At 43.6% G+C, this 288,358-nt stretch overlaps 2 protein-coding genes across 3 annotated transcripts; one reads left to right on the forward strand and one right to left on the reverse strand.

The window, feature by feature from the left end:
* Positions 1–624: 624 nt before the first annotated feature.
* Positions 625–12,735, forward strand: UPK1B (uroplakin 1B). Of its 2 annotated transcripts, none has more exons than XM_066599351.1 (8): positions 625–721; positions 7,172–7,256; positions 8,216–8,416; positions 9,248–9,322; positions 10,100–10,222; positions 11,307–11,486; positions 11,770–11,853; positions 12,165–12,735. In XM_066599351.1, the coding sequence occupies exons 2-8, from the start codon at positions 7,191–7,193 to the stop codon at positions 12,213–12,215; spliced, it is 780 nt and encodes a 259-aa protein (XP_066455448.1). In that variant the 5' UTR covers positions 625–721; positions 7,172–7,190; the 3' UTR covers positions 12,216–12,735. The 2 variants fall into 2 exon arrangements, with proteins under 2 accessions (XP_066455448.1, XP_066455447.1); XM_066599350.1 differs by having other exon boundaries at positions 654–679.
* A 7,217-nt stretch (positions 12,736–19,952) lies between these two features.
* Positions 19,953–195,068, reverse strand: ARHGAP31 (Rho GTPase activating protein 31). Its single transcript, XM_066599352.1, has 12 exons — positions 194,455–195,068; positions 94,589–94,691; positions 90,166–90,310; positions 54,707–54,789; positions 39,565–39,672; positions 37,610–37,794; positions 35,328–35,523; positions 29,395–29,522; positions 27,784–27,843; positions 25,911–26,573; positions 25,194–25,423; positions 19,953–24,027 (listed from the first exon to the last, which is right to left on the reverse strand). Exons 1-12 carry the CDS (start codon positions 194,543–194,545, stop codon positions 21,868–21,870), a joined length of 4,152 nt encoding a protein of 1,383 aa, XP_066455449.1. The 5' UTR covers positions 194,546–195,068; the 3' UTR covers positions 19,953–21,867.
* Positions 195,069–288,358: the final 93,290 nt, after the last annotated feature.

Raw genomic sequence — 288,358 nt, forward strand, 5'->3', positions numbered from 1 at the left:
CCACCACCGTGTTTTCACTGCGTATCACATGCACAGCCGCAAGATACGCGGTGAATGGAGTCAATGGACTTTCATTGTTCCATGCAAGCCTGCGAGTGGACACTGCATATCGAAAAAAAAAAATTTAAATCACACCTTGCATGTCCATGAGTGTGATACATAGGCATGCCCATTGCCGTACGCGGTCTCTGCTGGCAGCGTTGTACACATACGGCCGTGGGCATGAATCCTTATGTCTTTGCTTCTTGCGATCATTTGGAAGTGAGACCCCTACCAATAGTAAATTGCATAGTTAACAGCCAGGCTCCAGCTATTGGGGAACTACAAGTTGCAGAATAGCATGCTGGACAAATGTATTGACTCCTGCATATATAATACATATCGTGATTGGCAATGATTTACAGAAACGCAGATTAGGACCCGGCTGAATCACTGCGGCACATGTCCCATGTTATCCTACATTTTCTGGCTCTATTCCCCCATGAATCACTTCTCTCTAGCAATGACAAGTCAAAGTTTTAACACAACATTCCTACATAATAGCGGAATAGCTGACATGCCTCTCTACAGCAACCTGTCCAGCCAGGTACAGGCGGTCATGTGGCAGGATCTGACCAATCACAGTGCTCGGAGACAGAGGGCTTAAAGAGTTGCAGGAGAACAGGTGTATGTGTTACAGGTGAGCAGCAGCAGCAGGACAGGTGTGCTTCATAGGGGCTTGGTGAGTATACTGCTGGGCAGAGACCTGGGAGCAAGGGATTCACTACTTACATCTATTGTAGGTACTTATAGAATGATGTAGCAGTGCTGAGTTTGTCATATGATATAATGGATTAGTTGTGGTTTTCCATAACTTCAGGATAACTTTGGCATTAATTCACTGTGCAGAAAAGGAACCATTGTATGAAGACTTGTGACTTTATATACTGTAGATCTAGTGTTACAGATGTGGTATTGCTGAGTTTATGTGCTCTTTGTGTTTGTTCTCTGGTCTTTTGTAGAAGGGTAAGTTATCCCAGGTCATAAGTCTAAGACAACGGTACAATGACCAACTCGGCTCTGCTATATTAGGCTTTGCTCTTTACCAACATGTTGTTTTGTACTTTGACAGATTCCTCCAATCTAGCTTATTTCCAGTGTACAATAGTTCTATATTTGGAATGATTCTTTTTCTACCATGGATGTCTGCAGAGATCTAGCAGAGATGAGTTTGCTATTTGGTATGAAAATCATGGAGAAGTGGAGTTTTTATTATCTGTGGTGTTACTCAGGACTGCATAAAGTTACTAAATTAGCAACCTGAGGTTGTAATTAGATGAGTGCGATGTAGGTCAGTGAAAAATTACCCGTTTCACCTGCGGCTCATTATTATATAATGCATATATATTATTTTTCCCTGCTTGTATGATGTGTTTTTTAAAAATTTTTTTTTATTTTGGTTTTTTTTTTTTCAATCCTATGTTCCGTACTTGGACAGTCGCTCCGAGTGAAAAATTGTTTGTTTGTGTTCAGGAACCCATTCAGTGTTATTTCCCTATGTGAGTTCTACCCATCTCTGAATCAGATGGAACGTCCCCCATGTGAATAGACCCTCAGTCATTTCCCACTGAGCAAGCAAAGCAATGCCCCCTGACAAGTTCCGCTCTGCTAGTACACATCCCTGTATGTTTGCTGTATATCAGTAATATGATACATGGTGTCTAAAACATTGGTGCCGACAGATTGCTATGTCTTTGCATTATTTTAAAGGGCTGCTGACCTCACACTTAGTGTTTGACATATATCTCATAACCCCCTGTATTATATATATTGCTGATGTAACTATCTCTGGAGGTTCTCCACACTGGAGATATGTAGCATTAAATGGTTATAATAGAGGTCTGGGAGGTTTCTGGACATTCTGTTGCTCGGCACACTTCTAATCCCTCCCAATCTGAAATGGCTGATACCTGGGAGCAATAGATTGCATTGAAAAGTGCAGTATATGGGGGAAAGGGAGAGACTTTAGCATGGGTGGTAGAGACCTTTCAGGGGCAAAGTGGCCCTTGAGATGTAATTTTAAAAGGGTTGTCAATTTGTAAACCTGTTAATGGCCTATCCTCAGATTTGGTTATCAGCATTAGGGCTTCTACCCACTAGCTTTTTTCATTTTTTAACGCTGTGATAGACCTGTGTTTTTTGTTAATTTTTAATGTTAAAATCGGAAGCTTCTGCTTTTTTCCCCCTAACATTAGAAAGTCCCATTAAAAAAACGCAGTGCTAAGAAAAACTCTAGTGGGTAAAAGCCCTTAGGTTGGTGGGATTCTGTTAACATGGACCCCCACCGATCAGCTGTTCTTTGGGCGTTTGTATTTTCAGCTGATTCCTGCAGACAGCTCCGTTCTCACTGCAGTGGCCTGGCTTGGAATTGCAGGTCAAGGTCCCATTACTTTGGCATGTAATTCCAAGCCTGACCACTGCAGTGAAATTGGAGCGATCTGCTTCTTGCAGGAATCCTGTGGGCTGATGCACTTGTGTACTGAGCCAACAGATACTGATCAGTGGGTGTCCTGGGCATTGGACTCCCGCCCATCTACTATTGATGACTTATCCTGAGGACAATTGCCCAACCCCTTTTAAAGGTCCTATACTGAAATGCAAAACTTCTCCCCCTCCTCCACCACCTACCAAGAGTCATTTATAGCACTGGTGGTGTCTGGCATGTGCCTACTCGGGTACCAGGGTATGGGAGCATCTACTAATGTGTGTGTGTGTGATGATATTTGCAGTTCTGTACGATGGACACAAGAACATGAAGGCTGTGCCCACTCGGTGGCAATACCTGCTGGTTTTTCTACTACGCTTAAACAGCATTTGTTGCTAAAGGGCATTTAGGTGTGGCCCTTGCATGTAAAAAGCTCACGCCCCATATTGTGCATCCTGCTGCTGGGGAGAGGCCCTGCTTGTGGTAGACAGACTGTACATCAACTGATCATTTATCTTTATTAACCACTAATATATATATATCAGAACTTTTTTAAATCAGTTCAAGTCGCTGGATTAAATCATTAGAGCCATCAGGGATAGGCTGTTATTAGACACGACTTTTTGATTGGATCCCATGCCGTCAGTGAGGAACAACCTCTTTTAATATGCTGGCATATTAAAGGGTTTTCCAGGCAAATACTATTGCTGACGTATCAGCATCACAACACATATGGGTAGGAAGTGGAAGCATTTGGCTCTAATCCCTGTGGAGTGGCAAGTGCTGGTAATTGCAGGCGCAGCTCTCGCTTGATTATGAGCGCGAAGAATCGGGAGCTGAGGCCAACGCTATCAGTGCAGCCTTTCACCTAGCGGCCTCTAGAGTTACACCCTCTAGAGGCCACTGGGGAGCGTTGTATCTGCTGAAATTGGCTTGGTTTTTTGGGGGGAGGGGGTTTGCCTCTTGTGGAAATGCTGCAGATTTTGCAGCTGAAAATCCACTGAACTCTTGCGATGTATGAACGTGCCTTCTAAAGTTATGCTCACATGAGGAGAATACGCTGCTGGTCTGGTTTCTCCAGGTGGAAAATCCACAGCGCATTAGAGTAGCTGCAAAGTTGGTGAGAGGTTAACAAATCTTGTGATCCCACTGCAGAATAATCTGACATGCGGTGAGGATTTTAATTCCGCAGCATGTCAATTTATGATGTGGATTTCGCCCTTTTCAGTGAGTGAGGTGAACTGCGCATCTACATGTGGTACATTCGGCTTTTTACAAGAATCCATAAGATTTTGCTGCAACCTCTGTGATAAATCCACAAAGTTTTTTTTTTTTTTTGTTTGTTTTTTTTGTTTTGGTGCTGCAAACTCCATCCAGTGTAGACGCACCCTTAGGTTACGTTCACATGGCGAAACTTCAAAGTAGACTTTTCCGTGTCGATTCAGTCTCTAAAAACCACGGCAGTATTCTGCAGCTAAACTGCGACTTTCTACTGCGTATTTTGCCACAGATTTAGCCCTTTATACCCCTATCCTAAGGCTAAGTCATAAGTTTATAACTGGATGACCCCTTTAATGTGTGTAGGAGGCATTATTCTAGGATTATTGCTTCCAGTGAAGAACTATTCACAGCAAGGAGGATTTATTGCTGGTGGTTGGTTCTATCAGCGCTTGATAACATCAGTAACTGGTTGACAAAGTGTCACCTAAAATAAACCAACCCCAACCAAAAATGGGGGGATTGACAGACAAGTGTGTCTATACTGTAATTGCGATTTTCAGATGGATCATGTGTTATGCTAATTAGTTGCCAACAGTCTGATGGGTAATTTTCTGTGGCCTGGTCTGAGCTCTCCTCCCCACCATCAGACTGTTGGCAACTAAATGGCATACTATACATGCCATGTGAAAACTGCGACTAGTGGTGGAGTGACTGAGAAGTATTGGGAGGGGGGGGGAGTAAGGAAATGGTGGTTTGTCAGTCCCCCATCATTGGTTAGGGCTGGTTTACTGGGCACATTTTAAGTGACACACTTTCTTTAAAATGTATTGCGGGTACGATGTAACTGTTATGGACTGAGAAGAGTATTCTCTGCTCCATGAGAGCTGATATGGCTACCAGAAAGGTACATCCTGTCCTGTTGAGACGGAGAAAATATAGAGCTGGGACAGAGGAACCTGCATGCAAAAGGGTAGTAAACTATTGATGGCCTAGCCATATGATAAGCTATCAATAGTAGAGGCCACTACAGTGACCAGGCTTGGTATTGCAGGCCAAGTTCCCATTCATTTCAATGCTTGTAATACCAAGCCTGACCACTGCAGTGGGAATAGTGCTGTCTACTTCCTGCAGAAATAGCTTGGTGCATGAGTACGAGGGCTCAGCTTACAGCTGATTGGGAGGGGTACGTGAGGGTTGCATGAAACGCCAATCTTGGTAAATGTGCCCCTATGTGAGGAAACCAGCCTAAGGGTTGAATTCTAGGTATTGTAAGCTACTTTTATTTTTTTGTGTGGGGGGAATGTGGCGTATCGCTAAAGTCCATCACCAAACCCTGAATACCAGATGTGTCTGGAGTGAAGTAAATTTCTAAATGATTAGGTTTCTGGTTATTTAGGCTCAAGAGAAGCCATCCTAAAGCATTACAGACTGTGGTAAGAAGAATGTTTACTATGTGACCGGAGTAGGTAACAATGAAGTGTAGGAATGTGGTGCGACGAGGTCAGCAACCTAGATGTGGGGTCTCCTTAAAAATGAGTTCACGGGGTCAAATGTTTATGCTTCATCTAGTTTGTTCTTGTTCCTTTTTTTTTTTTTTGTTTTTCTTTTTTTTTTAAATCCTGAAGGGGCTGTCCAGTGTTAAACTATTGATGGCCAATAGTAGTTGGGGGATATTTGACCAATAGGATTATCGGGGATTTGCTGGGCTGATTTCTTCAGGAAGCAGACGGCTCCATTTCCACTGCAGTGGCCCAGCTTGATATTATAAATAAAGTTTCCATTAAGGCTGCTTGCACACGGATGGTTTTCCGGTCCCATTTTTTTGGGACCAAAAAATCAGATGGCAATAGCACCCATTTATGTGAATTGGTGTATGCAAATTTTATTTATTTTTAGTCTGACTGAAATTCGGGGTTTAAAAAAAAAAAAAAAAATTTGCAGCATGCCTGACTTAAAAAAAAATGTGTGTGTGTGTGTGTGGGGGGGGTGGGGGGGGGGGGCGGGAGAGCAAGAGTAGCACGTGTTAAGGTGCAGTATGCAGTACAGAAACAATAACGAGGAGACGCGCACTTTTTGAACCCCTGCCCATCTACAATGGATGGCCTAGCCTCAGGATAGCCCATCAATAGTTTTGAAGCTGGGCAACCCCTTTCATGTATTAAGGCCACTTCTGCCCCCAGACCTGGAACCTTTTTTTGTTTTTCTATGAAAGAAATACAAAAGTTTATCCTCAAATGTTTTTCTATCTTATTATTTTTGAGTTGCTTCCTTGAAATAGTCTGGAGTGCACTAGAGAAGAAGCCAGTTAGAACAAGTGTTGCTTCTTCCCAATTTACCTAGTGTTGCTGTATTCAATATGATATTAACACTTTCCAATCCACTCTTACGTCTTCCTACATTCTGATTTAAAGCTTGTACAGCTCCAATGTCAGAAGACGTCCGACAGGGTATTCTTACCATCTTATTGCCAGCCACTCTGCTGTCGGAGCCTCTCTGGCGCACACACACTGGCTTTAGCCAGAAGATGGCAGCGTTGTGTAACAGCAAAAAGAGAAAGCTTTTTAGGAAACCCTGAATCCAAAATTGGATTGGATAGGGTTAATAAAGGTTTTTCTTTTAAACCTTTTTACTCCAGGTTCACCATCCTTGAAACCTCTAGTTGTCCAAATTGCTTTTTAGATTCTTAGGCTTTAGAAGAACAACTTCTCCTAGAAGCCGGTAGTACAATTCCCCAACTATGGAGCAAGAAGAAAAGTGGAAAGCGATAAATAATCATCCCATCTACAGCGGAAACTTAAAACCTTTAAATGGTTCCATTCATTATAAAGTTTTCCAAGAGCCCCACGTAGGTGCAATTACTGGTTACCGTGGGAAGCCATATTGTTTTTAGAACCATCTTGCTCATAGTTGCGATGACTGAAAGAAAATGAATCCTATTGTTGGTGGAAGATTGAAGAAACCATATTATAAGATGGTGGTCTTGGGTGCATGGGTATAGGGAGTGCAGAGATAACCGTTGCACCCAAGGTCATGGTGGCTGAGGACTCTCTACCTTATAAGAAAACAGACACTTGGTAATTGGGCGCCCTGTTACAGTTTGGGTCCAAGAGCTGCACGTTGCATCTACATGAGGTTTCCATTCTGTGGTCCTCCGACTGTTGTGGGCTACAACATCCAGCGTATTTTGTCTGTACTTTCGATGCCCGTTCTTTGACTAGTGACGACAATGCCGTGACTCAAATGTGATCATTGGTTACATGGATATCGCATGTCTCTCTTGTTGCAATCCTCTTCCCTGTATGTCTACAAATGAAAGGCCATGCCTTTTGTTATAGGCAAGAGATCCACTACGGTCTACCTCCAGGTTGACCTGCTACATGTGGTACCTTGTTGTATGGGCAGAGCCACAACCCTCTCTGATCATTCTGTATATAGTATCTACTAGTTATTGTAAAAATATAACTTTTTTTTTTTTTCTCTTTGCAGATTGTTTTCTATTAAAACAATGAAGGGGAATGGAGGAATTCGCTGTTTCCAAGTGCTTCTAATAATCGGCAATGTGGTCATTGGAGTAAGTAGTGGTTTTGGTTTTGCTTTTTTACATTTTTTTTTCCTTTATGTTGTCAAACTACTAGGGTGAAAATTTTAGCGCATTCTGTTTTTAGTGCTAAAATTTCTGACATTTTACTCTTCTTGCTACTTCTGAAAATTGGTAAAAGGGGGCAGGGTTTACCAGGAGGTAGCCTGACCAACAGTGGTCTGATGTAAACACACGGGTGACAGTCGCACTATTTTGTCGCGTTGCTACAAATCACATGTATGTGAAGCCCGTGCTGAAAAATCCCCACCTCCTTGGAATTTCTCGCTGTGATTGGCTGATAGCCAATCACAGCCAGCACTCGAATGTTTTTGATTGGTCCATCGAGCATCAGCCAATCACAGCCAGCGCCTCCAGGAGGTGGGGATTTTTTTAATCCCAGGCCAAAAGAGATGAAGACCAATGTCAGGGACGGAGCAGAGGCTGCAGTGGAACCCCAGACAGCGCTTCTAGGTAATGTATACCATGAGAAACCGCAGCGATGTCACACTGACCAGCGATGCGATTCTTCTCGCGGTGATGCCATGTCGCCCGTGTGAAGGAGGCCTTAATGAGATATCTTGCGCTACTTGGGTCATCAGTTTAAGGCTGTATCCGCGTTGGCTACAAAATCTCGCTACAAAGTGAAGCCCATGGTTTCCAAAGGGTTTTTTTCACATGAGCGATGTTTTGTAGCAAGATTTTATACCCTGAGCGGATGCTGCCATTAAACTGGTCTCTAGAATGTTACTATACTATGCCCATTCTAATGCAAGACACTAACTATTCTGTGGGCTTTAGTGGCTGCAGACTGACATTTCATGTGAAATTCGTTTCATAAGGACTTCTAAATATTCTATTAGTTAGACCATAATTTGCAAACATATTATCCTCACATGAAGGAACCTTACAAACCATTTGTTTATGGATTTTTGTTGACTCTTTCCCTCCAGCTGGCCGGTCTTGCCTTGACTGCTGAGTGCATCTATTTCGTGTCAGACCAGAACCAACTCTACCCCCTTCTAAATGCTACCAACAACGTTGACATATTCGCAGCTGCCTGGATCGGCATATTCACTGGTTTCGCTTTTTTCTTACTTTCTATCTTGGGTATTATTGGCGTTATCAAATCTAGTCGGAGGCTGTTAATGGCGGTGAGTGCTCTTTTTGTTTGTCCTTGCAATCTATTAATGTCACATATTAGCATGACCACCCCCTACCATGTGGCAGTGTCTTATACCCTTGCCAGAAAAGGCTAAAGGGGTTTTGTCACAAAAGTCATGATCATTAGCGTTTGAACGACTTTGATTTCCATGAATCAAGAACAGATTGATGCCCATGCTGGCAGTGCCTATGTGATCATTCCCCAAAGGCTTAATTGGAAAATGTGATCACTTTTCTTCTGATGGACGGTATTTGGCCATTCCTTAAGATCATTGGACTTCTACTGAAATAGTTCACGCAGATGCACTCGCGTGAACAAGCCCTTAGAGGAGGTCCACCGGCAGCAGACAAATCTGCCACGAATCCGCATCCAGATTTGCTTCCATCTTTGTGTTGACTTTCGCTGCAGATTTAATCCCTCTGCTTTTGAAAGGGGTGAAAATCTGTTGCAAAAATTTGCCATTCTGCGGATTTGAAAATTTGTGGCTTTCCCATGTGTGAATTAGCAGCGTCTCTGTTAAATGTGGACAAACCTTTAGCCACAAGGGCAAAAAGGTAGCACTCGAGTTTCTAGCTCGTCTCAACTGGGTGTCCTATAAATGAGTGGGGCGTAACTGGAAGATGCTGGGTCCCACAGCAAACAAGGTCATAAATGCCCTTTTGGTAGATATTTGAGTTAAACTCATGGGGGAAATGGCTAGCTAGGGAAGGCGGCTGATGGTGGCACTTGGACACAGATTAGGGGGATTGTCTTAAATGGTTCCACAACTCCAGTTAGTTGGATCGTTCATGATGATTGATGTTTTCCCTCTACTTTTCAGTACATAATCCTGATGTTCATCGTTTACTGCTTTGAAGCTGCATCTGCTATTGTCGCAGCAACACAAAGGGACTTCGTAAGTATTAATGGTCCTATATCCGAGAGGTCCACAAGTTGCCACCATTGCATGGTTGGGCTTCCACACATGGCCCATCAACATAGCACCAAAATGGTGCACTCCCTTTCGATGCATATCCCTTGATCACCTACCTAGTAGGGAGATACCAATGCAGAAACTCTCTTTTATCGAAGAGTCCTTTATTTCCATTGACCTTTCAAAAAATGAAGATGCAATTGTGACATATCTTCCCCAGAAGGATCCCAAGTTATCAAACTGACCACAGGGAATCCTGCTATTGGGACCCCAGGATTTAACTGTAATCTGACAACAGGTGTTCAATTCAGCTGCAGCGCCTCCATAGGGGTAATGAAGCAATACACAGTTTTCATTGACATGGATAGGCTGTCCATGTAATGCATGAACATGTCTAGTCCTCCAGAAAGAGGGAGACTCTATCACTGCTCTTCAGCCTGGCTGAGAGATGTTGAATGCCTCACAATTCGCAGAAAATGGGTTTTCTAAATTGAGCCTTCCTTTTTATAGTCATGTGGAAAATCAAATCCTTGTATGTTTTTCGGGATTTTCCAACTTATTAGTTTGCTTTGCCAAAAATTCAGTTTGGTTCAATTTATGGCTATTGAGTGCATTAATTAATTAACGCAGTGATATCCCTTTCTTATGCACAACCATGTCGGCCACTTGCCGGTCACTTGGGCTGCGTCGCATAATGTTTTATTGTGTGTATGTTTTTATTTTCTTTTTTAAATATACTTTTTGTAACTTTTTGTTTAGTTTACTCGTAACTTGTTCCTGAGAGAAATGTTGGAGTATTACCAAAACACAAACCCCAGCAACAACGACCAACAGTCTAAGATCAACGGAGTGACAGACGTTTGGAACAGGCTTATGTTAACGGTATACTTGGAGCTTAATTGTTTTAATCCTATTAACTGTTACCCTTTGTTGCCTTTTCAGTTATTGTGGATGCTTTATATATTTAATGGTAGAAGTAACTTGCTTAGAAAGAAATTGGTCTGTCCGGATATACTGCTTGATTGTAGTGCTATTTTATTACTTGAGCCCAATGAAAATGTATCAGCTTGATGCCTATTGCTGCTGTTGAACACTTTTTCTAAAGTGTCAAGTCAAAGCTATTAAGTCATGAAGCCTAAAATTACTGCGTCAGAGAGACAGATTGGGAAGGGATTGTATGTTAAATATGCTATGCGATACCTTTTGGTTGCACATGCTATCCGGCAGTATTGTGGTATTCTATTCAGTGTGTCGCTCTCGCACTTTTTAATTGGATGAAAATCCTTGATTTTCATGGAAATCTATTCTGAGGTAACAAAAAAGCTAGGAAAATAAGAATTGCTACTAGTCAGCCTGCAAACAAATTGTAAGTAGAGATGAGCGAGCATACTCAGTAAGGCGATATACACGAGAGAGCGTCACATTTTTTGGAGTACCTGCTGGCTCGTCCCTGAAGATCTGGGGGGGGGGGTGTTGCAGAGGGGATTGGGAGAGAGGGATCTTCAGGGACGAGCCAGCAGGTACTCCAAAAAAGGCGATACTCTCTCGAGTATATCGCCTTACCGAGTACGCTCGCTCATCTGTACTTGTAAGGCACTCTCCCCAAAAATGCGTGTTTTGGGGGGGAGGGGAGGGGGGGTTGTGTTTTTTGTTTTTTCTTTTTTTTTTTTTTTTTTTTTTTTTTTTTTTTGCAGGCCACTCCTCTAATTCTTCCCCTCTTGAGCAATCTGGACCTTTTGAGCAATGAAGAATGTTTGGCTATATTGCTGAGGGTCTTTTTGAAGTGAAATAGGACAAGGTTCTAATCCAGTAGAGTAAGATAGGTCTCATAGATTGCCTCCACCAGTGATGTCTTTCACTCCCGATCATGAACTGTAATGTGGCTGTGTGGTTGGTTGCTGCATTTAATGCCTTTATCGAAAATACAATTTTGATCAAAGTAAGAAAAACTTCTTATCTTTTCCAGAAAAATTGTTGTGGTGTAAACGGTCCTCTAGACTGGCAGAATTACACTTCTGAATTCCGGCGCACCCACAGTGATGCAGAATATCCCTGGCCTCAACAGTGCTGTGTCATGAACGGTAATGGAGAACCACTGAACCTGGCGCTCTGCAGACTGGGAGCCCCTGGATATTTGAAGCTTCAAGTAAGAAAAGTCTTGTTTTTGTCTTTTTTTTTTTTTTTCCATCCTCTTACTTGCCATAAAATAGACTACTTGGGAGGAGGGAGGGAGGTAGGGTTGGGGGGGGGGGGGGAAGGGGGGGTGTCCACCAGATAATCACTGTCCTCAAGTACATTTGGGCCCCTGGGTAACAACTGCACTGTAGGGGGGGCTCCCTTACTACCACATGCTGTATTTAGAGTAGCATAGAGTGTGTGGGGTTGGCCTTACCTTCGCTAATTTACATATGTGTGATTTTTCTTAACAGGGTTGCTATGATGAAATTGCTGGACCATTGATGCGTCATGCTTACGGTGTAGCATGGTTTGGATTTGCAATTTTATGCTTTGCGGTAAGTATTGGGATGAAGTTACCTGAACCAGCTCCTTTTGAAGAACTCTGCCTAATTTCTACCTTGCTATTCTTTATAGCGAGCTATAGAGGTCATCAAGCTTCATGTCTTACATACGTTTTCTTGCAGATCACTTGCTCAGGGGCGTTAACTTTGAGGTTGACACCCCTGAGCAAGTTGTACCAGGCTTCAATCTAGTCATTCATGTCACACTTTCATTAGCTTTTACAATTGCCTCTGCTTTCTGTACAAACTATCTACAGATGTATAGTGTATCACTATTTAATTCTCCCATTTTTGTCCTCTTTCAGTTCTTCGTGCTGCTCGCTACCATGTTCTACTGGATGCGAATTGAATGTTAAATTGTAAGGTTTCTTATACTCTGGGAACATTTTAAGGAATAAATGACCTAAGAACATGTGGCCAATGTGGAAGACAGGAAATGAAGACGCCTCTTCCTAAAATCCAAAGCAATTCTCTCTGACTTATGAAATGTTGGCTAGTGGACTTGTTTTGTGGGGGGAGGGGGGGAGTACCATTAAATAATGCTGTCTGCTAGAAGGCTCTCTATTTTCGAGGTCAGCAGTCACTGTGCTTGCATAAGTATTGTTCTCTTGTAAATAGCTATAATATGACAACATGTAAATGCCCAAACGTATGTAATACCTCAAATTCTGCCTCGAAGCTACAAAGATTTTTTTTTTTTTTTTTTTTACTTGTTGCCATCTTCCGAATTCCACTTTTATTTTTAAAAATGTGAATTAAAATGTAAGGACTTAAATGTATTTTTTTCTTTGTTAACCAACAAGTAGTATTAAGTCTTTCCTGTAACTATATACATTGCTTTTTGAAAATCACAAAATTAAATATTCCAAAATTTAAGTGTTGGCTCCATGTAACTTGCCATTTACTGATAGTAATAGTTGCTCCCGTATGCTGAATGTGGACACAATTGGGAATAATGGGGACAAAGGGGCAAATTTACCTAGACCAGTAGTCTGAATAAAGTTAGCACTGGTGTGAAGTACAACAAATGTATTGAGGCATGAGCCCCTTAATGAATTTGTTGTGTTTCTCAGGCCTTCTGTGTGTCAAGTCTGAAATCTACATATAATTTACGCTGGTTTCTTGTGCAAATGATACAAAATGAGGTGGGCAATGACCCTTAAAACTTTGCTCGGCCCACTCTTAAAAAAAAAAAAAAAAAAAATTTAAAAAAAAAATGGACCAGTGTAAATATTTACAAGTCACAATTTTTAGTATGCCAAGTTTTGGGTTTTTTTTTTTTTGGTTTTTTTTCCCCCCCTCTGCGCCACATTGTTGTTGCAGGCCAGATAACATGCCACCATATCCATATACCGCCTCCCTGTGCCTGACTTCTGTCTACACTGAATAGCTTGCGTAACATTCACATATTGCATACTTTTTGTTATATTTGGGTGCGGATTCTGCAGCAATGTACAATGCAAAGTTTTATTAATTACAACCGTGAAAGCAATGGGCTGCGCAGAAAGATAGAGCGTGCTGCGATCTTGTTTCCCGCACAGCATTACATCATGGTGCCATGCAGCGAGGCATCACTCCTGTGTATGACCACCTTCTCTTTTAGCCCCAACCTCTCACTATAGTTGGAATTTTAACACTGGATTAACTGGTCCAACCTGAAACTAACTTCGGCTTTCAGTAAACTGTTCCCTTGTAGGTGTCTTTAGTCTTTTGACCAGCCCTGTAAATACAAAAGTTGTATCACCTGAAAGTCTCAGTCGATACTATCGGCACATCTGGCCCTCTATAATGATGCTCCTAAGTATTCCAAGAACCCAAGAGTTGTCCATTTATCAAAAATATTACATTTTGGAAAGGCTTACAGGACTTGCATAAAATGTTTTTTGTTTAGTTGGTCCATCATCCAGCTTTCCCAGGTTTATATGGGCAATGTGGGATAGCTAGGGAGTGGGACTGGTCAGTCAGAGTGGGCTTCTCTAGATAAGGCTAGGAAATAAAAAAGATGAGGCCACGTATTTAGGTTAAAACAGAATCTCTCGCAGAATGTCAAACTAGGAACTCTGACCAGTGGTGGAATGATCATCGGGCTCACTTGGACCTAGGATGCTTTAATTGGATATATCCACTTTGGCGGTGGCATGTGGTGGTCGGGTTCCTACTGTATGTGCCCCTCTGGATGTTCTTTGTTCTTGCTGGGATCCAGACGGCTTCTCGCACACTGCTGCAACTGATGGGATTTTACCCCTATGCTTCAGCGTTACAACTCGTCACTCAGCCACTGGACACTCGGGGGGATCGGCATTAGCAGTTTAGCTATAGAAGTCCAGGCTTCACAGAGTTCTTACCCGTCGCAGGGGTTACGGTTCTTCCATATCTGAAACTAAAAGTCATGGTCAGGAGGAAGGTTGGGAATGAGGAAACTGACCACCAAAGATTCTGCAAACTTTACACTTTCTCTCATCACTGTACTTCTGAGGACTCCAGGACCATAGGGCAAAATTAACAGCAAAGCAGGGCGTCTGCCCACCCATGTGTTCCCTTACGCAGTCATGTGATATTCTGGATTATAAAGCAAGCCTGTAAAATCATTAGACTACTGGAATAGTGAAAGGTTTTATGTCATTTCTTATATTCATCATCTTCCCTTCTGTGAACCTTCTAGCAATGCTGAGTTGGGTGATACAGCTGGTTTTATTGGAGATGTCTTTTTTGCTTACCATTTTTATATAGTAGTTCTCATAATTCTAAAAAACATAATACCAACATAAATTCTCCAAATATGTAGCTTTAATGTAATAGTCCCTTTAAAGGGCTCACATACTACTGCCATATAGTTCTCTTCCAATACCAGCATATACCGCTACATAATGGGTTGTTTTAGTTTGCTCCTAAGGTTCCTGCCTTCAAGTTCCCCTTGGCAATAGATAGGTTGACATACCTCCAAAACTGGACTCTAGATCATGTGTCACTTTCCTGCAGTCATCCCTTCTAATGATTAGGAAGAGCCCTGAGTCTAAGCAATCCGGGGGCTGCTTCTACCTGCATCATGTGAACAGTCCTGATGATGGGACATCTATAAATACTTTACAGGGTACAATTTTGTAAAATATTTCGATTTTACAACATGAGTCCCATGAACGAATATTAGTGTTTTTTACCTTTAAAGTCACCCTGCAGTTTAGAGACCACAGGGAACCTTGGAGGTATATTTCCTACAGCAGTTCTTCTATGCTGTTCCTCTGGTCCACCAGTTCTGGCTCCCGATTTTGGCCAGAGCAGGGTTCTGTCCTGAAGCCGGAGGGCTGCTTTACGTGAATGATGGTGGAAACGTGGCCGCCTCTGGGAAACAATTTCAGTTATGTGAAGTATGAAGTTTTACGTATTAAATGCACCCAAAACCAGTAAGACCGGATTCTCACTCTTGGGACTATGGATTTAATATGAAGAATCATCCAGTCTTATCTGTTTTCTGCTCAGATTACCATCAAATAATTGACACTTTCGTACAACAATGTATTCAGAGGAGCTTATAAAGCGAATCGATTCGAGCTGCAGTTAACGTTAGCTATGCCTCGGGCATGGTGTTAAAATATGTAGACTACGCTTCCCATCATTGCCATTTTGGAATATGAAGTAAGAGAGGAGTATCCCAGACACTTGACAAACGTGTGGAGCTGGGAGGGTTAAGTGATGGCATGTCACGGTGACACTTACCAGACTCTCTTCTCAGAGGGATGACACGTAGCCGAGGCCGGAGCAGTATTGCAGGCCACCGTTGACATCCCTAGGATAGGAAATGCCAATAAACAGGATGATGGGGGTAGTAGTTGTCACGGGTGACGCCACCGTTTCTACACACCAGTATGTTACACAGTGGAGAATAAACAGACACTGATTTTTCTAGTACCTCAGGTCCCCAGGACCACTTAGGGTGCGGTATGAACTTTACTTGGAATAACTTTGGCAAAACAATTATTACACAGCGATTCAGGTACAATTCTTCAAAGTGCAGACAAGAAGGGAGATCAGAAGTCAGGGGGGGATACAGAGGATGAAACCGTTCCTAGAGTCTGCATTATCTGTGTAGTATCGCTCCTGGACTGAGAGCACGCTGGAGGAGGAGGGGGTAGGGGTCACTCCACAGACACTCTGGTAGTATTATTTACTTTTAGGATTGGCAGCTTGCACTGGAGATGTTTGGGTGTGACTTAGGAGAGTACTTCTACACAGTGATCCTGACTTTGGACGGCCACACAGGAAAACTTGTGGGTTTGAATTAGTACCTCTGCACTGGGTCTTGATTACTTACAAAGGCTCTCTCTTAGGCTTGGGGCTCACTCCACTCACATTCAAAATGCAGTCGCCACGGAATATCTCTCCTTCTCCTCCATCTTCACCACAACGAAGCTGAAGGTGCTTCCATGTGGCTCTGTGTTAGGTGGTAGACTCGTTGGAAACTTCTCCAAATGCAATTCACAGATTGAAGACGTTTTCCCACTCTTATGCACTCCTGTTTATACCTTCACTCACACCACATGACAGACTGATACATTTACATTCAGGAAATGATTTAATTAACGTTAACCTCTCAAGCGCCACAACTGTGCAACACACACACTGGAAAAGACAGGACAGCTTTGCACAGTGCATCTACAGAAGACAAACATGTATGACATTTATGGAGGAGACCAGGATGATGTTCTGGGACACTACACTATTTCTGGTAGGGCATATAAGGCTATATTGTTCTCTAAGGCAGCATGGAACATGATCGGCTTAAGGCCCTTCTACATAGGACAAGCTGTCAGGCAAACGATGCCCGACACTCCTCCCAGTGATGCTCGCTCCTATGCTGTTACACAGGAGTAAGCATCGCTGAGAGTGCTGCTAACATGGAAGTGGGCTGCACAGGAAAGCGTTGTCCCCCCGCCCACCTCCATTCACTGTAAGCAGGCAGTCGTTCAGTTTCTGCATGCAGAAACCCGAATGACAGAACAACTATCACTCAGTCATTCAGTCTCTGCATGCATTTACACAGGACGACTATCAGTCAAACTTCCATGGGTGCACGAGGATTGAAGAATTCTGAACAATAATCGTCCCGTGTAAAAGGGCCTTTAGCTACATCAGCTCATCAGATACTATCACACATGATAAGCTAAGGAACACATAAAGGAACTGCTATGTATGTAGGGTATTTCATTCCAAAGTTCAGCTGTCCCATCATATCAGTTTACACTTAGGTGTCGATAACTGTCATTTTTGTCTGATTCCCTATGAAAACTGACCTGGTGAAAAATTATAGAGCAGGACTACCAGGAAGAAGAGACATGAAGTTGTTGTTCTGTGCAGCTATGCTGCAGTGTGGGGAGCTGGGGATACTCCCCTGAGTCTGTGCAGCCATGCTGTAGAGTGAGGAGCAAGGAATATGCCCTGGTGTGGGAGAAACTGTGGTGCACAGGATTAGGCCTGTAGGCATGAGCTTATCATCAGGATAGATATTACTTTAGGATAAATACTGAGCTGAATACAAACATCGGAGAGACTTCTGCCTCCTCGTTCTCCTCCTCCCTTCTGCCTGGCAGTCTTACAACCCTACAGGGTATGAGAGGTCTGTACTACGTAACCAGTGTCAATAGATAGACTGTGACTTGATGCCTCCTGAGATCAAGTACTAAATACCAGTTGCCATGTGTCTGCATATTATTAGTGATACCTGAAGTTGGTTTAAGGCCTAATGCCCACGTCCGGGTCGGATTCGAACTGCGGAATATCACAGCAGAATCAGACCCAGTGCCCTCCAGAGACCCTATACTCACCTCTTCGGATCCACGTCGAGAGTCTCTGTTTGTAAATGCAGATTTAGACGTTTGTCGCCATCTCCTCATGTCGCAGTAATGCCCAGCATGGACTGTACTACTACTTTTAGGCCATATGCACACGGCATATTTGCATTGCGGAATCCAGAGCCGGCATCCACCTCCGGATTCCGCATCAAATACCGCCCATAACATGCCATTGAGAACCACCTTTTCCTGCACATGAGCAAAATCAATTGCGATTTTCCGCTTGCAGCATGTTCTATTGTTAGGCAGATTCTGCGCAACTGGCTTTCATTGAAGTCGATGGAAGCCTTCTGACCTGGGGCCCTTCTGCAATTGACAAGACAGGTACGCACGGATTTATTATTTCCTGTTGCCTATTTAACTCCGTCCTATTCCGAAGCGCTGTACAGAGCTCGTCATCACTCACGTCAGTCCCTGTTTTTAAAGGGATTTTCCCCACTTTATAAAATGTTTTCTAACAGCTGGGAATGGCATAAAATAACACAAGAGACAATACTCGCCTCTCTTCATCAGCTGAGCACCACTGGTGGTCTACCGGTATGTACGTCTGGTGGAAATCAGATGCCATTGCAGCCGATTAGAGGCCACAGTGATACTGCCTGTTCTCCTGGGCGCCATGATACCAGGAGTTCAGGACGGTGATGCTGCGGCCTTTGATTGGCTGCAATGGTCACCTGACTTCTGCTGAACATACATACCGGGAGGATTGCCAGAGCTGCTCAAGTATTTCCTGGAAGGCTAAAGAGGGGTGCGTATTGCCTCTTTTGCTGTTTTATGCCATGCCCTGTAGTTAAAAAAATTTAAGTGTTCCCACAGTAGATTTCAGCAGTCGCAGCGCGCCCCCCCCCCCTCATTCTTTGCACTGTCAGCTCTAGCGAGCGCAGCACTGCAGGCCGGGTAATACAGAAGTGCAATATGCAGTCACCCAATGCAGTTTTTGCATGGAAAACACGTCGAAAGATTGACATGTCGATTTTTTTCTGCAATTGAGATTTCCACAGCATTCTGTAGCCTCTAAGAGGATGTGGATTTCACCATGTATTTGGGCACAGAATCCACAGCATGTTATGCCTAAGCATTGTGTGACTCAATGTCCTCCCATTGACCAAGACGATCGGGACTTCTTATCCCACGGTACAAAAGCATCGCTTACCCGACTGTCGGCCCGTGGAAAAGGACCGTATGGCTGTTTTTTTCAGGACCATTAAGGTGGATTGAGTTTTTCTTTCCTTTTGGAAACGATTGACTTTATCTTGACCTGCTCTCAAATGCAAAATGCATTTTTTTCGTAGCCGAAAATTGTCTTTTTTTTCATCTATTTAAAACATTTACAAGTCGCCCCGAACAAACAGAAAAACAGGTTCTTTTATATAAAAATTTTTATTTTCCAGACCAAACTGCAAGAAAAACTGGACTGAAATAACAGGATACAAAAATTGCAAACTGCATCAGAATTTCTGCCACCAGGGGGCGCTGCTCACCTTAATAAGACAGACAAGGCTTTGTGCAGATCTCCCCATCAATGTTTGCATATATCCCACATCGGGAGATTATAGTAGAACACTTTATCCACAGATTCCAGTTTTATCTGAATGTGACAGATGTAAAGAACATGGAAAATACAATTAAATTAGCACCGCTGTTTGCAAGTCGTCTGGTCCAGTTGTGGGGTCTTCTTCTAAGCCCCGCCTCCTTCTTATATATATTTACTTATATTCTTGTTATTTATATTATTATTATACACTTCAGGGCCGCGGCGTAGATACATCACAAATACAGAGACAGCCTACCTGTGTACATACAGTATAATACACCCCCCACCCCAATACCTACAATTGTTTCATGCTTTGGAAATATCTAAGAAATCACAACATACGCAGTTATTAGCAAATATCACTCCGACGGCGGGCTGACGCCGGGAAACTCAACTGCAATTAAAAAATACTTTCCCAGTAAAGAAGATCTATCATGTCTGCAGTTCTGCAACTTTTGCTATAAATGTCGCCTTGTTGTGGTGGATTTCGCTAAAGGGATTTTCTGGGACGAAAAACAAATGTGGCCAGGAAATGGTGAAGGAAAGAAATAAGCCCCCCAATCCAGCACAGGAGTCCTGGCCCCAGCCACTCGGACCCCAGAAGAAGCAGCGGCCATCACATGCCAACATCACTGCTGAAGCCTCTGACTTCAATGACCACCGCAGCTTCCTCTGGGATCGGAGAGGCAGGGATCAGAGCTCCGGAACTAGATGGGAGGGGGGGGGGGGCACTTAAAGAGGTAAGTATGCCTTGCTTATTTTATATCATTTCCTGGCACTAACATTCATTTTTAGACCCAGAAAACCCCTTTACGAAGCATTTGTAATCAGCTATCAAAAAGTTTTACTATGTTTTAGCAATTTTTTTTTGCCTTTTTTGTCCATGGGGGGCAGCATTATATTAATTATATTCTGGGACATAGGGGGGAGTATTATAGTAGTTCTATTCTTGTACATAGAGGGCAGTATTATAGCAGTTCTATTTTTGTACATAGGGGGCAGTATTATAGTAGTTCTATTCTTGTACATAGGGGGCAGTATTATAGTAGTTCTATTCTTGTACATAGGGGGCAGTATTATAATAGTTCTATTTTTATACATAGGGGGCAGTATTATAGTAGTTATATATTCTTGTACATAGGGGGCAGTATTATACTAGTTATATATTATTGTACATAGGGGGTAGTATTATAGTAGTTATATCCTTGTACCTAGGAGGAAGTATTATTGTAGCTTTATTCTTGCTCATAGGGGGAAGTATTTTAGTAATTACTTTCTAGTACATAGGGGACAGTATTATTGTACTCACATTCTTGCAAATAGGGGCAGAATTATAGTATATAGGGAGCAGTATTATACTAGTTATATTCTTATCCATAGAGGACAGTGCTGTTACTAGTTATATTCTTAGCCATAGGATATAATATTATACTAGTTATGGTGGTGTAATACATGCAAAACTATAGACGCCCAAGGCCTTAGGTCAACAGGCAGTGGAAAATACAGTAAATCTACTATTTTAGCTAAAACAATAGCTATACAGACAAAACAACATATTTAGCAAAAGTTGCACACTGGGACATCAGATCACTAAAACTGGCAATAGATCTAGATGAATTTTCTGGTGTTTTTTTATCAGCAATGGAACTCTTATCAGAAAACAATCTACAAGACTTGTTTTATATGTTAAATCTAGCCACACCAACAGCTGCAGTAATTGTTCAGTATTTCTTGTATGACTCCCTACATGGAACACCCCATCATCGGGGAATTAGGAAACGAGAGTCCTAGGAATAAACTGAGTACGCTCAACAAATGTTCCATCCACAAGTCATCAATCAGGTCTCTCAATCCAGTCGAATCAGCTATATAATTGACTAGTTTATGGCCAGCTCTAGGCAAAGTCATCTCAAAGAAGAGACCCCTCTAGAGACTCCACCACTCGCCTATCTATGATGTGCCGGATTACGAAAAAGGTTGTATTAAACATTTATCTCAAGTAACGCAACAAAAGGTTTCTCCTGCGTAAAGCACAATCCCAGAGAGAGCCAAGCTGATGGCTTTCGAAAGCTTATCATTATACCTATATACAACATCCATAGATGTGGTTATTCTACCCCAAAATTGTAATGATTTTCTTTTGAAAGTACGATGTCTGTTTTTTAAATTAGACAAACACATCCTCGTAAATTGGCCGCCCCAACTGTGATCAACGAGTAGACGCACTTTCAATATTTTGATTTGGTAGAGAAGAATTAACATTGTGGATGGTTTTTTTTTGTTGTTTTTTTCTGAAAGTGCTTTTGAGACCGATAGGAAGTTTCTGAAACTTTTTGAAAATGAAAAACATTCTACATATACAGTGACCACTTTATACATATGGATTTACCGTGATTAGTTCGATCATGTGAACTGCACTGCAGCTATACATTATTGTTAATGTGTAGAAAAGGGGAAGGGAAAACAAACAAAAAAAAAGTAACACAATCCAAAAAGTTTCCATGGCAAAAAGTATTCTGGTACTGGGATTTTCCTTTCTTTTACAAATGAATATATTTTTCCCCCCAATTTGCATAGAACATTGGAACAAGTCCTTCTGGTGTGAAATTTGAACATTTATTGAAGAGGTCACTCAATTTGTCTTCCACTGCGAGTGTCCAAAATAACAGATCGCCGCTGAGGTTGGTAGAAACAACTGGTGGATGTCTCAAGTCTTTGCCCATTTTTGGGGATTGTCATTTTATTCCTGAGTACAACCCCATCCGGTGTTCTCTGATTCTCGCCTGTGGACTCTTGGGTTGTCTGAGTTGGATTTTTAATAGGACTCAGAAGAATTTTTGAGTCAATGGAAGGGTGATCCATAATGGGAAAAGGTGGGCTGAACAGGATGAGACTCTGAGGTCTTCCAGATCTTGCTCGAAAGGAAGACCTTGAAAGTCCAGAGGATCGTTCCATTTTGGATGATAAGGGTGTATCTCCTGCAGTTTCCCCATCAGACGTCCGCTTCCTACGGAGGACTGGGGCATCTTGAGGAATGGTATGGTTGCTATCTGTAGAAGAGTTCAAACCGGAATGATGAGGAGTATCTACAGTAATCGGGTCATTGTTTTCCTTCTCTTCTACAGGTTTAACCTCAGTTTTGGGGTTCTTTGGAATGTCATTATGTCCTGTCATTGGTGGTAAAAGATGCTTTGGTGTCAAATCAGGTTCACTGACTACATCTTTTTTCTCTTGATCCGGAAGTTCTGAATCTGCATTTACTGTCTGCAAAGGTTGCGGAATTTGAGTGTACTGAACTTTTGGTGGTATGACTGGCACTGCCTTGGCTTGACACATTTTTATCATAAACGATGCCCTAATGGCAGAAACACTGACAGGAGCAGAATTACGACGACTCATCGGATGATGATTTATTGATGTATAGTCCAGATCCATAGTTGGACTAGGGGAGGATGGCTTTTCATTTAGACTTTTTGACCGGTCATACAGAGCTATGGTAGTCATTGAACTTGACTGGTGAATCTGTTGAGTCTTTGGCACCCCAGAATCAGAAGGGGTTGAATTTTGGACAGTAAAAATAGCAGCTTCTGACATATAAGTGACGTCCGAGTTCAAAGACGATGGTCGAGTTTTTGGTTTTTCACAGACGTCTTTGTCATCATCAATTCTGTTTTTCATTGGCTCAGCCTGATTACAAACATCAGATGGTGTTTCTTTGGCATGGGCATTTGGCAAATTATTCAATGAATTAACGGGCACAGTAGAATTTAGGTGCCCATTGTCCTTTACCCATGACAGATTTACCCCAGGTTTGATTTGTGGACTTGCTTCATTATTATTAGGACAGCAATCACTCTCCTTTCCAATCATTCCCACTTCCGGAAGGTTAGATATCACTTGGCAACGTCTTGGTTCTCTCTGCATGTTTTGGTTAAATATTTGATCAGTCCTTGATCTTATATACGAACCTCCATCTGCTTTCATTTCAGCGACTTTTATGGTCCACTGACTTGCCCTTGTGTCTTTACTGTCCAGAGATAAACTACGAGTGAACTCTGGTCTTTTGTACAGTTCTCCGGTGGTTCCTCTCCTTTTTGGTGGTATAGCTGGTACATCCTTCTCCAGAAAATTCTTTAATTTTGGAGAATGTAGTGGACTTGTTACCCAGTGGTGATCTTCACAAAATACTTCAAACTCAAGTGTGTGTTCACTTTCCACCTCAAGCTCATCGTCATCTAGAGACTCATTTGACTTTCGTTCATCAACCTTTTCTTCTAAGTTTTCAACTTTTTCTAGATCCACACTCCCTTGCAACTTTTTGTCACGTTCTGATTTTGAGTCTTCCGTTATACTTGAAACCTCTTTGTCCTTATCAGGAACCAGTTCTACCAAGCTTCCCTCTTTAGTGGCAGTCGCTAACATTGAAGGTTGGTCATCAATCACTGGTTGCTCCTGCTTTATGCATTCTTGGGCCTCTTGAGGTAGAGTGCTGCTACTTTCCAGTTCATTCGTAATTGAAGGAATGAGGTTATCTTTCTGAATTTTTGCTTCCTTTCTCATGGCACCATCATCTACAGATTCAGAAATAATGCCTGTAGTAAGGTCATCAGTAGCACTGTCTGATTCTTTGGGAAGTTTATTCGGAGTAAGAGGTGGCGACGTACTCTTAGAGTTCTCCATGGCGTTTTCTGAATGAGTGGGAATGTCTTCCTCAGACTCGATAATCTTCAGCTCCTGTTGCATATTTGACCAGAGTGGATCCAAGAGGGTAATGGCGGTATCATCATTCTTAAAAAAATGAAATACAAAATGTAAGAATAGATAATTAAAACTTGACAATGCAATAAAAATAATACATCTCAAATTGTATATTATGATCTCAGACACTTATAAATAGAGCTGATACTTATATCCACAGGAGGGATGTCCTTAGTGTATCCTGCACTGCACTGGCGTAACTATAGAGGGTGCAGGGGATGTGGTTGCACCCGGTCCCAGGAGCCTTAGGGGGCTCATAAGGCTTCTCTTCTCCATATAGGGAGCCCAGTACTATGAATAAAGCATTATAGTTGGGGGCCCTGGTACAGGTTTTGCATTGGGGCCCAGGAGCTTCAAGTTACGCCTCAGCTGCACTGAGTAGGGGGTTGGACCCGATGACCCTGGAGGTCCCTTCCAACTCTACCATTCTATGATTCTAAGGGGGTCTCCCAATCCCAGAAGATATTACATAAATTTATGAGAAATCAGTATCCTTTTAATCTTTAAGACAATACTGAAAATGGCTATTTAAAGAAATTAGACATGGTCCCAACTAGACAACATGGTCCATATGTTCTACTAGGGCTCATTAACTGTGTATGTATGTGCGTGTTGCATATGTGTGTTCTTTTATGTCCCTGTGTTATCCATGTGTCATCCATTTTTCAAGCACACAATTAAAGACAAAAAAAGCAAGAAGACTCAATTGCTGTCACTTTTTTCCAATGTCTCTTGGCAACACTGACAATGACTTTAATGGACGTTTTTGGTCTGTGACCAAAACAAGACATGCTGCCATTTGTTTTTTAGGAGACCATTGGTCTGCGTAAAAAAAACCTATGTCTGAATACACCGATTTACTTTGATGGGTCCGTATGCTGTCCATAATCAATCAGTAGAAAATACGGACAGCACATGGACTGGAAAAACGCCTCTGTGAACGAGTCCTTAACTACCGCGGAAAACAGATGGAAAGAGTCTTGGTGTACTTGATGTAGTCTAGTATTACTTGGGTAGCCATTCTATGGAATGGATTCTATGCAATATTGCATTTACCGTGCAGTGGGCACTAGGATGGCTTTCTCTAGAGAATAGAAAACTGGACAATCCCTTTAAGTCACTGCTACAAACTGTAATTTATCTAGGCGGAGTCTAAGGTGAGACACCCAATGGACTCAAAAGACATTAGCACATACCTGATCATTGGAGAACAGATTATCTAGATCACTTATTTCAGTCTTTTCATCTGCAGGTACTTTCACCGGTTCTGGATTCTTCAGCTCCAAGTCTCTGGCTGGAGGTAGCTCATTGATAGACACGAATGTGTGCTCAATTGGTTTCCTGTCTGCTGTAGAGCTGGGTAGTATGTCTGGTAATTGGGACATTTCCAGTAATATTTCCTTTAGCGTCAAGGTGCGATCATCTTCTGCAGAAGCAAAATATGAAAATATTTTACAAATGTAAAAAAAATAGCATTAAAGTATTAAAATTAGGATTTAACTCATCGGAAAGGACAGTTATTACTACTTTGATCCCCTTTGAGGACAGTGAGAAGATTAACCCTTTTGCAATCCAATTTTGGATTTAGGATTTCCTAGGTGGTTTTCTCTTTCTGCCATTATACAACGGCACCATCTGCTGGCTAGAGCCAGTACTGCGGTATTGGACATGCTGGAGAGGCCCCCGACAACAGAGCGGCCAGTAATATACAGTAAGAATACCCTGCCTGACGTATTCCGATATCGGAGCTGTATAGCCTTCAATCAGAATGTCTTTAGACGTCGCACAGTGGATTGGAAAGGGTTAAGTAGACTCTCAACAGGAGATATGAAGATGATGATAGCAATGATCTGCATGCAGTACAGACCTAAATATAATTATGGAAAGACAGTACACTATAAAGAAATTTTCACCTTCAAACAAATCTGGGCTAAGATCTTTAAGGCATGGTCTCCGTGGCTCATGCATCTTAACTGGTTCAGCCACATCTAGAGATCGAGGTCCTATTTTAAGTCCACTTCTAGTATTGGAGTCTGCACCTGGGGATTTGGGACCTGCATCTGGTTCCAGCAGCGGTAATTCCTCCAGGCTAGAAAGAAGATGGCGCTCCTTGCAATTAGCTCTGCAAGGAGTACTATTGGCATTGATTACTGCAGAGACTCGGAGAGGAACTGAGACAGCAAATGGTTCTGAGATGTTGAGGGCTTTCCGTTGATGTCTGGGTGAAGCTTCCAAAGGAAAGAGACTGCCAGGGAAACCAGATTTGGTGGGTCCATCACTTGAAGTATAAAACATTTTCCTTCCTTTAGGAGAGTTTTGCTCATTCTCCAGGTCATCGCCTATCCGGAATACTTTCATCTGTTCAGGTGGGGGTTTCACCTGGGGAGCCTTGAGGGTGGTTTTATCTTGGTTTGAGCCTCCTATGGCACCAATGGCTTCTTCACCATCCCATTCACTGTCTTGCTTGCTTACGTCATAAGTGCTACCTGTCCCCGTAGCTCGCGACCTGAGAACTGGAATAAAGAAGCCACCAGCGCCCACAGGTCTCTTGAACCGGCCCGTTTTTTCATCCTCACCTTAAAGAAAAAGAAAGAAGTGGAATATTTTGTTTTCGTTATGGCCATTTGGGATAGCACATTGGTATAGTAGTAGTAGCAGCATTATATTAGGCTAGTATTCGATAAGTTAGGGAAGGAAGAAGAAAGAAAGAAAAAAGGTGAAAATGGGAAAGATAGGAAAAGGAAAGGAAAAGAAAGAAAAAAAGTAAGAGAATAAAGGAAAAAAAAGAAGAGAAGAAAAGAAAGATAACAAAGGAAGAGAAAAAGGAAAGACAGGGAGAGAAGGACAGAAAGAGAAAATTAAAACAAAGAAAGAGAAGGAAAGAAAAAGAAAGAAAGAAGGAAGGAAAGAAGGAAAGAAGGAAGAAAAGAAGGAAGAAAAGAAGGAAGGAAAGAAGGAAGGAAGTAAGGAAGGAAATAAGGAAGGAAAGAAGGAAGGAAAGAAGGAAGGAAAGAAGGAAGGAAAGAAGGAAGGAAGGAAGGAAGGAAAGAAAGAAGGAAGGAAAGAAGGAAAGAAAGAAGGAAAGAAAGAAGGAAAGAAAGAAGGAAAGAAAGAAGGAAAGAAAGAAGGAAAGAAGGAAAGAAAGAAGGAAAGAAGGAAGGAAAGAAGGAAGGAAAGAAGGAAGGAAGGAAGGAAAGGGAAAGAAGGAAAGAAAGAAGGAAAGAAAGAAAAGGAAAGAAGGAACGAACGAAAGAAGGAAAGAAAGAAAAGGAAAGAAGGAACGAAAGAAGGATAGAAGTTAAGAAAGAAAGAAAAAGAAAAGAGAAAGGTTGAAAGAAAGAAGTAAAAAAAAGAAACAAAGGAACAAAGAAAAGAAAAGAAAAAAGGAAAGAAATGAGATAGAAAGATAGCTGGGTGTAGATTGCGCTCTGTCAGTGCTGTGCAGGATTAATCATTGTGATGCGGCTGGAGATTTCTATCAGACTTTTTGTTTGCAATCATACATGTTTATAATACACAATAAATCAGGACCCGCTGCGAGTGCAGAAATATGGATTACAAAGTACCAAATCCTTTACATGACTGGTGTGACAGGCGGCCACTTCTCACGCAGCATAAATCACCTGCAGAGTGACAATAATTCTCGGAGATTGTACTCGGAGTGCTTAAGAACAGCACTGACTGGCACAACCTCGAGAAATTATTTTTCGGCGACGCTAGCAGTGATTGATGCGTCCTTGACGGCTGCACGCATTCTCCAGCTCATATATTGGGAGTTTTACTGACCTTCTGTAGGCAGGGAACACAAGGAGTCCATGCTCTTAGCTGGTCGTATGGAGGCTTTCTCTGCAGAGAGACACACAGTGTTATAGCAACACAAAGGAAAGGACAGGTTTCAGTTGTGACATTTATACACTTCACAGTCTGAAAACTACAAAAATGTTGAGAAATATGATGTCATCGTCTCTAGTCACATCCAAAGCTGTATTCAAAATTCTACTAAAATTCTTAGAGCACTGCATTGTGGGAGCTCAGATACGAGGGGGTGCTGATAAGTCTTTGGCTTAGTGTTCTTTTTTTGTTTCTATGGTAACAAATGTTACATCACATGAAAGCCTTATGTGTCCAATATATGTTTTCAAAATGTTGTGTTTGTAGCTTATGGCAACAGTGATCGAGGCACGCGGGAAAACCAAATGGCGGAGTCTAAGGCGATATTCACAGAGGAGGGATAAAATTCTTGTTTCTGCAAGGAAAGTCGGCGAAGGATATTCATGGTGATATGTCGCAGACATTGGGGGATCAATGCCCTTCATATTCTACAGTTAAGAACTGGGTTGCCAAATTTAAAACGGGCCACTTCAGCACCAATGATGAGGAACGTCCTGGACGACCGAGAGAGGTTGTTGTTCCGGAGGTCGTCGATGCTGCGCACAACCTCATACTAGAGAATCAGCGAATTTCAGCTGCAGGAATAGCAGACATCATGGGGATTTCTGGTGAACGTGTTTGTGTCATTATCCATAAACATTTGAACATGAAGAAGACATCTGCACAGTGGATCCCCAAATGTTTGATAACAGATCAGAAAAGCATGCGAGTGAAAACTTCCCGGTCCATTTGTCAGCGTTTCCGGACTGATAAGAACTTCCTGGATCGACTGGTCACTATGGATGAGACCTGGATTTATTTGTATGACCCTGAAACCAAGGAGCAGTCCAAAGAGTGGAGGCACAGGGGTTCTCCTCGCCCAAAGAAGTTCAGCCACTAAGGTGATGGCGTCTGTGTTCTGGGATAAGGAGGGCGTGCTGCTAGTGGACTACCTTCAAAATGGTTCCACCATCAATGCAAGGTATTACATTGAACTTTTGGACCAATTGAAGGCAGCTCTGAAGGCCAAAAGGCGCGGCAAGCTGTCCAAGGGAATCTTGTTCCTGCAAGACAATGCCTCAGCTCACACTGCACAAGCGACCACAGCAAAACTGGTGGAGCTAGGCTTCCAGATGGTTGACCACCCACCTTATTCACCAGATCTAGCTCCCTCCGACTATCTTCTGTTTCCAAACCTGAAGGAACACCTCAAGGGTACCAAATTTCACACCATTTCTGATGCCATGGCTGCTACGGATGACTGGTTTGAGGCACAACCGAAATCCTTCTTTTTGCAAGGCTTACAGAACTTGGAATACCGATGTAAGAAGTGTGTTGGCATCAGTGGAGAGTCTGTGGAATACATGTAACGTTTCATCTTCCTATCTCTTTCCTTTCTGGGTAAAGCCAAAGACTTATCAGCACCCCCTCGTATCAGTTACAGCTAAGTTGTTGGTTTTCAGGTTGTGTAGAATGATTACACTAATTTACATATGAAGACACAATGGCCCCCTTATTTATCCTTACCGCCTATTTCTTTCTGTCCTCTGACAAACACACTTCCATTACGGCTCAGTTTAGACTTGGATTCGGTTCCAGAACGGCCAAGGTTGAATATGGATCTCCATTTTTTGGACTTGGTAGATAGCTTTCTCCTGCAAAAAGTTTCGAAAAAACAAATTTAGAAAAAAAACAAATTCAAATTAGGCAATTAGAATAGGGAATCAGTGATAGAAATGTAGCTGCGGTACAAGGCAGCAACAGAAGATTAGGTCTCATTTGAGAAGGTATATTATACACTCTTTAACCCTTTCCAATCCACTGTCTGACGTCTGAAGACATTATGATTTAAGGCTGTACAGCTCCGATGTTGGAAGACATCCGTCGGGGTTCTCTTATTGTATATTGCCAGCCTCTCTGCTGTCGGAGCCTATCCAACGTGTCACCTCATGCAGTACTGGCTTTAGCCAGCAGATAGCGCCGTTGTATAACGGCAGAAAAAGAGTAAGCCCCCTAGGAAAACCAGGATACAAATTGGATTGGAAAGGGTTAAAAGAAAAAATAATAATCTCGTCCCTAGAAAAAGTTGTCCTTTTGCTGTAAAACTCGGCCTGCAGTTCCATCTCAGACAGATATGCAAATGATTAGAGCTGTGGTTTGATTAGATGAACGGTCTTGCCACCTAAGGCCCTAAACATGGTTTCATCCTCGGCCTACAAATGAATACTATATTAATAGAGACCTCCCACCGTGAAAAAACGCGGTAAAATAGAACATGCTGCAATTTTTTTTCCCCGCGGCATAAATCCACAACAGAATCTCGCATGAGGACTGAGCTATTAGGTTCAATAGAACCTAATAGCTGTGCTATTCCACCACGGGGAACGCGGCATTATTCCGGCCGTGGGCATTAGCCCTTATATCAGCGGTACAATCACACAGAGAAAGTTTCATTCCATTCCGACAACTTCTAGGGGAGGGACGGTTCTGTCTGACAAGGAGTGTATATTATTATAGACTGATCATTATATTCAGCTGACAAGAGGTAAGAGTGTCTAACCTACATAATGTACAATAATATGTAAAGTATTTACTAGAGAGCGGTCACATCACTAAGAATGCAGCCTATACCATACATTCAATCGTTAATTGAGGTTAATTAAAAATGCAGCCTATTCATCCGCTAGAGGGCAGCAATGACAGCACTAAGAGTGCAGCCCTCCATTCAGCCAAGTGCGGATATGAAAGCTACATGAAGACATAAAACTTTTCCCCAACTTCCGACACTTTCCTCTAGTAGTTTTGAGGCTCAAGGACATCCTCGCCGGCTCGCTTGCTACGCTCGCTATTAATCCCTCTTCAGAGCTCTGTCTGAAAGACTCAGCGCAGAACAATCCTCCATGAACCAAGTACCTGCGACTCCTCCTAAGAGCCATTAGCCTGTGCTTTATGGGGTCACAAGCGTTTCTGCTATATTCACATGGCCCGATGTTCTCCCGTGAGCTCTATACTTGTCCAACACGGACAGAACTCACACGGGAAATTAACCCTTCATTTGATGGGTTCACTGATATGCGCGATTCTTCACACAGACCGACGATCCAAGATTGGAAAATCTCTGCATGCCCTATTTCTGTATATAGCATGGGACATGAAAGGTATATACAGCCTCAAGTGCAAGTTCACCCTATTGCTGTATGATCAGATCCGTCTTGCCTTTCATGGGACTTATCACCTCTAGTTTAGTGTTTTTTTTAGTTCCAGATTCTGAAATACCCCCATAATGGCATTATGGGCCACGAAAAAGTAGTGCGGCATGACACTGTTATAACATAGTATGTTACAAGCTGAAAGAAGACAATGTCCATCCATTTCAGCCTGTTTTCATCCCCCCTTGTTGATCCAGAAGAAGGCAAAAAAAAACAACAAATCTTCCCCATTAAAGGAAAAAAAATCCTTCCCAACTCCAATCTGTAGTTTTGTGTATGCTGCTCCTGTGCAGCTCTATGTGTCTCCATGGTTACTGACTTTTTGGGATTTTATATACTGTATTTTTTGAGTCTTGCAACTTTGGTCTGTTTGATAGGTGTGTATATATCTGTGGTCAATATCAAAAATGCAGGATTTTAGTATTTAAACAAAAAAAAAATACAGAATCTGACCCAAAATTAAAAAGAAAAAAAAAATCAATACAAATTCTTAAAAATATGTTTAATACAAAAATGTGATTTATATAATAGGCCATTTTCTGATGACACATCCCTTTAAGTCTATTTCCTTCCATTTTTTTTTAAATTTTAGACGTATTGGGAGCAATGCAATATAGTTGCAAAAATGTACACCCTTCTTTTAGAAGCAGCACTGGTAAAATGAAGAAAGTGATATGATAAATATGGCTCCAGGTTATAATATGAGAATAGGAAATTTTGAAAATCTCATTGCGCCGTCCTTCCGGAGATTGCTGTAAAGTAATTCTGTTTGATATTACTGAAATCATGATACGTTATTAACACTGCAGATATTACATTGCACATTAACATTCATGAAAAAGTGGGAAACGCTGAAATGATAAACTGTGAAGCTGAATCGCAGAAAAAAGATCGCCACATTGTAGTTCTTCACAGTGACCTGCAGGTGGCAGCATGTTACCACAATCCTTACTGCGGTGAATTGCATAACACAAAGAAAGTTTATGCTTTCATAACGGACCTATAAATTACACCTTTTCAGGGCTACGGTCAGGGATGTGTTATAGTCATATTTAATGAACATGTTATTGGGTCTTCTATGTAAAAGCAAAACGAAATATCCTTCAGTACCACAGAATGTAAATACATGAAGGTCCCAGCTATGTGAAATGTACACTGCAGGGGGCAGTCAAACCTCATTCCCTGTAATTGCCTTATTTTGTCTATAAACTTCCCCCACAGGCCACACCCCCATAATAGCAGCCAAAGTGCCCTATTAGCATTGCTATTAGAGAGTGACCCCATAAACAGTACCAGTAGCATGCTCCCAAGAAATAACAGTTCCGTCGAAGTAGCCCCCATAAAAGCTGCATCATAATGCATAGTATTTAAAGTGGTAGCCCCATCTTGACTTTTATAACATAGCTCCAGAAGAGAAGTCTCCATAGACATCTGGTAGATGCCGGCCTCACTTACGGAGCAGCATCTATCTTGAGTTGTGGGCCCACTGTTGGGAGTGAGCTACACTGTTTCCAAGACTCTGCTAAAAGTGAATGGGAGTTATGGAAATAGTATAGCTCAGAGAATCACGACTCCAGAGTTATGGAAATACCATAAGCTTGCCTCGCTATGCTGTTACCCCTTAAAAGGCCCATTTAGACACAACAATTATTGCTCAAAAGATGTCTTTTGAGGGACTTTTGAGCGATAATCATTGTGTCATTTACATCGCAAGATGATCCCCTTGTGCTCCGGAGGATGCAGAGAACAAGCGGGGGGGGGGGCTGCTTCTTCTCTGCATCCAGCTGTTCCCCGATAGGAGCGCCCAGCTGTCATACAGCTGAGCACTCCCAGCGGAGGATGCAGAAGATAAGCAGGGTGTCCCCGCTTGTCTTCTGCATCCAGCTGTTCTCCTCTTCGAGAGCCCGGCTGTTATGCAGCCGAGCGCTCTGAGCGGAGAATGCAGAAGACAAGTGGGGTAGTCCTGCTTGTCTTCTGCATCCAGCTGTTTTCTGCACGGAGCGCCTGGCTGTTATACAGCCGAGGGCTCCATGCGGGGTATGGAGAACGCAGCTGGACTATATGGCTGTATTATATGCACAGCATATGGCATTATTATATGGACACTATATGGCAGTATTATGAGAGGGAAGTACAGGCTCCCACGCATTAGTTCAGGGGTCCCCAGAGAACTTGATTCCTCACTGTTTCCTATTATTTTACAGCATTCATACAATTAATATAAATTCCACGTTATATTGTAATGAGTATGGTTTGGGTTTTGTACAGAAAATTCCTCATATATGTGAAGTGGCGGCACACAGGCATTCTGCCTCCAATTAGATTTCCCTTGTGTCAACAATGTGTTTCTTCCAGAGAATAATTAACTTAGGAGATCAGAGCTATTGTGTTCCTATTTATTGTTCCCCTGCAATTAGAGCAGCTGCCAGCGGCGCCGCCTATATCCCACCTACATATATCCGAGGGAGGATCCCCAGAGACAGCGCTCTGTATACTACATGTCTGCACCCAGGTAAGCAGACTGATCCATCCCATCTACATTAACACATTCCACAGCCTACATCTTCACATTCTACTACTTAGAACAATGGAGACTGATTGAGATGCAAGTCAGGGTTGGAGCTGATGCTAACACCTGGTATCTCTACCTCTGCAATACCTAAACAGTGCTCCACTGATGGGAGATGCTCCATATCACTATACACAGGAGATGTCTAGCTTATACCAGCTGTAAATGTATAATTATATACATAATATACCCAGGGTATACCAGCATGGTCTATATCACTATACACAGAATGTATAACTTATACCAGCTGTAAATATATAATTATATACAGGAGTTACCCAGGTTATACCAGCATGCTCCATATCACTATATACAGGAGATGTCTAGCTTATACCAGCTGTAAATGTATAATTATATACATAATATACCCAGGTTATACCAGCATGGTCTATATCACTATACACAGAATGTATAACTTATACCAGCTGTAAATATATAATTATATACAGGAGTTACCCAGGTTATACCAGCATGCTCCATATCACTATATACAGGAGATGTCTAGCTTATACCAGCTGTAAATATATAATTATATACAGGTTATACCCAGGTTATACCAGCATGGTCTATATCATTATACATACAAGCAGATGTATAACTTATACCAGCAGTACATATATAACTATATACAGGAGTTACCCAGGTTATATCAGCATGCTCCATATCACTACATACAAGCAGATGTATAACTTATACCAGCTGTACATATATAATTATATACAGGAGATACCCAGGTTATACCAGCATGGTAAATATCACTATATACAGGACATATATAATTTATACCAGTTGTACATATATAATTATATACAGGAGATACCCAGATTATACCAGCATGCTCCATATCACTATATACAGGGGATGTCTAACTTATACCAACTGTAAATATATAATTATATACATAATATAACCAGGTTATACCAGCATGGTCTATATCACTATATAAAGGAGATGTATAACTTATATCAGTTGTAACTATATAATTATGTACAGGAGATACCCAGGTTATACCAGCATGGTCCATATCACTACATACAAACAGATGTATAACTTATACCAGCTGTACAAATATAATTATATACAGGAGATACCCAGGTTATACCAGCATGCTCAATATCACTATACACAGGAGATGTATAACTTATAAGAGCTGTGCATATAATAATTTTATATTAGAAGATACCCAAGTTATACCAGCATGGACCATATCACTATGTACAGGAGATATATAACTTATAACAGCTGTACATATAGAGTTATGTACAATACAGAAGATGCCCAGGTAATAGCAGCATGCTCCATATCACTATATACAAGAAGATGAATATGGATTGTTGGCTGATTGCATCTTATAAGTGCTCATAAAATGTTTGTTATGTTGGCAACACATCTCGTTCCATAAACAGCGGATCTGCTCCTGATAATAAGGAAAATGCACAGCCGCACGGATGATTTTGACTCATGAACAATCATTTTCGCAGCCAAGACGACTGCCCAGTATGATGGATCCTTACATAATCACCAATGAACTTGCTTTATCATCTATCATCACACGTTACACAAAATGTATCTTCCCGTGTAGAACCTCTAGACCTAAAATTGTCAGAACACACAGTGCAGTAGAAAACAAAAGAGCCGTCCTCTAGCTGCAGTTGTAGCATTTGGCCCTGCCTGAAGCTTACTTATTTTCTGGAAGATCTATGACGGTATGGAATAAAGTGCCCGTGACGGGAACAATCTCTGGTAAACTGTTCTCTCTCCTTTCCTTCCTGGCGGGGTGCGTGGCTGATAAACTGCGGGCCTGAGCTTCTTCCAAACTGACCAGTTTCATGGGGAGTGATCCAGACGGTAAGGTCATACTCTTCACTATCCGGCACTCTGCAGGAGGAAGAGACAATACACCTGAGTACAGAAAATATATACTGAGAGAGCCAATCTAACCGCAGGTAATAATGACCGACATTACTTCAATAGAGCAGTATTATAGTAGTTATATACTTGTACATAGGGGGCAGTATTATAGTAGTTATATTCTTGTACATAGGAGCAGTATTATAGTAGTTATATTCTTGTACATAGGGGACAGTATTATAGTAGTTATATTCTTGTACATAGGGGCTGTATTATAGTAGTTATATTCTTGTACTTAGGTAGCAGTATTATAGTAGTTATATTCTTGTACATAGGGGACAGTATTATAGTAGTTATATTCTTGTACATAGGAGGCAGTATTATAGTAGTTATATTCTTGTACATAGGAGGCAGTATTATAGTAGTTATATTCTTGTACATAGGAGGCAGTATTATAGTAGTTATATTCTTGTACATAGGAGGCAGTATTATAGCAGTTATATTCTTGTACATAGGGGGCAGTATTATAGTAGTTATATTCTTGTACATAGGGGCAGTATTATAGTAGTTATATTCTTGTACATAGGGGGCAGTATTATAGTAGTTATATTCTTGCACATAGGGGGCAGTATTATAGTAGTTATATTCTTGTACATAGGGGGCAGTATTATAGTAGTTATATTCTTGTACATAGGAGGCAGTATTATAGTAGTTATATTCTTGTACATAGGGTCAGTGTTATAGTAGTTATATTCTTGTACATGGGGGGCAGTATTATAGTAGTTATATTCTTGTACATAGGAGGCAGTATTATAGTAGTTATATTCTTGTACATAGGAGGCAGTATTATAGTAGTTATATTCTTGTACATAGAGGGCAGTATTATAGTAGTTATATTCTTGTACATAGGGGGTAGTATTATAGTAGTTATATTCTTGTACATAGGGGGCAGTATTATAGTAGTTATATTCTTGTACATAGGATCAGTATTATAGTAGTTATATTCTTGTACATAGGAGCAGTAATATAGTCGTTATATTCTTGTACATAGGGGGCAGTATTATAATAGTTATATTCTGGTGCATAGGAGCAGTATTACAGTAGTTATATTCTTGTACATAGGGAGCAGTATTATACTTGTTATATTCTTGTACATAGGAGGCAGTATTATAGTAGTTATATTCTTGTACATAGGGGGCAGTATTATAGTAGTTATATTCTTGTACATAGGAGGCAGTATTATAGTAGTTATATTCTTGTACATAGGGGGCAGTATTATAGTAGTTATATTCTTGTACATAGGGAGCAGTATTGTCGTAGTTATATTCTTGTACATGGGGGGCAGTATTATAGTAGTTATATTCTTGTACATAGAAGGCAGCATTATAGTAGTTATATTCTTGAACATAGGGGGCAGTATTATAGTAGATATATTCTAGTGCATAGGGGACAGTATTATATTAATTATATTCTTGTACATAGGAGGCAGAATTATAGTTATAGCCTTGCTCCCCATCCTTACTACTGAGTCAGCTCCCTGAAGAACAGGCTTTACAAAGTTGCAGGAAACTCAAGAAGGATTTCTAAGCATTGTGTGTATTGTTTTTAGAGGCTTGAAGTCAAGAACATGTGCATTAAGTTACAAGCATCAAAAAGTGAGAACAGAGCCCTCAGCGCATCATTTTTTGGCACTGCAGATGTATTTCCTTAGAGATGCGCCATCAACTTAATAAGCAAAATAAACATGGCTGCAGCGGTGCCAAGAACAGCACAGCGACCACAACTGAGGCTTTATCAGTCATTGTTGGGTTTTATCATACGCAAGTTCATATTAGTTTAAAAAATTCCATTATCCAAGTGCCATTATATAATGTCCCTAGGAGTTCAAAGATGAACAAATATCTCACTACTCACCATAAACTGCCATTTTATGATGGCCTAAAGGGGAATTCCAACTTGTATAGAAATTTTCAGATTTCCTGAAAATACCTAAAAAGTGCCACAGTGGTCACTTTTAACCAAGCTAAGAGGGTCACACGGAGCCAAAGAAAAGGTATGGGAACCAAATGACCTCTTGGTCTTATGGATCTTTACCATATGTTCAGGAACTTACCATTAGGTGCAGGTTTGCTCGCCAAAAGTAGGTCCTCAGTGTCTCGCTGCTTGATTGGAGCTGTGGGACTTTTGCTAAATATTTCTTCCACATGATTGAGGATGAACTCAATGACAACTTGCTGCACTCGCACTTCCATAAAAGCCACATCGCCATTACAACCTGAATCCTCAATTTCTTTGGACCTGGTGTATATAATACATAATCTGCTTAGTAGCATAAAATACTATCAATATATTATATGTGTATATATATATATATATATATGTATATCGATAGAATACTGAACAGAGCCCTCTAGTGGCCAGGCCATCACGAAGAACGAGAGAAATTGCACAAATACATGCAATTGGCTACAAACTTACAAACCAGGATCTTCACTATAGACCTATAAGGCCGGGCTCACACGAACTGGTCATATTCTGCATGTGGATTTCTTCAGCGATAAATCATGGAAAGTAATTGCGGATGCAATTGTTTTTCTGCGCGGATTTACACGTATGCACAGCATATCATCCACGCGGAAGGAAGATCTCTCCCCCTTCAGGCCAGCATTACAGCTTTTCTATTTTCTTATCACGTTGCGAGAGTTTCCACCACTAATACGCAATGTTAATTGCATATGGGCTGTGGATCCTTCGCATCCATAGACATCTATTAGGGCCATCCACACGAAATCTGAACTAAAATAGAGCATGCTCCTATTTTTCTTCCACTCACGGAATATGCTGCAGTGGCCAAGAGTTAACAGGGCCCCTCCATAAGTTTGAATGTGTTTGTCTTGTGCAATCACTTTGTCAGCGTCTTCAATGTGTATGCATTTGATGTGTATTGTACCTCTGCAGCACTGAATGGGTTAATGCCTGGGTTATGTCTGGAAAATGTATCATGTTGTATGTCATGTGACTGTGAAGTATATATGTGTTTGTAAGGTGTAGTGCTTCTTTTCTTCTGGCGTTTGGGAAGAGAGAAAGAGTAAGCCTAGAGAAGTCTGCGAGAGTCTGCCCACACAAAGACCCCACCTATTCGGTCTGTGTGTGGCTGTGAAGAATGGGGGAAGCTGAGCGATTCCCTATTGAGTGGCCTGGGATTATCGTACCAGGAATGTGCCGGTGCTACCACTAAGTACCGAGGAAGAAGAGGGATCATTGCTTGGCCTGTTCTGGCATCGTAAGCGTGAGTGTGTACCGGTAGAGAGTTGGAGTGCAGGCAAGAGAGTCGCCGGGAGCGGGATAACACAGATAACTCAACTGTGGATCGTCCAGATTGCCCCATGTATCATCCCTATAAGTTTAACACCACTTTACACAGGTTGAGACATTGAGCTTGTGTGGTTACAGTCTTTGAAAGGACACATAGTTTTGCAGTTGTCAGTAGCATTAGAACCGTCTCTATACATTTTGCAAAGCAATGCCTACAGATGGTTGTGGCTAGTAACAGGACAGTCTCTACTCTCAGCGTACAGTACAGCTCACAGCGGGGAGTTGTGGGGCTTAGCAGGCTGTCCGAGTCACAGTCTCCAGTTATTATATAATTACAAGATCACTGGCTTCGGCCTACCCACATTACAGTCTCTAAGCCGTAAGTGGTCCAGAACTTCTTGAGATGTCCAGATCAGTCTCCATGCCAGAATGAACTCTGACTCCAAAATATGTAATAGAGCCTCACCTACAATGTGACATTGATAATATTGTGGTCTTCTCATGTGGCATAGGGATACAAAAGCCTACATTGAGCAGGGGGTTGGAGTAGATGACCCTGGAGGTCCCTTCTAACCCTACCATACCATGATCCTCTCAATCACCAGTTCCCAGATGAGAATGGTACCTCTGCGACTGCTATTACCATATTGGACCCAGTACTTATAACAGCATTTCAGCATCCCTTTCTTTTTACTGATGGGAGGGTACAAAATATAGACAGGCTGGAAAACATTAATATAATAAACTATGTACCTTAGAAGATTAGGAGCCCAGACAAGGGCCAAGTTCCTGATATGCATATTTGTGGTGGAGCTGAAGGAGGCAATGTAAGTCAGATGTCTGCTCAGGTATTCCAGGGTCCTAGAATAGGAAATAAAAGACCAATCAAATACAATGTATAGACTGAATATAGACGCAGCCTCAAGCCTCATGTCATTCATAGTCATGTCACTGTCCGCGGCGCAGTCATGTCACACTAGCGGTAAACTTTACCAGGTAAAAGGACCTTCTTAAAATGACCATCATGTGACCGGCTGCCCTGCGCAGGGGTGAGCGAGTGTCAGCTGTGTGAAATGGAAGTGCTGACACCCGCTATCTGCTTCCTTGCAGCAATGCATGGTTGATCACATGACTGTCATTCAGGGAAGGTTCTTCAGGCTCCAGGAGTGGCGATACAAGCAAGTGAAATAATATTCAAACAACTCAGATGCCACAGATGGGAAGCGATCTCGGACTAGGATTGACTGCCAGGAGAAATTAAAAAGAGGCGGGAGAAGGACTGGGTAACAGAATATATAGCCCCATGAGGGGTAGCATGGCTGACCATGGTAGCTGTCAATATTAAGCAGTATAGGGAAAAAACCCTCTACATTTATGAGACTATGTCAGCTACTTTGAGACCTATAAGCTAAGCTTATGGACACAGTGTAGCTGACATTCTGCTGTCAGCCCTCAAACCCGCCACTGCATTGCATTCTGTGCATACTATGGAGTCCATTCCTTCTATACACGCATCATGTAGTCTGTCAGAAGCATTCAGAGGCGGGTTTAACCTTTTCCAATCCAATGTCTGACGTCTTTCTACATTCAGATTGAAGCCTGTGCAGCTCTGATGTCGCTCTGTTGTCAGGGGCCTTTCTGGCATGTCACATACTGCAGTACTGGCTCTTGCCAGCAGATGGCACCATTGTATAATGGCAGAAAGAGAAAGCCTTCTAGGAAATCCAGAAACCAAAATCGGATTGCAAAGGGTTAACAGTTGACACAGAAGGACATGCGAGGAAAGCGGGTATAAAACTTACATCCCCAGACTCAGAGGGTCAGGTACTTTGAGCCCATAGGCATAGCTTATAGAGCTAAAAGTAGGTGACAAGACTCTCCTTAAGGTGCAAATTCCTTTTACACAGGACCTCTGGCACACCCAAAACACCTTTGGGATTGTGTTACCCCCAGGCATCCTGTTGTGTTCATCCAGCTGAACTGATGAAGGGGTGCGTCCCCGAAACGCGTTTTCAATTGCTGGTTTTTATCATGTGAAATAATTAAAAAGAAGTGCCTTCACTATCACATATTGGATCTTTTATCTTCTAGTAGCTTAGAGGGTTGCGCCCCCACACCTATTCAATGAGTGCCTGACAGTCGGCCCGTATAAAAGGACCCTTATCCCTCCACGTGGATTAAACTTTTATACAGTATGTAACATGGAATTAATGGCGGCTTTGTTCATTATGGTGATTGTGCATCCTTATGTGATTGTAATATCTGAAAGTTTGTGATAACAGAAGCTAATTAAAAAGCAAAAAAAAAAATTTCCAATCAATGATAGCTGTCAGACATTTACTTCCTGTCCCCAAAAATGAAGCCAATCTAATGCATAGCAGAGGACAGGAAAGGAGATTTGGACGAACCGGAAGTGCTAATGGCCCATAACCACAACAACATCTTTCGATCATGGAATAGGGCATAGCATGGAATGGAATGCTTATGAGACATTAGTACCCAATCCTGTTTCTGGTTTATGGGCAAGGTTTTACGAAGGTGTAGCACCCCTCTAAGACTGACTGTAACCATGCAAGAGTTAATACACAGCCTCTTGTGAACAGATGTATGGACCACGCCACTGGGAAAGCTCACGACGCCAATGTTCTTGTGTATAAATCACCTAATTTATACAACAGAGCTTTTCAATGTGACATTTTCTTCATGATGGACGTTCACATTTGTAGGTTCTGGATCCAGAGCCGATACTAAACTGACGAGTAAATATTTATCCTCATGTAACGGATACCTGGAATTCCTCATTGGGGGAATGTATCTCAGGAGCGCTATTTAAGGTGCAGCCTGTCTATATGCGGCTCCATACATCAGCTTGTGTCTAAGCAATTTTGACAAAACAACAACACTAGAGATGAGCGATAGTACTCGCCAAGGAGTAGTGCCTTATGCGAGTACCTGCCCGCTCGTCTCCAAAGGTTCGGGTGTCGGCGGGGGGTGGGGAGAGATCTCTCTCTCACTCTCTCCTCCCTGCTCACTCCCGCAACTCACCGCTCTCCCCCGCCGGCACCCGAATCTTTAGAGATGAGCGGGCAGGTACTCGCATAGGGCACTACTCGCTTGAGTAGTTTGACTTAGCGAGTACGCTCGCCCATCTCTAAACAACACCAAGAATGTCAACAATGTAGGTGAAAATTTGTGGCAATTTTTGACAAAAAAAAAATAAGGAGGGAATTTCATCATTTGAAGGACCTTCCATCCTTCCACTATCTCCCTTTGGGATGAGTAATAGTTTACCAAGATTTGGGACAGAATGGTTGGGAATAAGATTGTGAATTTGGATCTTGAGCAACAATTACTCTATCCTTCGACATTAATCTCTTAAGAACCAAGTGCCATAAATATACGGCGCTTGCTTCTGGGCTTTAATCCCGGTCAATAATAAAAATACAGTGCAAGTTTAAAGCTTCTGCAATCTAGCAGGAGCAGGTCAGGTGCTCGGCTATCAGAAATAGCCAAGGACCCAGAGGAGAAGACAGAAAGGGGTTTATAATCACTCATGCCCTTTATTTCCAACCCACAAAGTGATCAATGAGCCAGAACAGAACAGAGGAAGCTGACATTGTTACTATAGGGTTTTTTCCCTAGTAACTGGGGCTTCTATGGATGCTGCTTCTATGGGTGCTCCAGTTATAATGGAAAATTGGAAAAAAAAGACATTGTGAATGTCCCTCACGGGTCCTATATGACATCCGGGGGACATGAATGTAAAAAAAATAGTTACAAAAATAAGTTAAAAAAATAAAAAATAAAACACAAATATATTTAAAAAGCAAGAAAACAACCCACCACTTAAGCAAACCTAAATCGGCACCATATACAATATGTAAGCAGAGACTATACAAGTTCATATATCATAGCGTCCAAAATAAACATGGACGCTATTCTTGTACTTTATTTTAGCCTAAATATACTAATTTAAATAAAGAATTGCAAATCTAATAAAATCTTTAAACCAGTATTAAATAAAAGCCCTACATGTCACAAAAAAAACTCCAAAAACGCAGCTTGGATAGCTCAAGAAGAAAAATGCCCCCCAAAAAACCCACTTGTGTAAAATTGTTAAAAAGTGTCTGGGTCCTTTGGGTTGTCAAGGAGTGAAATTTCTTCCTTCCTGACGGATCAGTAAATGTACCCTCAATAGGTGAAACCTTCAACTTCCTGCATGATACAAAGAATATAATGAGACACCATTGTCATCTGTGAATGAAGTGAGTAGAATTAAAAAAGGTGGAAGAGTATTAGGAAGTTACAAGGTCTTAGGGGGTGGGTGCTGCTGTTTCTAATTGCAGTGCCCCCTGGGAAAAAGGTATGCAAATGAGAAGATGGAAAAATACAAGTCAACGTCCAAACTTTTAACAGGCCATGCAACATAACAAAAATTGTAAGTCAAACGGGCAGAGACTTGAATGAGTCCTTTCACGTGAAGAAATGGAGAGACGTCTTCTGTATGACTAAGCAAAGGTACAGAGAGTTAGCTTATAAGAAGGATGGTCACATGTGCAATGGGGTGTAAGCTGTAGAGCGTACAGGGCTTTCAACATCCCATCGGATAATTATAAACCAATCTTTAAAGTGGTTTTCCAGGCAAATACTACTGATGATCTATTCTTAGGATTGGTCGTCAATAGTTGATTGCCAGGGATCCGCCGCTCTGCTGATCAACCAGCCCGCTGTCAGTGCATAGTAGCCGGATGTCATTGGAGCAAGAAGTCTCAGAAGCGGCTTCACTTCCATTGAAATGAATGAGCAAAGCTGTGTATTACACTTCTGAGTGGCGGATCCTACAGATAAATTATAAATAGTATCTGCCTGGAGAACCCATTTAAGCAAGAATGCCCAAAATGTGCAGGCAGATTTAACACACAGCCTACGGAGGTGCCCAGCAATCAGAAGACTATAGGATGGAGATGAGAAGTACTTACAATATGTAAGGAAATCACTCTGGATTTAGAATAGCAGCATGGGACTTGGAAGCGACCTCCAGGGTCATCGGGTCCTCCCGCTCAGTGCAGGATCACTAAAGCAGCCCAGACAGATGTCTGTCCGGTCTCTGCTTGAACACTTCCATTGATGAAGAACTCCCCACCTCCCGTGGTAACCTGTTCCACTCATTGATCACCCTCACTGTCAGATAGTTTTTTCTAATATCTAATCTGCATCTCCCGTCCCTTTTGGTTTCATCCCATTGCTTCTAGTCTTTCCTTGTGCAAATGAGAATTTAGAGAAAGATGGTGATAAACACTTTAAGGGTCTTAGTAATTTTATTATATTGGCCATTAAGAAAGTAATTCTTACGAAATGGATTTTTTTACAACATCCCTTTATTGTTCAAGTTAAAAATAAAGTTTTAAAAATTAAAAACAAATTACAAAAAAGTTACAAATACATTAAGAGATTAAAATAAACTGGTGTATATGCTATAGATAGAAAGAAGTCTTTAGCCAAACTTTTAGAAAACTTTTTACGTTTCATAGTGACAGGTCAGAAGCTTTGAGCAGTTGAGACTGCCTGCTAAAACAAAGAGACAAAAGCACTGAACTGAGCGCTGCGCCCGATTGGCTCTCCTCGAAACATAGTATGGGTCAATGGAAAGTCGATAAGTCTACACGTAGCTCACGGATCACAGCCATAGGGGCTCAGTGCTTGACAAAGTGATTTTGCCCCTTCCTTTTAGCGATCATAGGGGTTTCAGTATGCAGACCACCATAGAGCAAAACTTCTGGCATGTCACTATGACATTTCAAGAGTTTTCTGAAACTTTAGTTTTACTTTAAGGAACCAGAATAATATAAAATGGAAGAACACCCAGCATCCAAATGCTGAATAAGTTATTCTTTTAGTTAAGGCCCTTTTATCACCCAATTGTCAGGCAGAAGTGTTTGTCGGAAACATTCATTTGCCCAATCCTTGGGTCATGTAGAGGCTACAATGATCACCGACTTTCATCAAGAATAAACATACTGAACATCTGTGTAACAGCGGCCCCTGGAACTATGTCATACGGATCTTCTTAAAGTGCCACTCTATATTAGGTGTTTTTGTGTAGTATTTTTTTCTGTGTGCCAGGATTGTAGTCGACCATGCAAGGTAGAAGGAGAACAAACTCTTGCAAGAACACCCGGATGCAAGGGATATTGAAAGGTAATTGGCGCAAAACAGGGGAGAGACACAGCAAAAAGTCATGGTGGAACAAGAACAGCGGATGGTTGTAAAAAGAAGCGTTGAAGCGGATGTGGTACACAGTCAGTCTTGGTCTACTAAAACGTAGACATCTGTCCGGAGCTGCAGACGTCTGACGGCAGCGGAGACTAAAGCAACTGTACGAGAGCCTGTTCGGCTGATACAGACCCCAGGCAACCAGCATCTGAGCAGTTTCTTTAGCGGCAAGTGGCATTGCTCCTGCATGAAGTTATAAAAGTTTATTCAATCATAGTCCCAAGTATGTGGTCACGGCCTCTCACATCACCAGACGGTCCTGACTAAACCCCGTAACAAGGGATTTTTCAAGACACAGGCCTCGGCCCTCAGGTATGTGCTGAGGACTCTACCTGCCAACGCCTTGTACTCCCTGGGCCCAGGTTAGAGAAAGAGCCTTTAGATCTGTACATGCTTCCATGTGAACAGGGGGTGCATAGCCAGACTATGAGGATGATCGAGGGTACTAGCGATTGTTCGTCACCATAGCAACAATTCTCGTCCCATGTAAGACAAAGGTAAATAAGCGCGGATCGACAGACTGTATATACTCGAGTATAAGCAAAGTTTTTCAGCAATAAAAAAATGTTAACAAAGCCCCCCTTGGCTTATACTCGAGTGAGGTAAAAACAAACAAAAACACAATACTCTCCTCCCAGCCGGCGTCTGTGTCCCCGGTGCGATGCTGTCCCCGGCAGTGCGGCAAGCAGCTTCAGACTTCTCCCCGCGGTCATCTCCCTGGCTTTGTTTTCAATTCCCCCGCCGTCAGCTCTGTGTAACTAAGCGCTGTGATTGGATCAAGCACCGGCCAATCACAGCCAGTGCTCGATCATTCACAGCCATTTAGTGAATGACATCACTGAATGGCTGTGATTGGTTTATCAAGTGTCGGCTGTGATTGGCTGGTGCTCGATCCAATTACAGCACTTAGTTACACAGTGCTGACGGCGGTGAAATTGAAAACCAAGCCAGGGAGATGACAGCAGGGAGAAGTCTGAAGCAGCTTGCCGCACCGCCAGGGACAGCATTGCGTTGGGGACACAGAAGCCGGCTGAGAGGTGAGTATTGTGGTTTTTTTGTTGTTTTTTTTTTTTTCCTAGTATATACTCGATTATGGCTAGGCTCATACTCGAGTCAATAAGTTTTACCAGTTTCTTGGGGTAAAACCTATTGACTCGGCTTATATTTAGGTTAGCTAATACTCGAGTATACACCGTACTTATCCACTGGTGCTCATTACACTGTGCAGCGAATGCAGCCTGTGTAAAGGGATACTTAAGAGTTGAAAGAAGTTTTTGGTATTTGAATAGACAAGTCGTCAAGAGGCAGGGAGTTGTTGGGTGGGGGCAGATAGGGGAATGTAATTTGTAATATTGGAGTCCTATTGTATACTAGTCTGGGACATCTGTTTTATGAGGGTAATTTTGAATATTTTATCTAATTTGGGAACAAAGAAAAAAAAATCACATAAAAAAAAAGAAAAAACTTCTGCCGCCCAATGCCTGATAAAACTTTTAATTCGATGCTGCAAATGTAAAAATGGCACATTACTGAACCGCTGCACGCTGTATGGTAATTTGGTCTCTTCGGACGGCCACTGCTGGGGAATGTGGGCACACCAGCTGTCAACCTGCAAGAAAGAACGTTTTGCCTTACAAAGAAAAACAAAAACTAAATAAAAGTTCTACTTTGCTTATTTGTGTTACTAGGACAACAGGAAGCCAGAGCTTCCTGCACCTCAGTTCTAATTGTTATTTAGACTATAGTCTGCTGTGTGGGAGCATTTATATGGCAGAACACCGGAGTCTTGCTGTATTGTGCTACAGCTGGCAGCCGCTAACAGGTCTCCTCCGCATGAAATGTGTGCGACAGATCCGCCGCAGAGACCTAATTTCTCCCTCGCTGGGACTGTAAACGTTTCCCACTTTCTGGTGGGAGGGGGAAGGATCACGATGAGCACAATACAGGAAAGTTAAAGCTATGCAAACTCTATGGGAAACAAAAAAAAAAGTGACCTCACTGTCCTGGAGGAGTTTTATACGAGACGGGCGGTGCCAGTCAGTGGCGTGCCAATGACGAAAATGGCAGGGAATTTGGAAGAATATTATTAGCCGTTACTGTTGGTAATCTGTGCCTTATTGAAAGTCTGCAGTACTTGGGCGCGTGCTGTAGCCTTTCCATTGTTTAACCCTCCAACAGTCATGTTAAAATTGGAAAAACCCTCCAGAACATGTCACTTTTTTATTGCAGATTTTGAATTTATGTCCCATGTAAACTCATTCGCCTTAAGTGCATTTTTAACCCCTTAGTGACATAAATAATTTTATTCTTAAGGGCTCGTTCACGCAGAGGACCTAATTGTGGCTAAATCTGCAAAAAAAAATTGCTTGAACGGACGATTTTCTGTGAGCCTCATTAGCGTTGAAATTGCCGATCCACACAATCGGGACCAGCGTGTTGCCGAAAAAATGCACTGCTGAGTGAGGGAGAAATTTTTATTTTGTCTGGCCAGCACAAAACCTTCACTACACTACATACAGTACATACATACAATGGCAATGTTTAGTTTAACACTGCTAATCTCCCTTCCCCTTCCATTACCATTGTTTAGCAGTTTAAGTATCTCCCTCCCCCTCCCATTGCCATTGTTTAGCAGTTTAAGTATCTCCCTCCCCCCTCCCATTGCCATTGTTTAGCAGTTTAAGTATCTCCCTCCCCCTCCCATTGCCATTGTTTAGCAGTTTAAGTATCTCCCTCCCCCTCCTATTGCCATTGTTTAGCAGTTTAAGTATCTCCCTCCCCCCTTCCATTGCCATTGTTTAGAGGTTTAAGTATCTCCCTCCCCCTCCCATTGCCATTGTTTAGAGGTTTAAGTATCTCCCTCCCCCTCCCATTGCCATTGTTTAGAGGTTTAAGTATCTCCCTCCCCCTCCCATTGCCATTGTTTAGCAGTTTAAGTATCCCCCTCCCACTCCCATTGCCATTGTTTAGCAGTTTAAGTATCTCCCTCCCCCCTCCCATTGCCATTGTTTAGCAGTTTAAGTATCTCCCTCCCCCCTCCCATTGCCATTGTTTAGAGGTTTAAGTATCTCCCTCCCCCTCCCATTGCCATTGTTTAGCAGTTTAAGTATCTCACTCCCCCTCTCTTTTCTTCCAGCTCCTATAGGAGTCTATGGACACTCCTGCACGTTGTGCACCAAAGATAAGTCCAAATCTATATTTTAGTGCAACGGGGCATTTTAGTTGCTGATGTCCTTTCTTTTCAGGTGTGTTTTTTTTTTTTTTTGCGTGTCTAAAATTTTTTTCGTTTATCATTAAGGAAAGGTCGTGAGATCCGCGTCATCGCCTAGTGACGGCGCAAAAAACTCTGTACTGCACATGTGCACCAGCTAGCACAACCGCAGTACAGATTAAGAAGATTCCGGAGAGGTACACCAGGTCACCGGCCGGGCACAGGGTCGAATTTCCCTGCGGAATCCGACCCGTTTGTGTGCAGCCGGCCTTAATCATCAAACTACACTCCAGTACCTTTTTTTTTTTACTGACTTGCGCTACTTCTGCTTTCCATCCGGATTCAGATTTTCACATGGTTATTGAAAATTGGGAGTGCAAAATCTACACCACCCACAATGCCCCATTGCCATTTACTGACGAGTGCGCATTAACCCCTTCCAATCTAGTCTTGGATTCAGGGTTTCCTAAACGCCTATTACTTTTTGCTGTTATACAACGGTGCCATCTGCAGGCTAAAGCCAGTGGGTGTGTGCCAGAGAGGCTCAGACAAAGGACTGCCTGGCAATAGACGGTAAGAATACCCTGTTGGACGTCTTCTGACATTGGAGATGTACAAGCTTCAATCAGAATTTCGGAAGACGTCAGCAGTGGATTGGAAGAGGTTAACAACTTTACAAACTGTGTCGTCATTACAGAATGTGAAGGCACAGAGTATGCCTGACCGGTAAAACAGCGGAGCGTACAGGAGGTAACCCCTGGAGAACTAAGCAGGAGGGAGATGGAAGGGGGGGCAGGTAGAGCAATATCTCTGCAGCACTGTAAAATACGTTATAGCATTACATTGCCTGATTGCATGTTATCGCCTGATGAAGCATATAACTTCCATAAGATCTAGCGATGTCTGTAAGACTAGAACCCCCCAGCGCCATGAGCTTATATCTGTCAAGTCAGAATACGGTCTGACAGTTCTATTCTCAAGCTCCAGCTCCATGCAAGGGGCCGGTCAGTAGTAATGACTTGTGGGAAAAGGACCGTCGAATTTCCCAGAACAGTCTACCGTCTCTCACTGATCATTCATAGTCATCACAACATGAAACCAATTAGAATCTGATGAAACAAATTCCCAGAACTTAGACGAAATCTGATCTATTTGCTGTGTGTTCTAGTCATGTGGAAGTGGATGCATCACGCTGTAATCCGCAGCCTGCGGTCTGTTGTGCAATAAACTGAAGAGCAGATAAACAGTCACATCTGGGACGGATGCTGCTTCTCTCAGCAATGAGAAACCCGACAACGCAATGCCCTCCAGACAATAACTTATACCGCGGACCCAATAGCAAATGCAGCCCGTGGGGAAGTGCAGGCTTCTTGGGCCACTTTTATAGAAATGGGGCGATGGGCAACAAGCAAACTAAATAGAGATGAGCGAGCATCCTCGGTTAAGGAAATTACTCGAGCAAGCGTCGGCATTTTCAAGTAACTGCCTGCTCGTCCAAAAGATTCGGGGAACAGGGGGAGATCTCTTTCTCTGCCCCCCCCCCCCCCCCCCGCTCTCTCCTGCAACCACCGGCTCACCCCCGCCGCCCCCCCGAATCTTTTCAGACGAGCAGGCAGTTACTCAAAAACGCTGATGCTCGCTCGAGTAATTTCCTTAACCAAGCATGCTCGCTCATCTCTAAAACTAAATATTTCTATTTGTCATTTAAAAAAGCTGCACCTATAAAATAATACCGTCACATATTGCCTAAAATAATATATAATATCCAAATAAAATATTACCATCTAGTAACATCATACCATAACACTGACGTATTTTACCCACACAATACTACCAATTAGTGTCCAAATAATGTCAAACAATAACTAAAAACGACTCCCATACTGTGTGCGTATAATACCGCCATATACACTGAACAGCCTCTTTATTAGAGAGACCAGTACTTTCATGATTGGAGCTTGACCCTGGAGTGCAGCATAAAGAAAAAAGAAACAAGTTTTCTGTGGATCGCTTTCAGGGCTTAGTCACACGGGCGCATCGGCGCCCGTGTTACTGCAGGTAGAAGACGGCCACACTTCAGGACGGACGTCTCTCTGCAGCGCTGGAGGAAAGAACGTGACCGGCTCCATTGCCGTTCATGTGTTCTTTCTTCTGCGCTGCGGGGAGTTGTCCATCTTGAAGTACGGCCGTCTTCTTCCTGCAGTAAGGGCTCAGTCACATGGGCACATCGGCGCCAGTGTATGGGTGCCGATGCGCCCGTGTGACTAAGCCCTCAGTGTGAATCCACATTAGAATGGGAGATTTCAGTGATCCGATTGACCTCCAACAAGGCCTGGTCATTGGTGCAGGTTGCGAATTGTGGTGTGGATAGGTACCAAAATCCTCAGCATATTTTGTGCTGTGGATTTTGGTGCAGATCCGCAATGAAATACGTACCAAACTCCACACAGTTTAGTGCAGATTTGAATACAGTTTTTTTATTTGGATCCACGGGAGATTTCACTCCTCAATTGAAGGGGTGAAGTTTAGCGCATCAATGGTGCTGAATTTGATGTGGATTTTGGTGCGGATTTTCTGCTGTGGAAAACATACACCAATTCCATGTTAATGTACCTTCTATGTGTATTTAAAGTATGGGTATGTGTATAAGGGTGCATAGCAAATTTGGTGCAGGTTTTCTGAAGCAGAAAAATCCACAATATATGATATGGATTTTGGTGCAGATTTTTCCACAGCAGAAAATCCGCACCAAATCTGCAGAATGGGGACACATTTTCCACAAAGAACGAACTGTTTGCAGATAACTGCAGATTTTGTTGCAATAAGGCCTTATGTCCACGGGGAAAATCAGATCCGCTGCGGATTTGTAACGCGGATTTGGGCTGCTGATGCCCTGTAATTGTCTTTTATTTTTCATGCGGGAGATCAATTGAGCTATGCGCTCTATGGGCTCCCGCACGCCTGATCAGCACTAAAATGGAGCATGTCCATTTTTTTTCATGCTCCAGAAATTTTTTAATTCACTTTTAAATACCATCCACGGGTATTTATCTACCCGCGGTTGGTCAATGCATTCCTATGGGGCGCGGATCCGCGTGCGGGAAAAACGCTGCGGATTTTAATTCCTTTTTTCCCCGTGGACATGAGGCCTAAATGCACAGTAAAAATCCACATTATGGGCTCATGCCTACGAGTATTGCGGAATTCTGCTGCGGATTTCCACAATCTCCTTTAATACTATATCAATGTAGACCTCCCGCTGTGGAAATCCGCAGTGAAATAGAACATTCAGCCATTTTTTTCCCGCAGCGGAAATCCACAGCACAATTCCGCATGTGAACACTGGCAGCAGGAAAGCTATTAGGCTCAATAGAACCTAATAGCTGGGGAATTCCGCTGTGGGAAACGCAGCAGAAATCCGTCTGTGGGCATTAGCCCTAAACGTGGATTTGCCGCAGATTTCGGTGTGCGTTCTTCACCGATTTCACCACATTTGAAAGAGTGAAATCTATAGTGAAGATCCACGACATAAATTGGCAGCCTGCAGACTTAGAATCTGCTCTGCAGGTCATTTTCCGCTGCAGATAGTTTCCACAGCGTGTGAACTGTAACACGCTGCGGATTTCTGCATGCAAATCCATGTTGGGACTTACGCAGTGTTACAGGACCAGCAAATGGATGCTCCAAAAATTGACCGGTGTCGATTTTAAATCAGATCAACTTATGCTGTGCAATGGTTGCACATTTGTTGTGGCTTTTTCCCTTTGACTTAAATCCAAATTGTTTATCCACAGGAATTGACATATAAAAGGGGACACAACTGTCTGCCAATTATATGCTGTTTTTGATGGATTTTTTTTATACACGGTTAGTGAGTAATTTTTATTCTGACAGAGGCAAATGTAAACTTATTTCTGGAAGTGTATCTGTTTACTGTGCTTAGTTCTGTTACCACATCTATGTAGTAAGCTTATTTCTGGTATGCTATCTATGTCATACGCTGGGTTATGGTACCATATCTATGTACTAAGCTTGGTTCTAATGATCAAATCTATGTACGGTAGTATGCTTAGTTATGGCATCGGATCTAAGTACACTTGTCAAAAAAAACAATCACCTAGAAGGAGTTGTCGGAATTAAACTAAACTTTCTCTGAGTGATTGTAATGTTGGTATAAGGCTGCCTGTCCAAGGGCGGGTTTTCATTGCATTCCCCGCGGCGATAATCCGGCCGCAGGGAACGCTCTCCATAGCATTGCTATGGAGAGCGCTTCCCCCTGTCCAAAAGCGAAGAATCATTGCAATTCTCTGCTCGCGGCCGGCAAATCGCAGCATGCGGAGGACATCCGTCTGCCTGCTCCTGCTCCAGCACGGCGGCTCTAGTACCCTGTGGTACCACCTCTAGCTTGGATGCAAGATGTAGTATGGCCGAGCATAGAGGCTCCAGTACCCTATTGGGCCGCCTCTAGCTTGGATACAAGATGTGATACATGGGGGTCATGGAGGCTCCAGTACCCTGTTGTACCGCCTCTAGCTTGGATGCAAGATGTGATACAGGCAGGCATGGAGGCTCTAGTACCCTTTTAGGCCGCCTCTAGCTTTGATACAAGATGTGGTACGGGCGGACATGGAAGCTCTGGTACCCTGTTGTAATACCTCTAGCTTGGATGCACGATGTGATACGGGTAGTCATGGAGGTTCCAGTACCCTGTTATATCACCTCTAGCTTGGATACAAGATGTGATACAGGCAGGCATGGAGGCTCTAGTACCCTGTTGTACCGCCTCTAGCTTGGTTACAAGATGTGATACAGGAGGTCATGGAGGCTCTTGTCCCCTGTTGTATCACCTGTAGCTTGGATGCAAGATGTGATACAGGAGGTCATGGAGGCTCTTGTCCCTTGTTGTATCACCTGTAGCTTGGATGCAAGATGTGATACAGGCAGGCATGGAGGCTCTAGTACCCTTTTAGGCTGCCTCTAGCTTGGATACAAGATGTGATATGGTTAGACATGGAGGCTCTAGTACCCTATTGTAATACCTCTAGCTTGGATGCACTATGTGATACGGGTAGTCATGGAGGTTCCAGTACCCTGTTGGATCACCTCTAGCTTGGATACAAGATGTGATACAGGTGGGCATGGAGGCTCTAGTACCCTGTTGTACCGCCTGTAGCTTGGAAACAAAATGTGATATGGGTGCTTGTGCGTGCAGCCTCCTTGTGTGTGCGGCCAAGCATTATCCTGCTGCCTCTTGGAAGCCGCCATGAGAGGAACACATGTGGCTGCAGGATGTCCAGAACATATCGCTAAGCTGTCATTGTCCCCCGTACCACTACTAGGGGTGACCGACTGTCATATGTAATCACCCCCCCCCCAGGTTATCATACAAGTAATGGGGGCAGTGAGCATTTTTATAGGCCAAGGGTGCAACCACTTTAAGGGCCCCAGATGACAAGACCGTTCATCTACATACAGCAACAAGATAGATAGTCAGCAGCACTCCAATAGTTACCACTCCGTGCATGGTTTATATGATGGAGTGAAATAAAAGTCTACTTCTTTTAAATCTACTTGGACTTTTTGGATGAGTTCCTGAGTGCTGCACCTGTTTATGCAATAAAACCATTCATCTAATCACGCCACAACGCTAATCATTTGCAGAGAGGTTACTGTATGCCAAGTTTTGCAACAAAATGACAACTTCTTCTAGGGGCCGGATTTTTTTTTTTTTACAAAGTGTGCAGTAAGTTTGGTTCTAATACCTCAATTATAAAATAAAAGTTTGTTCTGCATTGTGTCTACATGGTAAGCTTGGTTCTATAATCGTATCTATGCAGCGCAGGCTGACCCAGGGTCTGAGAACTGAATGAAAAGCCGATCCTGTACCCCCTTGACGGAACGTGGCTGTGTGGTTGCTACAATACTTCGGCCCTGTGCAATACTTTTCAGTTTGCACAGGGCCACCCTTGTCTAAAACCGGCCCTGTATGTCAGTGACCAGATGTATTCTGTTCCTCAATGGTTTATGTTGCATGCATGGGCGCAGACAGTGGCCCAAATGCTTATTTACCCGGGTTATAGACAGTTTCTTTGTGATGGAGTAACATGTCTGTTTACATGGATCTGTCAGACAGCACATTACAAGTTTAACAAACTCTAATCACTGTGGCGAGGTCGATATTTACACAGCTGGATGGGCCGACAGCGTGCAGTAAGCCAAGATGTCACTCACATATATTGTATCTACTACATACAGCCACAGTTTAGGATCCCATGCCTTTAAATATCAAAAATAGTCAATGCAGAGGTCAAATCACAAATGATCAAATGCCATACACAATAAAATCATACCTCTGTCATAAAACAATATCAAAAACTGAATGTGATCAGTGGTGATATATAATGGACTTACCTGTAATGTGGTGGCGGCAGTTCCTGGATGACATCTTGGATTTGAGATAATTGATCTACTTGTACGGAGCATGACACAGCATCCTGCGGAAAGGGAAGAAAATGTTACTTTTCATTAAAACAATACTTTTTATAGCAGTTCGAAGCTTGTACAATTAGTTATGTTAAAGTCTTGCAGATAGGGGGCAGTATTATAATAGTTATATTCTTGTACATAGGGGGCTGTATTATAGTAGTTATATTCTTGTACATAGGGGGCAGTATTATAGTAGTTATATTCGTGTACATAGGGGGCAGTATTATAGTAGTTATATTCTTGTACATAGGGGGCAGTATTATAGTAGTTATATTCTTGTACATAGGATCAGTATTATAGTAGTTATATTCTTGTACATAGGGGACAGTATTATAGTAGTTATATTCTTGTACATAGGAGGCAGTATTATAGTAGTTATATTCTTGTACATAGGAGGCAGTATTATAGTAGTTATATTCTTGTACATAGGAGGCAGTATTATAGTAGTTATATTCTTGTACATAGGATCAGTATTATAGTAGTTATATTCTTGTACATGGGGCAGTATTATAGTAGTTATATTCTTGTACATAGGGGGCAGTATTATAGTAGTTATATTCTTGTACATAGGAGGCAGTATTATAGTAATTATATTCTTATACATAGAGGGCAGTATTATAGTAGGTATATTCTTGTACATAGGGAGCAGTATTATAGTAGTTATATTCTTGTACATAGGGACCAGTATTATAGTAGTTATATTCTTGTATATAGGGGCAGTATTATAGTAGTTATATTCTTGTACATAGGAGGCAGTATTATAGTAGTTATATTCTTGTACATAGGAGGCAGTATTATAGTAGTTATATTCTCATACATAGGGGGCAGTATTATAGTAGTTATATTCTTGTACATGGAAGGCAGTATTATAGTAGTTATATTCTTGTACGTAGGAGCAGTATTATAGTAGTTATATTCTTGAACATAGGAGACAGTATTATAGTAGTTATATACTTGTACATAGGGGGCAGTATTACAGTAGTTATATTCTTCTACATAGGGGCAGTATTATAGTAGTTATATTCTTGTACATAGGGGGCAGTATTACAGTAGTTCTATTCTTCTATATAGGGGCAGTATTACAGTAGTTATATTCTTGTCCATGAAAAGAAGGTTAGAAGTAATAACTGCAGAATTGAGTTTACAATGGCTGTGGCTGGTATTTCTCTTTAATACATTCTTTTATAACAGAGCTGTGGAGGCAGTTTGAATGTTGTGGTTTATTGGCCCTTAAATATTTATCTTCCACTTGCAGTCATTGCTTGCATTGTCCTCCCTAGTCTGAGACAGGAATTTGAGAAATTGTGTATGGATTGATGTCACAGTCCGGCAGCTGCTGGGAGGTCTGTAGCATTAGTGTCTTATTACTAGTAGTGTGCATGCATTTTTCCAGCCCGTCGTCCAGATAAGTGGAGTATATTTGATGAGCTATGACACCAATCCAGACTGGGCCCCAGGAGTCAACTGGACAGAGACTTCCTACAGATTTTTACAACACAGTCTAATCCATGCAAACTAAATGCAATCCATGAACAGATATAGCAGACCTACATTTGTTTAGCTGATGCACTTTGACAATACACTGAGTTCATGTTACACAATAGTATACCTATACATAAAACATAGTGATATTACAATGAGTTGTGCCATCTGTACACTGCCTGGTATACAGACAAAACTTCTCAGAAAGAAAATCACAAGAACGTGTTCTGTGCAGAAACTGAACAAGCAGGGAATCCTGGGAGATTTCAGCTTTGAAGCCTGCAGAAGAGTGAATGTAATTTAGTATAATACAGGATGTACCACAGGGTCAATACAGGATAAGTAATGTTTGTGCGTTATAGTCACTGATTACTTCAGAAGGGTTGGTGATCCAAGGATTACTGCAGTGGAGTCAGGAAGGAATTTTTTCCCTTAAATGAGAAAAATTGGCTTCTACCTCATTGGTTTTTTTTGCCTTCCTCTAGATCAACCTTGTAGGGAGGTGGGATAATAGACTGAGGGCTCAGTCACACGGGCGTTTTTTTTTACCGATTTGCAGATGCGCTTGCGATCTGCATCTATATATACCCAATGCTTTGCAAAGGGATCGGTCACATGTCAGTTTTTTTATGCGGATGTGCCGAAAATTATATGACACAACGATTCGCAGAACGCATGTAACTGCGTTCTGCGTAAATCGTTGTTCTCGTATATGTGCTCAATGGGGCCGGCGGCTACAGCACCGACCCCATTGAGAACATTTACTAAAGATAGTTCTCCTCTGCCACAGCTGTCACAGCTGTGACAGAGGAGAACGATGTTCTCCCATTGAATTCAATGGAGCAGGCAATACAATATATATATACTCACCCTTTTGCAGCTGCCGGAGATGGGCTGCCTCTGATTGGTCACAGCCCTCAGCCAATCAGAGGCAGCACTCACCCATTCATGAATCGGTGAGTGAGTGCTACCTCTGATTGGCTGAGCACTGTGACCAATCAGAGGCAGCTCTAAGCTGTCATTCAATAGCTAAGAGCTGGCTCTGATTGGTTACAGTGCTCAGCCACTCACTGCTGAATACTACAGAAAGCAATTCAGGAGAAAAGACGGCTGGACGCGGCTGATCTCCGGCAGCTGCAAAAATGTGAGTATATATATTTTTTTATTTTTTACACTTTTTTGGATGCTTTTCAGGGAAGGGCTTATATTTGAAGCCTTTCTCCGAAAATTAATACAGCGCTTGCCGGCAGCCCATTGCTTTCATTGGAGCCGGCTGTATTGCCGGCTCTATTGCATTCAATGGGCAAACATCGTTCTCTTTTGCCACAGCTGTGGCACAGCTGTGGCAGAGGACAGCTGGCAGCGCCCGTGTGACCGATCCCTTTGGGCTGATAAACGCTGATAGCAGCCTTTTTTTCAGCCGTGACGCTGGCTTCGGTCACGGGATATTTTGTGCGCATCAATTTTGTGCACAAAAAATCGTGCGAAAAAACGCACGTGTGACTGAGCCCTGAACTAGATAGACTTACACTGGCATAATTAGAGGAGATGAAGGGCTTGTGGTTGCACCCGGGCCCAGGAGCCCTAGGAGGCCCATAAGTCCTCTCTTCTCCATATAGAGAGCCCAGTACTATGAATAAGCATTAGAGTTGGGCACCCTGTTACAGGTTTTGCATTGGGGCCCAGAAGCTTCAAGTTACACCTCTGTGTTAAGGGGTTAAGAGAAGTTGGGGGGCCCCAAGATAAACTTTTGCACCTGGGCCCATGAGCCTTTAGCTACGCCTCTGGATCATGGACATATGTCTTTTTTTACGCCTAACATACTATGTTACGCAGTAACTCCAGCAGAATAGTGAGTGCAGCTCTGGAGTACAGAACAGGATCAGTACAGAATAGGTAATGTATATGCAACGTGCGTAAACTCTACATGTAGATGAATTCAATGGATAGGATGAGGCCGGGCTCATATGAGCATAAGATTACCGCATAGTACACGCGCGGTGTACGCACGTGTGGTAAGCGGTAATGCGTAGGCAATCATATACTTTGCCTTACGCTGGTTTGCTCACATTTGCGTGTAAGAATAGTATAATACGTGAGCACAGAAAAATGAAAGCTGCATGTTCTATTTTGCTATGAATTAGGTGCAAGAGAGCCTATTGTTCTCTATGGGCGCATAATCAACACCGCCCAGATGCAATGCGGCGTATATATTCACATTGTTGCAAAGCGACAGTGCGGGAAATTTGCACTAAATAGAAACAAGTTAGACTGCATGCGTACAATATCGCTGCCATATACAGGGATAGACCAACTGGCTACACAGCGGTAAAATGCTGCGTTACTCACTGCGCCCGCACTGATTGTCATTGGACACCGGAGATAGTGAAAGATCAATTACTAGAATTGCCAAGAAAACCCTTAAGAAAACTTTGATATTCCACATGTCATAGAGCTGCTAAAAAAATGTGAAACTGTATCCATATCACGTATCTGTAGTCCACGAGTTACTAACAATGAGTTTGAAGAAACGTGTATGATAAGGTCTATGGTTGATGTCCTCAAGGACACAATACAGCAGGAGGTTGATGTCCTTTCCAATATCACATCAGTAGAAGTCTTTACCAATATTCAGACTTGAACACAAAGTGCCTGGATGCCAAAGGGCCATTTTCAGGATATGCTCTAAGCAACATCCGAGGTCAAAACAATGCTGATCAACTTTCAAAGGGAACCAGACAAAAAGTTATTGAGGGACGTTTGGGTTTTCTAGGAGAGAATCTCCTTGTATAAAATGTTAAAAATTGCAGTATAAAGCACATGACCTCATTTTATGTGATGATCAACTTAATATTCAAAAATTCTAAGCTTCCTGATACTAAAATAGTCAGGGTGTATAGATTATGTAAGCTTTTTAGTATTGCATGATTCACCTGCCATTTAGGAGACGAGTGTGAGATGTACACATGAATCACACATAGCCACTGGCAATTGGTGAGCCCGGAACACCTAGAAATAGGTTGATGAGTAATATTATAAATGGGACTGTGAATAATGTCATTCTGATTCCTGAACTCTACTGCATGCTTCTTCTGATACATGAAATACTGTCCCCTACATACAAGAACATAAAAATTAATGTACTGACCCATGTGTTCAAAAATAAACTATGGCCCTTAACCTTTACATCCTTGGACCCAGTTTCAAGTTCACTTTTATTAGTTTACATCTGTTACTCTCTCCCGTCCCTTCTGTTAAACCCCCTTTCTCTCCAGGTGATCCTTAATACCGACTCCTGAGTTAATTGCATTAATGGAATTATACAACTGATAATATTGCCCTTATGTACAAGAATATACCTACTATAATACTGCCCCCTATGTACAAGAATATAACTACTATAATACTGCCCCCTATGTACAAGAATATAACTACTATAATACTGCCCCCTATGTACAAGAATATAACTATTATAATACTGCCCCTCTATGTACAACAATATAACTACTATAATACTGCCTCCTATGTAGAAGAATATAACTACTATAATACTGCCCCCTATGTACAAGAATATAACTGCTATAATACTGCCCCCTATGTACAAGAATATGACTACTATAATACTGCCCCCTATGTACAAGAATATAACTACTATAATACTGCCTCCTATGTACAAGAATATAACTACTATAATACTGTCCCCTATGTACAAGAATAGGACTACTATAATACTGCCTCCTATGTACAAGAATATAACTACTATAATACTGCCCCCTATGTACAAGAATATGACTACTATAATACTGCCCCCTATGTACAAGAATATAACTACTATAATACTGCCTCCTATGTACAAGAATATAACTACTATAATACTGCCTCCTATGTACAACAATATAACTACTATAATACTGCCCCCTATGTACAAGAATATAACTGCTATAATACTGCCCCCTATGTACAAGAATATAACTACTATAATACTGCCCTCTATGTAGAAGAATATAACTACTATAATACTGCCTCCTATGTACAAGAATATAACTACTATAATACTGCCTCCTATGTACAAGAATATAACTGCTATAATACTGCCCTCTATGTAGAAGAATATAACTACTATAATACTGCCTCCTATGTACAAGAATATAACTACTATAATACTGCCCCCTATGTACAAGAATATAACTGCTATAATACTGCCCCTATGTACAAGAATATAACTACTATAATACTGCCCCCTATGTACAAGAATATAACTACTATAATACTGCCCCCTATGTACAAGAATATAACTGCTATAATACTGCCCCCTATGTACAAGAATATGACTACTATAATACTGCCCCCTATGTACAAGAATATAACTACTATAATACTGCCTCCTATGTACAAGAATATAACTACTATAATACTGCCTCCTATGTACAACAATATAACTACTATAATACTGCCCCCTATGTACAAGAATATAACTGCTATAATACTGCCCCCTATGTACAAGAATATAACTACTATAATACTGCCCTCTATGTAGAAGAATATAACTACTATAATACTGCCTCCTATGTACAAGAATATAACTACTATAATACTGCCTCCTATGTACAAGAATATAACTGCTATAATACTGCCCTCTATGTAGAAGAATATAACTACTATAATACTGCCTCCTATGTACAAGAATATAACTACTATAATACTGCCCCCTATGTACAAGAATATAACTGCTATAATACTGCCCCTATGTACAAGAATATAACTACTATAATACTGCCCCCTATGTACAAGAATATAACTGCTATAATACTGCCCTCTATGTAGAAGAATATAACTACTATAATACTGCCCCCTATGTACAAGAATATAATTATATTATTAAATATAACTATTATTATATATGAGATAGATAGATAGATAGATAGATAGATAGATAGATAGATAATGGATGTTAGATGTTACAGAGAAAAAAGTCTTGTCCTAGGGGTTGTGTTCTATCATATAATAATAATAATAATTATTATAATCTTGTACATGGGATGCAGTATTATAGGTTGACAATGATAGAACATGCTCCATCTGTGCTGCTGCCTTCAAAAATCATTACTTTGATCTAGATACAATATTCATTCATCCTTCAAGCCATGACTGAAAAACATTAGCTAACCAGGAACTGAGGCCACAATTACCAGTGGAATAACACCAGTTTATAACAGAATATGAAAAATGAATCAGCTACAGTCTATAAATATATTATATATATCCTGCATAACATTTAAGTCAGTTTTTTATTACATTTCATTGCTTATCTTATACTGATCCTAAATTGCATGCTGTGTTATACTGCAGAGCTGCACTCACCATACTGCTGGTGGAGTCACTATAAACATACGTTACATTACTTATCCTGTACTCATCCTGAGTTACATCCTGTATTACACTCTAGAGCTGAACTCACTATTCTGTTAGTGGAGTCACTGTGTACATATATTACTTATCCTGTACTGATCCTGAGTTACATCCGGCATTATACTCCAGAGCTGCACTCACTATTCTGCTGGTGGAGTCACTGGGTACATACATTACTTATCCTGTACTGATCCTGAGTTACATCCTGTATTATACTGCAGAGCTGCACTCACTATTCTGCTGGTGGAGTCACTGTGTACATACATTACATTACTTATCCTGTACTGATCCTGAGTTACATCCTGTATTATACTCCAGAGCTGCACTCACTATTCTGCTGGTGCAGTCACAGTGTACATACATTACATTACTTATCTTGTACTGATCCTAAGTTACATCCTGTATTATTCTCCAGAGCTGAACTCACTATTCTGTTAGTGGAGTCACTGTGTACATATATTACTTATCCTGTACTGATCCTGAGTTACATCCGGCATTATACTCCAGAGCTGCACTCACTATTCTGCTGGTGGAGTCACTGGGTACATACATTACTTATCCTGTACTGATCCTGAGTTACATCCTGTATTATACTGCAGAGCTGCACTCACTATTCTGCTGGTGGAGTCACTGTGTACATACATTACATTACTTATCCTGTACTGATCCTGAGTTACATCCTGTATTATACTCCAGAGCTGCACTCACTATTCTGCTGGTGCAGTCACAGTGTACATACATTACATTACTTATCTTGTACTGATCCTAAGTTACATCCTGTATTATACTCCAGAGCTGCACTCAGTATTCTGCTGGTGGAGTCACTGTGTACATACATTACATTACTTATCCTGTACTGACCCTGAGTTACATCCTGTATTATACTCCAGAGCTGCACTCACTATTCTGCTGGTGAAGTCACTGTGTACATACATTACATTACTTATCCTGCACTGATCCTACTGAGTTATATTCTGTATAGCACCGAAGAGCTAATACAAGACTACAAAAATTATATAATAAAACAAGCCAAATAAAACAGGGAATGGATTCCTAAACTTCATTTTAAGATAAAAATACTCATCATTTAAAAAATAAAGAGCTGTAAATAAAAAAAAACAAACTTAATTTTACTAATAAAACAAAAAAAAAAATTGAAAAAATTTCTGTAAAAAATGTACTAGAAAACAACCCTATATGGCCACCTGCAGACGGCCGGGTCAGATCCTGCAGCGAGAATTCTCGCTGCGGGACCCGACCTGAGCGCCTGCAGAGAGTAGCGCATACTCACCCGCGCCACGCAGCTCCGGATCTTTCATGTGCCGGCTGCCGGGCAGCCGGGGCATGCACAGACCGGACCCGGCGGCGGGTGAGCCCCGCACAGAAATAGAACATGCCGCGGCTTGTTTGCCGCATGAGATTTCGCGCGGCCAAACCGCGGGCGGCTGCATAGGATTGCGTTTGTTAACGCAATCCTATGCAGGCTTCCAGCGGTGGAAATCCCGCCACGGAATTTCTGCCCGTCTACAGGCGGCCTATGTCACGAAAAAAGAGCAGCACAGATAAAACCGCTACATGTGTAAAATCACTAACGAGTCTGGCTCTTTAGGACTGAAACACTAAAGCTGTATGAGCGGCTCACCAGCCAAACCTATGTATATACAGATAGGAAGTGTATTAGTGTGGGGGGGATACAGCGGGAAGAAGGCAGCCAGGCGTACGCAGAATAAGTTATAAGTATATTATGTTCAGGAACAACTATAAAGACTTCTGCGCAGCGGAGGGATCGCGGCCGAGTACAAGTAGCAGACTGCAGACATAACACTTGGATGAGCAGCCTATGTGAAGAGTATACAGGAGCAGTCCGGCTCCTGCAGGTCTTTAATTAGAAGCCTTCCATCACACTTCCACGGCTTGGAATCTCAGCATCCCATCCATTCTAGAAGTCTTCCTAAAGCTCCGACTTCTGCGGTAATAGACATTGCTGAGATTCCAGCTCTGCACAAGTGATGCTTGTGGCACCTCAAGAGCCTTACATCTATCAGAGAACAGTAATGCTGAAGCGTTTATGCCGCTGCAGTATGTAGTGTAGCTTCACTTCTGGCTCCAAGAAGGGGTAGGGGCCGGGGTAACAATTCTATACTAGACCCAATGGAGGAGTTTGTATTTTGCGATTTTTTTATTGCTTTAACCCTTTCCAATCCACTGTCTGACGTCTTCCTACATCTTCATTGAAGCTTGTACAGCTCCAATATCCGAAGACATCCGACAGGGTATTCTTACCGTCTATTGCCAGCCACTCTGCTGTCAGAGCCTCTCGGGTGCACACACTCTGGCTTTAGCCAGCAGATGGCACCGTTGTATAACAGCAAAAAAGAGAAAGCCTTTTAGGAAACCCTGAATGCAAAATTGGATTGGAAAGGGTTACTGCAGTAAAAATTATAATAAAATAAATAATGAAGCAACATTACAAGTAATCTTCATTAACCCATTAATGACGCCGCCTATTTTGGGCCTAAGGATGCAACAATTTTGTGGAATGTTTATCTCCACTTTTGAATAACCATATGAGGGCTTGTTTTTGCCGTGGCAAGCTGTAGTTTTTAATGTAACAATTTTGAGGTTTTTTGAAGGACAGTGTGAAAAAAAATGCATTCATTCTGCGCTTTTATTTTACGGCGCTCATTACGCAGTATAAATGACATGACAACATTTTTATGTGGCTTGATACAATTAATATTGCACCCTTTTTTTTTAAACTTTTTTTGCAATAAAAAAATCCTTAATTTATTTATTTGCATTGCTGCACTCAAAGACCCATCGACAGAGCTCTGTAAGGGCTTTGTTTTTGTGGGACAAGCTGTAGTTTTTATTGGTACCTTCTTGGGGTACATATGAATTTTTTGATCAATTTTATTGTGTCTTTTTGGTAGGGGAAAGGAAGAAAAAAAAAGCATTTTGCTTAAATGTTTTGCTTTTTGTTTTACATAGCATTTTCCATGTGGGATAAAAAGTGTCTTCAATGTATTAACAAAGATACCAAACATTTGGGTTTCCAGAGAAGATGGGGGTTAACAAAAAAGGGAAAAGCACGCAAAAAGGGTTTTTTTAACATGCTTTGTTTTTTGCTGTTTTTAATTTAATTTGTTTTTTAAACATTTATGTCCCTGTAGGGGACTTCAATCTTGCAATCTCAAGATCACAGCGATAATACACTGCAGCACTATTTACTGCGTATGACAGACCACAGCAGACCCAGATGTTATTGACTGGTGTATAATTGCCACAGTAACCCATCAGCCCTCTGTTAACTTCATACATACCACTATCAATATTGATTATGGCATCTAATGGATTAACAGTGGTAGGCCGGCTGTCAGTCACAGGGTACTGGTATATCTTGACGCCACCGGAAGCTAGGGGTTTGACAGGGGTAACTCCCCTGTCACATCCTTAGCTGCCGATTGGGTCAAAATCTGAAGGTCCTACAAGGTGCTGTTAGCTGTCTGTCCCTCAGCCATGGGTCCGTGCTCTCACTGAAGAGCAGTCCCTGTGCTACACCGCAGATAGCTGCCTGTCCCCTGGCCCTGCTGCATTATGGCACCCTGGTGTGGTGCACTGTACCCCCTACGCTCTGTTCTCCGTGCTGCCGAGTGCCTTATAGTAAAGTAATATGCCGGCGGAGGATGGGGGAGAGGGAAGGGGGTCGGCACCACCAAAGCCACTTCACCTCGCTGTCTACTGCCTAAGACCGACCCCGCTCTGCGCTTTAATTCAGAGGGTGGTAGCACAGGTGGGGAAGGCCCTTTCCGAAGTGCAAGTGCGAGCCTGGAGCGGGGGACCTGCATGGTAATGAGCAGATGTCAGTGCGGACGGCGACTTTCAGGGCGGTGTGGCCTCAGTGCTGCTGCGCCAGCAGGGAAGCTGCTTCACACTGCTTCGATGTCCCTGCTGAGTCCCACTCTGTGCAGTGAATAAGCCACCATCCGGGAAGGAGTGGTATGATTTACCTTATAAGACACGTTCTGCATGGGCGCCGGGTAAATACCTTGAAGCTGCGGCTGGCTGGCTGGCTGCAGCGGGGGGCACTGTCTGGTTTCCCCAACAATCCTTAGTGGGCAGCCAGGACCTAAATCCCATCCAAGTCGCCAGACAATAACGTTCAGGGGGCGTAACCCCCTCTGTCAAACTTGACTCCACCAGTACTTCCTGGTGGCGTCAAGATACACCAGTACCCAGTCACAGATCCAACTAAGAACGGTGCGGGAGCCCATCCATTGATATGATGTAAATATATTTAATTTTGCGGCAACACCTTCTCGCCCAGGATATATATATGCATACAAGTCCGCTGTGTCGGAATCTCTACTTCCATCTCTGTTCCAACAGCGGGTCAGGTGATATAGATTTTCTCTGTACCTGTCACAGCATCAGAGGGTAATCGATTTTCTGCTCATTTTAATAACTAGGACAGCCCCCTTCTCTGTCTCTGCATCAGCCATGACATAAAATAGGGCTGTGTCAAAAGAGGCTGGACGTGGAGGGTCCAATAGCACGGGTCTTCAGAAGGATTTTACCTCTCTGGACAACCCCTTTAAGTTCCGCCTCTGAGTCAACCCAGGCTGTGACTCTAGGAGTGAGGAAGAAGTTACTTCCACATTATCCCACAAACTCTCTGAAGCCCGACAATGCATTGCTGTTTGTAGTGGTTATCTATTCATTGGTATTATTCACGATTTCCATTATTTCCAACCTCGGAATCCTGATAAGTGTGATCACTCAACCATGTCAATTCGTGACCCCTCCTCAGGAATAATTAGACAGGCAGCAGAGAACATACGAGAATGCAGAAAAATTAAAAGGACTCCAAAAACAATAACAAGTATTCAATATTATAAGCTGCAATATCATTGACCCGCTCAGCAGATGAACCTTCATATGCCAAACCTCTTTAGTTATTGGTAGCATTGACTAAAACAGTTTTCTCTTAAGACCTGAAACTCAAAGCACTTTCTATTGATGCTTTTAATGGCTTTTGATGGAGAGGCTGGTTTAGTATTCAGAAATCCTCCATGCTGGCATTGTGTGCCAAGGTATGTGGATATAAAGACAGAGACAATGCAAGATTTTACATAAGCGGAGAGTAACATATTATTTAAGGCTGAAAACAAAAAAAAAACTTGTCTCCATCCAGTTTAGCCTATTACCCTCCAATGTTGATGCAGAGGAAGGCAAAAAAAAACAGCTTTCCTCATTTTATGGAAAAAGAATCCTTCCCGACTCCAAGTCTGGCAATTAAAATAATCCCCGGATCAACAACCCCTCTGAATTAATCAGTAACTACAAGATTGACTCTAATATATTGTTACACTTGAACTGTTCAGGGAGTTTACCATCACCACGTCTTCAGGCAGAGAGTTGCATAGTCTCACTGCTCTTACAGTAAAGAACCCTCTTCTATGTTGGTGTAGAAATCTTCTTTCTTCAAGACGTAGAGGGCGCCCCCTTGTTACAGTCCTGGGTATAAACAGATGATGGGGAGATTTCTGTATTGTCCCCTGGTATATTTATACATAGTTATTAGGTCGCCCCTCAGCTGCCTTTTTTCTAAACTACATAACCCCAATTTTGATAACCTCTCTGTGTATTGTAGTCCACCCATTCCATTTATTACTTTAGTTGCCCGCCTTTGAACCCACTCAAGCTCTGATGTCTTAATTGAGTACCGGTGCCAAAACTGTAAAGAGGAAAAAATGTAATATTCAGTTTGAAGGCCATGGAGAAGTTTTCAGTAAAAGTCCAGATTGTCTCAGCTACTGATATCACACTATCAGTCTCCTGACCAGAGGAAGGAATAAGATGGCATTCACCATGACAGCCAATTGAAATGTGCCGTTGAGTAGAACATGGCCATTTCAAAGTGCAATATGGGGATCCCAATCTTTTAGCTGAACCCAACAGCCATATCTTGCTTAGCTTTCATCACTGGAAGTCAATAAGTAATTCATTAAGCTGAATGAATTTCAAGGGTAACTACTAGAGCTGAGCGAGCACCAAAATGCTCGGGTGCTCATTACTGGAGCCGAGATTTTTGTAATGCTCGAGAGCTCGGTTCGAGTAACAAACCCCATTGAAGTCAATGGGAGATTTGAGCATTTTTCAAGGTGCCCCATGCTCAGCATAGGGGATGGTTCTCTGTCTCTCTCTCCTGAAATTTACCCAAGCACCTAGTGGTGCTCGCTAGAGTGATGAGTACTTTCGAGTATGCTAATGCTCAATCGAGCATCAAGCTTGGACGAGCATGCTCGCTCATCTCTAGTAACTACCGGTAGTGACTTCAATGGGCAATCCCTTTGTAAATATGTGGAGCATTGTCAATGCCATTCTGCTGTAACTTTCAGCTGATTGGTAATCGAGCGACCCCCCTCCCCCCACACACACACACACCCCCAAGGCAAGAGGGAGCACCCAATATGAAATCTCATGTATATGACTTAATGATGGCAGTCTCTGAGTAACACAGATCCATAATTCAGTACCTAAAGAAGTCTATAAGGCTCTGCTAAAGTTGCGACTTGGTCTATAAATGACCAGCTTGGCCAGTAATGATATCAAAAGGCTAGTGCTGGTAATCATTTTTTACCAACAATATTAATTACCGGTAAAAAAAATATTGCGTTGACATGGCCGCATGGTCAAGGTTCCGGCACCTCGCATATAGCGGCAATCTTTTACAGATCTGTGTTGTCGGTATCCAAAAAGCAGGATCGCTGCATGTCATAAGCGGACATCTTCCTCTTGCTTCAACATACAATACTATGAAAGAAAGAGTCAGCTTATGATGTATAGAGTCCGAATACACACAGACCTGTCACTGTGTGAGTAAGAATTAGTTTGCTGCTATACTACAGTTGTACTGAATTGAAGGGGGGCAATATTAGAAAGTTGGGACACAGAAAGGGGCACTGTTAGGAATTCGGGCAACAGAGGAGGCACAAATAGGAAGTGAGGCTACAGAGTGGGCACTATTTTGAATTGGGTTCATAAAGGGGGCACGACTACTAAGTGGAGTCGGTATTATTGTATCTTAATGCCACCGGAAGCTAGGGGTTTGACAGGAGGAACGCTCCTCTCACACCCCTAGCTCCCGATTGCTTTTCAGTCCTGCCGCTGGCCTCCAGCCTTTTGTCAGCCCCGCAGGTCCCCACTCCCTGTATGTCCGCGGCCGCTGCACAGTGCAGGGAGGGCGATGGGGAGCAGCTCTGGCGCCCCCGCTGCTCCCTCACTTTCCGCCACTGCCCTCCAGCCTCCACATCCCCCTGCCTCCCTCACTCTGTGACAGTCAGGGCCACAGGTTCCCCACTCCCTCTGTGTTGGCGGCCGCTGTAGAATGAAGGGAGGCGGACAGGGAAGTGGCTCTGCCGTCACCGCCGCCCGCTCACTGTCTGCCGCTGGCCGCCAGCCACCGCGTCCCCCTCCCTCCGTTACTCACTGTGAGGCATCGCAGTACTGCAGCTGCTGCTGATGCCGCCGCTGGTGCCCCAAAATCCAACGCCACTGAAGAGTGCGGGGAGGCCGACAGGGAAGCAGCTCTGCCACTGCTGCTCACTCTGTCTCCCCCACCGCTGCACAATGCAAGCAGGCGGCTGGGAAAGCTGCTGTGCCACGCTGTTAGTGAGACAAGATACAATAATACCAGTGTAGTCTCACAGGAGACACTACTACTAAGTGGGACCACAGAGGGGACACTATTACTAAGTGGGGCTACAGAGCTAACAGTATTATTGTGAGGGGTGGCATAGAGGGGATACTTTTACTATGGGAGGCCACAGAGGGAACATTATTATTATGAGAAAAATTGAAAAGAAATAGTAGCTGCTGGATGGAAAGATTTTACAGAGATGAGTGGTGGCTGGAAGAAGTCTTCATGGTGGTCTGGGCCCAGATAGAGAAGCAAAAGAGAAGTGGACCAATCTAATCTGAGAAGACGCCATCTGTGATCACTACAGGTAACTGCACTGTAATCACAACCACTATCTAGAACTGATATGTGACTATTATATGGTGACTGCCCTAATTTATTTCTGTGGCTGGCAACCGTGTTTGTGGCTGGGACCTCATTACAAGGCCATCACAAGCTGAAAACAAAAACAGGAGGCACTGGTTTCTGGCACCTTGTACTAACACCACAATATAAGAATGATAAGATCTAGTTTCAGTTTACACATATGTTTCTAGGAGGAATAACCCAGGACAATTCACATGTCTTGGTAAGCCACGCCTCCAAACCACGCCCCTTTATACCATGGCTGGTATTTCTTAGTAAAAAAATGTAGCAATCAATCCTAGGCCTCGCTCTACCTATGTATGCCCCAGAAATTATACCTTGTCCCATTGGATACTAGATTACTGAGGGGTTCATCCCTAGAAGCATGAGATTATAACTTCATGATATACTGCAGTAGGCATATGCCATATTGTGGCATAAGGCGTGGCTACAGCATGTACATGAGTTTATCTGTCTGCAGTGACAGCAATGAGTATTAGTACTAGAGATGAGCGAGCATACTCGCTAAGGACAATTACTTGATCGAGCATTGTCCTTAGCGAGTATCTCCCCTCTCGGAAGAAAAGGTTCAGCTGCCGGCGCGGGTGACAGGTGAGTTGCGGCAGTGAGCAGGGGGGAGCGGAGGGAAGAGAGGGAGAGAGATCTCCCCTCCGTTCCTCCCCGCTCTCCCCCGCCGCTCCCTGCCTGCCGCCGGCAGCCGATTCTTTTCTTCCAAGCGGGCAGGTACTCGCTAAGGGCAATGCTCGATCAAGTAATTGCCCTTAGCGAGTATGCTCGCTCATCTCTAATTAGTACGTAACACGTGATGAATTTCGTTGCTGTCCAACCTGTTCTTTAAAACAAATCACTGGAATAGGCAGGCGGGGCACCAAACTCCAGGAACCCTGCCAATCAGCACAATGAAGGAGCGAAGTGGTTTATCCAAATGGGCAGCTATGCTTATTCTTCAGTTCAGTCCTATGTCCTTATAGATGAGCTGCTGTACCTGTATAAACAATGAAGGTGTCGCAGCATGAGCCCTTAATTGTGCTAATTGTGGGGATCCCGAACCTTAGAGTCCTATAGATCAAACACTGATGGCCTATCCCAAGGACCGTCTAAAGTGGCGGAGAACGCCTTTTAAAAAAAAAGTAAAGAGCGAGTGTCAGTAATGTAACTTAATAAGCACCTTTCGTCAGCACAGAACAGTTACATTGTAGACAGTAACATAAGTATCTAGTCACAGTTAGAAGACACATTTGCTGACATTTCTAGTCCAGGAGCTTCGTTTGTCGATGTTGATAACATTTTCTATGGAGTCTATAAAAGGCGATAGTGCTTTACCACTATTCCCTCTCCATTAAAGCTTAACCCCGTTAGATTGCTTTGTAAATAGGAGTTTTATGCTAAACCACGGCGTTCTATCCTGCAGCCGCAGTTTGTGCTGCGGTTCACATATTTTTTTCTAGGCAAAATAAATTTTTAATTTAACAACATAAAAGCGGAGGTTCTGTCAGGTCAGTCGCAAATACACTCATAAATTTACTTTGGCTTTTATCTGCTTTTATCTGCTGGATTTTGTGAAGTCGAAAGCATTTGACCTTTACATTTTCCTTGGTAAGCAAAATTGCGAGCCCGCTTCTAACAGAAGATCTATCAGGCGTCTTCTTTCTGCTCTCGATTCCTCCTAGATTAGAAGAGCGGTGCTCAATGTCATATTCAGATAACGAATGCAGCACTTGATGGAAAATCGGGCAGAATTTTTATGGCGCGTTTAAAGGAAAACTCCAAAAATTGTCCATCAGGGGGTGTCTGAAATGTGTTCTTCACCGGCTTTGTGCTTGGGTTTTACACTGTAGCGACTCTAAGGGCCCTTTTATATGGAGCGATTATATTGTTCACTTTCTCGCTGGGAGAACTGAATGAGAATTGTTCAGTGTAAATGCTGCCGGCGACTTAACGATGAATGATAATTCATTTGCTTATCATTCAGTTTAGGCAGGTATAAAAATCGAACGACGATTGGCCCGTGTGAACAGGCAGTCCATCTATGAACCACTGCCTGTTTACTGTGAATGGAGGTGGGCGGATGGAAGTGATCTATAGTCCGCTCCGCCTGCATTCACTGAATGATTACAGCTCCTGCATGAAAGCACAAGAGCAGTAATTGGTGGGATGATTGTTGGGTGCTTAAGAACCGGACAATCGTCCCACCTGAAAGGACCCTAAGCTGTTGTTTCAATAACAGTTTTATGTCATATGGACCTCCTTCTATGAGACCGAATGTATATTTGCTATATATGAATGTTCTGAACTCTACGCTCGAGAATTCCGTTTTCCTGCCCAATTCGGGGAGCAGGAATAGGGTATCCCATGGCCAAGCGTCTCCGTCTTATGACGGAACCGAACAGCGACGACCAGATCCCATTGACTATAATGGCGTCCATTCGCTTTCTGCTCAGCTGTTTTTGCCGGAAGAAAAACTGCTGCAGGTAGCGCTTTTACTTCCGGTATTTTGTGCCAGATCTGCAACAGAGCCTCCAACGCAGATGTGAACTCATCCTTCCATGGACGGCCATTCATCTGAATGAAGCTCCCAGTAAGGCTAGTTTCACACAGCCGATCACGATATCGCCACAAGAAAATCCCAAGATGTTCTGATTGAAGGCTGTACAGCTCCGATGTCGGATTACGTCCGGCAGGGTATTCTTACTGTATATTACTGGCTGTTCTGTTGTCGGGGGGGGGGGGGGGCCTCTCCAGCATGTCCCATACCGCAGTACTGGCTCTAGCCAGGAGATGGCGCCATTGTATAATGGCAGAGAGAGAAAGCCCCCTAGGAAACCCTGAATTCAAAATTGGATTGCAAAGGGTTAACACTTGTAATATATTTTATGCTTCAGTTATAACCATTTTCAAGATCTCTGCTTGCTGCCCAAAAATTAAAACATTTTTGCTTCCATTCCAGAGAAGAAAACTGACTGTTCTATCTGCCTGAAATTAAGCCTGTTGCTGGCAGAGCATTCCATAGACTGAAACACTGCAACAAATCCTCAACTGTGTGAGTATAACTAGATTAGGAGGTGTTCCTATATACACAGGGGCAATATTTACTTAGACTGGAGTTTCATACAGCAGTTTAAGTAAACTTTGAGCCGGTGTCCGAGCGACAAATATATCAAGAGGTGCCATCTCTTAATAAGTTTGTAGCACATTTCTGTATGCTATGAGCTGCCGCAGGATTAAGCTGTGAGTTGCACTAGTTTCTGGCATAAATTATAGTAATCTGTTGGACTGCACACAACCACTACCCCACACTTAATGCTAGATTTTGCTCATTTTTTTTAAATGGCAGTGCCTGGCATAAAACGTAAAAAATACGCAATTGTGGCGCTTGTGCAAAATTCGGACTTTTGCCTGCGAAACATAATATGTATGCCTTAACCCTTTCCAATCCACTGTCTAACTTCTAAAGACATTATGATTTAAGGCTGTACAGCGCCGATGTTGAAAGACATCCGTTGGGGTTCTCTTACTGTATATTGCCAGCTTCTCTGCTGTCAGAGCCTATCCAACGTGTCACCTCATGCAATACTGGCTTTAGCCAGCAGATAGCGCCATTGTATAACGGCAGAAAAAGAGTAAGACCCCTAGGAAAAACTAGAATACAAATTGGATTTGGAAAGGGTTAATCTCTATTAGAAAGTTGTAGGACTTTTCACTGTCTAATGATTATGTTTTATTTACAGATGATTGTGTGACTCCTTTAAAGGGGTATTCCCACCTTGAGAATAAAGATGTTTTTTTAGCAATGCGGGAAGGAGAGCACTTAATATAAAACCTCATGCACATAACCACATTATGGGTCTGTACAACCTCCAAGTTGTACAGATGCATAATAAGGCCCCACTGTACCTCCATACGTCTCCACGGCTCTCTCCATTGAAGTCTCAGAGAGTTATGGAAAAAGAGTCAAGGTAGTGCAGGGACCGATAAATTACCATACATTTTTCATTTTGTCATGGGAGTCAACTAATGGTGAGGTCACAGACAAAGAACATAAAAGCCTGATATCAAGGCACATGCTCAAGAAAATAGTTGAACTTGAGCATCTTGTCTGTTGGGCATGCTCTACATTGACCAATGAAGTCATGGCAGAATATGCAAAAACAGATTGGATGCAATTTGGCAAATGCATTAATTTAATGTTATAGGACTATATATAATCTCCCAATAGCCAAGTAGTCAATGTGCCTGAAAAAACTTTTGGATGCGTCTAACTTTTTGAAATGATTTTTTGATGAAGTGTTAAGTACTAGTGCTTCGAACTGGTTCCTGAAATGGCCTACAGTAACTTGTTCTGATAGCTTACAGTGATCAGTCAATCCCTGACCACTAGAGATGAGCGAGCACCAAAGTGCTTGAGTCCGCGTTATGCGAGTCTAGCTTTTCATAAAATTTGAGAGCTCTACTCGGGTAGCGAACCCCATTGACTACAATGGGAGACTCGAGCATTTTTGTATGTGGGACGCCGGGAGCCGAGCTTTTTTTTTTTTCCCCTAGGTTCGTTCAACTATTTGCCAATGACGTGCACTGCGTCACAGTGGGGAGGGGCCAAAACAGGCACCTCATAGTGGGGAGGAGCCGAAAACTGGGGCGGGGGTCGAACACGGCTTGATGCTCGTTCGAGTAACGAGCACCATCGAGTACGCTAATGCTCGAACGAGCATCAAGCTCGGTAGAGTATGTTCGCTCAACTTTACTGACCACTATACACACCCAATCTGTACCCTGAATATACTGTGCAATTATATAATTATGACTGTGTGATGTAAAAATCCAAAGACTCTTCAATATACCAATTACCCTTTACTCCTAACTAGGAACAAAGAATGACATTATACCAAGGTATAATGCTGGGAAGAAGACAAAGACTATGATGAGAAGAAGACGGATAACCTTAGACTCAATATAGAAGACACTGAAGACGTTTTTGTGTTATTGATTAACAACAACCATCTAGCAGTCATTGGATATATTGCAGATGGGCACATAGTAGTACAAGGATGAAAGATGTAATGATGTGTCAATGAAAAACAATGGTCAGATGGTCAAGGTTATAGAATTTTCGGAAGATGCTTGACTGAATAAAGCTGCCGTCTTCACATGAAGCACAAATAGCCTGACAAGATTTATCTTGTTTGGGCCATATTACAAGATGACCCGTCTCAGCAGAAAAGACATATATGCTCAGAAGAGGTGAAAGACCAGCAGCAAGGGGGATGGAGACAAATCAGAAATGAGGAACACGACAGTGGGAATTTAGAAGACACAAAAAAGAAGGCACGTACGACTGCTGAATGACTTGGTACTCAATTTGTACGAGTCTCCTTCCTTACCCAGTCTAGACATACACTATCCTACACAAGTAGTTGGACATTTAAGCAAGAATCAAAAGTATTTTTTTTACATATGTGAATACTTAATGGAGCCTCCTCTGGTCCTAATGACATCAGATACTCTCTGTGGCATACTTTCTATTAATGTCTGATACACTTCAGCTGGTATTTCCCTCCATTCATCCTGCAAACATCTGGTGAGTCCTCTCACAGAAAATGGACCCTGTTCATAATCCCTGACTCGACATTCTAGTTAGTTCCAAAGATGTTCAGGAGGGTTCAAGGCAGAACTCTGTGCAGGGTAGTCCAATTGTGGAACACCTATATCCTCAAATCAATGTAAAACAGCGTTGGATTTGTGGCAAGGCGCGTTGTCTAGTTAGAAGTATGGCTGACCATTCCCAGAGTATTCCCACATTGTCAGCAGCACATTGTTGTCTAGAATGTCAAGATACACATCTGTGTTCATGGTTCTTGCCACTACACCCAACACACAGACCATGTCATGTAAAACATCCTCTGTAGTTCCGCCATACTTGACTGTTGGCATAACACACTCGGGCAAAAGGCATTCCCCTGGCTCCTCCACATCCAGGTACCTCCATCTGATTTGAAGATGGAGCGATGAGATTCATAACGCCATAGAATGTTCTTCCATTGCTTAACTGTCCAATGACAACACTCTGTGGTGACCCAGTACATCATCCTGGTTCCCTTCATAAATGTTATATGTGTATGTCTATGTGGATGCACTGTGCAAAGCTGTCTTGTCATTTCCAGTGTGTGTGTTGCACAGCTGCAGCGCTTGAGAGGTTAACCTCTAATAAAATCCAAAGCCTGCATGTAAATATATCAAGTCTATCATGTCATGTGGTATGAGAGGAGGTTATAAATGGGAGTGATTGAGAGCGGGAAGGAGTCCATGTCTTCAGAAGTGTTGCTGTTCAGGAGGTCCAGGTAGATGGGGGCACCTTCAGCCCTCAGGTGCTGAAGCATGGAAGAACAGGAGAGATTTCACTTCTGCATTTGATGCGATGTTGATGGGGTGAGCCCCAAGAGTGAGAGAGAGCATCTGTGAGTAACAACTTTCTTTCAAGGCCAGTGCAGAGGTACTATCTAATCTTCTGATTTCTGAAGTCTGGATCACCGCATAAAGGTACATCCTTTATTTGTCACATCCACGCATCTTCAAGGCTGGGTGAAGGAACTACAAGATAATAATCTCTGTTCACACATGAGCATCTTTGAGCCTGTAAGAGCCGTGTGGAGGTACTAAGTTCTGAAGTCTATTTATTTGCCTGCACTGTAAAGTCTACAATTGAACTGCCTTGTATTATCTGTTTCGAATTTCAAGTAAAGTTTATGCCAGGCTCTAACCATTCCTAGACACCTGTGGTACCAAGAACTGTCTGTGGCTGAATTTCTTATCCGCCGAGGGTCATACCAGTGCGTGCAGGACCATTGGCGTCACGAGTGACAACTAACCCCCTGTTATCCAGTTTGGTGGGCATTCCCTATCCTATGGGTTTCCTAGGTGGACTGCAGTGCTACTCTGGCCTTGGCTGCATGTGTCCACCCAGGAAGGAGCATGGTAAGTGCCGCCGTGACAAGCCAGCAGTCTACCCTCTCAGCTCCCCACGTATGTCAGATGTCCGGGGTCTGCCTCTGGGATGCTGCAACTCCTTACACCACTTTAGATGAGCCAATGCATTGCATTTCATGATGGATGGCTTGTGTGCAGCAGCATAACCCATATAATCAATAGCATGCAATTCTCAACACAACTTATAGCTGACACCTCCAATGATCTGCATCGTACGTAATATGGTTTCGGACATATGACATGCTAACAAGATACAAACAAACAACTCTACTGATAGGGGTGTCCAAATACTTTGGGTAGGATAGTGTAGACTCACCATTCATTAACTCCAGTTGACTGAGATTGCTGATCACCGCTGAGGCTTTATTTCACAGTCCTCACAGATATGATAGCTAAGGCAAAGCCCATGCCCAAACTGTCAACCTCCTTGGTTCCATAACTTTGCACATACTTGTTTCTAAGGTTTCATTCACAACTTGGTATGAATGGATTTATCATACAAATCTGAAAGTCTAATCATTTAGACCTTCACAGCTCTGATGGATGTGTCTGTGTCTCCCAGGCGTGCAAGCAAAAAAGGTATATGTCTTACCGGAGAAGGACTTCTTTGCTTGCAGTCAAGGACAGGACCCCTCTACTCTATCCCCCAGTGGATGAATCCCATTGATCACGCTTTATGACACCTTTAGTATCTGTATGTCCTCTTTTAGTCTTTGTTCCTAATTGACATGTTCCTTTAAATGCTACAATGTATCCTACCCGACCGGTAACCGATTTTCTTTCTCCTCTGGTTCAAGAGCTGATGTAATTCCCCGTATGCTCTACAAACAAGCTCTCGGCAGCCGGGGAACAAGGCCAAATGCATTTACCGTGTGTTTATTTTTCTGGTGTTAGAAAATCAGGACAATTGTTTTCATAGCTTTTCATAAGATTCTCATGTTTTCTGGAGAAACAAAACGTCTCGAGAGGCCGGAACGAAGGTTTAACGTGACACATAATATTGTGCTAATCATGTACAGAGCTGCCAAGTGTTCACACTTGGAGGGTTCGAGGCCGTCACTCATGCAGGGACACTAATGCGAGTTAGACGCTCACCTGCGTCCTCACGGGTGTGAAAGTTTCAACGCAGAATAGGAAATGACCAAAAATTCCACAGTAAGAAGGATTGTATGTATCGTGTATCTCAAGGAATAATTAAAGGAACACACCAGGGAAAAAAAATGATATATTGTGTGAAGGGGAGGAGCATGGCTTTAATCTTTGGTGCCATGCTCCGCCTCCTCAACACAATATCCATTTTTCATGGAGTATTCCTTTAAATTTGTCTTTAATAACTAAAAGTATTCAAAAGTCCTTAGAGCGACCCTGCAATTTCAGTTACCCGCAGTTGATCTCTGCTGCCCCTTTGGTTCTCAGCCGGCCAAGATGGCCACTACAATTTTCTATGTGCTTACTACACACTGTGCACTGCTCTCTGATTGGCCAGTGCTGATCACATGAGCAGCTTTCACCAATCAGAGAGCAGGTGTCTGCTGTAGAATTTTCCTTGCGGTATCCGCCTGAAAAATATGGCGGAAATCTGCCGCTATTGTGCTGCGAATCTTGCCGAGGATTCGCACATGGATTTAACCCTGCCCTGGCAAATTTTCTGTGCGGAATTTCTGACACGTGAAGAAGTAACGTCTATTCTTCACATGGATCCATGCAGAAACACCTCGGTAAATTCAGACAGGGATTTAGCCCATTGATTGTGGATCAGCGGCAAAGCTACAGCAGAAAAGTCGCAGATTTCTGCCATGTTTTTACAGGCAGAATCCGCATTATCTCACTGCGATTTTCCACACGATTTTTCGCGGTGAACCTATTAAACTAGTACGCGGAAAATCGACGCGTACATCGGGCTGCACTTTCCATAGTTATCCTATGGTAAGCGTTCATTGCGTTACCCGTGTGCGGATTATCACCGCGGGTAACGCAGTGAAATATCGTCCCTGGACAGGAGGCCTAATGCAGATTTCAGTGGTTAGCCACTGCTGCAGAAATCTGTGTGTTTTCAATGTGGATTTCTGCCACTGATTCACATGTGGATTTTAGCCTCATACAGAATCTGGGACCCCATTTTTAATTCTGCTATCATAGGGGCCGATCATCTACCATCTAGGAAAGTCCTCTACCGTCGTCTGCAGGAGATTCAGATGCCGATTTGTGTTGAGAGTCCATGGAATGAACACATGTCCAATGATTGCTCCGTGCATTCATCACAGTAGAAGGAGACCAATTTGGTTTTATTCTCTGCCCCTTACAGGGGGGAGGGGGCACAAAACCAAATTGAAGTCCACATTTTGTAGTCCCAGGGGCCCATGCGTCATACAATCGTGTAGCACATCCACGCCTATTTAGTCAAGTTATTTCAATACTGAGATATAGCGCTGGATCGGTCTTTTTGACTTCACCCTGTATAGTTGGTACTGTTATGAGGGCACCATGTCTGGAAGTGCTGTGAGGACATCCTGAATCCAACAGGCACTATGAATATCATTTCTATGGCAGCATCCTGGTTGACACAGCAATGTAGATACTGTGACTGCAACTGATATTCTAACCTAATATGAAAGAATTGAAGATTGCAAGGTTTTTTGGCTCTATGGTTTTATGCAACTGTATGTGTGGAACTATAGCTGGCACTACTATGGGGCAAAGTGACTGCAACTGCTATGGGTGCAATGAATGCAACTGCTATGAGGTTCCCAGGACTGGGGTTAATCTTAGAACACTACAGAAGAGCCATGTGAACAAATGCAGCACTCTTGTGAACTAATGTAAGAACGCTGCAAATGTAGGTGCACAACTATAAAGATATCTGGAATGAAATCAATGATGTATGGGGTGTTGTATGTGTGAAAGCATAGGGGCAATATCCGCAGTGTGTGGCATCATACCACCGTCCTCTAATAACAGCACCCACATGTAGTAAATAACACCAGCACTGCCCCACAGATGAGAATGACCAGACATTGAAATCTGAAGACCAAGTCCACGTTTTAGGATTGTGAGTGACGATAACTCAGAGATGTCAGATGAGAGAATTATTGTTTTCAGTGCAAGATTTCTACTTCATACTCCTATGCAGATGTATCCCTTCCCTCTAAGCTAATATGAGCAGTTATATTCTTGTACATAGCAGGTAGTATTATAGTAGTTATATTCTTGTACATAGGGGGCAGTATTATAGTAGTTATATTCTTGTACATAGGAGCAGTATTATAGTAGTTCTATTCTTGAACATAGGAGCAGTATTATAGTAGTTATATTCTTGTACATTGGGGGCAGTATTATAGTAGTTATATACTTGTACATATCGGGCAGTATTATAGTAGTTCTATTCTTGTACATAGGAGCAGTATCATAGTAGTAATATTCTTGTACATAGGGGGCAGTATTATAGTAGTTATATTCTTGTACATAGGAGGCAGTATTATAGTAGTTATATTCTTGTACATACTGGCAGTATTATAGTAGTTATATTCTTGTACATGGGGGGGCAGTATTATAGTAGTTATATTCTTGTACATAGGGACAGTATTATAGTAGTTATATTCTTGTACATAGGAGGTAGTATTATAGTAGTTATATTCTTGTACATGGGGGGCAGTACTATAGTAGTTAAATTCTTGTACATAGGGACAGTATTATAGTAGTTATATTCTTGTACATAGGAGGTAGTATTATAGTAGTTATATTCTTGTACATAGACGGCAGTATTATAGTGGTTATATTCTTGTACATACTGGCAATATTATACTAGTTATATTCTTGTACATACTGGCAGCATTATAGTAGTTATATTCTTGTACATAGAGAGCAGTATTATAGTAGTTATATTCTTATACATAGGGGGCAGTATTATAGTAGTTATATTCTTGTACATACTGGCAGTATTATAGTAGTTATATTCTTGTACATAGGAGCAGTATTATAGTAGTTATATTCTTGTACATAGAGAGCAGTATTATAGTAGTTATATTCTTGTACATACTGGCAGTATTATAGTAGTTATATTCTTGTACATAGCGGTCAGTATTATAGCAGTTATATTCTTGTACATAGGAGCAGTATTATAGTAGTTATATTCTTGTACATAGGGGGCAGTATTATAGTAGTTATATTCTTGTACATACTGGCAGTATTATAGTAGTTATATTCTTGTACATAGGAGCAGTATTATAGTAGTTATATTCTTGTACATAGAGAGCAGTATTATAGTAGTTATATTCTTGTACATACTGGCAGTATTATAGTAGTTATATTCTTGTACATAGCGGTCAGTATTATAGCAGTTATATTCTTGTACATAGGAGCAGTATTATAGTAGTTATATTCTTGTACATAGGAGGCAGTATTATAGTAGTTATATTCTTGTACATAGAGGGCACTATTATAGTAGTTAAATTCTTGTACGTAGGGGGTAGTATTATAGTAGTTATATTCTTGTATATAGGGGTAGTATTATAGTAGTTATATTCTTGTACATAGGGGGCAGTATTATAGTAGTTATATTCTTGTACATAGGGGGTAGTATTATAGTAGTTATATTCTTGTACATATGGGGCAGTATTATAGTAGTTATATTCTTGTACATAGGGGGCAGTATTATAGTAGTTATATTCTTGTACATAGAGGGCAGTATTATAGTAGTTCTATTCTTGTACGTAGGGGGCAGTATTATAGTAGTTATATTCTTGTACATAGGGGCAGTATTATAGTAGTTATATTCTTGTACATAGGAGGCAGCATTATAGTAGTTATATTCTTGTAAATAGGGGGTAGTATTATAGTAGTTATATTCTTGTACGTAGGGGGTAGTATTATAGTAGTTATATTCTTGTACGTAGGGGGTAGTATTATAGTAGTTATATTCTTGTACATAGGGGGTAGTATTATAGTAGTTATATTCTTGTACATAGGGGGCAGTATTATAGTAGTTATATTCTTGTACATAGGGGGCAGTATTATAGTAGTTATATTCTTGTACGTAGAGGGCAGTATTATAGTAGTTATATTCTTGTAAATAGGGGGCAGTATTATAGTAGTTATATTCTTGTACATAGACGGCAGTATTATAGTGGTTATATTCTTGTACATACTGGCAGTATTATAGTAGTTATATTCTTGTACATACTGGCAGTATTATAGTAGTTATATTCTTGTACATAGAGAGCAGTATTATAGTAGTTATATTCTTATACATAGGGGGCAGTATTATAGTAGTTATATTCTTGTACATACTGGCAGTATTATAGTAGTTATATTCTTGTACATAGAGAGCAGTATTATAGTAGTTATATTCTTATACATAGGGGGCAGTATTATAGTAGTTATATTCTTGTACATACTGGCAGTATTATAGTAGTTATATTCTTGTACATAGAGAGCAGTATTATAGTAGTCATATTCTTGTACATAGAGAGCAGTATTATAGTAGTTATATTCTTATACATAGGAGGCAGTATTATAGTAGTTATATTCTTGTACATAGGCGGCAGTATAATAGTAGTTATATTCTTGTACATAGGAGGCAGTATTATAGTAGTTATATTCTTGTACATAGGGGGCAGTATTATAGTAGTTATATTCTTGTACATAGGGGGTAGTATTATAGTAGTTATATTCTTGTACATATGGGGCAGTATTATAGTAGTTATATTCTTGTACATAGGGGGCAGTATTATAGTAGTTATATTCTTGTACATAGAGGGCAGTATTATAGTAGTTCTATTCTTGTACGTAGGGGGCAGTATTATAGTAGTTATATTCTTGTACATAGGGGCAGTATTATAGTAGTTATATTCTTGTACATAGGAGGCAGTATTATAGTAGTTATATTCTTGTAAATAGGGGGTAGTATTATAGTAGTTATATTCTTGTACGTAGGGGGTAGTATTATAGTAGTTATATTCTTGTACGTAGGGGGTAGTATTATAGTAGTTATATTCTTGTACATAGGGGGTAGTATTATAGTAGTTATATTCTTGTACATAGGGGGCAGTATTATAGTAGTTATATTCTTGTACATACTGGCAGTATTATAGTAGTTATATTCTTGTACATAGCGGTCAGTATTATAGCAGTTATATTCTTGTACATAGGAGCAGTATTATAGTAGTTATATTCTTGTACATAGGGGGCAGTATTATAGTAGTTATATTCTTGTACATACTGGCAGTATTATAGTAGTTATATTCTTGTACATAGGAGCAGTATTATAGTAGTTATATTCTTGTACATAGAGAGCAGTATTATAGTAGTTATATTCTTGTACATACTGGCAGTATTATAGTAGTTATATTCTTGTACATAGCGGTCAGTATTATAGCAGTTATATTCTTGTACATAGGAGCAGTATTATAGTAGTTATATTCTTGTACATAGGAGGCAGTATTATAGTAGTTATATTCTTGTACATAGAGGGCACTATTATAGTAGTTAAATTCTTGTACGTAGGGGGTAGTATTATAGTAGTTATATTCTTGTATATAGGGGTAGTATTATAGTAGTTATATTCTTGTACATAGGGGGCAGTATTATAGTAGTTATATTCTTGTACATAGGGGGTAGTATTATAGTAGTTATATTCTTGTACATATGGGGCAGTATTATAGTAGTTATATTCTTGTACATAGGGGGCAGTATTATAGTAGTTATATTCTTGTACATAGAGGGCAGTATTATAGTAGTTCTATTCTTGTACGTAGGGGGCAGTATTATAGTAGTTATATTCTTGTACATAGGGGCAGTATTATAGTAGTTATATTCTTGTACATAGGAGGCAGTATTATAGTAGTTATATTCTTGTAAATAGGGGGTAGTATTATAGTAGTTATATTCTTGTACGTAGGGGGTAGTATTATAGTAGTTATATTCTTGTACGTAGGGGGTAGTATTATAGTAGTTATATTCTTGTACATAGGGGGTAGTATTATAGTAGTTATATTCTTGTACATAGGGGGCAGTATTATAGTAGTTATATTCTTGTACATAGGGGGCAGTATTATAGTAGTTATATTCTTGTACGTAGAGGGCAGTATTATAGTAGTTATATTCTTGTAAATAGGGGGCAGTATTATAGTAGTTATATTCTTGTACATAGACGGCAGTATTATAGTGGTTATATTCTTGTACATACTGGCAGTATTATAGTAGTTATATTCTTGTACATACTGGCAGTATTATAGTAGTTATATTCTTGTACATAGAGAGCAGTATTATAGTAGTTATATTCTTATACATAGGGGGCAGTATTATAGTAGTTATATTCTTGTACATACTGGCAGTATTATAGTAGTTATATTCTTGTACATAGAGAGCAGTATTATAGTAGTTATATTCTTATACATAGGGGGCAGTATTATAGTAGTTATATTCTTGTACATACTGGCAGTATTATAGTAGTTATATTCTTGTACATAGAGAGCAGTATTATAGTAGTCATATTCTTGTACATAGAGAGCAGTATTATAGTAGTTATATTCTTATACATAGGAGGCAGTATTATAGTAGTTATATTCTTGTACATAGGCGGCAGTATAATAGTAGTTATATTCTTGTACATAGGAGGCAGTATTATAGTAGTTATATTCTTGTACATAGGAGGCAGTATTATAGTAGTTATATTCTTGTACATAGGGGGCAGTATTATAGTAGTTATATTCTTGTACACAGGAGCAGAATTATGGTAGTTATATACTTGTACATAGGGAGCAGTATTATAGTCGTTATATTCTGTATTCTTGATGTATTATTTGACTGTTGTATGTGAAGAGATTAGTTACTTTTTCTTTTTATTGAGGATTATGGGATAGTTAAACAGTAATGGGTAGATTATTTACGAGTGTATCTTGGACTGTGTAACCAGAGACAGATATATACGGTGGCGCGCCAAGCCAGCAAAAACTTAAGGGCAAGATGGAAAAGGGAGAAACCAGGAATGTTCTGAATGTGGAGAGTAAACACTGGTGGGAATAGATCTCCCCGTTCTGTCACAGATATACTCTAGTCTATAACACCTAGAAAGTACAATGCAGATTAACAACACGGCCATCTGTCATTGATGGATGCTACCTGTAAGCTGGGAGGAGAGGGAGCTGGCAAACAGCAGGAATATTTCATTCTATTCACATCTCAATTATGAACACATTCAACAAAGAAGTCAACTTTTTGCTTCACTTACATTGCACAACAGGAAAAAAAAGTTGTATTACATGACATCTATTGAAGCAAATGGCCATCTATGTAATTGTCCAATAGAGTGGGAACTGTGCTTCCATTCTAGCCCATAAGAGGTGTTATGGAGCTGGGGTCCCATTCAGTGACCCCAAAAGACACAAAAAAATGGACAGGCGTTGCCTTTATGAGATCACTACTTTAAAGGAAAATTTGCAGCCTAATTTATATGCCAGTTTATCAGCGGAGGTCTATGAGGGAACCTACCCATCAACACTAGCTAGACATGTCAATAAGTCTCAGTGAAGAAAGGCAGTCTGCGAACTTTCCTTAAAACACTGTGATTGAAATTCCATGCAAGTACTGTATGGTCTATAGAAGCAGACCCAACAGCTGTTATGGAACCCCTGGCAAGAGGAAGCCAAAACCAGGGGACAATCACCACGTTCTCCTGCCCCAGGTGTGAAGGGATCTGGTGGTGTTAAAGGAAGGGGCACCATTTTTAATCTTTGCTAAGGAGCCCTCTCATTTTTAAACACATACTAGCAACCTGCAGGAGACTTCATAAAGAGCCCCTTCCTTCAGAAATTATATAGGATCCCAAGTCAAGGGTCCCATTAATGTTATCAATGGGAGTTGTAGTACTATCAAACAGTGCAATACTACAGGGCGGGCTATGGAATAGTAGCCTCTAATAATACTGTGACAGGAAGAACAAGCAGGTAGATTATTTTTTCCAAAGCTTTACTGATTTACACATGTTAGAAAAGATGCTAGAAGAGGTTCCCCTTCAATGCACCTGTGGGCACGTCACAGCATGTTGGCTGATACTGCTTGCAGCTCTTCAACGTTGATGCTGCCGATAGTGTTCATGGTGTTTTCCTTAAAGGGGTTCTGTCATTTAAAAAAAAACAACAATACTTACCTATCCCTCCCCCTGTCAGTTTTCTTGCCGCATCTTCTCCTTGCCAACCTTCTCCTGGCTCCTGCGGTCCCCCGGGGTCACCTCACCAGGAGCCATCCAATTCTTCTTCTTCCAGGGACAAAGCGTCCATTCTTGGCAGTCTCCTTCCTTTAGGTCAATGTACACTACGTCACTAGTCCCTGCTTAGCAGAGAATGCCGAGCTATTGCAAAGACTGCACATGCATGCTGTCTCGTGACAATAGTATATGAACACTCATGGCTAGGCAGTGCACATGTGCAGTCTCTGCAATAGCTCGGCATTGCATGCTAAGCTATGTGACTAGTGACGTACCTTACACTGACCTGTCGGGAGGAGAATGCAGAGAATGGGCACTCCAAAACAGGAGGAAGACGATCCGGACGGTTTGCGGTGAGGTGACCCGGGGGACTGCAGGAGCCATGAGAAGATAGACGGAGAGAAGATGCGGTAAGAAGACTAATGGGGGAGGAATAGGTATTGTTTTTTTTTTTTTCTTATGACAATCCCCCTTTAAGTTCATCTAAGGTATGTGGACTATTGGTGTACACTTTCTGCTTTAAATTGCATGTGGACAAGTTCAGGGAACGTGGTAGCCATAACCCCTTTCACAGTTCGCTCTTCGGTAAACACTTCATGAACCCATGCCAGTGAGTCGCCGAAGGTGTGGCATATTGCCTCACGTTTTTGGAAAAACTAGTACATTCTTTCTTCTGACCATAAAACTGTTCAAATATGTCCACATAAACTGCGGTTTTCATAGATGATTTCAAAAAAATTGGGTCCACTATTCATGTTCCTGACACTGTGCACCAAAGCCAATTTTCTGGTCATGCATTGGTGTTTCGCGAGTCAGGGGGGGGGGTTTTCAGTAAACCGGGACCTTGTATTCTGTGGATTCACGTGACCTGATAAATGGAACCATGCTTCGTCCGTCATAAAGTACAACAAATCGATCCAAAACTCCTCAAGCAATCATAGTCAACAACCACGCACAGTAATTTACGTCTCCCAGCTTTGTCTAGCTCCTTCAGTCCCCGCACACATTATTCGGTATGGTTTCAGGTTCAGAGAGTTCAGCGCTTGCCGGCATGTTGCTCACGATACATTAACTTGCTAAAACAGTCTCAGAGTTGATTTTCAATGGCTTTCTGCATTTTGCTGCTGAATGTCACGAACGACTTCGGACGTCCGGACTGATGATGATGGCCCATTGTAGCTCATAGAAGTGGGTGCTGGGATAGGGAGCAGGCTACTTTTCCATGGCCCACCCAGTAGATGAATCAGGAAGGTAAGTTTGCAAAAGCACAAAATATATATATTTATAGTGTATCTGCAGCGCGTTCTCCACAACGGATTACAAAAGAGATGCGGAGTTATGTAGGAAGTTCATGTACAGAAGGTCTCTGGTATTTAAGAAGAATCTTTACATAAAAGAGAAGGGGTCACACCGTGAAATGCGGCTTCAAATACCAGAGCTATAAATATGGATCGTGAAACAGCTGCAAGGGAACATGAGAGCTAGAAAAACACAGTGCCCTCATTTTATATACACTATACGTACAGACAGGAGGCCAGCGGAGCAGCACCAATGCAATGGAGTATGGCCAGAAGACCCAGCTACGACTCTACTGACAAGGTCGCCTACTGAGGACCCAACTTCTGTAAATTACGACATTTCGTAAGGGACTGATTTTTAGACAAATCTGGATTCACGTAGTGAGTTAAGAGTTACTCCGAGATCATAAGGGCACCCAAGATAACAAAGGATACAACGGAAAATGGGCATAGATATTCAAAAGATGCATCACGAGCGAGGTGTTCTGCCAAGGGCAAGGACCAGGAGCCAACATGACCTAATAGAATTCTGACATGGTTTAAAAAGGACAGGACACTCCCTGAAATAACATCCAACAAACACTCCGCCGCTCACTTTCTTCTTACCGCTCCTTTAACCTCTCACCTGCCAGCAGCCGTATGTATTGCAGTATCCAGGGGATTGTGAGTGCTGCAGAGCACCAGCAGGAGACCAATAAATAGGAAATATGCAATTTTATAGAAAAGTGAAATCCCTTTAATCTGACACCAGCAAATCCTCATGCTAAAATAGTCCTGGGCGAGATTAGTGGAAAAATATGATATTCTGGCATTAGAGTCTGGTGTCGGTGAGTCTCTGGTGCTGACTACATGCGTCCTGCAACCCACTCTAATGATGCAATGCTAGGAGCTATGCTGTTGAAGGAGCATATAGTCTCTGCCACAAGCAGACGTTGTTCTACTGACTTTTAGAAAGGAGAACAGGGCCTGTTTTGAGTCATGGGAAGAAAGATGGTCTCTTTACATCCATCCATGTTTTGAGCTGGCCAATTAAAGTGTTTTTCCAATTTGTTACATTTAGCTAACTTGCCCCAGAGTTGTCACAGTATGTATATATGTGCATGTATATCTAATTTATATATATATATATATATATATTTGCCTGATGTGGTACGGTTTGTTATCAAAACAACTCTGCCCTCATGTGTATGCACCATGTAACTACACGCTACTTCTCACACTCACCTCACTCATCATCACCATAGCATCTACAAGGGTGGTTTCCGAAAATAGCCCGGCCCCACACTGTTATGAAAGCTGCCTATAAGAAAACTTATCTTTGTTGGTCATAGTAACCAATCACAGTGCAGCTTTTACTTCTTATTATGCAGAAGTAAGATGAAAGCTGTACTGTGATTGGTTGCTATGAATAATGGAGATTTTGGTTGCTATGAATAATGGAGATTAGACCGCTTTCTGAAGAGTGTGGTGCCGGGATAATTTATTGTGGCCATCCCGTACAGTGAATTTCCTTGGAATGTTGTTTACCAGAAAATATTTTAATAAGATACACTAAGAATAAAAGAAAAGCCTGCAGAGGATTTTGAAAAGTTTCACCATTGTCTACAAAAGTAGGCCAGTGGGGCAACCCGCAAAGGGTTAATAACTTCAGGAGGGTTGTTGATCATGGGATTATTCCACATTGGAGTCAGGAATGAATTTTTTCACTTAAATGGGGAAAATTGGCTTCTGCCTCATTGAGTTTTTGTAGCTTTTGGGACTTGTGGCTACTTTTTCGGAAAGTGGGCAGGGCATGGATTGTGGGGGCGTGGCCACATGGGACCCGTCTCTTACTAGCTGAAGTAGGTTTTTTACCTGGTGTATGAATGTGCCAGATGAAACAAATGTATTAGAGGCTTGCCCATTTGTCAAGGGGGTTATTATTTGTCAGTGAATAACCCCCTGTATGTCTGTATAGACCATGTTTTCCCAAAAATAAGACACTGTCTTAGATTAATGTTTGGCCCAAAAGAGGCAATAGGTCTTATTTTCCGGGAAGATCTTATCATACTTACCAAGCAGGCATGTCCAGGGCCCTCTCGCTGCTCTTCACAGCTCCAGCGCGGTTCCCGCAGTCCTGGGCCGCCCATACAAGATTACTTACTGGTTACGGGATTCATAAATCCTGCCTCCACGAAGCAATGGATGTCATTGGTTCTTTGGGTGCTGCTCAGCCAATCAATGCAGCACTCGATGAACCAATCACAGCCATCACGTTGTGAAAGAGGGATTTATGAATTGGCTGAGCCGCGGCAAATAATCAGACATAAAGCGGGCTTTATTATGCCATGGCTCAGCCAATTCATAAATCCCACCTCCACATTGCGACGGCTGTGATTGGTTCATCAAGCGCTGCATTGATTGGCTGAACAATGCTCGAAGAACCAGTCACAGCCATCTCTTCATGGAGGTGGGATTTATGATAACCATAACCAGGAAGTGATCTTGTATGGGCGGCCGAGGACCGCAGGAACCATGCCGGAGGTATGGAGAGCAGGGGAAGGGACCTGGGAACTGCGCCGGTGCTGTGGAGATCAGCGAGAAGGACCTGGATGAGCTTGCTAGGTAACATATTCCTATTTTTTTTTATGTAATGCAACTAGGGCTTTTTTCAGGGTACTTATATTTTAAGCCTCCCCGAAAATCCTAAGAAAAAACAGGCTAGGGCTTATTTTTGAAGTAGGTCTTATTTTCGATGAAATGGGGTATGTATGAAGGTGTAGCACAATGGCATGTGACTGTACAGAGAAATACTAGAAGTGAAATCTCTCACTCTGGAATAGTTCAGCAGAGCCCGGACGGGTGCAAGATGCTATTTCACAGATCGGCCTCCGCCAGACATAAAGACAGCAGTGGAATCCTTCATAAAACAAATATTGGTGCGCGGAGGAGCACAGAGGCTTACTGTGAACTTGGTGTAGAGCTGGTAGGTGAGCAGCGGGTTGGGGAGCTCTCTGAAGTACAGCTTGCACAGTGACCCCACACAGTGAATGTCCTGGAGGTAAACTTCTCTCGTCAGGTCCGGACATTGATCAGAGCCAAACTCCTGCCTGCAAAAACACAGACACAGACATAACAGGGCTGGGAGGCCAACGACAGGACTGCGCTTACTGCCGCCACACGAGACAGTATCACACAGGCCAGGCTTAGATACATAGTCTGCATGACCCATAGTCACATGTAATAGGCTAAGGGTGTATTTACACGCAATATTCTGCAATTGGGTGGAACTCACACTGGAAAAGAACCGATTTGTTTTAATGGGTTCATGCACAAAAGCGATTTTTCAGCAAAATTGCAGAATGGTCAGTTTTTGTTCATGAATTGGTCATTATTTGCGATGGCGGTGGAAAAAAACCACATCACACTGAAACGCAATATAATTTGCAGGCGAGCGTGATGCGTTCCTATAATTTTTACCATTTTAACTATAGGAACCACGTGAGGTTTTTTTTTTTTTACGTCAAACTTGTATGAAAAAAAAGCATAAAACTGGCTGGTAATTGAGGGCAATGTGGGTCAGATTTTTACTGCCCGTGTAAATACATCCTTAGATACAGCAGCTCAGCAGACAGTATCACATATAATAGACTTAGATACATAAGCTCAGCAGACAGTATCACAAGTGACAGGCTTACAATCATCAGCCCATTTCATAGGATCACACATGATAGACTTAGATACGTGGTGTGCAAGACAGTGTGACATACAATAGGCTTAGATAAATGAGCTCAGCAGACAGTATCACAGGTGACAGGTTTACATTCAGCAGCCTATTACACTACCATAGACATGGGCTTAGATACAGTGACTTGACAGTATTACACTTGATAAGCTTATATAGGCAATTAGATATGCAGCGCAGCAGGCGGTAGCCCACATGATACACTTAGATACATCAGATCTGCAGACAGTATCACACATGATAGGATTAGATACAGCAGCTCAGCAGAGAGTATCACGCAATAGGATTAAAGGGTTATTTTGGTAATATTGTTAACCCTTATCCCCAGGAGAGGGATATCTCGCTGATCGGTGAAGGTCCAATCTCTGGGACCCAGCCAATCACCAGAATGGGGGCCCTGTAAACCCTGAGAGACTAGCAAAATGAATGAAGCCACAGTTCACATGCTCGGCCTCAGCTCCATTCATTTCAATGACAGCATTGGAGATTGCAGAGCGCTGGAACTCGGCTATTTTCGGCACGGTCATTAATAGGAATGGAGCTGTGGCCGAGCATGCGTGCTGCCACTGTCAGGGGGATATAGGTCCCCCGTTCTGGCGATCAGTGGGGTCCCAGAGATCAGACCCTCTCCGATTAGCTCCTGTGGATACCCCTTTTAAAGGCTTTTTACACATTGGGCCATGTGAAGGGACATTGATCCAATCGTCATCAGCTGATCGTGGCTTGTTAGCAAGCATAAAAATGCTCATTGGTCGGCTGCCTGTGTGATCAAGGTGGTGCAGCCGAAAAATAATCGCTGTATGGGGACAAACGATCGTATTAACCATCATTCATCTCCATACAAACAAACAAGAGTATTTGCACACAAACGATTTTGTCTGATTTTTGGACCAAAAAAATCAGTCTGCAATCGGACGGAAATGGAACACTTTCATTCCAATGTGAAGATTCAGATTTTTTTTTTACTCAGATGAACAGTCCAAGGAAAACAGCCATTCAGGACTATGGGTACGGTTAAAAAATGGCAGACTGCACTTGCATGATGAAAGTGCAATCATTTTTAGGGTGGCTTCACACAAACGTGTTTTTGCATTCCCGATGGTGTGTTCACATGTCCGTGTTGTACAGGTGCGTGCCTGTGAAGATAGGACATGCGTGCGCCATAGGGAGTGCACGCATTGTCTTCAATGGAGCCGCGGCTCAGCTCCATTGAAGACAATGGTCTGCCGGCACCCCTGAATTGTTTTTCAGGAAAAAGCTGAATTTTAGCGTAAAAAATAAATAAATAAATAAAAAAACTTACCTGTCCGCCGCTGCCATGTCCCCGTGGGGATGTAGAACACATCTGCCGCATGGGGCATATGTTTTCTTCATCCCCGTGAGGGAAAAAAAATTCCCTGCTGCACCTGCCACATCTGTGACAGATGCAGCAAAGGAATTCTTCATCCCTGCGTGGAATAAAGAATTACCTACCACAGTTGTTACAGATGACAGCTACGGTAGGGGATCCAGCTGCCGACATTCTGTAATTGTTTTTCAGGGAAGGGCTTTAAATATAAGCCTTCCCTGAAAAACATGAAAAAATGGTGATTAAAAAAAATAATAATAATGTACTCACCTTTCTTCAGCTGCCGGGGTTTAACCGCGTCCAACCGACTCTTCTTATGCACTGCTGTGAGGAGTATTCAGCAGGTGGGGATTTAAAATCCCCGCCTGCTGAATGGGCTGCTTCTGATTGGCTGAGCACTGTGACCAATCTGAGGCAGCTCTCAGCTATTGAATGACAGCCGAGAGCTGCCTCTGATTGGTTTCTGCGATCAGCCAATCAGAGGCAGCACTCACCCATTCATGAATTCACAAATGAGAAGCGTGCTGAATCAGAACACCTAACAAAAGATAGACATGCGAGTGCAAACTCGCATGTCGGCTCCGAGGTGCACAGAGATGGGACCGGTCCTATCTTTGCTGCGTGCTTTCCATAGGCTCCTATGGAAGTTGGAAAACACACAGCACGCACCTCAGATTGTGTGGATGGGCGACTTCAAGTAGCTTGAAATAGCCCGCTCATCCGATCTTTACAGCACTATAGCCGCAATCTTTTCATGCTAACAGCCCGAAAACAGCACTCGTCCGAAAAAGCACTTAGACACGTGTAATCATTGTGATCACGACTTTGTTATAAAAAGATGGAAATCACATGAAAAAAATTGCAATAATCACATTGGAATCAATTGAAAAATTGTACAAAAATTGGGAAAAAAAAATCTGACTCCTTTTTACTGACCAAATTTGCAAATACCTGTGTGAATATACCCTTGGATACAACTTCTCGGCAGACAGGATCACACACGATAGGCTTAGATACACACAGGCTCAGCAGACAGTATCACACATGACAGGCTTAGATACACACAGGCTCAGCAGACCGTATCACACATGACAGGCTTAGATACACACAGGCTCAGCAGACCGTATCACACATGATAGGCTTAGATACACATAGGCTCAGCAGACAGTATCACACATGGTAGGCTTAGATACACACAGGCTCAGCAGACAGTATCACACATGACAGGCTTAGATACACACAGGCTCAGCAGACCATATCACACATGACAGGCTTAGATACACACAGGCTAAGCAGACAGTATCACACATGATAGGCTTAGATACACACAGGCTCAGCAGACAGTATCACACATAATAAGCTTAGATACACACAGAGGCTCAGCAGACAGTATCACACTTGATAGGCTTAGATACACACAGGCTCAACAGTTCACTATCACTGAAGATTATTTTATAACAAACTCCAGTAACATTACATGATGGGGGTTGTAGTGGAACATTCACCTACTTCCAACAATAAAACTGAGTCAATGTGATCATATTAAACTGCAATAACCTGGAGCAATATTTAATCTTTATGAACTTTTCTTAGGATTCTCACTCCGGATAATGAATAGTTATTAATAACTGGTAATTATAAGACAAATGGGCCAGCAGGGTATTGGGTCACTGCATGTTCCTATGTGAGGAGGCCCAATTATTACAGTCTCCACTGTGCAATTAATGGAGAATAATGACCTATATAAGACCAGTTAGGAATTCGTTATGACCCAAATAACATCAGTCTCCCATAATAACAGAGTAATAGAATATTTAAAGTGCAAGGGCTCCATAGCTAGAATATATAAACTACACTGGGTCTGTAATAATATTTTTGTTTGTTTTACTGTGTGAAATATACACCTGCTGCTACCTGGGAACGATCAACAACTATTGCTGTCAGATCCATTATCTTTATTTATTTAGTAAATCATGTGCCCTGCGGTGTTCTGATCATCTCATTAGCACCTTAAGGGTACTTCACACATATCTAGGTAAATTTCACAGAAATGTTTTTGTGCTTTTTAAAACATTTTTGCTTTCATTTTCAGCTGCAATACCACCTGTCACCACTTGGCAGAGTACCAGTTATCCCATAAGCACCACTACAACAGCGCCACCTGATAGGAAAAATGTTCCCTTATAACAGAACTGCAAGACCTGACAGTATCCTCATACTTCATAGTCAAGTATAACATGTCAGTAAAAAGAATGGTTGTTAGTCAATAGGCAGGAAGCTTATTGTTGAAGTTACCTTAGTTTCTGTATATTGGATGTAACTCCTGATAGGCGGTAAATACCATCCACAACCCCGTGCTTCTCGATGAACTCTGCGCAACTCTTCAACACAAGGGGAACTAAATGGGAAAGAGAAGGAAGATGTCACTCAGAGTTAGGATGATCGCTTTTATTTAAAGCTTACTACCTTAGATTAAAAATGTATTTTAATCACCATCTCCATATACAAATTAAGAAATGCAGCAGAGCCGAGTTTGCCATTTGGTACCAGTCATGACCATGTGACAATATGTTATATGTGGTGTTACGGAGGACTGCAGACACAATATTTAATCTCCATAAGTTAATTTATTCATTTACATCGCTAACATATTCCACAGCCCCCGCCGTACAGAGATTGACGTCACTCACATCAGTCCCTGTCCCATTGAGGATCACTAAAAAGTTCATTTAGAATTTAGATAGTATGTTTCATTTAATTTGGATTCTGGAGGAAACTAGAGTATCCGTGGGAAATCCCCAAAAAACAATGGAAGGACTTACAAACTCCATGCAATGTGCTCAGCTGTTTCCGTAACTCCTACAGAAGTTAATGAAGAAAGCCATGCATTTGATTCATAAATCTCCACCTGGTTACAGCAGGACGGGTGGATGGGTGCGAGAGGACCCTGCTCTGGAGATAGATGTGGCTTCCATCTCTGGGGCATGAAGCTAGCAGACATTTATGGCATATCCACAGGATTTTAAGTGGGGAAAACCTCTTCAATATGATCTATCCAGCTCTGCTACAATGTATCAATGCAGGCAAACTATACCAGCCTGGAGTCCCCTCAGACTGGATACAAATGTAGCAAATCCTCAAACATGTTATGTCTGTGCAGGTTTATATCCTCTGACTGTAAACAAATGTTCCCATTCACTGAAAGCCAAATGATGAGGAAATAAAACACAAGCTACATTACAAAATTACAGAACTTTTCTTTGTATAATGTTTAGGCTTTATTAAAGGGCACCTGTCATTAGTTGTTACCATACTAAACCAAACCCAGTGCTAGAATTATCGCCTACATCTGTTTAGAAAACTTTTTTGCCATGGCTCTTTCTAAATTGATAGTTGAAGAAGTAGGCGTCATTCTCACAGGTGGATCGTATTCTGCATGCGGGAGCCCGCAGCAGAACACGACCCAGCCCGCGGCCGAGGACACTGCTTACTCATCCGGGTCTTCTGTGTGCCCATCCGGGTCTTCTATTCTTTTCATTGCAGAAGTGTTCTGAAGCGCTGGTCGGAGCACCGCCGCACTTGCGCAGTGGAGGATTTTTTTTAAACTTTTGCTTTCCTGCGGAATCCGCAGCAGCCCGTTCGCAATTTAATTGTGGATTGGACGGCTTGCATTGAATTTAATGGAAGCTGTCCGTGCAGGAACTGCACTGAAAAGGAGCATGCTGCGATTTGCTTTCTGGGCCAAAAGGTCCGCTAAACAAATCTGCATGCTTTAATTCAGCTGTGGACGTTCATGTTTCTCTATAAGCGGCTTGAACTGTGGATCGTCAGCGCGGAGCACCCGCGTGGATTCTGCAATTCCAGTCCTTCCATGGACATTGGGCCTAACTGTTTAAAAAATTCCCACACAGCATGTAAATTAGGCAATGTAGTCTGGTGGACGGGACAGACAGTCTCTCTTATCCATAGCTTTTTCCTATAACATAGTAACATAGTTCGTAAGGCCGAATGAAGACAATGTCCATCTAGTCCAGCCTGTCTAGCCTCCTGTGTTGTTGATCCAGAGGAAGGCAAAAAACCCCAAGAGCAGAAGCCAATTAGCCCTTTTGGGGAAAAAATTCCTTACCGACTCCCTAATGGCAATCAGACTAATCCCTGGATCAACCCCTAATAGTTCCTACCTGTCTGTATACCCGGATTAACAATTAACCTAAGATTTATAACCTACTAGCGTACTCGTCGCGCGTTGCTGGCAAGACAGACATACATACATACATTCGTTTTTATATATCTAGATAGCAGCTTTCAAGTTACCTCAGCGGTATAATATATAACAACCAATCACAGCACAGCTTTCATGTTACCTCAGCAGTATAAGAAATAGCAACCAATCAGAGCACAGCTTTCATTTTACCTCAGCAGTATAAGAAATAGCAACCAATCAGAGCACAGCTTTCATTTTACCTCAGCAGTATAAGAAATTGCAACCAATCACAGCACAGCTTTCATGTTACCTCAGCATTCTCAATATCCAGGAATTGTCTTGTGATATGTTCGGCGGATGCATCATTTTGTAGTTGGACACGCATCCCGTTGCTCGTAATGCCTTTTGCTTTTGTGCTTGAGATGGAAATCAAACGATCTTTGTCTGGGGGGCATAACTGTCGACAATGCTCGCAGGATAGTTGTACTATGCCAGTAATCTTCCCAGGAGTATACTCAACAACTTCCCAAAGTTTCATGGCGATTAGATGAATGGTGTAGTAGCGCAAAAAGGACAGACAGACATACATTCCTTTTTATATATATAGATGACATCAGGATGTGAGAGAATTTGATTCCGTACGTAAAATTTGGACGCTAATTATTTTGCGCTTAGAGTTGAATAATCGAGTTGGGACCCATTAGCGTTTCCTATTTATGACATAATCAATGCCCGTGCCAAATTTCAAGTTTCTATGACATCGCGAAGTGAGAGAATTAGTGGCAGTGATGGAAATCGAACGATCTACGTGGGGGGGGGGGGCGTAACTTTTGACGACGCTCGCACGCGCGCCATTTATCGTAGGATAGTTTTCCTATGCCTATAATCTTCCCAGGAGTGTACTCAACAACTTCCCAAAGTTTCATGGCGATCGGATGAATGGTGTAGTAGCGCATAAAGGACAAACACACACACACACAGACAGACACACAGACAGACAGACACACACACGCATACATTCAATTTTATAGATATAGATAATATCCTTCCTCTCCAGAAAGACATCAAGTTCCCTTTTAAAGTCCTCTATGGATTTTGCCATCACTACTTCCTTTTCTATGTTGGTGATGAAACCTGCTTTCCTCTAAACGTAGCGGATGCCCTCTTGTTACTGTCGCAGTCCTAGGAATAAACAGATTATGGGAGAGTCCGCCCCTCTCTTCTCCTATGACACACTAGCACTGCAAAATCTTGCGCCACCGTGAGTTCACTCATCCACGCCTACGCAGATGAGCAAGACAATTCTACCCACAAAAGGGACAGATAATCTGCGAATGCATTGGTCCGTGGCAGCGCAAGATTTTGCAGCGCACTGTGGATGGCATACTATGATAGGGAAAAAGAGGACTGGGCTTATGGGGAAAGTCTGCAGACAAGAGAGACAATCCGCATTGCCTAATTTACATGCAGTGCGTGAACTTTTTAAGCAGTGATCAGGAATGGATTTACAAAGAGCCATTGCAAAATAAGTCTGTGGGTCCAATTGTCCTGGCATTCTATTTACTCTACAAGTCAGCAGATACTTATGTTATCAGCTTTCATTACCACTTGTCTAAAACACCTGAAAGGCTGCGCTACCACATTCCTGGTACTCAGCAAATACTCCTCCATCCTCCCTTTGTAATAATCTCCTTCTTCTCCTCCCTGCTCCATTGCCAACCTGCTTAACACATTCAGAATGAGGGTCTTGGGTTTGAATCCAATCAGGGTAATATTTGGAATTTGGATGTTCTCATGCATTAGCCACATGATTTGATTTCCTCCAACAACCCAAAAACCATCTTTCTGTCTCCTTCTTTGCAATGAAAACAGTTTTGACTCTCCTGGGATGAATTTTGCATGTTGTATCAAAACCATAATCCAATTTTTGGCCAAAAATATGTAAATAAATATATAGACCCTAAATTCCTATGTGCTTGTGGAACGTATCTTTTATATGGCTTCATCATCGAACTGATGACATTTAATCCTCCACTATCTATAAGACCCTTGACTCTTCTAGGAAGGCTTACAACTAGATGTTGGACCATGACCAATGGTCATTTCTTCAAACTGTTGAGATAAAGTTAAAAATGCTATTGTAGATCATCCATACTTGGCCAGATAATAGGGCGGCAACAAAGGAAATGTGCCCTGAGTCCTCCACCACCTTGCAAACCTTGATAAAGTTGTTTGGTGATCATTTTCTGTCTCAGCTGCCTCCATAACCCAAACGACTTCAATGGGATGGTCTAGTTACATGCACAGCCATTGGGTTCCTGAGGTAGGGTGGAGACCATCAATCATCCTTAGCTGGCCTTCCTTCCAAGTCCTAATCTAGATATGAAAAGGGGATGTCAAAAGTGAACGGCCACTGTAACGGTCAAGGACACTAATCTTTATTTTGCACAATCCAAACTACATCGTGATTCAGGATGGACAATGGGAATGTTGGACTGACAGGTAAAGCAAAGCATCACCATAGGAGGGCATGCTAGCTGTCTGAGTATTATGGTAAATAGGACAATTCTTCCTAAACTCAGTCATGCGTCTCTTACATCATGCTCACACCCAGCTGCTATCATCATGGTGTTGTTATTTTTTCCTTTCTGGAGGCAAAAAACAAACAGTCTCGGCAGCAGACATCAGCTGAGCCCGACTACTTGGTGCCTCCCATAGAGATGCCAGCTGGGTCCATGCGCTCGGGCTGTCTGCGGCGCCTGTGATGCAGAACACATCTGGATCATCTGATTTCATAAAGACTGTAAACAGCTGCTTCAATAGCCTCAAAAACATCTCACAGTCAGGTCAGCTGCCTGAGGCGACTGCATGGGAAGGGACAGTGGGGTAGCGGGATATTTTCAATGTATTGTTTTCTGCTAAAAATTGACTATTCATGAACCAGATTATTTGGGCAACTATTTAATTGCCGAGACTCTTCATTCACTAGAAGACCCATGACATCACTGAGAATACAGTCTGTATATTCACTAAAGAGTGACGTCACTGAGAATGCAGCCTATCCATTCGCTAGAAAGTGATGACATCACTGAGAATGCAGCCTATCTATTCACTAGAAAGTGATGACATCACTGAGAATGCAGCCTATCCATTCACTAGAAAGTGATGACATCACTGAGAATGCAGCCTATCCATTCACTAGAAAGTAATGAAATCACTGAGAATGCAGCCTATCCTTTCACTAGAGAGCAGCTGTGACATCACTGAGAATGCAGCCCATCCATTTACTAGAAAGTGATGACATCACTGAGAATGCAGCCTATCCATTCACTAGAAAGTGATGACATCACTGAGAATGCAGCCTATCCATTCACTAGAAAGTGATGACATCACTGAGAATGCAGCCTATCCATTCACTAGAAAGTGATGACATCACTGAGAATGCAGCCTATCCTTTCACTAGAGAGCAGCTGTGACATCACTGAGAATGCAGCCCATCCATTCACTAGAAAGTGATGACATCACTGAGAATGCAGCCTATCTATTCACTAGAAAGTGATGACATCACTGAGAATGCAGCCTATCCATTCACTAGAAAGTGATGACATCACTGAGAATGCAGCCTATCCATTCACTAGAAAGTAATGAAATCACTGAGAATGCAGCCTATCCTTTCACTAGAGAGCAGCTGTGACATCACTGAGAATGCAGCCCATCCATTTACTAGAAAGTGATGACATCACTGAGAATGCAGCCTATCCATTCACTAGAAAGTGATGACATCACTGAGAATGCAGCCTATCCATTCACTATAAAGTGATGACATCACTGAGAATGCAGCCTATCCATTCACTAGAAAGTGATGACATCACTGAGAATGCAGCCTATCCTTTCACTAGAGAGCAGCTGTGACATCACTGAGAATGCAGCCCATCCATTTACTAGAAAGTGATGACATCACTGAGAATGCAGCCTATCCATTCACTAGAAAGTGATGACATCACTGAGAATGCAGCCTATCCGTTCACTAGAGAGCAGCGGTGACATCACAGACTGTAGTGCCTGCTGATTTCATGTAATGTCACTGGGTTCATGGAAGATATAAATAATCTGTTATCTAATCGCACTTCTCAGGTCAACAATGATACATTTGCACCCCGTGTTGGTTTTGGATTCTGAGTACTTTCACTGGGAGTAATTACATAATGTTTGGCTCTAAACAGTGTGTGACAATTAGATTAAACTAACAAGTAAAGACGATAATAAGGCTGAACTAATGTAGGAAACCGTACTACCCAAAAGATTAATAACCGTACACTGAACATGCTTCACTATCGCAGCGCAACATGTCTGCCAACATCTCCGATTGCAGAACGGAGATACATTAAGTCACGCGTGAACCTTGCCCAAATACTCAGTAAGGCTGAAGTCACTTCATTATTGCTGTTTACCATATTTGCACACATTTATTCTTAAAGTCAACTTGGTCAAAGGTGATCTTGTTTTTGGGAAGAAGACGACTCTTAATGTGATAGAGATGAGCGAGCGTACTCGGAAAAGCACTACTCGCTCGAGTAATTTGCTTTATCCGAGTATCGCTGTGCTCGTCCCTGAAGATTCGGGTGTCGGCACGGAGCGGGGAGCTGCAGGGGAGAGCGGGGAGGAACGGAGGGGAGATCTTTCTCTCCCTCTCTCCCGCCCGCTCTCCCCTGCTCCCCGCTGTGACTCACCTGTCAGCCGCAGCGGCACCCGAATCTTCAGGGACGAGCACAGCGATACTCGGATAAAGCAAATTACTCGAGCGAGTAGTGCTTTTCCGAGTACGCTCGCTCATCTCTAGATGTGACCCTTTATTTAAAGTTCCTATTCATTTGTACAGGATTTCAAAGAGGTCTCCCCATGACAACCCTTCTTATCATATGACACATGTCAAAGTCAAGGTCTGTTGGCCGAATCTAGCCCACCATGTCATTTTATGTAGACCATCTAAGGTAGGAAACTGGGTGCTAAAGAGGTGGATGGCGAGAATCCCCATCATAGTGCATAGAGCTGCACAGCCATGTTAAGGAGTAGTTACATTTAGGGCTTATTCACATGGTCGAATACAGTTTTGGTCTATGAAATATGCAGTGTTTTCTGAGTGTATTCACTCTGTATGGGCAATATGGACCGAAATTGGTCGTGCTGTTGTGTTTTTTTTTATGCGCCTCGAATACGTGCGTGAAAACGCATTTCTAATTACCCCAATGCAAATAAATGCTGTTTTTAAGTCCGTATTACGTGCATAATATGGGGCACAAATATGCCCGTGCAAATGAGCCCTTTAAACAGCCCTTTAACCCGTTAATACCACATGATGTAAGGTTACGTCATGGCAGCGGAGTACTTAACGCCAAATGATGTAAGCTTGCGTGATGTGAATAGCGTGAGATCAGAAGAGATCCTGCGCCATATGGCAGCTGGAACCGGCTGTTACCGATAGCCAGCCTCCCGCTGCAACAACACCGACTCGCCGGACGGGACTCTCGCGGCGGATCAAGAGAGGTGAGTATGGGGTATTTGGGGGGGTGGGCCGTGTCAGACTCCACTGTGATATTCCACTGGCGGAGTCAGACATGGCCATGGGCATGAGAATAGGAAAATGCTAAACTCCCTCCCACCTCCCACCTCCGGCCACTGTCATTGGCTCCCATAGGAGTCTATGGCAGCCACCGCGGTCCGGCCAGGAAGATAGCTTCCTGCCTGGTGCTTCTATGCCACGGGAATACGCCTATGTGATCTGATGCATTGGAATCCAATGCATCAGATGGTAGCGTATATCGGCTGTGTATAGGCTGTGTACATGAGTGGCACTGTATCTGGAAAACAAAACAGATAGTTTTTTTTTTCTAATACTACTAAAACCTATGCAGAAAATGCGTGGGAAGGACATTCCCTCCCCTCCAGGTGATCGTCTAATGATCCTTTGGATCTTTTTTGTTGCAACAAGGATTGCTGTAATTGAAAGCAGGAATCTTTCCTGAAAAGGTCAATTCAAGTCACAAACAGATCAGACTCCTCCTGAAGTCAGCAGAACTTTCTCCTGTTCTGTCAATAATACAATAGAAACCAGATGCTGGAGAAGAAAGGAACGTTCATCTGAAACGGTGGAAAAACAGGGCAGCATTAGAAGAAACAAGGGGTAATATTGTCCATAGCTGCCATAACATGACCGAAACATTTCCATCGGTCCAGCAGTCTGTTCTTTATCGCTTTGTAGCACAGAACAGTTTAGAATAAAATATTTGAAAAAAATATATATATTTTGGGACATGCATAAAAATTTTGTGACACAGAATATTTTTTCGTGGGCTGGAAAAACCATTTTGGAGAATAGAAAGTATATGTGGGTTTCAGTAACAATCTGAAACAAAAATATATTAGTCTTTGATCCAGAATTGCTTTTTGTGGTCCAGAATATTGTTTTCTGGCATTGAGAGGCCTATTTAGATATTTTGTTGCTCTGTGGTATAACAAAACATTTTGTGCTACAGAATGTCATATTGTGAAACTAAATAAAATTTTAGACTGAAGGAAAGTAATATGACTGTATAACGGAGAACTCAGACATCAATAAGCGCGCTCAGATCAGCGGATTTGGCTGCAGCATCAATTAAACCAGACTAGTGTAATGTAGAACATATGGCGGTGTTAATAGGAAATTCCTTTATAGATTATTTTTAAGCATCAAATAGAATTCATGCACGGATAAGCAGCACAGAGCGTCTCCAGCAGGTACTTTACACTAAAGAGGAACATTATAAGGCTGTTTCACACCGTTCTAGAAAAAAGCTGCAGTTTGTGTGTCAGTTTTTTTAAACAAAACCAGAAATGGATCCATCATTAAGGAGATGCAGAAATTCTTCTTTTATATTCCCTGCATCTTTAGGCTTCATTCCCATGAGCGTATATTGTCCGTCATTTTCACGGCCAGCCGAAATACGCTACAGTCTGGGACGTAAAAGCTTGTGAACGGACGCACAAATCTAATGTTTGTGCACCCATTCACATGGCATGGGCCCCGATGCATATACGGCGAGGCTGGCATGCCGTTGAGCCTTCCCCTTCCGTCCCCCTCGCCGGCTCACCTCTTCTCTCCTCTTCTCCGACTGATTTTAATGGGAGGGGGCAGAGCTAAGCACCGCCCCATCCCACCTCCTTCCATTGCTAGCTGCGGATAAGTGGCGGGGAGGGGGTGGGAGCTTAGCTTCACCCCTGCCCCACCCCTTGTCCGCAGCCAGCAATGGGAGGAGGAGGGATGGGGCGGTGCTTAGCTCCACCCCTTTCCATTGCAATCAGCCAGAGGGGAGGAGGGAAGAGGGAGGGAGTTTAGCAGACACACTGCTCCAGTTCCAGGACTATCTTTTGGGCCCGATGTAAAAACGCCCAGCGCCATATTGGCCGGCCGGGTGCTTTTACATCACAAGAATACAGCCATGTGATAAGATGTATTGGGATCCAATGCATCAGATCACAGCGTATATCGGCCGACCGTGAAAACGGCGGGCCGATATATGCTTGTGGGAAAGAGCCATTAGAATCACTTTTGACTTTCTCTTAAACAACTGCATGAAAAACTGCCACAAAAATCACACAAAAACCTGTGGGAGAAATCATCCTACAGGGGCCATATGTTTGAGACAATAACCAGCCAGGATGCAGCCCATCGGTCGTCTGTGGGACTATTCTTACGAATGATTCCTCCAGCAAAAGTGAAGAGGGTGATCCAGGAAGGGTAGTAACCTGGTCCAGAGTGGCACATTAAGATAAAAGTCATAAAACTCTCGTGACCCACTTCCCCAGTCGCTCCCGTTCCTCCAGTGCCCGGTCCACTGCTGATCTTCACTTCCAGGTACACATCCTCATGTGATTGCTGCAGTGAATCACTGGTTCTGCTGCAGCAGTCACGTGACCTTCTGTCGGGACATGCACCCAGATCTGAAGACCAATGGGGATCAGCCACTACAGGAATAAGGGCGGTGAGGGGGCATGTGGGTATTACTTCTTATGTTATTAGAAAGATTTGACTGGTATGGCAAATGACTGCCATAGTTTTAACAAATCATGGCATACACTTTCTGTTTCAGCTGCAGTCAGACAAAAGTTTCCAACAGGATGGATCAGGGCTTAGGTGGATTATGGTGCCCCATCATCTAACATGATGGTCACCAGAAATGACCAATACTGGCTATTGTTCCTCTGCTGTTTTTTTCTCCCTTTTATAGATGTGAGTTCATTCCTCATTAGGTACCTTATTTCGGAAGTCTCCTGAGACTTTTCTCCCCTTTTACTACTGCATAACATTGGATATCCAGATTCAACACAAAATGTCACTGTCAATTACAACAGGAGTCTCACAATTATCAACCCCTTGAATAGAATTCTTCCTAAGAGCACACATTTGCAAATCAGATCTTGTCTCAAGTACACCTGATGCAACTAATTAAGAGATTCACTAGTTGCATCAGGTGTGCTTCAGATAAAACACATCAAATACCCGGACTGGCTAGGACTTCGTCGACCGTTATGATCATTTCTACGTTAGAAATATGGTCCAGTGAATGAGTGGTCCACAAAAAGTTAAGAGAAGAGATCACTGTCTTGCACAAACAAGGAAAGGGATGCAAAAAGATAGCTAGGGCACTGAATGTGTCTAGAGATACAGTTGGTGGCAGTTTGCAAGTTCCAAGTTAAAGAAACACTTTGCTATAGTACTCGGATGTGGCAGAAAGAGGACGCTATCACTAGCTGCCACCAGTTTTCCAAGGAGGCAGGTGGTCAAAAAACCATGAGTGACTGCAAAAGCACAGACCTACAGCTAGATTTGGTGGTGGCAGGCACTGAGGTTTCTGTTTGCACAGTAAAATGCTTACTAATCACTGAATGTCTTCATGCCTGAACTGCAGTACATATGCATCTACTGACCCAAAACCACAAGAAAAGTCAGCTCCAATTTACAAAACAAATAGAAGAAATCTTTCAATCTGCATGCTGCGGGCAGGGAGAGGATGGTAGAGCTGCCCTTTGGACTTGAAGCTCTGTTTAAGTGTGAGCAGAGGAGATGTGATTAGCAAGAGTGAGCAGTGGAGATGTGATTTCCGTAGCTAAAATACAGTAAAAAGTGACTTACTATTAGCTTGCAGGCAGTGTCTGTGTGAGTTTCTCCCTCCCTCACCCCTGTTCTCTCCATACATTTCACTGATCACAATCACTCATTTCCCTCCCCTGAACTACCATCTCCAAATCTCCTGTCAATCAACTGAGAGTAGGCAGTGGTCAGCAAGCTTGGAGGAAGGAGACCCCTAGTGCCAACACTTTAGGGATTTTTGAGAACAAAAACATCACTATAGGTACAATACAGTAAATAACACTCTTGCTAGTTATCACACTGACTATCATGTAAGCACAAGTTGTTTGAAAAGTTAGTGACCATTTAGATGAATAAACAACCTACTTTCCATTTGTCCTGAGGCCACTTCTGGGAGCACGAAGGCTTCATTATAAACATATGCTATGTAGAATATCTCCTTTTATGAATGAGCATGGGTCTCGGTGTTTCATGTATATGATGGATATGGTTGGTATGCAGGTTATGTGTATGCTGGCCACAAGCCAGGTCTGAACAGTTGTTATAGGGGGACTTATTAACTAATTAAACCTATCCCGTGCGAAGCCCCAGCTGCTGGCAACATATTCATCACTTGAACAATACCCAGCTGGCTCTAGCCATTCAAAAGCCACAAGAAAAATGCATTTCACAATCAGCACACCACATAGTTGTGCAAAATCCACTGATGCAAACCCACCGTTATCACCATTGTCCGAACATATTTCCCTCTTTTTGCTTTGCTACTGCAGGTAGATTAAAGCAACTGTAAGGGCGCCCACCCACTGGCGTTTGCGATTTTCGTGCGTGAAAAACGCAGCATTTTCGGCGCGTTTTTCGCGGCATTTTCGCGGCTTTTTCCGTTAATTTACATTGACATTCATGGGTGCATTAAGAGAAAAATAAGGACACATATGCAACTGACAGTTCCTATGTTAAAAATTGCAATGGACTGAAAAAAAAAACGCCAGTGGACAGGAGTACTTTCAAAACTAATTGCTCTTGAGAAAAAACGCAAAACGCAAAGGAAAAAAAATCGCCAGTGGGTGGGCGCCCTTACTGGGGATATAAAGTTGCAGCCATAGTGCTATGAAGACTTATCTCATGGTTACCCACATACATACAACTATACACTGACACTTCTCTGCTCCTTCATGTCTCTTGATCACCTCTACACCACTGACTGCTCCTTTTAAAATTACTAACGGCTCTGTCAGACGGGCGTTTTAACGTGTGATGTTTTTGTGCGCGGAATGCACACGCACAAAAGTTTGCATAACCGAAGTGGGCGGCACGCAGAAAAAACACACTTGGCCGTGTTTTAACGCAGATAAAGTGTGCTGCCCGCTTTCCCCTGCTGTGGCTGTGACAGCTGCAGCAGGGAATTCCTTGCTGTCACATCCAGGGGTTTCACCCTTTGTCAATGGGGCTGGCGGCAGCAGCGGCGTCCCCATTGACATCCAGAGAACATAGTGCCCGTCTGCCAGAGCTGTGACAGCTTTGGCCAAGGGTTTCTTCATCTCCACGGGGAGTCCCCTTGTCACTGAACAGTGTTCAGTGACAAGGGGACTCCCGGCGGAGATGAAGGAATCCTCTGCCACAGCTGTAGCAAAGGATTGCAATGTTCTCCCATTGAATTCAATGGGAGAACATCGCGTCCCTCTGCAAAAGCTGAGACAGCTGTGCCAGAGGATCGTGATCTGCACTGTATGTTCTCAATGGGGTCGTCACTGCTGTCGCCGGCCCCATTGAGCACAAGGTGAAACCCCTGCAGGGGTTTCACATGCAAAAAAGTCGGATGCCGCACTTACCTGCATTTTAAAATCCGCTGCCCTATATTTACCGCTGTGCATTTTTGTGCGCAGTTAAATATCAGGCATCTGACCGCTGCCATTGAAAAACATTGGTTCTATATAGATGTGGATCACAAACGCAGGTAACATATGCACAAAAAAACGCCCGTCTGACTGAGTACTTAAAGGGGAAGTTCACCTACCTGACAGCAATACAGAATCTATTGATTTCAATGGAGGAAACACCTCCGGCAGTAGAATAGAAGCTGTATGCCAATTCTCCTTCCTCATGACAAACCATTTTACTACCAGGCCCTAGTATGCAGGAGGAGAAATGTCATATCTTATACTCCAGTTACACCTAGAGCTGCATGACAAATCAATCAACTAGACAAGGCTACAGTGAAACATAAAGTACTTTAACCCCTTCCTGAACACCGTATGGTTATAGAAGCCCTAACTGACTACACCCTATGCAGTTTAGATGTATATAAATATTGGCAGTATATGCTGTGAATGGAGCAGGCTTGGAAGTTGAGTGTGCTCCATACACGGCTAGTGTGAACTGTCTTTGTTAGCGTTTGTTACTGCTTTCAATGCCGCTGTTAATTTATTTAATCGTCACGATTGGGATTGTAATGTTCAGAAAGGCCCTCTTCCCCCCCGCTATGAGAAATGAGAGCATGGGGTGCTGTTCAGGTGTCAGCCCTGGGGACCTTCAGAAGGTCCCCAGGGCTGCCATGGTTGTTTGCCTATTAAGATGTGCCTGTTAGAATACTGTATAATGCAATACCATAGTATTGCAGTACACTGTATAAGCGATAAAACTATCGCAACTTCAAGTCTTCTGTGGGAACTAAAAACATATAAGTAGAAGTCAAATAAAAATAATAAAAATTCATATAACTACGTCTGTAAAAGTTTATTTATTAAAATACCACATTATTAATCCCATGTGGTGAATACTGTCAGAAAAACTACCATACCAAAAATGTGCTTTTCTGGTCACCCTGTTTCCAAGACAAAGTTGCATAAAAAGCAATCAAAAAGTCATATGCAGCCAAAAAGGGTTACAATAAAAACTACAGATCACCTTGCAAAAAACAAGCCCTTACACAGCTGCATAAACAGGATAATAAAGTTATACGGTTCAAAAGATGGCGAAAGAAAGCAATTTTTTCGAAGTATTTTTTTTTAATACGACATAGAAAACGATATTAATTTGGCACTGCTATAAATCAAGCTACAGAATAAAGATAACATGTCATTACTGCACTGTGAGGCTTATTCACACGAGCGTAAATCGGCTGGTGTTTTTACGGCTGGCCGGTATACGCTACCATCTGATGCTTTGGATTCCAGTGTAAAAGATAGTCCTGGAACCCCCATCGGAGCCAATGACAGCGGCCAGAGAAGGTAGGTGGGAGGGAGTTTAGCAGCGTGACTGATAAATTCACTCCCCCTTCTCTTCTCCTCTCTGCCCATTGCCGCTATTTGCAATGGGAGGGGGTGGGATGGGAAGCTTAGCTCCGTCCCCTTCCATTGCTGGCTGCGGATAAGGGGCGGGAGCTTAGCTCCGGCCTCTCCCATTGCAAACAGCCGGAGGGGAGGAGAAAGGAGGTGAGCCGGCGAGGGGGAGACTGCTGAGCATAAATACGAGTCTGTGCATCACAGGGTAGCGTATATCAGCTGGCCATGTGAATAAGCCCTGAATGCCGTAACTCCCCCCCCCCCCCCAAAAAAAAGACACAATTGCATATTTTTTCCATTTTGCCACAAAGTTTACCAATAGATTATATGGTATGTTAAGTGGTGCTATTGAAAAATACAGCTGGCCCTGCAGAAAGCAGCCCTCCTGTTACTACATTGCTGGAAAAATTAAAAAGTTATAACTTTTTGAAAGCGGGGAAGAAGTGAAAACTAAAAAAAAAATTACAGCAATGCATACCAGAACGGCAAAATGTGACCTGGAGGCAGGAGCATCAAAGACTTGTCATGAAAAGGTTAGCTAAAGAGCCAATAGGAATTCAGCAGAACTTTAAATGCAGCTCTAGATGTTACTGGAGTATAAGACAGGTTGCTGAATCTTACATGTACGCTATATTTAACCCTTAAAATTATGCTTCAAAGTGGAGTTTAAGATGCATGACTACTATTTTACTAGTGAGCTGGTATTTTTGGATTTTTCTCCTCCTTCCATTTCTCGTGACCCCTCGCATGTAATTTCATGTCTTAGAGCTAGTGATTAATACAACTATCACACAGTTTGCCAGAGAGATCCTGTGATTCAGAGCCAGGACCAGCTCCGAGAGTTCAGGCCTTTCTCTCATTTATCTCCTTGTGGTTACGCGATCATTCAGGAGAATTCTGTAAAAATGCCTGGACTATGAGTGTCAGCAGGCAACACAGGGTCACTGAGAACAGCGCACAGACAGTCGCTACGTCTTCCTGTTTTCTTCTGTACAACATTCAGATGCGAGTCGACATAGTAATACAATTAATAAAAAAGCAGATTAGTCTCTTAAAGGGACAGCAACCTCAAATATTTTAGACTACTAGTGTATCTACACTACACTGATATATAATATGACAATTCTATAAAACTCCTTCCCTGTAATTCTACTTAATCTCACTCATAAAGGCAGAGTTTCTCCAAAAATACATATAATAATGCGTTTGCTGTATGTGCCGTTGCCTAACAATTTGCATTAGGTTCATATGAGCTCAAGGCTTCAATTATTGATGATGTATGCTGAGGCTTCAGGTAGAGTACAGAATATGATCGACGGCGGTTCATCACTCCGGATCCCCATTAATCAAGTGTTTCTGTGGCCTTCTGTCAGTGCAATGGAGCCAGACGTCAGCATTGGTGGTCAGAGCCAGAAGTGTAATAGAAAGGCTCTGCTCTCATTGAAATCAATGGCAGTGAAGCCCCCTATTACACTTGTGGCTTTGGCAACAATGAGGATTTGGAAGTTTAATGGCATGCATCACTCCCATTGATTTCAACAGGCATTATTCAGCCTTTCTATTACACTTTCAGCTCTGACCATTGATGTGGATGTCTGGCTCCACTACATTGACAGCAGGCTGGAGGATCAACGGATCAGCAGGGATCCCAAGTGGTGGACCTCCGTTGATCATCTATTGATAACCTAACAATAGGTCATCAATATCCGGAATACCCCTTTAATGCATTACCATAATGCCCATCATGGCTTCTGGTTGCCTCTAAGAATGTATGTAGTTACTTTCTATAAAGGTTTAGGGTTGGACTAGGTTCTTTAAAAGTCCATTGTCACCTACTTGCTGCTCTTCAGGTGTTACAAAACTACAATTCTCAGCATGTCCTGAAAGCCAACGGAGTTGTAGTCACACAACAGCTGGCGACCACTACTCTTAGCCTTCTCATCTGGTAGCCCCTCTAAACGCCACACTGCACTAGACTTACTAGTCCTACAGACTTCCATGGAAGGCTTGTGGGATTTGACTTCTCCATGGCTTCTTGTTCTACTATTGGACCTTTTTTGTACATAAATAAAGGAATTCCTATAATGCACATATAGTATGGAATTACTGTATATGTAACTACGTAATATAAAAGGTACAGCGTCACACTAGGTTCCTTAAAAGTGAAGGTTCAATCTGGGCCTTTGTGGCACATCTGGGAGCCTTGCTGCATCATCCCCTTGCCAGCCATACCTGAAAATGATCCGTCCCCAACTACTGCTTAACTGCACTTTTTTATGCTTTACCCCACCCATATTGCCAAAAAGTGTAAAGCTGCAAATGTGATGCTGTGTAAATGTTACCAGGTGCCCCACTTTATAAGACAGCAATCTATGATAATGTGTTCTATATTAGTGGCGTTCAACCATGAACCGAAGAAGGAGATCAGACCACAAAGTGGGCTAAATGACAAAGTGAAGTTCTGGAAAATGTAACAAGACGTTAACAATCGTTCCTGATCACAGTATAAGAAGAAATCGGAGCGATAACAAGTATGAGTCATGAAGTAAAATCCACTCTAGTGTAAATGTACTTCAGTAACTTAATATCCTCCTTTATATCCCCTCAGTGAGAGCGGATCTGATGAGCACCAGGCAGATTCATAGCAATAAAAATGAGAATAAAATGTCAACAGTCATATTAACAAGAGCATTAAACTACAGATAAAGTCACTTAGCGGAAACAGAAAAATGACCTCTCCTAAATCTGTGAAGGCAAGAGACGGTTTGTGTCTGCTTTTGCCAACTATTTTCTACACTGCTGTAAAACTGAAAACTGAGCTATGTGTATTGGCAACGCAGCCTATCCGTTCACTTGTGAGCAGTGGTGACATCACTGAGAATGCAGCCTATCCATCCACTAGAGACCAGCGCCATCACGGAGAATGCAGCCTATCCATTAACTAGAGAGCGATGACATCACTGAGAATGCAGCCTATCCATGCTCTAGAGACCAGTGCCATCACGGAGAATGCAGCCTATCCATTAACTAGAGAGCGATGACATCACTGAGAATGCAGCCTATCCATCCTCTAGAGACCAGCGCCATCACGGAGAATGCAGCCTATCCATTAACTAGAGAGCGATGACATCACTGAGAATGCAGCCTATCCATCCTCTAGAGACCAGCGCCATCACGGAGAATGCAGCCTATCCATTAACTAGAGAGCGATGACATCACTGAGAATGCAGCCTATCCATCCTCTAGAGACCAGTGCCATCACGGAGAATGCAGCCTATCCATTAACTAGAGAGCGATGACATTACTGAGAATGCAGCATATCTATTCACTAGAGTGCGATGATATCACTGAGAATGCAGCCTATCCATCCACTAGAGACTGGTGCCATCACTTCGAATGCAGCGTATCCACTCACTCGTGAGCAGCGGTGACATCACTGAGAAGGCAGGCTATCCATTCACTAGAGACTGGTGCCATGACTGAGAATGCACCCTATCTATTCACTATAGAGCGATGACATCACTGAGAATTGCAGCCTATCCATCCACTAGAGACCAGTGACATCACTGAGAATGCAGCCAAACTATTCACTAGTTAAGCCCTGCCATAGGCATAGGCCAGGAGGCTGCCTGCTCCACCTTCTCCTGTATCTTCGTGGCATTGTCCGGATGAGCTACATTACTCTTGGATTTGACAGCCAGGCCACAATGAGTCTCACTGGATGAACCATCAACTGGCATACTATGAATTCCACCTGCCCACAAGAGATGACAAGGACTCACCTACTCTCCACATGTTGCATGTAAACTGGTTTGAACAACTTTGAACACAGTCTCTGACCTACAAGGAGTGGAAGGTGCTCCAGCAGTACCAGTGGGAACTATCATGGCTCTTTTCTGTTCAATCGTCTATGGACACAAGACTCATCAGCAATCCAGTCTTGCATCCCTTGGTACAAAGTACGCTTTGCTGCACCTTCTACACCAATACTGATGGAACACTGTAAGTCAGGTCTTGCTTCCTCTGCTGCAAGCATCAAAACTGCACCACTCAACATAGTGCCTGTCTTCCATGTATGCATGCTTTATAATAATATTTTAAACAATATAGACATAATAAACAAACTCCCCTCTTACAGAGCAGTGACATCAATTAGAATGCAACCTATCCATTCGCTAGAGAGCAGTGATGACATCACTGAGAATGCTGGCTACCCATTCACTAAAGAGCAGCAGTGATATCACTGAGAATCCAGCCTATCCATTCGCTAGAGAGCAGTGGAGACATCACTAAGAATGCTGGCTATTCATTCACTAGAGAGCAGTGACAGCACTGAGAATGCGGCTTATCCATTCACTAGAGAGCAGCGGTGACATCACTGAGAATGTAGCCTATCCATTTGCTAGAGAGCAGTGATGACATCACAAAGAATGCTGGCTATCCATTCACTAGAGAGCAGCGGTGATATCACCGAGAATGCAGCCTGATCACTAGAGACCAGTTACTGAGAATGCAGCCTACCTATTCACTAGAGAGCAGTGGTGACATCATTGAGAATGCAGCCCACCCATTCACTAGAGAGCAGTGATGACATCACTGATCATGCAACCTATCCATTCACTAGAGAGTGGTGACATCACTGGCGATAAGGTCACAAGATTTGTATCAAAAGACACAAATGAGTTCAGGAAATATTGATTTTATTTGCAGGATGTATATTTCCTACACAATCCTTTAATCTGAATTGAGGAAATACCAGATCGTTTTCTTTAAGAGTTCCAGCTGTTTTAGGTTAACTTTGTTTAAGAATCAAAAGCAAATTCTTACAATATAAAATATTCTGCTAAGAACCTGATGATGTTACTGCAAGGATGTCTGCAAACTTCCAGCTGTAGGGTTCAGTCTGGAGAATACAGTAAGAGCAGAGGGAGGAGGTTGGACATCGTGGTCAGACAGATGTGGGACTATTTCGGTCTGTCCAACTCTCTCACTGCCAACTCCTAATCTGAGAGATTCTGGCAGTCGACATCAGAACATCCCTTGAATTCTGCTGACTGCATGGTAAATTTTTGGTGGAGAGTACACCCAGCTAAGCTTCAAGAGCACAAGACCCAGAGAGCAAATGTGGAAATACTACTATTAGTAAACACTAGAGATGAGCGAACACCAAAATGTTCGGGTGTTCGTTATTCGGAACGAACTTCCCGTGATGCTCGAGGGTTCGTTTCGAACAACGAACCCCATTGAAGTCAATGGGCGACCAGAACATTTTTGTATTTCGCCGATGCTCGCTAAGGTTTTCATGTGTGAAAATCTGGGCAATTCAGGAAAGTGATGGGAATGACACAGTGACGGATAGGGCAGGCGAGGGGCTACATGTTGGGCTGCATCTCAAGTTCACAGGTCCCACTATTAAGCCACAATAGCGGCAAGAGTGGGCCCCCCCCCCCAACAACTTTTACTTCTGAAAAGCCCTCATTAGCATGGCATACCTTTGCTAAGCACCACACTACCTCCAACAAAGCACAATCACTGCCTGCATGACACACCACTGACACTTCTCCTGGGTTACATGCTGCCCAACCGCACCCCTCCCCCCCACAGCGCACACCAAACTGTCCCTGCGCAGCCTTCAGCTGCCCTCATGCCACACCACCCTCATGTCTATTTAGAAGTGCGTCTGCCACGACGAGGGACCGCAGGCACACACTGCACAGGGTTGGCACGGCTAGGTAGCGACCCTCTTTAATAGGGGCGGGGCGATAGCCCACAATGCTGTACAGAAGCAATGAGAAATATAATCCTGTGCCACCGCCATCAGGAGCTGCACACGTGGGCATAGCAATGGGGAACCTATGTGCCACACACTATTCATTCTGTCAAGGTGTCTGCATGCCCCAGTCAGACTGGTAATATGCACCTTAACAGTAACCGCGTTGGTGGTAATGTGGTGGTGACTGCGGACCTAGTACCACGGTTGTATTTTGTTGGTTTTCGGAATGTGGCCAGGATTAAGTGGGCCGTGGCGGGGGGATGGTGGGGGGGCTCTCTTGTAGTGTCGGTAAAGGTGAAATTCTTGGACTGCCACCAGACGAACCAATGCAAAGGCATTTGCCAACAATGTTTTCCCTGTTGGAGGAGGAGGGGGATGTTTTTGAGGCACTACGTGTCCTCTCCACGTGTCCGTTCCATGTAAGCAATAGTAGCACTCAAGACAGGCCCCAGTAACAATTCTGAAGCAGCAGTATAGCGGGAGCGCAGTCTTCGTTCCATTTCAGTAGCCTTAGTATAGCCAAGGCACAAGTGACATTTATGTAGCTAAAGTGTAGGCCAACCCCACACACCTTTCTGTACCATGAGTGCAGGCGAAGAACATAGAAATTACTATGATTACACTGTAGGTGAGGGCCCCAAAAAATTGGTGTACCAACAGTACTAATGTACCTCAGTAAAAATTGGCCATGCCCAACCAAGATGGCAGGTGAATCGCTTTGGTTAATGTGGCTTAAGTGGTAACTAGGCCTGGAGGCAGCCCAGTGTAACGAAAAATTGGTTCAAGTTAAAGTTCCAACGCTTTTAAGCTAATTGAAACTTATAAAAATTGTTCTGAAAAATTATTTGAGTGAGTCTTGTGGCCCTAAGAAAAATTGCCCGTTCAGCGTGATTACGTGAGGTTTCAGGAGGAGGAGCAGGAGGAGGAGGAGGAGGAATATTAGACACAGATTGATGAAGCAGAAATGTCCCCGTTTTGGATGGTGAGAGAGAACGTAGCTTCCATCCGCGGGTGCAGCCTACGTATTGCTTAGGTATCGCTGCTGTCCGCTGGTGGAGAACAGAAGTCTGGGGAAATCCAGCCTTTGTTCATCTTGATGAGTGTTAGCCTGTCGGCACTGTCGGTTGACAAGCGGCTACGCTTATCTGTGATGATTCCCCCAGCCGCACTAAACACCCTTTCCGACAAGACGCTAGCCGCAGGACAAGCAAGCACCTCAAGGGCATACAGGGCTAGTTCAGGCCACGTGTCCAGCTTCGACACCCAGTAGTTGTAGGGGGCAGAGGCGTCACCAAGGATGGTCGTGCGATCCGCTACGTACTCCCTCACCATCCTTTTACAGTGCTCCCGCCGACTCAGCCGTGACTGGGGAGCGGTGACACAGTCTTGGTGGGGAGCCATAAAGCTGGCCAGGCCCTTAAAGACTGTTGCACTGCCTGGGATGTACATGCTGCTCGATCTACGCACATCCCCTGCTACCTTGCCCTCGGTACTGCGCCTTCTGCCACTAGCGCTGTCGGCTGGGAATTTTACCATCAGCTTGTCCGCAAGGGTCCTGTGGTATAGCAACACTCTCGAACCCCTTTCCTCTTCGGGAATCAGAGTGGGCAGGTTCTCCTTATACCGTGGATCGAGCAGTGTGTACACCCAGTAATCCGTCGTGGCCAGAATGCATGCAACGCGAGGGTCACGAGAAAGGCATCCTAACATGAAGTCAGCCATGTGTGCCAGGGTACCAGTACGCAACACATGGCTGTCCTCACTAGGAAGATCACTTTCAGGATCCTCCTCCTCCTCCTCCTCCTCCTCCTCAGGCCATACACGCTGAAAGGATGACAGGCAATCAGCCGGTGTACCGTCAGCAGCGGCCCAAGCTGTCTCTTCCCCCTCATCCTCCTCATGCTCCTCCTCCTCCTCCTGTACGCGCTGAGAAATAGACAGGAGGGTGCCCTGACTATCCAGCGGCATACTGTCTTCCCCCGCCCCCGTTTCCGAGCGCAAAGCAGCTGCCTTTATGGTTTGCAGGGAATTTCTCAAGATGCATAGCAGAGGAATGGTGACGCTAATGATTGTAGCATCGCCGCTCACCACCTGGGTAGACTCCTCAAAATTACCAAGGACATGGCAGATGTCTGCCAACCAGGCCCACTCTTCTGAAAGGAATTGAGGAGGCTGACTCCCACTGCGCCGCCCATGTTGGAGTTGGTATTCGACTATAGCTCTCCGTTGTTCATAGAGCCTGGCCAACATGTGGAGCGTAGAGTTCCACCGTGTGGGCACGTCGCACAGCAGTCGGTGCACTGGCAGCTTAAAGTGATGTTGCAGGGTGCGCAGGGTGGCAGCGTCCGTGTGGGACTTGCGGAAATGTGCGCAGAGCCGGCGCGCCTTTACGAGCAGGTCTGACAAGCGTGGGTAGCTTTTCAGAAAGCGCTGAACCACCAAATTAAAGACGTGGGCCAGGCATGGCACGTGCATGAGGCTGCCGAGCTGCAGAGCCGCCACCAGGTTACGGCCGTTGTCACACACGACCATGCCCGGTTGGAGGCTCAGCGGCGCAAGCCAGCGGTCGGTCTGCTGTGTCAGACCCTGCAGCAGTTCGTGGGCCGTGTGCCTCTTATCGCCTAAGCTGAGTAGTTTCAGCACGGCCTGCTGACGCTTGCCCACCGCTGTGCTGCCACACCGCGCGACACCGACTGCTGGCGACATGCTGCTGCTAACACATCTTGATTGCGAGACAGAGGAGGAGGAGGAGGAGGAGGGTGCTTTAGTGGAGGAAGCATACACCTCCGCAGATACCACCACCGAGCTGGGGCCCGCAATTCTGGGGGTGGGTAGGACGTGAGCGGTCCCAGGCTCTGACTCTGTCCCAGCCTCCACTAAATTCACCCAATGTGCCGTCAGGGAGATGTAGTGGCCCTGCCCGCCTGTGCTTGTCCACGTGTCCGTAGTTAAGTGGACCGTGGCAGTAACCGCGTTGGTGAGGGCGCGTACAATGTTGCGGGAGACGTGGTCGTGCAGGGCTGGGACGGCACATCGGGAAAAGTAGTGGCGACTGGGAACTGAGTAGCGCGGGGCCGCCGCCTCCATGATACTTTTGAAGGACTCCGTTTCCACAACCCTATACGGCAGCATCTCAAGGCTGATGAATTTTGCGATGCGGACGGTTAACGTTTGAGCGTGCGGGTGCGTGGCGGCGTACTTGCGCTTGCGCTCCAACAGTTGCGCTAGCGACGGCTGGACGGTGCGGTGCGAGACATTGGTGGATGGGGCCGAGGACAGCGGAGGTGAGGGTGTGGGTGCAGGCCATGAGACGGTCGTGCCTGTGTCCTGAGAGGGGGGTTGCATCTCAGTGGCAGGTTGGGGCACAGGGGGAGAGGCAGGGGTGCAAACCGGAGGCGGTGAACGGCCTTCGTCCCACCTTGTGGGGTGCTTGGCCATCATATGCCTGCGTATGGTGGTGGTGGTGAGGCTGTTGGTGTTGGCTCCCCGGCTGAGCTTTGCGCAACAAAGGTTGCACACCACTGTTCGTCGGTCGTCAGGCGTCTCTGTGAAAAACTGCCAGACCTTAGAGCACCTCGGCCTCTGCAGGGTGGCATGGCGCGAGGGGGCGCTTTGGGAAACACTTGGTGGATTATTCGGTCTGGCCCTGCCTCTACCCCTGGCCCTGGCCACCGCACTGCCTCTTGCAACCTGCCCTGCTGATGCCCTTGACTCCCCCTCTGAAGACCTGTCCTCCTGAGTAAGCGTTGCACACCAGGTGGGGTCAGTCACCTCATCGTCCTGCTGCTCTTCCTCCGAATCCTCTGTGCGCTGCTCCCTCGGACTTACTGCCCTTACTACTACCTCACTGCAAAACAACTGTGTATGATCGTCATCGTCCTCCTCACCCACAGAAAGTTGTTGAGACAGTTGGCGGAAGTCCCCAGCCTCATCCCCCAGACCCCGGGAACTTTCGAATGGTTGGGCATCAGTGACTATAAACTCCTCTGGTGGGAGAGGAACCGCTGCTGCCCAATCTGAGCAGGGGCCCGAGAACAGTTCCTGGGAGTGTTCCCGCTCCTGAGCAGGTGTCATTGTAGTGGAGTGAGGAGGCTGGGAGGAAGGAGGAGCAGCAGGCAGAGGATTCGGATTTGCAGCAGTGGACGGCGCAGAACTGCGTGTTGACGATAGGTTGCTCGAAGCACTTTCTGCCATCCAGGACAGGACCTGCTCACACTGCTCATTTTCTAATAACCGTCTCCCGCGTGGACCCATTAATTGGGCGATGAATGTGGGGACGCCAGAAACGTGCCTCTCTCCTAATCGCGCAGCAGTCGGCTGCGACACACCGGGATCAGGAGCTCGGCCTGTGCCCACACCCTGACTTGGCCCTCCGCGTCCTCGGCCGCGTGCACGTCCTCTAGGCCTACCCCTACCCCTCAGCATGCTGTATTACCAGTGATTTGATTTAACAGGCAGGAAATAAATTGGCGCAAGACTGCAGGCCAAATATAATTTTTGCCCTTTTGGGAAAACGAAAGGCCCCACTGCCTCTAGTGAATGAATAATCTAAGTTTAATAACTGTGCTGTGTCCCTGCTTATGTGTCACAGAACGTGAGGGTAGCAGAGTTATTATAACTCTGGCAGAGCAGGTATTTTTTTTCCCAATTAAGGAAAGCAAATGGCGAAGCCAGCAGTAAAGCGTAGCTGGGTGCGTATGATTTAGCAATGTTTTTCACGCAGCTCACACGTGTCCACAGGCGTTAGGACGGACAGAGGCTGGACAAATAGATTTGTTTTCAGTTTTTTCCCACCAAAAGGCAGCACTGCGTATATTCTATGAATAATAACTGTGTTGTGGCCCTGCCTATACAATTCTTTCCCTGCAGTATCAATGGAGGGTGGAATGCTCTGCAGAGGCGATTTTGAGAAGCCCAAAAAAAATGCAGCACAGCTAACAGCAGCCTGGACAGTACTGCACACGGATAAATATGGCCCTAGAAAGGACCGTTGAGGTTCTTGAAGGCTACACTCACTCCTAACACTCTCCCTGCCTATGCAGCACTTCTGTCCCTAATGCCAGGTGCAACGGTCTGCAGAGGCGATTTTGAGAAAAAAAAAAATCCCACTGCTAACAGCAGCCAACACACAGCTATCAGTGGCCCTAATAAGGACCTTTGGGGGGTCTTGAAGCCTACACTAACTACCAATTCTTTCCCTACAGCAGCTCCGGTATAAACAGCACTGTCCCTCATCTAACTCACACCACATCTGAGGCGAGCCGCGGGAGGGGCCGACTTTTATATTAGGCGAACACCTGATCTCACCAGCCACTCACAGCAGGGGGGTGGTATAGGGCTTAAACGTTGCAGGGGGAAGTTGTAATGCCTTCCCTGTCTTTCAATTGGCCAGAAAAGCGCGCTAACGTCTCAGGGAAGGAAGTGAAAGTAACCAGAACACCGCATGGTGTTCGTTACGAATAACGAACATCCCGAACACCCTAATATTCGCCCGAGCATCAAGCTCGGACGAACGCGTTCGCTCATCTCTAGTAAACACTCTTTTATAGTTTTTCCTCAGTGTAGGCCATCTATATGTGATTGTGAAGGTCTGACCCCCACTGATCAGCAGAATGAAGATACTCTTAGAATGCAATGGGCTCTTCTTTTTGCTGATGGATGGTGCCCAATGTGGCAGATCTTGTTATACCGTACTTGTTATAGTATTAAGGCTGAGAGGAGACTTAATAGCGGTCTACAAATATCTGAAGGGCTGTCACAGTGCAGAGGGATCAGCCCTATTATCATTTACACAAGGAAAGACTAGAAGCAATGGGATGAAACAGAAAGGGAGGAGACACAAATTATATATTAGACAGTGAGGGGGAACAATGAGTGGAACAAGTTGCCAAGGGAGATGGTGAGTTCTCCTTTAATGGAAAACTTCAAACAGAGAAAGACATCTGTCTGGGTTGGACCCGATGATCCTGGAGGTCTCTTCCAACTCTACTATTCTATGATATACTTATGATCACACATCCTGTCTCTTCTAGAAATATGACATTATTCAATTAGCATATCCTGTCCACCAGATTTGTTACCGCAGTATTCATTGGTCACTTACTGAAGTTTTTAATGACACATTGATTTCTTCCACCACAGGACAAATAGTATTTCTGTGGTCTTCCTGTCCCTCACTAGCTAACCTACCAGTGGTCACAGAAAAAGATGATAATAAGTTAAAGGGGTGGTCTCGCGAAACCAAGTGGGGTTATACACTTCCGTATGGCCATATTAATGCACTTTGTAATGTACATTGTGCATTAAATATGAGCCATACAGAAGTTATTCCACTTACCTGCTCCGTTGCTAGCGTCCTCGTCTCCATGGTTCCGTCTAAATTCGCCGGCAGCTTGCTTTTTTAGACGCGCTTGCGCAGTCCGGTCTTCTCCATTCAGCACGAGCCGCTTCAGTGTGCTCCCCGCTACAGCTCTTCTGCGCATGCGCAGACGAGCTGTCACTGCTCGGGAGCGCGCTACAGCGGCCATTCTGTACCTTCCTCTGTTAGAGGAAGGCGCAGAAACTGGAGCTGCCCAGCGGAGAAGCCCAGCCCAGCCCAGCAGCCCCGAGAAGCCTCCCAGGTAAGTGATTTGTCGGGGGGGGGGGGGGCTGCCGCTGCGCCGGGGGGGCTGTCGCTGCGCCGGGGGGGGCTGTCGCTGCGCCGGGGGGGGCTGCCGCTGCGCCGGGCTGCCGCTGCACCGGGGGGGCTGTCGCTGCGCCGGGGGGGGGCTGCCGCTGTGATGGGGGAACTAGCGCTAGGCCGGGGGGGCTGTCGCTGCGATGGGGGGGCTGTCGCTAGGCCGGGGGGGGCTGCCGCTGCGATGGGGGGGCTGTCGCTAGGCCGGGGGGGGCTGTCGCTGCGATGGGGGGGCTGTCGCTAGGCCGGGGGGGGCTGCCGCCAGGGCGGGGGGGGCTGCCGCTAGGCCGGGGGAACTAGCGCTGGGCTCCGGAACCTAGCGCTGGGCTCCGGGGCCTTCACCTGGGCTGAGGGTCTAGCGCTGGGGAGCCGGGGGCTAGCGCCGGTTACCTGCTGCCTGGCGGTGGGCGTCTGGTCGGCGGCTGCGGGGCGTCTGGTCGGCGGCTGCGATGCGTCCGGTTGCCATGGAGACACAGCTGGCGGCGTCTCGGGAGCGCGCACGTCGGGCTGCAGCGAGCGACGGGGAAAGAGCCGGCGGCCATCTTGAGGAAACTTTTATAAGTTGCTGAAACGCTGGAACGGTAAGTACGAACCAGCTAGAAATGTCATTTACAGGGGGGCTTAGTAACGTGTACTTAATGGGGGGGACTGGGCAAAAAAAAAATTTAACTGCTTCCTCGAGACATCTCCTTTAAGTCTTCCTCATTCTTCCTGCCATTCAAGCCCCACACAACCCCCAAACAGCATCTCCGGACCATCCTAGGAGGTGAGGACTGTAAGGCCTCATGTCCACGGGGAAAATCAGGCCCGCTACGCGGGTCCCTCCTGCCCCGCGGACATGAGCGCTGAAAATATGAATAAACTTACCCACAGCTGACCGGGCAGGTCTTCTCTTCTTCACGGCCGGATCTTCTTTCTTCGGCCGGCGGATGTGCTTCCATAATGAGGAAGTCTGCCCATTAAAGATGGAATGCTGAAGTTTGTAACCTATCTGGGAAATTTTTTTATATACAGACTAATGAGGCCAGGTTAGTGACAATTGCATGAGCTCTGCTGGGTAAGCAGAACAAAAGGTGGCATTGCTCATAAGAGGAAAACCTCCACTAATCTAAGCAATGGAGAATCGTGAGTTAAAGTGTAGTTCCTGACACTTTTTATATAGTCACCGAGTGCAGTCTTGTAAATCAACTACCACTGTCAGCCATTTTTTCTCTTGTGGAGTTATTTTCCAGAGATTGGTCACCAAGACCTTCTTTCTCCTTCCAGAGTAGCAGTGTCCAGAAGCTAGATACTACTACCTACCAAAACACACTGTACAAAAAATGATGTGCTTGTGCATGTAGAATGATTTCATTGACTAGCCTGTCCACAGATATAGCCTGTCATATTGTACTTCATACCTTTAAATTGTGCAATATACTGTAACATGGGCAACTAGTTGTGTTGTTTGAGCTATTATGGCATATTGAACTAAAAGAAAGAGGTCTAATTATGTCCAACTTGTCTTTCAGTCTTGCTGTGCATTCAAAACACCTGACCTAACACCTACCGATTGTACCTTGCAATACTTGATTTAACCTGTAGAGGTGCTGTAGCATTTACACTGCAGTAAGACTCCCGTGATTGCCTGAGGGATCCCAAAACCATTTAATTAAACTGATGTTTAGGCCTCAGCTACTCTAACACTTCACTACAGGACATCTTAAAGGAGATGTCCCGCGCCGAAACGGGTTTTTTTTTTTTTAAACCCCCCCCCCCGTTCGGCGCGAGACAACCCCGATGCAGGGGTTAAAAAAACCACCCGCACAGCGCTTACCTGAATCCCGGCGGTCCGGCGTCTTCATACTCACCTGCTGAAGATGGCCGCCGGGATCCTCTGTCTTCATGGACCGCAGGGCTTCTGTGCGGTCCATTGCCGATTCCAGCCTCCTGATTGGCTGGAATCGGCACGTGACGGGGCGGAGCTACACGGAGCTACACGGAGCCCCATAGAGAAGAGGAGAAGACCCGGACTGCGCAAGCGCGGCTAATTTGGCCATCGGAGGGCGAAAATTAGTCGGCACCATGGAGACGAGGACGCCAGCAACGGAGCAGGTAAGTATAAAACTTTTTATAACTTCTGTATGGCTCATAATTAATGCACAATGTACATTACAAAGTGCATTATTATGGCCATACAGAAGTGTATAGACCCACTTGCTGCCTCGGGACATCTCCTTTAACACCATCCCAAGTCAACAGATTGCCAAAAATAATGAAAAGAACAAAGCAGGCAGAAAATGATCAAAACCTGACCGAACCTACTATCGAGGAGGAGATAAAACAACCCAGCGTGGGCTCCACATCCAGGAAAGGGAAGAGGATTATTATGCACAGGCTTTACTCTTTGTAGTTTTCATAGGAAAATGTTTTATTGTCTTCATATTAGGCTTTAAAAAAAGAAGTCCACATCCGTATTCAACCCTACACTTTACAGCTTGTCTACAGGTGGGGACCCTTATGTAAAGTTATACCAGAAAAGGAAGATTACACAGGTCTAGAATGGATAACAGATTCTCCTGCCATTAAAAACGTATGTGCATTATAAAAGAGTCAATTTTAATATAGTACTGTATGGGCAACAATTCTAATATTGCCCCGATGAACAAGAATATACTATAATACTGCCCCTTGTGTACAACAATATAACTACTATAATACTGTCCCCTCTGTACAAAAATATAACTACTATAATACAGCCTCCTATGTGCAAGAATATAACTACTATAATACTGCCCTTTATGTATAAGAATATAACTACTATAATACTGCTTCCTATGTACAAGAATATAACTACTATAATACTGCCTCCTATGTACAAGAATATAACTACTATAATACTGCCCCCTATGTACAAGAATATAACTACTATAATACTGCCCCCTATGTACAAGAATATAACTACTATAATACTGTCCCCTATGTACAAGAATATAACTACTATAATACTGCCTCCTATGTACAAGAATATAACTATTATAATACTGCCCCCTTTGTACAAGAATAAAACTACTATAATACTGTCCCCTATCTACAAGAATATAACTACTATAATACTGCCCCCTATGTACAAGAATATAACTACTATAATACTGCTCTCTATGTACAAGAATATAACTACTATAATACTGCCCCCTATGTACAAGAATATAACTACTATAATACTGCCCCCTATGTACAAGAATATAACTACTATAATACTGCCCCCTATGTACAAGAATATAACTACTATAATACTGCTCTCTATGTACAAGAATATAACTACTATAATACTACCCCCTATGTACAAGAATATAACTACTATAATACTACATCCTATGTACAAGAATATAACTACTATAATACTGCCCCCTATGTACAAGAATATAACTACTATAATACTGCCTCCTATGTACAAGAATATAACTACTATAATACTGCCCCCTATCTACAAGAATATAACTACTATAATACTGGCCCCTCTATACAAGAATATAACTACTATAATACTGCTCCTATGTACAAGAATATAACTACTATGATACTGCCCCCTATGTACAAGAATATAACTACTATAATAATGCCTCCTATGTGCTAGAATATAACTACTATAATACTGCCCCCTATCTACAAGAATATAACTACTATAATACTGGCCCCTCTATACAAGAATATAACTACTATAATACTGCTCCTATGTACAAGAATATAACTACTATAATACTGCCCCCAATGTACAAGAATATAACTACTATAATACTGCCCCCTGCTGTGCAAGAATATAACTACTATAATACTGCCCCCTATGGACTAATATTGCAAAAATAGAAAATATTAGAACATCTGTCACATCAGGGGTGTATATTTGGGTTTGCACTTTGTTTTGGTTATAGTCTTCTCCTGGTAACGGCCGGCGGCGTGCTCCGTATATAACAGTCGGGGTGGTCCTCTTCCTAACCAGTAAATACTTCCCCGCAGTATCATTACATCTCTTCGTTACTTCTACAGAATATATTAGGTTTACAACGACTTTGGAATTTAAATCCTACACAGCTGGGGCATCTTCTATGTCTTTCTATGATTTCAAAGGTATCGTGGCTTTAAACTCGGCACGCTGCCTCAGCCCGACTATAAAGGGAACATGACGGCCTGTGATTTCTGTCGTCCTGCTGTGATACGGGCCTGTCCTCTCTTTTCTCACCTGGGCCTTGATCATCAGTATTTCTGTTGGCAAAGGAACAGACAGGGATAAGATTTAAACAGATGCCGCAGGCTTATAGCCAGGGGATCGCCAGCGGTTGGGGGAGGGGCTGAGAGCCGAAAAAGCAGAGAAACCTGCAATAACTCAATAAAAGGAAAATTTCTCTTTTCTCCTGAGATCCTGCGAGCACCGAATAATAAAGACATTATACATTTATACACTGCTGAGTAAGCATAAATATATCCCGCGTTACGAAAGCACAGTGCAGCAGTGTATCTAAGCTTACTATGTGTGATACTATATGGTGCAAAATAAAGCCCATTTACAATTATGGGTTTTAGGAATTATGTTATATGGGTTAAAGAGCTATATACTATGTTTCCCTGAAAATAAGACCTTGTCTTATATTAATTTTTGCCCCAAAAGACTCGCTAAGTCTTATTTTCAGGGGAGGTCTTATTATACTTACCTAGTAGGCTCGGTTCAGGTCCCTCCCACTGCTTTCCGGAGATCTGGCGTGCTTCTTGCAGTCCTCGGCTGCTCACAGAAGATCACTTCCTCCAGGAAGTGATAGTTTTGATTGGTTCATCCAGCACTTCTCAGCCAATCAATGCAGAGCTCGATGAACCAATGCGATGGCTGTGATTGGTTCATAGAGCGCTACATTGATTGGCTGAGCAGCGGTCAAAGAACCAATCACAGCCATCGTGTTGTGAAGGCAGGATTAATGAATTGGCTGAGCCAATGGCATTGATTGGCCAATTCATAAATCCCGCCACCTCAACGCGATGGCTGTGATTGTTTTTTCGAACGCTGCTCAGTTAATCAATGCAGTACTCGATAAACTAATCACAGCCATCGCATTGGTTCATTGAGTGCTGCATTGATTGGCTGAGCAGTGCTCAAGAACCAATCAGAGCCATCGCTTCTTGGAGGTGGGATTTATGAATCTAGTAACCAGGAAGTGATCTTCTGTGGGTGGACGAGGACTGCAAGAAGAGAGCAGCAGGAGGGACCTGAACCGAGCCTGCTAGGTAGTGTATTCCTTTTTCTTTTTTTATGCAATGCAGCTAGGGCTTATTTTTAGGGTAGGCCTTGTTTTGGGGGGAAACAGGGTATCAACCCAATACTATTATACCAAGCATATAACATGTATTGAATGCATAGTATTATGTCTATAGGAAACAGTAACATAACTGAGGCATCTTCATACCTGCCTCCAGTCACTACTTCCTCCTCTATTCACAAGTACAACACAAGGTGTAGCTGTAGGGGGTACAGATGAGCAGTTGTACCCAACCCCTAATGTCTGAGGGAGTCCAAACGTTACTCTCTCACATAGAAAGACGCCACTGTAATAAATGGCGCATGAGAGGTAAGGACTGACACAGATTTTGCATTGTAGCCCAGGACCTTCACATTAAATACTCTGCTATAGATGTGATCAATTTACCAATTTGCTATCCAATAGGATAACAAACAAATTGTTTTCCCCCAGTGGACGGTAATGGCGGACAGGGATTGGCGTTTCAGTTTGTTCCGTTCGCTTTAAGTAATGAGAGACTGTTTTCCGTGGGATATTTGATAGCTGTACTGTCCAGGAGCGCATTACACAGCTGCCATATCCAGAGATGATGGAATGCGTTGAGAACTCCGGACCATATTCTCCTCATTGTCTTTTATTATAGAGGTTCTACAAAGTTCGAAGGCTGTGATATGAAGAACCTTCACAATACAGGAAGGATCACAATTACTGACACATAGTGATGAACAGTCATTAAATGGGAAATACCCCCCCCCCCCAACCTCCTCACTTTTATAACTTTTAAGGAGAAATTACTTTAATATTACTATACATGAATTGAATGGCCAGTTTATTAGACACCCATTTAGTAGCGTGTTGCCCCTCCTTTGACCTTCAGAACCACAGCAATTCAATGTGGCACAGCTTCCACTAAGTAATGAAACCGTTCTGCAGGGATATCGGCCCATGCGGACCGGAAGCTTCTTGCAGTTGCCGCAAATTAGATGGAGGTGCTAAAATGCTTTGAACAGCTGACAGTAGGGGGTCATTAATCCAGGCTGCCTGCGCCAAATTCTGACACTGCTATCAGCATGTTGCAACAGATATCAGAACTTCTCTGACCAGGTGATGTTTTTCCACGAGTGATACCGTTTTCGTGCTCTTTTGCCCACAGAAGTCTTACCTTTCTGTTGCTCTTAGGGCTCAGTCAGACGAGCGTTTTTTTTTTTGCTAACCAATGTGCGCAAAAAAATGCGCTCCAGGGATGTGCAAAATGAGCGTGTCCAAAGCTCTGAGCTTCTTTTTACGTGCCCAAAATAGTGTGTGCAGACCTTCAACGGGCAAAGTTTCAGATACCCATTCACTGGAGCAGCTGTGCCTGTAGAACAGTGATGATGGTACTCCCCACGGACATGAAAGAATCCCCTGCCACAACTGTCACAGCTGTGGCAGGGGACCGCAATGCTATCCCATTGCTTTCAATGGGGCCGATACTGCTGCTGCCCCATTGAAAGTAATGGGATGAAGGCAACCCCTGCAGCGATGATTTTAGGGGGGTGGCTTGAAATATAAGCCCTACCCCAAAAATCATCCCTAGCTGTTAAAATTTTTTTTTACTAACCTAGAAGCACTGTCTGGCTCTTCTCCCCATCCCCATCAGTCTTCATTTGTATTCTGGTGACTGGGGATTGAAAAATTCCCACCTCCAGAAAGTGCTTCCTATGATTGGCTGCGCGCTGTGACCAATCAGAGGCAGCGCTCAGCTGTCAATCAATGGTTGAGACACTGAAACTGGTTGTCTGCTCTTAGGCCTCATGTCCACGGGCGGGTCGGATTCCACATGCCGGGGCCCACAGCGGAATCCGACCCTGCCCACGGCCAAGAACCATGCTTATCTGTCCGGGTCTTCACTGCGGATGTGTGCGGAAGCTTTGCCGCGCAATCCGCGGGCAGTCTGCAATTCAATTGTGAACAGGCCGCGGATAGGACGGTTTACATTGACTTCAATAGAAACCGGCCGTGTGGGAAACGTAACAAAATGGAGCATGCTGCGATTTGTTTTCCGGACCAGAAGGTCCACAAAACAAATCCACATGCTTTAATTACGCTGCAGATGCCCATGTCTCTCTATGGGCGACTTGAATTGCAAATCGTCCGTGCAGGTTCCCCGCAATTCAAATTTGCCCGTGGACAACGGGCCTTACAGTCCATCTGTGCTAAGGAATGACAAGTTGTGCGTTTGGACACATTAGTTGGAGTACCGGAGTTGTATTTGCTTGACTGCCTGCCCACCGACTGTTTGTCAGAATGATTCTTGACATCCTCCATTGACCACTTTCATCCCTTTTCACTGGATGTTTTTCCTTGATCACACTATTCCCAGTATGCTCTCCACACTGTTGCACAATAAAAGCCCACAAAATTAGCAGTATATATAATCCTGGCCCCGGCTAGTCCAGTACTGATAACCAGGCCTAATTGGAAGTCGCTCAGATCGATGGATTCTCCCATCTAATGTGGATTCACACTGAAACTGATCCATGGAAAACTTGTCATGTGATTTTATGTTATACTCCCGGGTCACGGGTCTAATATTTATACAGGAAATCTCCACTCATGAAAGGTCCTGGGGCTCTAACGAACTGGCTATACACACAATCAGCTAGAACATTAAAACCACCTGCCGAATGCTGCAGAATTCTCTCTTGTGCTCGGTCTTGTTGAGACATGAACTTCACGAGACCTCGGAAGGTGTCTTGTGGTATCTGGCACAAGATTTTAGTAGCAGATCCTTTAAGTCCTGCAAGTTGCGAGTTGGCGCCTCCATGGATCCGACTTGTTTTTCCAGCACATCCCACAGAAGATCGATCGGAATCTGGGAATTTGCAGCCAAGTCATCACTTTCAACCCTTTGCCATGTCCTCATACCATTCCAGAACTATTTTTGCCGTGTGGCAGGACATATTATCCTGCTGAAATAGGCCACTGCCACAAGGGAATACCGCTGCCATGTAGAAGGGTATTGAACTTGGACTGTTCAATATTTAGGTCAGTGGTATGTGTCATATCCACATGAATGCCAGGACCCAAGGATCCGGGATTTCCAGCATTGTATACCCCGATCCCATCTCTTCCACTGATAAGCGACATATACACACACAACCATCCACATGATGTAGGAGAAAACATTATACATTGAAGCTGCCTTCTTCCACTTCTCCATGGTCCAGTTTTGATGCTCACATCTCCATTGTAGGCACTTCAGCGGTGCGCAAGGGTAAGCATGGGCACTCCGACAGCTGCAATGCCCTGTGTGTTCTGACATCTTTCGGTCATAGGTACCAGGACCTTTTTGGCTCTAATGTAGGATCAGACTAGATGGGCACATGCACATCAATGAGCTTTGGGTGCCCATGACCTTGTTGTCTGTTCACTGGTTTGTCCTTTCTTGGACTACGGTACTTTCGATAGGTACCAACCACTGCATTCCAGAAACACACTACAAGACCAGCCGTTCTGGAGATGTTCCAACCCAATCGTCTGGTCATTACAATTTGTCAGAGCCGCTTAGATTCTTACACTTGCCCATCTTTCCTGCTCCCAACACATCCCCTTAAAGAACAGACTGCCCAATTGCTGCCTCATATATTCCACCCATGATAGGCGCCATTGTTACCAGATTATAGTCACTTCATCCAGTTTTAATGCTATAGCTGATCTGTGTATGTGTATATTATATATTACATAGCACATGTAGTGCGTGTAGGTATGCAGTATGTGTGTGTTTAATGCCTATTGATAACCCCATTTCTTGTGAGACGATTCCGCAACCTGGATTACGAAAAGGGGCAGCATTGGGGGTATTCGTGATGGTGTATGTCGCAAGCATCATTGTTATTAATCTCATCTCCCTTGAAAATAAAAGAGTGAATCATAAAGATATTTAAAATAGACAATATGAAACCGATTCACACGACCATCGTCATCATTACCAGGCAACTTGTGCCTTTATGGCAGACTCTGGGTATGAGGAGAATGGCAGGCGGTTCAGTGACTCCAGCAGCAGGTAGCAGATATCACTTCCTCTGTACTCTGCAGCCCGGCATTCATCCTTTTCCTGCCCGCTTTGTCTATAGTAGAGGCCAACATTGTTTCCAGAACCTCGGCCTTGGAGTTAGCGGTGGAGAGATTGGAGCGGCGCTTCCTGTTGATGTCAGCCCAAACTTCCTCCTCTCAGAGCGCCACTTCCTGTAAGCAGATAACTACACTTTTTCCGTATTTCTGACAGGACACATTTTCCAATACTTAAGCCTTTAGAATTATGGATTTTCCTATCGCCAGCAAATCTCCCGCAGAACAGACTTCAGCTTGTTCAAGCACTAAAACTTCCCACGGACTTTATCTAGTAGACGATGGACAGAATGGAATAAGTTGGCGCTATACAAATAAAGATTATTATTATTATTATTATTATTGTATTTACTGACCCTCCCGGCGGCACAAAAAAATAGGTGTTCACTCGAAATACCTACAGTCAATGCCCTGCAACAAGTTACTGTGTTCTCAGGTCTAATCAGCATAACTTTTCCGCATGTTTTTTCAGGATCTTTGCATGTTGTCAGTAAATAAGAATATTCTTTACATCCTGAGCCTGCAGATATGTATAAGGCTGGGTGCGCAGCTGATATCAAATCAAAATCCGCAGCATTTCCACCCGGTGTAAACATACCCGTAGAGAAGATTGGATCACCTCCTCATGTCATCACCTCCTCATCAATGAGAAAGAATATTTGCTCTCTAATTGTCACATATGGGTTTTTTTCCCAGAAAAAGAGTGAAATGACAAGGACTTGCTCTACACACCCCTATACCATTAAACCCTGCAGATTATGCAGTCACTGCTGACTATGGCATCTAGTTTTTACAGAAAAACTAAATTAAAAACACTTTTTTCACATATAGGAAAAAAAGCCTGTACATAATTGGTATCGCCACATCCATAACAACCCATACTATTAAATATTACACTTATCAAGCACAGAAAATTCCATTGCAGTTTTCCGATCGTCCCGCTTCCCCTAAGCAGGAATAAAAAATAAACTTAAAAAAATCGTATATACCCCAAAATGATACCAATAAAGACTAAGTCCCCCCCCCCCTATAAAGACTTGAACTCGTGCCATATAAGGGGTCATGTAGTTACATTGGTGGGAAAAAAATGATCACCACTAGAACACAAAAGGGGATACAATGCCCTGGCTCTTAAGGTTAAAATTAGTTAGGTCACTAAGGCTGGGTTTACACAAGACGGAATCTCGCCGGAAATCTTGCGGTTTCGCTGCAGCGAAAAAACGCGAGATTTCCTCCAGGAAAGCGCAGCTTTAAAACCCGCAGCACTTAGCTTTTACATTGCGGCTGCTGCTCCCATAGAGAGGAGCGCGGCCACAACAGAAAAAAAGCTAGATATGCTTCGGCCGGGAAATCCGCGCTACAGTGCCACCTAATGCCGGCTTTGCTGCGACGGATTGGGCGTCCCCTGTGGATGAGATCGTCAAATCTCGTCCACATGGCTGGCTAATACCAGAATTAGCGGCCGCAGGTGGATTTGCCGCAGCGAAATTCTGCACTGAATTTTCACGGCTAATGCGCCCTGTGTGAACCCAGCCTGAAGGGTTAAAAATGCACTTAAGGCAAATGAGTTCTTCATCAAATATATTTATATGTGACCTAAATTCAAAATCTAATATAAAAAAGTGATATTTTCAGGAGTGTTTTTCCAATTTTACTGTTGGGGAGATAAAGCGCTTTTACTCGTTATCGGATGGTTTTAAGCTGAGCTGGACTTCCCCTCTACTTGGGCTCTAAAGCAATCCCATGGGCTTCCTCTATAGTGAATACGCCCTTACTATGTGCAGGGACCATATCATACCGCAGCAGTGCCCTGTTCCATGCCAATCATGCCACTGCCACATATATCCGAAATGTCCGTAAGGATGCCAACATACGATCACAGCAGAACAACTTCTTCCAATGAAATCCCCTACTTTACAAGTACCGCCCTATACCATTTAAATATACACTCATCACCTTGCCTGTTTGATCCCCTTCCCTTTGTGGATGATAGACTTCCTTCCCTCACTTCCCAGTTGTGATGAACACTTCTTGAAATGAATAATCAAGTAATAATTCTTTATATTCCCTTGTATATTTTTTCAACCTTTTGTACTAGTTGAACTAGCCCAAATTTTCCCACTTCTCATTGTAAAGGATACCTCCAATCCCACATATTATTCTAGTTGCCTCCTTTAATTCCAGGCTTTCCTATTTCTTTTTTTAATCAAAGCTGTGGCCTATATCCCAATTGAAGCGTAATAAAGAGGCAATGTTATATTCTATTAACTTTTATTTGCTTTTGTGGCTGCTGCTTGGCATTGAGAATAAAACAGTAGTTCCGAATATCATATCAATAGTGCTATACCAGCATATAGTATAGGTAATACAACACAAGTGCTACATATGCTGCCATCACTGTCTCCTGTATTACCTTTAGTACTATGCATAGTACAAAACTGCCCCATATGCCATATCTGCTGTGGCCTATACAATAAGCGAGCTGGAAAAAGACAATTGTGCTTCTTTTCCATATTATCCTCGTCAAATTGCAAGAAAACATTGAAAAGAGTTCTGGAATAACAACTGGCTACTGGCATGAAAAGGGTTAAATTAGGTGAACTTATTCACCAGGATATGGCGTTAGCTGCTGGGAAATAGACGCCTGGTAAAGTAATCGTTTCTCTGCACGCTTTCTGGCGCAACAACTCCACGGACCCAAATAATGTCTGCTGATCCCATCTGTACAGAGCATGAACCCAAAACCACAGCTAGACCATCGCTGGTCAATGTACTAAACTGTTCTCTATGCTTCTAGTATCACACATAATAAGCTCAGATACACCGGCTCAACAGGACGTATCGCAGTACACAGCCAATATGCATACACATGCATATTTGCTTCATATGTTAAATCTCCATAGCCTATATCGGTGCGTAATATGTATTCACTTGCATGAAAAAAAAGTGGGTTGAGTGGCCCAAAAGAAATAGGGCTTTTAGCACCGTGTAATACACAGGCGACATATGCCTGTGTGGGCGAGCCCATAGGCTCAGATATACCAGTTCTGCGGAGAGTATCACACAGGATAGGCTTAGATTATCACCAGTATTGAAGATGATAGGCTCAGATACACAGCTCAGCAGACAGTATCATACTTGGTACCGTGTTGTGGACACTGGAAGAGATGGAGAGGAAAACCCAATTGCAAATGTGAAGAGTAGGATGAGAGTAGCCAAAATCCACTTTCCACTTCTAGTGGGACCGCTGCTTTGACTGAAGTAAGGAAACATAAGTTCTGGTACTACAGCCTATGCAAAAGTGTACTCAAACTGGCCTCCAGGATGATCATCCAGGAAGTCATCCACCATCATCTGCAGGAGCTTCAGGTGCCGATCCGTGTTGAGTCTCCTTCGAGTATACTTTAGCATAGATAGTACTACCAGAACTTGTGTTTCCATACTTCAGTCATAGCAACAGTTCTATGCACTTAGAGAGACGCGGTAAGCGTATTTCTGCTTTTCACGTGCTACTCTTCAACTTTGCAATTGGTTTTACTCTCTCTCTTACAAGGGCCACAACACAAAATTGAAATCCATGTTCTGGGGCCCCCAGGTGCCCATGGACCATACCATCGTGTAGCACATCAATGCTTTCCTATTCAAGTACGCTATTGTTATTTCAATATGGGCCACTAGTATTGAGATAAAGTGCTGGTCAGGCTTTTTGACTATACTCTGCATTGAATACATAATATTAAGGACAACTTAAATTCAGGGGTGTAACTATAAAAGATGCAGAGGATGTGGTTGTACCCGGGCCCAGGATCCTTCGGGGGCCCATAAGGTCTCTCTTCTATATATAGGGAGCCCAGTACTATGAATATAGGGTTATAGTTGGGGGTCCTGTTACAGGTTTTACATTGGGGCCCAAGAGCTTCAATTACACCTCCGACCCTAATGATAAGCTGCAGACTGAGTTATAGGGTTAATCAAATGTTAGTAAACAGTTTGCATTGTATCCAAATAATGCTGATGTGTGTTACTGACATGTTATTGTGTGCTGTACAGTAAAGCATTGCTGCTTCAACTGAAAGTCTTACTATAATCGGCGTCATAATCCGCACCTGCAACCCATTTTACAGTAAGGCCTCAGTCACATGAGCGCATCGGCACCCCTACACAGCGCCGATGTGCCCGTGTGACTGACAACAGCAGACGGACGGACGTACCTGAAGACGGCCGTCTCTCTGCAGCGCCGGGAGGAAGAACATGTGAACGGCTCCCATGCCAGTCATGTGTTCTATGATCAGCGCTGGAGAGAGACGGCCGTCTTCAGGTACGGCCGTCTTCTGTCAGTCACACGGGCGCATCGGCGCTGGTGTACGGGTGCCGATGCGCTCGTGTGACTGAGGCCTAAAGCGGAGTTCACACGGGGCGGAAATCCGCAACCGGATCGCACGTAAATTCCATGAGATTTCCCCAGAGGAAAGGCAGCTTCAAAACCCGATAAAATTGACATGCTGCAAATTTGAATTCCATGCAGCATGTCCGTCTCAGCGCGACTTGGCCGCAGCAGACTGTCCACAGCGTGTGGACGAGATGTCTTGTCCACTTTGCTGCCTAGTCTCGGGTTTAAGATTGCAGGCACAAATTCCACTGCAACTCCGCCCCGTGTGAACCCAGCCTAACTTGGCAGAAAGTATTGCCCATCATAAGCTCATCAGACTGTATCACACTTTTTAGTCTAAGGCCGCCTGCAGACGGATGGGATTACCCGCGGAATTTCCGCCCTTGGAAGCTGCCATAGGATTGCGTTAGCAAACGCAGTCCTAGGCAGACGGCCGCGGTTTGTCCGCGCGAAATCTCGCGCGGCAAACAAACCGCAGCATGTTTTATTTCTCTGCGGGGCTCACAAAAAATGTCACTGCCCGGCCTCCGGCTCCGGTCTGCGCATGCATTGGCTGCCTGGCAAGCCGGCACATCAAACAGCCACGGGTGCGGGTGAGTATGCGCTGCTCTCTGCAGGCGCTCGGGTCAAGTCCCGCGGCGAGAATCCTTGCAGCCAGATCCGCCCCGCGCGTCTGCAGGCGGCCTTAGTTATAGGGACTCAGTAGACAGTATCACACATGATAGAATGAGATACAGCAGCTCAGCAGACAGTATCACATATGGCAGATCGTTTTAGCAATAATCGGTGTGTGTAAATATGCGCCCATCATCCACTTTTAAGGCACTGTTAGCTGATCCTTAAATTCAGTCTAACCTAAAAATCGTCATTCACTTTTATCAGTAGTTCTCCATGGGGACTGCTGATAGCATTGTCTCCCGTGGGAGAACAAAGGATCTTAGCGCAGATAATAGCCTCGGGCTATTAACTGTGTTCAGTGAAGGCTTCATTTGCATACATAATTGGTATTTAAGTAGCTGAGTAGCAACTTAAATACCAATTAATTTTTATGCAAAATGATAGCTCCTAGCTGTCGCTCAAAGATCATTGGCCCGTGTAAACCAGCCTTTAGAGCAAGCATGATAGGGCCAAGTGAGCAAGCATGATAGGATTGTTAGACCCACTGATTAAACAGACATAGGCTTGCATATACTGTATTAGCTCAGCACCATAATGTACATAATATGATTTCCAGCAATTAGTCAGTCGATGAGCTCTCCCTCTGTGATCTATAATGCTATATGATCCTACATAGTACATAATGGTTGTATTCCTGGAATATACTGTCATTTGGGAATAAACAATCCCTTAATAGAATTTACGTTTCAGATCAGATAGGACTGTCTGTCCCCTCCTAAATGAGTCATATCCGCTGTAAACAGCATCAAGGACAAGGCTCCCGCTTTGGAGTGTATTCTGTAGAATGGAGCATTCTCTGAGCCGGGCTCGAGACAGAGAACTACTTCTAAAGGCTACTTTTACACAGGCTGCAGTCGTCCGAGTAATCGCTCAAAAGAACAATTATGGGTGACTGTTGTAAGGCCCAATGTCCATGGGTGGATCTCATTTGTGGAATCTGCGTGGGTCACCCATGTGGAAGATCTGCAAATCAAGCCACCCATAGGGCGCCCGCAAGTAAAATAAGTCAATGGAAGCCGTCTGATCCGCGGCCTATCCACAATTAAATTGCGGACTGCCCGCAGATTCCGTTGGAAAGCAGGAATTTAAAAAAGAAAAAACTTCACAGCGTATGTGGGGCGGCGAGCCAGCCAGCGCTTCCGCACAGATCCACAGTGAAGAAGAGGGGAGACTCACAGAAGACCTGCACGGATAAGGTAGAAGTCCTGCAGTGTCCTCTGCCACGGGCAGGGTCGGATTCCACTGCGGGCTCCCAGATGCAGAATCTGATCCGCCTGTGGACATGAGGCCTAAGAGAGCAAGAATCCCTAACTTTTTGGAGTTGTTTGATTTTCAGCTCACCTAAAAACCAAGTGACTATCAGTCCGCTTAAACAGGCAGTCATTCAACTATGAACAACTACCCATTTACTCTGGATGGAGGTGGGAGGCTGGAAGAGATCTGGCCAGCTCTGCCTCTATCCAATGGGCAATTAGCATTCTTGTGTGAACTCACAGGAGCAATAATCATTGGGGAGGCTGTTGGGTTCCTAACCCCCCCCCCCCCACACACACACACACACACACACTCATCTCTCCACAGTCATGTTAAAATTAGAAAAACCCTCCCGAAAATGTCACTTTTTAAATTGTAGATTTTGAATTTATGTTTCGCGTAAATATAGTTGACGCAGAACTCAGTAGTTTTAAGTTCATGTTTAACCCGGTATTAGTGTATCTTGATGCCACTAGGAAGTCCTGGTGGAGTCAAGATTGACAGGGGAGGTGACGGCCCCTGAACGTGATTGGCTGCACAGCTTTGTTGCCTGAAGATCCTGGAAGGGCATTAACCCTTTCCAATCCACTGTCTGACCTCTGAAGACATTATGATTTAAGGCTGTACAGCTCCTATGTTGGAAGACGTCCGTCGGGGTTCTCTTACTGTATATTGCCAGCCTCTCTGCTGTCAGAGCCTATCCAACATGTCACCTCATGCAGTACTGGCTTTAGCCAGCAGATAGCGCCGTTGTATAACAGCAGAAAAATTTGTATCCTGGTTTCCCCCCAGGAAAACCAGGATACAAATTGGATTGGAAAGGGTTACTGTAATGCTTTTCGTGGACGGCCACCACTGCTGCTGTCGAGCATTGCCCCAGCTGAAACTCCAGTTCCCCGCCGGCGTATTAGAAATCGGCACCCTGCTCTGTCTTGCGGCGCAGAGCGGGGTCGCCATGACTGAGGACAGACTGTTGTGAAGGCCGTTTTCCTGGCAGCGCTGCAAAAGATGCTCCACATCCCACCAGCGGTGGGCAGCTGGGACACAGCGGCGGGCCGCCCGTCAGTGACACACGGTGTGCACACATACAGCAGCACGGAGGCTGCAGCGGTGCCATACAGTCCATGCGTCCCCAGCACACTGCTTTAGGACAGCATGGAGCGTACAGCCACGGGGGACAGTATGTTAGAGCGTGCGACCGCATACAGCAGCAGGAGGACGACACCTGGGAGGCGACAGCAGGGCCGCAACAGCGGCGGGGGAATGTGACTTACAGCGCGCAGACGCATACAGCCGCACGAGGACAGCTGGGAGGCCAGATTGACGGAACAGGGGCACAGGCGTGAAGCTGTGGAGGGCTGCTCTCTGCCATACCACATCGTACCCATCACATTAATCCATTTTAGCACCTTCATGCCTTGACCCTATCGGGAGTTTAGGGTGTGACAGGGGCGTTCCTCCTGTCAAACCCCTAGCTTCCGGTGGCGTCAAGATACACTAATACCGTTTAACCCCTTAGTGACATAACTAATTTAAGCCTTAAGTTTAAATAAATCATATACTCTTTTGTGTTCCAGGGGTAATAACTTTTTTAATTCTTTTCATCAGTGTAGCAGTATAAGACCTTATATTATGTGGGACAAGTTCCAGTTTTTATAGGAATCTGTTTCGGGTACATATAATGTATAGTATAACTTTTATTACATTTTTTTGCGTGGGACAACGGAAAAGGTAATTTTAGCATTGTGTTTTGCAATTTATTTTCATGGCATTTACAGTGTGGCATAAATATTCTGTTACCTTTATTCTACAAGTAATTACGATTATGACAACACTAAATTTTCTTAGAGATTTTATTATGTTTTACCACTTTTGCTCAATGTAAACACTTTTTTTTTTACCAAAATGCTTTTCGTGTGGCGCCATATCCCAGGACCAGAGCATTTACATTTTCATCCAACAGAGATGTATCAGGCCTGTTTCTTGTGGGACAATTTGTAGTTTTTATTGGTACTATTTTAAGGAATAAACAACTTTTAATTAGTTTTTCTTCCTGCTTGGGGGAAGCAAGATGTTCAGAAAACAGCAATTTTGGATTTTTTCTTCAAGTTTTGTTCTTAATGGAATTTTCTGTGCTTCATAAATGTAATATTTTATAGTATGGGTTGTTATGGATGTGTCAATACCAATTATGTGTAGGGTTTTTTGTTCATTTTATTTTTTCAATATTTAAAGTCTTGTGTAAGAAAACAAAAGTTTAATATGGTTAGCAATGACTGCAGCATCTGTTGGGTAAACGGTATAATTAGATGTATAATTAGATGAGCAATATAGGAAAAACCCCATATGTGACAATCAGAGAGCAAATTTGCTTTCTGATTGATGGGGGCTGATAACATGAACATCTACATGGGCCATGAGCTTATTAGGGGGATACTATTACTACTTTTTAACACTGTGGCAAATACTTAAAGGGGTTGTACCAAAATAGACTCTTATTACCTATCCATAGGATAGGTGATAAAAGTCTGATCTTTGGGGGTCTCAAGGCTGAGGCTCTCACTAGTCCCAAGAACGGGGTTCCCATGTCCCCCTCTTCTCCTTACTGCAGTCACACTGCACCCACTGCACTCATCTTCTGCTGGACTGACAATGATAGCCGAGAGTTTATGCTCTGTTATTCCTGTCTGCCCCATTGAAATGAATGGAGTGGCACTGTGCATGTGCTACCACCACTTCATTCAATCTCCACGTCACATTGGGGGGTGCAGTGAGCCCACAGTGACAAGAGGAGGATGACTTAGGACCCCTGTTCTCAGAATCAGTGGAAGTTTCAGCGGTAAAACCCCACCGATCAGACTTTTATCACCTATCCTGTGTATAGGGGATATAAATCTATTTTGGTACAACCCCTTTAAGGAACACTATGACTTATACTTAAGAGGGCACTGTGGATGGTGTTGTTATGCCTGCAATGAAGCTGAAATGTATATATACGCTATAAAAAAGACAAGTTGTAATGCTTCCATGGTGAAAGTCAAGAAGAATACTTTCCTGTAATGTTACTCATCTTAGTCAGTTGGGCGATAAAATTATCCCAATTTTCGCCATTTCGGATAGGGTGTGATAGACATGATAATTAATTAGTATAAAATGTCTATCGATTTGCACTAGACGTATTATGTGTGTTTTGTGACTTCAGCCTAATGTGAAACTCTGCTACATAAGGAAAGAGTTAAATCACAGTGTTATATGTTATTGCTTGAGTGTTCTCCCAGTCCTCCCCATCCCCCACACAGGATCTTCTTCAACAAAGAGATATCTACTTTCACTTTCAGGTTCGAGCACATGTTTGTGAGACAAAGACTTGCTTATACATTGGACTTGAGAGAAGGTGGGCAGGAAGGAGGGGGGATTCTATATGATCCGACAAATGAGAATCCTATATGTTACTGATGTAACCTGTTGCACGCCAATTGTGTGTCTGTACAATAAAAGGCCCTGTCTGGGTGTTTCTGGGCAGAGAGCCATTTTGGATATGAGGCTGATAGCTTGTGTCTAATTTGCTCCACGATGATGTGTGCACACGACATAATTCGGAAGCGGCAAAATACCCCAAAGCCTGCTGGAGAAATCATAATCCAGATCAGTGGAGTCCCTGGGTGAGCGAGTGGATCTGTGAGGTCACAGCCTGGAACGTACAGAGATCGGCAGATGGCACGCAGAACTCAGGGGCCCGAAAATCTACAGAACACGGTAAGATTGCTTTATGTAAATCTACCGATGTGAGCTGGGTTCTGACTGCTTTTCTGCCTGTTCCTGATCCAGACTGGACCTTCACTGAAAGACAGGTAATAACTCTAGTTCTGTCCACTCGGAAAAATCACCATGTTACCTGTCTAGGGGTATTTTGTACGCTGTGTCTGCTATGTCTGAGACGGTTAAAAATTGTGTATGCAAGACCAAGAGATAAATTCTGTGAGGGTTAATGTGTCAGAAGGGCGGACTCGGCTGTTTAAGTCTGAGGGAACACGCCAGTGACACGTGCTCCTAGGTAAAACTAGTGTGAGGTTAGGAAGATTTATGATACGTATACTTACCTTTATGATTGAGTGTGTTATGTTCTCATATGTGGAAAGGTATAGCCGTGCTTTGTGACGGCTGATTTCCCCAGAATATTATTGAGGTTTTGGTCATTGAAAATAATCGTCAGTCTCTGTGTATAGCTAAATGTCCTGTCTAGATCGTGTACAAGGAGTGCTCTTGGGGATTACTAGTATACGGTGGGCTGTTATAAAGGTAGATGAGATATATATATACCCTGAGCCGTTGTGGGTATTCTCCAGTAATCCCGTCTGTCTGGTACTATAGAAAGAATGTGCAGTGTTTATTGTTGGGGGGAGGGCTGCTGATAAGAGTGAACTGAAAGCTTTTTCCAATTAACCCTTTCTGTTTACTTTGTCGTTCCCTGTGTTTTGTAGAATTAATGTGCATTATAATTCTGAGTGGGAAAGGGAGGTTATATGGAAAGGATTTGAAGAAAGCAGATTTTACAAGAGAAACACTACTGTGTCTTCGAATAGAATGAATAGAAACTTCGAATAGAATAGAGTTGAGCAGAGTGAGCAAGGGCAAAGGTCATAGAGCTTGTGATCTGGTTGCTGAAGGGAGCAGAGTTTACTGAACAATGGGAAAGGACCAGGAAAAGTTGCAGAAAGAAATGTTAGGTCATGGACAGGTAGGATAAGTTGTAGAAAGTTTTCAGAAGATGAGCAGGAAGCCTAGCAGAAAGAAAGGTGTTTTTAGATTGCTAGGAGGAGGTATAACGTAGTTAAGAGATTCAAGAGGGGAAAGCATGTAGTGGGGTATGTGTATTGCTAATGAACAATGTAATGTCTTTGTGTTGACTACAGCCCCTCCCTGTAATGGCGGCCGTGCTTGCAATGTTTACAATCCAACATAGTGTGACTCTGCAGTAAATGTAGTGAGGCCTGCCCCCACCCTGAAGTTACTTCCCCCCATGTGCTCACTTTCAGGGTGTGTGATGTTACTTCCGGTCCCTCCCCATCCGGGACAGGACCTGGCCCCGCCCCTTCCTCCTCCAGCGGCTATCTTGCCTCACCTGGGAGTGCTGCTGCCCCTGGCCCCGCCCGGTCCTCCAGCAGCCATTTTGCCTAGCCTGGGAGATCTGTAGCCCCGCCCCTTTCTGCCTCTGGCGGCCATTTTGCTGCATTTGGGAGGCCTATATTTCCCAATGCCACTGTATCCAGTGCTAACATCATGATTGTCTGAAGTAAGGTTTTGTTTGACCAGACTTTGTTACGCTCCAAGATGTGGCCACTTTGGATGTGTGATAAGTTCAGGGAAACAAACCTTTGTGAAGATGCAGCTTGGGACATAGTAGATGACTAAGCTGGTTTATAGTGCATGGAAGATTGGAGTTGATGCATGGGGGGCAGAGACCAGGAATACATGACAGGGGACGCTCTCTCATGTTCCCAGGGGCTCTGTTTTCCACTGCCCGCTTCTCCAATGGATACTCAGACAGATGATGTTATGGAAGGCTCCTACAGATGGAATAATTTCCCTATAGTCACCCAGCAAACTTTTTCATGCAATTTGGTGAAGTAATTTTACTTTTTATGTGAAGAAAGAGGGACTGAATTGCCTAGAGTAGGATGTTAATTCATCCGTATTCTTTAGTTTTTCTTTAAGTCTTTTGTATATTCTAGTGTCAGTCTACACTGAAGCTATAATTATATTCCGACAGGAGAGTAAAAGCTAAACGCTGGCCATACCCTGAAATACTATTACACTGGGTGACGTAAAATTTGAATCGTGTGGCGCCCCCTTGTGTTAAAAAATACTAACTGCGACCTGAAAGGAAAAAAAAAAAAAACAACATTTTTTTTGTAAGGAGATTTTCGCTCAGACTTCGCTGCATACAATGTCACCTTGACCTACAAAGTGCTTGTTTTTGTGCCTCTTGGTTTACTAGTTTGAACGCAATGACTCTTTTTCCATTGAGTATTCCGGTTCAAAAGGGGGGAGGCATAGGTGATCTGGGCCATAGATGATCTAGGTGTTGTAGATCAGCTATTGGGTTTGAAAAAAATAAATAAATGGAATAAGATAACAAGATTCCGAGCCATGTGAAATAGAACATCAGCACGATTATTTAGTACTAATACAGTAAGAAACTGCAGATTTGCAAACAGTAACCAGAACCTCTGTTGATAATGCATATGTTGAGCTTTTTGCAGATGGTACCAGGGTGAGGACTGATGACTCCACATCGGATATGCAGTGGTCACACAACAAGATGTCCTAGAAGCAGGAGTTCTGCCTCCGCATGTCTCAGTACAAGAAGCGGAATTGAAGGCCCTCACTGAGGCGAGTAGAGTGGCGAGAGATAACATGGCAACCCTTTACACTGACTCCTGGTATGCATTTGGCATAGCTCATGATTACGGCCCAATATGGAAGGCCAGACAGTTTTTTTACCTTAGCAGGACAAGCAATTGAGAATGGTGCAGCGGTACAGAGTCGCATGGAGGCCCTGCTTCTACCTGACAAAGTTGAGAGTTCGCACCGAGTCCTACACTGGAGAGGCGAGAGACGACACCCTCGCTGACAGCGCAGCAAAAGCAGCGGCCCTCAAGCCGTGGAAGAAAGAAGAAAAGATACTGACGGCATGAATCAGTGGTAAAAACTTTGGACATTGACAAAAATTTGGACTTTGATATGCTAAAGACTTTTACAGTTACAAGCCAGCAAGGAAGAAAAGAATAAATGGACTAATATGGGAGCAGCAGAAACAGGACAGCGTGTGGTGAACGGTCAACAGCACTTGCCCACCACAGTTCCTGTATCCCATGATGGCCCAGCTGATGGACGCAAAGACCCACCTAGTAAAGCAGCACTGACGACGACGCTTGAAAGAGGTTGGGCGACTTCTGGGTTCTCTGTAGCTGCTGCATCATTTGTCCGGTTTAGCATGATCTATGCCATAGGTGAGTCAGGGCAGAAGTAAATTTGCCACATCACACTTGCCGGGACCACTCTACCCATTTCAGGGATTGCAAATTGACTACGTTCAGCTCCCACTTGTTGGGAAGTATGAATACGTGCTTGTTGTTGTTGATGTCTTTGCAGGTTGGAGGCTGACCCTGTTACCAAGGCAAACAAGTAGGTAACTGCAAAGAAGCTCATGAACGAGGTAAACTGTGAATATGGGGTACCAGAAGTGATTCAGAGTCAGACAGAGGTATAAACTTCGCAGGTGAATGTAACATGTCATGTCTGCTCTGGGTGTATCCCAGGCCTTTTACATACTGTACCACCTTTAGTGTAGTGGAAAGGTGGAGAGACGTAGTGGCACGCTAAAAAGTAAGATACTTAAAAATGACGCCACTTTGGAAAGACTGTCATCCAATAGCCTTATACAGTGTTAGATATGAACCCAGGGGGGATTATACATTATCTCCCTACGAGATTGTTTGGGCTAGCCCCAAGGCTAGGTCTTTACTATCCTCAGTGGTTACAATTACAATCTGATGTGTTGACTGAGTATGTGATTTCCGTTGTTAAAGAACTAACCAAAGCCTATGCACAGGTGTTCTCTTCCAGACTCAGAGGCAGACACTGGGACACATATCTTGCAGCCTGGGGATTGGGTGTGCGTCAAGAAGTTCCTCAGGAAGCACCCTCTTGAGCCCCGATTTGATGGCCCCTACCAGGTGCTTCTGACTACTGCCACAGCTGTGAAACTAGCCGAAAGACTTACATGGATCCATGCTTCATACTGTAAGAAAGCTTCAGATCCGGGAGACCAGTCTTAGTTGTGCCAAAGACGTTACTCTGGTTAAGGCTAGTGAGAGAGGAGGGTGGCAACTGGAATCCTTAGTCGGAAGAATATGAGGGTATGGTTACCTTCTAGTATAACTCGTCCAATGCTCAAGTAGCCGCATATTCCTTCGACTATTGTACTGTGGTCCCATGTCTAGGCGCAAGATCCCACCGCAGGCCAGATGTAGCTCAGTCCAGCTGGTTATATGACTCATATACCCGGGGAATACAATATGTTTGCGCCACTGATAACGTCTGGGGAGAAGACTGCCGTTATTGGGGATTAGTGGGATGTAACACAGGAATAGACTGGTCCTATAAACCGCGAAGTGCCTTAAATAAGAAAGATAAGAGCGGGAAATCCCTAATTAGTCGTATAACCCTCCTTGAGAATAATAAGGACAGCAGGTATTGGAAGGCTGAACTTAGTATGTTGCTTGGTTTTAATGCGGTTTTTACATTAACCATGGGAGATCCAAGCCCGGGGGACGGGGAGACTTATAGTCTGGGGACATACCGGTACGGGAGGACAGATCCCTTAGGGAAGTTTAAAATAAGGGATATGGTAGATGCAGCCGAATGGAAGCCTTCACTTAGTCCCGTGCCCATAATTAACCCCCTCCGCCGTAAGATAAAGACCTTGACGAACATGATGATCATAGCCGACCCTACCTTTTGAGGACACCTTGACAGTAGCGACTGGCTACTCTGACCAGAATCTCTGGTTGGAGTTGATGAGGTACAATGCTAACAGGAGCAACAAGTCTAACTGTTGCGTGTGCGGTAGTGCCCTACCACACTCGGGGATGGTCCCCCTAAATCTCCCTGTAGATGCTGAAGAGTGGTTTATTAGTCTCTTCACGAACATTTCCGCTAATTACACTGTCCGTGAGAAATGGAAGAAGGAATACTCTATAACTACTTAAGTGTTTTGCACCGGAGAGAGTATTACTGACTACCCTGGAAACTACACCTGCCAGGCAATTAGGCAGGGTAGAGGGAGATTTTTGGGGAACTCACCAATATTTCCCTTGTTTAAAAAAGATGAAGAGCCAGTTCCGATAATGCCAAACACATACGCTACCAAAGAAAAGGAGAAATGTACTAGTACTGCGCCTGCCCCGATCTCCTAAGATGGATTGTCAGTGGAATTCCCATTTGCCAAGGGATAGTGCAGAAGACCTTAGGTTCCGGCGAGGGCACACCCTGTGGGGTGTTAACTTGTACAGATAGAGGGTATGGATGCCCGGAAATGAGCCCAGGGAATCCATGGCCTCCCTCTGAGGTGAGGTAGGGATCCCCCCCCTCCTAGGAGTAGGGACTTACGGGCAGTGGGAAAACCCTGACGCGAGGGTGAGGCGACTTGGACGTGTTCACCATTAGGACTATCTCCAGGAGGGACATTGGTGTGGGTGAAGATTAGGGAGTCCCACGCCGTGCGTACCTGTGCACGCTACTAGTATTGTAACATTATGCTAGAGCGAGAAGAGAGACCCCTGGTGGTAGTTTTGATCTACACGTATACATTGACGTCATAGGATAGCCAAGGGGGGTACCTGATGTGTTTTAAAAATTAGAGACCAAGTTAAAACTAGATCCGAGTCCATTTTCCTGATCATTATGGTAAATAAACGTTGACTGGATTAATTATGTTTATTATAATTAGCAGTGGTTTATAAATTATACTAGAGACGCCTTATAGTCGACTATGACTTTTTCAAAATAGAATGACCTTAGATATGACTTTAGCTAAAAAGGGGAGTGTCTGTAAGATGATAGGGGAGACTTGTTGTACCTACATCCTAGACGACACGTGACCCGCGGGTAAAAACGCAGTTGCCATTAAGAAGCTGACCGCACTGACTAAAAAGAGCTAACTTTTGGGACCAGCACTCGCCATGGATGAGCGGGTGGTAAAGGATCCTGGCACAGACGGGCGTCGCTGTTGTATGTGAACTAATGGTTACCTTTTCTGTTCTAGTCTGCTGTGTTATCCCCTGTGTCAGAGAGACCTGTGAAACTGATGCTGGAAAAGCCGCTCCCACCATGAGTTTGCTGGATGCATCCCCAGAAGGAGTGGACAAGTCCTACACCCCCTTGAAGACTCTAAAACGAACCTTCAACGCACTCCAGTTATAGGCTCATGCGCAGAGAACTGTGAAAATTAGATAGAGAGTTAGAGGATAGACATTTTAAGGGGGGATTGTGATAGACATGATAATTAATTAGTATAAAATGTCTATCGATTTGCACTAGACGTATTATGTGTGTTTTGTGACTTCAGCCTAATGTGAAACTCTGCTGCATAAGGAAAGAGTTAAATCACAGTGTTATATGTTATTGCTTGAGTGTTCTCCCAGTCCTCCCCATCCCCCACACAGGATCTTCTTCAACAAAGAGATATCTACTTTCACTTTCAGGTTCGAGCACATGTTTGTGAGACAAAGACTTGCTTATACATTGGACTTGAGAGAAGGTGGGCAGGAAGGAGGGGGGATTCTATATGATCCGACAAATGAGAATCCTATATGTTACTGATGTAACCTGTTGCACGCCCATTGTGTGTCTGTACAATAAAAGGCCCTGTCTGGCTGTTTCTGGGCAGAGAGCCATTTTGGATATGAGGCTGATAGCTTGTGTCTAATTTGCTCCACGATGATGTGTGCACACGACATAATTCGGAAGCGGCAAAATACCCCAAAGCCTGCTGGAGAAATCATAATCCAGATCATAGGGTAAGTCCAAACTGATTTTTATCAAACATCACCAAAAAATTTCAGCATAGTGCTTGGAGTACAAAGGACAGACAGGTATGTTGGCTTGTTGCTGCTGCCTCTCAGTCCTAGAGCTCTAGGTTCAAATTTGACTTTGATCGCGATTTGAGCCTGGAAGCTCACCACTAAGCAGCAGTGCGAACCCCTGGGCTGCCACCACCACCACCACCACCACTGTTGGAGGCTAAATTAGAGTACCAGATTTTTACTCCTATTGATAGAAGTCGGAATCAGGAGTCTAGAGTCACAACTATTTTCTAAAATTAAGTCCGGCACTCCCAACCTGATTATTTCAATAATCACTCAACACTACTCTCCAAAAAAAAGAATTCCAAACTGAAACCATTTAGTGTGGAAAACCTAAAATAACAAAACTAAAATAATGTGGTTGATAAGTGTGAACACCCTTTCATATTTGGAGATGTGGTTGTATTCAGAATTAGCTAACATTTAAGCTCACTTAAAAGCTCATGTTAGATAGTGGTCAGCACTCCGCTGCCATTCCTTACAAGGATTCTGATTTCCCCCATATAAAGTTCAGCTCTTCTAGTTTTGATTTTCCTGACATTTTCTTACTTGCATTTTTCAACAAAAGCCATAAAGAGCTTACAGCACAGGGATCTGATTGTTGGAAGGTATCAGTCAGGAGCATTTATCTTATGTGCAATACCATGGGACACAGTGAAGACGGTCATCAAGAAGTGGATTAAATTTGGCACAACGGTGACATTATCAAGAACCGAACATCCCTCAACAATTGATGAAAAGATCTGAAGAAAACTGGGGCCGGAGGCTGCAAAGAGGCCGACAGCAACAGTAAAGGAGCTGCAGGAGTTTCTGGCAAGTGCTGGTTGTGTAGTGCATGTGACAACCATCTCCTGTATTCTTCATATGTCGGGGCTTTGGGGGAGGGGGGCAAGATTGAAGGCTTTTCTAACAAAGAAAAATATCCAAGCATGGCTGTTTTGCCAAAACCTCCATCAATTCAGCCAGAAGTCTGCGGGAGAACGTATTATTGTCTCCGCATGACCAGAAGACCACCAACCCGCAGTGAGGATGATGGGGGCAGCATTATGCTTTGCGGCTGTTTTTCTCCTGTAACTGGGGCTTTAGTCAAGGTGGAGGGAATTATGAACAGTTCCAAATATCAGTCCATTTTGGCACAAAACCTTCAGATCTCTGCTAAAAAGCTGAAGATTAAGAGGAATTTAACCTTTCATCACGACAACGACCCAAAGCAGACCTGCAAATCACCAAAATAATGGTTTTGACAGAAGAAGATCAAAATTTTGGAATGGCCCAGCCAGAACCCAGGACTGAATCCGACTAAAAATCTAAGGGGTTTACCTGAAGAGGGCGCTACGCACGAGATGCCCTCGCAATCTGACAGATTTGGAGTGCTTTTGCAAGGAAGAGTGGGCAAAGATTGCCAAGTTAAGATATGCCATACTGAAAGAGACCTACCTAAAACCACTGAGCGTTGTTATTAAAGGGGTTGTCCCGCGAAAGCAAGTGGGGTTATACACTTCTGTATGGCCATATTAATGCACTTTGTAATGTACATCGTGCATTAATTATGAGCCATACAGAAGTTATTCACTTACCTGCTCCGTTGCTAGCGTCCCCGTCGCCATGGTGCCGTCTAATTTCAGCGTCTAATCGCCCGATTAGACGCGCTTGCGCAGTCCGGTCTTCTCCCTGGTGAATGGGGCCGCTCGTGCCGGAGAGCTGGTCCTCGTAGCTCCGCCCCGTCACGTGTGCCGATTCCAGCCAATCAGGAGGCTGGAATCTGCAATGGACCGCACAGAGCCCACGGTGCACCATGGGAAAAGACCTGCGGTGCATCGTGGGTGAAGATCCCGGCGGCCATCTTGCTAAGGTAAGGAAGAAGTCGCCGCAGTGCGGGGATTCGGGTAAGTACTAAACGGTTTGTTTTTTTAACACATGCATTGGGTTTGTCTCGCGCCGAACGGGGGGCCTATTGAAAAAAAAAAAAAAACGTTTCGGCGCGGGACAACCCCTTTAAGTCAAAGGGTAAATCAACAAAATATCAGTTGTGTGTGCATTAGGGTGTGCATATTAATGCAACTACATTATTTTACTTCAAATTTTCAATGGAATTGTACAGATAACGGGTCACACTGAAGGTGGAAATCTGAAATGATTCATCTTTGTCAGATTTTTTAACAGGGCATCATAACCGGGGTGTGAAGACTTTTTATATCCACTGTACTTCTGCACTGCACCTGAGAACAATCATTACAGATTTAGACTCTAGGCACCTATTGTATACACCAGCAGCAGGGGGAAAGGGGTGCAAATAATAATGAAATCTACAAAATGCTCCGGGGTCAACAGTTGGGATCAGGACTGTCTGACAAATAAATCATAAATCATGCAACAGCTGTGGATTCTGGCTGACATGAGGTTCAAGGGTTTGTCTCCTTCTATTCAGGGCCCGAATCTCAGGGGCCAGCCAGGGACTCACATAGAGCCATTGTTCACTAATTGCCAGTTCTAACAGTATCTGTCCCTAAACAAATTACACCCTGAAATTTGCATGGTCTCCCATCTGGTTTTTAGCTGAGGCCAGGAAGGTGCAATTGCATTAAACTGCTAATGATCTGAGGAGTATGATAATCAACCACTGACAACTGGTCACAGTCAGGAATGAATGAGACTCCTGGACACCATCCGGAATATTCTATTTATTTCATTGTCGGGTTGGAGGGATATAAAAGGTCACTGAACTCCACAAATAATTGGTTAAGTGCTCCGTACAATCAGTATCATAGTTGATGGTGCCATTTTTTTTCAAAATGCAATGAACTTGATTCAAGTACAAGAGTAACAATAGAGCGTAATATAGCTTTCATGGAATTTCCATCCCTTCCATGGCACAGGGGAGCACACATTTCATTCCTAATCAAACCAATAACTACTAGAATACTGCCCTCTATGTATAAGAATATAATTACTATAATACTGCCCCCTATGTACTAGAATATAACTACTATAGTAATGCCCCTTATGTACAAGAATATAACTAATATAATACTGCCTCCTATGTACAAGAATATAACTACTATAATACTGCCCCCTATGTACAAGAATATAACTACTATAATACTGCCCCCTATGTACAAGAATATAACTAATATAATACTGCCTCCTATGTACAAGAATATAACTACTATAATACTGCTCCTATGTACAAGAATATAACTACTATAATACTGCTCCTATGTACAAGAATATAACTACTATAATACTGCTCCTATGTACAAGAATATAACTACTATAATACTGCTCCTATGTACAAGAATATAACTACTATAATACTGCCCGCTATGTACAAGAATATAACTACTATAATACTGCCCTCTATGTACAAGAATATAACTACTATAATACTGCCCCCTATGTACAAGAATATAACTACTATAATACTGCCCCATATGAACAAGAGTATAACTACTATAATACTGCCCCCTATGTACAAGAATATAACTACTATGATACTGCCTCCTATATACAAGAATATAACTACCATAATACTGCTCCCTATGTACAAGAATATAACTACTATAATACTGCCCCCTATGTACAAGAATATAACTACTATAATACTGCCTCCTCTGTACAAGAATATAACTACTATAATACTGCCCTCTATGTATAAGAATATAATTACTATAATACTGCCCCCTATGTACAAGAATATAACTACTATAATACTACCCCCTATGTACAAGAATATAACTACTATAATACTGCCCCCTATGTATAAGAATATAATTACTATAATACTGCCCCCTATGTACTAGAATATAACTACTATAATACTGCCCTCTATGTATAAGAATATAATTACTATAATACTGCCCCCTACGTACAAGCATATAACTACTATAATACTGCTCTCTATATACATGAATATAATTACTATAATACTGCCTCCTATGTACAAGAATATAGCTACTATAATACTACCCCCTATGTACAAGAATATAACTACTATAATACTACCCCCTATGTACAAGAATAGAACTACTATAATACTGCCCTCTATGTACAAGAATAGAACTACTATAATACTGCCCCTATGTACAAGAATATAACTACTATAATACTGCCCCCTATGTACAAGAATATAACTACTATAATACTGCCCCCTATGTACAAGAATATAACTACTATAATACTGCCCCCTATGTACAAGAATATAACTACTATAATACTGCCCCTATGTACAAGAATATAACTACTATAATACTGCCCCCTATGTACAAGACTATAACTACTATAATACTGCCCTCCTATGTACAAGAATATAACTACTATAATACTGCCCTCTATGTATAAGAATATAATTACTATAATACTGCCCCCTACGTACAAGCATATAACTACTATAATACTGCTCTCTATATACATGAATATAATTACTATAATACTGCCTCCTATGTACAAGAATATAGCTACTATAATACTGCCCCCTATGTACAAGAATATAACTACTATAATACTACCCCCTATGTACAAGTATATAACTACTATAATACTGCCCCTATGTACAAGAATATAACTACTATAATACTACCCCCTATGTACAAGAATAGAACTACTATAATACTGCCCTCTATGTACAAGAATAGAACTACTATAATACTGCCCCTATGTACAAGAATATAACTACTATAATACTGCCCCCTATGTACAAGAATATAACTACTATAATACTGCCCCCTATGTACAAGACTATAACTACTATAATACTGCCCTCCTATGTACAAGAATATAACTACTATAATACTGCCTCCTATGCACAAGAATATAACTACTATAATACTGCACCTATGTACAAGAATATAACTACTATAATACTGCGCCTTATATGCAAGAATATAACTACTATAATACTGCCCCCTATGTACAAGAATATAACTACTATAATACTGCCCCCTATGTACAAGAATATAACTACTATAATATTGCTCCCTATGCACAGGAATATAGCTACTATAATACTGCCCCCCTATGTACAGGAATATAACTACTATAATACTGCCCCCTATGTACAAGAATATAAGTACTATAATACTGCTCCTATATACAAGAATATAAGTACTAAAATACTGCCACCTATGTACAAGAATATAACTACTATAATACTGCCCCCTATGTATAAGAATATAACTACTATAATATTGCTCCCTATGCACAGGAATATAGCTACTATAATACTGCCCCCCTATGTACAGGAATATAACTACTATAATACTGCCCCCTATGTACAAGAATATAAGTACTATAATACTGCTCCTATATACAAGAATATAAGTACTATAATACTGCCCCCTATGTACAAGAGTATAACTACTATAATACTGACCCGTATGTACAAGATTACTACTATAATACTGCCTTCTATGTACAGGAATATAACTACTATAATACTGCCCCCTATGTACAAGAATATAAGTACTATAATACTGCTCCTATATACAAGAATATAAGTACTATAATACTGCCCCCTATGTACAAGAGTATAACTACTATAATACTGCCCCCTATGTACAAGAATATAACTACTATAATACTGCCTTCTATGTACAAGAATATAACTACTGTGGCAGTGTTTTCTATGTAAAGGAATACAACTACCACAATACTGCCCTCTATGGGCAGAACCAGTATTCTAGTAAATTCGAGGTCAATAACATTTCACTATTGCATAGTGCTTATCCTTGAGCATATTGCAACAAGCTTTGGATGTAGTGATCATGACAGCGGGCCATGTCTTACTATAGGTCATGAGTGTTACATTTTCTTGCCTATAGGTTACATTCTCTAATCCAAGTAAAATGGTGCAGTCTGAAGATAATTGCTCTTTCTTTGTAGTTTTCCGCAGTCACACAAGGTCCTTACAGGGTGTATAGAATTCTATATAATGACTGTAGAGAGTCTCCAGCATTATTACTGCTCTGCTCCTCATGTCACCCCCAAATGTAGAATAGACCTTTTCAGTGGAGGGTTATGCAGAACAGTGCCATTTTCAGCAAGTAGCTGGAAGCAAAATTCATCCCACAATATTCAAAGCAAAGAACAAAGACCTTCACATAACCCAAGAAATCAGGGCACAAGTTCTCCTTGGAGACATTCTAACAGTGGAAAAAAAAGTTCCCAACTCCCGAGTTATGAAAGAAATGACTATCACGGGTTGGAAGGACGAGGAATTTTTATTTTCACCATGTAAAAGCGTTTACAATGTCCAGTTAATACTCCATTGTTTGCAGCATCTAGTCGGCCCCCAATGGCACCATCTGACCAAGACTTATTTGCTAAAGGAACAGAGAAGAGGGTGGAGGCCAGGATGCCAAGATAGATAAGAAACTGCTGCAGAACTGGTCCAAGATGAAGAGATGTAAGCAGAGGATTATACTGGAAATATGGTCATCACTTATATACAAGAGGATGCATACAGTAACTTATACCAGCTGTCCATATATAATTATATAGAGGAGATGCCCAGGGTATACCAGCATGGTCTATATCACTACATACAGGAAAAGTATAACATATCGGCTGTACATACATAATTCTATACAGGAGATACCCAGGTTATACCAGCATGGTCCATATCACTATATACAGGAGAAGTATAGCTCATATCAGCTGTACATACATTATTCTATACAGGAGATACCCAGGTTATACCAGCATGGTCCATATCACTATATACAGGAGATGTATAGCTCATATCAGCTGTACATACATTATTCTATACAGGAGATACCCAGGTTATACCAGCATGCTTCACATCACTATATTCAAGAGATGTATAGCCTATAGCAACTGTACATACATAATTATATATGGAAGATGCCGAGGCTATGTTCACATCAGTTTACTTTCATCTGGCCTATAAAGGGCTCTCAGAGGCGAACTAGTGTGTAGTGATCTCTTCTTCTGCTTGTGTGGAGCTTGTTGACCACTAGATGCCTCTACGACGCAGAGAAGGGATTTCACCCCGTTACCAGAGTCTGAGAGGGGCGCATTACTGGGATGTGAGAAGCTGGATGGTTGTATCAACAAATTGCCCGCCACCGGGCCGTTCTGTCCAGACTGTTGGGAGGTGTTGGGAGTAGTGGATGTGTGAGGACACACAAGGCGACCGGGCTCAGGACTCCCCGACAGACCACCAGTAGAAAGGATCATCTGATCATCCGACAAGCACAAGCAGCTCCAACTGTTTCCTTGTCTGCCATCCAGAGACAGGTTACACCATAGTTACCGGCCCCTGAGTCTGTCCGAACCATTTCCAGGCGCTTGGCTGAAGTACATTTGGCCTTATGGTGCCCATTACATGTACTGCCTTTTGACAACCACCCACTGTCACCTCAGTTTGCAGTGGTCTCATGAACGACAAAGCTGGACTGTTATGAAGTGGAACCAGGATGTTTTTAGCAACGAATCCACGTTTAGTTTTGGCGCTTACGATGGCCGTGTTCGTGTCTGGAGACCTCGGGGTGAGCGCCTCAATCTTGCCTTTGCGGTGGCACACTGCCCCCACTGCTGTTGTGATGGAAGCAGTATGCCACTCCAACTAGTGCTACGAGGGAAAATGACAGCTCAGCGATATGTTCAGGACATCCTGCAGCCATATGTGTTCCTCTCATGGCGGCAGCAGGATAATGCTCGGCCGCACACACAAGGGGGTCACAGGAATGTCCCCACAACATTGTCAAACTAATGTGGCCACCTGATCGTCAGATATATTGCCAATAAAACATGTATGGGACCATCTGGAATGCCAACTTCGATAGTCTATGCGTTTGCATAATTTGGAGGCTCAGTTACAGCAAATGTCGAACAATATGCTGTAGAATACCATATGGAACCTGTATACCTCCATGCCCGCCCGTGTCACATCTTGTATCCAAGCTAGAGGCAGCCCAACAACATACTAGAGCCTCCATGCCTGCCCGTGTCACATCTTGTATCCAAGCTAGAGGCGGACCAACAACATACTAGAGCCACCATGCCCGCCCATGCTACTTCTTGAATCCAAGCTAGAGGCGGTACAACAGGGTACTAGAGCCTCCATGCCCGCCCGTGCCACTTCTTGTATCCAAGCTAGAGGTGGCCCAACAGGGTTCTAGAGCCTTCATGCCCGTCTGTATCACATCTTACATCGAAGTTAGAGGTGGCTTAACAACGTACTAGAGCCTCCATGCCTACCTGTATTCTACCTTTTTTCCAAGCCAGAGGTGGTATAACAGGGTACTAGAGCCTTCATGCCAGCCCTTATCACATCTTGTATCCAAGCTAGAGGTAGTATAACAGGGTACTAGAGCCTCCATGCCCGCCTGTACCACATCTTGTATCTAAGCTAGAGGCAGTACAACAGGGTACTAGAGCCTCCATGCCCACCTGTATCACATTTTGTATCCAAGCTAGAGGCAGTACAACAGGGTACTAGAGCCTCCATGCCCGCCCCTATCACATCTTGTATCCAAGCTAGAGGCAGTACAACAGGGTACTAGAGCCTCCATGCCCACCTGTACCACATCTTGTATCCAAGCTAGAGGTATTACAATAGGGTACTAGAGCCTCCATGCCCACCCGTACCACATCTTGTATCCAAGCTAGAGGCAGTACAACAGGGTACTAGAGCCTCCATGCCCGCCTGTATCACATCTTGTATCCAAGCTAGAGGCGGTACAACAGGGTACTAGAGCCTCCATGCCCGCCCGTATCACATCTAGTATCCAAGCTAGAGGCGGTACAACAGGGTACTAGAGCCTCCATGCCCGCCCGTATCACATCTAGTATCCAAGCTAGAGGCAGTACAACAGGGTCCTAGAGCCTCCATTCAAGGGGTCAGTTTTCTGCAATAAACTATCCTTTTGCTCTGATATTGTAATCACTTATACCAATGTTACAATCACACAGAGGAAGGTTCATTCGATTCCGACAACTTCTTCCAGGGAAGGAATTGTTTATTTTTGATGTTGAGTGCATAAGGGTAAATGCACATGGGCAGAAATTCCGTGGTGAGATGTCCCGCAGGATTTCCGTCCGTGCACGCTGCCATAGGATTGCACTGGTTTATGCAATGCTATGCAGACAGCCGCGATTTGACTGCGCGAAAACTCACGCGATTGACAAATTGCGGCATGTCCTATTTCTGTGCGGGAATTTTACATGATGCATTTTTAATGTTTTTCTGGTCTTAGGACGGAAATAGAAAACTGACGGCTGATGTGAACATAGCCTGCGCCTTATTTTATTATCCTCCCCTCCTGTGTAGACTGTGAGGTCTTATCTGCCAGTTGTAAGGAAATGTCTTAAGTCTCTGATACATCAGTCTAGACAGGCGTCTATTAAGCCTCTGTGACATCAGCACTGTCTATATACTAATCAGTTGAGTGACATTGCATGTTTTTGTGGAGCCCGACAATCCAGCTGTCAATTACTTGCCGTCTGCTCTGCCTCACAATGTCTATAATCACAAGACTTACTGTTTGTGCCTAATTCCTGTGACTCAATAGGTAATACTAGCGATGACGGAATATATTTGACACATCCCTGTCTGAGGCTACATTCACATGTAATGGAAATAGTGCAGATTTTCTGCAGGGAAAAGCCACACTAAGGCCTCATGTCCACTCGAAAAATACAATCCGTGCAGAATCTGCCACGGATTTCCGCGGCGGATTCCGTGCGGATTTGCATTAAATGGTATTTTTTTGCATGCAGATATCCGCACACATTGCTATCAATGTGATAGCAATGTTGCCGATGCACGTGGAATCCGGGCCAAAATGGAGCATGGCGCATTTTTTCTCCCGCGCGTGAAAAACGCAATTCTTTTAAAATGCCATCCGCGGGTGCAAAAATCAATTTAATGGACCCGCGGATGGCCAATGATTCCATATGGGCAGAATCCGCAATTCCATTTAGCTAGTGGACATGAGGCCTAAAATCCGCGTAAAAAAACGCATCAAAATCTGCACCTTTGTTGCAGATCCACCGCGGATTCCAGACTTTCAATGGAAGAGATGACGTCTGCTGTGGATGGATCCGTACCAAAATCCATATCAAATTCCACACTAATGGTGCAAATTGTGACGCAGTTTTTGACACAGAAATAGGAGATGCGACTTTTTCCTTTTTTCCCTCTGACTGTACTTCCAAGTAAAAAAAAAAATGCCCATGCGAATATCCCCATTCAACTCAATGTGTTTTATTTCCGCGCTATTTTGGTCTGAAAATCGCACCGAAAAAAAAAAATCACTCATGTAAACACAGTTTAAGAGAGATTTACACCACTGTTCATCCTGTGCTGTCTGGTTCATGAATAGAATGTTAGAGCTGCAGTGTAGACTGGCATGCAAGCACAAAATGAAGGGGGGAGATTGTGACTTTACATTTATCTTCCATATATAAATGAACTATTCTGCAGGTTGTAGCATGTCACAGGGCAGATAAACCCTGTGAACGCCGCCGTGAAGTCACATCTGTGGGATAGCACATAAATCCTGTCTACAGCCAGAGGATTTGGAGCGGAGCACTTGTGTCCCAATCCATAAATAGTACACTAAGGCAAATGTTATTGTCACCAATCCCTAAAATAGTGGCGTTTTATGAGTCCTTTATTTAGATTTCACTTTTTAAAATCTACAGTTTGTGGTCTTAAAGGGCACCTCCATTATAAATACATTTATACAGGGGCACAAGCATTCCTCTACAACATAAGACATTGAGATGTTTAAAAGAAACGCTCCTAAATTATCCTTTTTTGGTCCTACAATTTGTGTGAAAGAAAAATGAAGTCTACAGCTCATCTGCTCCAATGTGCTCATGACAACACTTCCTGTCATGTGCTCTAGCAGTTCATATTTGTCACAAGGACATTGGGTAGCCATCCACATTGTTAATCTTCCTATACTTAAACCATCATATACTTTGGATTGATGCCCTCTGTCTCGCCCAGTGTCAGCGTTAGGTTAGATGGCACCTGTGTGAATTTTTTTTTAAACTTCCCCTGCCCCCTGTAATAAGAATATTGCATTTTGTACTATTAGGCAGTCTACCTGTATACTGCTTGTGCAAAATGCAGCAAGATAGCAGCATACCCACATCAGAACTAACCTCAAATACATAAATACAGCTCAGTGAATACTGTACTAGAACCAAAATTATATCATAAATACAGCACCAGAACCAAGCTCATAACATAAATACAGCACCAGAACCAAACTCATAACATAAATACAGCACCAGAACCAAACTCATAACATAAATACAGCACCAGACCCAAGCTCATAACATAGACACACCAGAACCAACTTCAATACATAAATACGGCACCAGACACAAGATCGTTGCACAAATACAGTAATATAACTAAGTAATTGCCGGAGTACCAATAGGCTGATAATGGCTCCTCATTATGTCAGTGGTGAGAAAGCAGGCCAAGAAAGAGTATGATTCATGTAGTACCAGCAGGCAATGCTGCACGGAGGAAGAAGATTATCTAGCCAGGCGGACCCAAGAGGTAATATCACCTCCAGCTTATCTCTGCTTGCTGTTACACTACCAGTTGATTGCCAGGGCCCTGTACAACTGCATGACTTGCACTTAGCGAAGGGCAATCATGATCCTGATAATAATCTGCTACTATGTATAGGGGCCTCCCTCCTGTTAACCTACAGCTTCATATGGTGTCACGGAATATAAATAAATGGGTAAGTATCTAACCTTCCACCAAAACCATGACTTAGGGTTTGTACTCACTTTAGAAGTAGACCATGTGGCTCTAATAGGGCCTTGAAGGAAAGGGGCCCAGTTCTTGATGGCACCCAGCTACTGGATGGCAATAAATTGTGCAGGACTGCACTCTACAGATTAACTGCATTGTAAGCAGAAGGGGTATTTTCATAAATACATTCATCTATTATTAGATTTGTCTCCTTGCACTTTGAATCTGGCAAGTGGGTGGTCTCCTCTGTTCACTGTCAATGGGTGCTCTAAGGTTTCCAACACCCATTAATGTCACCCATTGACAGCGAGTGGAAGAAATGGTCAACTTCACAGATTCAAAGGGTCGGGAGCCAGAATCAAAAAGAGGTCTGTGTCAAGGAAAGGGAGGGTGTGCAAAGAAAAGAAGAGGTGCGATGAAGTCAATGAGGACATGGCTGAAAAGCCAGCCCCGCTGATCAGAAGACATAACATATCCTCTTTAATGTAGCAGTTAATAGTTATACTACAGACAGAAAAAATGGATATATGTGAACTTTTTGTCAATATGCTTTTACTTAAGCACTACCACACAGTACCAAATTATTCTATACAGTGTCCACACAATATTGCCATTCCGCCAGAATACTTAGCTGTTAAGATGACTTTTCAGAATAAGCTGCCATCTGTGGACGTGAGGAATAACCCTATTTCTAGCCATTAGATGACTTGTATCTTGTATTTTCCCCCATTTTCCCCTCTGCAGCATGTACATTGGATTCTCAATCCTCTCAGGACTGGTGGGAGGAGCCTGGCTGCTGTGCTGTGTTCTATAAACTATACACAGAAAACTGCAGATCCTGCTCTCTAAATGTCTGTAATACATAGAGAGTAGAGTTGAGCGAACATACTCTGCCGAGCTTGATGCTCGTTTGAGTATTAGCGTACTCGATGGTGCTCGTTACTCGAACAATCATCAAACCGTGTTCGACCCAGCCCCAGTTTTTGGCTCCTCCCCGCTGTGACGTGCCTGTTTTGGCCCCTCCCCGCCGAGACGCAGCGTGCGTCATTGGCAAATTTTTTGTCAGGCAGGCAGGCGAGAGAGAGAGAAACGAACCTAGAAAAAAGAAAAAAAAAAGCCCGGCACCTGGCGTCCCACATACAAAAATGCTCGAGTCTCCCATTGTAGTTAATGGGGTTCGTTACTCGAGTAGAGCTCTCGAAATTTATGAAAAGCTCGACTCGAATAACGCGGACCCGAGCATTTGGGTGCTCGCTCATCTCTATTACAGAGACATAAAATCATCATGTAGGGCAGTGTACAGCAAGACTGAGCCTTGGAGATGTGATTCCAGTAGCAAAAGCGCAAAAATAGCGGTACCTCCTGTCATTTATTTCACAGCAGGCAGTGCACAGCAAGCTAGGAGAAAGGAAGACCCCCCAAGTGGGAGCACTTAAAGGGGTTGTCCCACGGCAGCAAGTGGGTCTATACACTTCTGTATGGCCATATTAATGCACTTTGTAATGTACATTGTGCATTAATTATGAGCCATACAGAAGTTATAAAAAGTTTTTCACTTACCTGCTCCGCTGCTGGCGTCCTCGTCTCTATGGTTGCCGTCTAATTTTCGCCGTCTAAAATGGTCGAATGGCCAAATTAGACGCGCTTGCGCAGTCCGGGTCTTCTGCTTTTCTGAATGGGGCTCCGTGTAGCTCCGCCCCGTCACGTGCCGATTCCAGCCAATCAGGAGGCTGGAATCGGCAATGGACCGCACAGAAGAGCTGCGGTCCACGGAGGAAGAAGATCCCGGCGGCCATCTTCACCGGTAAGTATAGAAGTCACCGGAGCGCGGGGATTCAGGTAAGCGCTGAGCGGTTTTTTTTTTATGTCCCTGCATCGGGGTTGTCTCGTGCCGAACGGGGGGGGGTTGAAAAAAAAAAAATCCCGTTTCGGCGCGGGACAACCCCTTTAAGAGTGATTTTCAGCACAAAAATGTCATTTTAGGTAAGTAAAGTACATAGCAGTTTTGCAGGTTATCACACTGACTATCATATAAGCACAAGCTGTTTGAAAAGTTAGTGACCGTAAAGTACCTTCATACAGTATCAAAATAATGCTACATTTTAGCTACAAAATAAGGCTACTATTTTGAAGGTGTTCCTAATACTGAGCATAAAATGAACAAAAAGGACTTCATATACAATTAAAGCATTAAAAAGAAATGATGTGGGGGAATATTTATCAAAAACTCCCTGTCACTCATCCCATTGAAGAACATAATAGTCAGCCTGTCCTCATCCTGAAGTGGCTGATGAGAGAACAGAAGATCGTATTCAACCAAACAGCAAATAGAGAGAAGATAAATATACTGTTGCTTTAAGTCACAGTTACACGCAATATGCTCTGGAGTCAGCAGAGGCCATTGGGGCTAGTTTTGGCAGGAGGCGGGTGTGGGGGGTCTGGAACGCAGACCGTAATGCGAATGTTGCCTGTATCCAAATTAAGAGGAAATATTATATAGAGTACTCATAGTTGAGAACCATAATGACCCACTATACACAGACTTAGTAAATCAGAATGAATTCTGTTTATTGTTGTACATTGCTAGTTTATATGCAAGTTGGAAAGAAGGCGTTTCCAATACCTAGTTTCATTCTACTTTTGCTGACCAAACCCTCATTCCAACAGATTACAATAGGGCTGTAAATCAAAAGCCTTTTAAACAAAAGGTATCAACAAAGCTGTTTGAACTATACATAAAACAATTACATGTGATAATAAAGGTTGTCTCCTGGCTGCCTGAGTACCTACTTAATCAGAATGTAATCTTAAAGATCCATCAACAATTTGCACATCAAAAGAGGGGACATTGTTTCTACTTTTCACATAGACAAAACTGGTCCAGCCACCTACTGGGAGTCAGCACAAAGTTGGTAAGTTGGTATTCAGTAAGATAGCTGAATAAAATCTAATTAATCATACATTTAGTATTTTAAAATCAATATTCAAATAAACGCTTGAATATACCTTTTTACATATGATTCTATATCCAAATTCTACTAGCAACTTCCGGAATGTTTTACATATAATACATAACATTATATAACCAAATAACTAATGTCACATTTATTACACTGTTTCCTTATCTTTCTTATGTTAGGTTATTGATTAATAATGATTGACCCCTATCATTCCCCCATTTGGACATCAGAGCCACCATTATCTCCTGGTTCTGTCACCCATAGGTGTCGGGTTCCCAGGTAGGAATGGTGCACTCTATGTCCATCAAGATATGAAGACATAATATCAAATATTGCAAGTCAATCAAGTTTACAATACAGTAATCTTAGATTTATCAACATCAATATCGTCATTGTCATATTAGACACTTAAAGGGGTGTATTTTTGGGTATGTCTCGAAGAGTCTCTACAGGAGTGGGGACAGATAATAGACAAGTCCGCAAAATGTCCTCTCCACTCCTGAGGTTGGGCATACACGTGTGGGAAATATTTGCCCATCCAGTCCATCGCTTCTCCATGTGGATTGTTCGTAGTGGTGTTTCCCAATAAGAAGATAGTCCAATAAGACAAATGCAAAAGTCAAAATCAAAATGTCCATTACCTCCCCCACCCAAACAACGCCGGGATCCCACCCATCACTTTTCCTCTGGCTCGGGAACTTTCTTGCAGTGGGAGGCATGTATCCACTTTTACAGAAGTAGGCGTTGACAACAGAACTTGGTATGGTCGTCAAACCTTGGGTCCAAGGCCTTTACTACGTGTCTTTTTGTGACCACCCAATCTCCAGGTGGCAAGAAATGAGTCCCCTCTAGGTTGTCAGGGTCTGGAATTGGGGAAAACACTAGATCGGGTGTTATTTTCAGTTTACGACATAGTTCTTGTACATATTCAATAACCTTATCACACCCCTGCTGTAGGGCCTGTGGATGGTACAGGCCTAATCTTGGCATAGAGCCAAACACTTCTTTTAACTTAAGCATATCATTTTAGTTCTTTCAACTCTGTTAAACTCTGCGGGTGGTATGGAGTGTAAAACGCTTGTTCCACCCCAAGGGCTGACATCACCTTTCGCATCACTTAACCTGTAAATTGTGTACCTCTGTCACTCTCAATTGTCTCTAGTACCCCAAATCTACATACAAGTTCTGACACAAGTTTAGTCACTGTACATTGTGCGGTGGCTTTGAACAGGTCCACGCACACAAGGACGTACTCGTACCTGCCTGATTTGGGAAGCTGGATGTAATCGATTTGTAATCTCTGAATAGGATACAGTGGTCTGGGTGTGCACTTCACATACCTTCACATATGCCTTTGCCAACCTGTCGAACCCTGGAGCATACCATACCTTGTCCATAACAGAAACCATGGCATTCCGAGAGGCATGCACTTTCCCGTGAGCTAGGACGGCGAGGTGGGTGTAGGCAGCCGCTGGTACATCATCTACGTCCCGTAGGACGCCAAATCCCAAATCAACAAGAGTGGTGGGACCAAGATCCAACTTACAGCACAAGGGGTCTTGCGTCCTGTCCAGGAGAGCTGCAGCCTTGGCTGCCCTATCCCCTTGTTCTCTGGTGACTGCCCCTGCGTGTGTGCTTTAACCTTTATTATGGCCACCTGTCCTGGCAACATGATAGCTTAATGGGCTTGCCTTGTGCCGTGAGAAAGCTCCTGGACCGCCAAATGGGTCCATAATCGTGTGCAGTACCAAAGGCGTACCTGGAATCAGTGTAGATGTTAGCAGTGGTACCTTTCGCAATCATACAGGCCTCAGTTCCTGCGCTGACATGTGTGGCGGCAGTGGCTTTTGTACAAGCATCTCATTCAGTGTGACTACTTCAAAACCTGTTACAAACCTTCCTTTGTCATTCAGGTATCTAGATCCATCCACAAACATTTCAAGGTGGGGGTTTAGGAGAGGTTTGTCAGTGACATGTGCGAACCCAGCTGTCACAATCATGCTGGTGTTCTGCATCAAAAGGCCTCCTCTTCATCAGTCAGAGAATTTGCAAAAAGCTGGTCCTCTGTACTTACTCCCCCATTTGAATCAGTGTCACCTAATGGCAATAAGGTGGCCGGATTCAAAGTGGTGCAACGTTGAAATGAGACATTGGATGAAGAGTGTACTGCAAGTTCCATTTTTGATCCGTCTAGCAAGAGACAGATGTCTACGGCTTACCTGTGTCAGGATACCATGTATGTCATGTGGGGTGTAGATCACCATGGTGTAATCTAAGAAGTTTCTCTTTGCTGGCTTTGCAGCCATTCTACTCTGATGGAGGAAACACAAAAGGCTTAGTGATGCATTGAGGTAACTATTTGTGTCAGCAGTACATAAAAGTAAATTAAAAACAAATCATCAACATATTACAAGAGGGCGGTGCCCTCGCGAATTGGCCAGGCGTCTAATACCAGTTTCATGAATCTGGTGAACTGGTATTGGGCTATACTGTGCCCCTTGTGGCAGCACTATCCAACAGTACTGCTTTCCTCTGAAATTAAATACAAACAAATACAGACAGTCTGTCGAGGTCCGTCTGACTGGTAGCCCAAAGGCTCAAAGGAACGACACTAAGAACTTGTTTCTCTGCGTGCGTAAAAGTGAAGACAGGGAGAGGTGTCGCTAGGTCTGCTGCCATCCGACCAAAGGTCGGGTGACTTTCAGACCTGGGGTGTATACGAGCCTCACCGGACGAGTGAAGTTCGATACAAGATCCCAAGGATCCCATCACGTCGGTTCCCAATATGCTTTCAGGACTTTCCAGCACAAGGAAGCGCATGAGGCATCGTGACCCTTTAAACATTACCTCTAGTGGTTCAGTTTCTGCCAGCTGAATCGGCACTCCTGAAACCCCTTGCACCAATTACTGCTAGACAATCAAGCTGGTATTCTATTAAAAATAGATCAGAACCTTGTTGCAAAAAAAAAAATTAAATTTAAAAATTTTGAAATTGCTGACCTGCAATACCTGGATCACCTATGTCAGATATCCAGTTCCTTGGGCTAAGCAATGACTCAGGAATTGGAGTTTGTCTTGGAGGTGGCTTACTATTTGTCAGGACCTGCGGAAAGCTGAGTTTCTGCAGTAGCTATCAAGACAAATGCATGAGCCGGATCTACCAAGAGAGCAGTTAGTTTACAAACCTCCTCTGAACTGTCACTTGAGGTCTCAACCCGTACCGATCCATCCGGTGAAAATTTGATGGATGCAGATAAGGCTTGTAAGATATTAGTACAAATAACAGACATGAATTACAACAAGGCAGAATAATCCACAAACATGTATTAATCTGATCCTGCCTGCAATGTCTCATCAAATTTAAGAAGAAAAAAAAACTTCCTAACTGCCCAAGCTCCTCACCCCCTCCTTTGTAGACAAAAGAAGGATGAAACATTACCTACTTTTACATTATCTAGCTCCACCCCTTCGATGCTGGTCGTTTGCATGTCTCTCCTACAGAACATTCTCTCAGAGACAGTGCAGTACTAACAGCATTTAGCAGTGATATAGACGTCCAACCAATCACAGAACTGACATTTACACAAAAAGCAAAAATATATATATATATATCTTAAAATCCCTATGTTCTCTATTTTTAAGACCGTATAATTCACATAATTCATTACAAGTTTCTTATTTCATCAGCGTCTTTCTTCCTTTCTATGACACTGAATTTTATCTCTATGAAACAATAGCTAAGATATTAATAAGCAACTAAAACATTCAGACTTTAAACAGCATTAATTATTAGTAATTACAAGACGTATACTTCTCTCCTAGGCTGGTCTGTGTTGAGGGTGGAAGACCTCTTCCTATTGTTCTTCCCTCCCATCTCCTTACATCACCTAGCTCCACCCCCTGTGATCTGGCTCAGTGTTTGGTCTTTCTTGCCTCATTTAGTTTCTAGCCACCGGACAGTATACACCATATAACACAATCTAACTCTCATATGGGCCCTTCATTAATACACACACATAAAGACAAAAACATTTGCATGTCAGTTACTACTTTTTAAGTGTCAGTACTTCCTCACTTGTCTAAAAGTGTCGGTACTTCCCAACCCTTCTTATTTCCCTCGTCTCTACTACTTCTCTTATGTTTATTTTTATCCCAATCTGTGCCACAATAGTCTTTCACATAATTTTAGATTATAGTTCCCACTGCCTTCCCTGTTTTACATCTGCTTCTATATCACCCTCCGCTCCCTGCATCTCTTTCTTGTCCTCATGCTTCCACTCACTAGCCTAGGATCTAGTGAGCATAGGCATAACCGGTTTGCACCGAGGAGCTCCGCAAGCAGGGCAGCTCTCTCTCCAATCCGGGTTCTGTTGTCCACAATGCCAGCAGGTCCATCCCTCCAGTCCAATGTTTGACCTTGGAGTGGATGACTTGGCATAGGGTGGGGGGGAGGAGACGGTTGGAATTGAGATGAAGGAGGGGGTGAAGGTTGAAGAGGGAACTGACCCCACAATGAGAGAACATTATATACCTGTGCTTTGAATTCTTTTCTCATTTCATTTTTAGCTATTGAACAGTATATATATAATACAACATACTTCCTGTGTAGCCAAATATAACCAATTCTTAATTCACATTTCTTTGCAAAGACAAGTAGGTCTTCTAAAGCCCAGTACTCCCCACCCTTTGAAATGTATCTTATCTTCTATAGAACACAGAAACTTCTCCAGACAAATAGCTGTATAACTGGTTCCACTGCCTGTAAACATCTTCTAAACTGCAAATTCACACTCACTAAGGGTTTTTTTTTTCCATTCCTATACGGACTGATAATATGTGAAGTAGAAATTGGGATTGTATTTACTGTACACCAGACTTCCAATAATGAGCGAATTATGTATAGATAAGAAAAACTCTTAGTACCGCGGTTTTTACACGATTCGCTCAGAATAGGCTACCCAATGACAAACACAATACAACTTATGCCCATTTCTACCCACATACTGATATTCACCACTCCAGATAGCAACTATTATTACCGTGCATTGTTCTTTTGAACCCCCACAGATGTGAGTGGGGTATAACTTTCTTACACTTAGAAATTAGACATTACAAGAACACTAAGACGTACAACAAAGATTAGTTTACATAACAACAAGACTTACAAGACAAACAATAGTGGTTATTTGTCACATAATTGTCCACAGATTTTGCATGAACTTACTTTATGTCCCAGAGGGACACAAACTATAAGAGGATTCCCTTTCTCTGATAACCCCTTACTGCCGTATCTATACTTGCCTTAATCCATCTGTCTAACATATTTTTATACAACCTTTTGACTATCTCTGAATCTTTTCCCCAAACGTGCTGGTCTAAGACTCCCAAAATTCTAAACACCTTACTACATTCTTCTTCCCACAGCTAACGTGCCTTCTTTGTCTTTTACTATTTCTCTGGCTGATTTCCATATAGGCATACTGCTTGCCCTGTACGTTTCCCATATTGTCTGTTCCTTTATCTAAACCGGCGTCTCTGATATCTTTCATATGCTTTTTTTTTCCGTACTGTTACCAGAACTCATAGTTAAAGGTTCCTGCTTTCTAAGTCCTATCTTTCTATATTTTATACACTTGTCTGCAATCGTCTCCCCCTTCCCTTTCTCACACAGCTTATGGCACACAGAACCTTATTTGTCACACAGGCTTCTATTTGTCACACAGGCTTCTATTTGTCACACAGGCTTCTATTTGTCACACAGGTTTCTATTTGTCACACAGGTTTCTATTTGTCACACAGGCTTCTATAGGTCACACAGGCTTCTATAGGTCACACAGGCTTCTATAGGTCACACAGGCTTCTATAGGTCACACAGGCTTCTATAGGTCACACAGGCTTCTATAGGTCACACAGGCTTCTATAGGTCACACAGGCTTCTATTTCACACAGTACACTAAGGACCCCTGGTCATGGAATAGTTTTACGGACTCCTTAAGGGGGGGGGGGTTGGGGAGACCAGACCTCTCTTCTAAGGGAACTTCTGGTGATATTATAACAGACTCAGTAAAAGCAAATTATGGCTAACACGACACAGACTATCAACGTACAGATTTCAACAATTACTACAGGCAACATGGCAATATACACACAAGGGTTCTTCCGTCTAGCACGGTCACTAAGAACACCGTAAATAACAGGCAGAAGCGTCCTATATAACATACAGCAACTCACCCCCTGTCGACACGAGGACTGAATGAAGTCAGGAGAGCCCAGAGCTTGAGTGGCAAGTCAAGAGCTTACCGTATACCGGTGTTTTGTAGATCTGGGGTCCCGTGGCCTCTCGTCCGGCTGGTCGGCAGGTAGTGTAGTCAGGTATCGGCTGCAGGTAAGGAGTTAGCTTCTGCCCCACTTGTCGGGCGCCAAATAAACTGTGGGGGGTCTGGAACGCAGACCGTAATGCGAATGTTGCCTGTATCCAAATTAAGAGGAAATATTATATAGAGTACTCATAGTTGAGAACCATAATGACCCACTATACACAGACTTAGTAAATCAGAATGAATTCTGTTTATTGTTGTACATTGCTAGTTTATATGCAAGTTGGAAAGAAGGCGTTTCCAATACCTAGTTTCATTCTACTTTTGCTGACCAAACCCTCATTCCAACAGATTACAATAGGGCTGTAAATCAAAAGCCTTTTAAACAAAAGGTATCAACAAAGCTGTTTGAACTATACATAAAACAATTACATGTGATAATAAAGGTTGTCTCCTGGCTGCCTGAGTACCTACTTAATCAGAATGTAATCTTAAAGATCCATCAACAATTTGCACATCAAAAGAGGGGACATTGTTTCTACTTTTCACATAGACAAAACTGGTCCAGCCACCTACTGGGAGTCAGCACAAAGTTGGTAAGTTGGTATTCAGTAAGATAGCTGAATAAAATCTAATTAATCATACATTTAGTATTTTAAAATCAATATTCAAATAAACGCTTGAATATACCTTTTTACATATGATTCTATATCCAAATTCTACTAGCAACTTCCGGAATGTTTTACATATAATACATAACATTATATAACCAAATAACTAATGTCACATTTATTACACTGTTTCCTTATCTTTCTTATGTTAGGTTATTGATTAATAATGATTGACCCCTATCACGGGTAACATGGATTATATACAATTTTATCACTAAATGTTGTCAGTTTTCATTTTATTATGAGGAAAGATTTTGGCAGAAAGTCCTTCCTACAGTCCAAGTCTTCATATCTGCTTGTTCAACTTAACTCCTTCATCACGCCGATACATGACATAGCGCATGACTATTAAAGGCCTAGGGCATGCTAACATCGGCCTAGAGTTTCCATCTAGTAGCGCCATCTTTATTTAGGCCAGCTTCACACGACCGAATTTCAATTGCGGAGTCGGCGATAGTCACCCGCTCGGCGATACGCGGTAATTTAGGTCTATTGAAAAGAAAGAAGTCTTGCATGTCCGCTCAGATGAGCAGATAATGATTGCGATTTCCGAAAGTGGATTTAAAATGCCAGAATGTTCTATTTTCATGTGGAATCCGCGTGGACGGCCTCCAATGAAGTCAATGGAGGCCGTCCAACCAGCATCCACTCCGTAATTGACATTGCTGATGAGCCACATAATCTCCTAGTGACGGCACAGGAACAACTTTTTTTTTTCTTTTAAATATGTACTATGCAGTCATCTGCATTACAGAAATAACAGGTATGCAGGGTCGCCGTCCGGAGTCAGAGCCAGATTCCGCTGTGGAGTCCGACTCGTTTGCATGCAGCCTGCCTTACAACTATATCTACTAAAATACTACCTCCTATTTACAACAATGTAACTACTATAAAAAAACAGCCCTCTTATGTCTATAACTACTATAATACTGCTACAGTGAAGAGCACAATAAGTAGCATAATACTACAGCTACTGTATGTACACAAATATAGCTACTATAATACGGCTCCCCCTGTACAAGAATATAACTACTATAATACTGCCCCCTATGTACAAGAATATAACTACTATAATACTGCCCCTATGTACAAGAATATAACTACTATAATACTGCCTTCCATGTACAAGAATATAACTACTATAACACTGCCCCCTATGTACAAGAATATAACTACTATAATACTGCCTCCTATGTACAAGAATATAACTACTATAATACTGCCTCCTATGTACAAGAATATAACTACTATAATACTGCCTCCTATGTACAAGAATATAACTACTATAATACTGCACACTATGTACAAGAATATAACTACTACAATACTGCACACTATGTACAAGAATATAACTACTATAATACTGCCTTCCATGTACAAGAATATAACTACTATAATACTGCCTTCCATGTACAAGAATATAACTACTATAATACTGCCCCCTATGTACAAGAATATAACTACTATAATACTGCTCCTATGTACAAGAATATAACTACTATAATACTGCACACTATGTACAAGAATATAACTACTATAATACTGCCTTCCATGTACAAGAATATAACTACTATAATACTGCCTTCCATGTACAAGAATATATCTACTATTATACTGCCCACTATGTACAAGAATATAACTACTATAATACTGCCTCCTATGTACAAGAATATAACTACTATAATACTGCCTCCTATGTACAAGTATATAACTACTATAATACTGCCCCCTATGTACAAGAATATAACTACTATAATACTGCTCCCTATGTACAAGAATATAACTACTATAATACTGCTCCCTATGTACAAGAATATAACTACTATAATACTACCCCCTATGTACAAGAATATAACTACTATAATACTGCTCCTATGTACAAGAATATAACTACTGTAATACTGCCCCTATGTACAAGAATATAACTACTATAATACTGCTCCCTATGTACAAGAATATAACTACTATAATACTGCTCCCTATGTACAAGAATATAACTACTATAATACTGCACCCCTATGTACAAGAATATAACTACTATAATACTGCTTTCCATGTACAAGAATATAACTACTATAATACTGCCTTCCATGTACAAGAATATAACTACTATAATACTGCCCCCTATGTACAAGAATATAACTACTATAATACTGCTCCTATGTACAAGAATATAACTACTATAATACTGCTCCCTATGTACAAGAATATAACTACTATAATACTGCTCCCTATGTACAAGAATATAACTACTATAATACTACCCCCTATGTACAAGAATATAACTACTATAATACTGCTCCTATGTACAAGAATATAACTACTGTAATACTGCCCCCTATGTACAAGAATATAACTACTATAATACTGCTCCCTATGTACAAGAATATAACTACTATAATACTGCTCCCTATGTACAAGAATATAACTACTATAATACTGCACCCCTATGTACAAGAATATAACTACTATAATACTGCCTTCCATGTACAAGAATATAACTACTATAATACTGCCTTCCATGTACAAGAATATAACTACTATAATACTGCTCCCTATGTACAAGAATATAACTACTATAATACTGCCCCCTATGTACAAGAATATAACTACTATAATACTGCCCCCTATGAACAAGAATATAACTACTATAATACTGCCCCTATGAACAAGAACATAACTACTATAATACTGCCTCCTATGTACAAGAATATAACTACTATAATACTGCCTCCTATGTACAAGAATATAACTACTATAATACTGCCTCCTATGTACAAGAATATAACTACTATAATACTGCACACTATGTACAAGAATATAACTACTACAATACTGCACACTATGTACAAGAATATAACTACTATAATACTGCCTTCCATGTACAAGAATATAACTACTATAATACTGCCTTCCATGTACAAGAATATAACTACTATAATACTGCCCCCTATGTACAAGAATATAACTACTATAATACTGCTCCTATGTACAAGAATATAACTACTATAATACTGCACACTATGTACAAGAATATAACTACTATAATACTGCCTTCCATGTACAAGAATATAACTACTATAATACTGCCTTCCATGTACAAGAATATATCTACTATTATACTGCCCACTATGTACAAGAATATAACTACTATAATACTGCCTCCTATGTACAAGAATATAACTACTATAATACTGCCTCCTATGTACAAGTATATAACTACTATAATACTGCCCCCTATGTACAAGAATATAACTACTATAATACTGCTCCCTATGTACAAGAATATAACTACTATAATACTGCTCCCTATGTACAAGAATATAACTACTATAATACTACCCCCTATGTACAAGAATATAACTACTATAATACTGCTCCTATGTACAAGAATATAACTACTGTAATACTGCCCCTATGTACAAGAATATAACTACTATAATACTGCTCCCTATGTACAAGAATATAACTACTATAATACTGCTCCCTATGTACAAGAATATAACTACTATAATACTGCACCCCTATGTACAAGAATATAACTACTATAATACTGCTTTCCATGTACAAGAATATAACTACTATAATACTGCCTTCCATGTACAAGAATATAACTACTATAATACTGCCCCCTATGTACAAGAATATAACTACTATAATACTGCTCCTATGTACAAGAATATAACTACTATAATACTGCTCCCTATGTACAAGAATATAACTACTATAATACTGCTCCCTATGTACAAGAATATAACTACTATAATACTACCCCCTATGTACAAGAATATAACTACTATAATACTGCTCCTATGTACAAGAATATAACTACTGTAATACTGCCCCCTATGTACAAGAATATAACTACTATAATACTGCTCCCTATGTACAAGAATATAACTACTATAATACTGCTCCCTATGTACAAGAATATAACTACTATAATACTGCACCCCTATGTACAAGAATATAACTACTATAATACTGCCTTCCATGTACAAGAATATAACTACTATAATACTGCCTTCCATGTACAAGAATATAACTACTATAATACTGCTCCCTATGTACAAGAATATAACTACTATAATACTGCCCCCTATGTACAAGAATATAACTACTATAATACTGCCCCCTATGAACAAGAATATAACTACTATAATACTGCCCCTATGAACAAGAACATAACTACTATAATACTGCTCCTATGTACAAGAATATCACCACTATAATACTGCCCCCTATGTACAAGAATATAACTACTATAATACTTCCCCATACAGAACATTCACTAGATGGTGGAGATCTTTCTGTTGATACCCATATTAGCCCTGGTGAGTTGTTATGGCAGTGATATATCTTAGGTTTTTTTTTTATTCTCCACATACTATCTCCGGTATTGTTTTTCTGCTGAATCATAAATGCTGAAATCCAGTAGCTTGGACATTTCAGATAGAATGATCTATCTTTTAAGTTTTGTGGTTTTCATTAACAGTTTGCGCCAATAGGGTGGTTCACTGCCAAATGGCACGTGAAGGCGCCTTCAAAGTCAAAAATGTGCAGTAGTATTTATAATGAGCATATATCCAGTTAAATAAAAAAAGCTGTTAAAAAATTTCAATAGAGCAAAAATGAAAGCAAAGTAAATTAGCTGCATTAAAGGGAAACTGTCTTGATCTTTGAGGATCCTGTCTTGACCTTTGACTACGTTATGGGGCTCAAAGGTCATGGAACGGGATGTCCGGGGAGCTGCTTTCCTGTATTGCGTCTTTCTGAAGTCTGTGTGCACCAGCAGAGTGACTCTTTTCAGTCCTCTCTGTGCCAGCACGAGTAGACTAAAAGGAATAACGCTGGTGGCGTGTGCAGAATACGGGGGAACGCAATGCAGGAATGGGGAGCCGGGTGAGTGTAAAACAGCGCTTCCCGGACTCCCCTTTTCCTCGCCTTTGAGCCCTATAGCATAGTTTATGGGTCTAAATAGTCATGACAGGTTCGCTTTAAATCCTCATGCCCAGTTCTTCATTATTTCAGATTGCCAATCTACCCAATCATCACATCTTCCATGGAGACTATCAATCACCCAGCTTTTTCAGACTCCTGAATGGTGACTCTGCCTACAAATACATTCTCTACTCTTGTATGGCTTCAAAACTAGTAAGATTTCCTTTTGAGGGCCGCAGGAGAACTGAGTGATAACCCCGTACGGCTATATTGGTTGCCACCCAGTTTTCCCAGAGCCAGAAATAACTAAAAAAATAGTTACAAATATCCAGACTAATATTTACTGACTTTTGTGGACCGTCAGCCAAATTATACAGCAAGTCAGCCTAAGAAGTCGCACTGCCGGGTCGGGTCCCTCATTTGTTATTCATGTCGCAAATCATTTTCCTCTAAGACAAATGGATTTAGTAATTGAACCACAAGTGTATTTCTGAAGATTAACTGCGCAAACCTCAAGAAACCGACAAAGAGTCCACAATAGTTACTGGGTTTTCATATTTCCAATTCAACCGCAATATGCAAGAGCGAGGGATGAAGAATAGTGATGACTTGTGAACCCGTAACCGGTGTAGCTGGCAGCTATAGATGTAGCAGAGCCGATGCAACATAGTAAAATACATTCTATTGGAATTCGAAAGAAAAAAAAAATGACATTAATATTCATCCTGATCTTCCTGGTTCATAAACAGAATTCCAGTATTATGCCAGATTCACACAAATGTACATGAAGACACAAAATTTGCACAAGCAATACGCATTAAACAGAATCCATTGATCTCAATGGATATTGATCTCAAGCGCATATTTTACGGGCACAATTCCATTGCGCAAAAAAATACACAGCACGTCTGATTTCCCTGCGAACGTACTTACGTGTTTTATGCGTTTTTTTCGTGCATGCAAATGTGCACGATTTAAGCCTCAAGCCCACAGCCATGCCGGACTCCGCCAGCAGAATACTGCAGCGGAGTTTGACACGGCGCCCCCCAAAGACCCCATACTCACCTCTCCAGATCCGCCGCGAGAGCCCCGTCCGGCAAGCATGCGCAGTGCAGTGAATGACGCACCAGCAGTAGCGCGAATTCCCACGATACTTTCGCTGTGCTCACAGCGGAAGTATTGCGGGACAGACAGCTTTCATTGACTACAATGGAAGCCAGCCGCGCATTTTTCCACGGTAGATAGAACATGCCACGATTTCTTTCAGACTGCGGATTTGCTCGGTAGTATTCCGCAGCATGAACATTGTAAGGCCGAAAGCTATTAGATTTAATAGAACCTAATAGCTGTGGAATAACGCCGCAGATTTCCGCCGCGGGAAGCCCTGAAAAATACAGAGCTGTGTGCGAAAACGCAAAGTCCGATTTGTAAATACGCAGCACAAATCCACACATAAATGCCTATACTAGTCCGGGAATATGCAGCGTATTCGTGGACTGAAAACGCTGTTTCCCTGCATATTTGGTCTCTTTCGCGTTTTTTTTGCTCGCGTACATACGCAGTGTATTTATGCGCACAAGAAAATACGTGGAAGGGCCAATTGTTTGATGCTCAAATACGTAGTAAATACTCAGATTTCCCATGTAATCACTGCGAATGTGCGCTGGCTCATTGACTTCTATAGCCTAGTTCAGTGCGTAAGACCAAAAATCACGTGAAAAATATGCATATGAACGAACCCATTGAAATGACTGCGTTCTATTTACGCGGCGTATTTACGGCCGTGGGAAGGAGCCCTTACAGCGCAGACTGTCGCCTACACAATAGGGCCAAGGAAGTTGTGTAACTGCATAAATATTCCGGTTCCTCTGTCCGCCATAGTCTGTGGGGTGCGCAGTCGCGACCCCTGTGGTTGCCATCTGATGCCAGCGTGCCAAGGAGGGGTATTTTTTGAGTAAAAACATTGAGGTAATGTTTAGAATATGATAATATTTTATTTCTGGAGTAGAATGAGGTCATTAGTTTGTAATCTGGAAAATCCATCATCATCCCATCAGTATTTAGCTGGAACATGAAACATGGTGTACAAATAGAGCAGGACTGAATGTGATTTTGTATTTTGGGGTAGCAGCGCTGGGCCAAAATACACCCCTGCTGAGATAAAAAGCTTTATCTGCAGTCCCATGTAAAAATTATACCACAGGGTGGACCACGAAAACACAGGCCAACACCGCACTGTCATGGAAGCTGTCTGTGTTGCCCATAGCAACCAATTTACCTCTTATACTGCTGAGGTAAAATGAAAGCTGCGCTGTGATTGGTTGCTAGGGGCAACAAAGACAGATTTTCTTTCAGAGAGCTTTCATGGGAGTCTGGTGTCGGCCTACTTTCCCGTGGCTCATCCAACGTCAATTGCGGATGGGCTGTGGGTCGGCCAGCTTCTGCTGACTTCAATGGAGGCCGTCCGCGCAGAGTTCGCAGCAAAATAGAGCATGCAAAAATCGCGTATTCGTTCCCACGAGTGTGAAGGAAAAAGTGATTTTTATTTACTTGTCAATGCATGCCATTTGCTGTGGATCCTACGTACGGACACCGACCGCGGATTCCGCTATAGAAACCTGGTCGTGTGAGACTGGCCTCAACCTCAGCTTAAGGGCGGACACCCACTGGCGTTTTTTTCTCCACTGCGCTGCGAGAGCAAGTGAAAACTCTCGCAGTGCGAGAAAAAAACGGGATGACGCCGGGATATCGCCAGGCTTTTCAATGGGACTAGCATTGCTGCCGCTGGCCCCATTGAAAAGACTGGCGATATCCCGGTCTCATTCGGCGTCTTTCTTGCGCTGCGAGGTGAGTGTTTTCACTTGCTCTTGCAGCGCAAGATAGAAAATATCGCCAGTGGGTGTCCGCCCTAAGGCCGAGCTCACAAGGAAGAGTTGGATGCCGCATGCAGGAGCCCACAGTGGAATCCGGCTCTAACCCGCTCGCGGAAATCGCAATTACTATTTGCTCTTCTGAGCGGATATGCGAATTAGATATGCAAACTATTTTTTCAATTAGTACAGAATACCGCAGATCCTCCTCGCAGGCGACGATCGCAGATTCCGCAATTGAGATCCGGTCGTGTGAGACCGGCCTTACTCCATCAGGAAAGCTGAGAACCGCTACATTGGAAACACGTGATATTTCAACTGCAGAATCGCCATGCGATGTGGACAGCATGAGCTCAGCTACACCGCCAATGTGAGCTCTGCTGCATCTGAAAACCTTAAATGAAACCTTCATATTATAAACTGGGGCTGAGGCTCCTAATGGCTGAAGCCGAGCTCACAGACAACACTCTTCACAAGTGCACAAGCCTAAATAATGCTCTGCTGTGAAGGTCCGATGTCTACATAGATTTACAATCCCTCCACTGTTGACTCTACATGGCCACTTAGAGATGCACAAGTTTGGCCTCATTAACCACAAGTAAACAACAATTTACCATCCTCCATTAGCCGGAATATTATCGCCGCAGCTTACAGGAAAACGCTCAATAAGATTCAATTGTTACTAGATTAGATTCAGCTCCATCGGGTCTATCCATCCATTATTATCTATCCATCCATCTAATATCTAGGCATCCATCCTCTATCCATCCATCCATTATCTATACATCCATCCATTATCTATCCATCCATCTAATATCTATCTACCCATCCATCTGATATCTATCTATCCATCCATCAATCCATCCATCTAATATCTATCCATCCATCCATTATCTATCCATCCATCTAATATCTAGACATCAATCCATTATCTATCCATCCATCATATCTATCTATCTAATATCTATCCATCCATCCATTATCTATCCATACATCATATCTATCTATCTAATATATATTTATCCATCCATCATATCTATCTAGCCATCTGATATATATTTATCCATCCATCCATGTATCTACATTAGGGTCCGTTCACATCGGTGTTGCATATACAGTCCATGGAGACCTATTTTCTTGTCAAAATCATGGGCACGAAGGCGGAACCTGAAGGACACCATAATAAGTAAATGTAGTTTGTTGGAAAGCCCTGGTTTCTGCTATTAGGGGGTATGAAGGAGGTGGAGGTGGTTAGCACTGTTGCCTTGCAGTGCTGGGGTCCTAGGTTTGAATCTGACAACACCTGCATGGAGTTTATATGTTCTCCCTGTGTTTGTGTGGTTTTCATCATAATAATCACCTTTATGTATATAGTGCATACAGTTATTGAGGAGAAAGAAGAAGCATGGTGGCTCACTAGTTAGCACTGTTGCTTTGCAGTGCTGGGATCCTAGAATCAAATATGACCAAAGGCAACATCTGCATCGAGTTAAATAAAAGTGATTAGTATTAGAGATGAGCGAGCACGCTAGGTAAGGTGAGTTACTCGAGTGAGCCTTGCTCATCTCGAGTGACTGTCTTCTCCTCCAAGCGTGCTTGGGGACGGGCGGGGACGGGGGGAACGGCCAGGGTGAGTGGTAGCGAGAGAGTGATCTCTCTCACTCTCCCCTCCGCTCTCCCCCGAGCACGCTCGGAGGACAAGGCAGTTACTCGAGATGAGCAAGGCTCGCTCGAGTAACTCACCTTACTGATCGTGCTCGCTCATCTCTAATTAGTATGAAACACAGGGAGAACATACAAACTAGATTTGAACTTAGGACCCCAGGACTGCAAGGCAACGGTGCTAACCAGTGAGCCACAGGATCCTCCTTGAGGGTCAGGTTTACCATGAACTGAACTTTTACTAAAGCGCAGAGTTTGATTGGTTGGTTTCCATATACAATGTTAGGCCAGGCTTAGACAACTGGGTTGGATTCTGCATGTGGGAGGCCCGCAGCGAATACCAGCTATGAACGGTAAAATAGAGCATTCTGCAATTTTTCTTCAGCTCATGGAATACATAATTTGTATCCGTGAGTGTGAAGGAAAAATTAAAAACACATGCCTTTCAACGTCTGCATTTTACTGCGGATCGTCTGTGCAGAAACTGCAATTCAAATCCGTCCGTGAGCCTTAGAGCGAATGCACATGGCCGGATTTGCATTGGGGAATCCGGAGCAGGCGTCTACCCCTGAATTCCGCAGCAAATACCTGCCATAAGCATGCAATGTAAAAGCGGGTTTTCATGCCCACTAGCGGAAATCAATTGCAATTTCCACTCGCGGGAGAAAAATCGCAGCATGCTCTATTTTGAACTGGTTTCCGTGTGGATGGTTTCCATTGAAGTCAATGGTAGCCGTCCGAGCCGCGGCCATTCAAGAATCATTATTCCGGAAAGGCTGCGGGATCCGCGTCATCGCTTAGTGCCGACGCTGCATTATCTGTGCTGCGCATGTGCGCCGACACGCCGGCCGGGAAATCCACAGCGCAGATGTCATGAATCCGGACAGGTATGCAGGGGTCACCGGCTGGGAATCGGGTCAGATTCCGCTGTGGGATCCTGCATCCGTAATCCGACCCGGACGTGTGCATTCGGCCTTAGTCATGTGAACAGAGCTCATCTATCTATATGTAGGTATGTAGATACCTTTCTGATCATTTATCTAATATCTATCTATTTGAGATCAATATTCCTTTGTATGCATCTGTAGAACAGTCTCATATCCATCGACCCATCTCTATCTAATATCAATATTTCTTTGTATGTATATGTAACTCATATCTACCTATTTATCGAATATCTCATATCTATTCATTCCTGAATCTTATATCAATATTTCTATGTATGTATCTATACACCTATCTCATATATCTATCCATTTATCTCATGACTATCTATGTATATAACTCATATCTATCTCATATCAATACTTTTCTATGAACCTATATATCTATCTAATTTGGGGGGTATAGACAGGCATTACTTCTCTATTAAACTCAATTTCCAAAAAAAACTGTACAGCAGAGTTTAGTATTTTGAAAACTGAGCATTCTACAGAGCCAAAAAATAAAAAAACAGGCTAGATTAATTACACCCAGGTATGTATAGTAGGGCCAAATAGCAAGACTATACATCACTCCCAATCATGATGCTGATTTTATGTCACCACCCCAGATAGATTAACATGACAATACTAAGAACCAGTGGTAATACAGAATGACTAAAAAATAAAATGAATTTAAAAAAAAAAATCCAATCATACGCCCTTCATCCATTCCGCCCTAGGCTGGAGCCCATATGTTGACTAGTGAAGGTGAAGTTCACCCTATGGCTGGAGGAGACAGCTGGGTTCTCAGTGCCATGCAGATGGTGACGGATGACACAGAAGTTAATAAGGTCACAAGGGAAAGTGTTTACATAGTGAATTAATGCAAAGAAAGCAAATTGTCATTGCCAGAAAGGAAATGGGAAAAAACCCTATATGACAAGCAAATGACAGGGGAGCATCACATGATACCTGAATAATTTAAGATCTGCAACATCCGGGTAAGAGGTACCAGCATGTATATATTGTACTGTATGGCTACGTTGCTACAAGGTGACACGCTGTTACCCAGGTTTTACCCAGGTTTTTTTTAATATGTGTGTCTCAGTTCTTCCAGAAAAGTAAGGGTTACTAAAAAGAACGCCAAGTAAGCCTGATAATGAGTTGATGTTCTGGGCATGTAGCTCGTGGGAAAAATAACCTGGCCAGAAACTGCACAGCGTGGACCCAAATTATTTTCACATCATTTCTGTCTAAGTTTATGCCTTGTGAGGTAGAACATTCATGCGTAATTATAGACTTCTACCAATCATCATTGATTGACAGAAGTGACATCACTGAGAATGCTGGTTATCCATTCAATAGATAGTGGTGACATCACTGAGAATGATGGCTATCAGTTCACTAGACAGCAGTGACATCACTGAGAATGCAGCCTATCCATTCAATAGAGAGTAGTGACATCACTGAGAATGCATCCTATCCATTCACTAGAGAGTGGTGACATCATTAACAATGCTGGTTATCCGTTCACTAAATAGCTGTGACATCACTGAGAACGCAGTCTATCCATTCACTAGATGGCAGTGACATCACTGAGAATTGGTGATATCACTGAGAATGTTGCATGTCCACTCACTGCAGACCAGTGACATCACTGAGAATTTTGACCTCACTGACAATGCATCCCATCCACCTAACACATTAACCAGAGAAAGTGTGACATCACGGAGAATGCAGCCTATATATTCATTAAATACCAATGAATTCACTAAGAATGCAGGCTATCCATTCACTGGAGAGAAGTGACATCACTGAGAACGCAGCCTATAAACTTACTGGAGACTGATGACATCACTGAGAATGGAGCCTATCCATATACTTGAGTGATTGTGGTTAGATGGGGGCAGAGCTCATGTAGTAGCTTCCCGAGTTAGTTTTAATTTCTAAAGAATTGAAGTAGGAAGAAAGTAATTAGGATGTTGTCGTCAGAATTGTGAGATGCCACTTCAAAGCTCAGCTCAGCGTGTTCTGTGTAGAAGAGCCATACTGCACTACTGAGGGCATGGGTGCTGAGTAATGACTGACATCATCAAGGCTTCATGACAGGAAACAGATGGGTCCACTCTCAGTAGAGGAAGTGATGCCCCTGTCATTAACCCCTTCATATGCATAACAGCCAAATCAATCAACAATGAACATCTTGCATGTCCCCCTCAACCTGGTCATGTGACATGGAGACTTTCGCCTTGGGCTACACAAAGTCTTATGTCTAAAGGACGTCTATGGCTATAGTCACATGGCTAATTCAAGCCTAAGGGCGAGCACCCACTGGCGTTTGCGTTTCCCGCGGGAAAAAAACGCAGCGTTTTCGCCGCGTGTCCCGCGTTTTTTCCGCACGTTTTCCGCGGCGTTTTCGCGGCGTTTTCGCGGCTTTGCCATTAATTTCCATGGAGAAAAATAAGGACACATATGCAACTGACAGTTCCTATGTTAAAAACGCAAACGCAATGCAAAAAAAACGCCAGTGGACAGGAACACATGTTATCTCTATGCCTGTGCAGGAAAAACGCAAAACGCAAAACGCAGGTAAAAAAACGCCAGTGGGTGCTCGCCCTAAGACCATTATTAGCCAATGTAAAAATTTTCTGATTGTGACCACTAGTTTCTCCAAGAGGGGTTGATACTGTAATCCCCCCAGTACATCATACTACATAACTCCCTTACTTGTATCAAACATCTCAGCCATTCAGCAGAGCCAAGGGGGTCATAATGAAAACCATGCACTATCTTGGCATGTATGTGCGCGTAATATGTGCCATGATAGAACATGCTGCAATCCTTATTGCTTACAATATCTGTGAGCGTCAACATGGGATCCCATGGCAGATTGGTACAGCGTAATATGCGCACAAACGTGCACAATATGTTTTTGTGAAGGAGCCATTAAAGGAATTGTACCAACTCCAATTTGCATATCCAATTTCCTAGAGGACTAGTGTTGAACGAACCAAAACAGTTGAACCCTGTTTTGGTTCGAACTTTGCTAAAAGTTTGGTTCGATGCAATCCTGAATCTTGGGCGGTTCTTTTCAGGCGAACCCACTAAAATTCTTATATTTTTTTTCATTTTTTTAAAAAAGTATAAGAAGAGGAAAAAAGAATTATTTTCCTTTTTTCTTTCTACTTAATTAAGGCCGGTTTCACATCTGCGTCGAAACCAATGGTCAATGGGGTCCGCTGGACGCTGTTATATTCTGTTGAGTTGAAACCATGATCTGAAGTAAGGTGATGTTAGTTTGCGAAGTGCCTTGCGTTTCAGTTTATTTGGTCTTTAGTATCAGTAACAACTTTTTGTATGTTTTTTGTGTTATATGCTATGCGAGCCATGTTTTTGTTATGTTTTATATTATGTTATATTTCAGAATTGGAGCTGTTTGGCCACGGGGATTCCCCTTTCCTGCTCCCGAATGGAGCAAAAAAGTGGAATCCCCAACGCAAGTGTGAAAGCACCTTTTTGTTTGCCTTAAGAACATCTCAAAATTCGTTAGATACATTCCTAGGTGCCCAAAGAGTGTAATAAAGGGCTTTTATGGCTCTTAGACAGTGTTATACACCTGGGTATTGGTGAAGGCGCACTGCATTGGCTTTGGCCGCCTGCACATGGTCAGGTCGGAACCCCTGCGGGAAATCTCACAGCGGGACCCGACCCGCGCCACTGCAGGAACCAGTGTGGGATTCACCTTATCCCGCGGCTCCAGCTCTCTGATGTGCCGGCTGCCGGCGCATGCGGAGAGCAGAGCCGGTGGCCTGGGAGTGACATTTCTGTGCGGGCCTCTGCGAGACCCGCACAGAGATAGAGCATGCCGCGATTTGGCAGTCTGCCTAGGATTGCATTTTTTAATGCAATCCTATGGCAGCTTCCACGGGCGGAAATTCTGCGGGAAATCTGAATTTCCGTCCGTGTGCAGGGGGCCTTTTGGTCTCTTCATGTCTACTAGGTCTTCACAAGGAGAATCTGTACCTATCCGGTTGCTACAGAATTTAACCTTTGGCATTTCGAATCTGAAATGTTTTATTTAATTCATTTAGCATCGTTTGCTCTTTTTTATAATTCTATATGCTTTGTGAGATTTTTCTGATAACTCTTCTCTTTTCTGCATCGTCCCCTCCCCTCCTTAAGAGCCGTTTATGACTTTTCCATATGCAGAAAATGACTTCATTTAAAGAGGGGAAAATCACAGTGAACACAGGGTGTGACTGCCTGTTCACAGCAAGGAAACCCTTCCAACATCTTCCTGCCAAGTTCTTATAAGCAGAAGCACAAGTACAATCTGCGTGACACTTGCCCCCCCCCCCCCCCCCCCATTCCCCCTCCTTAGGACTATCAGGGCCTCCCCATTCCTTATATCTTGAAGATCTAGGTAGAAAAACTCTCACTAATTGAACCCATTATGATAATTGTTTCCAGACACAAGATGTGACCCAAGTTCTGTTTGTACCGATCGTACTTATCGATGCTGAGTCAACACATAGTGGGGGCTATTTGTACGCAGTCCAAGACTGTAAAAAATACATCTGGAATTGTACAATATATTACAGTCTATCTTATGAAAACATATATAAAGTAACTTAGTGCAAAATCAATTTTGCATGGTGCACTGAGTAGTGCAAAACTCAGAAACTGCAGGATGAAACCCGAATTCACCCAAAATAAAATCTGTTCCGCAAAATTATATACGTGTTAAAACGTGAAAGCGGTTTTCCAGCACTATATTTATCCTCAAGATAAGTCATCATTAGTTGATCGGCGGAGTCCCTCCGCTCAGGGCCCCCACCGACCAGCTGAGTGAAGTGGGAGCAGCGCTCGGTGATTGCCGGTGTCACTTCAGTCCATACCGGGCACGGCGCCCACATTGTATATCAGCTGAGCCTGGTTTTGTAGCTCGGTCCTATTCACTTGAATGGGACGAAGTTGATCTCAGACCATGTGATTGATGAATGTGACGTCACTGACCTGAGAAGAGACTGCAGCGTGATCCTTCCATCAGGTGATCGGTGGGATTTCGAGCAGCGGACCCCAGTGATTAGCTATTGATGACTTATCCCGAGTACAGGTCAGGAATAGTATAGTTCCAGAACACCCCTTTATGGACACAGTTTATGGGCACTTATGATATGATGTATGACCTCACTATTATAATGCTATAGATCCTGTATAGTGCGATTCTCCCCCCATACAAGGTGGGGGTAGGGTCAGAGGTGCTATGCTAGGGGGCACTTATAGCTCTTTCTGTCACATGACTAAATACGGTTTACTTTCGCACACCAGTTTATTAGGTGTCAGAACTTTTTATAAACTCTATAAACCGCCACACTCTTTCATGCCCAGTGGTTATTATAACTTCATACTGGGGTCTAAGGCTTATACAAAGCCATATTATATGACCGCTCTATGTAAAGTGCGGACTAGGGGAGTATAATTCCGTCAACTTTCCCAAACTCCTGAACTGCCAAGCACATGATAAAAGTGAAGAATACGTCTTGGAATAAATGACAGACATGCCATTCAGGGGTCTGGAAGAGCTGGGTTATAAACCCTTTAGGAGCTGTGATGATGGACATAATGGTTGGCAAGTTCTTTTCATAGAAGAACTTTACAGGAGAGGCTGTCAGGGGATTGCAATCCAGCTTTTACAGACTTCTGAAAGGAAAAGCTTCTTAGTTATGCAGCACTTTGAGAACACTGACTATATACCTGGGAGAATATACCATTCAGGAGTCTGGGAAAGCTGGATGACAACCCCCTTGGGAGCAGTGACTGTAGACCTGTTAGTTGTCATCCAGCTTTACAGAAAAGAATGTCACCCAGCTTTTCCAGACCTCTGAATGGAAAATCTGCTTACTTGTGCAGCAATATAAGACAGCAGGATATATCATGGCACGATGTAAAGCACAATCTGACGGTGATGTATCATGACATAACTGATCAACATGTTATTCTGGAGTCCCAGAAAGCAGGATGACAACCCCTTTGGGTGCCTTAATAATGGATATATTGGATGTAACCCAAAAAGGCAGGATAGACTATAAAGAATCCATAAGGATGGCTGGCCTTATCTATTTGTAACCCATGCGGCACCAGGAAGCTGGCCAGATAATAATCTTCCTCAGTATGGCAGCATCTTGTGCAACTGCATGAATCACCCTCCTCCTGGCTCTGTCTCTTCACCTTTTGATATTCTGTGGTGCCACGGTCAGCTCATCTGTGCCTCTACAACATAACCACTTAGTTTTGTTACATTATTTTATCTTGGTTCTGGTACTGTGTCTATGCACTGAGGTTGGTATGGGCTGTATTTATGTTCTGAGCTTGGCTTTGGTATTGTACAGTATTTATGAGTTTGGGGCTGTATTTGTTATAAGCTTGGTTCTGGTATTGTATGTATGTTATGAGCTTGGTTCTGATACTGTATCATGAGCTTGGTCCTTGGGCTGTATTTAGGTCATGAGCTTGGTTCTGGTATTGTATTTATATTAAGAACTTGGTTCTGCTTTTGTATTATGAGCTTAATACTGGGGCTGTATTTATATCATGAGATTGGTTCTGGTGTTGCATTTCTGTACTGAGGTTGGCTTGTGCTGCATTTATTAACTTGTTTCTAGTGCTGTATTTATGTTATAAACTTGGTTTTGGTACAGTATTTATTCCCTGTGCTGTTCTGGTGTGGGTATGCTGCTATCTTTCGGCTTTCTGCACAAGCAGAATACAGTCAGGCGACCTATTAGTGTAATATGGAGCATAGAATTTTTTTCACTTATGCCGGGGGCAGGAGCTAACCTAGGCTGGCACTGCCCAACTGCCCATGACAACCTGACTTAGGCCTCCTGTCCATGGGCAATTTTTCACTGCGTTTCCCGTGGTGATAATCCGGCAGCAGGAAACGCAGTGATTGCTTTCCATAGACTTACTATGAAAAGCGCAGCCTCGCTGTCCACGAGCGGAGATTCATAGCGATTCTCCGCCCGCGGGATTTAAATTGCAGCATGCTGCGATTTGCCGCGATTCTCTGTGGTGAGCCTATCTGTCAGACAGGCTCATCGTGGAGAGCTGCCAGCTCTCCCCTGCTCCCTGGCGGCGGCTCCCGCGGTGAAAATCTGCCGCGGCATATCGCTACACCCATTGGTAGGAGGCTATAGTGGTACAAGTCACCCAGCTTTCCCAGGCTTCAAATCTGGTGGGTGTAATATAAGATCCTGGATTTGTGAGCTGTCCCAGAAACCGACAGACGTATTTATAGCATCCAATAATCTGAAAGGACTGAAACAAATCTGGCAGATTACAGGACTTTTACCGTATGTTAGATGATTAATGGCGGCGGTGGTGAATGACTGGGACGTGTTGGGCACACACGTGTTTACAGAGACATACGAAGGAAATGAAGCAGGCGTTAAAGGCACAGGCGCACATTCTGCTTGGCTGCTGATCAGAGACCCTGCCAGTCCCAGAACAGAGCCCTCTCTATACCGGCTGTGATGAAGAGGGTGAGTGGGATGGCAGCTACACGGAGAAAGGGGCAGGTGGGGAACAGATGGAGCCACCAACAATCCTCCCGCCTGGCCCTGCTGCTGCTATTCCTGTGCCATGTGGGAATTATTACCCCAAATTTCTCCTTCTAGTGGAGGTAACAGCACAATCCTGTCATCAGCGGAGTTGGCTAAAGAGTCAAAATAAACAAAATCATCAGGCCAAGCTCCGTGGCCAACCAGCTACCGGGGCTCACGGCGTAAAATCTGCACTAGGCTATATTTACAGACAGCGTATTGTAGTCATTTTTTGCACTGTTTTTGTTGGCATTTTTAGAAAGCATTTTTTTGTATTTTTTTTGTAACCAGATGTTATTTTAACCCCTTGGTGCCTACTTTTTGCAAGCAATCTTCATCGTCAAGAGCCATAACCCATTGACAAAGTTGTGTCGGGGCTTGTGTTTTTTGGGATGAGTTGTATTTTTTAAATGGCTCCACTCTGAGATACATGTAATGTGTCGCAGAACTTTTATTACATTTTTTGGAGGGAAGATGGAAAAATCCCTCAGAAATTCCGCCATTGTTTTTTAGGTTTTGTTTTTATAGCGTTCACTATAAAGGGAAATAACTAGAGGTGAGCCAGTATACTCGAGCGAACATTGTCCTTAGCGAGTACCTGCCCGCTCGAGAGAAAAGGTTCGGGTGCCGGCGGCGGGGGAGCGGAGAGTGGCGGCAGTCAGGAGGTGGTAGCGAGGGGGAGAGAGATCTCCCCTCCGTTCCTCCCCGCTGTCCCCCACAGCTCCCTGCCCGCCGCCGGCACCCGAACCTTTTCTCTCAAGCCGGCAGGTACTCGCTAAGGGCAATGCTCGCTCATCACTAGAAATAACATAATAACTTACCTGGCTATTATTACAAGTTTATTTTTTTCTATTTCACACAATAAAAAAATACACAATTTTATCTACATGTCCGCATTCTGAGGGCTTATTCCGACATGCGTATATCGGCTGGGTTTTCACGCCCGGCCGATATACGATGTGCCTTTCTGCAGGGGGAGGAGGCGGGCTGTGCCAGAAGCAGTGCACTGAGCTCCCGCTCCCTCCGCCATCATTTGCCACTGTTTGCAATGGGAGGGGGTGGGACAGGGCAGAGCTAAGTTCCGCCCCGTCCCGCCCTCTCCCAACGCATGCACATAAATACGTGCCAGCGGTCTTTGAGTGAACGCTCGCTGCTGAAGTCTCTCACTGGTTTGACTGAACAGTCAGTGAATGCATCTCCGAAGACCAAAACCAGCCAGAGACCATAGCAGTGAGTGTTCTTCTGTAGTCCAGCAGGGACTGTTCAGTCGAGGGTCACTTCATGTATATATGTGTTTTTGGGACCAATGAGCGTGAAGTTAGAGGCTTAAAAAAAAGGTAGGAACCAGACGCTAAACAAGCGCACACCTCCCTGCAAAGGTGTTGGCTAGTCGTTGAAAGACAAACAATTACCTGTTTACACCAGACAATAATTAGTCAACTAGCGACTATTTTTAGGTGAGCTGAAATCAACTAGCAACTAGTGAACGTATTTGTGCGCATGGCCTGGTTGGTGGCATTGTTTACACAGAACAACTGTGGCTTAGGGCCCTTTTACATGGGACGATTGGCAAGTGCAGAAATACCTGACAGTTGTCCCAGTGATCACTCCTGGAGTAATAATCGTTCAGTGATTGGAAGTGGAGCGGACTGGAGATCACGTCCGGCAGCCCATTGCATTCACAGTGAACAGGCAGTTCTTCATAGATGAATGACAACCTGTTTACATGGGCAGACCATCCTTCAGTTTTCATGCCTGCCTAAGGCTACCTATACACGGGCGACCACCTCTGCTCTGGATTTGTTTCTCCTGGTCCAATTAAAGATTTCCAGAGCTACCCTCAGATTATTCACTGGGTTGCTAGCCCCTGAGGCCGACCATCACAGGCCATGCGCCAATTTAGCTTGGTCCAACCCGGAACACAAAAGCCTAATCCCAAAGCAGGCTGACAAAGCCACTATGACTTCTTGGCCGTAGTGCAAACTGACTCACTGAGTCCTATTGTGGTAGCAGCCTAGCCCGAGTCTTCAGCCCATCCCTCTAGGGTGGCCGAAACCCCAGCCAAGGCTGATCCCCGGCACTGTGTTAAATAACTCGTTGTGAGAAGAAAGTGGGACACAGAACCCATTATTGGGAATGGTGGGGGTCTTAGCGCAGAGATCCCACAGATCATAAAGTTATTTCCTAGCCTGTGGACAGGGGATAACTTAAGATTTTGGGATAACCCCTATAAGCCTACTAGAAAGTTGCAGAGCTTTTCATTCGTGCAGCAGATGATCTGTGGGACCTCTGTAGTTTATGGTTATTGGATATAACAGGTTTCAGGAAGGAATTTAACATATATTATTGATACCGCATAACATCATGGAGTATAAAGAACACGGCGAGAAGCCTTTACATCAGATAGAGCTTATCATTTATTGATAGAGCACTTCATTGATTTTTTTTTTCTTAGATTAAACTCTAAACTATAGATTGTGAACTATAATGACTGCGGTTTCGGGGTCTGTGTCTCCACCAGAACATTTCCCGCATTAGCAGTTGAGTGTTATCCTAAGAACCAATCAGAATCCAATATTTCTAGCTCAGGTAAAAGAATAAAAGGACCTAAGTAATTGTTATGAGGACCCTATGAAATAATTAAATCATTAGATTAGAGAGGAAGGAGTGTTATCATGGGGAAACAGATACAGAAGCTCTTCTCGCTGTAAAGCCCCATTTACACGCAAAGATGATCGCTCAAAATGCGTTCAACAGATAGGATGATTGACAGTTTGAGCGATCATTTTGCATACGCTGCTAATGGGCACTAATGCCCATTAGTAGCTTATTAGCTTCATTTGCATGTAAATGAGGCTCTCTGTGCTGTATGCAGAGAACAGCAAATGGTCTGTTATCTGCATACAGCTCTTTTGTTCTCCTGGGAGACTGCAGCTAAATTCAATGTAGACAGCGCTCCTGTGGAGAACACAGCATGCAGTCCCTGCTATCAGCTTTCCGGCCAAAGAGTGGATTTTAAGCTCAACTAAAAATCATTGTTTGGCCGAAAAGCAAACGATGGTAGCATTTACACGCAGCAATTATCACTCAAAAGACATAGTTTGAGCGAATTTTGAGCAATAATCGTTGCGTGTAAATGGGGCTTAACTTCAGCTTTTAAAAATGTAGGGTAGATATTTACATAAATTCCCCCAGTATTGGAGTTGTGCCTTTCCGTCAAGTTGCTTAAAGGTGTCATTACACATGACAGTGATTGCTTGATACAGCAGATGTAAGTATCTTTTTACACGGAACGATAATTGTTCAAATTCTCGCTGGGATCCTAAATGCTGCCAGTGACTGAACAATGTCGAGAAACTCACGCCAGATTTGTGCATTGTGAGATTTGTGCGTTGCCATTCTTTTTAATGGAGTCATCTCGTACACAAGCAATTTTTTTCAATAGGACAGCAAAACAAATCGCACGGCTTGCGATGTGCGTGGAAGTGCGATGCGAGGTCTCCCATTGAAGACACTTTCTGATCCTCTGACGCGTCTAAAAAGCCACAGAAGTGATGGGAGGCATTATTGCCCCAAAAAACACCACGCATCACAGTGAAAACGCACATTGGCAACTGCCCAATATCACGCTCACCTGTGTATAGGTAGCCTAAGGGGTTACGTTTTCATTACATAATCAGAACAACCCCATAAAGTGATATTTCACCCAAAGTACATCCCAAGAACCCCTAAAGTGCTTGAAGTCTAAACTGGACAATCCCTTTAAGGCCGCCTGCTCAAATGGCGGGATTGCTGCGGGTATTCCGTTGTGGAATACCTGCAGTAATTCTGTAAGATTTCTAGGTGTGGATTTAGCTGCGGAATTCAACAGCATTACAAACTGCGGAACCAGAATCCGCAGCGCTTTTCAGAAAATATCCGCACAATGTGAGGGGGATTTTTTAAATTCCCTCCGCATGGCTTTTACGATAAACGCTGCAGGAATTTCACAGTGGATCCTGCCCATGTAAAGCAGCCTAAGGCCTCATGTCCACTTGAAAAATACAATCCGTGCAGAATCTGCTGCGGATTTCCGTGGCGGATTCTGCGCGGATTTGCTTTAAATGGTATTTTTTTGCATGCAGATATCCGCACACATTGCTATCAATGTGATCGCAATGTTGCCGATCCGCGCGGAATCCGCGGCAGAATGGAGCATGCCGCCTTTTTTCTCCCGCGCATGAAAAACGCAATTCTTTTAAAATGCCATCCGCGGGTGCAAAAATCAATTTAATGGACCGCGGATGGCCAATGATTCCCTATGGACGGAATCCGCAATTCCATTTAGCTAGTGGACATGAGGCCTAAAGGGGTATTACGGTTTTCAAGCACTTGAACTCTGCCATTTTTGGCGTTCCCCAATAGTCAAAAATTAGCATCAAGCCCTAAAAAAGTGTATACGTTCCAAAGAGGCATTTTCCTGGCATATACAGTATGGTAAAATTTGGTGATTGGCCAGAAATCACCTTTTAGCACCGCATGTTACAAGAGACACATACGCCTGTGTGAGTAAACCCTAAGACACAAGACTCAGCTGTGCTGTTATTTATGGGATTGTCCCATTAAATGGAACTCAAAAGGGGCGGTGCTTATGTAAATGCTCCCCAAAATGGCCATTTCAGTGAGGTTCTGTTGTCCAAGGCTGGTTCGAATATTGGGAGGTATGAAGAAGGGGTCACCTGCAGCAGCTGCTTCAACTATTCAAAGTACCCAGAAAAAGTAAGAGTTGGATCCTGATTGGCTGCTACATGCAACTCCTCCCCTACAGCTTCTCTTTGCCACTTTTTAAACATTTGGCCCCAAATTTAGAGCCATAGAGAACCTAGGCCTTTATGGATCTCGCCCGCTGTCCCTATTCTTCATCGCTCAGTAACAGCCACGTATGAGCGCAGCCGCATACACTATAATTATCAATTGCATACAATTACCAGAGCTGTAATTACAGCCATCGTCTATCTGAAAACATGAGTCCTTAAGGGAGAAGAACGCAAGAACAAGTTCCCATCATGATAAATAATACAAATGGAGAAAATTGTCGCTCTGTCACTTTAAGACTAGAAAACAAACATACATGTAGCACAAAAAGGGGTGTAAAATCTGCATACAGAATGAGACAATCCTCTAATGTCTGGTTTCACCTAATGACACATAGTACCATGAGTGATCGGTTATGTCACTTCTTTTTAATCCATACAGGATGTTACGAGAATGACTCTTCGGAAAGGAAGGGGGGGGTACAAGACGTAATAATCATATTAACCCTTTGTCGCTAGAAAGGTGCAGCAAATGTAAATTCATAATGAATCAAACCACCATGAGAGCTCCTGCTAAAAAAAAAACCGAAATATAACAATATGAGCGATCACCCAGCACGCAGGAATAACGGAACAATATTGTTACTTGGCAATAGCTTATTGGCAATCGCTTTGTCTAAACGGACCTTTAGTATAAATGGATAGAAGCCATTAGCCAACACACTGGCCACTTACACAGGAGCGATCATCGCTCAGTGAATGGAGGCAGAACGGGCCGGGGATCATTACAGCCCGCCCGTCTCTATTCACAGTCATTGATGAACACAGGCCGGTTGTCATTTGATTTTTTTTTTTCCGGCCTCCACAATCGAAACGGCGAACGAATTGACATTAGTCGTTCAGATCACGCAGGTATTTACAATGAACGATTATTGGTCAGATTCCCGCAATCCAATGAGATCCCAACAATCCTAAGGGCCCTTTTACACCGAATGATTATTGTCCCAATTCTCACGTCAATCTGCGCGATAATCGTTCAATATGAATACGTGCGCGAACGATAATTTGGTTGTCGTTTGGATAAGCAATCTAACGATTTATCACTGATCATTGGTTCGCTGCCTACTTTTTAACCTAACAGTTATCATGGAAACCACTCGACAATTATTCGCACGATTACCGCCTACGTGTAAATTTCATGCAGCACCTTGGCAGTCAATGGGTTAATTCCAGAGCCTTTGGTGGGATCAGATCCATGACTATTATACAACTATAATTGACCCTTCCACCATATGTACCTATAATTCCTAGTATTTCAAGCAGCCCTATTATATAATGCCTTCTATTCAGTTAACCCCTTCACAATAGTTAAAGGGAATGCAGCTTTAATGGGTTAACCCCAGCAACTGTCCCTCCTATGACATCTGCAATTAACCCCTCCCCTGCCAAGGAAAACACTCCCTAAACCAAAAAAAAAAAAAAACTTATCATGGACTTTTCCCAGCACTGTATGCCTCAAGGACATCCTGTATTGATCACAGGACCGATGCGAGACACTATGGGTGCGTTTACATAGGCGGTTTGCAAGAAGCACAGAAATCGCACGTGAAAAAACCCCATTATTTTAAATGGGTGATTTTTCTCTCGCATTGATGTTGCATATTCTATTATTGGGCGATTCTGTTCAAACCGTTAAAAAATAAGAAATCGCATTGCAATTGCATGTAAATGTGAGTTTCACGTGAAAGCGATGCGATTTTCCTTTTTTACGCACAAAACACATCGCACTCACATAAAAAGTGCGAGTTTCTGGGACTGATATCGCACACGCCTGTATAAATACACCCGGACATATGATACATAGAATCTATACTGCCCGCAGCTTCCCAGCAGTGTGTGGGTTAACACCGCCCCTGCACTTCTCCCTGATCTGTTCTCTCACATCTGCAGTTAACCTCTTCCCTCCCAGCCATGTCACTAGAAAAACTTCCACTGCAGGAAGGGTTAATGTCCCAGTGATACATTTAGCAGAACTTGTTATAAAAAAAAAAAGCGCAACATAGTATTTTCTTCCCTAATTCAAATCAGATGTCTCCCCCTCCAACCAACTGACATTAACCCCTTCCTGCCTGCAAGCAAATAACTCTCCGAAGCCTTCTAATTGCATCAGTTTAGAGAATTGCTCCATACAAGCACTACTCATATCCTGCAGATAGGAAGAGTTGCTGCTGGCTGCCCACCCCAGACTGGGTATACAGGGTTGGCACTTACCATCCTGCCCAGAGGACTCCAGGTGCTCAGTCAGGTCACATCCAAAAGCTCCTTTCCTCTTGATCTTCGTCTTGGCTCCCTTGTTCTTCATGAGTTGGTCCAGAGAGGAGCCCCCTACCCCTCCCAGTGGAACGCAGACTAATTTCTAGATAATGCAGAGATGAGAGGGCTCAGCCAGCCAACATTGGGATGTCCCAGCTCCTTCCAAGTCACTCCATGGAAAATCCAAGCAGCTCTGGACAAGGAGATCAGCTGTCACCCCAGGGTGGAGACTGGAGGATCTAGAGGCTGAGACTTGGATGGGCAGAGGGATCACATCCTGGGAGACAAGGCAAGGCAGCTGGGTGGTGGCACCCTGACATCTGGATCCAGGGAAGGGCACAACCTTAAGCCAAGTGTGCCACCTAAGCAAGGACTGTCCAAGTCTGTAATCCTCTTCTGCAGCTCAGTAGAAAGTCACAGGAGCTTGCACTCCAAGGTGCACCATGACCAGTCCCAGAGGCTGCAAATGACTCTTTTTGACCTATCTATATTTTTTTTTCCTTCTTCCTCCTTTTCTTACAAATCACTGGGTTATCCAGCTCAGGAAATGCTGTTAAGGAAATGAGGAAGGAGAAGGGGGGGTGGGGGTGCTTGTTTTTTGGCAGTGTGTGTGCGGGTGGGGGGATGTGGTGGTATGACAGGGGGGAGGGAGGGAGAGTAGTCCTGACATGCACCACCAGATAACGGGACAGCAAGGACTGTGCTGAAGGAAATCTGTTCTTCAACTCCAGCAACTTCCTCCCAGTCCAGAACTTGTCAGGGGAAGGGCCATCCCAGCAGAGGAGTGGCGCAGGATAATGCCGGAGGGTCTGGGACATCGATATGGGTTATTGCGCTATTAGGGAACCGTTACTATACGGTCTTGCTCACTCTGGCGCTGCTGGTTTTTGGCTTACCATGCTGAACGATTTTTTGGGTGGCGCCTTCTCTCATAAGCTTCAAAAATGTATTGCAATATGTTGAGTATCATTGCAATCAAGTAATATCACCGAGATTAGAATATAACCCTTCACATTCACACAGGCGTATTTTCTGTCCGTGTTACGTCTGTACTTTTTATGGCCGTAGTGGGGGGATGCATAGATAAAAAAAAACAAAAAAACACTGCTCCCCTTATGCTGCAGCGGTTTTCTGTTAACCTCACGCTGCAGCGGCTACGTGGTTGTTTACCAACGTGACCACTACAGCCAATAGAGGACCCAACAGTGTTAGAAGCCTACGTGACAAATTTATGGGACGTCACACAGTCTTCTTGCCCATTGGCGTCGCCTGTCAAATGCCACGGTGCCCACTCAGGTGTGCAATATACTGCGCAATTCCACGGGAAAAAGAACACATCTGGAACTCATTATGCTGAGTAGCCGTTAAAATCGCTACGTAGGTGTGTCTCGCGCCCATGTGACCAGGCCCTGCGAGCGCAGAAGATACAGTAATATGCGCAAAAGCACGTAGTTGACGGTACAAATGCACTGTGCTTACGTGAGCGTTTTTGTGCATACGCTGGTGTGAAGGGGTCCTTAAGGTTAAAGGGCTTCTCCTCATAATGACCTATGCTCAAGACAGGTCATCAATACTTGACTTGCGAGGGTCTACCGGTTGGGATTCCTGACACTTCCTGGGCCCACTGAAAGTAGATAGTTCTGTAAACTTAGCAGCAGTCCAGTTTGATAGTACAGGCACAGTCCTAATGAATTCAATGGCACCTCTGCCTGTAGTACCAAGCCTGGACACTACAGTACTAACAGCGCTATTTGCAGCACTGTCTGTACTGAAAGTGAGCCTACGAGTCAGCTGATAAACAGGAAACCCAAGTAACAGACCTCCACTAATCAAATAGGAAAAGTCCCAAAAGTCCTGAACAACCTCTTTTAATTTTATTTTGTGAAGAGATCCGTTCCATGCTAACAGTATGCTATCCATGTCAGTATAATTGGGGCATCACTGTGACTTGTACGCTACCTCCTAACTACATTATGTCCTGATGCTGGAACCATAGCTGTAATCTGAGGGAAATCTCTGGCATTTTTTAAAATTCTCCTGCAGTGCCTCTGCAGGTGAATTGGAGTATTACATAGAATTGTCATTGAAATAAATGGATTGTGCCTCCTATGTGTATATATAAACTGCTCCTTCAGAGTGAGAGACGTGTTGTAACAACTCTCCACTCACTATATAGTAGATTGGGGTACGGAACATGGAACACCTCATTTTTCAGAATTGTGCTGCTGATGTTTATCTTAGGCTGGATTCACATTTGCGTATGGGTGCCACGTTTTGGGGCATTTAGTGCTGCGGATTTGCTCGTGCAACAGCATTTTTACTGTACTTTTTACGTATGGAAGTCGTGCGTAATTGTGCGTGCAAAAAACACACACTGATGCTTTCTGCCATGAGTTTAATGAGATCGAGATGCGTTGTTTCCCTGCGCAAATGCTCAGGAAAATAAAGCATGCTGCGATTATTGTTCGCGCGACCAAATATGTGCATGTGAACGAACCCATTGAAATCAGTGGGTTCCATTTTCTGCATGTTGTGAGCGCAAACTGTGCACAAAATACGTCTATGTGAATCCGGCCTCACATAGAATGGTCTACACTGAAAACAATTGTAACAAAACCTCAGCTGTAAGAAGAATTAGCTCTGCACGGATTTTTAGCCCTTGGATGTTAAACAAGGATGTTTTTCTGTTTACTGACAGCTTGTAGCGATCGTGCATATGGTAAAGAATTGAACACAAAGTACAGTGTTTCCCAACTCCAGTCCTCCAGGCACCCCAACAGGTCATGTTTTCAGGATATCCTATAGTAAGAACACCTGTGGCAATGCCTGAGGCACTGACAATAATTACATCACCTGTGCAACACTGAGGAAATCCTGAAAACATGACCTGTTGGCGGTCCCTGAGGACTGGAGTTGGGAAACATTGCAAAAAGTTACAGAACTTTTCTAACAATGATTATGACATTTACATAAAACCAGAAAAAGCCCCTAATGGATTCCTGGGTCAGACGATATACACTACTATGTGATTCAGGCCTCGGCGTATTGCCGTCGTGTGGGGAAAGCCAGGTTAGCTATCTTCCCCTTCCCTCCAATGCATCAGAGGGGCAGCGTATATCGGCCTGGGTGTTAAAACCCGGTTGATATACGCCCGTGTGAAAAAGCCCTTAGGCCGCTTTCATACAACCAAGAAATGAATATGAACCCCATTATTTTGAATGGGGTCATACATACGAGCGATCTTTCTTACCACATTGCGGTCAAAAAGCGCGGCATATCCTATCTTTGGGCATTCCCCCAAATGCTTTGCATTTCATTGGCCATTTTTTTCGAAACATTGTGAAAACAATGGGAAACACACCATGGCAGAGGTGTGCCGACGGCCGCTCACCACTGTAGCGATTACCAGCTAGGGTGCTGCAGCTCCTCGCTGGTAATCATGCTGGCAGTACTGATCCCGACGCACACTCTGACGTCAGTGTGCAGCCGGGATCCTCCTCCCTGAGTCCCCTATTATTACTGAGAGGGGGGGGGGTTAATATTACTATTGGGGGATAATATTACTGAGGGGTGGTTAATATTACTCAGGGGGGTTAATATTACTCAGTGGGGTTAATATTACTGAGGTGGGTTTATATTACTGAATGGGGTAATATTGCTATGGGTTTAATATTACTGACGGGGATAATATTATTAGTGAGGGGGGTTAATATTGTTATGGGGTTAATATAACTGACAGGGTTAATATTGCTATGGGTTTAATATTACTGATGGGGATAATATTATTACTGACGGGGATAATATTATTACTGAGAGGGAATAATATTGCTATGGATGGGTTTCATATTGCTGAGGGGGATAACATTACTGTGGGCTTATTACTACTGAGGGGGTTAATATTATTACTGTGGGGGTCACTATTACTACTGGGACAACTGTGGTGTACCCTGTTACTACTGGGGCAACTGTGGGGTCGCTATTACTACTGGGGCACTGTGGGGGTCGCCATTACTACTGGGGCCACTGTGGGAGTCGTTATAACTACAGGGGCCACTGTGGGGGTCGCTATTACTACAGGGGCCACTGTGGGGGTCGCTATTACTACTGGGGCCACTGTGGGGGTCGCTATTACTACTGGGGCCACTGTGGGGGTCGCTATTACTACTGGGGCCACTGTGGGGGTCGCTATTACTACTGGGGCCACTGTGGGGGTCGCTATTACTACTGGGGCCACTGTGGGGGTCGCTATTACTACTGGGGCCACTGTGGGGGTCGCTATTACTAATTGGGCCACTGTGGGGGGTCGCTATTACTAATTGGGCCACTGTGGGGGGTTGCTGTTACTAATTTGGCCACTGTGATGGTCGCTATTACTAATTTGGACACTCTGGGGGTCGCTATTACTAATTTGGCCACTCTGGGGGTCGCTATTACTAATTTGGCCACTCTGGGGGTCGCTATTACTAATTTGGCCACTCTGGGGGTCGCTATTACTAATTTGGCCACTTTGGGGGTCGCTATTACTAATTAGGCCACTATGAGGGTCGCCATTTTTACTGGGGCCACTATGAGAGTCACTATGACTACTGCGACCACTATAGGGGTCACTATTACTACTGCGACCACTATAGGGGTCACTATTACTACTGCGACCACTATAGGGGTCACTATTACTACTGCGACCACTATAGGGGTCACTATTACTACTGCGACCACTATAGGGGTCACTATTACTACTGCGACCACTATAGGGGTCACTATTACTACTGCGACCACTATAGGGGTCACTATTACTACTGCGACCACTATAGGGGTCACTATTACTACTGCGACCACTATAGGGGTCACTATTACTACTGCGACCACTATAGGGGTCACTATTACTACTGCGACCACTATAGGGGTTACTATTAGGGCTTGTTCATACGGGCGTAATTGTATTGCAGTCACACAAATACGCTGCGTATTTGGGCACACAAAAAGGAACGCAGATGGGAAATGGTGCGCAAATATGCAGTGAATACATTCACCAAGTATTTGCCCGGCCCATTCACTTCAGTGGCCTATTGGGATGCATAGTACGTAACAAAATAGGTCATGCTGTGTGAAAATATACATCTTGTGAATGAAGTCATTGAAATCATTGGCTTCTATTTACTACTAGAGATGAGCGAACGTACTCGGATAAGCACTACCCGTCCGAGTAATGTGCTTTATCCGAGTACCTCCCCGCTCGTGCTCAAAGATTCGGGGCGCTCCGCTGCTGACAGGTGAGTCGGAGCGGGGAGCGGGGCAGAGCGGCCGGGAGAGAAGGAGAGAAAGATCTCCCCTCCGTTCCTCCCCGCTCTCCCCTGCAGCTCCCCGCTCCGCAGCGCATCCCGAATCTTTGAGCACGAGTACAGCGGTACTCGGATAAGGCACATTACTCGGACGAGTAGTGCCTATCCGAGTACGTTCGCTCATCTCTATTTACTACATATTATGTACTGCCTTACAATTGGCCCTTTGAAGGTAACCATAAGCTTGATGTGGCCCTCAGTGAAAATGAGTTTGACACCCCTGATCTAAACAGTCCCCCCTTCCCTCCCACTCACCGTCTTTCTGCCTCTCTCCTCCACTCTTGTGTTTGCAATGGGAGGGGGCAGGTTGGGGGCAGAGCTAAGCTCCGTTCTGTCCCGCTGACTCCCATTGCTGGCTATGGATAGGAGAGGGGGCAGGAGTTTGGCTCCGCCCCTGTCCCGCCGACTCCCATTGCAAATCGCTCCGAGGGGAGGAGAGAAGCAGAGAGCCTGTAAGTGGGAGGGACAGCGTATATTGGCCAGGCATGAAAACCCGGTTCATATAAGCCCTTAAAGACACAGCCCTTTTTTTCCATTTCTGTTTTTTTTTCCCCCTTTTAAAAAAATTATAACTCTTTTATTTAACCATCGATGTAGATGTCTGAGGGCTTGTTTTTTGCATGACAAGTTGTATTTTTCAGTAGTACTATTTAATGTACCATATAATATACTGAAAAACCTTTTAAAAATTCTACGTAAAGTGAAATGGAAAATAAACAAAATTCCGCCATTTATGAATGCGTTTTGTTTCTACGGTGTACAAACTGCAGCAAAGAATGACATGATAACTTCATTTTATGGCTCAGTACGATTCCTACGATACCAAATTTAGCTAGTTGTGTGTTTTTTTGTTGTTTTTTTTTTTGCTGTACTACTTTTATTTCTTTCCAAAGATATTTAATTTTTTGAAATTATTTTCTGCCTCCGTCTTCTGACCGTCATAGCTTTTTTATATTTTCTTCAACATAGTTGTACATTTTTTGCAGGTTGTCCTGTAGTTTCTATTGGTGCCATTTTGCAGTGCATATGATTTTTTGATTGCTTTTTATTAAATTTTTTTCTTGGAGATGGGGTGACCAAAAAAGCGCAGGTGAATTGGAGTTATTTTCTTCTGACAACGTTCACTGTGCGGGGGGGGGGGGGGGGGGGGGGGAATAATGCATTACTTTGATAGATTGGACTTTTACGGATGCAGCGATACCAAATATGTTTTTTTTTTGTTTTAGTATTTAGATTTCTTTTTTTATAAATGTGGCAAAAGGTTTTTTTTTTTACTTTTATTACCTTTTATTATTTTTAATAATTAAGAAAACCTTTTTAAACTAGTTTTTGCAGATGTTTTTAGTCCCCACATGGGACAAGAACTTGCGATGCTTTGATCGCTCTTGCAGTATGATGTAATGCCATAGCATTACATTATACCGTGATCAGACAGGTAGTCTATCAAGCTACGCCGCAGGCATGGCTTGAATGGCAATCTGCAATGGCAGCCATTGGGCCTTTCAGAAAGCCCTCAGATGCCATGAAAACCCATGATCTTATCCCGTGGGGCAGTGCGGGACCCCAGAACATCGATTGGGGCATTTAAAGGGTCAGTAGCTCCGATCAGCGGCGCTGCTTATCAGAGCTGTTGTGGGCGAATGTTAGCTGTCAACCTGCGATCCCCTTTCATACATACCCCGAATCTGCAGGACACAACTGTACATTCTGTAGTGTTAAGGGGTTGTCCCACGATTTGCTGCAGGAAGCAGACCGCTTAGTACATTGCACAGGGGTCCAGGCTGGTCCTACTGCAGTAACTGGGCCTGCAGTACAACCCGACACTGCACAATGTACAGAGCTATCGGCTTCCTGCAGCAAATCAGCTAGAAGTGGGGCAATCCCTACAAGTATCTTCTGACAAGTACAGTAGTGTTCAAAAAAATAGCAAGTTTGGAAAAGCAAATAAAGCGCAAAATCATAACATTTACTTCCAGAAATGCAAATACATTGGAAATACTACACATTCAAATCCAAACAAACTGTATCTAATTTGTGTCAATCCTTTACAGAAAGTAAAGAAAAAGTCATTTGGGCTGTTCAAAAAAATAGCAGCGTGGGCATTTTTCTATAAAACTTGAAAAATGTAATGTATAAAATGGAAAAAATGTTTAACATTTGACTTCACTTTGAATTACTGAATATTTAGTGGCACAACCATCGTTTCTGAGAACTGCGTGACTTCTGTGTTGCATGGAGTCTGCCAACTTCTGGCACCTCTGAACAAATATTCCAGTCCAAGAAGATTGGACTAAATTCCACAGTTCTGCATTTTTTTGGTTTTGCCTCATAAACCGCATTTTTTACGTCACCCCACAGGTTCTCTATGGGATTTGGTTGGCCACTCCATTACCTCGAGCCTGTTCTCTGAAACCAATACGTTGTTCGCTTACTGGTATGTTTGGCTTATTTCAGGGGTATTTCTTTTTTGGCGTAGGTTAACATGATCTCCTCGAGGACTTTATTATGTTCAAGCTGATCCATGATCCCTTGTATGCCCATAATAGGCCCCGTACCCCGGTACGAAAAACATCCCCATATCATGATTTTTGCACCACCGTCCTTACTGTCTCCGCAGTGTACTGTGGCTTCAGTTTAGCGCTCGGGGGTTGTCTGACATACAGGCTGCCGCCACTAGACCCAAACAGAACAATATTGCTTTCATCAGTCCACAAAATGTTGCGCCATTTCTCTTTGGGCCGGTCAATGTGATCGTTTGCAAATTTTAACCGATTTTGGACTTGTCTTTTTTGCAACCAAGGGACTTTGTATGGATTTCTTGCTGCTAATTTGGCTTCACTTAATGGTCTTCTGATTGTAGCCGTGCTCACTGGTAAGTTCAGATCTTCCCTGACCTTTCTGGAGGTGATCACTGGCTGAGTCTTTGCCATTTTGGTTCTTCTTCAATCCATTGGAACAGTAAGGCCGCCTGCAGACGGCCGGGTTGGATCCCATTGCGAGAATTCTCGCAGCAGGACCCGACCCGAGTCCCTGCAGGGACCTGCACGGCACTCACCTCTCCTGCGGCTCTGGCTCTTTGATGTGCCGGCTGCCGGCCAGTCGGCGCATGTGAAGCACGGAGCCAGCGGCCGGGGAGTGACATTTCTGTGCGGGGCTCTGCGGGCTCCGCACAGAAATAGAGCATGCCGCAATTTGTTTTCTGCTCGTAATTTCATGCGGGCAAATCGCGGTCATCTGCCTAGGATTGCGTTTTCTAACGCAATCCTATGGCAGCTTTCAGGGGTGGAAATTCTACGGGAAATCCCGCCGCAGAATTTCCACCCGTGTGCAGGCGGCCTAATTCTCTGCTTCCTTCTGTCTCTTTCAGGCATCATTCACACGAGCGCATATACGGTGCGTTTTTACGGCCGACAGATAAACAGGTCCATCTAAGGATTTGTTTCCAATGCCTTCGTTTACATGGGCGAATATACGGCATACAGTGCAAAATGGAATATACGCAACATAAATACACGTGGGCGATTATACGATGGGCAAAAAGATGGTTCTGGAACTATCTTTTGACCGAGATACGGTGGCGGCTCCCATGTCCCGTATAATGTAAGTGAATGGAATTTTAACAAACCCCATTCATTTACAGCAAGTAAAATCTTGAATTCCATATGCTCTTCTTTGTGAAAATGGCGCCAATTTTCACAGTGGAATTAATTGCAATGCAGTGAGTGAATTCCGCAGTCAAAATCTGCATGAAAATCCATGCATGGATTTTGGCATGGATTTCCCCTGCGATGTCTGCACTTATCCCCCCAGCCTGTGAGACTATTTGCCTGTGAGGACACGAACGCTCGGGACGCGGGTTCATCTTCACATTGCCTCATTTTCCTGCTCACCAGGGCATTTGGCTGCACTAGAAAGGGATGTAAATTTCCAATACTGCAAACAGCTGCCGGCTCGATTTCCACACGTGTCACCATCGTGCACATGTCACTGGCCATATGCTCCGTACACAATGCACTGAGAAGCGTTAAACGCCATATCTGGACGCCCCCTAGTGCGACACCCTCGGTCCATGTACATACTCTTATTAGTACTGGTTATTTACTGGTTTATAGTCCTTCAGTCCTTGCTGCAATGAAAATCAGCACTCTAGCATATAGTTATACACAGTACCCATTCTGAACAAACAGAGCAGCAGTGTAAAGCATGGTGGGAAAACTTAGCAGTGACCCGAGATTATAAATCAGGGGTGGCATACAAGCTAAGATTGCTTTCACACGAGCATATATTACTCTATATGTGGTCTGTGTTTTGCAGATGCATCTATGTATCTATTCACGTGGCCGTATTTATCACGACCAACGCAGTGTGACCTATTTTCTCAATTTTGCCTCCGATTTGGTATTATTTTCTGTTGGGCAAATACGGATTTGGAACTGCCCTATATCATATAAGCTTCTATGGGAGCTTCTATTGCCGCGATCAGCTGGTAGAGGGAGGGGGAGAGAGTTCAGCAGCGCTAAACTCTCTTCGCCTAGTGAATGGAATTCTGGACTGCAGCGTATATACAACGCACCCGGCTGTCGGAATGGGTGAGAAAACGTGAGATTAGCCGCAACTTGGTTGTGGCTTTCTCTCCTCGATGCGATTTTCGGCCTTCATTCAGGTGGCCAAAAATTTCAACGCCCTTGTGAAATAGGGCTTAGCCAGCCTGATGAAACGGAGGGTGGACTGGAGACACTCTTCGCAGAATAAGGGCTTATTCAGTTGATCGCCGTTTTAACGTTCAGATAGCTGTGCTACAAAAAACTAAAATTTAAATAATTTATTTATTCTCAATTGTGTTTAGAATTTTATTTTTTTTCCCTTTTGTCACCTTTGCTTTTGTTTCATTTTCATAAATGTGTTATTCCTTGCTTTTCTAGACCTCAGATTTGTGCTTGATAAAGGAGTATACAGGCTCCAAAACGCGTTGCAATCTGTTTCTGTACATGTCCAATAAATTAGCACTTATACGTTTAAGAAGTCTTTACCATTCCTTTACAAGTCCTGGTTTTCTATCCATCCATAGTAACTTGGTTTACTTTTGACTATGTCTTGGTGCTTTTTTCACTTATTGGACCTATATATATATATATAACTAGCTGATATACCCAGCTTCGCCCGAGTTAATTTGGTACTGGTGTTTATCTGGTGTTCACACGGAAAAGCTTATGAAGTCGTGCTTACTTTAGAGATACTGAGGAAAAACATATGTTCACCATTTTGCATAGTTCTCTGCGTTACCCAGGAAACACCACGGGGAGGTAAGCATGCGACGTTTCCTTTATATAAAATGACATCCGGAAGTGAGAGAATTAGATTACGTACATAAAATTTGGACACTAATTCTTTTGCGCTTAGAATTGAATAATCGAGTTGGGACCCATTAGCTTTTCCTATTTATGACATAATCAATGCTCGTGCCAAATTTCCCGTTTCTATGACACCGGAAAGTGAAAAAATTACATTCCGCACGTAAAATTTGGACGCCAATTCTTTTGTGCTAGAATTCAATAATCGAGTTGGGACCTATTAACTTTTCCTATTTATGACATAATCAATGCTCGTGCCAAATTTCCTGTTTCTATGACACCGGAAAGTGAGAAAATTACATTCCGCACGTAAAATTTGGACGCTAATTCTTTTGAGCATGGAATTGAATAATCAAGTTGGGACCCATTAGCTTTTAATATTTATGACATAATCCATGCTCGTGCCAAATTTCCCGTTTCTATGACACCGGAAAGTGAAGAAATTACATTCCGCACGTAAAATTTTGACGCTAATTCTTTTGCGCATAGAATTGAATAATGGAGTTGGGACCCATTAGCTTTTCCTATTTATGACATAATCAATGCTCGTGCCAAATTTCCTGTTTCTATGACACCGGAAAGTGAGAAAATTACATTCCACACGTAGAATTTGGACGCTAATTCTTTTGCGCATAGAATTGAATAATCGAGTTGGGACCTATTAGCGTTTCCTATTTATGACATAATCAATGCTCGTGTCAAATTTCCCGTTTCTATGACACCGGAAAGTGAAAAAATTACATTCTGCACGTAGAATTTCGACGCCAATTCTTTTGCGCTAGAATTGAATAATCGAGTTGGGACCCATTAACTTTTCCTATTTATGACATAATCAATGCCCGTGCCAAATTTCATGTTTCTATCACATTGGGAAGTGAGTGATTTAGATTATGTACGTAAAATTTGGACGCTAATTCTTTTGCGCATAGAAATGAATAATGGAGTTGGGACCCATTAGCATTTCCTATTTATGACATAATCAATGTTCGTGCCAAATTTCCTGTTTCTATGACACCGGAAAGTGAGAAAATTACATTCCGCACGTAAAATTTGGACGCTAATTCTTTTGCGCATGGAATTGAATAATGGAGTTGGGACCCCTTAGCTTTTCCTATTTATGACATAATCAATGCTCGTGCCAAATTTCCTGTTTCTATGACACCGGAAAGTGAGAAAATTACATTCCACACGTAAAATTTGGACGCTAATTCTTTTGCGCATAGAATTGAATAATCGAGTTGGGACCTACGAACTTTTCTTACTTATGACATAATCAATGCTCGTGCCAAATTTCACGTTTCTATGACACCGGAAAGTGAGATAATTAGATTCCGTATGTAAAATTTGGACGCTAATTCTTTTGCGCATAGAATTGAATAATCGAGTTGGGACCCAAATACTTTCCTATTTATGACATAATCAATGCTCCTGCCAAATTTCGAGTTTCTATAACAACGGGAAGTGAGAGAATTAGATTCCGTACGTAAAATTTGGACGCTAATTCTTTTGCGCATAGAATTGAATAATCGTGTTGGGACCCATTAACTTTTCCCATTTATGACATAATCAATGCTCGGGCCAAATTTTAAGTTTCTATAACATTGGAAAGTGACAGATTTAGATTACGTATGTAAAATTTTGACGCCAATTCTTTTGCGCTAGAATTGAATAATCGAGTTGGGACCCAAATACTTTTCCTATTTTGGAGATATTCTATGCGTGTGCCAAATTTCATGTTTCTACGACATCGGGAAGTTGGAGAACTTTTGGCGAGTCAGTCAGTGAGTCAGTGAGGGCTTTCGTCTTTATATATATAGATAGATTTCCTTCCGTTGATCCAGCACCAGGGGTTGTAATCCAGAAAACCTCTCATGGTAGGAGGCATAAAACTCCTGGAGCTCTGTAACTTGCTTCTGCAGGGCGTTCACTATGGGCTCCATGTTTTGGCTTAATTATTTTGTAGTGTTTTACCGGCAATGGGTGTAGTAGCCATGTGGAACTGGAGAATAGTCAGGAGGAAACTGGAGGCCATCAGCAGGTAGTCACGTTTGCAGTACAAATTGATGAGGTGGAAAGCATAGTAAGATGGAAAGTCAGAGGTCATTATCGGGAAGTCTTGGTTGCAGTACAAATGGATGAGGCAGAAAGCATAGTCGGTAGCAGAGCCAGGAGATGTCAGCAGGTAGTCACAGTTCACAGAAGAGAAGCAGGTTAGGAGATGCAGCTTGATGAAGGCAATGTGGCATAATAGTCATGTGCTGGTGCAGTGGCTGGGTCAGACCTTTATAATGAGCCAAATCAGGAATACAGAGGCGAGGTGAGGACCAGGAGGCAAAGGCTAGATTACTGGGATCAAAGCTGAGAATCATGCTGTCCACAAGGCAAGAGGTTCCCAGTTCGAGTCCTGACAGTGGCTTTGGGAAAGAAATGGGGCATCATTTCCAATTTGTTTGTCCATACATGGAAGGGAAAAAAAGGAGGGGTATAATATGAGACCAGAGGCAGGGAGAAACACAGCATTTCTTCCATTCATCGCTTAACCCCAGCTATTCTACATGGATAGCGGGACCAGAGGCACTAGTAGGACAGACTGTTAAGCAGCTTGACATGCATTCCCCATCTCATGGTGGGCCATCAGGAAGCTGGTGCAGCAGCACTACTACAGGTGACAGGGGAAGTCTAGCAGAGGTGTGGCATAGTTTTTACAGCCTGCAGCAAAGTCACAGGCAGCATGATGGTCCAAAAGTATGTCAGTTCCCACGTGGATGTAGTCAGACATGGTGTTGGCCCCTTTGCCTTGTGTGTGTAAGCTGGATGATTGCCCAGATCTTGCACAACATGCTGTAGAGGTGCTTGCCTGCCCCGCAGACAGTGTGCTATCAGAAGGGTGTTCAGCACAGCTGGGGATGTGATAACTGATAGCTGCATCTGCCCACGGACCACATGGATCGCATGACATGCCGTGGATTTCACCTGACTTCTAGACCCCCATGGCAAATTCCACTGATTAGTTGGCATGTTGGTAATTTTTACTCCCAGATGACTGAGCATAGATTTAAACGAAAGACCACACTGTGCCCTCAAGGTGCTGCTGTGGTGATGGTAGCAGTGGGGTTGGTGCTGCTCTCCTTTTCCTGCTTCCGCCATGTTTCCTCTTCCGTCTCTATTTATGCTGCGGAATCTTACTGCAGAATTTAACCCTTGAAATACAAGGGTGGAATTCTGCAAGAAAAAATGCGGTCAATTTCACACCATTTAGGTCTCACACCCACTGGCGATCTGTTATCCTTGCGATGCGAGAGTGAGTGAAAACGCATGATAATGAAACCAATGATTTTCAATGCTTTCATTCTCATTAGCGATGTTTTCACTGTAATCTCGCATCGCAAAGAAGAATCTGCGATATCGCCCATTGTTGTCAATAGGGCCAGCGGCAGCAGCGCCAGCACCATTGAAAACATAGGGAGAACATTGCGCTCCCCAGACACAGCTGTGACAGCTATGGCAGGGGATTCCTTCTTCGCTGTGGGGATGAAGGAATCCTCTGCCACAGTTGTTACAGCTGTGGCAGAAGTCTGTGATGCTATCCCATTTCTTTCAATGGGGCCGGCACTTGCGGCCCCATTGAAAGCAGTGGGTTTGCAGCGATGACTTTTGAGGAAAAGCTTGAAATATAAGCCCTTCCCTGAAAATCATAGCAAGCTGTAAAAAAAAGGAAAAAAAGAAAAAGATTAACTCACCTAGAAGAGCCGTCCGTCTCTTCTCTCCGGCCCCGGCATTCGTCTTCTCAGTTCTGGAGGCTGGGGATTAAAAAGAAAAAAACCGCCCCCAGAAAGCACTGCCTCTGATTGGCTGAGCACTGTGGCCAGTAAGAGGCAGTGCCCAGCTGTCATTGCATGACAGCTGAGTGCTGCCTCTGATTGGCCACAGCGCTCAGCCAATTAGAGGCAGCACTCAGCTGATCACTGAATCCGCAATTCAAATCTGGACCAATCATTGTATAATGCAAAGTTCTGCACATTTCTTAAATATTTTGTGTTTCAATTTCTCACCATTTTTAAGATCTGTGCTTGCCATCAATAAATAGGAAAATTCTTATATATAGTTCTATATATAGTTCATATATAGAGCCTTAAAAGCAGTACAGACCTAAGGCCTCACTCAAGCGCTTTGCCGCATTTTACTTTTGTTTTGATGAGGAGCGCTAAACGTTCAAAAATAGAACAGACACCTCTCAGAAATCGCGGCGCTGAAAAGCGCTGCGATCGAGCGGCTGTCTGAGCTAACCCATTGAAAACAATGGGAACGATATACTGCGATTAGCGCAGAGCTGGTAAAAAACGTCTGTGTGAGGGAGGCCTTATACCTCTCGCAGCTGAGGGTTTGTTACAAATGTACGCAGTTTAGACAATCCTCTGTGAGCTTAACAGCAGCTTAATTATTTAGAGGAAAGCTTTGTTTTCCTGAACCAAGCCAAGATTGCAAAGGCTCATAGCTGTCAGGATGATAGATACCCCTACAAATGACCCCATTTTAAAAACTACACCCCTTACTATATTCACTTAGGGGGGTCAAGAGATTCTTTTCAGGAGTTAATGCAATTTAGAGAAGAAAAAATTAAATTTTATATTTTTGCAAATACGTCATTTTAAAGACAGTTTTTTTCTCTATAGTGCACATGAAAAAATGGATCCCCCTGTTTGTCCCGTGTTCAGAAACATACCCATTGTGGCTTTAATCTTCTGTCTGGATGCACAACGGGGCCAAAATGAAGGGAGCAGCGGGTGGCTTTCAGAACAGACATTTTGCTTGAATGTGTTTAGGCCCCATTGCCCACTTTTCATTTTTTTTGGCAATTGTGTCATTTTAAAAAGTTTTTTTTTTGTACAGCACTCATATGAATTAAGACTTGCACCCCAAAATGGATACCCCCGTTTGTGTTGTGTTTAGAAACATACCCATTGTGGACCTCATATTATGCCTCAATGCACAATAGGGCCCAAACTGAAAGGAGCAGCCGGTGGCTTTCAGAACAGACATTTTGTTTGAATGTGCTTAGGCCCCATTGCCCACTTGTAGAGCCCTTGAGTGGCCAAAACAATGGAGAACCCCCACAAATGACCCCATTTTGAGAACTAGACCCCTTAATGAATTTATCTAGGGCAGGGGCGTAGCTAGAGGCTCATGGGCCCGGGTGCAAAAGTTAAGCTTGGGGCCCCCTTCCAGACCCGTCCACCCACCACTCCTTTTCACAGCTACTCCTTGTATATCACTTTTAGCTACATTACAGTTTTTTTTAATGACCCATCAATGGACCATTAGTAATCAGGGGTTTAGATTTTTAAAACATCCAGAACACAAGCCTCAAGGCATGCTTTGCTTCCCCAAGAAAGAAAAAAATAATGATATATACACATACATAATACAGGCACACATACATTGGAGACAGCATGAGCTAACTTTTATAACATGTTAGGGCTCATGTCCACGACCAGGTTTTCACCACGTATTATGCACACGTGGTAATCGCAGCATGCTCTCTTTCTCTGCGTACCAAGTAACGTGAGCCCTGTACACTTGTATGATACGCTGCCCATACACATTACATTGTTTCCATACACATTGTCACTCTAAACAGAGTGGGGAATTAAAAAAAGAATCATCCTGTGCATGTGCAGTGCTACACAAGGCCATATGTGGTCGCTGCCGGCAGCGTGCACGGCTGGGAAATGTGTGAGATGCTGGTGGTCTCCCACAGTGTTGTAGGCTTACGGCTGTGGCATTGGCATTGAGCCCTTAGTCACCAATACAGCGGCTCGGTTCTAGCATACCTCTAATAGTGAAGTCAGGTGCCGGCTCGCAGAACCCCCCTCACTCACCCCCACTCCCCATCACACAGAACCCCCCTCACTCACCCCCACTCCCCATCAGACAGAACACCCGTCACTCACCCCCACTCCCCATCACACAGAACCCCCCTCACTCACCCCCACTCCCCATCACACAGAACCCCCCTCACTCACCCCCACTCCCCATCACACAGAACACCCCTCACTCACCCCCACTCCCCATCACACAGAACACCCCTCGTCCCCCCCCCCACTCCCCATCACACAGAACACCCCTCGTTTCCCCCACTCACCATCACACACAGAACACCCCTCACTCACCCCCACTCCCCATCACACACAGAACACCCCTCCCCCCTCTTAATCATACCGAGGACGTTCCCTCTCACTGACTGCACTTACTTTCACTATGGTCTCTGCGCAGGCAGGCAGCCTCTCTTGCACATCGGTGCTTCCTCCCAGGACCTCCGCTCAGACTCCTCCCCTCTGATGATCTCTGTGCTGGAGAACTAGATGGGGGAGGGGTCTGAGCGGAGGTCCTGGGAGGAAGTACCGATGTGCAGGAGAGGCTGCCTGCCTGCGCAGAGACCATAGTGAAAGTAAGTGCAGTCAGTCAGTGTCGTGGAAAGTAAGCCCCGTGGGCCCCCAGGGGCTCAGGGGCCGGGTCGCAACCGCACCCCCAGCACCCCCTATATGTACGCCAGTGATCTAGGGGTGTACTACCTATTTTGACCCCACGGTTTTTGAATGAATCTAAGCAAAGTAGAAGGAAAAAATTAAGATTTTAATTTTTTGGGCAATTGTGTCATTTTAAAAACAGTTTTTTTATACAGCACACATATAAATGAAGACTTGCACCCCAAAATGGATCCCCCCGTTTGTCTTGTGTTCAGAAACATACCTATTGTAGCCCCAACACATGGCTAGACCTATAATTGAGGGAACACTCATTGGATTACAGGCCCCATTGCTCACTTGTGTAGAAACAAAATTGACTCCCTAATATAATCCCCTCTCCCCCCCCCCTTCTTTTTGGCATTCCCTAAATCTTGGAGAAAAGTAATAATGTAAACTGTGTGATCTGTCCAAAGACAGGGGTAATTATGGGGGCCTACTTGGGATGGGCACATGGGGCAATAAAATAGGGTATCCATCCTCGCCCCATGCTTCCTGCAAACCCGACATCTTTGGGGGGGTATTTTTTGTACCTCAGTGCCAACAATGGGGTGTAAAAAGTGTGGCGGTCTCACAGAAGGCGCTCAACAAGCTGCACCTGGAACTGCAGGAAGTTGAGCGTTCCCGGGGCTTCTTGTAAATTACGTATTACAGATAGCGATCTGAATAACGCTGGGCTCACACGACCGTATGTGGAATCCGCTTGCAGAGGGCCGCAGCGGATCCCAGCTGTGAGCTCTGCTGTGGCCCTGCGTGCGGCCGTGTAATGTACTGCGCTAACTGTGTACTCACACGGGCGGTCATGAGCAATACACCTTTTTTCGTTTATATTTCCCGTGCCGTCACTTAGCGATGACACGGCTACCCACAGCCCGTACACAATGTAGTTGTGTATGGGCTGTGGGTATATTCGCGACCATAGTGCAAAATGAGCTATATGTCACGGATATCTGCGGTAAAATAAAACATGCTGCGTTCTGTTTTCTACAAGTGGATTACGTAATTCTGACCTGTTAATGTGAGTGGAATTGTGTAATCCAATGCATTTGATTGATTCGCGTATTAACGCAGATCAAATGAATGCGAAATCCGCAATTTCTATCCAGTCATGTGACTGAGCCACCAGTCATTGCTCCAGGCTCTCGGCTACCTCTGGTAGCTGGTAGCAAAGAGATTTTGAATTTCCCGGGCCCTCCTTAGCCTTTGCGCTTGCGTCTGCCATTGTGCCAACGGGCAGATGCACTGTAGCTGAGGAAAGGTCCACAGATAAAGATCGCATCGGAAGGTATTGCCGGAGGCCTTAGGTAAGTCATTTCACCTCCCGTCATGGATCAGATCGAGAACGGGAGGTGAAACTTTTACATGATCGCCGTTATCTATTGGTCACGTGACCATGGACCACATACCGCAGCCCCCCCGTTAAATCTCCAGGCTCTCGACTACATTTGGCAGCCAGGAGCAGGGAGATTCTAACCCCTTGCCACTGTAGGGTGTACAGTAACGTTAGGGTCGGGGAATGTATGAAGAGAGATCATGCAGCAATCTCTCTTCATATATCGAGGGTGCAAACTGTTTATTACAGCCGACACCCAGCGGGAACAGTTCCAATCGTCCGCGCGGCCGTTAACCCTTTAAATGCCACTCTCAATTCTGACAGCTTTGCAGCATCCTGTAGGGGTACCCCAGACACATGGCATACGCTGAGAAGCTGGGAGGGCAAGATGCTGGCTTGTCACGGTGGCACTTACCATGCTCCCTCCCAGAGGGCCAAGGCCAGGGCAGTGCTGGACCTCTTCCGGACACCCCCGGCATGGGGATGCCCAATAAACATTAGGACAGGTGAAGGGGTTGTCACGGGTGACGCCACCATTCCGGCACCCACCGGCATGAACCTCGGCGGGAAAAATAAATGAGACACAGATGATGATATAGTACCTCAGGTTGCCGGGAACGGTCAGGGCCTGGAATAACTTTACTTAAAACTCCAAACAATACAAGGCAAAAATAGACAGCATTCCACGTGCAGGTTACGAGTTATGGATATTTACAGACAGACATGACAATGAGTACCTCCACACAGCGATCCCAGACTTCAGGATGCTTGGGTGTGAACAGTTAAAGGACAAAAAGAGCACCTCTGCACGGGGCCTTGAGAAAGTCCTACTCACTCGTTGCTCCCTCTCTTTCTCGGAGCTCACTCCATCTTCATCTCAGAAACAAGCACTCCGGGAAACCTCTCATCCTCTTCCATGCTTCGCTACATGAGGGCTGAAGGTGACCCCACGTAGCAGGACCTCCTGACTTCGTCTCCAGAAGACACAGACTTTTTTCTTGCTCTTAATCACTCACATTTATATCCTCTCTCATACCATGTGACGGGATATAAATTAATACATTTACAGTCAGACTTTGCAGACATTAAAGGGGTTGTCCCGAGGCAGCAAGTGGGTCTATACACTTCTGTATGGCCATATTAATGCACTTTGTAATATACATCGTGCATTAATTATGAGCCATACAGAAGTTATAAAAAGTTTTATACTTACCTGCTCCGTTGCTGGCGTTCTCGTCTCCATGGTGCCGACTAATTTTCGCCCTCCGATGGCCAAATTAGCCGCGCTTGCGCAGTCCGGGTCTTCTTCCTTTCTGAATGGGGCTCCGTGTAGCTCCGCCCCGTCACGTGCCGATTCCAGCCAATCAGGAGGCTGGAATCGGCAATGGACCGCACAGAAGCCCTGCGGTCCATGGAGACAGAGGATCCCGGCGGCCATCTTCAGCAGGTGAGTATGAAGACGCCGGACCGCCGGGATTCAGGTAAGCGCTGTGCGGGTTGTTTTTTTAACCCCTGCATCGGGGTTGTCTCGCGCCGAACGGGGGGGGGGGTTTAAAAAAAAAAAAACCCGTTTCGGCGCGGGACAACCCCTTTAACCTCTCATTTGCTGCAGCTGTGCAGTACACATAACAGAATCCCAAGACAGTTCTGCACAGAGCATCTACATAAGACTATGACATTATGAAGGGGGGCCAGGAAAGCATGTACTGGGCCACTACAGCAGCATTTAAATCACCCGAATGATGTTAGGGGGTCCCATATGGCCCCCCCGCGATGAGATCGCAGGAAGCCATGTATGTGTCATGGCAGCCGGGCCCTGCTGAAAGGCCCCAGGGCTGTCTTGGCAGTATGCCTATCAAGCCATGCTCATGGGGTGGCTTGATAGGCAGCCTGTCAGATTGCAGTATGATGTAAAGCTATAGCATTACATCATACTGCAGGAGCGATCAAAGCATTGCAAGTTGTGGTCTCCTGTGGGGACTAAAGAAAAAAGTAAAAATAAGAACAATAAAGTTTTACTAATTGTTTAAGAAAAAGGAATAAAATTTCAACCCCCCCCCCCCTTTGCCCTATTTACAATAAAAGCAATCCCAGAAAATGGCCGTCACTTACTGAGTGAGGAGTGCATATAGATACATCCTCTCACCATGCAGGTAGCTGACTACCAAATGGAGGAGCCAATAACACCTGTGCAGGACAACCACTCACACTGCCTCTTGATAATGAGGGGGGTGGCTGCTTGGCGTATACTCCCACACATAGTGGATACAGGGTGCCAGACCATTGTGATATATGTAGCTTACCATGCACACCAGCAACCTATTAATGACGCCATGATAATTCGGCGGGTTGCCCTGCATTTCCAACAGTGAACCACATTGGTATTGCTACCTTGGGCTCCCCCTGGAGTCTTAAAGCCACAATAAAAGAATCTAAATAACAAAATAAACATACATATTTGGTATCGCCGCATCCGTAACAGTCCGTTCTATCAAAGTAATGTGTTATTTATCCCGCACAATGAATGACGTCCGACAAAAACCGACAAAGGATGTACCGCACAAAATGAGCCCTCAAACAACTATCTCGATGGAAAAATAAAAAAGTTATTGTGCTCAGAAGATGCAGCAGAAAATAATTTTTAAAAATGAAAAGTTTTTTTGAAACAAATACAAGTAGTACAGAAAAAAAAGAACTACATACGTTTGGTATCGTAGTAATCATACTGACCCATAGAATGAAGTTATCATGCTATTTTTGTTGCAGTTTGTGCACCGTAGAAAGAAGACACACGGAAAGACGACGAAAGGTCGTCTTTTTTTTTATTTAACTCCACCTAGAATTTTTAAAAAGTTTTTCAGTACATTATATGGTACATTACATAGTACCAATGAAAAATACAACTCAACCGATAAAAAAACAAGCCCTCATACAGCGACGTCAATGGATCAATAAAGGACTTACGATTTTTTTAAAAGGGGTGAGGAAAAAAAAGAGGGCCGCATCATTAAGGGGTTAAATTACTCTAGCAATTCACGGCTTTTGCACATGCATCCGCCATTTTGGTGATGGACATGTGTGCAGAAGCCGGGGAAAAGTCTGCGGATACATTCGGGGGACATTAGGTATGTAATTTCATTTCCCCTCATGGATCCATGAGGCGAGATGAAACTTAAACTCTTTACCTTTTTTTAACTTTTAAACCTTTTTTTTCACTTTACATGATCGCTGTTATCCACTGGATAACGGCGATCATGTGACCAGGGACCACATACAGCTACTCACGCTAGCCGGTAGCAAAGAGATTTTAAATCTCCCAGGCTCCCCGGCCTTCTGTGCATGCACCCTACATTCTACATCTGGAGCACATGTGCAGAAGACGGCCTCAGTTCCTGGAAGGACCAGAACGCCGCAGGACTTCGCGGAGGACGGAGGTGAGTAATTACAGCTCCCCTCATGGATCCGATCCGTGAGAGGAGCTGAAACTAACTTTTTTCACTTTTTATTTACTTTCATGCGATCACCATTATCCATTGGATAACGGCGATCGCATGACCGGGGGGTTGCATATCACGGCTCCTCATGACAGCTCTAGGTTGTCGGCTACCTCCGGCAACTGACAGCATAGAGCTGTCACGTCCACCTTCCCCACAGCTTTAATCCCCAGGGCTGGCATCTTTTTTTCGGCCCTGGGGATTAAAGCGCACAAAGCCAGGGCGTAAAAACACTATGGGCCGGTCACTAAGGGGTTAAAGGGATTGTACCAGAATTTCAAGTTATCCCCTATCCATAGGATAGGGAAGAATGTGCTGATCGTTCAATTAAAAGAAAAGTCTTGGAAAAATTATAATTACTTGTTTAAGGGCTGCCTTCAATAAACTTACGGTGTTGCTTAGCAGGGAACTATGTTGGACCGACACATTTCTTTGGAGACTACCGCCATCATTCTCTATACTGCAGAAGAAAATGCTGGTAGCATGCATGGATCATATGATATCAGTACTTATGAGACGGGACTTTGAACCTCAAGACGTTGCTTTGAGAGATTTTCGAGGCTCTTCCTACAGGGAGGTGTCTCTGCTCCAGCTATTTCTGTCTCTCCCTCTTTTGTTTGCCTGGCTCTACAGAAGCTGCTTCCTGTCTAGAGATCTCTGCGCTCCGAAACAACCTGCCAGGCGCCTCTCTCCGCCGAAAGAAAGGAAAATGCTTCCCTATAAATAGAGCCCTGAGTTATAGTGCCTTCCTGATGCGGACAGTTTGTTATGACATCACCTGTGCAAACTTTCTGGCAAAAGCCTGCTACAGGACCAAGGTCATCATAAACCCCACTTATGGAATTTGGCGCAGCCCTCTCTCAGTTGATATTAAAAAGGCTTTCCAGACAAATACTATTGATGACCTATCCTCAGGATTGGTCATCAATAGCTGATGAACTTGAGTCTGCCACTCATGACCCCATCTGATCAGCTGATCGGGCTCCTGCTTTCAGGCCCTACAACACACACGGATAGGGAGCAAAAGCAGTTAAGGGTCATTTTACATCTGTGTTGGTCGGAGGCTCCATCGCTGATCCGGCTGCAAAGCATGCAGTGCTTTTTATTCCATCCCAAAACCGGGCAGCTGGGTGGAAAGTGGGCAGACCCATTATAGTCAATGGGGTCTGCCCCACACCATTCAGTTCTGTCCAGAGATAGATCCGGTCAGCCACGGGGAGTCTCCTTTCTTGCTCCTCGAAGAGTGGAATCCCCAGCACAAGTGTAAAAGTACCCTAGGCTATCGTCACATGGGCTGAGAAACCGAGCCCAATATTGCACTTGTCAACGTGCGATTTACTCGCGAGGCATTTTTAATGCAAAAATGGCTTGCATGACTCTGAAATTCCAATCCTCCGGCTACAGTAGCAGCAAAGTGGATGCCGTTTTTAGGCGGAGTCAAACACATCGGCATGCGATGTGTTTGACTGTCCCGTTGAAAACAATGAGCGATGCATTCCGAGGGATGCAAAAAAACTAGACATGTAGCGATTTTTTTCCACCTTGCAGCATGGCTGTGAGGGAAAACCTTGCTCATGTATATGAATCCATTAAAAAGAATGGAGTTCATATTTGCATGGGTTTTACGCATCTCACAACACACAAAACCCGCATGAGATTCACGCTCATGTGAATGTAGCCACACTCCGACCCCTGTGTAGTGGCCAGTGCTGGTAATTGCAGCTCTCATTAAAATCAATGACAACTGCACCTACAGTTACCAGGAGAAGAAGAAGAAGAGAGTGAAAAGTTCCATGGATTCCCAGACCCTCCATAGGAAGTAAGTGCTAGTAGGAGATCAAATAGGGGGATTACCATCAACATCTTGTTCCAGGTACCTGGGTTTTTTGAAAGGGAGATTTCATTCCAGTCAATATTCTAGAAGGTAGATTGGCCATAAGGCTTTCCCATGTGTTAAAGATTTTTGGCATTCCTTCTTCTTTCAAAATAGTGGCGTCAACCCAATTCATTCTAAAAAGAGAGGAACATTTCTTCAAAAATAATTTGCTAGAGAGAACTTGTGCGGAGATCCAAGTCTGGAGGATTGCTTTTTTTGCAATAGCAGCAGAAATTAGATGTTGGCTCTTGTTGAACATTTATATTTCTTTGGGTCTATCCAGCCAAAAATGCCGCACTGAGCATAGTAGGGAGTAAAGGTGGTGACTTGAGCCTGTGTGAATTGTTGAATCACCCTCCGGAAGGTTTAAATCACCCCACAGCAGGTTTAAATCACCCCTGTAGCAGGAATTTGCTACAGAATATGCACAGGTATAACAAATTGTGCATATCAGGAAAACTGATAGGCTGGGGTCCTGAGCGGAATCGCCCTGAAAACCCCTTTTTAAAGTCTATGTACACCTTTTCAAACAATTTTTAAATTGTCCCAATGCATCTAAGATAAAAGATGAGTGACTCTGCTCATAGTCTGGCTAAAAAAAATTAAAAACTCTCCTACAGTTTTAGACCTCGTTCACATGAGCGCTGTTTTCGTGCATTAGAGGCACGTGAAAAGAGCACTTCTATAAGAACCAATGGTTTTCTTTGGAAGCGTTCACATGAAGGAATTTTAGACACATAAAATACTGGCACCTTTAAAAGATAGGACATGCGTGGCTACCATGCCCGCATCTAAGGGCGCCTACCCACTTGCGTTTGCGATTTTCGTGCGTGAAAAACGCAGCGTTTTCCGCGCGTTTTTGGCGCGTTTTTCGCACCTTTTCCGTTAATTTCCATTGACATTCATGGGTGCATTAAGAGAAAAATAAGGACACATATGCAACTGACAGTTCCTATGTGAAAAATTGCAACGGACCGAAAAAAAAAACGCAAATGGACAAGAACACATTCTATACTAATTGCTCTTCAGAAAAAACGCAAAACGCAAAGGAAAAAAAATCGCAAGTGGGTAGGCGCCCTAAGGTGCGTGCTGTGAGAAAAGATAGGACCTGACCTATGTTTGGTGCGAGCTGTGCAGGAGTTTCCATAGACTACTATTGGAGCAGGAGTCTATGGGAACTCCCTTGCAGGAAAAGAATACTTCTGCAGACCGAGAGAATACCCCACTGCTTACAACAGCACATTTAAGACATGCTGCCCAGAAGCACATTTTAAATGTCCCACAGTAAACTCCTGTTAGTCCCCACGGGAATGAGGGGATTCCCTGAGGGTTCCCTTGATCCCTCAGCGACCCTAAAGGCAAGTTCCCTCCATGTTTTTCGTTTTGCCTTGCTTCTTACAGTTGTGTGATCTCCATGCCAGTATATCAGCTCTGACAGTATCAGCCATCGTGTTCTTCAGCGGCCAGGTCTTCTTTTGCCGCTGATCTGCCTAAGCATTATAGATTTTTCTAGAGACTCTGCTCACATTACATAAGGAAAAAAAAATCTTCTTGGCTCCAATCTGGCAATCAGAATAATCTCTGGATCAACAACCCTTCTAAAGTTATTAATCATTATAACATATAATATTGTAACTCTCAAGAACGGGATCCTGGCCTGTCTTAAACTCTTTTAGTGAGTTCACCATCACCACGTTCTCAGGCAGAGAATTTCATGGTTTCACTGCTCTTACAGTAAAGAACCCTCTTATATGTCGGTGTAGAAACCTTCTTTCCGAAATTAGCCCTATATTAAACATATAAGAACATTTACAGAAATCACACAACTTTGTACTAGCAAAAAAAACATAGGTATACAATAGACCTGTTCACTTTAGAAAACTGAAGTTGCCTTAAATTGAAAGAACACTCTAGGACAAAACTTATATACTGTGTTATGTCAAGAGTAAGGCCTGCAGGGGTGGAGCATGACACAGGAATTTAAAGAACACCAATCACAGAGTCCATGTGTCATGCCCTGCCCCCTCAGGGCCTGCTATTGGCAGAAAACAGTTCACCAGTTTTGCTTCAGGTGTGCCTTTAAATTTCGTCGACTTTTTCTATGGACTGTGCTTTAAACTGCTTGTAAGTCATCGGTATAATGCAGCAGACAGTGATTATTGATCCACTGTCCGGCCACATTGTCTGCAGCTATAATGTCAACCAATGTCAAAATAATTTATGTGCTCTAAATGGGCACCTACGTACCGCGAAGGATGGATGTAGGCCCAGTAAATAGCTTTTTATGCCTTTGGCGTTGTTATTATTATTGTGCTTATTTCCTAAACATATTACATACATTATTCATATCATTGCTTGTGCCGCAGAGTACAATGTAAATTCCCTCCCAATCAAACGAAACAGGCAGAAAAAGTGCAGCTATTTGTAACAAAACATAAAATCAAAGGGGTTTTCTACTTTTACAATTTTTTCTCATCAGGACGTTACAGTGTTAGTGATCCATGAACACCCAAGATGCCGAGGAGTAAAGACACCCACAATGTCCTAGATAAAGACACCTAAGATGTCCTGAACAAAGACACATTTGATGCTCTTTCCCAAGACACCCTTGACGACCTACCTGGACGAGCTCCTGTTCTGATTGGATGGTTCTGCGACACTGACTATCAAGTAAAAAAAAAATTTTAAATGGGCAGTAGCTTAATTTCTTCTTTCACGAAGGTCTACATGTACGAGTTGCTTGTAAAGGCGTTAAAAAGATATAAATCAGGAGTGTCCAAATGGTTGAGTGCCATCTATAGATCAGCTTCAGGTTGGCGGCCAGTACATTCCCCAAAAAATCCTGCAGCCACATGTGTTCCTCTCATGGCGGCTTCCAAGAGGCAGCAGGATAATGCTCAGCTGCACACACAAGGGGTTCATAGGAATGTCTCCACAACATTGTCACACTAATGTGGCTGCCCAGTCACCAGATTTATTGCCAATTTATTGAACATGTATGGGACCACCTGGGACACCAATTTTAACAGCCTACAAGTTTGCATGTTCTAGAGGCTCAATTACAGCAAATGTGGACTGATATGCCACAGGATACCATACATAACTTGTATGCCTCCATGCCCGCCCATATATCATCTTGTATCCAAGCTAGAGGTGGCCCAACAGGATACTAGAGCCACTATGCTTGACCATATCACATCTTACATCCAAGCTAGAGGTGGTACAACAGGGTACTAGAGCCTACATACCCACCCGTAACACATCTTGTATCCGAGCTAGAGTTGACCTAACAGGGTACTAGAACCTCCATGCTTGCCCATATCACATCTTATGTCCAAGCTGATGGCACAACAGGGTATTAGATTGTCCATGCCTGTCTGTATCAAATTTTGTATCCAAGCTAGAGGCAGTACAACAGGGTACTAGAGTCTCCATGCTCGCCTGTATCACATCTTACATCCAACCTAGAGGCGGTACAACAGGGTCCTAAATCTTCCATGTCCACTCTTATCACATCTTGTATCCAAGCTAGAGGTGGTATAACAGGGTACGAGATCATCTATGCCTGCCGTATCACATCTTGTATCCAAGCTGGAGGAGGTATAACAGCGTACTACAGCCTCCATGCCCACCCATATCACATCTTGTATCCAAGCTAGACATGGCCTAACCAGGTACTAGAGCCTCCAAGCTCACCCGTATCACATCTTACATTCAACCTAGAGAAGGTACAACAGGGTACTAGATCATTCATGCCCGCTCGTATCACATCTTGTGTCCAATCTAGAGGCAGTACAACAGGGTACTTAATCGTCTATGCCCATCTGTATCACATCTTGCATCCAAGCTAACGGCGGAACGACAGGGCACTAGAGCCTCCATGCCCACCCATATCACATCTTATATCCAAGCTAGAGATGACTTAACAGGATACTAGAGCCTCTATGCTCGCCCGTATCACATCTTACATCCAACTTAGAGGCGCCCGTATCACATATGTTATCCAAGCTAAAGGAGGTACAACAGGGTACTAGAGCCTCTATGCTCGCCCGTATCACATCTTACATTCAACCTAGAGAAGGTACAACAGGGTACTAGATCGTCCAGGCCCGCTAGTATCACATCTTGTATCCAATCTAGAGGCAGTACAACAGGGTACTTAATCGTCTATCCCCATCTGTATCACATCTTGCATCCAAGCTAACGGCAGTACAACAGGGCACTAGAGCCTCCATGCCCACCCGTATCACATCTAATATCCAAGCTAGAGATGACCTAACAGGATACTAGAGCTTCTATGCTCGCCCGTATCACATCTTACATCCAACTTAGAGGTGGTACAAGAGGGTACTAGAGCCTCCATGCCCACCTGTATCACATCTTGTATCCAAGTTAGAGGTGGTACAACAGGGTACTAGAGCCTCCATGCCCGCCTGTATCACATCTTGTATCCAACTTAGAGGCAGTACAACAGGGTACTAGAGCCTCCATGCCCGCCTGTATCACATCTTGTATCCAACTTAGAGGTAGTACAACAGGGTACTAGAGCCTCCCTTCAAAGGGGTCAGTTTTCTGTAATAAACTATGCTTTTGCTCCGATAGTGTAATCACTTACTTATATTAACGTTACAATCACACAGAGGAAGTTTCATTTGATTCTGACAACTTCCAGGGAAGGGATTTTTTTTTACAATGCGTGTAACTGATTTTGCAAATACTCTGCATGGACTCTATTACAAAGGCAAATACAGCTCTACAACCCAAATCAAATGGATGCATGCAATACATTGAATTATTTTTATTGAATCTGCTTAATATACTTAATCTTACGGTTATATAATTGTATATAGATTTCGAGCAGCTAAATCAATAGCAAAAAAAAAAAATACTTGAGCCTTTCGTGTTACTAAACTCCACACTGAGGGTGCACTGTGTGTGCCGGAGAAATCCTACTCGGAATACATTCCACTGCAGAGAAGGCGTCCAGTGTTCGCAGCTCGCAGACCCGGCAGAGGAACACTCTCTCCCTTTCATTCCACTAGTAATGACACAGTGTGTTCACCTCCAGCATCCACTAATACCCAGGAAATTATCACTCCATTTCTAAGACCCTAAAAAGACAATCTTCTCTTCATGTAATCTGTGCAGAAAAAACAGATACTCGCAGGCATATGCAGATTCCCCTGAAACATTAAAAATTAGAAAACTAAGGTATATCCTAGGAGTCTGATACGCCAGCAATCCAATTGCAATCATCTGGCTCTTTTACAATTGTATTTTGACATATCTTAGATCTATGGACGTTCTGGATTATTAGGATACTGCAGTACATTATTTCCATGTAAATATTTTTTTTTCAACCCTCGATTTACAATAATCAGTTTCTCTGTCTGATCCTGATTTACATCCTGTATTATACTCCAGAGCTGCACTCACTATTCTTCTGGTTGAGTCACAGTGTACATACATTACATTACTTATCCTGTACTGATCCTGAGTTACATCCTGTATTATACTCCAGAGCTGCACTCACTATTCTTCTGGTTGAGTCACAGTGTACATACATTACATTAATTATCCTGTACTGATCCTGAGTTACATCCTGTATTATACTCCAGAGCTGCACTCACTATTCTGCTGGTCGAGTCACTGTGTACATACATTACTTATCCTGTACAGATCCTGAGTTACATTCTGTATTATACTCCAGAGCTGCACTCACTATTCTGCTGGTGGAGTCACTGTGTACATACATTACATTACTTATCCTGTACTGATCTTGGGTTACATTCTGTATTATACTCCAGAGCTGCACTCACTATTCTGCTGGTGGAGTCACTGTGTACATACATTACATTGCTTATCCTGTACTTATTCTGTAATCGATGCTCAATGGGGAGCAGACTGTGAGTTCCTCAGATCATAGAGGAGAAAATAAAGGGTTTTATCCAAACATTCATGGAATCCTCTGAATATTGTGGATGTTCACATTAGTTTGATCTATAAATCTCTTTCCCAACTTCAACAGTTTGGGGGTGGATGATAGTGAACGTTCTCATAGGGCCTTTCCCTATACGGCTTATGGTTGTCCTGACCTCTCCTGAGCGTGTGCTCTGCTCGCATTATAGCTATTCCTGGCAGGTTACCAAGCAATTCTTTCAGGCTGTATTGTTCAGCAGGAAATAAACAAGGACCAAGGTACTGGGTGGGCACGGTGGACATATAAAAATAGACCTTGTCCCCTTCCCTGTCCCCTCCCTGGCCCTCATCATAGATAACACTATCAGTATTGACTACCTCTAACTTCCAGGTACCTCTATTGTAATCCACATCCAACCCATCTGTTCCTACAGCTGTTGTCAGTGTAAATTTAGATTTGACTTGATTCTATAAAGGCCGATTAGGAGTGACTGATACAAGATGCAAGCGAACTGTCCAAGTAAATCATAAAGTTATATGAAAATTACTAAAATGTATATATACAATGATACCAGCCCTATGTACAAGAATGTACTGCCCCCTATGTACAATAATACAAATACTATAATATTGCTCCCTGTGTACAAGCATATAACTACTATAATACTGCCCCCTATGTACAAGAATATAACTACTATAATACTGTCCGCTATGTACAAGAATATAACTACTATAATACTGCCTCCTATGTACAAGAATATAACTACTATAATACTATCCCCTATGGACAAGAATATAACTACTATAATACTGCCCCGTATGTACAAGAATATAACTACTACTGTATAATACTACCTCCTATGTACAAGAATATAACTACTATAATACTGCCCTCTATGTACAAGAATATATCTACTATAATACTGCCCTCTATGTACAAGAATATAACTACTATAATACTGCCCTCCATGTACAAGAATATAACTACTATAATACTGCCTCCTATGTACAAGATTATAACTACTATAATACTGCCCGCTATGTACAAGAATATAACTACTATAATACTGCCCCTATGTACAAGAATATAACTACTATAATACTGCCCCGTATGTACAAGAATATAACTACTATAATACTGCCCCGTATGTACAAGAATATAACTACTGTAATACTGCCATCCATGTACAAGAATATAACTACTATAATAATGCCTCCTATGTACAAGATTATAACTACTATAATACTGCCTCCTATGTACAAGAATATAACTACTATAATACTGTTCCCTATGTACAAAAATAGAAGTACTATAATGCTGCCTCCTATGTACAAGAATATAACTACTAGAATACTGCCCCCTATGTACAAGAATATAACTACTAGAATACTGCCCCCTATGTACAGGAATATAACTACTGTAAAACTGCCCCCTATGTACAAGAATATAACTGATAATAATGCCCCTTATGTACAGGAATATAAACACAATAAAACTGCCCCTTATGTACAAGAATATAACTACTATAATACTGCCCTCTATCTACAAGGATATAACTACTATAATACTCCCTGCTATGTACAATAATATAACTACTATAATACTGCCCCATATGTACAAGAATATAACTACCACAATACAGTTCCCTATCCACAAGGATATAATTACTATAATACTGTCCCCTCTGTACAAGAATATAGCTACTATATTACTGCCTCCTATGTACAAGAATATAACTACTATAATACTGCCCCCTATGTACAAGAATATAACTACTATAATACTGCCCCCTATGTACAAGAATATAACTACTATAATACTGCCCCCTATGTACAGGAATATAAATACAATAAAACTGCCCCCGATGTACAAGAATATAACTACTATAATACTGCCCCCTATGTACAGGAATATAAATACAATAAAACTGCCCCCTATGTACAAGAATATAACTACTATAATACTGCCCCCTATGTACAAGAATATAACTACTATAATACTGCCCCCTATCTACAAGGATATAACTACTATAATACTGCCTGCTATATGTACAAGAATATAACTACTACAATACAGTTCCCTATCTTCAAGGATATAATTACTATAATACTGTCCCCTATGTTCAAGAATATAACTACTATAATACTGCCCCCTATGTATAAGAATATAACTACTATAATACTGCCTCCCTATGTACAAGAATATAACTACTATAATACTGCCCCCTATGTACAGGAATATAACTACTATAATACTGCCCCCTATGTTCAAGAATATAACTACTATAATACTGCCTCCTATGTACAAGAATATAACTACTATAATACTGCCCCCTATGTACAAGAATATAACTACTACAATATTGCCCCTATGTACAAGAATATCACTACTATAATACTGCCCCTATGTACAAGAATATAACTACTACAATACAGTTCCCTATCCACAAGGATATAATTACTATAATACTGTCCCCTATGTACAAGAATATAGCTACTATAATACTGCCCCCTATGTACAAGATTATACTGCCTCCTATGTACAATAGTACAAATACTATAATACTGCCCCCTATGTACAAGAATATACTGATAGAATTCTAGAATGGAAGAGTTGGAAGGGACCTCCAGGTTAATCGGGCCCAACCCCCTGCTCTGTGCAGGATTCACTGAATCATTCTAGACAGATATTTGTCCAGCCTTTGTTAGAACACTTCCATTGAAGGAGAACTCACCTCCTCCTGTGGTAACCTGTTCCACTCATTGATCACCCTCACTGTTTAATATCTAATCTGTGCCTCCTCCCTTTCAGTTTAATCCCATTGCTTCTGGACTTTCCTTGTGCAAATGAGAGTATGGCTGATCTCTCTGCACTGTGACAGCCCTTCAGATATTTTGTAGACGGCTATTAAGTCTCCTCTCATTTTGCAAGCTAAACATTCCCAGATCCTTTAAGGCTGGGGTCACACGGGGCGGATTCCCGCCGGAAATCTCGCGGTTTGGCCGCAGCAAAAACACGCGGCGGCTTTGAAGCGGCCCGGCTGCTCGCTCTTCCACTGCGGCTGGCGCTCCCATAGAGGAGAGCGCGGCCGCAGCGGAAAGAAAAAAGAATGGACATGCTGCGGTCGGAAAAGTTGCGGTCCTAGGACAGAGCCTTGTGGTACCCCACTTGATACATTCTTCCACTTGGATGTGCAACCATTTATGACCACTCTGAGTATGATCATTCAGCCAGTTGTGAATCAATTAACCCCTAATGCTATAAAAGATGCTTTAGTCCTACTAATAAACAGAGTCAGGAAGACTTTCTACAGTGACAGTCTTGTCTCCGTGTAATCTCTTCCATTGTGCGCACAATCTCTGAACATAAATCTGGAAGGGTGCAAACATTCCTATTGATTTACGCCGTGGACCCCAAAATAAATCCACGACAATTTGACAAACTTAAATACTATCATGACCTACATCTACAGGGCTAAATCTTAACAATTGTCCATAAATTTACAATGTAGTCACTACAGTATTATTTAGTCTACAGTTTTCTTGTCTTGGCAGGCATTGGATCACACAGTTGTCTTGTCAATCCCATAGTTGGTCATTTTTAAATTAGTATGGTATGAGATACTTTGTCAAATGCTTTACCAAAGTCAAGATATACTACCGGTATATTTATCGCATTTCCCTGATCAACCCAGTCGGTGATTCTGTTATAGAAGGAAATTAGATTTGTCTGGCATGACTTGTTTGTTTCAAACCTATGGTGTCTCTGGTTAATTACTTCATTCCTATCCAAGTACTTCCATACATGCTGTTTAATAATTTGTTCAAAGATCTAGAAGTCAGGCTCACAGGCTTGTAGTTTCCAGGATCTACCTTCTTTCCTTTTTTGAAGATAGGGACAACATTTGCCCTTTTCCAAAATTCTGGGACTTCTCCTGTTCTCCAGGAATTTTCTAAGATTATGGCAAGTGGTTCAGCAATTACCTCCGCTGTTTCCTTTAGTATCCTAGGATGTAATTCATCTGGACCTTGAGACTTGAATTCATTTAAGTTAGCTAAGTGTTTCTTCACCATCTCTATGCTTATAGATAGCCTGCATTCCTTTATTCCCCCAATAACACGGGGAAGATCAGTTGATGTTCCATCTACTTTCTGAGAGAAAACAGATACAAAATAGAAATTTAAAAGGTCGGCCTTCTCAGCATCATTCTTAACCAATTCAGCATTGTCATCTTGCAAGCATCCAGTAGCATCTTTGACTTTTCTTTCGCTTTTGACATACCCCCCCATATCCTTTTTTTATTGCTTTTGGCCCCTGTTGCAAGCCTCAATTCATTATTAGCTTTAGCTTTTCTGACACTTGCCCTACAGTTTCTGCAGACCGCATTATATTCTTCTTTTGATATTCACCCCTCTTTCTATTTGATAGACATATTTTTCTTCCTTTTTAACATGTGTGCAAGTTCTGTGTTCATCCATCCTGGTCTCTTTAAATGCTTTCCATTCTTCCTTCTTTTAGGGATTGTTAACGATTGTGCTTTGAGAATCTCATTTCGCAATATTTCCCAACCTTCTTGGACATTTCTGTCCTTAATAATAATAATAATCTTTATTTGTATAGCGCCAAACATATTCCGCAGCGCTTAAAAAAATAGGGCAATACAGAAAGACAAAAGTACAAAAATACAAAAACCACGGTTACATAGTAATCAGTTGATGGGAACAGTAGGGGTGAGGGTCCTGCTCCAACGAGCTTACATACTACAAATAATGGGGGGATATAGACGGTAAAGGGGCTGGAGTTGTGCCCGGTATGGTGAGGTGAAGAGTGTGGGATGCCATACACATAGACAATGGTCAGACATAAGCCGATTGGTGACTGAATTGGTGTGACTGCATGGGGCAGTTGATAGTGGCTAGCAGGGTTGCAGTCACTAGGACAGGAAGCACGTTAAGAACATCCAGCCATTGGATTCTTCCTATCCTCTTTCTGAGTTCATTAAAATCTGCCTTTCTGAAATCCAACCTTGAGGTCTGAGTTATTTCAGGTCTTCCTTCTCTTATCCAACATTCAAGAATAGCACGATCACTGCCTCCTAAGGACCCAGCCACCCTTACTCCCTCAACCATTTCCTCCCTGTTGTTAAGAATTAGGTCCAAGATAGCAGATCCCCTTGTTTTCTCTTCGACTTTTTGGAAAATAAAGTTGTCAGCAAGAGCGGATAAGAATTTGTTGGATCCATTACTTTTACCTGAGAGAGATTCCCAACAAATGTCTGGATAGGTAAAATCTCCCATAATCACTATGTCATGCTTTTTTGAGAACTTGGGCATCCAATGTAGAAAGAGTTCATCAATATCATCTGCTTGTCCAGGTGGCCTATAGAAAAATGCCTACAATGGTGTCCTTTCTGTTGTTCTCTCCTTGTATTCTTACCCAAACAGTTTCTACAGAACTCCCAGCTCTGAAGCTCGAATCCCTGTGGAGATGAAGGTTTTCCTAACATACAACACAATACCTCCTCCCCTCTTATTAGGTCTGTTTCTTATAGATAAGTTGTATCCTTCAAGCCTTGTATCTCAATCATGTGTATCATTCCACCAAGTTTCCGTGATGCCTATGACATCATATTTCAGAGATCCAATTCTCCTTGTTTGTTTCCCATGCTCTGTGCATTTGTGTAGAAACACTTTAGTTTGTGATCGGTGTCTCTTGCTCCTCTACTTGCCTTCTGAATTTTTTGTCTTTGTTCTTTCTTTCCACTTCTAATAACGAGGTTCTCAAGTGTATTAATTAGCTGTATATTTTTACCTGGTCTTTCACTTCCCTTCCCATAGTGTTCTAGTTTAAAGCTCTCCTGTTAAGTATAGTAAAGCACCTGCCAAATATATGCTTTCCTGTTTTTGTAAGGTGCAACCCAACTCTAGCAAACAGTCCATAATATAGGTAATTCACTCCATGGTCTAGAAATCCAAATCATTGCTGACGGCACCTTTGACATAGCCAGTTGTTCACCTCTAGAATCCTGTTCCATCTTCTTATTCCATGGCCCTCCACTGGGAGGATGAATGAGAAGACCACCTGTGCTCCTAGTTCCTTCACCTTCTTTCCAAGACCTCCAAGTCTCTGTAGATATTTGCAAGGTCCTTTTTTGCAGTGTCATTTGTCCCTACATGCACTAGTAGGAATGGGTGGTGGTTTGTAGGACTGAAGAGTCTTGACCGCCAATCAGACACATCTTTGATTTGTGCACCTGGAAGACAGCACACCTCTCATGAGCTTATGTCATGTCTGCAGACGGCGACCTCTGCTCCTTTCAATAGGGAATCCCCTACAACCAGCACTCTCCTTTTCTTCTTCACAACAGCCATTATTTCCTCCATTCAAGAGGACTCTGTGTGCTTACTACACAGTTCTTTGTGGGTAGAGTCATTTCTTGCTGTACCTCTTTCTCCTATGCTGTGTTTGTTTAATACCGCCCCCTATGTACAAGATTAGAATTACTATAATACTGCCATATATATATATACACGAATCTAACAACTAACAATGTATAGTAGTGTCTAAATTTCCCCAAACTACTGAGTGAAGTTCCTCAGGGATTATGAATTACAGGCTACATTTCACCTGCTTCTTGGATAGGTTTTGTATGCCGTGCACTGGACACAATGTAACGTGTGATATTTGCTTTCCAGCAGTGTTCTGGGTGTTGAGCCATTAGGCACGCTCCTGAGAACTGCCCGCCTGGCACATACTGCAGAGCTGTAGGGATTAATCTGATTTGGTCAGTGCGGCCTCTGTACTATGTATCAAGTTGGCAATCTGCCCTGAGCCCATTCTGTGCCAGCAACATTTGGCGTCTACTCATATTTATATTATATTTGCTGCTGCTTCCCCATCTCCGATCCTTTTTTATGTTCCTCATTAAGGTGCGGTGAATCTGTGGTGCAGTCACGCACAGCATATTCTCCGTTATCCCCATTACAAGTCAAAGAGCCGAATAAAAACAAAAACAATCACAGGGTAACAAGTCATCATCTCTCATCGTTAGAAGTGCTATTAAAACACTTCCAATCTCTTTCTAGGAAAGCTGGGGGAAATTCATTATGGCAGCTATTACAACTTCTGAAGGTGTTTCCCCCCCTCCCTCCAAGTAGCGGACATGTCTAGTTATTGCATTATACTGTAGTGGGCGATGTCTCTCTGTGTCATTCTAGGTGTAGTGGCCCAGTACATGCTTTCCTGGCCCCCTCCATAATGTCATACATGTATGTCTTATGTAGATGCTCAGTGCAAAACTGTCTCGTCATTCTGTTATGTGTATTGCACAGCTGCAGCAAATGAGAGGTTAAAGGGGTTGTCCCGCGAAAGCAAGTGGGTCTATACACTTCTGTATGGCCATATTAATGCACTTTGTAATGTACATTGTGCATTAATTATGAGCCATACAGAAGTTATCAGAAGTTTTTCACTTACCTGCTCCGTTGCTGGCGTCCTCGTTTCCATGGAGCCGTCTAATTTTCAGCGTCTAATCGCCAGATTAGACGCGCTTGCGCAGTCCGGTCTTCTTGTTTTCTGAATGGGGCCGCTCGTGCCGGAGACCGGCTCCTGGTAGCTCCGCCCCGTCACGTGCCGATTCCAGCTAATCAGGAGGCTGGAATCGGCAATGGACCGCACAGAAGCCCTGCGGTCCACCGAGGGAGAAGATCCCGGCGGCCATCTTCAGCAGGTAAGTAAGAAGTCACCGGAGCGCGGGGATTCAGGTAAGCGCTGTGCGGTTTTCTTTTTTAACCCCTTCATCGGGGTTGTCTCGCGCCGAACAGGGGGGGGGTTGAAAAAAAAAACCCGTTTCGGCGCGGGACAACCCCTTTAATGTCTGGTGTGAGCTGACTTTCTGGTAAATGTATCAATTTATGTCCTGTCACGTGGTATGAGTGAAGGTATAAATGTGAGTGCTTAAGGCCCGCTGCACACGGGCGGAAATTTCGTGGTGGGATTTCGCGCAGAATTTCAGCCCATGGGAGCTGCCATAGGATTGCGTTAGAAAACGCAATCCTATGCAGACGGCTGCGAGAATTCTCACAGCGGGATCCGACCCGGCCATCTGCAGGTGGCCTTAGAGAGGGAAAAGGGTTGTTCTTCAGTCTGGTCTTCCATCTTGAGTTCCATCTGATAGAGCAAAACACAAAGGGCGCATGAGGGCACCTTCAGCCCTCGTGTGTTGAAGATGGAAGAGGAGTGAGCCCCCAAAGAGAGAGAGTGAGCAGCAAGTGAGTGCATTCTTCCAAAGCCTAGTGCAGAGGTACTCAGTCATAATCGTTTCACACCCGAGCATCCTGTAGTCTAGGACTGCCAGGTGGAGGTACTCTACTTTCATTGTTCACACTCCAGCGTCCATAAGTCTGGGTCCTGCTGAGTGGAGGTACGCTAATTTATCTAATTCCTGCACTTTTAAAATCTGTAGTCTGTGCCTTGTGTACTGCTGAAGTTACGTTAAGTAAAGTTGTTCCAGGCCCTGACCATTCCCGAGGTACTAAGGTACTCTATCATTGTCTGTGCCTCAATTATTTCCCAGCCGATGTTCATGCCGGTGGGTACCGGAATGGTGGCGTCCCTCGTGACAACTTCATCGCCTGTTCTGGAAGAGGCCCAGCGCTGCTCTGGCCTTGACTACATGTGTCCCTCTGGGAGGGAGAGTGGTACGTGCCGCCGAGACAAGCCAGCATCTTGGCCTCCCAGCTCCTCAGCATATGCCATGTGTCCAGGGTTACCCTACGAGATCCTGCATATGTCCAACAAATCATCATGTAGCAGCAGAGACACACATATCACCTGTGCAGTTTTGGCTGCACAGGGGCCCGAAAGGAGAATAGGCCCAAGGCAAAATGGTCCCGCTGCCAACGCAACTAGTTTCGGCTCTTGAAACTCTAGCACACTAGTCCTGGCTGATGATGCATACATCTCTCTTCCCTTGTCAATGACTCCCCCTAGCAGTTGGGAGAAGTTATGCTATGCATGGAATGAGTCCTGTTGTGCTGTTGTTGGAGGTACAAGAGTAGTGGCTGTAGATTGCAGGTTCTAGAGGGGGCACTATTACTAGTATGTACCACAGAGGGGGCATTATTAATGTGTGGGGCCACAAAGGGGCACTATTATTGTGTTGGACCACAGAGGGGGCACCATTATTTTGTCATGCACCAAAAGGAGGGGATGCCATCTCTTTATGGGAGCACTAAGAAGATGTGGTAGCCTAACTGAAGGATGAGGACAATGTGCAGAGAGGAGTTGTGCTGGAAAAAAGTCTTCATGAAGGTCCAGATAGGAAAATTAAAAGCAGGTGATTCCAATCAGAGATTATGCCACTTGTGATCACTGGAGGTAGTTGCACTGCAATCACTATCATTGTGTAGAAGTGGTATTTGCCTATTGTATGGTGAATGTATTAATTAGAGGTATCAGTGATAGGATGATTGCAGTGGTAGTAGATGGGAAGTACTGTATATTTCTCTCAGACTTCTATAATTTTGTGAGGCAGCAGATAGCAGGCTCACCTACTAGTTAGTTAATTAGTACCTCCAGTGGGTGGATGTAGATTCATAGAATGGAAGGGATTTCCCGGGTCATAGGGTCCAACCCCCTGCTCTGTGCAGGATTCACTGAATCATCCAAGATAGATGACTGTCCAGTCTCTGTTCGAAGAATTCCATTGAAGGAGAACTTGCCACCTTCTGTGGCAACCTGTTCCACTCGTTGATCATCCTCACTGTCAAAAGGACAGAGGAAATGTGCAGTTTCTCTCTCGTCCTGAAGACATAGACCTCTACCACTGTGAGCCCTGTTATACCTGGTGTGTTGCTATTGCGCTGTGGCTGAGTGAAGACAGACCACCAGTCGGCATTTACAGCCACTTTATGTTACGTTAAAGCCAGACAAGCAGATTGTATTCTTAATGTTACTGCATGAAGTGGCTGAAATCTGTAAATCGCACCAAGCTGAAGAAAAAGACGGTAGCGACTGCTATAGCAGTACAGCGAGACAGAAATGCCACTCGGTAGGCTGCCATCCGTGTGCAGCAAAAAGCAAGTGCAGCTCTGCAAGAAATACTGGCACCACATCTCGGGGCACCAACAATCTGCCTGCGGGCAAAGTCACTCTAGTCACAATGTTTACCCATGAGGGCCGAATGTTGCCTTCTGCTGCACTGAGGAAAGCCAGCACATTATCCGAAAACAGACTGTGACGCGCCCACCACATAGTACTTCAGGGTTGTCCCGCGAAACAAAGTTGGGGTATACACTTCTGTATGGCCATATTAATGCACTTTGTAATGTACATCGTGCATTAATTATGAGCCAAACAGAAGTTATTCACTTACCTGTTCCGTTGCTGGCGTCCCCGTCTCCATGGTGCCGTCTAATTTTCAGCGTCTAATCGCCCGATTAGACGCGCTTGCGCAGTCCGGTCTTCTCCGTGTTGAATGGGGCTGCTCGTGCTGGAGAGCTGCTCCTCGTAGCTCCGCCCCGTCACGTGTGCCGATTCCAGCCAATCAGGAGGCTGGAATCGGCAATGGACCGCACAGAAGACCTGTGGTCCACCGAGGGTGAAGATCCCGGCGGCCATCTTCGCAAGGTAAGTAAGAAGTCACCGGAGCGCGGGGATTCGGGTAAGTACTATCCGGTTTTTTTTTTCAACACATGCATCGGGTTTGTCTCGCGCCGAACGGGGGGGCTATTGAAAAAAAAACAAAACGTTTCGGCGCGGGACAACCCCTTTAAGGTCCTTTTAGATGAGCCAAATATCGTTTGAACGGGCGAGTGACATCATCGTTAGCTCATTCCTTCTCATGCAGCTGGTCTAGACAAGCAGATAAATCATTGACTCATTTAAACAAGAATCGTTCAGAATCGCTTAGTCCTTCCCATTCGCTGTGTCGTGTGGAATCGGTTTAGCTACGCGCACTTAACACACTACCGTTGTGCAAAATGCAGGCTCTGTACACATCCCTGCCAACATTTTAGTATACACAACATGCACAGAAGCCTAAGTTCCCCTGACTTTCTTTTGTTTAATCATGCGGCGAGCGCTTCTTGGAACCACCCATTAGAACAACTGAGTTACATGTGCGGAAGCCTCTTCAAGTATATTGCTATCCATGACTTATCGCACAGAACTCAAAATACACAATATTACCTTTATCAGGTGCCTTGCTGCGCCATTACAACCGTAATAAACATATAACATTACATCATACTATTAAATATGTAAGCAAGGCCTTGCACTAAAATGGTGCCATAACTCACACCGCACGATAGTATTACCCCTTTAGGTTAGTCCCAGTAGGTCCAATAACCCCACCTTGGCCAGGGATTTTACATCTAAAAGTACCATCATGTGGCTCAGAGTGTTAAGGAAGGAGAAATGCAGTCCTAAATTCTCGTTCACGACCTGAAGGTTGCAAATTTAATCCCCTCTTAGTTCAGGTAGCCGTCTCAAGGTTAACTCATCCTTCCAAGGTCAGTAAAATGAGTACCCAGCTTGGTGAGGGGTAATAAATAAATTAGTTGAAAGCACACAGAGTAAGTTGGGCTATACAAATAACAAGATTTATTATTTTTTATTTATTTCCCCGGGGGACAGAGTGCCCTCACGATCATGCCAGCATCCACTTTGCATGATAAAAGCCTCTCCATAGCACTCAGTCTCTGCACTGACTTCCATGCTGATGGTCCAGCAGCAATCCACCTACAACACTGCCACCTCGGAGCTGTGAAATGGCAGGAAAGGAGACTCTATCTCTTCCCATGCGCTGTAGGGTCCTAAGGCGCAGCTACAGCAGGCCTTTTGTTTGTTGGCACAGCGACATCAGACCCATGGTAGTCCCACTCTGGAACTCTTGGACTTCTGACGGCTCCTTCTATTGGTGGCCTCCGCCACTTCAGTTGGCTGGCTGCCAGGCTTGGGCTTCGCTCTGCTGCATCACATTCTCTCCCTAAACTACTGTGTCACTGCTTTTTATACTCCTTGGGTGCCTTTTTCTAAGATGACTGCTGCTGCAGAGTCACATGGGGGGCACGGCTTAGCCTGCTCCCTCTCCCAGCCCTGCTCCCAGTAATGATCATCCAGGGATGGAGTCAAAGGTCCTTTACATTGTATCAGAGCAGGGCTCATTTACATCATGTGACTTTCTTGGAAGGTCCTTAAATCTGTAGAGTCAGGCACAATAGCTTTAACCTCTTACACTAACTATCATCTAGCAGTTTTTCATTCACACATTGTTGAAAGCATTGCCTGATTCAGCCACTAGAGGCAGGTAGAGTTCAGGTTCCTGTCTGCTCTTAGAAGCATTTAGTGGCCACCATAACTTTTTATGGAGAGATTATTGACTCCTAATTTGACCCAAATAAGACATTAGGGAATTAACCCATGCGACCCCATTGCACACCAAAAAATGTAACCGATTCTTCATTGCACACCAAAATATCTCTTCCACTAAGTGGCTAATTGGGTGCTAGGCACTTGTACATTGCCATTACTGAGTCAGCCACCTCATCACATTTTATTAAGGGAAATATATGTTTTTTAAATGTATGGTACTTTTATTTGAACCCTATACGAATGGCACTAATATGGGTGCAGTATGTTGTATTATTTGGGTTTCATATGGCAATATTATTTGAGTAACCATATGGCAGTATCTTTTGATTCTCTTGTCATTTATATAGCAAGAGTTTTTTACATGGGTGGCGGTGTTGGCCCCATGTCCAACCCTCCTCCTTTCTCATCTGAGCATGGGACCAGCAATGGCGGAGATGACCATGTTCGATTTGATTCACAGTCAAGCTACAACAGCGGTTGTAAGTGGTCGATCAGTTTGTCTGCTTAGGGAGTACAATCAACAATGATGAGGATGCCGGACATGATGTCCAACATCGTATCAGAAAGGCCTGGCAAACTTTCCAACGTCTACGCTGTATATAGGCTACAGCCTCACTCCCGTTACAAATAAAGATATGACTTCTGAACACTGTCGTGATCCCCGCTGTGCTATATGCATCTCACACATAGAAAGTTACCACACATATCAAACAGCAACTTGATGTTTTCCAACAATGATGCCTTCATCGCCTGTTTAAGGTCACTTACCATGATCGAGTTATGAATTAAGAAATTTATTGCTGCTCCAGAACGTGGACACCTCATTCCCAAGTCATTGAATATTGACTCAGTTTTGCTGGACCCATCCTATGCTTTCCTGTGGCAAGAATTGCTATATCATAGAATCCAAAAAATAGGAAGCATCGTCAGGGAAGGCAAAAGATTGCCTTGTGTCATACATTTATAGAGAATTCTTTTGTCGCCTGATGCAGCAAAAGTCATGGTAGGACATAAGTCTAAATAATGGCAGTATCCTTTAAATACCACAGTTGGTACTATTTTGGTACTGGATGTGTGGCGGCCACAGAGGGATGGCAGCGGCGGTGGCTCTGCTAGTACCCCTCTCACAAACACAACAAAAACATGGCCATGTGGGAATGGTGTTCTGCGTTTGGCATTGGGTGCTACCCATGAAGTAAGGGTAAGATGGTGGTTTGTCAAGTTCGTGATGCCAGTCCATACGTAGGCCGGGAGCTACTCCAGACAAAATGATAAGTAAAAGGTAAAAATAAAATAAATAGGAAAATTGTCCTTTCTCCCTGGAGTGTAGTGTGGTACCTCAGTGCAGATGTTGTCGGTAGTGGGAAGGATCTCCACGGAGGCAGGTGGAACAGTAAAACAATGGAAGGTTTTTTTTGCAAAGAGAGAGATCTTCACTTAGGGATAGTTACATAAGTTGCATTACGTTTACTTAGGGTTATTGTTAGCCATTTAGTCATTCACGGCCCTTTCCGAACCTAAAGGCGAGTTCCCTCCATGTTTTTCGGTTGTGCACTACATCTTGCAGTTGTGTGATATCCATGCCAGTATCAGCTTTGACAGTATCAGCCATCATGTCCTTTGGCGGCCAGGTCTTTTTTTTTGTCTTTTTCTTCTTAGATGATTCCATTTGAATGATAGCAATACTCCTTGATCCACATTGATTTCTATTCCAGCTTTTCTCTCTGGGGTTGTCTATAGAGCTTCTCTTTACTCTCTCTATCAATCTCTTAAACTTCCTGGTTGTTAAATTAATCTTTCCATCTTCTCCTTTACCCAATCATTCTCTCTTGCTGTCTTGCCATACTTCTAACATGAACAAGCTTTTGTACTCACACTTTTCTTTCTTCCTTCTCACCGCACTGGCTTTTCTTCCTTGACTAGCCTTGACTCTTTTTCTCCTCCTCACTTCTCTCCAGATTCCACCCCCTTCTATCCTTTTATCTGCATCCTCTCACCCAACCCGTGCGGAGGGCTGATCCTTCATTCACTGTCTCTCTTTCTTCATGTTACCTGAATAACTACTCCCCCAGCTGTTGATGGGAACCCAAATGAGGGAACCTGTCGGTAAATAGAACAGTGATGAAGCAGAATATGAGTGCAAAGCTTAACTTTTAACACTTAACATAATAAACACATTTAACCATGAAATGACCACATAAGTGCTGTAGTGACCCTAATCCAGGTCACTACAGATGTTGATATTAACTGAACTCTCTGTCTAAGTAACGTATGGCCATTGCATGGCAGTACTATTTGTGTTCACAGTGGATTCATTTAGAGAGCAGATGGTGGTATTATTTAGCCACTATATAGTGAGAAGAATATGGGTTCTACCACCATCATGCTGATCCTAAAGTTCCTTTTTTGATTAAGGGATCTTTCACATGGGATGGAATAAGCCGCATGATGCATTGCAAGCGGCAGGAAATTCAGTACCAAAATCCGTAGACTACCTGTGGATTTAATGCAGAATATTAAATGACTTAAAACTTGCCTGCAATTCTGCGTCAAAATCCACAGGTTTTTCTCATTTGGGTTCCCATCCAAAGGTTTTCCACACCAAAATCCACAGTTTGGTGTGGAATGCCATGATTTGGCTGCATCCTACTTTGAAAGGTCCCATATATGCCCTTCCTCTCTGATTGCATCTCTTTATTATTATCTTGTGTAAGCTTGAAGTATGTAATCTAGAATTTTCCTGACCAGACGCCACATGATTTAGCTGCGCAGTGACATCTAGTGACCAGTAGTGAGAAAAACATCCCAAGTGTATATTTTATGTTGCTTAGAAAACAAAGCAACTTGCAGATGTAGCAGAGCTCAGTCTCTCATTTACCGATTTCGTTTGTGCACGGAAATAGCTAAGACACCGCTATATAATTGCACGCAGTCCTCTGTAACACCTTAAAGGATAACTGCGCTTTCTAAAAACTTTTGACATATCATAAGAACATGGCAAAAGTTTTGATCACTGAAGGTCCAGTTTCTGGTTGCTAAAATGAGCCAGCTGACGACAAACTGAAGGGGAAATCGATGGATCTGTCTTTGGCTTGTGAGCATTGACAGAGCTTCTGCGTTCTTGCTCTAGCAATCGGTGAAAGTTTGAGCATCGGGACCCCAAGCGATCAAAACTTTTTGATATAACTCAATAACATGTCAAAAGTTTTTAGAAAGTGCAGTTAAACTGTGACATTCCCATGAGCTGCACCAAAGAACAATCTCAGCTCTGCTGCATCTGTTAAATCTATTATCCGCTGTGTCCCCTGTCTGCACAGCTGAGCGCCGCTTCCCATCTGCAGTGTAATTAGGCTCTCATCCCTGCAGCTCCGTTAATCAGGCTGTATTGCAGATGTTGTGTGTTTAATAATACATTGTTTTCCCGGCATCAGCACTTGTGGCATTGTTGCAGTGACACCAGACTGTGCGCTCTGCCAATCACAGCTCATTGTTTCGTGTCAGCGCCATTACTCACTTTTCATATATGGTGTGTAATTTGCTTCTTGCAATTTGCAAACATTTTACAGTGTGTTTACCAGGGGCTGCCAGGGCCGCGTCCTGCCACTGCTGTGCTATAAACCCCCCTCATGCTATAATTCTGCATCAACTACACAGTGAGACCTGGCTGTATAGCTAGATTCCAATATTGTCCTAGCACAGCGAGCTTCACAAATGTGTCGGTACCAATTCCGCCAACACCGCCATCTGCCTGCAATCTGGAATGAGGATGCCCTCATGTACCAGCGTTGGGCACCATGCCCAAAATAGTTGTGCTTATTTGTTGTATGAAAAGTTCTAGAACTTTGCAATAAACTTTGTGCTTCTAGAAATATCTATTTTCAAGAACGCTGCTTACTATTGGTGAATAGTGAATTGGGTATGCAGGGCAGACACCACGCCCTTCTTTGAATACAGCAGTAACATCTGACCAGAGACACTGAGCGGAGGCACTAATAACATTAGGACCATGGAGATCAGGCACAAGTACTACTGAGACCATGGGGAGGGGATGCTATTACTATTGGGGCCACTGAGAGGGGGTGATATAACTATAGGGGCCACTATTACTACTAGAGCCACTAGAATAATGGAGGTAAAATCATACTTTCTGATAAGTCGCACCCTCAAACCTCACTCTTTTTAACTTGGCTGGTAATTTTTGTTGGCAAAGGTGGCAACCCTACCTGTAACTGTAAGGGAAGCTGTGTTTATAATGCAGGCACTGTGGCTAGCACTACGGTAGTATAGAGGGTCTGCAGTAGTTAAAGGGGTTGTACTAAGATTGACTTTTATCACCTGTCCATTGGATAGGTGATAAAAGTTTGATGAGTGGAGTTCTCACTGCTAAGACCCCCACTGATCCCAAGAGTTAGGGTCTCTGTCTCTCTCTTCTCATCACTGCAGGCTTTCTATGCAATGTGCGACAAACAGGAAGAGGCCTGCACTCTCTGAGCGGTTCCTAAGAGGTGGCTGAGGAGCCATGTCACAATAGTGATGAATGCAGGGAGCTCTATATGATCTTGCGTACAGTTGAAGGTAGATAATAGGATATGGTTAACTAATGGAATTAAATGAACGTGATGCCTGTGCCTGACTTAGAAAATCTTGGTAGAGAAATAAGACTGACACACATATTTGAGTCTGCAGTCTGCAAGAATATTAAACAGTAGAACTTGAATATACACAGTTTAAACCTTGATACGTGGATAAACAATCCCTGAGGAGGTAGCACTTGAGATTAGGGAGAGCTACAGAGAGAGAACTGACAGACTAAAAAAACCCTACCACCCAACTAACAGTAATTTGCCACCCTGAAAAATGAGCTAAAATTCTCTAGTACTCACTCAGAGGACTGTGATCTCTGCAGCTTGCAATTCTGTGACTGTGTTGGCTGTTTGGTGGAAGCCTGGATGGAAAACATGGCTTGAAAGGGTTCCATATTTTGAAGACAACTGCAGGCTTCTCTTAGTGTAGTGGGTGATTGATTAGCTGCACACAGGATTTCTGTAAGGTGGAAGTCAATGTCTCTAGTTACAGGGCAGGGGAGAAGCCAGTCGCTTCACCTGGCTACAAACATCCTTTCCCCCCTCCTTTTGCCTCTCTCTCTCTCTCTCCACTGTCCCGCTCATTCCGCCTCCCAATACTTTTTAAAATTATTAACTATGCCACAGATTATAGGAACAGCAAATAACTCCACTTTACTCCACTGGGGACTCTTGTTTTAGCTTGGCTGTGGTTAGCTCTACTCCTCCACCAATCAGGGAACTTCTTCTTTCTGCTGGGTCATGTAATCCGCAGGTCCTGTTTGGTACATACAAAGTTTCTTGCAGGTCTTTCAGCCATTGTTTCACAGTGAAATGACTAAGCTAAATTAACTATTTAGTTCCCTATCCTGACTCCATCTTCTTATTAAATGAATTCCAGCATCACTACCCTTTGCTAAATGAGCTGTAGTTAGGACAATTGCTCTTGACTTGCAGTTACGTACTTTTACTATAGTGTCACACTTCAGGCCACTGCAGTCGAAAAGAGACGGTGGCATGGGACCTCCGTGTCAATGGGTTCCCTCATATTCAGGGTTTTTTTGTTATACTTTTGTGCGCAAAAATATACACGACATGCTCTATTTTTGTGCACATTTGCGCAGCCAAGGCACCACGAGAGTCTACACGAAGTTGCACACTGAATTGTGCGATTTTGCGGTGTAATTCGCTTACAGCGAGCACTTATTCAGCTGCCCAGTCAGGTCAATCACTGCGCAGCTGTGTCCCGCAACGATGTGAACGGGCCTGGTAGCATAGAAAAGTACAGTAGAATGTGTAGACATGTACAGGATAGCTCACGATAGCGCTCCCTTCACAGCGCTATTCCATCACACTATAGCGAGCGTATCTATTTGCTGCTTTTTTTTTTTGCATTTTGTATACGTACTTGCGTTTTTGTAAGTGCAGATCTTCTGCTGTGGAATTTGTTCCCTTTTTATGGTAGTGGTAGTTCTTGCACTGAGGTCACAATGCCAAACCTCAACAAATGCAAACCTCCAAGCAGATGAAGTGCATTTCTGGAGCAGAAATGCTTCAAAATCCACAACAAAAGTGTATTTGTGGATTTTGGTGGCTTTTATATTCTCTTTTGATCTCTATGGTGAAAATCATCTGCATTTTCGCGCAGTTTCCCCAACGTAAATAGATATTCTGCGATTCGTATCTGATTCGAACATTTCTGTCTGATTTTCGGATCAACTTTTCGTTATGTTGCGTACCATACTGTCCTTTTTCCGGATGCAAGACCAGTTTACGCGTGCGTGTGACACGCCCCTTCCATTAATTTAACAAATGCAGATTTTGCGTCTGCAAACACGGTTGTGTGAAGAAGCCCTTAGCGCTAGCCTGTTCACAGCAGCGTGAGATTATGTGGATTCCTCCTCTCGCTTGGCGGAGACGAACACAGAGCTTCAATTTGTTTTATTTCACAATTTTCTATCCCCCGTCACACGCCGCCCCTTATCTGATGCTGGGAGCCTAAGACGCTCTATCACATCTTGCTTTCCAATTCCCTTATAATCAGCTGAGGAATGTATGCACCAGATATGATTTCAAATCTCGTCTCGACAGAAAAAAAAAAGTTCATTTATCCTCGGGTCACCTTGTCATTCCAAGTTTGATTATGTTCTCGTCGTTAGGATTATTGGATTTATTTATCATATTCTCTTTTTGGTGCAAAAAAGGAAAAAACAGTCTAGAGAGAAGCTAACATTTTTGGATTTCGTCATCCTTGTGTTAAATTATTGTTTTTCTTTCAAACTTTAATCATTTTTTAAAGGAATATACAACACAGAAAAATCTATGAGAATTTTTTCTTCTACTTTTGGCCATTTTTTTCTTTATTTCTTTTCCCATTTTTTAAAAAAAGTAGCACTAAAATTTGACATTTTTGTAATGCCAATTTAGTGTGTGCTTTTTGCTTTTCTTTTTTTTTCAGGGTAACTATAAAATGTGACAGTTAGGGCTCTTTCATAGGAGCGTAACAATGTTCAGTCGTTGGGGCACGGCCACAGCGCAACTGAAAATCGCGTGAACGGGCGTACAAATCTGCCACTTGTGTGCTTGTTCAGACGGCCCAGTTTTGCCGTTTAGTATGGGGAGACAGTTTAGCTCCCCTTGCTAAGCTCCCGCCCCCTCTCCACCCCTTGTCGGCTGCCAGCAATGGGAGGGGGTGGAGCAGGGCAGGAGCTTAGCAACTAGCTCCCGCCCCGCCCCGCCCCCTCCCATTGAAAACAGCCGGCAAGGGGCGGACAGAATGAGGGAAGATGGTGGGAGTTTAGCAGACACACTGCTTAACTCCCTCTCACCTCCCTTCTCCAACAGCTACCATTGACTCCCATAGGAGTCTATGGGAGCCGCCGTATTCCGGCAAGGAAGATAGTTCCTAAACTATCTTTCCTGGCCGGCATAAAAGCCACGTTTTCCATACGAGCGAATGTATTTACACATATGTTCGTGTAAAGGAGCCTCCAGGGTGTGGTTACATGAAAATGGGCTGTGTGTGTGAATTTGTAGCATACATGCATATGGACGAATAAGAAGTTATGCCCAACATTGGTCAGCATATGCAGGGTCTCGCCGCTAGTGTTCATATAGCAGGGAGACCCGGCACCTGCGCGCTAAAGTAGGATGTCGAGGATTCGGCATTCCCTGCTAAGCAGTGAATGCTACATCACTAGTGACATAACCTACACTGACCTGCAGGAAGCAGAATGCTGGCAAAGTACAGTTAGTCACAGGAAGAAGAGAATCCGGCCATCTGAAGGTGATGTGAACCAGGGTACTGGGGGAGACATTTATAATAACAAAACCCTTTAATCATACAATCCCCTTAATGTTCCCATTTTTCTGTTTCGTCATGGAGCAGAAAAACTAAAATAACAGTGGTATGGACCCCTTGTGCCAGACACCAGCAGTGCCTGATGGAACCCACTGACTATAATGGTCCCCGCCACGCCGTTAAATATTTTACCAAACACATAACTTACTTTTATTTGTAAAACTACTTTTTTTTTAACTGGGTCAGGGTAACCCAACTCTTTTTCTTTCTGGATACATCTCCAGCCCTTATTGTTGGCTTGAGCCCCTCTTGTCTTACTTAGTACAACTCATCGTTCTTCACCCTCTCTAAACTCTCCCCTTTCCAATCAATCCTGAATGCAACAGCCAGGTCAATCTTTATATCCAGTCACTACACTGGTTTTCTATCCACTATAGAATACAAGTCAAACTCCTCACTCATCCATACAGCTCTCCACAGAGCTGTACCTCCTATATCTTCTCCCTCAGGTCTTTCTACCACCCTACCCATGCTCTCCGTTCTGCTAATGATCGCAGACTATTTTCCTCCATAATCCAAAAATCCTATTCCTGTCTCCAAGATTTCTCTCAAGCTGCACCTACTCTCTGGAATGCTCTACCCCACACTATCAGGTTAATCCCCAACACCTACAGTTCTAAGCATGCCCTAAAAACACAGCTTTTAGGCAGGCTTATCACATTGCCTAATCTAACTCTTCTGCATTTATTCTTTTACATTCTCTCCCAGAACTTGACCCCTTCATCCCATTGTTTCCCCTACACCTCATACACCCTAATGCACTTCACATCTGTAATACATAGGTACTACATGTTCATACAGCGTTATGTATATTACCCTATTTATATAAAGGTTGGCTGGACCATTCTACAGAGCAAGAACTTGTACCTCATGTGTTATCCCTATTTTCTCATATCCAGGTATAAAATGCATGGAAGTGCATGGGCAAAACCTTCTGAAAAGTATAAAGCTGGCTGCAAATGACTTTACCGGGGCACGCCACAGGAATGGGGAACCGGGTGAGTATGAAAAAGAAGCTTCCTGGGCGCTCTGGGCGCAATATACAGAGAATAGAACCCATTGATTTACTGGATGCAGCGCTTTTTCTTCCGGCTACAACCCAGGCAGCTGAGTGGAAAATGAACGGACCGCATTATAGTCAATAGGGTCGGTACAACGCTGTTCAGTTCGGTCCTGAGATGGAGCCCTATGGCAAAGGGGATTCCAATTTCCTGCTCTGTTTGGGGAGCGGAACCCCCAATGCAGGTGTGAAACCACTGGAACTTAGTTTATGGTGCCTACATTTGGTGACAGGTTCGATTTAATGGCTGGCCAGAACGGATCTGTGTTATGATGGAACCAAATGGCTGCAAATGGACCTCATTGACTTTAATGGGGTCCATCTGCCTTCTGTTATGGATTTTTCTGGACAAGATAGTGCTGCATGCTGCGCTATTTAGTCCTGTACTTTAACGGAAATCTGCAGTGGAGACTCTAAGGCAGATATGAATGAGCCCTAACATGTGTAGGTAAGTACCTAGAATTTGATTTTCATTTTTGTTAACATTTTTATATGCAGTTTTTCACTTTTTGCAGTTTTGAGGGACTACAGGAAAATTTAATTTTTCTTTCTTACTTTTTTAAATCTAGTTTTTGTTTGAAGTTTTTGTTCATTTTATTCTTTTCCAAATACAAAACTTCTGAAATTTGTCATCTGGAATACGTGGTAGGGAGTGCATGAGGTGTGAGACAGGGGGCATCGTGCGATTACAGCGAATACTGTTACTTTGTTATGAGTGGGCATGCAGACTTGTCTGTATTTGCATTGCAGTTATGTGTGAATGCTGTCATGGAAACCATGATATTTGCTCGGAATGATTGTTGCACGCAAGAAGGTAGATGCCGCTCTAACAATCGTTAGATGTGCGTAAAAAGAGGGCGTATCAGCAAGTCTTGAGACACTTGTATGGGCATTATGTTCTGGATCTTAAGTAAAAATCACGTTTCCTGTAGAAGCCCAGAATATGATGTCCTACCATGTAGCTAACTCCCCGGCAGCCCACTTACCTGCATCAGTGAGAAGTAACTGTCCATGACTAGGCATTAGAGATGAGCAAGCACCCAAATGCTCAGGTCCGCGTTATTCGAGTCGAGCTTTTCGTAAAATTCGAGAGCTCTACTCGAGTAATAAACCCCATTGACTACAATAAAAGACTCGAGCATTTGTGTATGTGGGCCGCAGGGTCCCGAGTTTTTTTTTTTTTTTTCCTTAGTTCATGTGTTTCTCTCTCTTTCTCCCTCTTCCTCTCCCCCTCCCCCTCCACCTCCCCTTTCCCCTCCCCCTCCCCCTCCACCTTCCCCTTCCTGCCAGACTAAAAATTTTCAAATGACGCACGCTGCGTCGCGGCAGGGAGGGGCCAAAACAGGCACGTCACAGCAGGGAGGAGCCAAAAGCTGGGGCGGGGTCGAACGCAATTTGATGCTCGTTCGAGTAACGAGCACCATCGAGTACGCTAATACTCGAATGAGCATCAAGCTCGCCAGAGAATGTTTGTTCGCTCAACTCACCTAGGCATAACTAATAGAGTTGAGCGAACATACTCTGTCGAGCTTGATACTCATTCGAGCATTAGCGTACTTGATGGTGCTCGTTACTCGAACGAGCATAAAATCGCGTTCGACCCCGCCCCAGCTATTGGCTCCTCCCCTCTGTGATGTGCATGTTTTGGCCCCTCCCTGCCGCGACGCAGCGCGCGTCATTTGAAAATTTTTGGTCTAGCAGGAAGGGGAAGGGAGAGAGAGAGAGAGAGAGACGAACCAAGAAAAAAAACAGAAAAAACTTGGGACCCTGCGTTCCACATACAAAAATTCTCGAGTCTCCCATTGTAGTCAATGGGGTTCGTTACTCGAGTAGAGCTCTCGAATTTTACGAAATGCTCGACTCGAATAACGCGGACCCGAGCATTTGGGTGCTCGCTTATCTCTAATGACTAATAGATGCTCTATGCATAGACAGGTCTACTTGCTTTAAGGTCAAGTGCCGATGAGTGGTGCTTTAGAAGAACTTTTCATGGCTGTTCCCTCAATGGTAGTAGCTGTTAGCCGGGATAGGACGAATATTATTCTCAACCCATATCCTTATGTACTGTTTAGAGACATCAACATATCATAGAGGTTGGGGTCCCTCTGTTAGCCAAAATGATGAACTATGAGTGGCTCTAGCTGGGGCAGAAGTGGCCCATCCATGTGTTACACGCTTAGTAATTCATTTGAAAGAATACAATGAAATAATATGGTGGACCCTTAGGGTATGTTCACACGTCGGTATTACGCCTCTAAAACCACGTTCTACCACCAAGCTAGTAAAGAAGAACTGACATACCAGTTTTAGATTGTCCTTACTTGTATATTGTCATCATTGGTCTTTTGTAAGGACTAGGTTAGGCAGGACTACCTTAAGGGTGTCAGACAAATTAACCCACTGTTCAGAAAGAGTAAAGGTCATTTCTGAGACTAAGATATTGATGACCTATCCTCAGGCTAGGTTGACAATGTCAGATCAGTGGGGCTATGCAACTCGGGACCCCTATCAATCTGCTTGTCAAAGTGGCCACAGTGTTCAGGTGAGTGTCATAATCGCTTCAGTGCAGACCAGGCTCAATCAGATGCTCACTCCCATTCACTACCCAGTACATACATGTTCTCTTTCATTGCAATCCTGCCTGTGATGACGATCAGATGACTGCTGGAAAGCAATCCCTACAGAACAGGAAGTGTCTAATTATTAGGCTTAATGGTCACTGTGAAAACTGCAGGATTACCGGAATGGCTACTACAGGGAAAGTATGGCTATTACTAAAGGGGACTTTATGGCTTCTTCCGGGGACAGTACAGCTATTTATTACTACAGGGGAACAGTATGGCTCCTTATTTACTACAGAGACACAGTGCAGATCATTATTCACTACAGGGGGACGTGCAGCTTGTTACCCATTAATCAGGGGTCGCTTTGCGTTGCCATTTTATACAGTATTTGGGGAAACCATGTGTGTCACTATTAAAAGTTTATCTTACAATAGGAATTATGGATATGAAAAAGCAAAGAACCAAAGACATCTGTGTGGCAATCTCTGTAGAGACATGCTCAGTCCGAGAGAAGCTGTCATGTTGATCTGGATTGGATAGAGAAGAAAACGATAATGCTGATTAGAGATCACATCATGTGTGAGTTATGTAATTGCTTGTTCTGCCACTGGCTGCCTCTAGTCAGACCTGTAGTCACTGTATGGTCTGTAGAGTGATGTGTAGTAGTGCTCTTGTTTGTGAACTGTAAAGCCGTGCTCACACGGCCTCAGGCAGCAAAAAGGTTAGGAGCACCCATGTTTGCAAACTGTATGACCATATACTATATAGGGATGCCCTAACAGAATGTACAGTGAGTCCCTGTGCGTAGGGAGGTCATCAATGTAATATATCATGATAATTTGAGTTCTTTGACACTTTAATTTACAGAAAAGTATATCCCTATTTAGTTCCCCCAAATCCTCATGATCTCTTATTTAAGGAAGTTTACTCACTTTTTTAAGTGATGACCTATTCTCAGGACAGGTGATCGATAGATGATTGGCATGGATCGGGATCTGCCACTCGGGAATCACGCCGATCCGATCAGATGATTCTCAGCGCCATGAACAGTGCTGGAAGCGGAAAAGCACTGACGGTAATGCAGTGACCTGGGTTGGTATTGCACTGAGTTCAATGGGAGCTGCATTTGCAATACCAACTTGGGCTGCTGTTCTATGATCAGCGCTTTTTGTACCCAAAGTAGCAGTGGCGCTGAGAATCAGCTGATCTACGGGGGTCCCGAGTGACAGACACTGCTGATAATCTCTTGATGATTCCCCCTATGTTAAGGAAGGGCCCCAGGAGCCTGCTCTTCAACAGGCTGAAGAAGCAGCAAACACTAGTTCTCACTAGTTAGGCAGATCCAGTGAGAAGCAGTTTGACCCAATTTCGTGATGTTTTTAAAAAACAAAAACACCTGTATACTCACCTGTTCCACAGCATTCCCAAGCCGCTCCGGACTGCTCTTCCTTCTCTTTCTTTCTTCCCGGTATTCTGTGGGCAGCGCGGGTATGTGGTACATGCCGTGGCATGTGACTAGCGCTGACCTGGCCTCCCTCAGAATCTGAGCCCAGGAATAGGCTATCACTGGCGCTGGGCATGTGCCTCAGCATGTACAACATACCTGCGTTGACCCTGGAAGAGAAGGGATAGCAGTCCGCAGCGGCTTGGGGAAGCCCTGGGCAATAGGTGAGCATGCGGGTATTTTTGTTTTTTTTAAACCAGCAGAGAATGGGGCAGAAAAAGCAGCATTATTTATTATTGGGGCTGAAAATTGGCATTATTAATAAAGGGGGCAGAAAAGGGTGTATAAAAGGTGGTATTTTTATCTATGGGGACAGAAGTGGTGGCCTAATCAATTACAAGGGTAGAAAGAGGGGCTGTATAAATTACGGAGGTGGAAAAAGAGGCAGAAAAGGCAACATTATTGTTACCATGCAGCGCGGCGCAGGGTCCCGCAGTCAGCGCGCGCTGCTCCGGCTTCGGCTCCGGCGTCCTGGAGCTGTGACGTCAGGGCTCTCCCGCCGACGTGGGGCGGCCGGTGTGCGGCGGCGTGGGCGGGTCCGCCAGTAGGGCGCCGCCCGCATCCCTTCCTCTCTCTTGTGCTTGAGTGGGGGGGGGGGTTGGCTCCTCCCACTCTCTGCCCCTGGGCGGAGTCTTTCGTTTATAGGGCTGGCAGTGACCTGAGCTCACTGCCATTTATTGGTTCTGTCAGCGTCTAGTTAGTCTGTCTGCAGCTAGTCTCAGCCAGCTCGTAGTTAGCTTGTCAGCTTCCTCCAGCTTGTCTGTAGTTCTCTCTGTTTCTGTTTGGTCATTTCCATCTGCCTTCCCTGTCGGCACTCTGTCCCCCGTCAGGTAGTTCCATCTAGGTAGTCGCCAGGTCCCTAGCCAGTGCAGGGACCGCCGCCCAGTTGTCCGCCTGGGGTTAGCCAGGTCGAGACAAGTAGGCAGGGACAGTGGGGTGCGGTAAGTTCAGGGCACTCCATCTGGCGCTCGGGGTCAGAGTGCCGTAACATAATAACTGGCCCTTTAAACTGTTTTTCCATGGAGGCGATCAGCTCCCTTGCGAACCAGCTGCAAGCCCTGGTGCCGGTGGTCCAGGATTTATCCGCTCGCATGGTGGCCCAGGAGCAGCGGGGGTTGTCGCAGGGGCCAGACGCCTCAACCAGTCCCGAACCCAAGTGACCTCTTCCCGAGGTGTTCTCTGGGGAGAGGAACAAGTTTTTTGTTTTCCAACAGGCTTGTCGCTTGTTTTTTCGGATGCGTCCCCGTTCTTCCGGGTCGGAGGCTCAGAGGGTCGGGCTGATAATGTCCCTACTGCGGGGCTCTGCTGAGACCTGGACTTTTTCCATCCCCGAGGGTTCCCTCTGCCTGCAGTCCGTGGACGCATTTTTTCTGGAACTCGGGGGTATCTTCGACGAACCGGACCAAGCAGGGTTGGCGGTTTCCCGGCTGTTGGCGTTCACCGCTCACAGTCTGAACCAGCGGAAGAGCTCCGAGTCCTAGGCGATTGTAGGGAGGATCGCCTAGGACTTCAGGTACTTCCTAAACTGTTGGTACCTTGTCAGGTTAGATTCCGGAATTTTTCCCGACCCGGGAAGGCGTTTATTGATTCCGGAGCAGCCGCTAACCTGATAAGCATGTGTTTTGTTAAACCCCTGATGGCAGAATTTGTGGTGCTGGAGACGCCAATTCATTTTACCAGTATTGATGCTACCCCCCTCTCTACGGGCCTGGTATGATGGAGGACCCCAGGGTTACAGTTCACGGTGGGATTCTCCACTCGGAAGAAATATCATTCCTGGTGATGGAGAAAATGTCGGTAGACATAGTACTAGGGATGCCGTGGTTGGCGTTGCACAACCCCCAATTCAATTGGACCACCCGGGAACTGACTCACTGGGGACCATCCTGCCATAGCCACCTTGCTCCCCTGCCTCTCTGCTCAGTAGATACCGCGCTCATCCCGGAATACTTGTCTGACTTCCGGGATGTCTTTTCTAAAAGTCTGTCAGAAACCCTGCCTCCTCACAGAGAGTGGGACTGTGGGATAGACCTGATTCCAAATAAGCCCATCCCTAAGGGAGCCATTTTTAACTTATCCGGGCGGGAGCACGAGGCCCTCAAGAGCTACATTACGGAGTCCCTGGCCAAACGTCATATTAGGCCTTCCCGTTCCCCTGCTGGGGCGGGTCTCTTCTTTGTTGAGAAGAAGGATGCGATATTGAGGCCTTGTGTAGATTATCGGGCCTTAAATCAGATCACAGTCAAGAACCAGTGCTCTCTGCCTCTGATTCCTGACCTCCTGAATCAGGTGGTGGGAGCCCACTGGTTTTCTAAACTGGATTTAAGAGGGGCTTATAATTTGATCCGTATCCGCAAGGGGGATGTATGGAAGACAGCCTTCAATACACCGTTGGGACACTTTGAATGTCTGGTGATGCCATTTGGTCTGTGTAATGCCCCTGCTGTTTTCCAGGGATTTATGAATGCGGTCTGTCATGACGTCCTGGGGGTGTTTTTAGTCGTCTACCTCGACGACATCCTGGTATACTCTCCGGACTGGGACTCTCATGTGCAGCACCTTAGGTTGGTACTAACCCGGTTACGTGAGTACCAGTTGTTCGTCAAATTGGAGAAATGTCTGTTTGGCACTCAACGGGTGTCCTTTCTGGGGTACGTAATTTCTCCAACATCTGTGCGAATAGAGTCGGATAAGGTGGCAGCCATCTCCCAGTGGGTCCGACCAGGTAATCTGAAAGCACTCCAACGGTTTTTAGGTTTTGCGAATTTCTATCGCAAATTCATTAGAAACTACTCGGTCATCGCTCAACCGTTGACCGATCTTACCAAGAAGGGGGCTGACTTGGTAAACTGACCTCCTGAGGCCCTGGAGGCGTTCGATCGTCTCAAAAGGGCGTTCTCAGCCGCCCCGGTACTCGTTCAACCTGACCCGCAATGCCCCTTCTTCGTGGAGGTTGATGCATCTGAGGTGGGGGCGGGCTCTGTGTTGTCTCAGCTGGTTAGCGGGAGGGCTGGCTACAGTCCATGTGCATTCTTTTCACGAAAGTTCAGTGCGGCAGAGCGTAATTACGATATGGGCAATCGAGAGTTATTGGCGATCAAGTGGTCCTTAGAAGAGTGGCGCCACCACCTTGAGGGCGCTCGGCATCCCGTCACAGTGTACACCGATCATAAGAACCTAGTATACCTCGCCAACGCTAACCGACTCATGGCACGTCAAGCCAGGTGGGCACTGTTTTTCTCTAGGTTTAACCTCGTAGTGACATATCTCCCGGGGGCTAAGAATGTAAAGGCTGACAGTCTCTCGCGGAGTTTTGGGGTGCCAGACTGTGAGTCGCTTCTCCCCGAAAATATCCTGGAACCTGGGGTTGTGGTTGCGGCTGTGGACTCTGGTCTCATTCCCCGCCTTCAGAGGGCTCAGCAGGATGCTCCCCCAGGCCTCCCAGAGGGCAGATAGTTTGTGCCCGAATCGTTACGTCTCACGGTTATTGAAGAGTCCCACTCGTCAGTTTTTGCGGGTCACCCGGGAGTACAAGGGACTCTGGATCTCTGCTCCAGGCTCTACTGGTGGCCTGGCATATCTCGTCAGATACGTGACTTCGTAAGGGGGTGCTCTGTTTGCGCGGCAAGAGTCGCCGGCGGCGTCCGTAGGGGCCCCTGAGACCGTTGCCCGTGCCGTCGCGCCCCTGGTCGCACCTTTCGGTAGATTTTGTTACTGACCTGCCAAAATCACAAGGGTTCACCACCGTTCTGGTGGTGGTGGACCGTTTCTCGAAGATGGCCCATTTTGTGGCATTAGAGAAACTTCCTTCGGCAATCGAATTTGCCCAGGTCTTCATCAAAGAAATTATCCGCCTCCATGGAGTTCCTGAGAACATTGTTTCCGATCGCGGGGTTCAGTTCATGGCGCAGTTTTGGCGGGCCTTCTGCAGAAACCTGGGGACTTCACTTTCGTTCTCGTCAGCATTCCACCCGCAGACTAATGGTCAAACTGAGCGGAAAAACCAGGATATGGTGCAATATTTGAGGCTGTTTGCAAGCGAGCAGGCTCATCGGTGGGTTGACTTTCTGCCGTTGGCTGAGTTTGCGCTGAACAACCGTACTAGTTCTTCCACTGGGGTTTCTCCATTTTTTTGCGTTTATGGCCAGCATCCTCGTTTCCTTACTTCTCTTCCTACCCCGTCTGCCTGCCCTGCAGCTGATGTCGCCACTAATGTGCTGCAGGGGGTATGGAAGGAAGTACAGAAGAATCTGGAGGTAGTGGGGTCTCGCATGCAGTTGCGCAGTGGGAGAAGCCTCTCAGTTTCTGAACTTTACAGGGTGGGTCAGCAGGTGTATTTATCTTCCAGGAACCTAAGATTGAAGGTCCCGTCCTTAAAGCTTGCGCCGCGCATTGTGGGTCCTTTTACCATCCTGCGGGTAATTAACCCACTCGCTTACGAACTTGAGCTGCCAGCCACGTGGAAAGTGCATAGGGTTTTCCACAAATCCTTGTTGAAACCATTTGTCCTTTCGGCAACATTATTGTTACCATGCAGTGCGGCGCAGGGTCCCGCGGTCAGCGCGCGCTGCTCCGGCTCCGGCGTCCTGGAGCTGTGACGTCAGGGCTCTCCCGCCAACGTGGGGCGGCCGGTGTGCGGCGGCGTGGGCGGGTCCGCCCGTAGGGTGCCGCCCGCATCCCTTCCTCTCTCTTGTGCTTTAGTGGGGGAGTTGGGTCCTCCCACTCTCCGCCCCTGGGCGGAGTCTTTCATTTATAAGGCTGGCAGTGACCTGAGCTCACTGCCAGTTATTGGTTCTGTCAGCGTCTAGTTAGTCTGTCTGCAGCTAGTCTCAGCCAGCTCGTAGTTAGCTTGTCAGCTTCCTCCAGCTTGTCTGTAGTTCTGTCTGTTTCTGTTTGGTCATTTCCATCTGCCTTCCCTGTTGGCACTCTGTCCCCCGTCAGGTAGTTCCATCTAGGTAGTCGCCAGGTCCCTAGCCAGTGCAGGGACCGCCGCCCAGTTGTCCGCCTGGGGTTAGCCAGGTCGAGGCAATTAGGCAGGGACAGTGGGGTGCGGTAAGTTCAGGGCACCCCATCTGGCGCTCGGGGGCCAGAGTGCCGTAACAGTTATTACTTACAGAGACAGAAGTGTTGGCCTTATCTATTATGGGAGCAGAAAGAATGGCATTATTTTCTGACGGGCAGAAGAGGGGCACTATTTATAAGTGGGGCAGAAAAAGGGGCAGTATTAGCTACAGGGGCAGGAAAGATGGCATTATTAATTATGGGGAAAAAATGGCGACCAAAAAGGAATGGGGCAGAAGAGGAGGCAATATTGCCAATAGGGCAGTTTACCTACAGGGACAGAAAAAATGGCATATTTACCTATGGAAGCAGAAAACGCAGCATTAATAATTAAGGGGGCAGAAAAGGCGGCATTATCAACTATGGGGCCAGAACGCGGTCTTTTTTTTAATTATGGGGTCAGAAGAGGCAGCATTTTTACTGATAGGGACAGAAAAGAAAGCACTTTTACGGCGTAGAGGGCACTAAAAGCAGAATTTACTGCATGGGGCCTAATTACGATCTGGGACACTATGGATTGTGTCGCGGTGTGAAAAAAGTTGGAAGGGTGATTGAAAAGCAAGGAGCCAAATATTTGTGTATGTCAAATTCTGCAGAAACAGCTTGTGGCCAGGAGGAGTCATTGTGGTGGTCTGGGCACAGATAGAGAAGAAAATAGAAAGAGAAAGACACCAACCTGAGATGACACCACCTGTGATCACTGGAAGTAACTGCACTGAAATGAATGTCACTATGTAGAGCTGGTAACTGACTATTACTTAGAGACTGGGGCATAACTATAGGGGATACAGTTGCGCCTGGGAGCCTTAGGGGGCCCATAATGCCTCTCTTCTCCATATAGGGAGCATAGTACTAGGAAGAAAACATTATATTTGGGGGCCCTGTTACAAATTTTGCATTAGGGTCCAGAAGCTTCAAGTTACGCCTCTTCATACTAGTACTATGAAGGGGTCACTTTTACTGTGAGGGGATACAAAGGGTACGGCTTAGTGTAAAAGGGGCATGGCCTCAAAATTTGGCTCTACATGCATTGCAAGATTACTCCTCTAACAGGGGTTAACATGGGTGGGCAGACTTGGTGGCCCCATCATAATTGACTGCTCAATACTGTGGGCAGCCTTAATCTAGCCTTGTCTGTCCCGAAGATGGGTCATAAATAGAAAAAAGTGAGAAATCCCCTTAAAGCTAAATCCAGAACAGAGCAAACTTCAAAATGTAATGCACCCCTCCCTGTTGTCCATCATGCTCTGCTTCATAATTGCTGGTCTACAATTGGTTGAAAGTTTCTTAATTAGAAGGTCCCTCCCAATGCAAAGATGGCAATGTAAAATAATTTCTTACACATATTCCCATCCCCCAAATACTGTGCCATTCAGCAGAGCCGAGAGCAGTCATGTGACACTTCCCTCCAGCCTTAAAATGAAGAGATAAAGGAGTCAGGAGGGAGGGGCTAACAATTTCTTGCATCTTAAAAGAGTTTTCCACGCTCAAATGATATTTCTCCATCAGACTAATTTCACACGGGCGAGTGCAATATCGGGACGTGAAACTCGGACTGATACCGCGCTTGCCTACATGCTATGTCCCCACGGATGCAAGGCATTATTGTGTTAAAAATCCCTTGCAGCACTTCAGGCGAGTAGCAATCCTGCAGCATAGCTTTTAGTCACAGCGGAGGTTCATGGAGCGTATCACATTGTTTTCAATGAAAACTTTGCACCATAGTTGAGTGCACCTTGCACACCATGTGATGCATTACCAGCCTCATTGAAAACAATGGCAATGTGTTCCAAGCAAACAAACACAAAGATAAGACATGCAGGAAAAAATTGCTAATGTATATGACCCCATTTCAAAAGCATGAGTTTCAAATTTGCACGAGATTTGTGCGTCTCGCAACATACAAATCTCGTGTGATTTTCTCAGCCATGTGAAAATGGCCTTCGACTTGCCCTCCGAATATCTGATAGATCATAATCTACATACATTTGCAAAATGTGGCACTCTCGCCATTCTAGTGTGGGTCACGTGATGTGGGTCAGCTGCATTATTTTTGTTCTTGTGACGTCCTATCCAGTGAACAACCCAGGTCCTCCTCCAGCCATCCTCCGTATACAAAGTGACATAGGTCACCCCATGTGCAGCGGGGCCAGATGTATGCTACTGAGTATACACAATTCAAACAAACTTCATTCAGACCGTGCCTGTGTAACAGGTGACAGGAGCAGAATATGGAAAAGGCTTTACACCAGTTCAGTTGAACAAGCAATGCTTTACTGACTGTACGATACAGCATAATATGGCGATAGCATATAACAGTATTTGGATACAAAAAACTATTTAATTAGTTTAATGTTGGATTAACGCTATAACTCAGTCTATATTCTCTCACTGGCGGTCTATTTCCAAGTGACGGCTTGGCAATTGTGGTCGGTAATTGCAGCTAAAGATTCTTTAGATGATCGACAGATCCCCCTCTGGAACTCACGTTGCAAGAGCTGGGTAGCGCCATTCCGTAAATCAGAGTTGCGCTCTCTCTCTCTGGTACAGGAATCCCAGCTCTGCAGTAGCACTGGGGCAGCTCACTCCTCACAAGGCTCTCTCCACTGCCCTACAATGGAGCTTGGTCTTCACATTGGTGATGCGCTAGCCACTTCACTGCTGCATCAATGAGGGGGCAGAGTCTCCTCCCTTCTCTCCCCCAGCCACTGTCCTGTCAGGGGCGGGGCTTAGCACGGCCAACTGAGCTACTGTCAGAGTGGCAGCCTGTATATGTGTGGAGGGAGCAAAGAGTGCAAAGATTTGGTGACCACAAATTGAGGATGAGCTGGTGACAACAAATGGGTGTGTACTAGGAAGGATGCGATTGGATTCTAGAAGCAGAAAATTTTAAAAAAAGGTGTCTGGGCATTCTCATAGGCAAAAATACGATATGGGGAGATTAATTATAAAACTTTATTTGGGGGTAAAAAAAAAAAAAATGACCACAGAGCAATTGTGCCTCCTAGTCCAGCTTTGATATTACACTATACAGACACATATTTTAGAATGAACCCACTAATAGATAGTAAGAAATGTAATTAAATTATTACACTAAAGATAATATTTGACTTGATATTTATGTTTTTCTAATAAAACAAATTGCTTAAAAGACCGGTCACCCCATAACACCACCAGCCCTTTAAATAAAACCTTGTATTGTCATCGTCACTTTGAAGAACCTCATTGCGCCAGGACAAGGTGACAGCGCATCTTTTATAAGTGTCTTCCCAAAGCCGAGGAAATTGTAGACTGTTAATGTGTTTGGAAGAGATAGTGAGGCAGAGCCATAATTCACTGAACGTCTTAAGAGCTGATCCTTCCATGTGACCCGTTAAGTATCACCCCAGGGTGATATCAATACGCTGCTGGATATTGTCTACATTCATCATAACACAGAGGTTTTTTCAGCTGCTATCAAAGTCTTACATCCTGTTATAATCCGTGGATATCTCTGCTCAGTCAACTCCCGTTAATTACATGACTTAAAGGGGCGGCATTCTGAATTTGACATGAGGTGTTTTGTATCAACTTTGGTTATTTTCATGGTTATTGAAAGACAAGTTTTTTTTCCCAATAAGGTTTAAAGTATAGGGGGGGAGGGGGTGATTTGACTGGAAGCAATGATATGAGATTCTGGAAATAAGCAGCAGATTAGGATAAATGATTTTCTTCCATCAAAGATGAAATGATAGGAAAAATGCAAAAAATGCAATGAACATTCAGAATGTAATAAAAAGATAGATTCCAGAACACAATGCAAGTTACTAGAATATAACTACTATAATACTGCTCTTTATGTACAAGAATATAACTACTGTAATACTGCCCACTATGTACAAGAATATAACTACTATAATACTGCCCCCCTTGTACAAGAATATAACTACTATAATACTGCCCCCTATGTACAAGAAAATAACTACTATAATACTGCCCCCTATGTACAAGAATATAACTACTATAATACTGCCCCCTATGTACAAGAATATAACTACTATAATACTGCCTCCTATGTACAAGAATATAACTAGTATAATACTGCTCCTATGTACAAGAATATAACTACTATAATACTGCCTCATATGTACAAGAATATAACTACTATAATACTGCCTGATATGTACAAGAATATAACTACTATAATACTGCCCCTATGTACAAGAATATAACTGCTATAATACTGCCCCCTATGTACAAGAATATAACTACTATAATACTGCCCCCTATGTACAAGAATATATCTACTATAATACTGCCCCCTATGTACAAGAATATAACTACTATAAAACTGCCTCCTATGTACAAGAATATAACTACTGTAATACTGCCCCCTATGTACAAGAATAGAACTACTATAATACTGCCTTCCATGTACAAGAATATAACTACTATAATACTGCCTCCTATGTACAAGAATATAACTACTATAATACTGCCTCCTATGTACAAGAATATAACTACTGTAATACTGCCCCCTATGTACAAGAATATAACTACTATAATACTGCCTCCTATGTACAAGAATATAACTACTGTAATACTGCCCCCTATGTACAAGAATATAACTACTATAATACTGCCTCCTATGTACAAGAATATAACTACTTTAATACTGCTCCCTATGTACAAGAATATAACTAATATAATACTGCCCCCTATGTACAAGAATATAACTACTATAATACTGCCCCCTATGTACAAGAATATAACTACTATAATACTGCCCCCTATGTACAAGAATATAACTACTATAATACTGCCCCCTATGTACAAGAATATATCTACTATAATACTGCCCCCTATGTACAAGAATATAACTACTATAATACTGCCTCCTATGTACAAGAATATAACTACTGTAATACTGCCCCCTATGTACAAGAATATAACTACTATAATACTGCCCTCCATGTACAAGAATATAACTACAATAATACTGCCTCCTATGTACAAGAATATAACTACTATAATACTGCCTCCTATGTACAAGAATATAACTACTGTAATACTGCCCCCTATGTACAAGAATATAACTACTATAATACTGCCCTCCATGTACAAGAATATAACTACAATAATACTGCCTCCTATGTACAAGAATATAACTACTATAATACTGCCTCCTATGTACAAGAATATAACTACTGTAATACTGCCCCCTATGTACAAGAATATAACTACTATAATACTGCCCTCCATGTACAAGAATATAACTACTATAATACTGCCTCCTATGTACAAGAATATAACTACTGTAATACTGCCCTCCATGTACAAGAATATAACTACTATAATACTGCCCTCCATGTACAAGAATATAACTACTATAATACTGCCCTCCATGTACAAGAATATAACTACTATAATACTGCCCTCCATGTACAAGAATATAACTACTATAATACTGCCTCCTATGTACAAGAATATAACTACTATAATACTGCCCCCTATGTACAAGAATAAAACTACTATAATACTGCCTCCTATGTACAAGTATATAACTACTGTAATACTGCCCACTATGTACAAGAATATAACTACTATAATACTGCCTCCTATGTACAAGAATATAACTACTGTAATACTGCCCCCTATGTACAAGAATATAACTACAATTATGCTGCTCCTATGTACAAGAATATAACTACTAGAATACTGCCCTCCATGTACAAGAATATAACTACTATAATACTGCCCTCCATGTACAAGAATATGACTAGTATAATACTGCCTCCTATGTACAAGAATATAACTACTGTAATACTGCCCCTATGTACATGAATATAACTACTATAATACTGTCCCCTATGTACAAGAATATAACTACTATAATACTGCCCCCCTATGTACAAGAATATAACTACTATAATACTGCCCTCCATGTACAAGAATATAACTACTATAATACTGCCTCCTATGTACAAGAATATAACTACTGTAATACTGCCCCCTATGTACAAGAATATAACTACTATTATGCTGCTCCTATGTACAAGAATATAACTACTATAATACTGCCCTCCATGTACAAGAATATAACTACTATAATACTGCCCTCCATGTACAAGAATATGACTAGTATAATACTGCCTCCTATGTACAAGAATATAACTACTGTAATACTGCCCCTATGTACATGAATATAACTACTATAATACTGTCCCCTATGTACAAGAATATAAATACTATAATACTGCCCCCCCTATGTACAAGAATATAACTACTATAATACTGCCCTCCATGTACAAGAATATAACAACTATAATACTGCCTCCTATGTACAAGAATATAACTACTGTAATACTGCCCCCTATGTACAAGAATATAACTACTATTATGCTGCTCCTATGTACAAGAATATAACTACTATAATACTGCCCTCCATGTACAAGAATATAACTACTATAATACTGCCCTCCATGTACAAGAATATAACTACTATAATACTGCCCTCCATGTACAAGAATATAACTACTATAATACTGCCCTCCATGTACAAGAATATAACTACTATAATACTGCCCCCTATGTACAAGAATATAACTACTATAATACTGCCCCCTATGTACAAGAATATAACTACTATAATACTGCCCACTATGTACAAGAATATAACTACTATAATACTGCTCCCTATGTACAAGAATATAACTACTATAATACTGCTCCTGTGTACAAGAATATAACTACTATAATACTGTCCTCTATGTACAAGAATATAACTACTATAATACTGCCCCCCCTATGTACAAGAATATAACTACTATAATACTGCCCTCCATGTACAAGAGTATAACTACTATAATACTGACTTCTATGTACAAGAATATAACTACTATAATACTGCTCCTCTGTACAAGAATATAACTACTATAATACTGTCCCCTATGTACAAGAATATAACTACTATAATACTGCCCCCCTATGTACAAGAATATAACTACTATAATACTGCCCTCCATGTACAAGAATATAACTACTATAATACTGCCTCCTATGTACAAGAATATAACTACTGTAATACTGCCCCCTATGTACAAGAATATAACTACTATTATGCTGCTCCTATGTACAAGAATATAACTACTATAATACTGCCCTCCATGTACAAGAATATAACTACTATAATACTGCCCTCCATGTACAAGAATATAACTACTATAATACTGCCCTCCATGTACAAGAATATAACTACTATAATACTGCCTCCTATGTACAAGAATATAACTACTATAATACTGCCTCCTATGTACAAGAACACAACTACTGTAATACTGCCCCCTATGTACAAGTATATAACTACTATTATGCTGTTCCTATGTACAAGAATATAACTACTATAATACTGCCCTCCATGTACAAGAATATGACTACTATAATACTGCCTCCTATGTACAAGAATATAACTACTGTAATACTGCCCCTATGTACACGAATATAACTACTATAATACTGCCCCCTATGTACAAGAATATAACTACTATAATACTGCCCTCCATGTACAAGAATATAACTACTATAATACTGCCCCCTATGTACAAGAATATAACTACTGTAATACTGCCCCCTATGTACAAGAATATAACTACTGTAATACTGCCCCCTATGTACAAGAATATAACTACTATAATACTGCTCCTATGTACAAGAATATAACTACTATAATACTGCCCACTATGTACAAGAATATAACTACTATAATACTGCTCCCTATGTACAAGAATATAACTACTATAATACTGCTCCTGTGTACAAGAATATGACTACTATAATACTGTCCTCTATGTACAAGAATATAACTACTATAATACTGCCCCCTCCCTATGTACAAGAATATAACTACTATAATACTGCCCTCCATGTACAAGAGTATAACTACTATAATACTGACTTCTATGTACAAGAATATAACTACTATAATACTGCTCCTCTGTACAAGAATATAACTACTATAATACTGCCCCCCCTATGTACAAGAATATAACTACTATAATACTGCCCTCCATGTACAAGAATATAACTACTATAATACTGCCTCCTATGTACAAGAATATAACTACTGTAATACTGCCCCCTATGTACAAGAATATAACTACTATTATGCTGCTCCTATGTACAAGAATATAACTACTGTAATACTGCCCCCTATGTACAAGAATAGAACTACTATTATGCTGTTCCTATGTACAAGAATATAACTACTATAATACTGCCCTCCATGTACAAGAATATGACTAGTATAATACTGCCCCTATGTACATGAATATAACTACTATAATACTGCCCCCTATATACAAGAATATAACTACTATAATACTGCCCTCCATGTACAAGAATATAACTACTATAATACTGCCCCCTATGTACAAGAATATAACTACTGTAATACTGCCCCCTATGTACAAGAATATAACTACTGTAATACTGCCCCCTATGTACAAGAATATAACTACTATAATACTGCTCCTATGTACAAGAATATAACTACTATAATACTGCTCTCTATGTACCAGAATATAACTACTATAATACTGCCCCCTATGTACAAGAATATAACTACTGTAATACTGCCCCCTATGTACAAGAATATAACTACTATAATACTGCTCCTATGGACAAGAATATAACTACTATAATACTGCTCCCTATGTACCAGAATATAACTACTATAATACTGCTCCCTATGTACAAGAATATAACTACAGTTAGTCCCCGACTTGCGAACAGGTTCTGTTCCGGGAGCCCGTTCGCAAGTCCGTTTTGTTCGCAAGTCGAACAAATGGTTGTATGGAGGGGATCGCGGGTGGATCCCGCTCCATACAACGTCGGGTGCCGGCTGTTCTTACAGCGGGCACCCGGCGGCAGCAGTTCCGACGAGCAGTATTATAGTACAGATAGTCCCCAACTTGCGAACATTCGACTTACGAATTTCGCAAGATACGAACTATCTGTACAGCACAGTATGATGTAATGCTATGGCATTACATCATACTGTGCAGGGACCGGACAGGCTTCTATCAAGCCTGATAGAAGCCTGTCCGGTCACATCGCGGTTGCTGGGCAGCCGGGGGCCTTCTGAAAGGCCCTAGGGCTGTCTATGCAGAGCGCCTAGCAAGCCGTGCGCTTGATAGGCACTCTGCATAGGCAGCCCTGGGGCCTTTCAGGAGGTCCCCGGCTGCCTAGCCACCACACAGCGTCCCGCGATCTCATCGTGGGACGCTGTACGGGCCCCCTGAACGCCGGGTACAGGCTGTTTCTTACAGCGGGCACCCACCGGCAGCAGTTCCGACGAGCCGCGCCGCTCGTCAGAACTGTTAACACTTTAAATATCGCTGTCAGATATAGAAAAAAGTGGAGGCCTGAGTGATATTCTTGAAGTGTGAGGCATATAGAACTATACTCTTGCACGTTGATGCGGTCAGTTTTATATGGCTGGTACTGTTGTATAGGAAGTGCTTTATACTGACATTCCAAAAGTCATTGGGCAGAAATAAATACCATGTAGGACCCTTCTAGCTCCACGAAGGGCAACAATTCGATGTGGCATCAATTCCAAATGTGGACAGAAGATGTCTGGAGGGATGTGTTGATCCATGCCGTCTGGAAGGTAACCCACAACTCCATTGTATTTGTGGGTGCAGGATCTCTGGTGAAAACGAACCTTTCCCCTGCAGCCCATAAATGCTCAACTGGACGCTAGTTAGGCGAACATGCAGACACCATTTGTAGGAACTCTCCAGACTCCTCTTCAAAAGAATTCTGGACAACTTGGGCCTGATACCTTGGTTCATCCAATCATTGTGGAGGTATATGAAGACCATGAAGGACTACAAATGGTCACCAAGCAGTGCAACGTTGCAGGCAGTGGTCATTAACATGTTTAAGTGGACCAGTAGACCCAACGCATGTAATGTTGAAACACCCCACACCAGTATGAAACATCCACCACCCTTCACAACTGGGATTCATAGCTTCATGAGGTCTGTACCACCTGAAAACCCTATTAGACCAAAATAATTGGTACCATGACTCATCGGAGCCACATGTTGCCGGTCCTTTAGGGTCCAGTTAACAACCTCATAAGCCCAGGTGAGTTGCCGTGTCCACTGTCATGGTGTTAAGAGAGGTATCATGGTGGGTCTTCTGCTCCCACCTGTGGGATATACATGTGTGGCGCTCAATGAGTTCTGTGTACTCGAAAGTGGAAGTGTAACGTTCACTACGGGAGCCGAGGGGTCATGTGACCGCCGGGATTCCCTGCTACAGCAGAGCTGCAGGATCATACTAGACCCTGGACAGCTCTGCCGGGGACTAATATCACTACAGCGGTTGTTTTCCCCTGTAACAGGGGCTCCTACGGATGCCCCAGCTACAGTGAGAAAGTGTAAAATAAAAAAAAAACATGTGAATGACCCCCAGAGGTCTTACATGACGTCATGGGGGACATAGATAGTAAAAAAACATAATTCCATACATCAGTAAAACAAAATTACAGAATAAAACAACAATACATACATAAGAAAGAAAATAACCCAAAACCAATGCCAACCAAAACCATCGCTATAAGTGCCCTTTAATCCAAAACTATACATATTATATATCAAAGCGTTCGAAACAAAATAAGGAATCCGTTCCCATACTTTATTTTAGCATATATATATTAATTTTAAAAAATAACTAGAAATGTTAAAAAATATCTTTTTTTTTTAGCTTTTTACCCCCAATAAAACTAAAAGATGGAAAGAAAAGTCAGAGAAATACATATTAAAAAATAGCCCTATATGTCACGGGCAAAAAACACAGCAAAAATCATTTTGATAGCTAAAGGAAAAAAAATAGGGCAGTAAAACCACCGCATGGGTAAAATCCCTAAAAAGAGTCTGGTCCTTAAAGGAGATGTCTCGAGGAAGCAGTTAATTTTTTTTTTTGCCCAGTCCCCCCCATTAAACACACATTACTAAGCCCCCCTGTAAATGACATTTCTAGCTGGTTCGTACTTACCGTTCCAGCGTTTCAGCAAGTTATAAAAGTTTCCCCAAGATGGCCGCCGGCTCTTTCCCCGTCGCTCGCTGCAGCCCGACGTGCGCGCTCCCGAGACGCCGCCAGCTGTGTCTCCATGGCAACCGGACGCCCCGCAGCCGCCGACCAGACAGCAGGTAACCGGCGCTAGCCCCCGGCTCCCCAGCGCTAGCTCCCCCGGCGCAGCGACAGCCCCCCCGGCCTAGCGCTAGCTCCCCCGGCGCAGCGACAGCCCCCCCGGCCTAGCGCTAGCTCCCCCGGCCTAGCGACAGCCCCCCCGGCCTAGCGACAGCCCCCCCGGCCTAGCGACAGCCCCCCCGGCCTAGCGACAGCTCCCCCGGCGCAGCGACAGCCCCCCCGGCCTAGCGCTAGCCCCCCCGGCCTAGCGCTAGCTCCCCCGGCCTAGCGACAGCTCCCCCGGCCTAGCGACAGCTCCCCCGGCCTAGCGACAGCCCCCCCGGCCTAGCGACAGCCCCCCCGGCCTAGCGACAGCCCCCCCGGCCTAGCGCTAGCTCCCCCGGCGCAGCGACAGCCCCCCCGGCCTAGCGACAGCCCCCCCCATCGCAGCGACAGCCCCCCCGGCCTAGCGCTAGCTCCCCCGGCGCAGCGGCAGCCCTCCCCCCCGGCGCAGCCCGGCGCAGCGGCAGCCCCCCCCGACCCATCACTTACCTGGGAGGCGGCTGGGCTGGGCTGGGCTGGGCTGGTCTTCTCCGCTGGGCAGCTCCAGTTTCTGCACCTTCCTCTAACAGAGGATGGTGCAGAATGGCCGCTTCAGCGCGCTCCCGAGCAGTGACAGCTCGTCTGCGCATGCGCAGAAGAGCTGTAGCGGGGAGCACACTGAAGCGGCTCGTGCTGAATGGAGAAGACCGGACTGCGCAAGCGCGTCTAAAAAAGCAAGCTGCCAGCGAATTTAGACGGAACCATGGAGACGAGGACGCTAGCAACGGAGCAGGTAAGTGGAATAACTTCTGTATGGCTCATATTTAATGCACAATGTACATTACAAAGTGCATTAATATGGCCATACGGAAGTGTATAACCCCACTTGGTTTCGCGAGACCACCCCTTTAAGGTACAAAACAACCTGGTCCTTAAGGGGTTAGGCACCCGTGGGCGGCCACTGCGCTGTCCACTGTGCGTGGTTATTCCTTCTACGATGTATTCCCGGGAAACATGTGGATCAAAGAATGTTAAATGCCCGCACAACTTCAGAAATGGAATGTCCCGTCTTTCTGGCGCCCGCTATCATGTATCGTTATCAGGGGCGTAACTAAGGGCTCAGGGGCCTGGGTGCAAAAGTTCAGCTCGGGTTCCCCCCCGGGCCTCCACCCTACACTCCCCCGTACCCATATCTAGATTGTGCTGCAAACATGATCTGCCCCTTGGTGTAATCTTTCCAAACATGATGCATTTCCTGCACATGAAAATGTGTTTGTAGCCCCGCAGGCCACTCTCACACACACCGATTTTTACCGCTATTAGCACAGCGCCCCGAGTGCCGTTCTAACCATGGTACAACACTCCCATAGATCTTAATGAGCTTACTCAAATCTGCGCTGGAATGCAGTGTCCCTATTGCTGTGATTTGTGAGAGTTGTCTGTTCTATTTTTGCGTTTTCGTGGTTTTTAACACACCTCTTCACCCATCACAATAATGGGGTGCATTAAAAAGCGCTGTCAAACGCTGTAACCTGTGTTCGAAAACGCTGCTTGAAATACCGGTAAAAATGCCACAATTTCAAGCTGCGTTTTCTGAACACGTGGGAGAGCGGCCTCAGGGTGGGTCATGTTTATGTTGTACTTTAGAACCACAATTAAGAAAAACACAGGAGATAGATAGATAGGTAGATAGGTAGATAGGAGATAGGGCTCCCACCCACTTGCGAGGGCGATAGTGTGTTTTTAAAATAGCTGCGATATCGCAGTTGCCAACCAGAGATTTTTTTCCCCCCACTAAACTCTCATCGCAAAGCTCTATGTTTTGTGGCTGCCTGCGTTTTTTTATCGCAGCGTTTTTGACACTGACTGCTGTACACTTCCCCTCCTCCTTGCCTGAGAGAAAAATCGATTCTGCGATGTGCGATGCGTTTTTACGGCACCCTTTGACTTGCATGGGCGAAGGAAAAATCAGACATCGCACTAATATAGGGCAGTCGCAATCGATGAAAAAATCGTACCCGCGCTGCGAAAAAAAATCGCAAATGCGCATAGCCACATTACAACTCATTTGTTTCAAACTAGAAAGTTTTAGCGCTCTATCGCAGCGCTAAAAAACGCAAGTGCGTGGGAGCCCATAGATAGATAGATATGAGATAGATAGATAGATAGATATGAGATAGATAGATAGATATGAGATAGATAGATAGATAGATAGATAGATAGATAGATAGATAGATATGAGATAGATAGATAGATAGATAGATATGAGATAGATAGATAGATAGATATGAGATAGATAGATAGATAGATAGATAGATAGATAGATAGATAGATAGATAGATAGATAGATAGATAGACAGATAGACACACACATACACATATATACACTTACCCCGGGCCCAGACGACTTCGCCATCTCAGAGCAGTAGGAGAGGCAGACACTGCAGCTCCACGTTCGGCAGGAAGCAGGGGGGCAGCACATGATCACTGTGCCCTGCCGGCCCATGTGACTTCCTCCCTCCTCCTTCTCCCCCCTGCTCTGCCGGGCTACAATCGGGCTGGCCATTCGGCGTGCAACCTGATTGCAATTATGCTGCACACAGAACGGCCAGCCATTAATGCACTGAATGTGCGTGTGGGTATGGCGGAGGGCCCCCTGAGCGCAGGGGCCGGGTCGCCATGGCGACCCCAGCAACCCCTGGCGCTACACCTATGATCGTTATAAGTCCAATAATTCACGTTCCCTTGCCATGAGTGCGCTGGCCAGTGTTCAACCTCATTCACAACATAACACCTCACAACATATACAGGTGTGTATGTTGTCAAGCTGTCCGCCGAGATAACGCCACTTCATAATTCATTTACACATAGCTATCCCATGACTTTTGGCATGTCAGTGTATAGCTGACAGCATTGCATGGGCAACCTTATCTGGTTGACACTATTGATGCAACACTATTATGTGACGGTAATTAGCAAAAAAAGAACCACGGCACTCACTCAACCCCACCAGAAAAAAGAACTTGGGGGGGGGGGGGGGAAGGGGAGGGACAGAGAGAAATTCAAAAGGCTTCCTTCTTTGTTTCACTAGTTTGTTGGTACGTATCGTCGCAGTTTTTAACCTTTTTCTTCTTTTATACTAGGATTTTATACTTGTATGTACATGTCCTCATATGTATGTATATATACTCAGTGGCTGTACATGTTTGTCATTGTCTTTGTAGGCTTGAAAAAGACCTTGTTTGTAGGTCGAAACGTCGCCTCTTTTAAAACCGTGAAACAATAAAATATGCTCCTTTAATTAAGAAGCCTTTTTCTCTGCATCATTACATGCTGCCACATCTTTGCTACACTATTATGTGACCACTTCCATTGTATTAACACAGCTATGAGGCTAATACTACTATATAGGCACTATAGCTGGAACTATTATATGGTCCGTGCAACCGCTTTGTGGCTACCACTATTGTATTGTATGTTGGCCAGCACTATTGTATGGCCTCTAGCATGTGGCTGGTACAATTGTCGGGGCACTGCAATGTATTGGTTTTATTGTGTGGACTATGTTATATTACTAGTAATATTGTATGGGCATTGCTATATGTCTTGCAATATTGTATGGGCACTGCTTTGTGGCTGGCACTGTTGTATACCCACTGATATATATGGCTGCCACTATTTCCAGTGCCCTGTTGTGAGGCTGGTACTATTACAATATATGGAAATTACGTGAGGCTTTACCTGGTTGACACTATTGTAAAGGCAACTCTTTGTGGCTGGTTTTGTTTTACAGACACTGATAAATGGCTGGCACTGTTGAATGGGCACTTCTATGTGGACACTGTATGATGCTGATCCCTTAGCTCTACTGATGGCGCTATTATACAGAGAACTGATATGTAACTGCTTATATTGAATGGGAACAGCTAAGTGGCTGACTCTACTGTATGGGCAATGCTATACGGCTGGTACTATTTGTATTTGCACTATTATGTGGTTGGCACCGTTGGATTCTGTTATCAGATTGGCACTGTTGGAAAAGCAATATATTGTGTATGGCTCATTGCAAAGAGAGTGGGATGGGGCTGGTTCTATGGTGTGGGCACAATCGTTGTGCGCATTTACACAGCAAGATGATCACTCAAAATTTGCTCAAACGGCAGTTTTGAGTGTTCACTTTGCATAACTCTTAAGTAGCTAATTAGCTACTTAACAGCCTATTAGTGTGTAAATGAAGCTCACGCTGTATACAGAAGACAAGCGGGACCGCAATCTTCTGTATACAGCTGTTCTCTTCTCGGAGCGCTCAGCTGTTATATACAGCTGAGCGCTCCGAGTGGGGTATATAGAAGACAAGCGGGGCCGCTTGTCTTCTGCATACAGATGTTGTCTTCTCTGAGCGCTCAGCTGGTATACAGCTGAACGATGCAAGCGGGGTATGCAGAACACAGCTGGAGCGCTTGTCTTCTGCATACCTGCGATTTGTTCTCCAAGTGGGATACCAGCTGAAACAAGCGAGAACACAATCTTCTGTATACAGCGGTTGTCTTCTGGGTGCGCTCAGCTGTTATATACAGCTAAGAGCTCCAAGCTGCGAGGTATACAGAAGACAAGCAGGACCACTTGTTTTCTGTATACAGCTGTTTTCTTCTCGGAGTGCACAGCTGGTATACAGCTGAGCAATGCAAGCGGGGTATGCAGAACACAGCTGGAGAGCTTGTCTTCTGCATACCTACGATTTGTTCTCCAAGCGGGATACCAGCTGAAACAATAGTATCAGCGGTATCCCGCTGAGAACTCAGCGCAGCTCTGATAAGACTGATCGCTGACTTTTAGCAAGCTAAAAGTCAGCGATCAGCGAAAAGTGCATGACGGCCACGCGTTTAGACACAACGATTATCGCTCAAAAGATGGGTTTTGAGCGACTTTTGGGCGAGAAGTGTTGTGTCTAAATGGGCCTTAAGGCTCCTGGGCCAGGGAGCAACTGCATCCCCTATAGTTACACCAGTGGCTAATACTTTATGCAATGATATATGGCAGGCTGTATTATCAGGGCATTGTTATGTGGTTGCTTTTATTCTGTGGACACTTCTATAAAGTTGATACAATTCTATAAGCAGCTGTAATGTGACTGCTAATACTGTATGGGCACGGCTAAGTGGATGATGCAACTGTATGGGGACTGCAGTATAGCCACTACTAGTGTATTAGCATTGCTATGCGGATGCTACATGACAGTTAGATTGTGAGTTACTCTGAGGACTGGGACTGATGTGATTTCAGCCTCCCCATAAGGCCCACTCTATAGATGAGCCTCTTATCTATAGAACTCAATAGGCAGCTAGTGCACAGCTCATCTATAGAATGTATGCAAAGCAATACACAATCTGCCCACGCAATGCTAGGATCTCAGATGAAAGCTGGAGAACCGAATGTACACTGCACTATGCTACCCAACATGGTACCTCCTGCAGATGAATATGCTGCAATTACTGAATAAATGTCACAAAATACAATATATGTGATGTCTATGTCGCACACTAGTATTATACTACTAGAAGTCCAGAAACTTCAGTGTGATCACACTGATATAGTGACTACTATAGGAAAACGTACGGTGGTTTACAGTGGTGAAGGGGTTAATGGGCTGACTAGTGGTGGTCTAGGGCAGGAATGGGGTTCATGTATCTATTATTTCATGTTATTTCCTCTGAATAGATACAGATTAATTATATCTTATCTTTATAAGGGTTGAAGTCCTGTAACAGGGGCTCCAAATCCCCTGCAACGGGCAGCCAGCACAACGGGAAGCTCACGCCATAAAAAGCTTCAGTATATCAATTTCTATGAAGCAAGCTCCCCCTGGTGGGGACTTAATGCATAAACAATTTTATCCTATGATGGCAGGTGGTAGATGGCATAGCCCTGATGGTGGCCTTGTTCAATTGTGATTGCTCCATTAATGTATACCCTTACCAGTAATTACTGCATCAGTCGGTACACTGAACGATCGCTGCATTAGGAACAGCTGGCACAAACCTTCTTGTGATCAGTAATGTAATACCACGTGGTGGTCGTGTCACAATCCTCTCTCAGATAATGTGCTGATATCTCTGCTCTGTGCAGGAGAAGACATTTGGCAGTCATGGGTAAACGTGGTGACTTGAGTGACTTTGACTGTGGGCAGAGTGTTGGTGCCTGGAGGTGTGGTGCCAGTATTTCTGAAACAGTCGCACTTGTTGGCCTTTCAGAACCATGATATCAAGAGTATACCAAGAGTGGTTGAACCATGGACAGGCATCTGACAGAAGATCATATAGCGGTAGACCATGTGTGGTTGATCCTAGAGTAGAGCGTTGGGTGGCACGTCTGGTATCTCAGCAATGATTTTCTGCAGTGGACCAACTGTAGCAGCAGTACAGCAAAGGGGAAGTTGGGATGATCCCACGTTAACACCAATAACAACTGGGCCCAAGAAAGAAGTCAACGGAGCTTGGGCACATGGCAGAAGGTCATCTGGAGTGTTGGCACCCATTTCTTGCTTAACCATATGGATGACTGAGTCTGCATCTGGCATAAACACCATGAAACTGTATGCTATGGGTGCACCATTGGGGTTCAACAGGCTGGGGGTGGCAGTAGTATGGTCTGGGAAGCATATTCCTGGCATGGCCACAATCATGCCACAATCCTTGAATGGTAAATGCTACAGGGATTTGTTAGCTGACCATCTGCACCCATGTCTTCAGGTAGTCTTCCCTAACCACAGTGCCATCCTTCAAAAGGACAATGCTCTGTGTCAACAAGCTTGTGGTTGGAGGAACACAACAATGATTCTCCACACTACCTTGATCCCCAGACTCACAGGACTGTAACCTCATTGATCAACTTTGGGATATGCTACAAAGGGCTGTGAGATCTGCTCCCTGCAAAATGTGCGCCAACTATGGTCATGGATCAAGTAAGGAGACGTTCACCACCTTGTGGAATCTATTCCCCGATGTCTGAAAGCCATGATTGCCCAAAAAGGTGGACCAACCCTTTATTGAGTAGGTGTTCCTAATGCAGTAATCCTTTATTGTATATCCTCCCCAATGATAATCCCATCACTGTGTACCATCCAAATGAGTGATAGAATATGACCAGGGATAAAAGCCAAGCCAGAATATCCATGTACATACATGTTTTGGGTCATTGCCCCTCATCAATGTACTTCAGGATGCTGACTAGGTGAGAGGGCCATCAATGTGAGTCCAGGGGCCGTACAATGCTCCTTGGGAAGAAGACACATAACAGCATCTGTATGTACATAGATATTTTGGTTTGGCTTATAGTCCTAGTCATATTGCAAGGCCTGTTAAATCTGGGATTTTATATATACAGTATATTCACTTGTGATAACTCCATTACTTTTTACCATCATCAGTCACCATTGGTAACTCCATCCGCATGTGCCAGTATCAGAGCGTTCCTTCCCCAGTCAGTAGCCATCAGTCTGTGCAAGTGGCATTACCCGGGTACCGGCCCCTTCCAGGATTTCATTCATCCTGCTGTAATTTTTTGAGAACAATCTCTGTTTTGGCTGAAATGAGAGAAATAAAGTCCAAATTTCTGTATATCTCTAGTCGGTGACTGCGGCTACATGACTACATTCCAGGACTCTTAATGAATGCTTCTGTCTTCAGCTTTGTTCCAAAAACATTTCCTTTGAGGTTTTCAGCGAGCTGCTTTAAATAATCACATTCCTGGAGTTTAATATAAGTAAAATAATATGCAGTAAATCTGCAGCAGGGCAGATGCCAGACTATCGGAGGCGCACAGATCAGTACTCTGCTGCCCCTCCAAGTGAAGCTGACGCATTTCATGACTTAAGAGAATAGTGGTCATGGAATTGCTGCAATGTACAGGGGGTCCAGAAAGTCTTCAGACCCTTTTTTTTACATCTTGTTATGTTGTGGCGTTGTGCAAGGTAAAAAAATTAAAAACTAACATTTCCAATTGACATAAGTATTGACACCCTGTACTCGGCACTTACTTGATCCACTTTTGGCAGCTATTACAGCCTCCAGTCTTCTTGGTCTGATGCCACAAGGTTTGCACATCTGGATTTGAGGATTTTCTGCCATTCTCCTCTGCAGATCCTCATAAGCTTTGTCAGGTTTGATGGGGGCCAACTCACCAGAATGCTTCTCAAAACAATTCTAGACATCTTGGGTCCACTGAAACCACAAAATAAGTGGGTCCAATGTCACAGTGCATTATCCTGCTGGAATATCCCATCATTGTCGGGTGCATGAAGTCCATGAACGGTTGCATGGAACCACCATCAGCCTACACAGGTCTTTGTTTACAACTGTGTTAATATTGACTTCTATGTTATTAGTTACTAACTCCCCCTAGTGGTGGCAGCAGGACTGAATTGTATCATACAGCTTTGTGTTGATAATCACGTTGCATTTTCATAAATGTATCTATCTTACCGTTTATATTTACTCTTTCGGCCGCCTGCAGACGAGCGGGTCGGATCCGGCGGCGAGGATTCTTGCTGCGGGACCCGAGCGCCTGCAGGGACGAGCGCGTACTCACCCGGCTGAGCCCCGCACAGAAATATGACATGCCGCGGTTTGTTTGCTGCGTGAGATTTCGCACGGCCAACTGCGGCCGTCTGCATAAGATTGTGTTTGTTAACGCAATTCTATGCAGGCTTTGAGCGGCGGAAATCCCGCGGGAAATATTTCCGCCCGTGTGCAGGCGGCCTTCCTATGTTCTTGTATCATTCCATGCACTGTAACAATGTATCATAAGCTCTCCTGCAAAGGGGAGACCTGCAAACTGATCATGCATGCAGGTTCGCTTCCTTTTTTGTGTGAATGGAATGCCAGAGCAGCAAAGAAGACTGCCACTCATACATACTAAATTGTTGTAAAGACCCAGCAAGAGAAATGTAGCAGTGAATATCAAATGTATTTATTATTAATCCCTGGAGAGGTGGTGGACAGAAACTTATAGGTACTGGTAAAGCACACTTGACTATTGCCATGGAGTAAATTCCTCTTGATCTCTTGGACAAGCAGTAAACTCTACCACCACTAGGAGGAGCTCACCGCACAGGAATTTATATTTCTCTCATTGACCTCAAAAACACTGGCAATGAGCTCCCTCTAGTGGTGTCAACAGGCAGTCAGAAATGTATCATTTAAAGGGAAACGCCACCACTGGTTTAACCCTTCTAAACTGTTCACACAGTAGGAAAGGGTGATTCATGACTGATACTAACATGTACCTATTAGCTCCCATTGTCCTTCATATTTCCAAATTTGTAAAAATCCTGCGGCATATGCGAATCAAGTGTTAACAATCCAGTGAGCATACCCAAAAAGTGCCTGCTGCCCACAGTCTTCTCTGTAAACCAGCTCCCTGCCTCTGATTGAGGTCAATAACATTCTTAAATCATGTGCAAGCAGGGGAAGAAGCCAATGTCCCAGAAGCCAGAGTCAGACTGGCACATGCGCATGACGGGAAAAAAGTTGACATTTTCTCTTGGCAATATCGCGATCGACAGTGTGAAGGAGCTCTCATAGGTACGTGTTAGGAAAGGGTTATTCATGAATAATACTATAGTGGGAACAGTTAGGAGGGTTAGACCTGGTGAAAGGTTCCCATTTAGCTCTATGGCTGTGGGCAGGTAAGGGCCAGGGTTGTAAAATTGGACACTTATTTTGACGAGGTAGTGTAGATTATTGTGATTGTAATTCTCATTTTATAGCCCATAGTGGAGGTAGCTGATGGGCATCTATAACTGTCTGAGCTGTGGACTTATAATTACTAATTATCTTTGAGTCGTTATGGTTTTCCAGTTTGCCCATAACAAATGTCGGCCGTCTGTCATTTTTACATAAATTGTTCAAAAAACGAATAAAAAAATCAGGTAGGCATCTCTATGAAACAGGTGGGTGGTATGCGATGGCGCGGAGATGGCAGACGGAGGCAGTTTGTTATCGCTGCCAAATAAACATGCTGTAAAAATTATTTATCATTTAGTAATATCAGTCCATAGGAGGGTTCATATACTTTCATATCACAATATTCATCAGAATAGAATAAATTAATAGCAGCCAAGCATACATTCAAGATATTGCTCACAATATTTGACATATTATATTGGCCTATACGTCTCCTCTCGGCCTCTCCGAAATAGCAGCAGCAAAGCACATGTAACTTAGGGTGTAGAGGTAGAAGATACTGGCCAGGGTAAAAAGGGGGCATGGTTGTCGTTAGGAGCATGGCTTAGCATTATGTTTTAACCTCTGTTATTTTAGTTGCCCCAGTGCTAATAGAGCCCCTTCTTAGTGGTGCCAGTAGTATTAGTGCCCCCTTTCAGTGGCTCCAATAGTAATAGTACCCCTTCTTTGTGGCCCCAGTAGTAATAGTGCCTCCTCTCAGTAGCCCCAATAGTAATAGTGCCCCCTTTAGTAGGCACAATAGTAATAGCGCCCCATCTCAGTGGCCCCAATAGTTAAATTTCCCTGTCCTCTCAGTGGCCCCAATAGTAATAGTGCCCCCTCTCAGTTACCACAATAGTAAAGATGCTCCCTTTAGTAGCCCCTCTCAGTGTCCCCAGTAATAACAGCACCCTCCCAGTGTACCCAGTAATGATAGCACCCCCTTGGTGGCCCCAGTAATAGCAGCATCACCTCTTGGTGCCCTCCATTCCAGCCAGGAGCACCCCCTGTCATCAAGCACTATAACTTACTGTGAAGCTCTGGCCAGGACGGGATACCGCTACAGTGCTTAAAAAAGATCCCAAGCAACCCCTTGCCAATGGCATCTGCACTGCATACAGTATGTGCGTGAATACAGATGGGACGTGGAGGGGAGGGGTCCCACATGCAGGTTCACAGTGAGTTACAGAACTTGATGACAGGGTTGCTGCCCAGCATGAGGTGCTCACACAAGGTAATTACTTTTAACCAGCCATTATTATGGCTTGGTATTGCAGGAAAGGTTCCTATTTAACTTCAGTGAGAACGTAGCCTGCAGTACCAAGCTTGACCACTGCAGTGAGGATGGAGCTGTCTGCTTCGAGCAGAAATCAACTCAGAGTATCAGCGCACTGACCCAGAGAACAACTGATTAGTGAGGGTCCCAGTAGCAGACCCCCACTGATCAACTACTGCTTACCTATTTTAACCCCTTAGTGACAAGCCTACAGGAAAAGGGAATCTCCATTGTCGAACATCTCCGTCTCAGGATTCAACCCAACAGCGCCAAAAAGAACCCACTGTCTATAATGGGGTTTATTTGGTTTCCACCAGCTGCCCTGCTTTTGAGCCTAATCTGTGACAGAACCTCCAACCGGAGGTTCCAATGCAGATGTGAAACCATCCTTAAACTGCCAAGATCTGAGGTTTCTCTTCCCCGAGTGGTTAGAGCAGAAGCCTGGCTGTCAGTAGTATGCCAAGTCACTACCTTAAAAAAGTATGTGCAGGTTTAAAGCCCATTAGTTAGGTCAGTAAAAAAGGAGTATTAGCCATTACTAAGGGCCATCAATAGTTTACAACGGGACAACCCCTTTAAATACAGAACTCAGACTATTTATGGGGAAGATGTGTTGGCTGTATTGTTTATTGGGGACCTTCTGCTAGCACTGTTGATGAAGAGTCATCTGCTGGCACTTTTCACAGTTGGCACTCTGTTGGCATTCTTTATGGGGTCTTTGCGATGAAGAGATGCATTGAGCAGGGGGTTGGACCCGATGACCCTGGAGGTCCCTTTCAACTCTACCACTCTATGACTATTTCAGGGAGGCAGGAAGCGTGTGGCATCTCTGGCGTGGGCATTACTAGTTGTCACCCAGCTTCTGTACCCGTGTAAGAGACCAAGATAAGATGTTAGTGAATGAAAAGACTCAGGATTTAGTGCCATATAACTGCCCTTCCATAATGGGGTTGTACAGAGAGCGTGCAGTCGTTGGGATGTGTACCCGTCCTGTTTGATGGCAGCAGCCTGGCTACGACTGGTATAATGTTACCATGCATCATCCCAATAATAGTGGAGCCACTCGCGGGGAGAATGTTCGGTTTTCTCTCATGTGAAATTCATCTCAGCGTCCTGTGAATTGGATTCCAGGGAGAGAGCGCTGACTGGCGATAGATGGCACCGCTCTCATTACTGCTCCAAATGGGGCTCCAACAGCAGCCGTAATGTATCTGCAATCACAATAAAGACTCCACGCTGCAGACCGCTGTGTATTTATCAGCGTCTTGTCGTAACGCTGCGTCCAGGGAGGCGCCATATATACTGCTGCAAATCAGGGATTCAGGGGACACATCAGAAACCACAGATTAACCCCCTGTATGCCATCTGTTTATAGGAGATAGATAGATAGATAGATAGATAGATAGATAGATAGATAGATAGATAGATAGATAGATAGATAGGAGATAGATAGATAGATATTAGATAGATAGATAGATAGATAGATAGATATTAGATAGATAGATAGATAGGAGATAGATAGATAGATATGAGATAGATAGATAGATAGATAGATAGATAGATAGATAGATAGATATGAGATAGATAGATAGATAGATATGGGATAGATAGATAGATAGATAGATATTGGGGGGATAGATAGATAGATAGATAGATAGATAGATAGATAGATAGATAGATAGATAGATAGATAGATATGGGATAGATAGATATTAGGACTCGGCTTCATAGGCAACAAGGACTCTTTATTCACGACTTCTCAGGGTACATCCTTTGTTTATACATTTACACATGCCATGGATTTGCATTTTATACATGTTCATATTGTACCATTGCATAATATTCCCTAATACCCCGCTGACACCCGAAGTTCATGTTATAGCTCATCCTTGATTTTACCGGAGAGACCCTCCTAGAACGCTGGCCGGAGTACCTGGTCATTCCATTCCTTCTGTGGCCCGTGTATGGAATTGTATGGCACAGACTCTTGGCGCTGCTGAAGAAATTCGCCCTTAAAAACTGTACAAAATGTGGACAAGAAGGTTTGGAGGTCTAGAGCCATGGAATCCTTGCACTCCCATAATGGTGAACTGGAGCACAGTAGATAGACAAGCAATGGTCAGGGTTGGCGGCACAGATGCAGACAGTCAGGGTTGGCGGCACAGATCTAGACGGTCAGGGTTGGTGGCGAGAAATAGTATAGTCCAGTAACCAGAGCCAAGGTCAAGGAGCACATAAGTTAAAGTAGTCGAGGGTAAAGCAGCAGTCAAAAGCCAGAGTACAGACAAATAGGGGCTTTGTCACCATGACTTTAGGAGACCGATTGCTTAGGCATCCTCCATGATGAGAGGATATGTAATCTAGAAGGAATTTGCTGGTGATTGGTAGGGAACCTAATAGGGGTGCACACTGGCCCTTTAAGAGGAGCGCACGCAGAAGGAAGTTGAGGCAGTATAGCATAAAGAGGACTGAGCCTGGTGTGCAGGCTGCAGGGGATGGCAGCGCCCGACCACAGTTCGAATGACAGAGAACTAGTGACATATAGATAGATAATTAGATAACTATAAAGTTGGCTTTCCATGCTGTCTTAAGTGCATGAATCCGAAACCCTGTCCACCCGCAGCAGCCAATAGACACATGGTTTTGGCAATAAACCTGCGGTTACTGCAGTGTAGAGAAATAGCCTTAGGATGCTATAATGTTAGCGTCTACTGCATATTATGCTTGTGCATTACAGATAATTGCCAGAACTTGCAGGTGCGGCTCAGCAACTAGCTCTAAATAACCAAGCGTTAGTGTATGGAATAGTGCCCTCAGATAGATATGAGATGATAGATAATTGATAGATATGAGTTAATTAGACACATACTTAGATAGCTTTAAGATATGAACGGGCAGGCATGGAGGCTCTAGTACCCTGTTGTACAGCCTCTAGCTTAGATACAAGATGTAATACAGGGGGCATGAAGGCTCTAGTACCCTGTTGTACTGCCTCTAGCTTGGATACAAGATGTGATATGGGCGGGCATGGAGGCTCTAGTACCCTGTTGTACCGCCTCTAGCTTGGATACAAGATGTGATACAGGCGGGCATGAAGGCTCTAGTACCCTGTTGTACTGCCTCTAGCTTGAATACAAGATGTGATATGGGCAGGCATGGAGGCTCTAGTACCCTGTTGTACCGCGTCTAGCTTGGATACAAGATGTGATACGGGCAGGCATGGAGGCTCTAGTCCCCTGTTGTACTGCCTATAGCTTGGATACAAGATGTGATACGTGGGGCATGGAGGCATACAGGCTCTGTATGGTAACCTGCGGCATATCACTCCAAATTTGCTGTAACTGAGCCTCTAGATCTTGGAAGCCCATTAGCTGTTGAAGTTGGCGACCCAGATGGTCCCATACATGTTCTATTGATGACAATCTGGTGACCATGTAGCCATGGATGTATGACAATGTTGTGGAGGCTCTTGTGATCCCCTTGTGTGTGCGGCCGAGCATTATCCTGCTGCTTCTTGGAAGCCGCCATGAGAGGAACACATGTGACTGCAGGATGTCCTGAACATATCACTGAGCTGTCATTGTCCCTCGTACCACTACTAGGGGTGACCGACTTGCCATCACACCAGCAGGGGGCAGTGTGCCACTCCACAGCAAAGGCAGGATTGAGGCGCTCACCCCTATGCCTTCAGACACAAACATGGCCATCATCAGTGCCCAAACTAAACCTCCGTAGCAATCAAGTTTAATCGTTCATGATACCACTGCAAATGGAAGAGACGGTGGGTGTAAATGGCCGTTCACATAATGGGTGCCATAAGATCAAATGTCCTTCAGCTAAGAATCTGTACATGGTTCTGAGAGACACAGGGGCCTGTAATGAGGGTATCACCTGTCTCTGGATGGCGGACAATGAAACAGCTGCAGTTGCTTGTGATTGTCAGACAATCCTCCTTACTGATGGTTTGTCAACGGCGTCCTAAACCCAGTCGCCTTGTGTGCCCTCACACATCTACTGGTCCCAACACCCCCTAACAGTCTGGTCAGAACAGCCCGGTGGGGGACAATTCATCGATACGACCATCCAGCTTCTCACATCCCAATAATGCGCCCCTCTCAAACTCTGGGCAAATCTTTTTCATTGCGTCGTAGAAACATGTCTAGTGGTCAACAAGTTCTACACAAGCGGAAAAGGTGGTCACTGCCCACAAATAGCCGCTGATAGTCTTTTTAAAGGCCAAGGGTGGAACCAGTTTTAGGGCTTCAGGTGGCAAGACCGTTCTTGCTAAACTGTAATAATTTGCATATCTGCCTGAGATGTAACTGCATGCCGAGTTTTGCAGCAAAACGACAACTTCTTTGAGGGGTGTGATTTTTTTCCCTTTTTACAAAGAGTGTAGATAGATAGAATTTATACACCAGTAACAGCCTACATTCCTCATATCTGATGACATCCATAAATAATTCACCATATAAGACAGTACAGAATATCGCACCGTTATATTCCGGCTTCACAGAGCTGACACTTACAGTAAGGGTACGGGAGCCTGAGCGGTTTCGTATGGTTTATGGGACAGACGACTGTAATTCTGCGAGTTTTTTCGCCTGCTTTGGCAGACATTAATGACTTACAGCGAGAGTCTTTTGTTACGGCCAAAAACAGTTTCCCCGGAGAGAGTTTCTTAGTGCTGTAAAAAAATTTCAAAGGTGGCAATAGAAAGGATTTATCCAAAGACCAGGCGTATTCTTCGCAAATGAATTTATAATGTCACATTTTATACCCCTTTCCCTCCCCGGCTGTAGCTCCGTAAATATGTCCTTCTCTATATGCAGAGAGGCAGCCACATTATGGATTCAACTCCTATTATCTAAAGGTCCTTTCCTGCAGGCATTCTGGTCCAGTTGACAAGCGCCAAACAAAAAAACGGCACTCATCTACCAGGTCTTTATATAGGCTGATTCAGAGTCTATGAGGGACGAACAATCGTTCTTGGGATCACTCGATAAGGTTAGAGAGTCGCTGCTGGAAACACATCCAGCTGCACAAAAGATGCAATCCGCTGACAAATAAGCAATATCTCGTCTGGCGGCTGATCAGCTTTACACCGGCCAATGTAGTTCATGGAGTGAGTGGAGATACAATACTGGTATTTAGGCGCTGCAATGTAGTTTATGGGGCTCAAACGTGATGAAAGGTTCTGTTTAAAGCAACCCTCTGGTTTCACAACAGTAGTTCTTTGCCAAGCATCTCTTTAGCTGGTTCCCGGTATAGTGGCCCAGAGTTATTGGGGGTCCCCTCCAGAATGTTCTATGTCTTGCTCCACTGTCTTGTCCGTGTCTTGTTCGTGGAGTGCATTTGATTCATGTGTATTGGATGGCTGCAGGACTGAAATGGTTAATGTCTGGTATGTTCTGTCCTGTCTGAAAAATGTATCGTTTTTGTATGTGTCATGTGACATTGTTAGATATATGTGTTTGCTGAATGCAATGCAAGGCAGTCAGTGAGATTCTGGAGAGTCTGCTGACACAGTGGAGTTGGTTAGTCAGTCAGTCAGAGAGTAAAGGAGAAGAATGGAAGAGGCACGGAAGAGTCAGAGAAGTGGTCTGCAGTTCCCACCACGGCCTGCAAAGAGACTGCCTATGGCCTCCATTTGTAGAGAGAGTGAAAGCTCGGACATGATTTAAACTTTGTGGGTGTACAGCATTGGTACCGCATGCATCTGGAGGAATGGAAAACCGCTGCTAAGCGAGAGGAACGTGAGTGTATGACAGGAGAGAGAGATAGTTTGCCGGAAGAGAAATGCTACAGATAACTTAGACTGTGGATAATATAAATGCCCGAGAATCCTCCCTGCTGCACCACTACAATTTGCTTCTGTACAAAGACTGTTTTATATGGGTATAATTTCAAGACTTTAAGTAAACAAACAGAATCGACCGTTCCCATTTCTCGTACAGAAAATATCCTGTGTGTGGACTACTTTATTACATCTTAGAGATCCGCTGCAGAGGACGGAATGGTGGCATCACGAGTGACAAATGGACTACAGGTAATCTCCGGTTACTATCCACGTGATCTTCCCCAACAGTACCGTGGTCGGGTCCCGAGCTACCCCCAGGTAAAACATCGCGACAAGGTTTCTCTTTACCCCGCTGGCTCCTCAGCTGTGGGTCTGCTCCTCGGACACTGCACCGGGTCTCATTTTCAGCCAAGTTGGCCAATACAATTTCCACACTACCATATCCACACAGTGCATTGGTAGTGTTAGACTACAAATTCCTTATACCTGCTCTCTTATTGGGCAGTGCTCTTCATGTGATCAACACTGACCAATCCAAGAACAGTACACAGTGTGCATTAGGTAGTTAGAAAATTGCTTTGGCCATCTTAGATAGTTGCAAATGGGACTCTATACTTGAAGATCAAAGAGGCAGCAAAGAAAAAAGTGCAGGTAATAGGCTGCCCTTCCCATCTTGTCCCATGATAGAATTTTGTCCCGAAAATGGACGTCACTTTAAAGCAAATCTTACACGTTATATCAAAGTTTACTGAACCTGCGTCTCTATTCTGTCTCATGGAGGACGTTCAGACAAAATCGACATCCCTGTGACGTCCATAGGCCCTGATAGGACTTATGGAAAGGAGTTGTCCTAATGACACAATCTCTTTAATAGTCCAATCACAGAGTCCCCATAAAGTCTCAGCCACGATTCCTTTGTAAGCTTCAGCCACAATACTTCCTTAAAGGGATTTTCAGAGAGTTTTGCAAACTAAACTACCATCAGGAAATGTTGTAAAATAAATAGTTACCCGTTAGATCCCCCATCGCTCCAACGCTGATGCTCTGGTGGTCCCCACCACTGTTTATTTTCCTGCAGTGATGATGTGCCGTATATCCCCCAAACCACTGCAGCCAATCACTGGCGATGCTATCATGTATGGCACAATATCGCTGATGTCAGGGGTCTAAATTCCTCTCTGCCACATGAGAAGATGACGGTATTATACATTTTCACATGAAAGGTGGGGTCCTTGTAACAGATTTTGCATTGTAGTCCAAAAGCTTAAAATTACACCTCCTGGGTATAGAAGTATATTTCCTTCTTTTGAGATCCTTTCATACAGCATGGAACTGAATGTACATTATACTGCAAACTATTATACTCAGGTCACAGCTGCTGCGATTGTCGCCCCCTCATAAAGTGCCCACAGAACAGATGCATTAGGCTGGCATTGGGGGTTATGCTTATGGAAGATTACTGTACCTGTAAAAACCTCCCAGCTGTAAAGTCTTAAAACTCCATTATATGTTTACAGCGTTACATCTTTGGCGTAAACATCTCGACTATCTCTCCAAACGTAGCAGCAGTAATGCCATAATTTGTTTTTATTACATATTTTTTGCTGCAGAGGCACAGACAGATAGACAGACAGAACAATAGTATTTCCATTACAATGTACATTCATGTCCTCGCTCATCACTTCTTTTATATCAGAACTCAGCTTCATCAGCACTTATCAACGCTCATTCAAGTGAAGACAATGTCCTCCTCATATGTGTGTCATTTATTCTATACGTCTGCACATAGCCTACACTTTGTAGAAGTATATTTTCACTATAACTTCCAGAAAAATTTCTTAACAATGGATAATCAATTTGTAGTAAATTATAAATTTTAATAACTGTCTGGGATGGTTTGGTGAATCCAGCAGGGGGTTGGACCCAATGACCCTGGCAGTCCCTTCCAGCTCTACTATCCTTTGATATGCTATGCCTACATAGTTAATCCATCATAATTGCATAAAAATGGTCTTCTTAGTAAATATTGACTATATGGGTATGGCAAATCCTATTACAGAAAAGTCTGGTCTAGGGTTTTTCTAAACTAGGTGATCTTTTTGCGTGGTTTTACCATAATGGGATATTTACCAAAAGTAAGGTTTTTGGAATTCATGACTAATATGCTGTGAATGGAGAAAAATATCAGTGAAGGGAGAACTTCAGAAGGAGTAAGGCACTTATGAGGGATGGATTCACATCCACAGAAGGCGAAAGAATCAGCAGAAGAACAACAACCAAAAGAGAGCAGAAGAGGGAGAACCTCCAGAAGAGAGCAGAAGAGGGAGAACCTCCAGAAGAGAGCAGAAGAGGGAGAACCTCCAGAAGAGAGCGGTAGAGGGAGAACCTCCAGAAGAGAGCGGTAGAGGGAGAACCTCCAGAAGAGAGCAGTAGAGGGAGAACCTCCAGAAGAGAGCAGTAGAGGGAGAACCTCCAGAAGAGAGCAGTAGAGGGAGAACCTCCAGAAGAGAGCAGTAGAGGGAGAACCTCCAGAAGAGAGCAGTAGAGGGAGAACCTCCAGAAGAGATAAGAGGAAAAACCTCCAGAAGAGAGAAGAGGAAAAACCTCCAGAAGAGGGAGCACCTCCAGAAGAGAGAAGAAGAGGGAGCACCTCCAGAAGAGAGAAGAAGAGGGAGCACCTCCAGAAGAGAGAAGAAGAGGGAGAGAAGAAGAGGGAGCAGAAGAGAGAAGAAGAGGGAGCACCTCCAGAAGAGAGAAGAAGAGGGAGCACCTCCAGAGGAGAGAAGAAGAAGGAGAGAAGAAGAGGGAGCACCTCCAGAGGAGAGAAGAAGAGGGAGCACCTCCAGAAGAGAGAAAAAGAGGGGGCACCTCCAGAAGAGAGAAGAAGAGGGAGCACCTCCAGAAGAGAGAAGAAGAGGGAGCACCTCCAGAAGAGAGAAGAAGAGGGAGCACCTCCAGAAGAGAGAAGAAGAGGGAGCACCTCCAGAAAAGAGCATAAGTGAGATGACATCTAGAAGAGAGAAGAAAAGGCAGGACTTCTGGAACACAGCTGATGAAGGAACAGCAGAAGTGGAAGAACTACTAAATGAGTGCAGAAGAAAAACCAGAAGAGAGCAAAAGAGCTACTAGAACAGAGAGAACCACTAGAAAAAAAGGAAGAGGAGCATCAGAAGAGACCAGAAGAGGGAGAACTAGCTGCTTTACCAGAAGAGATAGAACCAGAAGAAGGAGGGAAAAAAACAGAAGCGAGGACCTCTAAATGACAGAGAACCATCAGAAGGGCGCAGAAGAGGAAGAACTTCAAAGAGAGCATAAGAGTGAGAACCTCCAGTGGAGATCAAGAGATTGAGAAGCAAATAAAGGAACAAAAGAGAGAGGACCTCCAAAAGAGAACAAAAGAGGGAGTAGTAACAGACTAAGACAGAAGAGGGACTGCCAACAGAATAGAGCAAAGGAGTGAGGACCAACAGAATAGAGCAAAAGAGTGAGGACCAACAGAAGAGGCAGAATCACCAGAAGAGAACAGAAGAGGGAGGATCACCAGAAGAGAAGAGAACAGAAGAGGGAGAATCACCAGAAGGTAGAGAAACACAAGAAATGAGCAGAAGAGAGAGAAGCGCCTAAAATGACTAGAGAGGGAAGACCATCAGAAGAAAGCAGAAGGATAAAATCAACAAAGGGGGGGGGGCGGTAAGGAGTTGCAGGGGTAGAGGTCATATGTGATAGGCAGGGTGGAAGGTGAGGGGAACCATAGGGAGGGACAGGGGACTAGGTCAGGGGATTTGGTATGCCTCCCTGAAGACGTGCATTTTTAAGGCGTGCCTGAAATTTCATGCAGATGCCTTGGGGTAGAGCTTTCCAGAGGATGGGTGCTGCTCTGGTGAAGTACTGTAGGCGAGCATGTGAGGTTCGTATTAGAGGGGTGTTTTGTTGAGTGTGTTAGCGGATCGGAGTGTGCGTGCTGGGTGGTGTACGGACAGGAGAGAGGCAATGTACGGTGGCGTGGTGCCATGCAGAGCTTTGTGGATAAGGTTGAGGAGTTCAAATTTAGTTCTGCAGTGGATGGGCAGCCAATGCAGCGACTGGCATAGTGCAGAGGCGTCTAAGTGACAGCTGGATAGAAAAATGAGCCTGGCTGCCACATTTAGTATGGATTGGAGTGGATCGAGTCTAGTGCAGGGGAGGCTGATGAATAGCGAGTTGCAGTAGTCGAGTCGGGAGTGGATGAGGGCGATCACGAGTGTCTTTAGTGTGTCCGTGGTGGGGAACAGCTGTATTTTAGCAATATTTCTGAGGTGCCTGTGGCATGTTTGGGCCAGAGATTGGATGTGGGGGGTAAAGGAGAAGTCAGAGTCCAGTGTGACCCCAAGGCAGCGGTCATGCTGTGTGGGGGTTATGATGGTGCCAGGCACTGGAATGGGGATGTTGAGGGGAGGTCGGTTGGAAGGCGGAAAGACGAGAAGGTCAGTTTTAGAAAGGTTAAGTTTGAGAAAAAGGAGGACATAGTATTAGAGACAGAAGACAGATAGTCGGTAATATTTTGGAGACATGGTTTAGAGATTTCTGACGGGAAGAGGTGTATATTTGGGTGTCATCAGTGTAGAGATGGTATGTGGATGGTTTGTCCAATTGGGGCTGTATCAATAGAGAAGAGAAGGGGACCAAGGACTGAGCCCTGGGGTACCCCAATAGCGAGAGGAAGTGGAGAGGAGATACAGCCAGCAAAGGAGACACTGAAAGGGCGGTCAGAGAGGTAGGAGGAGAACCAGGAGAGAGTAGTGTCCTTTAGACCAATAGAGCAGAGCATAGTGAGAAGGTGGTCATGGTCAACAGTGTCAAATGCAGCAGAGAGGTCGAGGAGGATTAGTAGGGAGTAGTCACCTCTCGACTTTGCCGTCATCCGGTCATTTGATACTTTTGTGAGGGCAGTTTTGGGCGAGTGTAGAGAGTGGAAACCAGACTGGAGGGGGTAGAGGAGTGAGTTGTCAGAGAGAAAGCATGTGAGGTGAAGGTAGACCAGGCGTTCTAGTAATTTGGAGATGAAGGGGAGGTTTGAGATGGGTCTGGAGTTGGTGGCATCAGTCAGGTCAAGGGTTGTTTTTTTAAGCAGATGGGATATGATGGGGTATTTAAATGAAGAGGGGAAGGTGCCAGAGGTTAGGGAGAGGTTGCAGATTGTTGTGAGGTGAGTACCAATGTAAGGGTAAGATTTCTGTTACGATCGTGTGGGCAAACTAAGCACGGGGCCCACACGATCGTGACCAAAAGGGGACGGATACACACTAGTTTTCAAGCAACTGACCCTGTGCTACAAGGGAGGATGACATGGCCCTACCTAAGCGGAGACATCGCCCCAATAAAGGGCGGCCCAGCGGTCTTTGAAACTGGGCCCTAGGTGATCCTAGGAACCACGCACCAGAACAGGATACATACACATGCCAAATGACAGGGACAGAACAACAGGACACACAGAGACAGGAAACACAACATACAATAGCCAAAATGCATCCACTAGTAACA

The sequence above is a fragment of the Eleutherodactylus coqui genome, chromosome 4, assembly GCF_035609145.1.
Source record: "Eleutherodactylus coqui strain aEleCoq1 chromosome 4, aEleCoq1.hap1, whole genome shotgun sequence".
NCBI classification, from domain to species: Eukaryota; Metazoa; Chordata; class Amphibia; order Anura; family Eleutherodactylidae; genus Eleutherodactylus; species Eleutherodactylus coqui.

What these genes read in the sequence shown, in the direction of transcription:
- UPK1B (XM_066599350.1), top strand. An exon ending in GTCGGAGGCTGTTAATGGCG is followed by an intron (nt 8,417 to 9,247) that starts GTGAGTGCTCTT and finishes TCTACTTTTCAG; the next exon opens with TACATAATCCTGATGTTCAT. An exon ending in CAGCAACACAAAGGGACTTC is followed by an intron (nt 9,323 to 10,099) that starts GTAAGTATTAAT and finishes CTTTTTGTTTAG; the next exon opens with TTTACTCGTAACTTGTTCCT.
- ARHGAP31 (XM_066599352.1), bottom strand. Translation starts at nt 194,545, where the DNA reads ATGAAGAACAAGGGAGCCAAGACGAAGATCAAGAGGAAAGGAGCTTTT. An exon ending in TCCAATATACAGAAACTAAG is followed by an intron (nt 90,311 to 94,588) that starts GTAACTTCAACA and finishes GTGTTTTTGCAG; the next exon opens with GCAGGAGTTTGGCTCTGATC. An exon ending in GAGCAAACCTGCACCTAATG is followed by an intron (nt 35,524 to 37,609) that starts GTAAGTTCCTGA and finishes TTCCTCCTGCAG; the next exon opens with AGTGCCGGATAGTGAAGAGT.